General features: G+C 39.0%; 20 protein-coding genes across 46 annotated transcripts; 9 read left to right on the top strand and 11 right to left on the bottom strand.

The window, feature by feature from the left end:
• Positions 1 to 848: 848 nt before the first annotated feature.
• Positions 849 to 48,995, bottom strand: mdy (diacylglycerol O-acyltransferase). Its single transcript, XM_046613845.2, has 12 exons — positions 48,254 to 48,995; positions 39,373 to 39,501; positions 33,462 to 33,556; positions 25,649 to 25,701; positions 22,903 to 23,011; positions 17,759 to 17,914; positions 9,819 to 9,996; positions 8,816 to 8,924; positions 4,371 to 4,415; positions 2,761 to 2,939; positions 2,310 to 2,460; positions 849 to 2,196 (listed from the first exon to the last, which is right to left on the bottom strand). Exons 1-12 carry the CDS (start codon positions 48,373 to 48,375, stop codon positions 2,020 to 2,022), a joined length of 1,503 nt encoding a protein of 500 aa, XP_046469801.1. The 5' UTR covers positions 48,376 to 48,995; the 3' UTR covers positions 849 to 2,019.
• A 15,349-nt stretch (positions 48,996 to 64,344) lies between these two features.
• slmo (PRELI domain containing slowmo) lies at positions 64,345 to 78,074 on the bottom strand. The gene is made up of 5 exons (XM_046613857.2): positions 77,692 to 78,074; positions 77,424 to 77,589; positions 75,226 to 75,312; positions 65,505 to 65,678; positions 64,345 to 65,383 (listed from the first exon to the last, which is right to left on the bottom strand). The coding sequence occupies exons 1-5, from the start codon at positions 77,721 to 77,723 to the stop codon at positions 65,150 to 65,152; spliced, it is 693 nt and encodes a 230-aa protein (XP_046469813.1). The 5' UTR covers positions 77,724 to 78,074; the 3' UTR covers positions 64,345 to 65,149.
• Positions 78,075 to 78,305: 231 nt separating this feature from the next.
• On the top strand, positions 78,306 to 82,550 carry Eogt (EGF-domain O-GlcNAc transferase). Of its 3 annotated transcripts, none has more exons than XM_046613839.2 (11): positions 78,306 to 78,735; positions 79,856 to 80,079; positions 80,370 to 80,576; positions 80,650 to 80,798; positions 80,922 to 81,085; positions 81,182 to 81,302; positions 81,389 to 81,542; positions 81,635 to 81,835; positions 81,912 to 82,045; positions 82,143 to 82,245; positions 82,337 to 82,550. In XM_046613839.2, exons 2-11 carry the CDS (start codon positions 79,900 to 79,902, stop codon positions 82,523 to 82,525), a joined length of 1,602 nt encoding a protein of 533 aa, XP_046469795.1. In that variant the 5' UTR covers positions 78,306 to 78,735; positions 79,856 to 79,899; the 3' UTR covers positions 82,526 to 82,550. The 3 variants fall into 3 exon arrangements, with proteins under 3 accessions (XP_046469795.1, XP_046469797.1, XP_046469796.1); XM_046613841.2 differs by having other exon boundaries at positions 78,307 to 78,735; positions 81,185 to 81,302; XM_046613840.2 differs by lacking the exon at positions 78,306 to 78,735 and adding an exon at positions 78,988 to 79,039.
• A 310-nt stretch (positions 82,551 to 82,860) lies between these two features.
• LOC124213041 (Phosphatidylinositol glycan anchor biosynthesis class W a) lies at positions 82,861 to 85,038 on the bottom strand. 2 transcript variants are annotated; one of them, XM_046613844.2, is made up of 2 exons: positions 84,799 to 85,038; positions 82,861 to 84,688 (listed from the first exon to the last, which is right to left on the bottom strand). In XM_046613844.2, exon 2 carries the CDS (start codon positions 84,631 to 84,633, stop codon positions 83,125 to 83,127), a length of 1,509 nt encoding a protein of 502 aa, XP_046469800.1. In that variant the 5' UTR covers positions 84,634 to 84,688; positions 84,799 to 85,038; the 3' UTR covers positions 82,861 to 83,124. The 2 variants fall into 2 exon arrangements, with proteins under 2 accessions (XP_046469800.1, XP_046469799.1); XM_046613843.2 differs by having other exon boundaries at positions 84,760 to 85,037.
• A 2,086-nt stretch (positions 85,039 to 87,124) lies between these two features.
• LOC124213043 (TBC1 domain family member 20) lies at positions 87,125 to 91,011 on the top strand. 2 transcript variants are annotated; one of them, XM_046613848.2, is made up of 6 exons: positions 87,125 to 87,625; positions 87,707 to 87,826; positions 88,845 to 89,088; positions 89,212 to 89,415; positions 89,500 to 89,719; positions 89,907 to 91,011. In XM_046613848.2, exons 1-6 carry the CDS (start codon positions 87,352 to 87,354, stop codon positions 90,210 to 90,212), a joined length of 1,368 nt encoding a protein of 455 aa, XP_046469804.1. In that variant the 5' UTR covers positions 87,125 to 87,351; the 3' UTR covers positions 90,213 to 91,011. The 2 variants fall into 2 exon arrangements, with proteins under 2 accessions (XP_046469804.1, XP_046469803.1); XM_046613847.2 differs by having other exon boundaries at positions 87,125 to 87,826.
• Positions 90,776 to 93,663, bottom strand: LOC124213046 (uncharacterized). The gene is made up of 3 exons (XM_046613856.2): positions 93,527 to 93,663; positions 92,721 to 92,927; positions 90,776 to 92,423 (listed from the first exon to the last, which is right to left on the bottom strand). The coding sequence occupies exons 1-3, from the start codon at positions 93,588 to 93,590 to the stop codon at positions 91,717 to 91,719; spliced, it is 978 nt and encodes a 325-aa protein (XP_046469812.1). The 5' UTR covers positions 93,591 to 93,663; the 3' UTR covers positions 90,776 to 91,716.
• A 593-nt stretch (positions 93,664 to 94,256) lies between these two features.
• On the bottom strand, positions 94,257 to 96,823 carry LOC124213049 (uncharacterized). Its single transcript, XM_046613865.2, has 2 exons — positions 96,372 to 96,823; positions 94,257 to 95,312 (listed from the first exon to the last, which is right to left on the bottom strand). Exons 1-2 carry the CDS (start codon positions 96,433 to 96,435, stop codon positions 94,798 to 94,800), a joined length of 579 nt encoding a protein of 192 aa, XP_046469821.1. The 5' UTR covers positions 96,436 to 96,823; the 3' UTR covers positions 94,257 to 94,797.
• A 1,693-nt stretch (positions 96,824 to 98,516) lies between these two features.
• LOC124213048 (uncharacterized) lies at positions 98,517 to 100,637 on the bottom strand. Its single transcript, XM_046613859.2, has 2 exons — positions 100,483 to 100,637; positions 98,517 to 99,278 (listed from the first exon to the last, which is right to left on the bottom strand). The coding sequence occupies exons 1-2, from the start codon at positions 100,544 to 100,546 to the stop codon at positions 98,680 to 98,682; spliced, it is 663 nt and encodes a 220-aa protein (XP_046469815.1). The 5' UTR covers positions 100,547 to 100,637; the 3' UTR covers positions 98,517 to 98,679.
• Positions 100,638 to 103,752: 3,115 nt separating this feature from the next.
• On the top strand, positions 103,753 to 112,759 carry LOC124213044 (probable G-protein coupled receptor Mth-like 6). 6 transcript variants are annotated; one of them, XM_046613853.2, is made up of 6 exons: positions 103,753 to 103,811; positions 108,903 to 110,025; positions 110,622 to 110,700; positions 110,846 to 110,997; positions 111,091 to 111,253; positions 111,361 to 112,759. In XM_046613853.2, the coding sequence occupies exons 2-6, from the start codon at positions 109,251 to 109,253 to the stop codon at positions 111,632 to 111,634; spliced, it is 1,443 nt and encodes a 480-aa protein (XP_046469809.1). In that variant the 5' UTR covers positions 103,753 to 103,811; positions 108,903 to 109,250; the 3' UTR covers positions 111,635 to 112,759. The 6 variants fall into 6 exon arrangements, with proteins under 6 accessions (XP_046469809.1, XP_046469808.1, XP_046469807.1 ...); XM_046613852.2 differs by lacking the exon at positions 103,753 to 103,811 and adding an exon at positions 104,726 to 104,857; XM_046613851.1 differs by lacking the exon at positions 103,753 to 103,811 and adding an exon at positions 105,772 to 106,053.
• A 143-nt stretch (positions 112,760 to 112,902) lies between these two features.
• Positions 112,903 to 116,783, top strand: mRpS28 (mitochondrial ribosomal protein S28). The gene is made up of 3 exons (XM_046613866.2): positions 112,903 to 113,762; positions 113,860 to 113,981; positions 114,632 to 116,783. The coding sequence occupies exons 1-3, from the start codon at positions 113,487 to 113,489 to the stop codon at positions 114,807 to 114,809; spliced, it is 576 nt and encodes a 191-aa protein (XP_046469822.1). The 5' UTR covers positions 112,903 to 113,486; the 3' UTR covers positions 114,810 to 116,783.
• LOC124213053 (NADH dehydrogenase (ubiquinone) MWFE subunit) lies at positions 115,966 to 116,802 on the bottom strand. The gene is made up of 3 exons (XM_046613870.1): positions 116,661 to 116,802; positions 116,258 to 116,347; positions 115,966 to 116,097 (listed from the first exon to the last, which is right to left on the bottom strand). Exons 1-3 carry the CDS (start codon positions 116,757 to 116,759, stop codon positions 116,074 to 116,076), a joined length of 213 nt encoding a protein of 70 aa, XP_046469826.1. The 5' UTR covers positions 116,760 to 116,802; the 3' UTR covers positions 115,966 to 116,073.
• A 5,890-nt stretch (positions 116,803 to 122,692) lies between these two features.
• Lapsyn (Leucine-rich repeat activity-regulated protein at synapses) lies at positions 122,693 to 143,929 on the top strand. Of its 2 annotated transcripts, XM_069133376.1 has the most exons (5): positions 122,693 to 123,507; positions 138,795 to 139,012; positions 139,270 to 142,565; positions 143,354 to 143,505; positions 143,630 to 143,929. In XM_069133376.1, the coding sequence occupies exons 1-3, from the start codon at positions 123,465 to 123,467 to the stop codon at positions 140,095 to 140,097; spliced, it is 1,089 nt and encodes a 362-aa protein (XP_068989477.1). In that variant the 5' UTR covers positions 122,693 to 123,464; the 3' UTR covers positions 140,098 to 142,565; positions 143,354 to 143,505; positions 143,630 to 143,929. The 2 variants fall into 2 exon arrangements, with proteins under 2 accessions (XP_068989477.1, XP_046469810.1); XM_046613854.2 differs by having other exon boundaries at positions 139,270 to 143,505.
• Positions 143,930 to 145,447: 1,518 nt separating this feature from the next.
• Psn (presenilin) lies at positions 145,448 to 149,369 on the top strand. Its single transcript, XM_046613842.2, has 7 exons — positions 145,448 to 145,949; positions 146,820 to 147,076; positions 147,200 to 147,409; positions 147,613 to 147,833; positions 148,021 to 148,308; positions 148,421 to 148,659; positions 148,734 to 149,369. Exons 1-7 carry the CDS (start codon positions 145,797 to 145,799, stop codon positions 148,887 to 148,889), a joined length of 1,524 nt encoding a protein of 507 aa, XP_046469798.1. The 5' UTR covers positions 145,448 to 145,796; the 3' UTR covers positions 148,890 to 149,369.
• A 3,897-nt stretch (positions 149,370 to 153,266) lies between these two features.
• On the top strand, positions 153,267 to 169,073 carry Klp98A (kinesin-like protein 98A). Of its 3 annotated transcripts, none has more exons than XM_046613823.2 (16): positions 153,267 to 153,723; positions 153,929 to 153,998; positions 156,811 to 156,921; positions 157,142 to 157,258; positions 157,606 to 157,851; positions 158,032 to 158,201; positions 158,450 to 158,858; positions 159,164 to 159,448; positions 159,768 to 160,178; positions 160,353 to 160,550; positions 162,512 to 162,631; positions 163,608 to 163,709; positions 164,627 to 164,764; positions 164,834 to 165,856; positions 166,112 to 166,384; positions 166,445 to 169,073. In XM_046613823.2, exons 1-16 carry the CDS (start codon positions 153,677 to 153,679, stop codon positions 166,688 to 166,690), a joined length of 3,966 nt encoding a protein of 1,321 aa, XP_046469779.1. In that variant the 5' UTR covers positions 153,267 to 153,676; the 3' UTR covers positions 166,691 to 169,073. The 3 variants fall into 3 exon arrangements, with proteins under 3 accessions (XP_046469779.1, XP_046469780.1, XP_046469781.1); XM_046613824.2 differs by having other exon boundaries at positions 166,115 to 166,384; XM_046613825.2 differs by lacking the exon at positions 162,512 to 162,631.
• Cht7 (chitinase 7) lies at positions 167,151 to 181,808 on the bottom strand. The gene is made up of 17 exons (XM_046613826.2): positions 181,359 to 181,808; positions 175,558 to 175,624; positions 174,932 to 175,092; positions 173,636 to 173,873; positions 173,315 to 173,494; positions 173,086 to 173,209; positions 172,558 to 172,867; positions 172,230 to 172,468; positions 171,942 to 172,132; positions 171,622 to 171,839; positions 171,373 to 171,527; positions 171,002 to 171,142; positions 170,757 to 170,904; positions 170,280 to 170,465; positions 170,084 to 170,206; positions 169,679 to 169,880; positions 167,151 to 169,404 (listed from the first exon to the last, which is right to left on the bottom strand). The coding sequence occupies exons 1-17, from the start codon at positions 181,359 to 181,361 to the stop codon at positions 169,193 to 169,195; spliced, it is 2,898 nt and encodes a 965-aa protein (XP_046469782.1). The 5' UTR covers positions 181,362 to 181,808; the 3' UTR covers positions 167,151 to 169,192.
• On the top strand, positions 171,421 to 215,197 carry LOC124213036 (neural cell adhesion molecule 2). Of its 5 annotated transcripts, XM_046613828.2 has the most exons (14): positions 203,123 to 203,920; positions 208,026 to 208,158; positions 208,853 to 209,061; positions 209,179 to 209,289; positions 209,541 to 209,744; positions 210,024 to 210,175; positions 210,426 to 210,570; positions 210,663 to 210,793; positions 210,909 to 211,068; positions 211,296 to 211,589; positions 211,714 to 212,022; positions 212,173 to 212,499; positions 212,610 to 212,800; positions 212,937 to 215,197. In XM_046613828.2, exons 1-14 carry the CDS (start codon positions 203,797 to 203,799, stop codon positions 213,204 to 213,206), a joined length of 2,760 nt encoding a protein of 919 aa, XP_046469784.1. In that variant the 5' UTR covers positions 203,123 to 203,796; the 3' UTR covers positions 213,207 to 215,197. The 5 variants fall into 5 exon arrangements, with proteins under 5 accessions (XP_068989484.1, XP_046469784.1, XP_046469786.1 ...); XM_069133383.1 differs by lacking the exons at positions 203,123 to 203,920; positions 208,853 to 209,061 and adding an exon at positions 171,421 to 171,546; XM_046613830.2 differs by lacking the exon at positions 208,853 to 209,061 and having other exon boundaries at positions 203,127 to 203,246.
• Ggamma30A (guanine nucleotide-binding protein subunit gamma-e) lies at positions 185,089 to 191,649 on the bottom strand. The gene is made up of 3 exons (XM_046613869.2): positions 191,395 to 191,649; positions 188,745 to 188,946; positions 185,089 to 185,300 (listed from the first exon to the last, which is right to left on the bottom strand). The coding sequence occupies exons 2-3, from the start codon at positions 188,855 to 188,857 to the stop codon at positions 185,195 to 185,197; spliced, it is 219 nt and encodes a 72-aa protein (XP_046469825.1). The 5' UTR covers positions 188,858 to 188,946; positions 191,395 to 191,649; the 3' UTR covers positions 185,089 to 185,194.
• On the bottom strand, positions 193,138 to 200,704 carry side-III (sidestep III). 2 transcript variants are annotated; one of them, XM_046613831.2, is made up of 15 exons: positions 199,203 to 200,704; positions 198,809 to 198,941; positions 198,455 to 198,663; positions 198,180 to 198,290; positions 197,609 to 197,812; positions 197,400 to 197,545; positions 197,142 to 197,292; positions 196,871 to 197,001; positions 196,525 to 196,684; positions 195,722 to 196,018; positions 195,317 to 195,637; positions 194,849 to 195,136; positions 194,563 to 194,672; positions 194,341 to 194,475; positions 193,138 to 193,872 (listed from the first exon to the last, which is right to left on the bottom strand). In XM_046613831.2, the coding sequence occupies exons 1-14, from the start codon at positions 199,315 to 199,317 to the stop codon at positions 194,362 to 194,364; spliced, it is 2,490 nt and encodes an 829-aa protein (XP_046469787.1). In that variant the 5' UTR covers positions 199,318 to 200,704; the 3' UTR covers positions 193,138 to 193,872; positions 194,341 to 194,361. The 2 variants fall into 2 exon arrangements, with proteins under 2 accessions (XP_046469787.1, XP_046469788.1); XM_046613832.2 differs by having other exon boundaries at positions 194,328 to 194,475.
• On the bottom strand, positions 213,045 to 219,741 carry LOC124213038 (DNA helicase MCM8). 7 transcript variants are annotated; one of them, XM_046613834.2, is made up of 15 exons: positions 219,595 to 219,741; positions 219,258 to 219,380; positions 218,938 to 219,170; positions 218,727 to 218,862; positions 217,832 to 218,082; positions 217,492 to 217,596; positions 217,159 to 217,311; positions 216,861 to 217,080; positions 216,627 to 216,790; positions 216,331 to 216,543; positions 216,098 to 216,231; positions 215,794 to 216,016; positions 215,408 to 215,563; positions 215,095 to 215,298; positions 213,045 to 213,183 (listed from the first exon to the last, which is right to left on the bottom strand). In XM_046613834.2, the coding sequence occupies exons 1-14, from the start codon at positions 219,662 to 219,664 to the stop codon at positions 215,098 to 215,100; spliced, it is 2,382 nt and encodes a 793-aa protein (XP_046469790.1). In that variant the 5' UTR covers positions 219,665 to 219,741; the 3' UTR covers positions 213,045 to 213,183; positions 215,095 to 215,097. The 7 variants fall into 7 exon arrangements, 5 of the variants coding, with proteins under 5 accessions (XP_046469790.1, XP_068989487.1, XP_068989486.1 ...); XM_069133386.1 differs by having other exon boundaries at positions 216,861 to 217,311; positions 217,895 to 218,082; XM_069133385.1 differs by having other exon boundaries at positions 216,861 to 217,311.
• Positions 219,742 to 219,803: 62 nt separating this feature from the next.
• LOC124213051 (uncharacterized) lies at positions 219,804 to 222,264 on the top strand. Of its 4 annotated transcripts, none has more exons than XM_069133391.1 (7): positions 219,804 to 220,017; positions 220,111 to 220,254; positions 220,462 to 220,699; positions 220,950 to 221,084; positions 221,227 to 221,367; positions 221,636 to 221,762; positions 222,031 to 222,264. In XM_069133391.1, exons 2-6 carry the CDS (start codon positions 220,250 to 220,252, stop codon positions 221,744 to 221,746), a joined length of 630 nt encoding a protein of 209 aa, XP_068989492.1. In that variant the 5' UTR covers positions 219,804 to 220,017; positions 220,111 to 220,249; the 3' UTR covers positions 221,747 to 221,762; positions 222,031 to 222,264. The 4 variants fall into 4 exon arrangements, 3 of the variants coding, with proteins under 3 accessions (XP_068989492.1, XP_068989493.1, XP_046469823.2); XM_069133392.1 differs by having other exon boundaries at positions 220,147 to 220,254; XM_046613867.2 differs by having other exon boundaries at positions 219,804 to 219,968; positions 220,054 to 220,254.
• Positions 222,265 to 236,364: the final 14,100 nt, after the last annotated feature.

The raw sequence follows: 236,364 nt of genomic DNA on the forward strand, positions 1-236,364 counted from the left end.
ATGACGTCGAAACACGTGGAACAGTCAAAATAGAGAAAAACAAAATTTTGACGATTCTGTGACTGATTTTTTATCACTTTTTATAGGTATTTGCAATACGTTATATAGTTCTATGCACGTATAGCGATGATAGAAGGTTTCGGCGCGTGGAAAGATAATTCGAAAAGTCTCGGATCGATGAATTAAAATTCGGAAAATTAGCCCGAACTTTCGCGTCTTTGAAAATCGACTTTTTTAGTCTTACGTGTGATATACATGTATGTATACACGCAACGAACTAGGAGAGGAATCGAAATACAGCTTTTATTGAAAATATGAAAACTTGAGAAAGAAAGGAATTACGAAGAGGCTGTACAGCGAAATTCACTTGGCTTTACGACGGGCTGCCGGAGCGAATAGAAGGGATGAAAAAAATTCTGAAAAATAACCTCACGTAATTTACAGACGACCTCCAGGGCTTAAGAAACCATCTATCTTGCGATACACAGTCAGGTACATGTAGTAACGTTATTCAGTAATTTTTCGTTCCCACATTTTGAAGCGTGAGAAAAAAATGTCTGTATGCTAAAAATTTTCAGATTATCCCGAGCGTTTAGGTACACGTAGATTCGCGCTTTCTTTTTCACGGCTCTACATTCTATACTTCTTCTTTGATGTTCTAAACTAATTTATCATATCAAAAGCAATTGTTATACTTACGTGGACGTTGACTGTCGATTTTCTTCAATTTTACACAACGTTTGTACCACGATAGCCGTTTCATTTATATTCAAACATGTGTTTCAAGCATCTGACTACCCCGTCGTTTCGCTTTTTCAATTATTCCGAATTACATTATACGAATAATATTTAACTTACAGGCACAGCATTATATTTTGATTCTGGGAAAAAATTATATCGTAATATTATGTACAATAATATGCGTACAATTCTTACATTCAACATGATCACAGAGTTATTGTAGCAACCATTTGCGTTGGCAGAATATACAGTAAAAATTTTACGAGTACAAATTCCGTTCAATTATCTCAAATTGGCCGGTCTTCCGTACTTTTTTCGTAAAAGTTTTTCTTCTTCCCTAATGTAATGGCTAAAAGTACAAAAAAAAATCTTTTGCGTAAGTATCTTTTCGACCATTTCTCTTTTTTTTTCTCTTCACGAAGACAGTTCAAGAAAATGAAATCCACTATCGCGTTCATTGAAAAAGGTGAAGTAATGAAAAATGCGATGATCATGCGATGAAGAACAAAAATTAACATTTCAAAACTATGACGGATCACGTATCACGACATATTTTGTACTCGAATATGTAAATGAACTCTCAAGGAATCGTATAAATTTTTAACGTAACGTGTACAAGTATATTGCTTGTACGCATCGTTATTTCCCAACGAAATGCATTATTTATCTATCATAGACACCCTAACTTCGATATGTTATAAATTGATTGCAAATAAAAAGTATTCGTGTAAAAAAGTAGATAGTAAAAAACAAACGATAAGAATTAAACGATAACGATAAATCGTAGAAAAGTTTTTTGTGATGTTTTGTCTTTTCGTTTCATTATAAACTTTGACCTCTCAAGTCTGTACTATATAATTATAAATAACGTTCGGAAGGAATTACAACGTTTTATCTATACATCGAATTAATACGTGGGATTGTTTTCCGACAGCAACAATCGACTAGTTACTTGTAAAAGGCACCGGTTCTAAAAAGCACGATATAATTACAGTAATGATGACACCACGATTGGATTCTGTACATGTTCGAAGGCCGACGATGACTGATCTCAAGGAAATAAAAGCCAGTCTTAACCGTTTTCCTCCCAAAATGCTCTTCAATCCTGTTCCCTAACTTTGTTCCATTTCCATTTCCTTTTCCTTTTCCTTCTCCTTATCTTCTTCTCGGTGAAAAAGAAGAAAACGGGAGAAAAAAAACCAACAAAATGACAAAAATGCGTCCGCCGCAGGCAGGGTGGAATCCGATGATCGAGTCCTCGTGTTATCAAATCGCGGACTAGACGACCGAGTAATCGTTGATCAACGCCTCGCCAAAGTGTGTCACGACATAGTCGTGGTAGTACATCATTATACAGAGTGGTTGGCCGATTATTAGACTAGCCCAAACGATAATGTTGCCCCATCTCGCCCCGCAACGTACCTCGACGATCCTGCTAAGCGCCGACAAAGGTATCTGACAAATTGAAAATATCCCACGTATTATTGCGGCGTTTTCGAGTTGAAGAAAAATTTGTCCCAACGTGTGAACCTTGGAAATGAAAATTCCCGAAGGTTTTTATCGCTCACCTGACCCATCATCCCCATGAACGCCCATATCTTGAACGTCTTGAGCGGGACGCTGACCAAATATTCGTGAAAGAAGGCGCTGATGAAGAAAACGGTGATGCTGGCAACGGTCTTGCTGTATCCCATCTCGACTACGGGGATGTACAAATGTCTACGGAAAGTACGTAAGGCATGAACTGTGCGAAAATAAATACGAGGGTGAAACCATAATTTTCCATTCCATCAGCCAGCTTATGGATAATAATAATTCAGGAAACTGATCGTCGTCGAAACGGGTTCGGATGATGACCTAAGGACAGTTGGCCGTGACGGGGATCTCGTTATAAAAGTGCGGAACAGACAGTTCCTTTTTTCAAAAATTTGCGTTAAATCTCCCGATTTTAGCATCTCGTCACTGTCACTCGACACCCTCCGCCATCCGCGACGTAAATAATCTCTGGATCCCACTCACCGCACGGCCCATCGATGTACCGGTAAATTCCAACTCCTCCAGAAGGTGTCGATGTTGTTCGAGTTCCACCAATCACCGTAAAAATTACGGTCAGCAAAGTGCAGCAACTCACCCATCAGATTCAGGTAGGAGTGAAAGGATAAGTAGAAAAAGCACAGCCACATCAAGTGGTTTGGAATCTGTGAAGGAAAATTGAGCCGTAGTAATTTTTCCCCCCTTCCCTCGTTTTTTTTTTTTTTTTTTTTTGGTTTTTTTTTTGAAACTCGAAGAATTGACGCCATTGCCGTTTATAATTGATGGGTGGGTGGGAGGGAGGATTGGGGGGGGGGGGGGGGGGGGGGAGTTTAGTCGCGAAGGGAGGATTAAATTGACGTGACCCTTTTTCAGCTTGGATAGGGTGGAAAATTTGAGTTTAAAAATTCACGACTCGATTGTTCTTTTCGTAAGAAAATCACAAGAGGTAGCATACAGAGCGACGGCTGCGTCGATTCTTTTTTTTTTTTATTCATCCCTTATACAGTATTGACGAACCTCTTACAGCGACAAAATGACAACGAGTAAAGACTGATAAAGCAATGGGACAATTTGAGCCAGAGGCGAACGAATTCTTGTATATAGGTATCTCGATGCTCGTACGTATGTGAAACCGTTCCTTGGGAGTTAGAAGTAAGTTTCAATGGTCGTAAATACGTACGTGAACCGCAAGAAAGAAAAGTTTGAACAACAGTAAAGTACGGAATCGTAATGTCGCAAGGACCGTATCATATAGTGGTGATAAAACAGTAGAAGTTAAAGGAAGAAAGAAATAGTAGAAAAGGCTTCATATAACTTCTGGCTGCAGTGCAGCGGCGTGTAAGGTGCATCAAGGTAGGTATGTACGTATACAACGTGTATGTGTATGTATATATATATATATATGCACACATACATATACATGTACGTGTATACGCATTACAAACAGACGTACGAGGATCGGTAAGAAAACAAAATTAAAAAGCCTCAGAGAAACGGAAGTTTCTCGCTTGGAGGAAAGACCTCGGGAAAATAGAGTTGGGGGCTCGTATGTGGGGAGGAAGTTCACCCGTCCCTTTGTCGATGCTGCAACATTATTAACCCCTTTGCGGGCCGGAACTGGCGACTACGTCGAGAGGAATGTTCGGACAGAGACCGAGACGAGTCATCCTCGTAATGTCAGGAATGCGATGCGAGGGATCGACGCGGCCCTTCGATGATGGGGGAGGAAACGGAAAGTCGGTATCCCGGGTTTGCTTGTTGGGTGCGTAAATTTGACGACGACGATCGACGATGATTCGGATGTACGCTAATCGAGTTTGGAATAAATTTTATCGAAGAAAACCGATGCGTTATAATCGATTGAACATCCGCGAGGACGGTAAGAAAGAATGGAATTGTAAAAAGTTGAATTTGGCAAGTTAAGGAGAAGAGGGGATACACGGTGGTTTGTTTCCAAGTACGTATGTATATGTATGAGATTCGTTGGAACGGTTCGAGATTTCCCGCTGTCGGGAAGAATCGAATCAGATCCAATTAACACGACAAGGAGTTAACAAATATTTGCTCAAGCGGAAGAAACAATTTCAAATACTTACAGCGAGCTTAAGAAGACGCTCCGAAGCTTTGGCGACGTCCATATTCTGAAACATAAACAACAGAGTCTGAAAATGATAACACGTATACATAGTATATTGTATATACCTACTACCCACCCACACACACACACATACATATATATATATATATATATATTGTATACGTATAGATAGATGTACAATTGAACAAACAAGGGTCGAGCTGGGAAATGGTAGGATGATGTTGCAGGGAAAACGTTGTAATGCCTTTAAAACGCAGGTGCGGAGGCGACGAATCGTATAACAAACCGGAGAAATTTATCTCCGAGTCTCCTTTCTCCTCGCGCGCTTTACTGCCGAGGGCTTTGATAATTTCCTCAACTCCCCTAATTATTCATTCGTAAAATTATATAATTAAATGAGGAAAATAAACAATGAATCCTGCAGTATAAACTCTCGACACAGCTGCGCCGATTTGAAAATGAAAAAATACAAAAAAAAAACAAATTACGAGATACACAGCGACAGCTGCAGCAGCAGCAGCAGCAGAAGCAGAAGCAGCATGAGAATTCTTTACTCCCGATCTATTTCTTCGGCGTGTCAAGTCACCGAATTTCTATACCCGGCCAACAAACCTCCCGAGTAAATGGTTAAGGCTTCTCCTAAGTGCTTTTCATTCTATTTATTTAACCGTACCAGCTTCTTCTTTCCCGATGGCGCGGAAGCCTCGCGTTCTCTCCTCGAAACAGGCAGGTTATATATATATATATAATAAATATACAACCCTGCACCGCAACTTACTTTTCCCTGACAGCCACCCAGCTGGTTACCGGCTTGGTTAAATTAATGCAAATCTTCAAATCCCCCGACAGGTAGGTAACAAAAAATAAAAGTAACGAAGATTAATAAGCCTAATTTATGTATTTACGGGAGTGAAAACGCGGGAATGCACTCTGCTCGATAAAATTCTGATGAATTGAAATCTTTACCCTTGAGTATCTTCGCGCCGAGTCTCCTCGCGCTTGACGCGTGTAATTTCACGAAAGCTTTGTTTAGTAATGCCGGTTTACACGGCGAAAGTTTCACGTGTTAAAGTCAAACGACAAAATTCACCGTACCGTACGAATATTGAAATTAACTTCCGCGTCTTCCCTACGACGAAGGGAACGCTTTTCAAGCAAAAATCTCTCCATCTTCACATCACGTTTTTATACGTATAAAATATATGTACTTGTATGCGTTTGTACGCGTATGAGACGCCTTTATTATACCGAAGCATTTAGTAGGTAGAAATTTGCGTAAACTCCCGAGATGAACATGGCAAGGGAAACGCAATAAAAGTTGCACGTATGTATCGGTATTACATACATCTGTAAAATACGAGAAGCCGCTATGCACGGAGCTGTTGGATGGACGGAATTAATGTAAGTCACCTAAAGAAGGTGACGCATAAAATTTCATTCTTAGGAGGAGTTTAATATCTCTCCGGCACGTTTCGCCAACTCGCAATAAAATGAAATCCCGCGCGGACGTATCTAATACATACATCTATATACGTACGAAGGCGTATATACGTACGTTTGTATATTATGGCGGCTCACACGTACAACAGAGGCACAATTTAATAAATGCGAAAGAGAACAATATGCAAGAGCTGGAATGAAATTATTAAACTGCGATATTGTTGCCACCGGGAAATTTAGAGAAGTTAATAGACACGCAGCTAAGCCAAATTCAGATTGACGTTCGTATGTTTTTCCGTAGATATAATACGAGAAAAGAAAATTCACAGCGACGTCTGAAACTAATGCGGGATTTCCCGTTTAACCGGGACCTGTTGAACTGATCTGTTCCCAGGAAATTTCTCAAGCACGAATGACGCGGGAATCGACGAACTGGACGATTTCCATTTGTTCAAGAACAGCGAGTAATGCCATTTTCCAAAGCTGCAAGCTCCCGGATCACTCCCCGATCAGCTGAAATGAAATATACACAGGTTTATATGTACGTGTGCGCGTATATACAAGTATATACGTCTGGCGAGTAAGCTCCGGTAATCTATCTGAATCCGGCAGCGCCGCCCGAGTGAATGCACTACGTTTCAAGTGGTAACGTAAATAATTAAAGGGTTGTTCCGGATCCCACGGTGGTAGGACGACGCCAGAAATCTTTCCTGAAAGCTTTCCATTAGCTCCGCTTTCCCCGTTTTCCTCGTGTACCCCGAAGCCGAAAGCTTTAAAATACATTGGCTCGTTGTGTCGCTGTGCAGCTTTATTCGAAGAGACAAAACCCCCGTGTTGTACCTCATACCTGGAGCTTACATTATAAACACCCAGAGACATACATACACACGAGGAAATTTCACAAGTTCGAGCTCGTGTACCTGTGTGTAGAGAAAAAAAACGAGAAGAAAGTGTGAGAAAATGAGAAAACTCGCACGTTTCCGTTTTCGAGTGAAATTCAACGCGAAGGATTTTTCGAAACAATCAAACTCCTCACCGAGCGAATATTTACGCGCTAATTTACCTCCTCAAATATTTTCAACGAGTCACGAAAAGGAGGTTGGCAATACCGAGGAAGATATCGCTTATAACCGCATAATAAAAATCGCTTCAAGAGTTTGTTATTATAAGATTGATTCCCCGGGTGGAGGAGGAGAAGGAGGAGGAGGAGGAGGAGGAGGAGGAGGAAGTCCCCGCACAGCGTTATAGAGGAGGGGAAGAGGAGACCGCATCAGACGCTAATTGGATTTCTCAAATAGAGGCAATCAATCTTGAGATAATGGGTGTCTAAATGGACAATGAAGGGGTAGGAGGATATACAACCCGAACCCGTGCGGTGGTGAGTTGATAGTTGATAGTTTGTTGTTCACAGAGCATATCCCTTTGCCCGGCTCTGTATCGCGGGTATTCCCGTTACAGGAGCTTCCTGATAGCTTTGCAGTTGTTAGAGCTAGGCCGCAAAACCGCTGCAGGTTCCAGGCAACGCGGATGGTTTATAGACGGCTCGTATTTTGTCATCCGTGAATAGAGTTCGACCATCGTTGTAAAAAGCTGATCCGAAAGCTCTGGACAAGCATCGTTCCTGACAAGATAATATGCCTGACAACGAGTACAAGAAATTTCACTGCAATAAGTGTATTAGGTACTGACAACGAGTAAAAAGCCGTTGAAATATCGATACGATCGATCGATATCGAACGGAAAACAGCAATCGCGACGGTCTATTCGTTATTCATTATAGAAACTGTAAGCAAACAACTGTCCGAATTGATTAATCATTCAAACCGTGTAATCAAGCATGTCGCGTAGAGATACATCGGTGAGTATAAGTTGGACTCTTCGTTAACGGGGGATGTATTATTGACCGGCGAAACTATGACGGGGGAAAGAGTGTCGGTTGAGATTTAGGGAAGAGCTGACGACGAGGAAGAATCTGGGTCGCGAGAATTGTCGACAATGAAAAAGCGCGAGAAGCTGCCTATGATCAGTGACGTATGTAGTACCCGGGTGCCCGGGGGGAGGAGGAGGAGGAGGAGGATCAGGTTTGAAGGATAAAACCTTTTTCACCCCTTCTTCGTACAATACAAGCGAGAGAAGAAAAACAGATTAATTCAAGACAGTAACGCGGTGTATCGGAATAGATATTCGACGAAGTGATCGTTTCCGTGTAGAAATTTCCGCGAGAAAAAAGAAAGCTTTATTTTCTTCGTGCCAAATATACGCGCACATACGTGTTTCTTGATAAATATTTTAGCCGCCGCCGTTCACTCGGGTGAAAATTCAACCGTCATACCAGCTGCAGTGATAAAACGTTATCGACAGCGTGAAAATATTACCCCGAACGGAACCCCGATGTTGTACGTCACTGATCACACGTATTATACGCCGAACACTGTGCCCAGCTTGTAGATACGGGGAACAAAGAAGCGGGTGAATTTGTTTGACGAGCAATCGACAAGACAAGACATTGATCAGGTATGGGAGTAAGAAACAAAAGTAAAGTGGCAGGTGAAAGAGAAAGAGAAAAAGAAAATAAAAGAAGAAGAATAAAAAAAAAAAAAAACATAATGATAAAGCGAGTGTTCTATGCGCTCTAGTCAAGATTGAAGAGCTTTTTTCCCTTCTTTTCCCTGTTGTAGAAGTGAAAAATAACGGGGAAAAAAAAACCATGTGTATACCCAAGCTATCCGCTATCCGCTATCCAGTATTTCGAAGAGCTATTTTTCATCTTTCGCGATTGTCTATACATTGCAAAGATCTTCGCGTACAACAATCAACCGTATAACTTATTTCAGACTTGTCAAATTAAGATTTATATCTTACGCGTATACGTATATTTTCGTCACTGTTATACACTCGATACAACGTGTGGTGTCGGACTCGTTTGTCGGGAAGAGAATTTTCGTTCGCTTCCATGAACGAAATATGATCTATGTTACCGGTATAAGTTGATAAAATACTCACGCTGAACGGGATCAATGAATTTTTCACCGACGGGATCATCCACTGCTGAAACAACGACATCACCACTTGGCATCCGACGACCACCTCCAATATGCGTTTGATGAGGAAACTGAAATCGAAAGCGTTACGTGTAGAGTGAAAAAATGATCGAATACTCGACTGATTTCGCAACGTGAAAATCCGAACTGAATCGTACCATAATCGTGCGTTTCACCTTTTGATCGGACGGGATGAGAAGAAGATTGTAAAAATGAAGTTTATAAAACGAGATGAGGCTGATTCGAGCCTTTGTAAATCGTTAAGACCACAGCGTGCAACGTATAAAGCGGTGTAGTTTTGTCCGACGCGATAAACGAAACGTAGGTGGGATATCAAAGTTTACAAGTTAGTTGAACCAAAGTTGTTTTATCCTCGATAGAATCGGCCACTTGAATATCTAACTTTACGACTATTTCCCTCTTAAGAGTTGAGAGTTGGTAAAAGTTTATACACGAGATCCCCGGCGTTAAAAAGAAACTACAGCCTCGTGCCGGGTTGGTAGACCAGTTTGGCGAAGCACCGATCTCGAGAAACCAGAGGCGTTTCGCTGTCCGGGTTGATGAGTGCTTTTTTTTTTTCTACGTTATTATTGAATTATCGAGCGGGCACCACCGGCGAATAAATTGCCTTCGTCGACGATTAGCGTCGCGACGCTTCGCGTTGTTCACCGTCAAGGCCGCGAGAATGTGATAAACGCCAATCTTTCGGCGGCCCCTTGACGCTGAGGGTATTACATGCCCGATCAAATTGTCTCTCCATCATGATTTCCTCTCGCGATGGAAATTGAACGTACACCCGCCTAATGTAGCCACTATCCCGAAACACCCGAGAACGAGACTCGAGATTTGTTTGCGTTCAATCGTAAATTTTTACTAAAATTTACTTCGATAACCTTTAACGCTTCTGTTTGTTTGTTGTCCGCTTCGGACGTATATCACGATGAATCTGTGAAAACTGTTCTTACCGTTTGCGGATCCGTTGCGTTCTGGGAAAATTCAATTCGTAGCAGAGAGTCGGTGCAAGAATGTAGTAGTAGACGTCGGCCAAATTCAAGTTGTCCGGATACTGAACGAGCTCGGTACTGCCGTCGGTTTCACCCCCATTATCCTTCGGCAACTTTGCGTTCTGCTTTGCTTTGGTGGCTGCAGCGGCGAAAAAAAGAAAAAAACATCGTTCAATTAAGACTTTCTCCGACTGCAGAATATGCCGCGGTTTCTAGCCCATGTATAATTCTCTCTATTCACACTGAATCCCACCGCAACTAAGACGCCGGATCCGTTCATCCGATAAAAATTTTCTCCACCTTCATGGTGTCTCGCGCAATTTCAAAAGCACAGGAATTAAATTCGCGCTTGACAGCGTTGTTGTTAGGTTATTATTCTTCATCTTGTTGTTATTTTTCGAGGTATCGGAGAAGAAGAAAATTAAACGAGGAGATGAAAATCGAGTGTGTAAGCATTTGCAGGATGCTTGAAAACTGCGCTGCAAAGGAAACACGTAACCTGCAATATGAGAGGGACGTTGTAAAAGTAAACGGTGAAAGATCAAGCGAATTTTAGTCTCAAACGCTTCCCGGGGAAAGGAAATTTTCTTTACCTCCGTGCTGCATAGAGGCGTAGAAATAGTTGGGTAAAGAGGCTCTTTCAATTTCGTTAACGAAACAACAAAACAAAGTCCGCCTTTCAGTCCGAAACGGTGGCAGCAGCAGCAGGAGCAGCAGAATCGCTCCAAAGGTCTGAAAAACGTTCCGAGCGATCTTTCGAGCACGAAGAATAATCGACGACGCGATGTTTCCCTCTTTTCATTTAGCCAATTCGCTTCACACGCCTCCTCCTCACTTGTTGCCCAATCCCTGCTATTACACGCTCGGCGTAAGTAAAGAGCTGCATTGGCAGTCAGTGACTTTTGAGGTGTAAAAAAAACGAGCGTCTCTCGCCTGCACAATTTTCCACCCTTTCACACGGTACGGGAATAGGTTAAAAGAAAGGTACGAGACGTGAGAATAAATTATACCCATAGAGAATCAAAGTGCTCTACTTTTTACCCGCCGAGAGAAATTCCGTGTACGTGCATGCAACATACGTGTGTAGGTAAGACACAGACGAAGAGCAGAAAGCTTCCTGGCATGCGCCTCTCTCCCATGAGTGTACACACATGCATGATGCAGATGTTCACGCACTTTTTCGTACCGTCTACCCTTTATATTCCCGGACTACCGCGGAGCATCCCCCCTCCCCTCCCCATCACCACCACTACTTTATGCGCAAAAGAGAAATAAGCTTAGGAAACTAAAAAAGTTTCACCGTGTTGCAGTTGCATCCCGAGAAAGCACGCGGCAACGGGGGTTACATTGTGTGAACTTCTTTTCACCCGCAGCGGCAACGCTCGGTACTGCACTCAATTCACTTTCCATCATTTCCGTAGGGTTTTACCCTTGCAGGGTTTTCAGCCGCGAATTTAAGCTCGTTCAAAGGAACCGTGTTTTTTATTTTATTTTTTTCTTTATTTTTTTTTTTTATTCCTTTTCTCTCTTCGACACAAGCGCAATTGGCACCGGAGTGATTTTGCAACGACTCGCGGAACGTGCTTAGAGGAAAATACGCTCTGCGAAAAGCCACTCAAAGGTATAGTTTCATTGATAACGTGTTTAAATAGGATGGGAATAAAAACGGGATGAAAAATACGCGATTCTGTATCGAAGAACTTGGGTAAACTGCAACTGCGCTTCCTTTCCCAGGCTATTTGGCCCCGTTCAATTCTGCCTGCAGCCTCAAGACGGCGAAGAGGCAACCGGGAGTCCCTCGCCTCTCTACGGGATCAGGAATCTATTCGACGTCCCGATTCACGTGAAAGTCAACGCCGTCCTCGTTTCCTCGGTTCCCTGCAAAGCGGCGTTAAAAGTAGCGAAACAAGAAATTACATCTGACAATTTCCATCCGCGCATTGCATTGTAATGGCGAAAATTAAGCGCGATACTTTACGAGTTGAGTCTTCCAACTTCGTACGTCGTTTCGCATCTTTTTTTTCACCTCCGCCATCGGATATATCAGGGAGTTTGTTCGACAAGTAATTACGTATTCTTACCGAATCTTGGGAAAGACGCTTGCGCAATTTTCATGCCAAGGGGTGTTTTACTGATTGTGAGAAAAAAGTAACACCGCGGTTACAATGTATATTTCATGATTACTTGTTGTTGGATAAAAAGTTTGAAATCTTGATTTCTTAGTTAGGCATTTCTTAATTGAAAACTCAAAGTGCACAAATGAAATCACTTGATATTGACAACGACCGACCTTGTCTTTTGCCAATTGACGCATTTTAAAATAACTACGTTTGACTTCTATTTCTAAGCATATATTATATTCCGAATTAACTTTTGTTACTGTGTTCCAACCCATTTATTTTAAATAAATCTTCCGTCTTTATGTTTAATTCGAATTAATTACCGAGCCCTTAATTATCGTCCATTGTTTTACCAAGATTATATCAGCAAATACTTTATCAAGAAAAGGTAAGTGCCACCCTTTGATTACAGGAGCTCATTTCCTCTCAATACGAGCTTAACCAAGAAAGGAAAATTCAGCGTTCATTTCAGGTAAATCGTGTTTAGGAACTTTGTATTAGAACCAGCGTTGAATTATCGGGGCGAGTTGCTTCTACCGTAAATGAACAATAGTCTTAATTATTAATACAGAATTTTATTTCAATATTATTGATTTCAGCGTGAATTCGGAGATTGCGAAATTAATTCGAATCACACGGACACCGTGATTGCTTGAGTGCAAGGCCTCTTTTTCCACGAACCCCGAAAAATTTCTGTGTGCATGTTAAGCAAGATAATGTAACGGAGAAATTGAGTAATCCCCGAGAACGAGAAACCAAATTTATTCCTTCAAAATTATTCCATTACTTTGCCGACGGATATAATCAGTCTTAAATTAACTCCGAACAAGAGTCGCGAATTCCGCAGCGCTGCTAATTTGTAAATTCAACATTACATGTAGTTAAAGTGACTTTCATGAAGAATTCGCTTCAAAACTCCGATAATTTATTCGAATTAAAAAAGTTGCCAAAGTCAAATTAACAGGAATTTGACGTAGAATTTTCACGTCACTGCGTGAAAAACCTTGTCCAATTTCGATTATTTTCTTTTTCGCTGATGTACCAAAACCGAAATAATAAGAAAACAAGTGGCTTTATGCCGACAGCGAGAAAGCCCTCGAACTTCTCTTTTTCACACTGCCGATTCCAAGTTCAGGGAAAAACAAAATATCGTTATCCAATTCAAATTCGTGATTGACGATTCAAAAGCTCTTGGATACCATATTGCATAATAATATTACGATTTTTTTTTTTTAATTTGAACCACTGAAATGGATCCAGGATTATAAACTTTGGAATTTTAACCTTGGATTCGTATTTCCACCAAAATTCGAATAAGCGAAACGGGAAGTTGAAAAAGAAATTATTGAAAGTGGAAAAAATTTCGCGAAGAAGCAGCAGACAGACCATCTCGCGGAGAAAATTTTACACGCAGTTTTGATTAATTTCCGGACACTAAAAATTAGAAGAAAGAAAAAAAGTAAAAAACGGTACAAGCTCGTAATAACTCGGTGGGCGATAATTAACGGCAAGCGGGTCTGATTACCGTTTACATTGGCAGGCATATTTCGTTGTTCGGCCAATGTTTGCGTAGGGTAAGTCGAAGCCAGGGAAATGAGTAGAGAACTCGTCGATGGTTCTAGATTTAAAGTGACGCTTTACCGGAGAATCGCTGATGATAGCAAAAGCGTCCGACTGCTGCAGCGTGAAATCTGCATTCGTAACTGATCCGTGGCAGACGGGCACGGACGTACAGGAGTGAGAAACTGATAGAATTCCTTCAATTATCCAAATCCGATAGATGATCCAATCTGGAATTCAAATAAGCCGTAGCAAGAGATGAACCCGGTCTATATCCACGCCCGACTATCGCAACTCACGCGCTACATCCTGTTATCGAAAATCTAAGGATCGCGGGGGAGGGAAAGAGGGAGGTGAAATCGCGGAGAATCGGAAAGGAGGCAAGAGGGACACCGACGACGGCACAGAAACACCAGTGGAAAGCCGTCAGTGCAACAATGGACGCCTGCCGTGTAATAAGCGCGAAGAATTCGCCCCAAATGAAATTCCAGTCTATTCTTTCCCGATTCTTTTCCCTCTTTTCTCCCTCTCTATCTCCGGCCTTTCATTTTTGGTTTTTTTTTTATTCATTTATTTTTTTTCTTGCTTTCTTGTTTCGTTTCTTTGTTGTTTGTTTTTTCACCTCGCAGAGAGCTCTCCTCTTACTCCTACTTTTGTATTCAGATCTCGTCCTCCGATGCCTCTTCTCCTCGTCTCCTATATTCCATTGTTATAGGTTGTACGCGTACAGCTGACTTATTCCTATTCGAGAATTCGCGTTTTAATTGTCACCGTTTCCCTGATCAGCACTTTTTACCACATTCATGCATGAGATCGGGTTTATTAATTTAAGAAATAATTTTCTACGAGATTTCGACGAGGATACGATGTTTTCGTGAATTCTGAACGCAAACTTTCTCAAGTAGCAAAGCTCTTGTACACCAACGGGAACGGCATTAAGATTATTGTTTTCAGAGAAAATATAGTTTTTTTTTTTTTTCTTTTTGTTAGTAAAGAGCCATCGCACTAAATCCCTGCGATATACGTTTAATAACCCGAAACGCAATCACAGCTTCAATGGGGACGATTTTCACTGACAATCAGGCAAAGCTCTGCAGCGAGTCGGAGTCAAAATCACGACGCGTTATTATATGTATAATAATAATAATGTCATAATAATTATAACGCGTCAATCATACCGACGATCAGAGTTGCGGGTTATTCGAGGCAGTCGGTAGATCATCAAGTCTTGATTATACAAACCCTGTGTGCCTACACGTCGCGTTTACGTACATGCACACATATATATATATACCTAATATATACGTATATAGATATATACGTGAAAGTCGAATTTTCCGCGTGAAATGCGCGCGCTTATTATACGTATATACTAATATACTTATGTATAGGGCAAGGCGTGCAAATGGCAGGCCGCGTGTCGAGGAGCAATTATGGAAGGTGCTCAAAATTGCTCACGGAACACTAGGAATTGTCTTTGATGATCATTCTGCCGTAATAACGTTTGATTACGCCTTCGGCATACGCAGCTGACATACATCCACACTTACACAGGTTCGGGTACGTAACTCGTCTCTCGTATGTGATACACATGTTTGTACATACCGGAAAGCTTGCTGAATAACTAACGCGCAGAAGCCTGAATTATACTCTGGTTCCTGGGCCTTGAATTCGGAAGGCATCGTTACACTTTGCAGGAAGCAATTTTTTTTTTTTTTTTCTTTTTTTTTTTTTGCCGAATTTTATTCATACTGACGGGAAAAAAGTATACGCCTTGAAAATTTCTTCGATATATGAGTTTAAAAAAAAAAAGAAAGAAAAACATTAAGGAATCTCTTCTATAAATTCCGATACCTTAATTTCCAGCAAAAGTTTGGAGAAAAATTCCTCCGCCAAGCTGCGACCAGAGGAAGGATCAAAGACGAAGTACGAAGGATAAGAAATTAGGAGTTCGGGAAGATATAAAAAGGAGAAAGGGTGGATGGAAGGAGAGTTGGCGAAGTTGCGAGCTACCGACAATCGATACGCGTACGTGTTACGATTTGTCTATATAGTTCAAAACAGCCCACAGGTGAAAATTGCGGAAGATTCTGCGGTGTGGAGGAGAATTGCCGAGGAAGTAGGTATCATAGGTATCAGAGTTTCCCTGTTCACGCTGCGAGAGTTAATTTGTTGGATTCATTGCGCTTCCTCATTGGGGTCGTTACGGGAAATAGAGACCGAGTCCTGCGGGTTATATCGTGTGAAGTTGGAGGAGTTTGGGGAACGGTGAGAAGAGATAAAAATCTTTCAACATGTCCTCAAGACCACGTTCGACAAACCTGAAATTACTTCGGGCAACGGAGGTTGATTGAAAAGAAAAGAAAAGAAAAGAAAAGAAAACGGTGAAGTATAAGAAGAGCAGAAGAATAAGAAGAAACAAGAAAACACCGAAACGTTATGTCGGATCGATTTCAACAATCACTATCCGCAGACGTTCTCTCCAAATATTCCGAATTAGGTCATATTTTTCACTATCGATTATTTCGATCTCGTAACTGCGCGATAACAAAATCTTCGCATCTCGATATTTACGCGACAAAGTAAACAACTAATTCATACGCGTTACATCTACATATAACATAAAAATGTCCTATACACAACAAATTGAAATCGTACCTACTCACATTTCGATTGTTCAATAATGTAGTATACGATCGTCCGAATAAAGACAGTAAATAAGCAATTTGAAAGTATCGTAAACGATAACGTACAAGTCTCCAGTTTAATATAAAAACGAAGATTTGCTTGAGAAGGGAAAGGAAGAAAAAAAAAGAAGAAATCAAATTTCACCTGATACACCTACACGTAGCGAAGAAACAAATATACGGTTATTTTATATTCTTTACCTTCCTTTCTTATACCCGAGCTGTTCAGTTCTTTGAGGACATGAATTTTCTTTATTAGGGTAAAATTATCGTTGCGCAATTTCGGCGGCCTCTCTCTCTCTCTCTCTCTTTCTCTCTCGCTCTCCTTCCGCTCAGTCCTCTCGTGTCTTGGAAGAGACGGTCGAGTTCTTGTGTTATAACAACGAGAAAACTACATTGACCTCGCGTGACGAAGAGGCATTCGACGCTGATGAATTTTCTTAACTACATATACTCTCTCTCTCTCTCTCTCTCTCTCTCTCTCTATCCCATCGTCCGTAGAATGTTTTATACAGCTATATAATACAGTTGCCCCCTTCCTCCCCCTGTCAATAACGTGATCAAAACTCTATGGGAGTTTAGGGTTGCGATGGTGGTGGTCGTTTACAAACGGAAGGGCGAACCCTAATTATGAAAACGTGTAATTTCACGGGCAATTTTAACCCCGAGAGGCAATGGTTCGGCCCAATCAAAGCGCGACTCGTGAAGTGATGAGTTCTGATCGAGCATTATACCCAGGCTAGGTATACATATGCGTGTGAGTACAGGTTTATACGCACGCAAACAATTTACGATTCCATGCAACTATCGGATTATAAATACATCTAAAATCTTCCAATAAATCGGTGGTTTTACTCTACAGCACCTCGAATTCTTGGGCAATCAGTTTTAAAGGTACAGGCGTCAACCGATCCGGTCGAAAAAGCATTGAAACGAAAACCATCAACCGAAATCTGGCGCATATGCGATTTGTAGAAAATTATTTCCGAACAAAATCAGCTAAGATTCTTCAAAGTTAAATGAAATTTATTACAGCTTTCGATTTGCGTGAGAAGACTTGTCACAAAAATCGAACGTTTTAAACCGCATTTGTTAAATTCTTATATTTTTTTTTATGTTGAAAGAATACTATTTCAATTTGCTTACGTTCATAATACCTAAATAAGATTAAGATACACACTTTAAGGGTGTCGAATAAAAAAATTTCGACAGTTATTTCCTGGCGAGCGTCGTAAAACAGCCGGTTCAAAATCCAAAGACGCGATCGAGGGAAATTCTCTGAAATTTTTCGACAACTCGTTGAATTCCTTGTGAAAATTTCTCTCGCCTCTACGTAAAAATCTTACCCCTCGACGATACTTAGGCTGTCGTGGAATGAAACCTTTGCCAGATCCGAGATGCGGACGACAAATTCTTCCAAGTTTCAACGCACGTTATTGTATAATTAATTAAAGCCAAGAAATTGTGCGGATTTATTACGTACGTAATACGCACACAGTTTAAGCAAAGGACGCCTATATTGTTCTACGCTTACCCTGAAGATTGTTGTACGAAAGCGATTGCCTTCGCATTCTCCCCTGCGGGTTGACGTTTCTTCTTCTGCTAGTTCGGCACCACATGTTCACTTGAACGTAGGACCACAACTTTAGGAACAACATCGCGTACAGCATGCAGACGTACATCGCACCGACTGAAACAGAATAATTCCGAAACACGTTAAAACCGTTTGAATTCCGTGTTAAATAGAAAAGAAAAAATAAAAAAAAAGCAACAGGAATTTAATTTTTACGCCCGTATCACGGAAAGTGACAAAAGTGTGAGAAATTAAGTAAATACATGAGACTGGACACAGAAAAAACTTTATGCTTTTTTATAGAAATCAATTTGTAGACGCATTATGTAGAAAATTTTGTCGCGGGAACGCAATATTTTCTTGTAAATACCAAAGTTGATGAAAAACGATTGTTTAAGAATCGTGAAAAATTTTTATTCAATAAAATATACTTATTAATACGAAATCTCGATTTTAATTTCATTAATTTAATGAGATAACAGTTTTTTCGTGATATCATCAAGATAACGAATACCCTCTGGCAGATTCATCTAAATTGCTTCGTACAGTTCACTAAATCTATTCGGTGGATAAATATTAGTAAAACTTACGAAACCATGAGAGTTACCGATAGGTTATCGCTATTAAATAATATGTTATATCGCAAGGCAAGAAAATTTTTTGTCCAAGTGGTAAAATACTCTGCAACGCGTTTTGTTTATTACGACCAAATTTCTTTTTCCGAATACGAAACGTAGGTAAATATTATTGTTATTACTATTATTTCACAATATTGCAGTTCAGCGAAGGCGGCTATTTTTATGTATAACACACGGGGTGAAACCCTCGGTAGATCTGCACGTTTACCCGCAGCATTTACTATATATCTACACAAGGTATAAAATTTTCCGATATTTCCATTAACCGGAGAAAAATTTCTTCACCCTGCATTGTTGGTGTCTTAATTAAAACGCTGCACAGTGAACCTCCCCTTACAATTTCCTGTATAATACCTCGAAAGCCCGTCTCTGCAGGTTGAAAATCGCAATCAATTAACGCCCGCGGGTCGAGAATCAATTAAAAAATTATGTGCATTCCGCACCTGCTCACCTGCAGTGTTCTCGATAATTCGATTATTATAGCTGTAAAAACTCGCGTAATTAGTCCTGCAATTACTCAAAATGGAGATGAAATTTTTTTCCCCACCCTCGTGTATTTGAATCGTGCAGAAGTATATTAACCAACCGTACATAGTGATATTGATCTGATATTCCTGATATTAATTAGTCCGCAGATGAAAATAATAAATCAATGAATTATAGTAAAATCCAGGATATGTAAAAATTACAAGAAATTTCCAGGTTTTCCAGAACCTAAAACCTAGTTTTCACTGACATTTTTCCAGTTCCAGTAAGTTACTGAAACCTAAATCGTTCGGTTTATAAACTCTATATTCGTATCGAAATTGGATTCGAATTGAAAAGAAATATAATGTACCAAAGAGTCAGTTTAAGCCAATTTGTTTTCTCAACGAGAAGAGGTGAACTCGATGCCTCGAAAAATCATTTCTAATTCCCACAATAGAAAATTGATATTTTCATTTTTTTCCATCACCAAATTAAAAATCCCCTAACAATTCCAGGTTTTCCAAGTGTATGGCCACCCTGATATTCGAGTTAAAAAAAGATGTTAGAAGAAAGCAATTCGTCCGCAGCTTACACCGCGACAAAAATTTATTTCAAACATTTCTTAACGCGTGTACATTTTGTACCCACACAATTTCGTATTTGTTTCTAAATATTTTATTTTTTAATTTAATTCTTTCTCCCATCTCCCGTTTGAAATGTGTCAGCCGCGGCGACGAGATATGCCTAAAAGTTGATCCGAGCTTTCAGGTGAAATATATGAATAGCAGTCGTAAAACGTGCCGGCGGAATAAGTTCGCCGATTTGTATATCCTGCGAGGGCAAGAAATATGTACGAAGAAAAAATTCTCTTTCCCATACACGTGCACATCAGGGTTTCCCCGCATCGTATCTACACGAATATCAAACACGGATACGTTTCCTCGCTTCGACGATCCGTCGAAACGTGGCTCGAGAATCGGCCAAGAATAAACTGAACCGGTCTAATAGTGTCTTCCTCCCCGAGAAACAAACTGGAATGAGTTCAGGAATACGAGGGAATATATGGATCCACTCACTTCGCTCGGCTGCACAAACGGACCATCTTGCAAGGGTCTATCAATTTCACATGATCCTCGTGCCTGTAATAATGCCGATACGGTACACGAGCGATAATCGCCAAATGTCGTGGCATACATTAAGGATATAATTCTCCGTCACCTTCGCTTCAGGGAACATCGAACACGTTTTTTCTGTTTCATTTTCTTTTCTTTTTTTTTTTTTTTTTAGTTTCTACGCCTCTTCCAAAAGCAACTTGGCCCAATGGAATTTCGCTCAACAATTTTAGTAACGGAAATATTATCGTTTACTATCAAGTTTGAAAAAAATAAAAAGTAGAAAAATGAATAACGACATTGTAACAATAATCCATCTTTTCAAAATCTCGCAGTCTTAACATTATAACTGTAACCGTACAACTTGAGCTTCCGCTGCGATTTCAGGAATGAAAAGTCAAATTTCCTTCCCTAATCGCTGTATCGTATCTTTGTACGAAAATAATTCCCCCGACAGGATATCGAGCGTTTTAGTACCTGTAGCTGTACGGAAGTTAAACCGTCCTGGCAAGGATGGACAACCCTTTAACCCCCCCGCGTCATGCTTACCGAAGAGAATCCCGTATAAGCGTTCAGACAAAGCTGGAGTATAGCCAGCCTGTTAAGTTAACTAGCTCGTTTCTGGAAACGCGGACGCGCGGCACTCGCCTACGCAGGATAATCCCACCGAAATTGGTTTCGCGTATAACTTGGAAAGCCCGATGACGCATGACACGAATTACATCCGGTAATACCCGCGGCACCGATTGATTTTTGTACCTTTACGCGACGATTAAAAAGTCTGCAGAGCGAAACAAAAAAAATAAATAAATACTTGGATACCAGGCACCGGCACATTTCAACGAGAAGATCGAGCCTGTCGCTTTTCCAAAATCGCTCAAGGACCGTCGGGTGTAATTCTTTCGATTCGATTGAGTGAAAATTCAGAGCTAGAAATTTTTAAGTGATAGGAAAGGCGACGCTGCCTGTGGTAGAAATATGCATAGGCGCCTGTAAAAAGTCGAAATTTCCGAAACAAATAAAGGCTATAACGGGGCTGCAGCGGGTGGAGGTACAGCCACTGGAATAGCCCTGGAGTTGGTGCCAAGTTTTGCCTTTATACGCATGGTGGCTCTCGATAAGTATTACTGCGCCGTTGTGCCAACAGTGGTACAAATTCGTGCCAGGAGAACGAGAAGAGCGAGTCTCGGTAGGATCTGAATGTTCGACGCTAAGGAAATGCCCGAGAAATTCGAGGGATGAAACGGTCTGTCCGTTTCATTGCGAAACGTATGCACGGTGTGCGTGTGATTCTACGTCTTCGATTGCAAAACCAGGGACGAGGCAAATTGAGAAATGGGGAATGAACGAAAGAATTAACAATAAGAGATTAAAAATGGTGTTAGCAATTTAACGATGAGGATTCGCATAGCTGATAGTTAATTTTTCTATGTATAGAATTCACGTTTATTTCATACAGTATGTGGTCAGTTTGAATTTTGAAATTAAATAGTCCGAGAAAAATGTGTAAATGAGGAAGAATCAACAATTCGATGGCGTAAAAAGAACGGAGCGTGATAATAGGATAACGAAAAAATCGAGCGACGAGACGTACCTCGAGTATATCGAAGGAAAGCGAAAGCGAAACTATCAATCCTTCAACAAACATAGAAAATAAATTGGCAAATTATTTCCGCCAGGGTGAAATATATCGTCTGCATCGACTCGATCCGCAACAAATGGTGAAACAAAAAAGAAACGATATTGCTTATGAATCAGAAACGGGAACGAAGAGATTGTACAGAAAAAAAAAGAAAAACTCCTGCGTTAACGAGCAGCGATTTCAATTTTTTTTTTTTCTTTTTTAAACCACGATAAAATAAGCTGAATAATAATTTGAACGAACTAAAGCGTGTGTGAAAAAAAGAATGTATCGAATTTATATGTACAGAGTAAACGTCGTACGCGATGCTTAAATTTACCGTGAGATTTCTCGTTAATTCTTCATGCATGTGTGCAGTCACGTTTCCACTGTTGAAAATTTTTATCCTAAGCGTTTGAAATTAGGAAAAATCAAGTAAAAGATTAAATTAAATATTGGCGAAGACCTCGAGGAGGGATAATAAGTAACTTTAGAAAGCACCATCAGACCGTGAGACAAAGTCTCGCTCGGAACTCGGATCAACGCTTCCGAGATAAGCGTTTCAAGTTTTTTCACTACATCTGTACATATTCCAAAGTTGTTGCAAATCTTTGTAAATTATTTTTTTGCGCCTGGAAATATCGCCGCCGCACTTTATTCTTTGGAAACTTTTGTCGCGTTTCGTTATATTTTTCTTTTTGTTTCTTTCCTCGAAATTTTTCTACAAAAATTTGCAGATGCGTAATTTAAGAAACGACTTGAAATTCCACTTGTCGAGTATCTCGGACGTTTCGTTAAAAAAACCGGGCATCCCGAGTGTGTAGTTATCGACTTTTGGAAAGGTTGACACGAGGGAGGAACTACGTGCAAGCTTGATTCGAAACCCCCAAGTGAATCGGGGCTCGTGTCAGAACCGCTTTAGTTGTTTCGCCCCTTAATTATACGGTGTAATGTCACATTCAATACCTTGCCGATTCATACCCTCGAAGTAGCACGTTCCCCCCGTTGAATTTCTAGGAGTTTATACACGCGAACTAAGCCTAGCACGATCAATTAGTCAAGTGTTTGGAATGTCTCGCTAACGTGACAAAATCAACAGATCATGATACGGAACATTATACCCACCTCCCTGCATATCAGAATAAATACGTGAGGAAATTTCTACGGGTGATATTTTTGATTTTCGTACAAGATTCGGAGTGGATAACGGTACAGGTTGGTTTTTTATTTATTTATTTTTTTTGTGCGTTCTTTGGATTTACTCACCCAAACTGAAGCCCGATTCCTTCACGTGGATAACCACCATCGGCATCAGGACCATCGCCATGAGATTGACAACGTGAAACACCATTCCAGGTCCATGAGCGATTATTTCCTGTGAGGCATAAAAATTGACCGATTTATCGCGTTTCCCAGTTCTTTGCGAAACGAGATTCAAATATTTATCAACCGCCAGATTTTTTCTTTTTTTTTTTTGCTTGTTTCGTAAGTAAACGTGAACAGTGCACGTGGATTCATTAAGCTGAGTAAACTGAGTGATAAATAGCGGATAGAGTAAACAGCTGACGCAATGGCGGTCATGTTTCAAAATATAATCCACTTCGTGATTTTGGCCTTAGTTTACCGTCGATCTAGTATAAATTAGTGTGAAAACGAAGTTTTGTCGAGTTTTTCAGCGGTTGCAGAATTCGAAGACATAAATTTGGTTCAGCTGAACGGATAAACTGATTGGATACCTTGAAACGCAGAGATAGTTTCCTAACCTAATAGATCGGCATTAATTGTTTTGAAGCGGTATTTTTGATGCCCGATATTCCGTAGAGTTAATAACTTCAAGAGACCGCTACGTTTATCCGTTTTTTTTTTTTTCTTTTTTTTTTTTTTCTTTTTACCGATGTTTGTTTCAGGAGTAGCAAACATTGCTGCGAGGCATTTTTTGCCAGGTTGTGATTGATCGCGGTTTAGTTGAATATATCGTTTTATCGAAGGGCTGGTTAACGGGGTCAAGCTTCAGGCCAATATTTATTCAGTTTGTTTGATTTGATAGACCGCATCACCATGTGTCGGGTAGATATATACGCACCCACCCTCTGTTCCCAATGTTATGTTTGGGAAGCTTTTTTACTCGCAAATTAATTAAAAAGAATAAAAGAAAAAAAAACGCAGCGGGGAGATTGGTAGGTACACGAAAAAGTAAAAACTCGTACATAAATTTCAGGCTTTTTCGTACTCCTCGCGCTTCACACAGCGATATGAATATTGCATACGTATGCAAAACACGTATACATATATATATATGTATATAATCCATCACACGTTCCGACTCAACTCAATTAACTTCAACACTGCAAGTTTTCTTTTTTTTTTTTTTTTTGTCATCTTCGATAGAAGAAAATTTCGTTTCGCTACCAGTAAAATAAATTAGAAAACAAATATAAATTCAGAATTCTAATATAAATGGAATGGAATTCATTATATAGGTACATAGGTTATATGTATAACCTATTTATATCGATGAGCGCGATCTTTTGATAGTCCCAAGAATAAATTCTTTAACGTTTCGAAACACAGTCCGACGTTGCAACTGTGGTAAAATAATTTGCAAATTACGACGTATATTGGTTATAATTTAAAGTGACAAAGCTGATAAGAGGTCGACTCGGCGGATCAGTAATGACTGACCGTAAATTAACATTTCTGTAATAAGAATTCATTAAAGAAAAGCAGACGATTGTTGCTATTATAACTATTATTACAACTTATAATATAATAGATCAAGCCACATTTTGTGAAATCTATAAATATATAAACAAGGCACGCCGCGGTAAATAGAATATAAAGGAGCATCGATCAGTTGTAAGGTCAATCAATAGCTGGCGAGGCTGTAGACTTTATTCGTTCGGGTGATATTAAGCTATCGGAATCAGATTAAGGGACAAGGGACATTTATTAGTTATCGGATTCTCGTTCGAGGCATTCACTTTGTATTAATAAAGTCAAATAGCAGTTAATGAAATACCGAGGGGGCAGACGGTATTAAAATTTTCCAACACCGCGCGAGTTTCCCCCGTCGCTTCAAGAACAAAGGATCGTCATACGCGTACACATACACCTATAGAACACCCTACCCTACCCCATGCACTTTACTCGGGGATACGGAAGCTCTTTCTCTCATTCTCTCCCACGCCGGCAGTAATTATTTTGACGTTAAAGTGGTCGGAAAGAGAAGAGAAATCGGACAAAATAACGCCGTACGCGCGTGAAATTACCGATCAAGGCACAAGGTGAGGAAACGGGGTACGGTAGTTGTAGGTATAACAGGTATAAGTATAAGAGGAGCTTAGGGAAACAATCGAAAAGCACGTCTTAACTTTTTCCCGTCGGTCACGTAGCTACGAGTTCGCCTTGTGGCTGCAGGGAGGCAGGCAACTTCTATACGAAAACTTTTACACACTTAATAAATCTTCCCGGAGCCCGGTTTCGTCTTGATAACAACCCGGGACTGTAGCTACCTACTCTATACGAGTGTAAGGCAACCCGAGCGGTGCCTTATAACCAACCAACCAGCGCCAGCGAAACCTCAGGATTCTCGCGATCCACTAAATTGGAGTCACGTACTTGCTGAGTTTTTTGATCCCGCGTGACGCGGTCAATTTTTCTTCTCCGGATCTTTTTCCTTCGCGATTATTCTCTCCGTTTTACCTTCGTTTTTTATTTTTTTCTTTGCCCATGTTTTGTATACTTTCTAAATTTGATCTCGAGTGGATGTTTCTTTATTATTATTGTTTTATTTATTTATTTTTTTTTTTTTTTTTGTCATAAAGAAATATGAAAAAAAAAACGTAGTTTCTAAAAATTTTCCTTCGACCATAGAATATGTTTCAACTACGAGAAATAATTATTGGTAAAATTTTCGTGACTAAGAGAAAACGTGTTATAGAAACTTGTTGAATCAGTTGACATTGTATTACCTGTTCTTACATCGTTTCATTAATATACCGATTTTACTCACCACAGCTAATCCCTTTTCGATCAGTAAGCACAGGATAACAGGTACCGTTGAATCTGTAAGAATAAAACGGAAAAACCCAAATTAAAATGTGTTAAATTAAAAGACTACTATATCAATTTTGAAAAATTGATTATCCGAATTTGTGTCTATGCGTACACAGTATGCGATTCGAGAGAAAATACAATAGAAACAACTCCGATCCTTCAGGCACGATGTAAAAGTCCTTGCACGCAATAATAAACCGTGACGCGGTTACGCGTATAGGTATAGGATATACTGTATATCTGCGGAATCGCGTATACATATATACAGATATATGCAGGGTTTAATAAGAATATAACCGCGAAACCTCGACGATACCCTGTACATAGGTACAGGTATTCGTGACCCCTACATAGATTATACGTATGCTTGTGTATGTGCGTGTAAGCTCATGCAGACCAAACTGAACCGAAGGCAAAACTCTCTCCGTGAGCGAGTTAAAATATTGCAAAACTTAAATAAGTTTAAAAGATGTAAGTAGCGATATGAAAACGCGCCGAGCCGAACTGCGCGAAGAAGTGTGTAATATAGTACATAATAATTTTACAAGGTATACATAATCACACACACATATATATACGCGATATGTGTATCCTTAGATGCACGCAAATCAATCTGCATATACATGTAGAATATAACGCGAGAATTGTGCATATTATCATAGCGATTTCAAAAAATTCTAAAATCCTGCAAAATTTTGCAAACAAAATATGATTGTATCACAACGTCTAGCGCAGAGTAATAACAATGACTTGATATTTAATGTGTAAGAAAATAAATTTCCCTGCACAACGCGACTTTTCACTCGAATGAAAAACGTTTTATTTATTTATTTTTTCATTTTTTTTTTTGTTTTTTTTTTGCTTCCATTTTTCAAACACGCCGCGCGCACGCACGCTCGTTACAGCAATAAACAACTGCAAAAAGCTTGTTCCCCGAATGTAATAATCAAGTCTGCAGCGCACCTCACGTACTACTGCAACATACAAACAGCAACAACCTCGCATGCTCGTGCAAATTTTTTGTTTCGTTATTTGTTTATTTATTTATATTTATATGTCAATTGTAGGTGGAAAAAAAGGAGAGGAAAAAATGTAAAGAAGCGGCAAACGGTCGAAGCGCGTGGAGGTAGTCGTGAAAAATAAAAAGAAAAGAAAAAGAGAATATGAAATTGCAAATTTACATACACGCCTGCTGCAAGCACTCCGGAATAACAAATATAATTATAGGAAACTGCCGCGGAATTTCCGCAACAGCTCGTGAAGCGACACACTTTACAAATCACTCGATGTAATAACTCAAGAGGTCTCCCGACAGAACTGGCGAACTGATAAGCCGGAAATTGCATTTGGCATTTCGCTCTGCTGACGAATGAAAAAGTTAATAATTACCCACCGGTGCCGCCTCTACGCGGCTTCTAAAAATACACGTGCCTAGGTTCTTTACCTCCGCGTACGCACACGTTTTTTATCAAGTTGTCGCAAAACAATTTTTCCCAATTTTCCGGACACACAGAGAATTCTTCTCTACAGGCCGCATGACGTGAGTCTTTAAAGAAATAAAAGAAATTCAATGTCTTTTTGCTCGCGCGGAATACAAAATTGGACACGGTTCCCGAGAGCGTTAAAAAATAAAGTAAAAAAAAAAAAAATATATATACAACCATCAACGGGCAAAAATACGAGATTTCTGTGTATCTTCAATTTGAACACCCACGCCGTATTACATTTGACATAATTGAATTTCGCGATTATATCATCACGGCTGCATAATTCAGCGAAGAAATATTCGAATAAGAATAAAGAAAATAATGTGTAAAAAAAAATAAATAAATAAATAAAAACACCCGCATTAATTCATTCGTGTAACGAATCTCGTTGAATGCTATAATAATCAATTTGCGTGGATAATTTAATTATAATTCGTATAATATATCGTAGAGATGAATAAATGTTGAGAGAAAATGAATCGTTGACTTATGAAACGTGCGAAGAACAATTACTCGCGGGTGTATAATTATCTGTAATACGGCAGCCATATAATGTTATAATTTATAAGTGTAACGAGGCGCCGCGACGCCGTAAGAAAGCCAGGTTTGCACCTGGGTCCACCACCTCGGGCAGGGTGTAAAGCTGCGACCTGCAGGTAGCAGGTAAGACGTAGTATCGCAGTTAAGTAAAGCTTTAATTAGTACTCGTAATTATTCGTAATTAGCACTCGTCGTCGTTGCCCGCGGAGAGCGAGCTCGAAGGCTTTGGCGCGACACAATTTTCACCTTGCAAACCGCATGCTGCGGAATACAGAGGAAGTGGAAGAAGAAGAAGGGAAAGGAAAAGGAGAGGGAGAGGAAGAAAAAATGAAAAGAGCAGAAAGAGGGAGGGAGGAATAAAAAAAGCCGACAGAAAATTATTACTCCTCTCGTATAGCCGTCGCACTGTCCCCGGGGACATTAATTAGTCTAATAACAAACCTTGAAATAACTCCGTCTTGCACAATTAGCATTGTATAATATGTGCATTATGTAATAAGTAATAACACATACAGAGTGGTCGAAATGAACGTGAACAAGGTTTGACCTCGACCTCCACCGAATTGGTCGCCGATTCATTTCCTACTCTTACTCCACTAAATATAAATTTTACAATTTTTTCAGATTTTTTTCACCCGTCCTTTAGGAGTAGGTACTTTAAATCTGACCTTCCATAACTCGAAAACTGTGCATTTGGGAGGAAAGTTGTAGAGGGGAAGAAATTGTGTTTTCTTTTTCTTAATTGGTCGTAAATGATCTTTTCAGAATTTTTCAGAAATTTCAAGTCGACGTGTTAAAATTACTTTCGACTGCACCTTGTTCACGATCATTCGGACTACCCCATATAATACATGTTACGATTGTTATGCGGGCAATATTGCACGCAACTGCCGGCTAGCTTGACGTCAAATTTTATTATGACAAACCATGTCACTCTAATTTGACGTAATTAAATATCGTTTATCAAGATTAACAAAATACAAGTAAACTATTCGTTTCCATGCATTTTACTTGATTAAAATTGACCGCAACCCCCGTTTCGGTTGATGATATTATGGATATTTGTTTGGTTTTTTACATTTTTCTTCCAAAACTAGCCATCTACGCACTCGGTAAGTTGTACCCTAGACTTTCTGCAAGGCTGCAGACGACTGTTTACGCAGGGTACTTTGCAGGAAGTTTTCTGGGGGGGGGGGGGGCAAATTTTCGCACCTTGATACTCCGAGTTCCCGGTTAAATTAGTAGAGCAGGTACAGGCATATATTATATATGTTACAAATCGGGTGGACGGGAATTACAGATATTTTATGCGAGTCGAGCGTTTTCCGAATGGTAATTATTTTCCAAGAATTTACCGTGTCGCAAACGAAGGAGGCAGTCAAATTACAAACACTTCGGTATAAAGTTTAGGAAACCTTAATTCTCGTTATAATCATCGTCGTCAAGGTTTGGCTTTTGGAAAATGGCGAAAAAGGAACAAGAAGGCTTTTCTTGCCAATTATGCCAGTAATTAGCAAGACATGAGGTACAAAATACAATGACTCCAAAAATAGTACATAAAAAAAAAAAAAAGAAAAAACAAAAGAAAAACCGGAAGATAAATTGCCAAAAACAAACAAGATAATTGTGCGTAAAAATGATGAAAATAAATTTTTAGTGAGATAATACGCTATCGCGTTACATTTATCATCGTCTGGGTAATAATTCCAACGATATGAAAAACAGAGGTTATCGTTTCAAAGCCTACAAGTTACAAGGTATATCACTTTGTTTTCTCCGAATTAAAATTACAGTTTTATCGTTAAATTGGGCTATATGTACGTACACTGATATTTGCGACAAGTGACTGACAATTTCTAATTACTTTCTCACAAGTTGTTTCTGTTTTATTCCTTCAACTCCTGAAGTCACGCCATTGCATCAAAAAACTCGAAAAAAATTCATCGATACTCTTTGACTATTATATTGTAAGGCAAGTCAGTTATCTTTAGCAAAATAAAATTTTAAATATGAAGCAAAAATTCCTGAAACAACAATATACCGGGAAATTAATAATTTTACTGAAAAGATCATAACTCACTGAGTTTGAAATATTTTAGAAAAAAAATATGGATTTATCTGAGTGAGGAAAGTTGAATTTTTGAAAAAGAACGAATAAACGATTTTTATGATATTTTATTATTTATCTTGAATCGAATCAGATTATTTTCCGATGTTTTTCATATGAATCTTTATGCGGAGTCCTTAATCACGTAACGGATGCGATTGTGGCGAGCGAATAATGAAATTAAAACTAACTAGCTAACGGATGCCTGGTGTACCTGGTTTTTGTGCTCGTGCGCTCGCTTACTCGTTCTCAGTTTTTTACCATATGATACGAGATTTACCAGATACCTCTTGAAGATTGTTCAATGAGTAACAAATGTTAGTCCGCTAGTCCGTGAAGTCGATTTTCATCAAGTTGCGGACCTCGAGTGCAGTAACTACGAAGCGCTAATCCTGGAAGTTCAAATCCACAAGATAAAGGACCTGGACGGCCAAAACTACGAAGCGCTTGTCCTGGAAGTCAAATTTCACCAGGTAGCGGACCTGGAGCGTAAAAACTATAGGAGAGCCAATTTTATTGTTTCAGCAAAGGGTTATGGAAAAGATTATTAAACTTGTTTCTGGATTGAAATTTTCAACAATCTTATTATTTTGCAATATTTTCGGTAATGTTTTTTTCGTATTCTGTATCAACGGCTGTAAATTATACTGAATATTTGACGGCGCCGTTCGATTTCGATATATCATTCGCCATGTTTCACGATTCATCTCAACATCAGCATATTTGCACTATCGTATAATTAATCAAATTTACGTCAGCTAATGAAGATACACGCACAACGGTGCAAATTTCGCTGTACAAAATTTGCAAATATTTTTCCGGAAGCCCGGGGATATATTTTCAGTTTATTTCTGTTTAAAATTTTTCTATCCATTTGTTTATTCACCCTTTCATATTCGCTTCCTGCAGAAATAATCTGCTGCACGGTGTGGATCGTAACATGTCGAGCTGCATTGAGCCGTAATATGAATTAATGGAAGCTCTTTGGAGAGAGAGAATATGCGTATAGTTTCGATGGTCGAACGGTTTCATATTTCACAAATACGCTGTGTATGTGTAATATTATTCACCATCTATTAAAAATGCTGTCCGAAAAATCGCGACGCATCGAAAATCTCTAGAGAAAATACGTAACTTTTACATTCCGTACGGCGTTGGTAGAAAGAGGTAGGAATATAGTAGAGGACAGCGATAAAAAATTTCTTCCACTTGACATTTTCATCGTACGGATCCTTGCACCCATTTTTTGGCTATAGTCAACCATAAATAAATCGAAAAAAAGGAGAAAAAAAAGACGAGTTTAACTTTTTTAAACGCTTCAATTCCTGCGACCGACCGAGCGTCAATTTACGTACGATTGAATCACATTTATTATTATATGTCATAAAATTGCTATACCTGTAACGAAATAAAGTTGAATTTCTTTTTTTCTCATCGCCTGCAATTCGCCGTCTGCTAACTGACAAGCAAATAGATATAGACGCAAAAATATACGAAGAAAAATCAATCAGACAGCCTTTCGACGTTATCGATTTTTCACCAACCCGAGCACGGATAGAAAGTCGACAGCGAAGCGTCGTCTGTAAGTGACTGACAATGAGAGCCAGAGAGAGATAGAGAGAGATGTATTCAGATATTAACGACCTAATCTGAATGCAGAAAGAATTAATAATTTATTACCTAATCTCAGAAATACTTGTCTTATCACACACACACCTATACTTGCGCGTTTATACATATTATATACAAACAAGTACTGCAGGGGTCAGCTGTAGCGGGCAAGCTTCTTCATTTGAAGAGCAATCTTGAAACAATCCCATCAAAATAACCCACCCTTGTTGAAAAAGATCCGGGATAATTCTACGATATATATAATATACCAGCTGCCGCATGTAACGCGCCAGTTTCGCCCCAGAGAATAATCTTTTCCCTGCTTATGGGTGGCAATGGTAGGGGGAATGGGGGATACTTTAGACCCTTGCGAATACTTACGTAACGATTGCATGAAAATTGAGGTGGATATACGAATTACCAACATAATTCCACTCAGTTATTCATAATCCAAAGTGAAGAAACAAAATAGTATAAGTGTGTGTGTGTGTATGTACCCAAATATAAAAATAGGTTTGTAGAGTTATTGTTATTGCAATACTATCCCAACCATTTAACGAGTATAAGATATCGCCTCGATCAAGAGCGAGGATACCAAAAAAATGTGGTAATCAGACCCACTCGAAACGAATGCCTGGAGGGGAAAGAAATGAAACAGAAAAAAAAAAATGCAAAAGAAAGAAAGTAAGATAGAAAAAACAAACGGCAATATTTTCCCCGGTCTCTCTGCAATTTCTCAATCTTAATATCCGAGGCGTTGCTTGCTTGCTTGCTTGCTTCCTTGCTTGCCGTAAAAGCTAGGTATACGTTATTCGCACTACTCGACGAAAGGATTTCACCCCCGCAGTAGCTCCACGGTAGTATTTATTTGCTAGTGACAAATCTTCGATGAAAAGTTTCAATACCACTTGAAAAATGCATCTGGCCCCCGGGGGCGGTGATGGCAGTTGCAGGCCGAGTACGGATCGCGGGGCGCGTCTCCGTTTTCTCGGGGTATAAAGGAGCGGCTGGGGACTGGAGGTTGGGAGGATGGAGAGGAGGGAGAGGAGGTAGAGGGGGATTGAACGGTGGGTAAACAATGATCAGTGAGACTCGCGTCTGCCTCCATGGACCAACTTGGCAAGGCTCCATACGGCGCGACGCGACGAGGCGAAATAAGGAACAGATTAGAAAAAGAGAGTTGAAAAAGTAGAGGGTGAAAAAACGGAAGCAGGGAACAGAGCAGGGGATAAAAAAAATAAAAAATAAGAGGGTGGGGGCGGGGGGGAAGCAAAAAAACACCAAGAGAGAGAGAGAGAGAAATATTACTTGGCGAGGATGCTTAGTTTGTTGCTTCTCCTCCTGCATATCTGTCTTTATTTTCTTACCATTATATGCACACATGTATATGCAATGTACATGTATATACACACGGCTGTATATACATATATATGTATATACGATACCAACTTAAGTTGTAGCGTTCTTTTTTTGCATTTTTTTCTTTTTTTTTTTTTTGCCACCCCACTCGCCCAAAAGTCGCGACAACCTGCAGCCGTCTGCACTTTCACGATAAATTACAGACTCGAAATTTAATATACGCAACGATACATACGCCACTTTCAAATTTATTTTTTGGTTATTTCTTCCTTCGTGTTTTTCATTGAAATAGGTATTATACATATACAATGTACCGACATGTACCTGCAGCTGCGGAACATTTTTTCAGCCCTATTTGTAACGATGAATATTTGTTTATTAAACTTGGTAAAAATTGAGTGTATTGAAAAAATATGAGTTAAATTTAACAATCGGGGTGAGATGGTGAGGAAAATTTTTTTTTACGCCGCGGCGTCGAATCGCTATAATACAACTCTGTAACCGTGAATCAGTATATTTACAAGTATACCTACACCACTGAAAAGTATTATTGTTATCAATGATTCCTAGACTGAAATTCAGTAAATTTTCACTAATTTAACTTTAGAGAGAGATAGAGAGAGAGAGAGACTGTAAATATATGATAACTTGTAAAGCCGACTTACAAAGAATTAAGACGATCGATGGACACTCGGTACCGCCGTTGTTGCTGCCGCTGAGAAAGAGGAACCACTGTCGAGGATCCACCCTGATTCCATACCTGAGAGAACGTAAGAAATATGTAAAAAATCAGAGAGAATAAAATATCGTGGAGTATAATAGGAGAGAGGGGAAGGTTATCGTAATAATACGCAATATTTGAAATACCAACTACGCGAGCAGGCCGCGATTCTTTGATATTATACGTCGTTTGTCAAAGTTTTGCACTCCTTGCACCTTTTCGCGTCAAACCTTTTACACCGAAACTTCCAAAGAATACCGGGAAGCAACGATTCCATAGTTTGTACGGACAATTGGAGTGTATTTGTTGAGCGCCTGTATATTTCAGTAATTGCCTATGAACTTAGTTCTCTTTATTTTTTATTTTCGCGCATAAAAATAAAATTTTCATACAATTACATTCCAATCACTGTTAAATTGTAGTCGATACAGACGCTTGTCTGAAATTTTCTCCGAATTCGAAGACTCGGGCAAAAATATTTCGTGTAAGTAAAAGATGTATTCCACTTATAGGAATAAATTCGGCGCGATAACGAAATCATCGGCGATTAATCCTCACGACGATTTTAAGCTTCGTGCGTTTGCGTCAACAGCGTATAAACGTATAATTCATACGTGCTTCCGTCAACGAGTCGGCGAGCACAAAAGACGGGGTAGATGAAGATGAATAAAGGAGAAGGAAAGAAAAAAGAAAGTAGAAAAAAATAAAAGGACAAGTGAAAGATAAAATTTTCCATCCGCTCGTCCTCCGCTTTTCCCGTGCAGTTAGCAGCCGTCTGCATGGAGTTTAAAGCCGAGGTGTATGGGTGCATGGTGTAGGCGTACACCTGTACACACGTACGTTATACCTACCGACGGCTATAAGCAGCGTAAATAATAAATTTCATCCTGTCCAATTCATCCGAAAATGTGAAAGGATCTTCGGAGAGAAAAGACTCGGCGAAGGCAAAAGTCCGCCGCCCTCGCCCGCGCAATTTAATGGAGAAGAAAAGCTTAAACATAGGCTCTAGCCTAATCATGATAAATGAGTCTTATTGTCCGAGTAATTAAAGTAGGTATTTCGAGGGAAGTCGACGCGGCTTCGGCGAAATAACGCTTCTTTTCTACAGCTATGTACATATTTTTTTTTTATGCGCATGTATATTGTATATACAGATATATGTACGTGTGTATACGTGCAGTAATTGCTGTGCGTTTATTTGATAACATGATAAAAGTTCAGTCGGATGAATGAATTTCTTTTTTCTCTCTTTCTTTCTTCTTTTGCCTCAATAAACAGAAAATATCCGAATATTCATAATTACGTGTCAATTGAACTGCATCGATAAAAATCCATCGGGTGATCTTTTTTTTTTACTTTCCAATCGTGCATATTCAGGGTTCGTACGTTTTTTGGAATCTGAAGTTCCCCGACTTTTCCAATAACCTTTCAAGACATACGACGCTGATTGATTACAAATTTTTTTGTACACGTTAATGCTAATACCTTTAATATTACCTGGTAACTATCTTATCTATCTTATCTTAACTATCTTACTGTCCGACTATCAATTTACAAAAAACAACCTGCAATTTTCCGTAAGAAAAAAAAAAACAAATGAAGGTTTGGTATCAAGTAATATACATAGAATGCATGATGAAGTGGTGCGACGAAACAAAATTTCGAGTGCAATCTTTTTTTTCTTTAAGATCGACTGTAATTTGTATACGAAGAAGTTTATTTCTTCGACAGACTCGAAATTCCACTTCTTATTTTTGAAATTCCCTGAGTTTCCCCGCTTTTTTAGGTTTTCTCTGTGCTTACGAAGCCTGATATCGTACGAGATGCGTCGCATTTCTATAATTCGTTGAGAAACAACAGAGGTCCGGATGATTTGGCAGAAAGTTTTTAAAAAGTCGGGCATATGTTAGAAGTGTACACAGGAGCCGTGATGGTGAGAGGGAAAAGAGGATGAAATTTGTAAAACGGATTTCGTTAACAAAACGAACCCCCTCTTCAGAATCCTGAATTAATAAAAGCCGCCTAGAGGTACAATAAGGCCGGTTGCTTGTCTTTGAAACTTTGTACACACACCCAATAATTAAATGCCAAGCCGAAAAGAGACGGTTGTCGCTAATTATTAATATACAACGAACGTAAAAACAAACGAGCGAGACCCCCTTGAATTAGTCATATGGTTACGTGCCTAACAACTTCGTGGAAAATCTAATTACCTTATACAATTCGGGCCGCGTTATAACCTGGGTGAAACGATGATAAAATCAAATTATAATTTGGTGACAACAAAACAAAAAAAACAACTAAATAAGTGAAACGTATAATCCCACCAGCGACCTGTGTGAACCTAGCACCCGACTTGAAAATTCCTAACTATTTTTTGTTGATTCTTGTAGGTTTTTGTAGGTAGTTGTTTGCAGTAACAATGATTTCGTTTGTAGTAGTGCCAAAAAAAAAATATTACGGGTTGAAAAAATGTCGGCACCCTATTTTGAAAAAAAACGAATTTATCGGTAGATTTCCGTACAGAATCGTTTGTAGTTGATTGTAGTGAAGATATTTTCGTTTGGAGTGAAAAGGAAAGAAAGATACGTTTTGTTTTTTTTTTTTTTTTTTTTAGCTAGAATTTCTGTGGCCCTGCTATCAACTAATGTTTCGGAATCTTTTGTAGTTGTTTGTAGTACGATTTTTTTCGTTTGTAGTTCCTCAAAACTTCACTGCAAACGTCCGACTCGCTTCAGAATCGTTTGTATTCGTTTGTAGTACTGATTTTTTCGTTTGTAGTTCCTGCAAAATTTACTACAAACGTCCGTCTCGCTTCAGAATCGCTTGTAGCTAATTGTGGTACAATTTTTTTCGCTTTCAATAACTTTGTTTTGTTTTTTTCGATTCTAGTAACTTCGTTTCGTTTGTCGTCATTTGTGGTAGTGTTGATTCCGTTTGTATATAGGTCCACCATCGGAAATAATTTTCTTTTCTAATTCTCCTTAACCGCCACGTGTGGGGCGTTGAAATATTTCTGCATCATACAACTCGAACCCAATCTTTGCCCCCATTATGTTGCATATAAGGTATACTTATTTTTTCAATCACAATTTTAAAACGACAAGGTACATACCTATGTTTAAAAAGATTTTTCCTGAATTCAAACGATTTCAAAAGCTTCAAATTTCAAGAAGGCATAAACCCTTGAACATAAACCCTTCGTCCGATAAACTGCCGACTCTCGTAAAAACGCGAGTTAAATAGTGTGGAGATATTTAACGCGGGATTCGTCCCGATAATTTCACCCCAAAGGCTCGGGAATATACGTATGTCAATCGGCTTATAAGCTGCATGCGGGGAATCGAAGCAGCAGCAGCGGCAACAGACTGCAGCGATTCCCCTGGATTTCGAGCACATTTCACCACAGCCCCAGAATCTATCCGCGAATCGTTGCCATAGTCAAGATTCTCGATTATTATCGGTCGCATACTTGCATGCCTGAAATCCAGCTCTAAGTACTTCGAGTACCTTGCATTGCTGCAGCCTCCGTTAATTGGCCCGACGAGGGACGCGATATATGCCCGTCCCTGATTTAAATCAGGCGCTCCTCGTTGCGTGCGCGCGATTCATTCGCGAAATTCGCTAATTTATCGCTCCTACGTTAGACATTCTACTCAGCGTTTAACGGTCTTCAATTTTTACCATCGCAAACAAGCTGCCGGTTTACGATTGTTTTCAAAGAGAAAAAAAACAAAAAAAAAAAAAACATGAATAAATAAACTGATCGTGTGCGTCAAATTCACGGCATCTTCTTTTCTTCTTTTTTTTGTTTTTTTTTTCTCATTTCAATCTGCCGCAGACGGAGTATGTGAAAAGTACTGAAGAGGTATGTTACTGAAAAAGTATTAACCCTTCGACTCATAGTGGTAAGTATTCTTACCACCTATTTTATATCCATTTTTTATATATTCAAAGAACTTTGAAAACATATTTCACTGCGAGTTTTTGCTATCTCTGATATTATACTAACAGATTTTCAATACTCGAGAGTGATTATTGCGATATAACGTAAATTATTATTGTTAGAAGCTAATCGATTGAAAAAAATCGTGAAAATTGAAGAAATAATTTATTTCTGAGAAAGTTACCCCTCTACACGCATACATGGTTTACATAAATTATAAGCTTTCGGGGTCGTTGACTATCGCTCTGAAATAAAATTTAGAAAATTCAAGATGGCGGACGAAAATGTCAAATTCGATCGAATCCGGAGGCAAAACTCTGTCCAGGGGTTTTTGGGGTCACCGAATACGAATCTGAAATCAGATTTTGAAAGTTCCGTACGTCAAATCCAATCAGCGACCCCGAAAACCCCTGAATAGAGTTTTTTGACCGGATTCAATCAGATTTGAAATTTTGGTCCGCCATATTGGGTCCGCCATCTTGAACTTTTGAAATCTAATTTCAAATTCGTAATCTTGTTATAAAACTTGACTCGGCACAATCATATGTGACTCAAAGGGTTAAAAAATTTATCAGAGCAATCGAATGAAATTTTTGAAAATGTAATATTTTGCTACTAGAGTATAGAGAATAAAACGAGAACGAAAAGACGTTGAAGAAAAGGTGCAGAGGCCGCGAACGTTGTAAGCTTGCCGCGTTATTCAAATTGCGGTAAGGTAAGTACAATGAATAATTAGTAAAAGGGGTATATATTATAGCAGTTGCGTCAAGTTGTATAAAAGTTGGCAAACGAGCGGCGGCAGCTATATCTATATGCGTATCTGTTCATTTATAACATACATACGTTATAAGTATACGTATACAAGGTGTATAATATATCTACGTATCTACGTGACAAAAATTTATCACACTTCTTAACGAAGTGAAACTTTAAGAGGAACTTTGAGGCGGTATAATTACTTCGGTTGGTATCTATAAGTGCCCTCCTTAACTCGGGCGAGTACAAGGTAATTATACCAAAACATCTTTTATCTTTACATGTATACGGTGTATAAAATATATCCACAAATCCACACGAGTATCGATTAATACGATTATTTTCTTTCGTTTCTGTCAATGTTTTACCGCTATTTAACATACTTTTTTCAAAAAATATATTGTCCATTCTGCGACATACGATTGAATGATTTCTCGACTTGATCGCGTGGAAAGAGATTGTCGATGAATCTGATATTAGTATATATGAAGAAATACAGGCTTTGGGGTTTTATTCGTGAAAAAATGAGAGTGAAAATACTTGTATAATGTGTACGTAATAAATTATATGAAATATACGTATAATTTCGGGTATTACGTTCATTCAGAGAATTTCTGAAGCCGGAGTTGAGATTCTTTGGAAAATATTATATACAACATGTAAGAAAGATTTAATTAATCAGCTCAAAAGTTTTCTCCCACTTTCTCGGACGTCGTGGTATAGAAAAAAGTTTTTCACCTACCACCCTCGGACGCCCAGCGGCGTTTAGTATCGTTTCCCAGCTACCCTTCGGAAAAGAACTTTCCTCGACGGAACGTGATATCGTCATTATTTATTCAGTTAACAGGGAATTGTTCTTCCGAGTTTTAAAGGTTTCGTGTTTGAGTTTATTTGTTCGAAGGTACTTTACGCGCCGGTTATATTGCGTGCCGATAAAGACACCCACCACTCATGATGCCTTTCAAATTCATGTACATACACAATGTATAGACTTGTACATTCACATCGATTCCGTGAAAACTTTTCAACGGATTTATCAAAGTCTGTGTCTGATATTATATTATCGCGCGAACAGTACATCAATTATTTTAAACCTCCTATTGATAAGAAAGAAAAATGATATTTAATTAGAAAAAATCCACCGTCAACTCACTTTATGAAATTCTCGAGAAGCAGGCGAAATCCACCGATGCCAAGTAGCAGAAAACCCCAGTTAATGAAACCGGTGAAATTGTTGAAATCGGAAGTCCAGGAAAACAGGCTGTCCCTGGGTCGATGACATCTGAAACAGAAACACAATGCTTGGTTTAATTCCAACTTGATTTAATTCCAAGTTCCAAGCGCCTCAATCTACGAAATCCCATTCGGGGTAGAAATATAAAAACCAAAAATTGCTTGCTCCTCGATTCGAGGCAGGCACAAACGGTCGAAAAAATTGAGGAGTAGGTACTTAAAGGTAGGATACACAGTGCGATCAAAACGAAACAAAAATACCGACAATCACGGAAAAAAAAAAAAAAACTGTTGCAACAAGGAATTAATTTAGGCAAACAGTTCCGCTCGTTTAACATTTCCCCAGGTATACCCACTTGGCGACGGCCTCTCACACGTACAGACGCGAAATTCAGAGGTTCACCCATTAGGTGTGTTTGTGCAGCCAAGAGTCGACGGCATCCCCTTCAGCGCCGAGTTCGTACTCACCGACTGGTAAGTGGACAGTGTACTAACGATGCTCCGTCTTTCCTGATGAATTTTGAAAAGCGTCTGTCTCGACAAAACGCGGAGAGTAGCTGGTGTACGAAACACGTTAATAATAGAGTGCAAGCAGCCAAGCTTATCTCGACGGTGCAGCGAGCTCTTGAGAATCCGGCAACGGTAACAACGACGATATCGGTACCGAGGAAAATCATTGCGACGCTGAAAGTTCGTCCAATCATTTTTTGCTAATCCGGTACAAATAACTTCCTCCAGATACGGTTACACCGGGCCTGAATTTGTGCGTTTTTCAATATTTAAAATCCTAAGGGATGACAAGTTTGGGATAAAATTTTTTGAAGTCTTATCTGAAGACTTAAAAAATTGCGTTACGTACATATTTTCAAAATTTTTTTTTTTCACGTTTTCTTAGTACCACTAGATTCGATTTCCAATTTTGGTGTTAAATATACTTATTAGCGGTAGTGTTGATATTTAAATATTCATCTACACTCACTAGTTGTCGTTTATGGTGATTTTAAGCATATTTAGATCTACGTAAGTACAAGAGAAAAAGATTGAACAGAAGTTTTGAAGAAAGTAGAATGTTGAATTATCTAGTCTCTTAAGTCTCGTTTGAAACTAATGCTGTTCATTTTGTATCCAAGCATTCAGTTTTATATTCGCTGTATTTTGTTGATTTTTCTCTTAAAAATTGTTAAAAAATCTGTAAATATGAGTATCCAGCATAAAAATAAATCTCGATATGCTGTAAAAAAAACTAGCGATATATTTTAATTCAACGAACCTAAATACCTTTAAAAAAAAAAGCATTGTTAATTAAGGGGGATATCAAAAGTTATACTTCGCAGGCCTGTGTAATCAACCAATTACAACGCTGCACTGACTGTGAAGCGATAGTCGCCCGTATGCAAAGTGATTTACCGCCGATAGAAAATCTACCATTCTCAGCATCTTCTATACCGACCTGTATATGGAGATTGGAGAGGAGCCGTGGGAATCGAAACGAAAATAAGTTTGTCTACCCGGACGGCATGAAGCCGTAGGAACTGTCCGAGAGACTAGACTCTCAAGTGACGTCACACCGATCGCCGGTCACATGAGACCCGTTTACCTACCTCGTCATTCGTAGTGGAAAGAGTCTCTTATAACTGTACCGCGATTCCGTGCTCGCCGGTGTCACGGAACAGGAGATCTGTCAGTTAATATGTTTTAGAGTGCGTAAGAATTGACGATATTAGTTTACCGACATCCCGGCAGGTTTAAACTTCAACACTTTGCCGATTTTCCTCGATTTTCTACGTTCCCTAAATTCTCAAATCTCAGTATCCATCCTCCACCTCTCTCATTGTTAGTCTCCGCGTGACAAAAAATGGGACGCAAAAAAATTTCCCGATCACGTATTATAGAATGTAGATGTACTTGTGTGGGTATAAAAAGTTGAATACTAGACGAACGGCATTTCAAATTATACAATACTGAAAAACGCTGGAACAGGTTTAAAAATCGGTACCCACGGTGAAACAACACGAAGAGTTAGAAAAGTGGAGAAAAATTCTGTCCATTGACTGATCCGTACTTTGAAAGTTGAAGGATCCCGAGATTTGCCCGTACAGACAATAGGAGCGAAAGTCGAGATACGAGAGATGAGAGACGAGAGACGAGCGGAGGCGGGTAGAGGGGAGGGGCCGAGGATCCCCTCTTGTATAAGGTACAGGATGGGTACCTACAGCTGGACGAGAGGATAGGGGAATCTGAAAACGGTCCTCGTAAAAGATACAAAGGTGCGAAATCTTTTGTTTCCGGATTGTCTCGAGAGGCGGCGAGAGGCGGCGAGAGGTGGAGGACCGCTTCTGAACGGGGATGAGTCCACAAAAGGGGGATTCCCCGTCTCTCGACGCGCCGCGACGCCGAGCGTTAAGTGGAACGAACCATGGATACAAATTCCACCGACGTTCCAAATATAATATACATATACATATATGTATAGCAATGCATAGGCGGACGCGTGCCTACGGTCAGGTGTATTCGGCTGTTCCATGGTAAAAGCAAAGTGCCGTTTATGGAAAAAAACGCGAGCAGGATCTCTCAGATTAAGAGAGAAGATCGTTGTTTGTAGAGGCGTATAAAATCCTCGGAAAATTATCAGAAATTTCGACTATATGACGGTAATGACAAACCGACTGACGGTATTCTTGGCCACCGCCATCATGATTTTCGGTTTTAGTTCTTTTTATTCATACTTTTCTAGATTATACGATTTTATACATCCGGATGATAAAGGTTTTTTTGTTTTCTACATGTATGGCACTGCTCTTTGAGCACCTTGAAACGAGCTTGGCAGCAAACCATTACGGCACGCGTGTGTATTCGTAGCAAGTGTATAACCGTTGGGCGATTTTCCTCCTGGCAACGGAAGAACCTGAATATTTGAATGACAGGCGGATACGGGAGTATTACTTACCTGTGCAACGCAGGTGAAGCGTTAGCAGGAAAACTCGAATGCCATACTCAAGAGCGGCAGGCATTGTACGGATAGATACCAACCGGCGTAGCGATTCATAATTCAGTGGTGGAAATTAAGCTTATACCTTTCAACATACGTTATTTATTTCATCCGGTCCGGTCCTTTTGGAACGGTCGTGCCGTTTTACTTTTTCAACACGTTTTTGGAGGCTGGTCAATTATTTCGCCTAACTATTTATACGTATGTATCATGGATGCGTTTTTAACGAACCGACACCCGAACAACAGAGCATGCAGGATTTTCCTTTCGGAGCTGCGATTCGACCGGAGATCAAGCCGACGATGATAATTAGAGGGAAAAGCACGAGTGAGAAAAATTTCATAAGTACAGATACGACTGACTGCGAGTTTGTCGGGGGAAAAAAAAAAATTAAAACGAGACGAGATGATTTTTCTCAAGATTTTTAATTGCCTTCGAGTTTTTAATCGCGATCCTGCAGCAGCATAACTGTTTCCTTTGCAAAACAGAAAATTATAAGACGCCACGTAACCGTGACGCCGGAAAACATTAAGGGACCCAATTTAAACTTGTTGGGAGCCAAAGTTTTCGATCCCCTGTAGCGACGACGTCAACCTGCCGAAAGATAAAACCCACCCAAGGCAAGTGTTTGATAAAAAAGAAATAGCATAATTTCCGTAACTCTGGTAAAGAGATCGGGCGGCTTATCGTCAGTGGCGAAATTTCAGCTATGGTTCAAGATCTGTAAAACGAACGTCATCGATCACTTGCACAGTGTTTTCACATAATTTCATTGCTTTCTCAACCATTTTCGGCTATCAATGAGTCGGAATGAAAAATTTTCACCCATTAATTGAGTTGAAATTTGGCCTGCTTTTTGAAATCTAAAATCTTTTTCCAACGAATCACTTTCGTATCGGTCAAACAGCCGTGAAAGAGTAACAGGTGTATACAGGTTACATGCAGATGAATATATGTAACGCCATAAATATACAAGCAAGGGTTGTTCATTCGAGATAAACCGCTGAGAGAATTTATTGTGAAACGGGAACCGATCCGATGTGAATATACGTATATTGTTAATATATTATATCATTTTTTATTTTTTATCTCCGCGCCCCTTCTTGACAATTATCAGTTGTCGTTTTAATCTGTTGCGTAAGCCCGAGAATAATTATTCCAGATTGTAATACCCTTGTTGCGTTGTTGCTGCAGGCAGCTGATATACGAACGACCCTCCTCGTTATTTCCCGATTAATCACATAACTCGGATATATTCCAATAAATAATAGGTTTAAATTGTACAATGTATCACGGGTACGTTGCTAACACTTGTTGAAAATCATAAATCAACATGAAAGTCTTTGCATAAATTTCATTGAAATAATTACGAAAACAAAATTATCAGACAATTTCGAGGTCGAAGGATCTTTTGGCAAGACGTTCGTGTCCACTTGTATCGTACACGCGAACGCGTAAGGCATACACGTATTTTATACGTACACACGCGAGATGATATGGAATTTCGTCAAGTTTTCTCCCGCTTCGCATTATTACTTTTATAATCCGTCAGTCCAATTTCGTTGAGCAGCAGCTTTTCAACATCGCGTTTACACGTGTGTGCGCCGTATATGTACAATACGACGTACGTGGCATATAATATAAATGTACACGTATGGGAACGCATTGTACGAAAAACGGGCCAACATGACAATATAATATCTCAACGTATAGAAATGAATTGTGTATTATCGGGCCATTATATATCTCACTGTGCGAAAAATCTGGATTGAAATATCCATTTGGATATAATTTTTATCACAGGAACTAAATAAGAGAGTTGCGAATAATTTCCTAAGGGTATAAAATAACTCTCACGAAAAGGCACGAAGTAAAACCCTAAGAAATTTCTCAGCCATCTTATTGTTAGACTCGATGTAATGCGCCCGTGTGAGAATGAATTCGATTTCCTTTCGATAGATTGATTTTTTTCTTTTCATCGCGTTACATTGAATTTCTTTTATACTAGAATTTGCACGGTAAAAAGAAAATTTGCGACTGGAGTGCGAGAAGCAGGCATCTCATTGTTATCTGTACTTAGTGAAAGGTCCGTATGAGCTTTCAACGTTTTCCTTCTTCAGTTTTCCCATTTTCTGATTTCCCTTTCTCTGAAAATTCCCGAGCAATAATCGCGCCACAGATCTATTATGTACCCAACGATTTCGCAGCGAGGCATCGATGCCCATAGACTACCATTTTTCGTCTGTATACAGAATGGATTCTGTTTTTCAATGCACGCGGCACGAAGAGGAAATAAGTTGTTAATTTAACGAATTTGAATAATCTTAATTTACCCAGGCAGGTAGGTGGATGAATAGGTATTAAAAGTAGGGAGGGGTATGAATTACGTGAGGAGGAAAGAAATTGATGAGATGCTCAAGCCGGATTGAAGAATAATAATTAAACGTTAACCGGGTAAAACGTTTATTAATTAACTCATCACAACGTAACAGCGCGGTAACCCCAATACTTTCTCATCAATTTATCCTATAACGAGTTTACAATATCTGTTCACTTGGAATAGTTTTTAATTATTTCTGAAAAAGAAGGAAGCTCGTCGTACCGAGAAGTTGAGAAAGACCTGTTCAAACCAGACGGTGAATTTGAAACTGCAGATTGGTTTTTTCTAAGATTTACAAGGTAAACTGAAAATCCGCACCATCGCCCCGATAGCTCATCTAAAGTAAATGCTTGATTTCTAAAGTGGGCATGCGGCGGAAGTTTATACGGTTTCGCCTTTAATTGCAAAGTTTCCGAAAATAGGGTAGATTGAGTGCTCGGCAAATATAACGACGTGAGCAAATACAACGTGTCTGTCTGCTGCTGCATCGCGTAGGCTCGCCTGTCCGTAAGACTTGTGAACAATAATATTGCAACTTGCTCGAATTACAATTTACTTTCGGCGATTGATCGAAGTGTGATTAACGAAGTGAAGACGGATAAAAATACCGCATAAACGACTAAATAAGAACGCAACGATAACGAGACCGTTTACCTAAAATTGGTTAAATTTCTTGACAGAAAAATGAGATCGAAACTGTTTGAAAAAATGAGCCAAGACAAAAGGATAGATTAATATTATTACACCGCGAAATATGTAACGATGAGCTATTCGTATAAGAGGGAGGAGGTAATTCGATTTGGTATTAATACCTGTGTTACTCATCCCGCGTGGTAAAATTATCACCGGTCTCCTCGGACGGTAAATACGTAATGTTAATTACTAAGTTCGATAGTAATTTGCGTATGCAGATTGCAACTTTCGCAAGTATAAATTTATTACCCGAGAGGGAGACGCCCTTTGACCCTGAACCAGTGACCAGTTGCCCTGCCTCCTCTACGTTCACCGAGTGAGAAACACTTATGAATTATGCAACGTTCCTGCAGCGTCATCCAGAAGATTGTGAAGCGACTGCTTGACCTTGCAGACTCGCCCAGTCGATTCAATGTGTAGTAAAATGTTGGTGGAAAAAGGGAATTGAAGAAATAAAATCACCAGGTTTCAACTATCCGCTTAATTAAGGCATTTGTCCTGACCTAATTAGGTCGTTGAATGAAGAATTTCGAAAACTTCTATCAGGCCCGTTAGATAGAATGACGAACAATAATTAACACGTACTTTTTCTTTTTTCAATTCAATGTTTATTAACCAAGATACGTAGCAGTTTGAAATTGACGCGTGACGTCACAACGTGCATAGATATAGTTATTCTACAATGTGAACATTATGACGTCAGGTAAATTCAACTGGATACATCTTTGTTAATAAACATTGAGTTAAATGATTCAATTGTTTTTCGACGTTTTATCTGACGGACCTAATGGGATTTTTGATTCAACGACTTAATTCCTTCTTCGGGTAATGAATTAAAAATAATTATTAATGAAGCAAAAAAACTGCAGCTGTAATACTTTACAAAGCATACGGTATCGGTACAAATATTATCATTCTTATCAGTTCTAAATCGTTGCTTATCGCATTCTCCGCAAATTATTGATAACTTGAATACCCGCTACGGCCTGCAACTGTGGGTATAGTTACGAAGGCTGAACCGCGAAATTCGACGGTATTTGCAATTAGTCTGTTCAATCCCGCTTTTTACAAGTCGAAGAGCAATATACGCAACAAATTCAAATCTCCCATGCTGATACGTTGGACGAATAGAGGTTTCAGTGAGAAAATTCCGTATCCATGAGGGAGTTTAAAAACGGTTCTAAACCGCCTTCGAGAGATTTATCTTATCCGGAAAACCTCTGCTCCTCGAGAAATAACTCGCGTAATCTTTGATGGAGAGCGTATAAGCTCGTTATCGAGGTTCTAGGGGAGGATACAAAACGAACGTTCAAGAATCGACCCGCTAGTGTGAATTTGGGATTTCTAACGGTAGCATCCCATGAATAAATCGATGTTCTGTAGGCGGTCATGTTACTTTTATAAGTTTTATGGTTAGTTATGCATCCTACCGTTCATTTGATAATCTCGGAACGCGCGTCTCAAAGAAATGAAATTCTGTAAGGATCATTTGACGTCGGTATAATAGAAGCATGCAAATACAGAAAGTTCTACAACCTGCATAAGTTGCATAAATAATTCCGGCACGTTTATTATTTATACACAATGCACGACGATGTGCAATCCAAATTGCAAGCAGTTATCTGAATAGTACACCGACATTCTCCCAGTATCCAGAGTACTCGCCCGTAGCATCCGATAAATGATCATATGCTTACGATTTTCTCGAAACAACTATCTATCGAATTTATCGTTGGCAACATTTCCGAATCATAAAACGAAAGACCAGCACCAACATCTCACCATTGTGAGTCAAAGAAGCTGTAGTTTGAAATCTACGAAACTGTAGAACTAACCCGAATGCCAACGCGCCCTTTGACATGTATTCATAGCATCCAACATTCGAGGTGGTAAGTTCACACGATTCAAGAATCGTACTCAAAAAACAAAGCAAAAAAACGACTAAAAAGAAGACACGCTCATTGAAGGTACGACAGTTCCGATCGTGACCCGGACCTGGACCAACATCCAGCAGAGACGTCGTTAATAACGAAATAAAAAAAAAAAGAAACAGAAAAATAAGGAACTCAAGTATAAACAAATGAAACAAAAAGCAGTAGTTATCACTTGCAGGTTAATCCGATATCATCGACTGGCGCACTTTCTGAGCCTGTGACCTCTCTACATCGATAGCGCGTCTTTCCCTCCGCGAGGTGAGCCATTGAGTAAGCCTGAAACGTCGAGTAGGACGAGGAGAGCGGCAGAATGGTGGGGGAGGAGAGGGGGAGGGGGGGCAGAGAGGCGTAGGGGAAGGAGGAGGAGCGGGGGGGGGGGGGGGGGGGGACTCTAGTTGCGATCGCAGCGACGCGACGCGAGGAGTTGCGCGTAGAACTCGCGCCGGACGGTCGTCGGTGTTTATCCGTTTCTCGCTCGGCGAACTTGCAAAATGGAATGCCAGATCTCTCGTTGATACGTACGCAATACATTCAACAACGACGAATCTCCGAGGTTGTAGGATTATCGGGGGAATAATAGTAAGAGGCACGGAATAGTTTTCATTGCGATATTTCTTTTTCCTCGTCTTTCTTCCATCGAAGCCGTCGTGCTGCGGACGGCGACGTAGGAAATAATCGATCGTCGACGACACTCGGTGCGCGCTGCGTTACGTGCGTAACGTAGAACGCGATTTATCCGGGATATCAAACAGTCAAGTGTTTCGATCCTCTCCTTCCTCGTTCCAGATATGCGTTTTGTACTCACGGTTTGTCGGGCTGCGAGCTCCGCGCCCGTTTCTCAGCCATCTGTATCTCCTCGGCGCGAGTAACGCTCTTTGCTCGCCTGTACCTGACCCGGGTTTCCGGCTCGCTGCGATCCTCTGCCATCGCCTCGCCCGACGCCCGACACACCAGATTCTATATTTAACCGCACTCTACTTATTCACGATTCGACGCACCGTACGGCCACAGACGACCAGCACTTGCCGTCAACTGGACGCTCTGTACTCGGAAAACGATTAGCGCCGCTTCAGAGATATTATCCGGCGATTACAGTACGCGACACGACGATACGCGTGTGTCTTCGCTCGCTCTACTCGCGCGACTCGCGCCCGGCTGTGTAACCGATATTTCCGACCGGTGTCTGCCGCTCTCTCGCTTTCTCTCTTTATCTCTCCGCGACTCTCTCCCTCGATTCTCGATTGTTTTTGTTTTTCACTTTTGTTTTCACCGACGTCGTGTTTTCGGCACCGGTATTGTGACCTACGCCACACTCTCTCGCTCGCTCTTTCGCTCACTCGCGGTATTGTGAAAGTGATCTGTAATACCGACAACCGCGGCTAGTCACTTGGCATGCCTGTAATGTTCATAGAATTCACATGTTCCAATCACGTAAGTTTTGCCCAGGCGGGCCTAACGTCTTTACCACGGCGATAACAACCTTCCGACTCGTTGATGATACAAGGATAAATTATATCTACCGACTGCAAGACGAGTCTATAACTAACCAACTAACGAACGAACGACTGACCGACTATTTCAGCTTTTTTCTGCTTTTCTTTCGCTTACTACTCCGCCTTGGTTTTTTTCATTCCTTTTTTTTCTTGCGCTCGGTTTCCCTCTCTCCGGGAAGATAACGAGACGATAATCGGAGAATATGATAGAAGGCTAAGTAGGGGGGAGAACCGGACGCCGTGCGTATCGTTTAGATACAACTGCAGACGAGGTGATTTACGGTTTCATTCGTTTCCTCGAATCCGAGGAATTTTATTTTAATCGAGATCCGATTCCACGCGTTTCAGGGACGTCCTGGAAGCTTATCGACGAAATGTGTACCTATCTGTGGATTTAATTTACCGGGTGAACTTTTGCGAAAATCGGCAGCAACTCTCGCTCGTCAACGATCAGTTGGACGGAAGCATCGGTTTATCGTCGAACCAACGTCAAAGTCCAAACGATTAACTGACGGAAGGCCTGACTTGGCAATTCCAGCTGTGGCGATTTCTTCGGTGAACATATGATGCGAAAGGGCGTTGCTGAGTCAGCAATATGGCGGCGATAACAACGAACAGCTGATCGTTTTATGCAGTTTGCGGGCTCGCTGCAACGCGAGATGGTTCGAACAGGATATGTTGTCGGGCTTTTATTCTGTTGGCTCGTAGTGTCGAGTCGTAGCTGTAAGTAAAAAATAGGACGAACAAGGACTTGAAATTGAATATGCGATTATTTCAATTTTTGAAAATACAGCGGTATTCGATAACACCCGAATAATACGATCAAGCAGCTTGAGCGATATTCCCACCAAGACGGAACGACGCGCACAAGATAATGAACCGTGAAAAAAAAACAATTTGATTAAACGAATCGTCACACATATTCACAATCGGCAAAATGAGTCTGAAAGTACTCTTTTCGCCTATCAATACTCGTACACGCATCTTTCAGTAACACTGTCGCTAAGTTTTGAATAAATTTTATCGCGTCACGTGTTGGGCGAGGTTATAAGGTTAAATACAACTGAATATGAATGAGCTTTCTTTGCCGCTGTTCCTGCGTCTACCGCGTTGCTATCAGTTCATTTATATAGATGGCATTCCACGTCAAATCGACTTGGTCCTGACCTCTCCGATTGGGTTGGCGATTTTTTGTACGATAACGAATTCTTTGAACGCTGAGCCGTATAGGGCCGGCGTTCCCTTCATACTTTTTCGAGCTTTTTTCGAAAGAAAGCATTTTAAAAAATTAGAAGGAATAGTGAATCTACTATTGGCGGTGGCTCAAATATTTTCATACCTGACACATGGTTTTTCAGAATTCATTCAAATTGTTAAATTGTTCTGATCAATACGGTCGTTTTCAAAAATCGTAGCTAATTCAAATCGATACCGAAAGTTTTGAAAAAGACGAGTGCCTTGGAGAGTCAAAACAATCATATCAAAAAATCGGGAGCCAGATCGGAGAGGTCAAGGGTAAGACCCAGGTCGATTTGACATGGAATGCCCCATAACTATGTGTACACACGATTAGAGAGCGAATTATACAAACAATAATCAATTATATATTGCACATCTTGCTGAATTCATCACGGTGATCACAACCTGAGAGCCGTACTTACAGAAATGAAAGAGATGTTGAATGCAAATGTGAATACTTGATTGCAATTTGCGTTGTTTATTGTCATAATTATTATATCAATTTATGACGTAAGAGCTGTTTTATAGCAAAAACAAGAAATTACGCAATAAATAATCTCTGTGTACACATAACCTGCACCGCGTTTCAGTACCTGATGATAAATTTTGAATTTACTCTATGATAAATAATACCGCAAGGAAGGTCTCGAATGAATAATTTTATTTTACTTTCGATTCTTCTCTCATTATCCTTATCATCTTTATACCCGAAGATTTGCGTACACCTAAAATTAAGTGATACGTTCCTTGGAGACATTGAAAATAACATCGTTCGTTTTACTATCATTATCATTATTATTGTTTTTATTGTTGTTATTATTATTATTGTATAAAAATTGAGTTCAGTCGAGGTTCGGCCTTTGTTACATCTCAGGGATGGTACGAGCATACCTATTATATTTTTTCAATATCGCGCTGCTGGATATCATATCCTCCACGTTACGTGCTTCAGCATTTTCAAGAGCCAATTCAATTTTTCATAACGGCAATTTATATACCAATACTCCCTGCGCGTCGCCGATGTTGCTGCAGGCGGAGAAAAATACTGGCGAATAATCCCCCTGATAAGAACTACCTCTTACACGAAAATATAACGCGATATGGTAATATGCATCCGACTACTCTACTATCCGATAAGCCGAAGTTTTCACATATAATCTCTGTTATCCCAAACACTTGCTGCAGCTCGCAACGGGGTAAACATAAAAATTGAAAATTGAAACACATTCGAAAAGAGAAAAAAATAGGATATGTGTTAAACAATTCTCGAACGTGGCATGCTCTAAAACGTTTGTTAGGGTCCAAAGATAGGTTCTGGGAAAAGGTGAGCATTCTACATTAAATGAAAGATCATGCTCGTTTGATTTTTCGCGTTTTGTCATTTTTTATTTCACAGCTTCTTAGGAACAGTGAACAAGAAATTTTTTTTTTATCTTTACATCAATCAAAATATCAATTTACGTTGTAAGAAAGAACACCACTTTTATCAAGTCTCCAGTCGATGTTTGAGAAATGTGTCCGACGACTTTGTCATTATTAGTTCAATATCGTAAAGTGGTTGTAATTTAATACGAGCTTTTAATTTAGGAAAATAAGACCTGAGCGGAATATATAGTTATATTACGGGTCGTGATATTTGGGTAGAGTATAGATGTCGGGAAAGAAATAAAAATCGAAATGCTACGATACGTTTCTTCGTAACTTGTGTAAAATGTATAAATAAAGTGAAAAATAGAATGAGGACGATCTTCCACACAGCTTAGAAAGATCATCTTTCCCAGAATCTTCCGTTTAACCTAATCAAACATATCACGAATTGGCAGTTTGGAAAATCGCACGTTATTTTTTTCTGAAACACCTTAATACACCTAGATACGTGCAACAGGAGTTTTGGTAAAACTCGCCGCTGAACGCCACTTTTAACGTGGTAGCAACCGAAAACGTCGTTTAAGTTGACTGTATTCGGCTTTCGGCGTTGAGCGCGTCGAATTGTCGCACAACGCAGGCGTGTTGAAATAAAATTTAGTCACGGGTCCTTTATCTTCAAAATAATTAGACCGCCGGGGATCAAGGCTATCAAAACAAAAGCGTGACAGAGAGAGAGAGAGAGAGAGAAGGCACGATGCGGGGACGGACATCCAGGAATCCCGGGGGAGGACTCTTTCGAGTGAAAAATGTTGCAAGAGTTTGAAAGCAATAAACGTCCCGAGATCACGTAGGATAGAGGTAACCTGACTGCCTGCTTTCACGTCTTACACACACACCCTCATCCGCAAAGGAAAACCCTCATGGATCCCGGATGCGGTCTTTCCAGAGCGAGGAACTAATTAAAAGATGTGTAGGTATCCCGTTTGCCGGCTGCATTGCACCGCACACCGTCGAAACTTTCCTCCTGAGTTTGGTATTGCGCCGTGGTGCAACTGCAGAGTGAGGGTGGATCCGTCGCTAAATTGCTGGCTTAGGGACGCGTGACTCTACCTCGAAAAGCCCGGATCGAGAAATAAGGGACGGCCAATGCTCGCTCCACAAATTGTCCAAGGGGCGCGGAACTTGGGGGATTCGAATTGGCGGAATCGACTCTTTCTCTCGTCCCTAAGCGGGTTGGAATCGCCGGAACCGCGCCAAATGCTGTTTTCTTCACTAGGGTATTCGTCATTGTCATCGTTGATAAGTTTTTCCTACACACATTTGCCGATGTTTTATGTTTATTAATACTTACAAGAAGGCAGGAATGGAGGATTTGCAAACTCCGATACGGAGGGAAAGAAATTTTCTCGAGGACTTTGTCGAAAGGTAATCGAAACGTTCGATTCAAATTAGCTCCGACAGACCCGTCGGATTCAGCCTTATTCCTGTGAAGTATGGCTTTCCTGCACCAGCACGGCGGTCGATAAATAACGAACAACAATCAGTCCGCATGAGGTTTTGCGTGCGTATATATATATATATGCTAGTGTCGTGTTCGGAAACCAAGCAATAGAAAATTGCCAAAGGGTAGGTATTTACGATTGGACGGTGGGCTCCTTTAATTTATTTAAAACCCTCGGGCGACGCACACACCCCCACCCCCACCCCCGCCTCCGCAACCCCCGCGTTTGCCTGTTGTGAAATATTCACCGCTCCCCGGCATCGCTCCAGTCTTTCTACACAATGTTCCGTTTTTCAGAATCGCTCGAATGCTCGAATAGCGAGCAATGAAATTGGAGAGATTGACAGGTGCCGAAGAAGTGTAAGCTAACAATCGCAATGAAATAATGAAAACTGGCACGTGGAAAAATGTGCACAGTCCCGGATTAATCGTGAGGATAAAAAGACTAAAAAGGCTATAGCCTTAGGCCCTCGAAATTTTCAAAATCAAATTTTTCAAAATATTACTTAGATTTTTGAAAATTCGGGTATTTGAACTCCTAATCTTTACCGTTAAAGGATCGCACGAATATCGACGTCCCATTGCGATCCAATTCCGAAGAATTACCTGCATAAGTGTTTTCGAGAACTTTTGTACACACGTGTACAAAATATCGTAAACTGCTAATTTTTTCCCCGGTATCGCAGGAAAATATAAATGATTCGTCTCTGTTGAGCATAGAGAGTGAAATCGCTCGTGATTTAGATTTTGAAAACGTAAAGGACGATATTGCCATCGTTAACGCGCAGGCGCGAAAAAAAATATCATATATAATTACTCAATATCGTAATACAAAATGTACAATACTATTTTATACGAACTTAATTGCGTAACAGAAATATAATAATAAAAAAGTATTTCTTAACCTTAGTCGATGAAATTTTCTGTCACCACTTTTCAAATTTAAACAATTGGGCCATCTTGCAGGACCGACATTGTACCTTTTTTGTAGAGCACCGTTAGATATCGTGCCCCGTTAATCGGGTCTCAGTGTGTACCTGTAATATAATTCACAGAATCTATAAAGCTTGTGATTTTTAATTTCTTCATTCCGGGCTCAGAATTTATGATACTAATCCTGTACGAATCATATAAAAAGTTGTGAGGAAATTGAAGAAAGAAAGAAAAAAAAAAAAAAAAAACGCGTAGGTTTTATTATTCCTTGATGTTCGGATTTGTTTGCAATAAGTTATTAATTATACAAACCCAATTATCGTCTGCAATTGGACGTACATCTGGTGAGTTTAAAAAAAATAAATAAAGAATCTCTAACCATATTAATCGGCAAAGCGTGATGGAGAGCGTAATTAGTTGTTTCAATCAATCCAATTGCTATCGACAGATCGCTGCTGTGGTGAGAAATGTAGAGAAAAAAACGTCAATAACGATGTCGAATATTATTATACGCACGTACGAGATGCGTGTAAATAATAAACACAAATTGGCCGAATCCCGTAAAGTAGATATTGTGGTATAGGTACATATATATAATTATATATGTATGTATGTATATATTCCGTTCCGAGTTTATTCAGGTCCCATTTAAACGAGCAGAGAGCATTGCCCGCGCTAACGATAAGCAAATCCCAATCAAATTACATGACGCCCGTTTCATAACCGGCCGAACCAACGCTCCGCAGTTAACAAACGGATTCCGGGCTTTTGGTATATCTATCAGCTATACGTATATATACGCTACGGATAAAACCCATTACACCTTATATCTATACTGGACGTGTTCGTGCTGACCGTAACTGTTCGGAGCTCTCGTTGTGAAGGCTGTAAAAATTCCTCAGGGTACATCAAACTCGCACGATTAACTCCAGGGCAAAATCCATGATTAATTGTCGATAACTCGTCCTGGGTGAAACCAGTGAAATTTCAAACTTTTTGTGAGGAATCGGAGCGTTGACTATCACTAAAGTTTCATAAAACAAGTATTTTGCAGATTATTGTAACCAATTAGTTTCGAGATGGGTATGATTCGAATCGTTTAAAAAAATTGACGATTTTCAAGAAGCTTCTTGCCTCACGCCTCTTTTCATAAAAATTTTATAATTCCACATCTTTCAGCGAAGCTTATAAGAGAACAAAAATTGGCACCTAATTTGCAATACGATGATCGAATATCAAACTTGTGCCACTTGTTAGTGAAAAAAAAATAGCAAACATGTTAAAATTTGAATTCAAGATTGTCTTGTCAATTAGAAATAAGTTGCACTATTGGATAATTAATCATTAGATGTGAAAATTGAATGTCAAATTTTGTTCTCTACGTTAACAGGAAAATTGTGAAATTATTTGAATTTCTACGAAAAAAAGTGTACCCATTACAACGCAAGGAGCATTCCGAAGAGCGTCGATATTTGACCTGATACGAATCAATATCTATAAACCTGTTAAATACAATAACTAAACTTTACAGATATACTTGTTACTATAGTTAAAACTTTATGTCCGTAGAAAAATTTTATAGTTTCATTAAGACGTTCCCTTAATTCGAATCCGCTTGACTTGTTACGATTAAAGTTTTAACTCGTAACACGCTTACTAATAGAAAATACCAAAGTTAACCAATGAATTTCTTTAATAAATATTGCGTCAACGCGCCCGAACTCTTTAAAATAATTCTACGGCAGCAAGAAATTTTTGTGCGAACACAAAAGCCGCAGGTGGGTGTGCACGCGTCTCTCCAACGATAAACGAGAGCCCGTAAACTTGGGGCAATGATGAAAATGGCACACTACAGCGAGTGCCTAGATACCGGCGAGCCGAGCCCAAATTCATCGAGCTCATAGGTATACATATCCGTATCCGCATTGCAGTTATGATGACGATTAGCGTGAAACTGTCTCTGTATCCGAATGGTACCCGCAACCGCATGTCGTAAACCGTCGAAACAACGGCGTTATTATAGATCGTTAACTTAGGGAATAAAAAGAAGCTTAGGTATCAACGGGAACATCGCGGTGCTGGGGAACCGTCGACGTTATTTCCGCACGACGCGGCCAGTCGAGTGAATATCCGAGGGCAACAAAACTCGACGATCCCGACCCGGCATTGTTAACCCTTAACACCCGGACACCGGCTCCGTTAGCTAGATTCACGAATATTTTGATCCACCCCCGCACCACCGGACGACAAGCCACGAATGTACGTGGATTCAGCGGTTTTCTGGAATGGCGTCTGCGGTTTTCCCCGGTATTTCGTCTGGCAGTGTGGTTAGGTACCTTAAATCCGCCTTACGTACGTCTAAATTTCCAGAACTCAAACAGAGCTACGCGCCTGACGCCGAAGGGGATCTTTTCACAACGCATACTCCCAGCACCCCAGCTTTGCCATCGAAAGACAAGGAAGAGTTCAAAAGTTTACAAAAGGTTATTGGCTATCGTAAATGCAAACATATTTTTACGATACGTGTAACGATATGCAAATACACACAGAGTTGAATCTCTTCTTCGAAACGACGCGGAATATTTTCACCGACCATTTCGATGGTCCTGATAAATTGAATCCAAGGTTCAACGGCCTGCGAGAGAACTTTACGTAATGTATAAATTCGGAGTGGAATTAATTCGACGGAGTTAGCGGGAGCTAGAGCAACGGCCGATGTAAGGTACGTGTGGGTACGAGGATAAGAACGGAGAAGTGATAAGGGCTCGGGACGCGGGCTGGCCGTCCCGAAATCTGGGACATATATCCCTATTTCGGTGATCCCGTATTTCAAATCGATACACTTATTGCGAGAGAAGGGTTGATCAATTGGGCGAGAGGAAATATTGGGGGAGTGAAAGCGGCGAGGCGGAATTGGGGAGAAAATAGTAGATGGACTTGTTCCTGGGTTTGGTGGAGGCGCGTACATACACACCATTCGTAACAAAGTGTACAGGTACGGTCGATGAATATGTAAATACATTTAGGCTGATAATCACGCACGAAATCTTTTGACGTATCGAGTACTCCTTATCAACGACAGCCGCGGGGCGCTGCGCCGTAACATCAGGGGCCAAAAATGAGGAAAAATTACAGATTCAAATACGGCTGAACTCCACTTATACATGATATTTGCATCCGCACGCGATCAAACCCCGTCCCTGTGCACGACAAATGTCGCGTGTGTTTCACAGCGAGGCGTTGCATCCTGTCCCGTTTCCTCCGCGTGCCGCGTTGCATCCTTACAACCGTGATGACGAGGAGAAAACGACTTGTTCCCATTTAATCTTGGTACACCTGTACATTCGGCCTCATCCACGTACACGCGGCACGTGACAAAGACGTAAATCTGAAATGTCATTCCGATGAAACTATCGGGCATGTAGCATTTTCACGATCTTAAAAAAGCACGAAAATATGTGGCAAGGAAAAGCGTGAGGCACCCGCATTACCGATTGTGATTGATCCCTTCAGCATCCGCATATTCTGCACTGAGAGGAATTTTTAGTTCCGGTTACGGCTCTCGGTCCTTAGCTATTTTCATTTCTTACCGCAATCGAAAAATATAGTTCTAGGTAGAAAATGAACGTTAGATTTGTAGCTGTTAACGGAAAGTCTAATATCCGTTACTATTCTTTCTCATTACGATCACCGTTGCTATATTTTCTTGCAACTCTTGCGAAAATTGAATGCTTGCGCAACGATAAAATGACGTTAAAGCCTTGTTTGACTAAAAAAGTAGAGTAAACCTGAGAAACTGATTTTGCGTTGCAATTAACAAAAAAGTACCGACATTAGCGCAAAATAGTTAGGCGTACCTCGTTTTTTGTAATATTTTCAACCATGTTTAAACAGTTTTTTTAAGGATACCTGTTTTACTGATTTTTTCTCAGTGTAGATGCTCGACAAGCCTATCGTTGTATCGGAACAAACACTCTGGATAATCGTTTTCAAGCGCAATTTCTGTCGAACGGCATCCGCAGTCTGAGCACATTTGTGCACTTAGCCTCCCGCAATTGCATTACCATATCGGACCAAATCGCAGAGGTTGAACGGTTGGCTCCTCGAACCTCGTGATAACTTAACATAAATTCGATAAGTTTTGACACGGATCGATGTCTCCGCCGGGTTGATCCTCGGATTAATTTGACTATGAGAACCCGGCACGCCACCGGTGCTCGAGGGTTTTCGAGCGCTGGCTGAAAGATCATTGTTTGCAACTCTGAACCGGCTTAGGCGTCGGAAGGTGTCCTAGTAGGCGAGGAAAAGGGTTGAGGAATGGGTAAGAGATGAGAAGAGAAGGATTTCGAGAGGGGAGATCAGGAGTAACCGAGGCTTCCTTAACCCGGAGATTCCCGGCTTAACGTAGGCGCGATCCTCGTAAGCTAAAGCTAAGAGGCTATTAGTTAGCTACGCAAGCACAGGACCCCGTAACACGTAAGATCAACACGGCATATTATCATCGACGCGCGAAAATGTTGGATGACAAAACCGGGAGGGACTTTGTACTTACTTTCGATCCTATTATCTCGCCGCGATCTGCACCCTCCTACCACCTACAGGCTTGTAAAAGTTACGGTCTTACCGTCGTACGGCGTGTCATCGAAAGCGAAACGTGTACAGTGTGCACCGAAAAAAATTACATGGGATACGCGATTCCCTCAAATTCGGTTCAATCTCGCGACCAGTTTGCCAGCTGTACGGCTCCTTTATGAGGAGGAAAGAATACGTAAGAATTTTTATTGGGAAAGCGGTTGAAGGAAGAAATTGGTACCGTTCACGAGAAGTTTGTACGTAAACTTTTATAAAGCGAAGGCTACCGATCGTCGTAGTCGGGTTGGGTAGTTCAGTAGAAACAGATGGGGATGAACGGTCCCGACCATCAGCGACACGGGTCGTGAACGATACTCTACAGTCTTCTTGGATACATTATGCACGGTATCCTGGAGCCCAAACCAACGTGAAACCTTCGCAAAGCCGATTAGCAGTCAAGGCACGTTCGTTATTAGCCATTCGCGAGATCCCGACTAAAACCACTAAAATCAAACTTAACGCTGTGCACGAAAGGGAAGGAGAATAAGGGGGGGGGGGGGGGGGGGGGGAGGAAGGGGAAGAGGGCAAGGATGGAAACGCGGCGAGGGTGAGAGGACGATAAGAGGGAAGTTTGCACTCGGATGATCGGATACCCATCTGGGGAAAACATTTGCAGTTTAAAACCAGCTGCTTGAGAAGAGGAACTACCGCGAGAGAGCGGACCCGACTAACTTTTAAATGTATCTACGTAATAACTTTTGCTGCAGGTGGTAAAACATGAGCTAAAATGCAACTTCACTGCCCGTTTAACGAGTGGTTTAATCCCGTTCAGGTTTTTTACACTTCTTTCCTTCTGTCTTTCCATGCATCCTGTGTTTTCTTTTTTGTCTGTCGTTGTTGCTTTTTTCTTCTCCCTTTCTTTACGTTTTTCGTATAACACTCGTAGGATTTTTTTCATCAGCGAATTTGAATATCTGACATTGAAGAATAATTACCGTATAGCCTTATTCTTATATCCGAAACGAAATTAATGTCGAATTTCATTGGATGTAAATCATAAGCGAGTCATTACACGTCTCGTAATTTTTTAATCATGTTTTTCTCAATCCTTTCGTCGAGTGAGAGAAAAAGTACCGCCTCTCCTTCCCCCGCGGTGTTTACACTCTGATTGAGGCGTAGCTGAGGTTGCCTGTATAAGGTATAGTTTTGGGCGAGGGTGAGTCGATGACGCGGTCGCAGTCGTTTGATGTCCCGAATAATAAATGCCAGTGTGCGAAATTGAAGGAGGAAATGAGTTAATCGCGTGCCGAGGTGATGCATGAATTAAAATACCCAAGCCCAGCTCGGGCGAAAGACAAATGGCGGATGTAAGGTAGCGAAAATTCAACTGTCATTGTTTAATTTCTTATCTAAAATATTCTCCCCGCGTACATGCTGAGCATGTGAGTTTTTTCAAAATCCATACATGGACTGTCGCCCGTATGAATATTGGCAAAAATAGAAATCCGTAGGCATGCAGATAAGCTGAGAGGCTTACGACACGAGTCACGAATGTGCGCCGTTAGGCGCGATTAGATATTCGGATGACTCGAATTTATTGGTACCAGTTAAACCCGGAGTAGGAATAGTGCGATAGATTGAGGAAAAGCCGTTCTAGTATCTTTAGCAATACGGTAAGCGGAAGTGCTCTCGTAAATCCGATGATAACCCAGTCGGTACCGTTTTGGCACAATTGCTCGGTACCCGAGCAGCCCTGCAAACTCCTCTTTAAATACGAATTTCCAAGCTTTTACCACTCTTGCGAGTATTCGGCCGCAGTTATAATTTCAATAATACGTCGATTCCTCTCCGAACTTACAGGCATAGCTGTTAGTTGTACCACCGCATTTGCGAGAGCTTTCGAAAGCACTGGAAGAGCAGTGCGGTGTGCGTGAAATCGGTTAGCAGGTACGTGCGAAAACTGGCTTTATAAAAGGCGTTAACAGGTCCCGAAGCAAAGCGTTGGCAAGCTCGCTCCCTCGTAAGATCAGCACTTCTCCTCCATAAAAGAGACGATTTTAAGTAAACGTGGAGGTAACTGGGCGGAATATGTGACATCGTAAAAAAAAGCATAAAGGGTAATTGTATGATAATGAGAATACCGTATGCGCACCGACGGACTTGCGTGTCTGGCAAATAACGTTTCTACGGACCCTCGTGGAACCAATGCTCGCATGCGCAAAGTGATCTGAGCGAAGGTGTTGGGTGAAAAGAATTTAATCTGCGTGACACCTCATCATCGATTATCGCGATTCAATTTAAAGAATGGCTAATTATTTTTTTTTTTTTTTGGTTTTGTTTCTTTTACTCCTCTTTTGAAATTCTACATGCGATTGGAAAACGGAGCTATGGATAACGTTCGAAATGAAGGGGGAGTCTCTCTCAATCTCTCCATTTGCAGCCTGATCTGTGTGCAAACCGGATAATTATTATTTATATATCCCGAAGTGACTGAACTTGAAATTTTTTATCAAATGACTCGCCTTGGTGAAGAATTACGCAGCGTGGGAACCGAGACATTTGTATATATATTGATCGACTCGAGGAATCATGCAACACGAATTGAATGCCGGTTTGGGAATAATTGAGTATGGAAAAATATGTACATTATTCCCGGACGAGGCGTTAACGTTTTCGCGGTGGAGTTCAGTAATGTCGTAAAGAATGAATGAGCGAGGCTCGTCGTTCTTTAAGTAGAAGAAGAAGAAGAAGAAGAAGCAGCAAGTGTAGAAATTGTTTACGACCACCCTAGCAAAGTTTTTTAACACCTCGAGACAAGAGCTTTGAAGAATATTGGCCCAGGGGCTTTACGAGTGGGATCCGGTCGTCCTCGTTGCTCAGAAGCGCGGCTCAGAGAGAGAATGGCGAGTGGCAAAGGTGCTAAATATATTCCGCGGGAAATTTATTTAAAACGAAATCGCTTTGGCCATACTTCGAGGAGACTTTGAGGGCGGTACGCATCCGCTCTCCTCTGAGAAACTCGGAATAAAATCCAAGGAGCCATGCAATGGCTCGTGAACGGCTTTTACGGACTCAAGAATTGGCCTCGGGGATCTTGACCGAACAGCGTCTCGTCGTCGTCTCTTTCTCTCTCTCTTCCTCTGTCCTCGGTATCGTTTGCCAGCGGAGCTTTTATGGTGTGACAACCCGTCACGATGTGTAAACCATGAGCCTTTCTTCTCGGCGCAAACCAAAGTGGAACCCTTTTACGGTCGAACCTTTCCGATTCGGTGTACATTGTACATATGAGTTCGACTCTATACGAACCGACCGACTGGCTTTTCTCTCTGCATCGTCTTCTACGTTTTCGCTCCATCGCTGTACGATACCGAATTTTTCGGCTGTAACCATTTGGGCATGGTCGCAAAAGTTTTCTTTAGAAAGAACACGTCGGTATAGCTTATAAAACAACTCATATTTCATACCAGCGTTTGTCAAAATCACGCGAAATCTTGGCAATCTCAACGTGTCGTGTATAATTTTTTATCGAATACTTTCTGCGTACGAGGTTTAAGTCGGTAAGTTTATCTTAACGAAACATTGACAAAAAAATCCGTATTTTCTTATTTTAACAGTGATTTTTTAAGGATTTAAGATTGCAAAGTATAAGTATGTCTTGTTTTTATTACGGTTTGCTGAATTTCGAACAGTTCCAAAATTTTTAAGCAACGGTTTTTCCTCAACACGAATCCCAAAATGGCTACTGACGCTTTCGAACCACTTAGAAAATTGTACGATGGTTGAAATACTTGTGAATATTGTTAACACGATCTTACCGCGACAAAGTAACGAAACGAAGCTAATTAGATTTTAATAACTTCTAATTGCGGTTGGTAGGTCCAAATTGACTGACGTGACAGCCTTAATTTCGGAGTGAAAAATAACTTTGAATAATTTAACGTCCGTTAACTTCATCACGAATAATTCCTACCCCAGGACAACAATCTCTGATACTTTCTTGGCGATTCCAGTTATCCCAAATCTCCATCTCCCACGTTCTACACACCCTGATTGAAATTTCCCATCACTCGGATTTCCAAAACTTGATTCGGTACGCCGTTTGATGCAAAAACCAACTACTAATCAATAATATCAAAACCGATGTGAAAAGTGTCCTAAGCGACCCTCGGCGCAAGAAAAATTGACCCGAATCGCGCGAAGTGAATTCAGTGAAAGGTCTCGCGTACTCTTTCTATAATCAAGAGAAATAGGCGCAGAGCGATCTCTAAAAGAGGGTAGAATTCCGGAGAACGTCTAATCCACCGGCAGGCTTTCATTGATCCGGCAACATCGATCATGGCAAGACGAGAGAGATGATAAGGGCGTGTTGTAAACAGGATGGCGACGCGTCGCGTCAATCTGCGGAGCGGCTGTTTTCACGCCATCCACCCGCGTCGAAGGTTCCCCGATTTCTGTTTTTTCTCGACGCGAGTAAAGAGACGCTTCGCGTTCGGCTTTCGTGATTGGAATCGAACGCAGCAAAGTGCTTAGTCACGGGGGCGAAAGTCCGTGCGGGAATAGAGAGGGGTGGGTGGAGGGGCGGGGGGAGGGAAGTGCAATTTTGCGGGATCGTTGGGTGACGTCGAGCAGGAAATTTACCGGATGGCGTCCGCCACCCGAAACGAATCTCACCACTGGCAAAGGGACTCGCTCTCTCTCTCTCTCTCTCTCTCCCTCTCCCTCTCTCTGTCTCTCTCTATCGTCCCTCTCGCTCTGCACTGATCACTGATCACTGATCACCCATCAGGGGTTGTCAATATTTGATTTCGTCCGGTTACAAAGCCAGACATTGAATGTTGATAGGACGCCATCAATTATGTCCGACACACGGACAGTCTCTGGGCCATCCACCCCCCCGTCCCTCGATTCATACGTAGAATTACGTGGTGCGAGGTAAAACATTTTTCACCGACCACAGTAGCCATCCACTCTCGCACAAAGTGCTCGATCGTTACATTGGAAATTAAATTCAGTCACGTTTCCCGCCAAAATAAACTAGCCCTAGGTACAACAATCATTTCCAGGTTTCATCGCTCTGTCACTGCCAGAGGGTAACCACCGCTCGTCGTTTACCCGTTACTATTACTATTATTATCATTATTATTATCCTCACCGTCGCTGCGTTAATATGTATTTAATTTGCCTTTTTTCCTTCACACTCTGAAACGTCGATTGTTACTTCAACGTAGTTGTATATTATGTGTTAAAATGTAGCCTCCTGTAACAGAGAAGAATAATTTTTTTCAGGGATTTTCAAGAAGATTTCCATGCAAATTTAATGCACATTATTTATCATTGATTCTTCGATATTTATTACTTATATTCTTTTTCGTTTTTTTTTTTTTTTCTTTTTTTAATCCGAATAATTTTACTTGTGCTCAAATTCATTGCCATCATTATCGATATATGTATATACCTATATACGTGTGCATTATTTCTTGTTCTTATTATTTACAATCGTAGCGGAACAATGCTACGGGAGACAACCGTGAAGATAGGACGCATTATAGTTTTGTCAGTATTGTGAAAATATTCGGTGAAAAAAGTGTCATGACAGCTGGCTGACAGTGTTAGTTGCACCCTATGCTTAAAGACCGTTGATGAAAGTATGTTTCCTTGTTATTACTTTGTTTTTCATTTACTTTTCTGATTTTTTTTTTTTCTAATTACAACGTATCAATTGATCCACGTATCAATTACGTGGTTGATTAATTTATTTATAAACTATCTATTATGTATAATAACAATGAATTAAAGTTAATCACTAGATTCTTGTATGTTTCTCGCCTATCTGTATAATTATTTAACATATATGTAATACAATATAGGCATGTATAATAAGCGCAAGATTGAGGTAACGTAAGATTTTTTTCTCTCACTCTATCTTTCGTAGTTGTTGCTGATAGATACTACCTCTGTTAAAACTTTTTACATCAATTTCAATGATATGATGAAACGGAAAAAAAAAAAACTACATACAGACAAAGAACAAAGTTCTCTCGGATGAATTCCGAATTCCGTTTTACGTACTTTTCGTTCAGAATAAAGCTTGGCTGCGATCTTCGGAGAATTTGTGTCCAAAGAACTTTACGATAAATTACTTTTAGTGAACGATTTTATTACATTTATTATAATAAATTGTTCGATTTTTTGTTTCTTCTTTATTTCTTCATTGTTTTACTTTTCCTTCTCCCCGCTATATTCCTCGCACATTTTAAGTTTCAGACAAAGTTCGGCAGACCTCTTTTTATTCTGCGTGGAGTTTTAAATACAATATTTCATAAATTCTCTATTATATGTTATTGATTTATACGTCACGCGCTGCGGTTTAAATAACCAAATAAAAGAAACATTATATGTCACTTTTTGCTTTCAGTTTCTTCTTTATTTCCCCTCGTTTAAACTGCACGTTATTTTCACTAAGCTATTTCCTCGTTTGGTTAATCTCGTCGATTGTTTTCCTCTCTTTGGTCGACGTCCTGGACAGGCGGTTTCAGCGCGGATGAAGGTAAATTTTGATTCAATTGAAAAGATTGAAACTAGTCCAAAATCTTAGTTATAATTTCGGTATAGATTGGGGCGGTGGTGCGGTCAGATTGTGAATCTCATCGAATGACTTTTTCGCCGCCGTTTGCAGCTCGTCCATACTCTTCCGGGTTTTCACCGTCAGATCGTCGAACTGACGTTTCGTCTGCGCCAGCAGCTCGTCCGTAGATTTCACCGCGTTATTTGCGAGGTCCTTTACCTCAGCGTCAATCTTTCCAATCACCCATTCGATCGCCTGTCTTCCCTGTTACACAAATTGACGAAAAACGGTGATTAACACTCGGCTAAATCGTGGAAACTAAAGCCGAAAGGGAATAATAAAAAATAGCGAAATCTCCGTAGCATCGTTGTGCAAAGTTGTTTACCTTTCCGGCATTGGCGGAGATTTTAGACGTCAGCATATCCTCCATATAGTGACCGAGAGGAACGCTCTTGACGGTAACCACAGCTTCCTGTGTTAGCAATGTGCTTTGTGGATTTTCCGGATGAGGTGAGTATTTCACCGTTTCCTCGACCCCGATATAGTTGCAAAAAGTAAGCTGAAATGGAATTTTTAACTGAATTAAATTCGAGTCGAAACACGATACGGAAATTCTATGTATAACGATAATAATGATAATTTGGGCGCGTGTGCAGTGTCACCTATTATTTTATTCTGAAATTGGCCATCCTGAAAATGGTTCTCTGATGCGATAACGCACAACGCGGGTCAATCAGCCTTTGAAGTCAGGCATTCGGTCAGACATTCATCAAACCCTAAAAACTCCAGAATTCTGTTGAAGTTCGTGAAACCAACTGAAAGTCGTGTGAATTTTTATGAAAGATATTATCTTGAATTAGGTTAGACTGAAGATAATATTTGAAGATTTTCACTCTCCAGATGATTTTCCAATGTTTCCTCGCAATATTTGAAAACAAATAGTACAATATTACAATATTTACATATCACTTTTTCCAAATAAAATTCTTCCCAGAAAATCGGCGGTTTCACAATTACGAAATAAAATCGCGATGTGCCTTTATCGTTCTTCGAAAAATTGAATTTCCTTTCGAGGATAAAAAATAAAAGGCTTCGGTTGGCGAGGATTTACATTTAACAAAAAAAAAAAAAAAAAAGGATTAGAAAAATGGATGAACATTGCGCCAAACCGTTGCATTCTGGAAGTGCAATCGCATTACTAAGTTGCAGGACAATGAACGCGATATCGATGCAGCAGCGTGCCGATTGTCGGTGTGTACGAATTGTACAAAGCTGGGCTAGGTATAAACCACGATGGCATGCGCATCGCTGATGATGATGCAAATTCACGTGCCCGTACGCAGATTGTTCGACAAAATGAACATTGCGTTACACCCGCGTGGGTTTCAGTTATAATCGTCCGTTTACAACCTGACGGAATTGTAAGCTGCGATAACGCGCTAAAATGTTACACATGTGAATGCTTCAGTTTTCACAAAAAAATATCGGCAAGTCAATTAATATCCTGCTTGATCGTTGTTCCGTTATCCGCATTACATACGATTTAACGTACATATTAAACTAATCCAGATACGGTAATTGCAATTATTCAATTCATGTACCAAAATAATACGGTCAGTTTTTGAAGTTAGCAAAGAGGTAAAGTATGATAATTTTTTTTCTGTTTTGCTTCTTTTTTTTTTACAACAGTTTAAAATTCCCGTTTACGAAATAACCTGCACGAGGCCAAAGAATTTTGCACGCGATTCGGTTGCTGTACTCTCTTATGGTGTCCCTTATACGTGCGGGGTTAATTACGCATACGCATATGTATACGTAATAATGCGTATACATGGATATATAAAGCAGATTTTAGCCAAGCGGGTAGCTTTTGCTTATATTTGCTTTTCATTTACACCCGTATTTAAACTGTATGTTTTTGCAACGAAAACTGTTTCAGATACTAAGCGAAAATAATTGCCGTACTTTGCTTACCCATCTGTGTATAACAGACGTTTGTGTTTTCATTCTGTATTTCTTTATTTATTTTTTTTTATCAATTTGCGTCTTATACCCTCGGGGCTTAAATACGTATTCTCGCTGAAAATGTGGAAGAAGAGTAGAAACGAGGTGGGAATTAACATTGCCTAAAAGAAATACAAAAATTAAACAAATATACATGTACTTATACGAAACAACGTACCTACGCACGGTATAAAAATCAAAAGTATGTTCCGATGAAATTGTTCGTTCTTCTTGTTTCGTTATTTCTATATACCAAATAAAAATTATGATAAAAAATTTCTTTTACAAAATTTTATATCCTAGTGGAAGAAAGAGTCTTACAACAACAAATTTCAATCTTCTGTGATAAAAGTAAAAATAAGCGCGAAGTATGTTGCGAGAAATTCTGAACACAATTTTTGATCAGACTGAATTTAGCAGGTTTGAAAATGATGAAAATCGATAAAAATATATGCATAATGTCTGATGTACGATTATTTTGAGAGATCGTTTGAGAGATACAAAATGTGAAAGCATAATTTGGATCTAACTTTCGAAAATCCTTTCCGTTTTCTACACACAAAATTGACCTCTCTCAAACAACCCCTCAAAATAATCGCACCTACAATTAACTCGACGCACTATTAATCGCGAATTGGATTTCGCGCATCCCGCAGACTCTTGGCAGCTGCTGCACAGAATGGCGCATTGTTCGAAGATCTCGGACGGCATTTGTGGCAAGCTTTGGTCAGTTTAACCATCTCATTAGCCAAGCTTAATCCGTACTCAACACAGCTCAGCTCGACCGAATCTATAGCCTCCCCTTTCCAGCGCCAACATCTCACGAACCCCTTGACTTCGTTACGTTGTGTCAAGCGTCCTCCTCGGAGGTTCCTATGCACATACGTGTCTCGATAGCAATCGAGTGTTACTCGGTCAATCTGCATTCCAACGATAACGGAGGTGATCACTGTCGGTGAATATTTAAAATTGCTGGATGGAAAATGGAGGAGGAGTGGCAGGTTTGACGCGAAAATTAAACGTGTTTTTTTTGGGGAGAAACAAAAATTCAACAACAATCAAAATACTAAAATTGAATAATACTAGAATTTTAAACAAAAGGTTGGATATTGCGGTGCATTATTTGGCATCGAATTGGTTTTAAAAAAAAAATGCTAGCGGATGATTCTTCTGAATGATCAATAAAAAATTGCAATGTTGAATTGACTAACGTAAGAAAAAAAAACAAAAGACACAACTCTACCGTAACCATAAGTAATTTCAATTACAGTTGTATTAAACATAATATAATCGAATCTCAATGTTTAAAACAATACGACACTCCGAATGAAGCCGATAAGACGCAACACTTTCAACATTTTCAAACATCCAATTCTAGGTAAGCGATACGTCTGATCTGATGACGAATATAAATGCTTTTTACGAATCTTATTGATTGAAGAAAAAAAAATTTGTTGCAAATTGAATATTGCAGGCGAAACAAAGTCGTATGAGAGATAAAACAGAAAAAATAGAATATAAAATAAAAAAAAAACATTCTTTCTTCCGTTTATTCTTTAATTTATTATGCGTCTCGCAAAGAAAAAGAGGACGGTAAAGAAACAAAAAAAAAAAAAAAAAACACCGCCTGGACTCGCCCCGCGCAGCGGTTTATAGCTTTACGAGGGCCGGATGAACGCGTATAAAAACCGGGATGCACGTTACGACGAAAAAACCGTATTGTTGTAGCCGAAACTGGTGCAGAAAGGAGTAATAGTATAGAGTAAACAGAGAGGAAGTACGAATGCAGCAGGAGCATTATTTTTCATTAGGGGGATACGGATACGGGGATGGGTGGGTGGGAGCTTCTCCGCAAGCCGAGGGGGTGGAGGCTGCACTTAACCCCATATTTCAATCAATTCGAAAACTCCCGTGCGTTACAGCATTCGGTGCGGCATCAAACCTGAATGCACGGTATACATCCTGTGCGGAATAACGACCGACGTGTTTCGGTGTTTCCCAAAGTAGAATCAAGCTCGCAACGCTTGCAGGATGATGTCCAGTTCAACGTGCAGCGCGTACGTTATTCGCGTGAAATTTGTTACCTTTATGATTTAAAGGGCCGTATTCCTACGTCCGGCGTCCGGACGATAATTCAAAGTCGGCGCGTCGCGTCGTTTCTCCGGCACACCCGACGTCCTTTTTTTTTAACCCTTCGGGGGGTGGATTTTCTCCGCGGTATTCGTCGTCAACGTTACCAACCGTTGCACCAACGATATTAATTCCGACACTTTCACAGGCCGCCGTGCTGCTTATGTAGTATTAGGGTGGTCCTTACTACGGGGTTGTTTTTGAATTTTTACGCTCCCAGGGGCTTAAAAGTTTTTAATTTGATAAAAAAACAGGGAAAAAATTCCCTGAAAATTTGAACTCTCGGTACGAACTCGTAAGATAGTCCGCTTTGCGATCGAAGTATCATATGGAAGTAATATGGGAAAAACTTTTGTCTTCTTTCTGAAATTTTACAAATCGTTGATGAATATACCGACAATAATGGGAAATACAATGTTGTATATTTATGATACAGTTATTTATTTAGTAGCTATATACTTGACAGAATGATAATTATATATAAATTGAATTTCGAACGTTGATTAATCAACATATGAACGCTTGCGTTTATGAATTTAGAATTATGGGGATCGGAGCTTTTTTGTAAAGCGTTCGACTCTCTCAAAAATATGTATTTTTCATTATCGTCCGGTATATTCGTCAACGATTTATAATACTTCAAAGAGTAAAATAAGTTTTTTCATGTTATTGCCATGAGATACTTCAATCACAAAGCGGACCATCTTAGAGTTGATACGGAGAACTCAAATTTTCAAGGAGTTTTTTCTTTTTTCTTTTTTTTTGTCAATTTGAAAGCGTTCAAGCCCCAGGGAGCATAAAAGTTGAAAAATAACCGTATTAACGAAGACCCTAATGCAGTACATACACATGCATAGTAGAGTAAATAATATTTGTCTAAACTTCCAATACCGATGAACTAGAATTTATTTCACCGAGAACAAAGAAGAAGATAAAAGTTTCTACGGTAGCAACCGCGTTATTGTTAACTCGTTAGTCAGAATCGAGATACCCGCATAGACGACGCGACGGTGAAACTTTCGACTCCCTCGGGAACTTTCGAGTGACAGTATATTTATGAATATACCTGCCTATATGCCTGGCGTTACGTTATACCGAATGAACGGCATTAAAACAGGAATATAGGTATACATTATATACACACATACATAATATCTACATACAGCGTTGAATGACCTGCACAGGTACTCGGGTACAAGGAGTTTCCATTATACGTTCACATGCAGTGTTATTATAAGGTATACGAATATGCCTTACATAGGGGTAGGGGTACGTATAATATCCGGACGTACATATTGTGTAACGACTAACAACGCGCCAACCCGACGTTTCGCACCTGCGAGTTACACACACGCGTTATTATATATATACATATATATGTATATGTATATGTATATATATATATATACTACATACATATACATATATATACATATACTATACATATGCAGACGAGAAGATATATCTCTCCTGGGAATCGATTGGTTAGTTAGCCAAATGTAGTCTATATCCCTGAGCTGCGCCGAAACTTTAACGAGAATTACTAATTATCAAACAGCAGGAGAGCTGTTACACGGAGTGCTGGCTAACATCGATGAACACCTAACGACGCGACGCCTCTGTACACCAGGAGCTCGTATTATCAGGGGACGACTCCAAGTTTTATATTATACATCGAGTTGGTTATTATATCGATTCGGAAATCAAACCGAGATAGCCGAGAAAGTAACGGACCTAATTTTCGCCAGTTACGTATATACGTTGGGTATGCGAAAATCGTTACAAAAATATTGTAAATCGGCAATGTAAAGAGAAAAAAAAAAAAAAAAAAAAAAACAATTAACTTCTCGCATAAGACTATTTTCACTGACAATGAGCAACAATAATGCAATTATGTTTTAATTAATAGAGAACTAGAGAAATTCTCTGTAAATATAACAAAACTATGAAGAATTTCTTTGAAACTGCACGCGAACGAGCAGCGAGCGAGCCGGTATAACATTACAGCAGAGGATATCTATGGGGAATTGTTCAATTCCAGTCGTAGCCCGCGGATATAGTATAAACACAACAGGCCTGCCTGCAGCTTGCTGCCGAGATTGCGAGCAAAGAAATATAACCGTACGTCAGGGGGATTCCCTCAGGTATGAAACGAAGTGTAGGTAGAGGAGGAGGTGCGACTGTAAAAACGAGTATAATTCACCCACGCTTTGGAAATTTTAATCTTCCTAATGTCTTTCTATTTGTTTTACGTTCGTGCATGTTGTGCTTGTTCGGTATAGGAACAAGCTGTGTAGGTATTATAAAGAATTACTCTGATTGTTATGAATTTTTCGAACGAAACGTCATAATTTTTATTGATCATTGGAACGAATCAGTGATACGAATTGAACGAATAGGATAAATATTAAGGAGAATGAAGTTGGCAACGTTACTGAAAAGATTCGTGTTTACGAAAAATCGTTACTTCGCAATTTTACGATTGTTTGAAATTTAGTATACCGTGATAACACAAAACGTAGTCATACATAGGTATGCATGTTGCAAAAATGAACTCCTTGAAAGTCGTTCTGAAATTGTTGAATAACGATATTTTCCCTGATGTTCCTTTACGTTAACTTTACTGTCTCGAACATTATAAATATAAGCTATTTGCGGTACACGCATTCCCTGTTTTGCAAATACTGCACCATCTGCATCGGTTCAACGGCGGCGCAATTTTTTATCCACCTTCTCTATCCACTTTTCCAGATTTATATTCCGTTTCTGAGGATTTTTGTACACATGCATATAGTAAGAATATCCCTGACTGTGGGCTGGGGGGGAAGAAGCAGGGTAATGCTTCACGGAAACCAACCCCGAAGCCATGCAGCCGGTAATGCCCGCATCAATAACCTATCATATCCACGGTCTGGGGCGCAAACCCTGCGGAATTATGCGGCTAGCGCTGCAAGTGCCGAGAGGATGGAGGAGCTGGCTGGTGCAGGGATTCAACAGCTTGCTATTCTTGTAATGCTTTTACCATAAATAGAAAATGCGGAATGGACGTATAAAGACGACGTTACATCACACGGGACAGATATTGCGCAACGCTATTTATCAAGGAGTCGATATCGTAGCACGAGACGGAATATCGATGATTCCTATCCAATCAATTCTAAGATCAGGGAGAAAAGTATTCTTACTTCCGTTTCTTTTTAAAGGAATAATATCATTTTCTTTTTTTCTAAAATTATAAACCATTTTGAAGATCGATTGCTCGTCAAATGGATACCAATTTCATTTGATGATTTGATGAAAATTTGTTCTACTATACGGTTGAAACAAGACTTCGTTATTATACGACGAAATAAATTTTTTAAACCGCAGGTTCGTCTTCGGATACATACGTTCGTTTGTTTTGTCTCTCTTGAATTCATTCGCGATAAAATTTCACGGGCTTATCGTCAGCGGTCGTTTGGGATCTGTTCGAAAATCTTGAATCACGATGCGCTGAGCGATCCGACATACATGTATAATCTTTGAATGAGAAATGAACTCAACGACGATTATTTATGTGGAACGAATGGCAAGTAGGTTGGTGTGATATATTTCTGCATTGATTTATTCATTCATTTTTATTTTATTTTTATTCTTTTCTTCTTACATCTCTTTTTTCCATACCGCCATTCTTCTGCCTCTACTTTTTCTTTTTCGATAAAATAGGCGTGAGTGCAGCCTGAAATTTACGAATGCGATTTCCCGTCTCCACAGCGTTACCGCGGAAAATTGAGGGGAGAGGGAGCTTGAATAGCGACATTCAGAGACGCCGCCTACGCGCACTGAATTTTTCCACAGAAATCATCAAGGCATCGAACACATCTTATACATACACATACGTACGCGACATCGAGCTTTTATATTATACTACGCGTCGGGAATATTCTATGGCTGGGTGTGCATACCGCTTGTGAATTTTCAAAACTCCCACCACGCAGCAATCAATTAGAAATAAATTGGATTGCAATTGCAGCCTTTTCGAAAGAAAGAAAAACTCACAGTTTTATACTTTTATTTGTTACACACTCCATAACCGTTAAAAGAGGCGAAGTGATCCAATTTTTCGATACGATGAACCGTGTTTGCATTTTTTGGAGAAAAAAAAAGAAAAAAAAAAAAAAATATTGTAACTCGACATGTATTACGTCTGGTCATGTTTTTCAAGTTCTATAATCAATGTCCAATGGTGTTTGGTTGATGAGTATAAAAATTGAATCACACGAACAAGCAAATTATATCCATCCATTCATAATTCTGACATTTCGTTGATTGGATACGGCGCGAAAAGTAATAAAAAGGAAAGCAGGCGATGAGAAATGATATGACAAGAGGTGACATTTGCTCACCCCGCTGGTTCTGCCCAATGTGCATATATGCATACCTTGAACAACATCCGTTGGCAGCTCGTTAGAAACTCAATTATTACATTGAAACTGTTTTCAAACAAGTATATTGCTCATCTGTTATTCAATAACATTGTTCTATACCATTCGAAAATATTTCCACACTCATGAGCCATTGGCGCAGAATGAATTTCGTATACCATGCAAAAAAAAAAATTGGGAAGTATGCGATGTGTGTATCAAATGACTTTTAATTGGATATTAAAAATAAAAAAGTCCTCAAATTTTTAAATAAGTTAAACAATATTGCTGCACCATTTTTTCTTTTCTTTTTTGTTTTTTTTTCTTCTTTCTTATCTTTCTTTTATGAATAAGCAATTAATGCTATAATTTATATTTTACAGTTTTATTGTAATTTTACCTGTAATTATGATCTAAGATTTCTCTTCTTCAATTTTTACAATTACTTGAAAAGTTCGAGTGACGCCATCTCTTGCTGAACAGGGAAAAACAAATCTTTAACAACGCTCGGTAAAACAGACAGCACCAGACAACGTTTATAGTTTACCCTTCAACGATGATAAGGTATTGCCCTGGCCTTTTTTTTTCAATATAACAATCATATAAGACAAAACTGTCACGAAAATGCAAGAAGAAAATAAATATGATAAATAGGTAGGTATAGTATACAGAAATGCAATTGGCATTAAATTTGCCGGACTACTTTTCCTTCTTTCAATTAGTCAAAGAAAGATGGAAATCTAAATCGCAAATTAGCACAATACCGATACTTTGTCGCATGTAACAGGATAAACATGTTATACGTATTAGAAATAGCGTAATAGTAAAATCGGTGACGCACGTGAGTCCGTATATCATTCTCGTAAGATCTGGCACAGTTTCCAACGAGCAACGAAAATAAATCATACAATTGTTTTCAGGGTCAACGCGTATAGGTATAACCGTGAAATGATAAATGCTGGTATGAAAATGTGAGAGGTGCAAAGCCGAAGGATAAAGACTACAAGTAATACCGCAAATTTCGAATCACGCGTACAAGTAATTTCATTCAATTACGCAAATTTTATTCAATTATCATGACTATCTGTAAATGGTAATTAGTCGGATTATGGCAAAACCCGGAGCAGCATTAACTTTACGATAAAATATTCCGTATTACACTTTTATAAGTGAACTCATCCATTGATCTCAAATTCCAGTGACGTCACTGCAGCAGCGGCAAGATATAAAATATCACTTAACCGCCGAGAGATGCGCAGCGCATAAAATTGCGATAAAAATTGATCCATCCTTGAACCGAGACGAAAAATGTTCGCTTATCAATTTCACCCTAATGTAAAATGCATTTCTGCGATAAAGAAGAACTTGAAAATGTCTTTTATCAAATCATTTCAAAACAACCTTACTAAAAAAATTCCAGCGCGTGCTAGTGGCACGCAAATACTGATGCATAAGTATAATATTATACATCAAACTCCGAAGGTTCAACCGATTCGTAAGATCGTATTGTTAAATTTTTTTTTTCACAACGCGTACAGCGTTAAACTATGCAACAAAGGAATTACTCACGTTTCTGGTCTTCAACGTCATCTGTTTGTTCTCAATGTCTACTTCACTCCATTCGCTGGCGTAACAAACGGAAGCAGTTCCTATGAGCTGTAATAAAAAGTGTGAAAAGTAACGGAATTAGATACAAAAGACTTGGCTTACTACCCTCGGAAATTTCCTCCTCACAAACATATTATATGTATATATACAGAATTTATTCCTCTCCGCGTATTGAATAGAGAGGATGTAAGTTTAAAAAAATTGGATCGGTTCATGTACAAAGTGGCATAAATTAATAACCGAGGGTTGGAGGCAGCACTTGTCAAAAGTAATTGAAGTAAATGGCGAGATGATCCGCGAAGGTCAAATCCAAACGGCAACAAATTAACGTGTGCCGTGCAAGAAGGGTAACGGAAAGTTTAGCAGAAAGATTGATCGCGCCTCGGCAAAGTTAACAAACATTATACCTGCACGAAATTGTTATACAGCGAATCGTTAATATTATCATCACTGAAACTAACCGCGAACCGCGCATATTGAATGAAAGACTACTCATATCAGCGCCGTGTCACATGGGGACAATTCTCGTTGTTGGATGATTATCGGGTTGTCAGTTTTATCTTGAATGGAAATGTTCCTCTCAACTCGCGCCGTTGCTCATTGTCAGCTTTTCAGCGTATCGAGTCGTCTGCACTAATCGCGTTTACAGCCTCGATAGAAAACGAAAACGATGTGTTTTCTAATTTTATTTTACGGTCAACCGTTGTCGTAGGTTTCTTTTTCGCATTTTGCGCCTATCGCGGTCATTCCATGTTCGAAAATATACTTCACCGGAACGGCATGTAAAAGAGAGAAATTCACTTTGCTCGATGTACGTTTAATCGGAATGCAAGCGAGCAAGCGTACTTTGACGTTGTGACGTACACCTTGACACGTTTTTGGCACGTGCAATAATATCTATATATATATATACGTCTTGCAGGATGCGCTTACTTCAATCAATTATTGGGAATATATGCACTTGTACAAATAATATGATCAAGTGTATAGAAAAGTTTTTTAGGAAAAAGTTTACTACAAACACATAGTTGCACCTGCTTAAAAACGAATTTGAAATTACTTTGTTCCAGAAATTTTGTGTAATTTTTCAACTTTCATTGGCATTTATTGCTGTCTTTGAAAAAAGCTCCGCGATTTTGATCCAAAATTAAAATATATTACATTTAATTCTGCCATCAATTTGTGATTGGCCATATTCGGTTTTTAAATATTTTTATCGGGTGTGTAAAACTTTAAGTATGCTTTGAAAGGCTTGCATTAAATACAAAGAAATTAGCATTCCCTGAAATGTATTTTATATTTCTAGACACATGAAATTCCTTCAAATTATTTCTTATAACTACAGAGTCCCTGACCCAATCATGAGAAGAAAAAATTTGTTTCAAATACTAGGAAACCTTGAACATTTGAGGGTCAAGATTGGTAGCGAAAGTAACCTTCTCTCAATCTAAATAGTAATTGTGCATCAAATGGTGGCCATTTACAAGGGGCACTTGAAAGCAAGGTTATAAAGATGTTGAAATTACCCAGAACAATGGCGACGCGGTGACTCAATATGAAACAGGTCTATACAACAATATTATCTTCAGTTTCCAGCTCTGGTTACAAAAATAAAAACACTTCGAGATTGAATATACCAATCACAAGATCAGAGTTATTGCAACCTTTGCAAAGATTCGCATCATTGTACAATTTTTCTATAATATTTCAGCCTACGATTACGAATTAACCAAGTTAAGCTTGGTTCGTCACCTTTGTTTCGATACTTTTTAACAAGACTATACAGCAGATGCGTCCAACTATGCTGTAGGTTATCATTGATCATTCGTAGAAACCGCGACAGCACCGAGCCTGCCTAGAGTTTCAAAGCGGATCGGCAGCGTAAACTTGAGCCTGACATGATTGACCTTTGAGATCGGATTTAATGTCAGAGAAATCAGACAAGTGCAAAAATAAATCCGCGATCCAAAGATCGGTTTGGCAACGTACGATATTCGAATTTTCATAGTCGTAAGTCGACATTGCGTCACTCGAAACGGAGTACGGAGTTTGAGGTTATGACACGTTAGGCAACGGACAGCACGTGGTGTCTGAGAGTTCGACTCGATGATGGGAGAGGGAAGGGAGGGATGGTGAAACGATAATGAGGTAATACTGACCGATTCGACCCACTTTGGAAAGCCCCATTCGCTCGAGACTATTCTGTGGGAGTGTAAGACACCGTCGACGATTTTCCTGTCGACGACATCGATGCCGATCACCGCAGGGTTCATGGGGTTCGGGTATTTCCTCCAAATTGCTTTGGCCACCGTTTCCCATGGATGGCTGCAAGAGTCAAAATACTATTAATTCTCGTTTCGAGAGTTTAACGCGTAATCGAGGAAATTGGAATAATAGGAAACTTCAATATGGCCGAGGGTAACTCACTTGAAGACGTACTCCACGTTCCAGATCTTCATTTTCCGTTGATAAGTTTCGTAGAAGCACAAAACTCTGCGGCCAGTGCGAGCCTTGTTCGAAACCCAGAGGCAGTAGGACGACCGGACACTGTAATTTATCACGGAAAACTGGTGACGGAACGCGAGCACGTCTAGTGAGTGAAATCAAGATCTCCGGGCGTTGCAATTAGCGCCGTAAGAAAATTCCAACTTTTAACCGCCGGAGCCGTAGACCGAAACACCACCACACTCGCTATATGTACCGAATAAACGGCCGAATGAACGATACGAACGATTAAAACTGAATGCCAAGGTTCACCCCCACCCGAATCTAATCGAAAAATAAAATACACGAGCTAAGTACGAATCTCTCACCACACCTGCAGCCACCTTCATACCGTGCGTACATACCGACCGAGCGCTGAGGCGGTCAAGAAGTCGCGACAAAAGTAGATTTTTGCCGCTGGAGGCGCGCACTGCGTGCCGGTATTTAGCGGAAATTTTGACTGGTTTATATACGACGCAATAAAACTGAAAAGAGAATTATATGATTGATAAGGCTATATCGCCTTTACGATACAAAAATTGATTGGTAAAGGGAAAAATTTGTAAAGAAAATTACAATTGCACTATACAATTGGGTTGTTTAGACCTTTTTTCCAGGATTTCGAATATGCCTTGAACGCTTTCTGCAGTTTTCAAATAATATTTTTGACAAACCAGCTCCGATCCCTGATGTTTTCAGACCTGATGGGCAGACGATCTGATATATATTTGAGTCCGTAACACATGAAAAAAGGCGTCAAATTTAGTGAGCTTTAATTGAAAGAATCGAAGCGCGACGTAGAAGGGTATTCAATGGGTAGTGGCCATATTGGAGGCGTCGAACAGCTGTGCTTGGCTCTCTGGCTCCGAATGTGAAAGGCGAGGTGTATGACATGCGGCAGTATCCGAGCATTCTACCATTTTACGCGTGTGAAATACCCGCGTCAAAGATCACACGGGATCGGCTCTCGTCTCGTTCTGCCAGCCGGTGAGTTGCATACTCGATTGAAAATAATTTCCTCTCCCAGACTTTATGACTTCGAACTGTTTTCATTTATTATCATTTGAAATAACTGTTGTCCACTCCGATGCCGACTGTTTTATCAACCGAACGTTCGATGATCACATACAATTTTTTTCCAAAAAGAAAACTATAGTCACAAGAAATTCATACACGCCGTAGTTATTGGTATAGTATAAGTACAACGTGACCACATGACGGCAACGGCGTTAACGGCGATGCTATAATACAACCGAGATTACGAAATTTACGAATAAAGCGAACCTTAGAAGTAAATTTTACTACTCGCATTTAATCAATATTTATTAAAAATAGCTTGAGTTCGATTAGTTGAGATAAATTAATAACTCTATGCTTAAACTAGGTGATGAGTTATTAAAAATATAGTTTTTGAAACGGTGCATATTTTTATTTCCACGTGGCCGAAGGTTGCGTTAATGTTTGCGATTTATAAGTGAAAAATAAAAAATCTATCCAGTAGAAAATATATATTATAAGTGGATATGCTTTTTATTATATTTTTCAGTAGAATATATCTCTACGTTCCGTGATTTGAATTATACCTGAACGATCTCAGCTTTAGTGAAAGCAAATCCATCTCGCATCTGCGCTAACGAGGGTTAATCTAAAAACTGTAATGAGGATAATTTCAGTCGCGGCTACAAGGATTATATAGCATCGTCTGAGATTTATGTACAAATTATTATATGTGAACATCAGACAGTGTAAAATCACACCGGTGATAATTTAGACTGCAATTGCTGATTATCAATCACGCACATTTCGTTCGCCAATATATTCGATAATTTTTAATCGACTTTCATTATCATCTATCGAAACGTGTTCACCAAACATGTGAATAGAAGGCTCGCGCAAATATTTGATGATTTCACGTGCCTATAACTATAATATTACACTCCGATCGCCCACCTATAAATGAGTTGTCACGTTACATATTCTCACGTCTGTAATATCATCATCGCTATATATATATAAACATAACCGCCAACGCAAAAAGGCGTGTATTATAACTCTACGAGATACTAATCCAGCTATAATTTCCGGTTCCAACCGTTCGTTCTTCCAGGTCTCCAGTGAATTAGGAAAATTGTTAAAGTTCCAGTCTGGCCGATGTCCGGCATGGGTTTTAATTACATCGTAATTATCTTCGTTCTCGCTTCGGTACCGCCGGAAATTCTTGCCGATAATTACACGAACATCAATCTGCCCGATGATCAGCTCAAGTTTTACTTCAATTCATTCCCGTCGATGACCGAAAAGTGTCGAAACGATCCGGACTGTCCTTATAAGGCAAGTAAATTTATATACAAGTTTCTTTACTTACGTGGAAGTGAATGAAAGGAAGCTTTTGTCTGGTGTGGTAATCTTGAAAAAAATACAGGTTTTCATACGGCGAATATGGGGGGCACTTTTTCATGGTTTTCTTACATGAAACAATCAAACCTTCGAGTCTTCCTGGCAATGAAAACGCGCGCGGTTATTCAAATCGGGGCAAAATGGAAAAGGGAAATAACAGCATCTGCGTTGAATAACGATTGCGAAAAAATTTGTTTTATTTGATATCACTTTTTTTGCCTCAGGAGCACCTGGACAGCAAAGTGTGCTGGGGATACGAGGACAACTGCAAGCCGGAAAACGCTTACTCGATACCAAAATGTCCGGGAGATCACAAGGGTTGGGTAGCCACAAAACAGGCCCAACTTGACACGTTTTATACGCAGGGTGATTTCGGCTATGTCCGGGATCAAAAAAGGGAGATGAGGATATTATGCGAACCTCTTTTTCTCGTGAGCTACCATAGTTTGCGAATGCATTAAAATTTACGAATCTTTTCTGATGTTCTACATTTTCGATTCTCAGGACGATTCATCGCTCGAGTGTTCGAATCACATGAGATTCTGCAGAGGCCGAAATATTATGATCAATTTCACTGATCTCGCTAGTCGAAGGGATCCGATAAGATACAAGATGGACGTTTTGCAAGAAGGTCAAATCGGTGGCTATTGCACGTGAGGACATGGAATACGTTGTATTTTTATTTTTCTAATTCTATAATTACTGTACGAATGATGAGCTAAGTACAAATATGGCAACTAAAAATAACCGATATCTGTTCGTGCTTTGTTTATCAGATTAAACGAAGGTAGACTCAAGGAAAATGCAGACCATATCAGTCCCTTGCAGTCGTGGGGACCAGAAATTCGAAACTTTAGAAAACTGGCTAGACGTCCAATACCGGAAGGGGATTGTGACGTGGTTATTGAAAAACCGACATTTCTCATGAAAATTGACGCCAGTACGTTTTTTCGAAATATAATACGAAAGGATCTACGCCCATTTCCGCGGTGACCAAATCGAATGAAATACTCTTTGACGATTTATTTTGTTGCAGCAGTTAACATGTACCACCACTTCTGTGACTTTTTCAACCTCTACGCATCCCTTCACGTCAATTTATCGCATCCGTCAACTTTTGATACTGACAATCATATTTTGATATGGGAGAGTTATAGGTCACTTTCTCTTTGAACTAAAGCACGTTTAGCCGTAGCACCAATCACTTGGTCTGTAAATGCTGAAAAAAACTTTATATCTGCAGTTATCAATCAGCGTTTGAAGATACTTTTGCTGCATTTACCAGCAATCCGTTATGGGATTTAAAGACCTTTCGAGGGGAAACAGTTTGCTTCAAGAATATAATATTTCCGATGTTACCACGAATGATTTTCGGACTCTACTACAACACGCCATTGGTAAATTTATTATTTGTCTAACAAAGTCGAAAGTGTGTGTTTTATTTAATTTATATTTTCACATACAACAAACTAATTCCGTCGATAAACAGATTTACGGATGTGAAAAAAGCGGTCTTTTCAAAGCGTTCAGCGACCACGTTCTGCACAGATTGAATGTACAGAGGCGTGAGAAAAAAAATTCGAATATTCGAGTCACGCTTCTGAGCAGAGACACACAGTACAGGAGAATACTCAACGAGGATGATCTTGTTGAGGCTTTGAAAAGGAATCCCAACTATAAAGTTAGAAAGGTTTGTAAAGTCGATAGAGCATTGAAGTTAACTTACTAAAATAATGCATTCTTGACGTAGATTTCGTTCCATGCAGGTAACTTACAACAAGAATTTGTCATTCAAAAATCAACTACGGATAACAAGGAACACTGATATTTTCATCGGAATACACGGTGCTGGGCTTACACATCTGATGTTTCTGCCAGAGTGGGCTGCAGTTTTTGAAATGTCAGTGATTTTTTATTCCATTTACGTACGCATTTGAATTGATAGATTCATAAAGCTATATATACATATTTCAAATCCCAATGTACTAATTTTTTAGATACAATTGTGAAGACCCAAGCTGCTACAAAGATCTTGCTAGATTAAGAGGTGTGAAGTACTTGACATGGGAAAATCTGGAAAAGTTGGTTCAAGAAGATCCTGTAAGAAATTAACACTCTCAAAGCTTTAAAAACTTTTTTCTCAAATTGCCAATTTGAAGCATGATTCTCATTGTTTGTTTTCTTTCTCCAGGGAACACATCCGGATGGCGGAGCTCATGCAAAGTTTACAAACTACAGTTTTGATGTCGAAGAATTTCTGCGACTCGTAACTGTTGCAGAAAAACATGTTAAAAATCATAAAGCGTTCAAAGATTTCATCAAACAATCATCAAAAAAAAATATTACGTCTTACAAAAATGTGCCCAAAGACGAGTTATAAAAAAAAAAAAAAAAATTAGATCAAACCTGGTCAATGTGAGCATCTAACAATAGTTACCATTTATAACGGGAAGATATACTATTTATATGTAGAACACAATTAATTCAGTGTACAAGTAATCCATTAATCCGAAAATATCAATAATCGTGTGTTGAATCTGGATGATAAATGAGGTTTTATATTCGATTTTACATTACTGAGACAACTATTATTTCCCAATGATGGATTCGTATCTTGCTTTAAGTCTGAGTGTGTTGCTTACAGTTTAGAAAACAAGTCGTCACTTCAGTGTTCAAATGATTGCCATAAGTGACAACAAAATGCATTGCATATACATATACGTTACTGATTCCTATTTAGGTAAATGATTTTTATTATTTTTATATAAAAAATCGTTGTACATACTTAATTATATACACGTATATTTAAATGTTTTAGAAATGAATACATGAATATAATTTTTAACCGTTGCACGATACCTGAATAGAAGATGGTTTAGCATACTGAATTATTTAATTATGAAGGCACCAAATTTGAACAACAAGAATGCATTTCAGTTGACTTAGATAATCCTAAGAGCAGTAACTCGTCGTTAAATCTCACAACTTAATTTGTATTTTAAATCTGAACAAAACTGCGAATAGGCCGGTACTTGCCAACATATACGCAGTGATAATTTGGACAGCTTCAATATCTGGTACATACAGCGTTCTAACAGTCATATTTACGGCACCAGTGAGAAAATTACAGATGAGAAAGAAAGCTAGGCCATTATAGTTAATCGCTTCGAAAATTTCAGGTATACTAGAGATCTGATTCTGGACTTGCGTAACGTTCTTATTCTTCGATGTGACCTGCTTAAAAATATCTGCTATAATATCGATCAGCAACAACAAAGTCAACATAACTGTGGACAGAGTAACCATCCAAGCACAATATCCAGCATTAGCCAGCTTTCGAGAAGTTCTGCGGTACCCATTTAGAAAAAGGGTGGCTATGCATGCTTGTGCCGCAATTAAAGACAATTTTACACAGAGAATCATAGATTCACTGTATTGAGCCTCAAAAGTTCGTCCGAATATGGTAAAATTGAAATATGTGGATCTACCAGTCTGTGCTCTGCTTGCCCTGAGGTATGTCGAGTGTATCAATCTGCCAACGACAACGCCAATAAAATAAAGCCCTGTGTAGCCCAGAGTGGATACAATCCCTTCACGATTAGCATTCAAGAATCCTTCTCTGGAGTGTCCGAAAACCCATTTTTTCACAGTTTTCTGACTGAGTAAGTACTCGTACATGCCAAGAATAGAAATACCAAGAAGCAAAGAACGGTTGGGAGTTATCAGAGAAGTTACAATGCTTGTTAGGATCTTCACCGCAGCTAGTGTGATGAAAAAATTCCAGTGAACGCCGTACTCCGTTACATGTTTCTGATAATTTAGATATTCGACAGAGAAGTATCTAGCCGAACCCAAAATCAAAAGAGGAATGCAGCTCCTCAGGCAATCGTGCAAGTTTCTCGAAGCAGTCGTCAAAAAACCTGAAGTTCGACGATCGCCAGAATCTCTTGCCTCCGGAGAGACCAGCGCATTTGCAATTACAAAAAATCCCACGCCTGTATCCATCAGGCTGTAACCATATACTTCAGTCTTTGCGTGACGACGTGGAAATACTTTGAAGTCGACAGCCAATATGCAAATAGCAGTCAACAGGTTGGTCAGGGCTCGGAAGTTTGTTATAAAAGGATGGCGAGTTCCTACTCGTGATGGCTGACTATTACCAATTGTTGTAGGGTTTGCCATGATGATCATTAACATAAAATTTGTGCATGATAAGGCGAGGAGAGCTAGGCAGACGGATATTTTAGCATCAGAGTAAATCGTGCAGCATAGAATTGTCGGTACTATTACTATCAGGAATTCTAAAATGAATCTTGTTGCGCGATTCAGGTATTTCCCGAGTATGCATGATGTCGTTAACATCAACAACAAGCTACAAACGCTCGGCATTAACATCAGCAATGTTTCTCTCGCTGTAGTGCCGTGGTTGTTGGTGACGAATTCTATTTGCGCCTTTCTGTATGCCGCCTCGTTTGAATCGACCGCCATTATTACCGCGTTCCGTATTCCGCGGCGTTTCTTGTCAGATGCGGTGAGCGATAGCCTAAAAAATCGTGACACATGTCTTTGAGAATTCGCCTCGAATTAGTGGAAGGAATGACGAGCTGAGCTTACCGCGTAATTCCCTTTCTCGTATTGATCGCCTACACTTGCCTTTTAGCCGATCCGAGTTTCTCTGGTATCGGTTACACCCTCCTCGACTCACTTAACGACACAACGTCGTGCCGCCATTTTCAAGCACATGTCTCGTCCGCTACTCTGCTTTTACTGTGCTTATCGATTGCCACGCGTCTAAGGATATCAAGTCGACGTAGTACAAAAGGAGCGGTCAAATTTGAGACACTTGCGAAAGTGTGAGAAAACATTACTCATTAAGCTATTTTCATGTTACTATCGCAACAGTGAAATTTACATCACTACCAAGCTCGTTGTCAATGTTAGTCGAACATTTATTCACCCGCAGTTCTCGATGGTCGTTATCACGAATAATATAATACGTAGTACACTTTGCGACTACATAGGTATACGTATCCATGAATTCCACAGTATAATAATAAATCCAAGTAAAATAAGCTCATAGTTCTAAATGGGTACTATCACCGTTTCAATTGTCACAAAATCTGATCATCGTTATTTAATTTGTTTTTATCCTCTCTAACGGAGAAACAGGATAAACATACGGCTCTGCGCAAAGCCCTTTGAACACTGGCCGAAAATCGTGCGAACAGTTTGTCATCCCTTCTTGTCCTGGAGGGTGAGCTATGATCGATAGATTCAGACTGCGGACCATTATTAACGATCTCTGGATCATCGCCAATTTTTCCTGCAGTGACCGAAACCAACTCGTTCGAATCATCAGTGACATCGGCCGGCTTACTCATCTTGCTGTTGGCCAGTTTCTTGTCGAAATCCTTTCCCGCCGGAGTCTCAACGAAGGCCAGCGTGTACTCGGGGCTCACAACCTTCGACAACCTTCTGCAGGTTGCAGCCTGTCGCGAAACGCATCGATCGTTGATCGACGCAAACGACGTGAGTTCGAAGTGAGATAATCCAGACTGCAGATCCTCCAAGTAGCTCGAAATGCGCGACGATCTCTGAACGGTTGTGTCCGAAGCGGTGTTTATCGGGACTTCGCTCGAGGCGTCCCAGGAAGAGAGGGGAACAAGGCCTTCCTCTTGGAAAGGCGACACCGTGCGAGCATCGATCATCGTCGCGAGATTGACCATCGACTGGGAAGCGGCGAGATGATAACCATCCCCCAGGACACCTTCCAGGACGCGAGAGGCAGTGCGCTGCACCCTGGATCTCCTCTGGACGCGGATGACGGTGATGTCGGAGTCGCTCGGGAAAGACGATCCCTCGAAGTCTTTGTATCTCTCGGCGATTTTGTGGCGGCTTGATAGGAAAAGATCGCTGTCGCTCCTGCTCCTTGGGCACGTAAATTCGTGGGAACGAAATTTTTGCAAAATTCGAAGGCCTAGAAACCTCCCTAATTCCCGGGAGTTTAGTATCGTTGTGGGAGGATCATCACAGCAGAGATTTTTCGATGAGTTTTTTGCTGCCGGATGTGTCGTTGTTGAATCCTCGGGGTGATAATGACCGCTTGCATTTCTTCGGGTTATTATATTATCGATACTGAACTTGCGCGCTGAACCGTTGTCGCACATTTTTAACACAATTTAATTAATCAATTCGCTTATTCTAATTATTATTGACGCGGGTGTTGTATCGTTTATACCGTTCAATGTAAACGGTTAGCATAGTAATTTTCGCTTATGCTCTTGTGACAATCGATGTCCATGATGTAATTACTTCGAGATTTAGATTAATTGACAAACTTCAGCTGACTGATAAAGCTCGCAACTAGTGGCATCGGACATTTTTTTTCCGTCGCCACTTAAAATTCTTCCCAAATTTCAATGTAGCTACAAGTATAAACTATACCCGAGCCTCTACCGAACTCTGCCGAACTATACTCGGAGGGTAAAGCGATAATTGAAAAAATTACCAACCTACAAATCGTTGATCGTTTCAAGGGTTCCGACTTCGAAGGTTGTAAATAACACAATTCTTACTACTCCGAGTTTGCAGTCAAATAAGCAGATTTCATTAAACCTGAGAGTTAAATATAAGACCGCATTGAAATTCCAAGCCTGCCACTAACAGTGAATAATATCATAAGATCTACTTTTCAAAGAACATTCCGAATGGTTGGTGCAAATACTATACAAACTTGCCGGGTCATCCGGTAAATTAGAAAACAAATACAAATCAGCTGATCAAATTTTCTGGCTCTAAATTGTTGCACAAATTCCGATAAGGAAAAAATAAAAAATTCACACTTTCGGCAGCTAAATTCAATGTAGGCATCGAAAATTCTGACGAATTCAAACTTACCAAGGTCTTACACCTGCGGACTCCAAGTGATCCGTAAATCAAACAACTCCCGCGCCTGGTTCAGCTGACGCGGAACGCGGACCGTTACGTAACCTTGTTTTCGAATCATGACAATCACCTCGTTGCGTGTATCTGTCACTTTCAAACGATACCCACTCACCGTATCGTAGACTTTGGCGCACAGCTGGCCGCGGTTCTGGTTAAAATCGTGAAATATAAGTGAAGATAATCATCGGTGGTGATAGGTTCAGTGACGATACCGCGTCAATACACCTGATATGACCTTGAGAAAACTGGTATCGCCACGTAATGGAAACCGACGAAGATGATCTACCTCTGGTGCAACCTGTTCCTGGGCCGTTGGACAATTCGGTCGGTGAATTGGTTAGAAATGCCCCGTCGAATCTTCGGAAGAGGAATATCGGATTGGGTCTTTCCGAGGCGAGTAAGAGGACGGAAAAAGGGGAATCGACGCCGGAATCCGACGCAAGACTCAATTCGTTTCCTTCGGACGCGACGAAAATCTGGGGCGACGGTGAAATTTCCCCTAGAATACCTGGAATTGAGGTTCTTGAATCACCAGGTAAATCGAACGGTGTCAAATCTCCAGCTCCAGCCTTAGATCCCTCTAACACTTTGCCTTCGGATCAATCCGACAATCTAGAATCACTCACCGCCAGAGAACGCATGAAAATTAACATCGTTCGAGGATGCCTATCGAAGCCAGACCTCACCTTTGGGGAATTAAGATTGCTCGGCTGCAGTAGCGAAGGATTCGTTAATGGTAATTATCACCAGACATTGTTTAATTTGTCCAAAATAAATAAGATCCAGAATTTGTTCGATGCAATAAGGAAATGTAGATCGTCAGCGAACGACAAAACAGAGTGATAATAGCTGTCGTTACATCACCGGTGATTACAGGATCTGAAATATTTTGTTAAATAGCCGTTTATTTGTTTCAATGCCTTCCATTAATAGTGCAAACCATGAATGTGTTATTTTATCTCTTTCTCTCATGAATGTGTATCCGGTATTTGCTATATTGACTATTAGTTTTGGTACTGTCATATTATTGTGCATCTAGCTTGTGATGACTCAACAAAATGCTTAATGTGTTCTCAATGTCAAACGAAATTAGCGTGTTATAATAAGCCCTATTGTTTCACATAATTGAGCGCTCTCCTGTACGGTGCGTTTGCGTTGAAAAAAATTCATTAATCATGTTAATGGAGCATTAGCGATGATTAAATGGCTATGTAAATATTCAAATATTCTCTACTCTAAACTGTTTTGTTGTTTCAAGTGGCATCACTTAACATTTGTCTGCAATTAGTATTTGCCTAAAGAAAATACTTTTTGAATGGAGATATTTTTTTTATATATTTCTTTTGGAAAGAAGTTTTCAGTATGCTGACTGAATTTAGTTATTTATTAAACTTATGAATTGTAGTTAGATCAAAGGTCATATTCGTGAGTCATTGCATCGCACAGGTTGAAGCGATCCAAATTCAATACGAAAACTGGATCTAAGTATGAACGGTACCGCATCAGAAATTTATAATGATGTGAATCATGTACACATATATATACTTTCAAGATATAGATAAGTTTTGAATTAGAAAAGGAATCAAATCCCAGCAGTTTTTGTTGCTTTATTTTCTTGTTTTGTTTTGGTTTCCACATCCCAATTCTTATAATTCCTTAAAAAGTATATATATCATGATAAAAGGATACTTGATTCTACATTGATGAAGATGGGTTTGTTCTACCCAAATTTTGTAAATGAAAGTTATCTGCAGATGATATACGAAGGATGCTATGGCCTCGGCTCTTAGGACTGAGTGACAGAGAGCCTGATCCAGTGAATGGATTGGACACAGTACACACTAAAATACCCAATGAGGTTTATCAACAAATATTGAAGGATGTAGTGAGGAGCACGAGTCACTTTCCACAAGAATCGACAGAGGATGAGACCACTGCACTTGAGAATGAAATGACACAGATGATATGCTGGGTGCTTCATAGGAATAAAAAATTGAAGCATGTACCATTTTATGCAATTACAAATAATTTCAGAAGAACCGTCAAAAATATCTGAACAGATGAATGGAAATTATTTTATGCAATTTTGGGACAGCCGAGTGATTCAACATCTATTTACAGTTATTATCAAGGCTACAATGACGTAGCAGCAACAGTCCTCATGGTGATGGGTCTTCAACGTGGGCTACAAGTTTTAGAACAAATATCGCTAAGATTTCTTCAAAGGTTCATGGAAGCTACGATGGAGAAGGTCAACCAAGAGTTGTTTTTTATATTCGCGTTACTAGAACGAGTTCACCCAACCCTATTGCAACACTTGGAAAAGTAGGTGGCAATTTTTTAACAGGTAATGCCACTGTAACTACTCGAAACCCTTGTTGTAAACGTCGAACAACTTTTCTTTTCTAGTGTGGAACTATTCCCGCACTTTGCTCTTGCCGAATACACAACGTGGTACGCACACAAGTACTCCGAGCATAGGAAATTACTGCACAGATTGTTCGACTACTTTCTTGGAAGCCCCCCGCTCATGCCGTTATATCTAAGCACAGTAATAGTCGCCCATAGGTCTACCGAAATTTTCAACACAACACCTGATATGGGACATACTCACAAAGTGCTTTGCACGGTAAGCTGTTACCCGCATCGTACACTGTCTCGTTGATGATGTAGTCCGAGTGATGTATTTTAGCTAGAAGTTCGTCAGTCACTTTTTCGTCCTGCATTTCAATTCTTCGCAAATTACTCGAATGACGTACTGGATGAACATTATTGAAAATTAGAAAAGTTCGTTTCATACTCATTTGTTTTTCTAGCTGCCCGAGGATTTGCCGTTTGAAAATTTGCTGGTTGATGCTAAGGACCTGTACCAAAAATACCCGCCAGACTCGATAGAAAATGATGTTCGAGACTATGACAACAAAAGGCGAAGGAAGGAGCAAGAATGGAAGCGAGTGGCTGAGAAAAATCGTCAAGAGCGTGAACGTCGGAGTCGGCTTCAAGTTGCAGTTCCTCATCCACGCTTGCCTTACAGAGTCGGAAGTTACAGAACTATAGCCGTCGTTACTGTCTTAGCTTTAGGTATTTACGCCTTCTTAAAAAGCTCTTCGGGCCTGAACTGATAACAAGTCAATAAATTTATATACCAAAGTCAGATGCACCTCGGTTCTTACGATTAATTGTAAGACCGACTGTTCGATAAACTGGATCTCAAAATTTTGAAAGTGATGTTAAAAAATAGAACAAAAAGCGATAAAACTCGCAGTGAACTCTCTACCGGTTTAATAATCGGTCGAATCGTAATTCATTAAGCCAACGCGCTTATTGCAAGCTACTAAAGATGTGAATTATAATTTATAGATGCCTCCTAAGTTTATCGTTTCCGCGTAAATGTTATAAAGTTTTTCTAAGCATTCCTGCACTGCCTTATGCCGTGTTCTGTGAAAGATAATATATGCAATTTCCCGAGTCATAGATCCGCACAACATGTGCAGTAAGAGACAAGCGTGTGACAAAAGCGACCATGCCATTTACTCTGTACAGTTATAATTAAATTAGTTAACGTCTTAACGTGTGTCGCCGAAAATTTATACAGCGGGTTTCATATGTCGGCTAAGTAACCTTCTTCCCTCGACTTCTTAATTGTCTGAAATTTTCATTTTGCTTGTTAAATTAAAAATTCCCCTTAATAGATGAATATGCGCGTTCTTTTATTTGTCAAAGGGTACAGAGTCTATAAATTGAATAACATAGAGCAATTTCGTTGGAAACACGTGGCTTACAATTAGTTGGCGTAAAATCTCTTACAAATGTATTTACGAGAAAGTACATCAGAAGGGAACACAAAATGGAACAGAAAATTATTTGTAATAAAATAAGAACCTTGTATTTAGGTATGAGAATATAAATATACCACAAAAATTTGACAAAACTTGATTCGAATCAAACCTTGAAATAGCTGGTTTTTGCGTGAATTCAAATTACGTACATATATGTGCACACATATGTATATTTTCTAGCATATTGTAATTAGATTTCAAATACGAATCACAAAAGATACATAGCCGATAGATATTAATTTCAAAGAATAATAATAAGTTATGAAATATATATACATATATATATATATATAAAATATATAGTATATACATTATACATGTAAGCACGGTAGTGCAATATTCAAGCCGTGAATGAAATATTAATTTTTGGAATAATTCAATGCAACATTTTTTCAAAAGTATGTGAATCGTAAATTTTCATACTTATGAAGAAAGGTTTCCGACCCCCAACGTAATTTCATTTGGTTCATTCTTCTAACTGTCGTACAGCAAGTAAACGAAACGTATGTCAGGCCGGTTGTTTGCGAAATAAGATTTTTGAAAACAGTATATTAATCAACAGGCAGGTGTCGATATAACAAAAATGTATCGACTACATAATATGAAATCATATGTATCACCGTTTTTCTTTCCTAAACAGTTTGAGTATTCATTGTCTCAGGCTTTAAATTGCGAATTGAATACATAGAAAACCGTGTGTATATAAATTCCTAAGCGGAAATCTTCTTTTCTAAGTCGTAACGTGTAAGATGTTTGAGTAATATTTGCATGTTTTTTTTATCTCGATCTACCTCCGATAAATTCTTTGATTTCTATCATAGCCGCCAACGCTACCGGGACGTCCATAGTTGCCGTAATTTCCTTGCGTCGCATTGTAGCCTCTATGATGACCAGGTCGTCCATAACTTCCGGTATATCCAGGAGTCGTGTTGTACTCTCCCTGGAGTCCAGGCCGCCCGTAGTTTCCGTAATTTCCGTAAGTTCCTTGCGTCGCGTTGTGGCTTCCTTGGAATCCAGGGCGTCCGTAACTTCCTGTGTTTCGGGGAGTCGTGTTATATCCCCCGGGAAGTCCAGGCCGACCGTAGTTTCCGTAATTTCCTGTATTTCGAGGAGTCGTGTTATATCCCCCGGAAAATCCAGGCCGTCCGTAGTTTCCGTAATATCCTTGCGTCGCGTTATGGCTTCCGTGGAAACCAGGTCTTCCGTAACTTCCGGTATTTCCAGGAGTAACATTGTAGCCCCCGGAAAATCCCGGCCGTCCGTAATTCCCCGCATTTGGCATAACAGTGTTGTGACCTCCAAAAGATTCGGGGTGACCGTAGCTTCCGCTACTCCCATAATTTACATTGCCCGTATTGCCTCCCGGGATTCCGTAACTACCGGAATTTCCATACCTCGGTGTGTTCACGTTGCCTCCGATATTCCCGAAGCTTCCGAGATTTGGGTAGAGTCCAGTGTTTCCATTGCTACCTCCGTTTCCGTAATATCCCTGCCCTGTTAATTACAACTCAGAATGTGTAATGTTTGTTAGCGGTACCCAGTGCGATAATCGCGCGTACTGATCAGAGTGTCTAAAAGTGTCGAAATCATTATTTGCGACTGAAGAAAAGATTTCAACATCCCAAATTCTTAGCCTGTAAAGAATAATCTCTGCGACCTTGCGACTTGCGTTTACCGAATTACCAATACCCGAAAGGAGAGTTGAAGTTACACTATGCAATCGAGTTGCTGAGAAGACGAGAAGAAGCAGTTATTCGTATGGAAAATGGGGATTACTATCCACCCGTTTACCTGAGATTCCGCCGCCCCCATGAGGCGCAAACTCGGTACCATGCAATGGTGTGCCGGCATAATCAGCACTTCTGGGGCTCCTATGAGGTTTATCGGCAACATGGCCGGTGACCTCTTCTGCCAGTGGAGGAGCCGCTAGAGTTCCGGTTTTAGTACTCTCTTCGGAAACGTCATCCTTCTCCACCTCGGCTCTTCCGTAGGATCGAGCTTAAAACAAATGCAGCGGTTCAACTAGATGAATTCGATGGAATGAAACGAGGGAGATAAGAATTTTTCTGGTCTTTATCACGGAAAGGTCACGCACTCGAAAGATATGTCGCATGTTGATCAAAACACCAGGTCACTCGGTAATGTTGTTCTTCTTCTTATCTTATTTGAGTTGCTTCTGGAGAATATCAATTCTCCACGATCGAGCGATTTGACTATTTTTCACTACAGCTTCGTTGTCCACAATATTATTTTTTTCTGTCTGTAAAACATTATTTTCGACTCGCCAAATTCTCCATCTAAAGCAACACACGCATTTAAACACGCCAGAATATTAACTTTAACATTCGAGCGAACAGCACGAATCGGAATAAATTGGTTGTCGAAAGTTGTACAATTATCGCTGATCGCATCAACATAATAAGGAATTTCATGCTTACTTTATTGTCTAAGAATTCGACTGATTACAGTTACAACAATGAGAAAGTTGATACTGCGTCATTTGTAATAATAAATTACGGAACAACGACAGCGATTTAAAAAAAACACATTTTTAGATCCCTAAACGCGATTTAAGGATACTTTGAGCTTGCAAATACCTTCAATTTGGGCGCAGAGCGATAATATCGCCAATAAGCCAATGATCCCTTGCTTCAAGTACATGTTTAACTATTCATGTTTTTCACGCGTCGGTGGATAATACCGTGAACGTCCCCCTTCTTCACGCATTAGCTGAATTCTTATCTCTGCTTGAGAAGCCATTATTGAGGTGGCGTTGTAGTACTCATTTTGTGATTCAACAGTTTGCATTCAAATCTGTACGTTTTCTGAGTAAGATGCACAGCAGTAAGTACAGCCAGGTAGCGTTGTAACTTACTTCAGGTATCGCCACTGTACGACTTGGTACTGCCCTGACAGTAGTCGTGCACTGTAAATGGTAAAAATATCATGTCATACATGTGAGTATGTACCACGATTGTAACGAGTTTCCCTGATCTTGCAGCGTTACCAGCTAAAAAGTCATTCGGTTATCAACCATCAAGATGGTATAATATCGCAGAGGAGACTAGCCGCCTAGTGGAATGCCTAAAAGTTTATCATTGTTACCGGATTACGTGCGTTACTGTAACCACTGACACTACCGAGCATATTTGAAAATTAACGGTTCAGCAACTATTCACTCAATTTTGTATAATTTTTCAGGTGGCGTAGGCCAAAGAATCTTGGTGTCGAAGGCCAGGTGAATGCTTACAGAATCAAGGAAATAGGGCAATTGTAACGGAAGGTACTCTTTCCGATTCAATTTTTGCAATTATTTTTATTCTCCTAGATCGTGCAGAACTAATTTTACAAACACCGTTTTCATCAATCAATAAGGACAGCGTGTTGGCATTCTCTCTGAATTATTATCTGTTAGAGGTTACTATGATCGAAAGACAGAGTTAATATGCAAGCACAAAATACTAATATACAAAGGCACGAGAATGTCTCAGATGAGTGTGACTATGGTTGGTTGATGGTATTCTTTTGAATTGCCATGTAAATATTTTTTATGTACTACGTTTCTACATCATGTATTACAAATTACAAATAAGTATATTCAAATCTTCGCAACACTTGTAGCCATAAAACTGTCAGATGACCGGCGTAACCATCTTATTTGCTATCCTGGCTGCTAAAACTTAGTATGGTCTAGTCGACCTCCTTGGCCTCCAGAAGTTCCTCGGTTTCTGCGTTGATCGGTGGAACTTCGCCGACTTCTGAAACCTAGACTGCTTGGTGACTTCACTGACCGTTTACCTTCTACACGCCCCCGGCCTCCAAATCCTCCGACACCACCCAGGACCCCGATTCCTCCTTGGACAACACCCTAGGCTCTGATGCCTCCTCCAGCAGCACCCTGGGCTCCAATTCCTCCTCCGACACCGCCCACGGCTCCAATTCCTCCTCCGACACCACCCTGGGCTCCGATTCCTCCTCCGACACCACCCTGGGCCCCGATTCCTCCTCCGACACCACCCTGGGCTCCAATTCCTCCTCCGACACCACCCTGGGCTCCAATTCCTCCTCCGACACCGCCCACGGCTCCAATTGCTCCTCCGACACCACCCTGGGCTCCAATTCCTCCTCCGACACCACCCTGGGCTCCAATTCCTCCTCCGACACCGCCCACGGCTCCAATTGCTCCTCCGGCACCACCCTGGGCTCCAATTCCGCCTCCGACACCGCCCTGGGCCCCGATTCCTCCTCCGACACCGCCCACGGCTCCAATTGCTCCTCCGGCACCACCCTGGGCTCCAATTCCCCCTCCGACAGCACCCCGGGCTCCAAATATTCCTAGGCCATAGCCCTGGGCTGCATATCTTCTTCGGTCACCAGGGCCACCTAGGGATTCCGAATTTAATCCCAAATATGTTTATACTTGACATTGTTACTATATGCCAGCTCGATACTCATGTAATTTATATAGGTATGTTGGCCTTACATGTATGGCCTGTATGTTGTTCGCTTTTATCTATTTACTACTATTCAATCTACTATTTACAGATTGTCCCCCAGTCGTGCTTATTTTCTTGACGGAGGTGAAAGGTAATTTCATACCTCTATAGACCACTAATGTGCAGTTATGTATCGATGTTACAGACAGTCAAGATCGCAGCATAGGCGCGTAGAATATTCAAGTTTATTGTCGGGAGCATTGCTTCTTTCAATTTTGTACAATTCTGTACAGTAAAAGTGGCCGTTAAAATTATCCGACCTTTACCCATGTGATGTGATTGGATGTCATATCACACCCAAGTTACATTTTCACGTGCAGCAAAACACCTGGATGCAGCAGCAGCAAAAATGCTCTGATTGGTCAATGATTCTGGTGTTTTGTCAGCATTCTGCTGTGCGTGAAAGTTGCTCTTCAAAGTAAAAATGAATCTACTCTCTACAGCAGTTGGTTTTGCTGCATACAGTAAAAGTCCCCCCTCCCCCCAGAAATTATCAACTTCTGTCGATGGAGATGATGGATGTGTGAAATAGAATGATCGATTGACAGGACAATTTGGCGTTTCAGATCGACTGTGAACGTTTTGCTTAAGGATGAATGTGAAAATATTTGATTGGGTGTCCGCGATGATTTGAAACTATTTAGAAAACGTAACCAAACAAGTTCAGTGGCTGTAGAAGTGGAGGCACTAAAATGATTTTCAAAGGATAACTGCTATGGCAAAAGAGAGAACTTTGGGTTTGGTGACTTCGAGCAATAGATGGGTATAGTATATTTCCTGAATTTGTTTCGATTGTTTTCCGAAAGGCTCATATGAAGATTTCGAACGATTCTGTAACAACCTTCTCAACCACTCACAATGAGTTAAATCAGTAAGTTATTGCGGTTAATGTTAAATTTGTGAGGCTTAAGAGTATCAGTTGAGAATGTTTTGGAGTTAGGCCTACCTTGAGCTGCGGCACTAATCGCCAAGAACGCAAATAACGCAGCCACCCTGTATTGTGTACTCATTTTGTCGAACTGTGCTCATTGTCTGTACGGCTGTGGTTTAAATAGTTATTATCTGTTCTCCAAATTTCCCCGATGAGGATTTCAGTAGCACACTGTTACGTGTAATATACCAATCAATAATTGTAAACGAAGTTTGCTGACAGTGATCTTAATGGAGAAATTTAGATAAGCAGTAAACTAATTGCGCTTTCTGATGCGTTAATAGCATTATGTCAAAATTCTCATATTTCTCCCCTATGATCCAATGATATCACGCAGCTGAACACGCATGGCAAACTAGAATTCGTTTACGAAATATCAAAGTAACATACGATTTACAACGTAGTATTTGCTACCCTGGCTTCTAAAACTTAATATGATTCGGTCAAACTCTTTGGCATGCGGAACTTCCTCGGCTTCTACCTTGATCGGCGAAACTTCGCTGAACTCGTCCACCTCGAAAACCAAGGTAGATAAGTTAGCCCCGACAGGTCCCTGGTCTCCATTTCCTAGCCCCAGACTCCTCTTACGTCTTTGTCACCAAGGTGTCGTAACGAACATTAAGACAGGTACTATTTGAATTCATAAACCTTTTCTACAGGTATTAGCAATTCAACGTGTACAGTCGACCGGATATCTCGACCCTCTCAAAATTTTGCTCGAGCACTTCCACGAAATTGTTAGCAAATATTTTGCATCTTCTCATAATTCTGTACGTAATGGTTGTTTTCATGCGATAAAGGCTTCTGAGAAACTATAAATATACAAATTCGTAAGCTATTATCTCATATTTTATTACGAAAACTTTACATGTTAGTACTTGTTCCTCAACGTATTATGCAAAACAATATTATCTAATTCTGGTTGATTTTGGGATTGAAAAAAAAACGAATTATAATGGAGGCGAATACGCAATGAGGAGAGTCTTACGCAAGCTTCGTGGCAATGCCCCTTTGCTCCCTACGGATCACTGGTTTATCTTTATTTCCAGTTTATCACTTTGTCGACGCTCATAGGCGAATTGCACTTTCTTTAAGCTGCGCATATTCCATTCTATTCGTACGGCAATTGTACGAGCTAACAATATTCAATAATATATTCAATAATATATAATATAATTCACCGAAAGATTTCATTGGCAGCCATTCTTGCAATAATTAAACCAGGATTTGCATGATCGATAATTGTCGTACACCTTTTTTGCAAAGCGTCGCTAAACAAATTCTAAAAACACCTACACCTACTCAGTATTCGATTTTTATTCCTACCTATAAGCGATGGCAGTATTTTGTGCTATGGGAGTCCAATTTAATCCCGAAAAATCAATATTTTGGTAGTCGTGAGTGAATTCAGACCGACGCTTGGGTACAATACGAATCACATTGCTGGATGATCGGTAATTATGCGAGGCATAAAACTCCTTATAAATAGATATGGAATATATTATAATTATGGGAAGCCGTTAGGTATTTCACAGCCAATAATAAAGGTGTGAAAAACTTGTTCTCGTTTATAAGAAATAAAAGGCCGTTTGAAGTCATGGAATGAGATGATCCAATGATCGAGAGACGTCGGAGATTGCTGTGTTAACTATTTAATTTTTGATCTGGTGCCTAAAATTGAAAATTGCTAACCTCAACTATTTACACAGTAAGATTGCAAGTTTCACTCATGGTGGTGTTCACTAATCATAAAGCCAATAACCAAGTCAGTGCCCGACAAAGCTATTTCGCGGCCCGAGGCAGAATGTGGCGAGGAATTACGTAAGAAAAGGAGTTTTCGAGAGATATATGTTGAACTTTGGAACACTTAAAAAAGGAGATAATTCTACATTTAAATGTATGATTTGTATTCAAAATTTTGAATTTCAAAACATTTGAAACATATTTAGATAAACATTTTGCTCTTTGATGATTTCTGGTTTTCAACGAATAAATACAAACATTTATAACCCCTAGGAATATATTTCGTTACTACAAGAAATGAAGAGTTAATTTTACTTTAATAATTTTGAGGTTTATGCCGATTTCGGCCGGCCGTTTTTGTACCATATGTAGCGCGACAAATAGATGAAAAAGTGTTAGGAATTAACATTTATGAAATCTGTATCTATAGTCAGTATATATTACGAGCTTTACAAGTACAACTGGATTCTTGATTGCTTTAATATTCACTATACATCATGTATTATAGACAACCCTGGCTTCCAAGTCCTCCTTCACGACCACCGTGACCGAGAGATCGTCCTTGGCGATCACCCTGACCTTAATATCCTCCGTGGTTACCACCCTGGCCTCCAAATCCTCCTTGATGACCACCCTGGCCTCCAAATCCTCCTTGATGACCACCCTGGCCTCCAAATCCTCCTTGATGACCACCCTGGCCTCCAAATCCTCCTTGATGACCACCCTGGCCTCCAAATCCTCCTTGATGACCACCCTGGCTTCCAAATCCTCCTTGATGACCACCCTGGCCTCCAGATCCTCCTTGATGACCACCCTGGCCTCCAAATCCTCCTTGATGACCACCCTGGCCTCCAAATCCTCCTTGATGACCACCCTGGCCTCCAAATCCTCCTTGATGATCACCCTGGCCTCCAAATCCTCCTTGATGACCACCCTGGCCTCCAAATCCTCCTAAGTTACCACCCTGGCCTCCAAATCCTCCTAAGTTACCACCCTGGCTTCCAAATCCTCCTTGAGGACCACCCTGGCCTAAAGATCGTCCTAGACGACCAACGTGGCCTCCAGATCCTCCTTGATGACCACCCTGGCCTCTAGATCCTCCTTGATGACCACCCTGGCCTCCAAATCCTCCTCGAGAACCACCATGGCCTCCAAATCCTCCTTGGATATGACCGTAACCTGTAATATTAAGAAGTGCAGATATGATTTTGTGTTCCAATAGAGGTGGTTAACATTGCATTAGATGTCCAGGAACATGCAGACAGCATAAATATTCGCCGGATTTATCGTAACGAAATTGATTGCATCTTCTCTCATTTTACAGATTACAATAAATTTAGAGTCACGCTAAATTGATCTGAATACCCTCGAGATTAAACATTTGTCCTCAAATGTCTGTACTGATATACCATCTGAATATGGCTAATAATCATAACTACCAACATCAGGAGAATCCGTATACGGAACGCTTTCGTCTGTCTACTACTTATCACTATAGCTTGTGCCATTACTTAAGAAAAACAGATCACGCCTTAAGTCTTGTTTATCATTTACCGCGGAAAAGATAGATCATTGGTAGATAGTTGAGTGACTTCATAGACAGTAGACAATTTTTTAGTATTACTGCTTCTTTTGGTTATACGCAATACGAGCGGTAATAAAAATCATACCGGCTCTTACCTGTAGGACAAAAATCGATGTCATATCACACTACTATGGAATGATAATTAAATTTCAATAAATAAAAATTCAAATTAAATTCGCCTGAACTTTTTGGCCAGTATAAATGAATAATTTAAAACGGTATAGAAATGTAACCATAAAAGCTGTGTGGTTGTGAAAAGAAGTAGTGATGTTAACCGTGGTCACTTACATGGGGTCCCGACGACCCCAGGCCCAACTTTAACGTATAATTTTAAAGTCAGCGTGCTTGAATCAGAGTTGCTTGTGCAAGTAAATTGTAGAATTATTAAAAAAAAACTTTGGGGTCTCTGAGACCGCATGTATGTATGGGATATTGTTTTACTTTCTTTGCTTGAAGAATTTTTCCCACATCCTCCATCGTTGGAGTCTATTTCTGAATTGTTAAATTTTGTCTCAGAAATTTGTTCAAGTCGTAACTTTGCATAACGTAATATTGTGTAAAGTAATAACGTTCCAAAGTTGGCTGGGGTAACCCCGTGTAAGTGACTGGAGTAAGAAATTTTCAAGATAGCTTCCAATGTTGAGGCATGTTTGAAAATTAATAGTTGAACAAAATATAGCGCGCCAGTTATGTGAAGTTGATCGAAGACTACGAAAGATTCGGAAACAATCTTCTCAACCAATCACGATGACTTAAATTAAGCTATTAGGGTTAAGGTTAGATTTGTGAGGTTCTTACCTTGAGCCGCGGCACTAACCGCCAAAAACGCGAATAACGCAGCCACTCTGTATTGTGTACGCATTTTGTCGAACTGTGCTTATTGTCTGTGCGGCTGCGGTTTATATAGCAACTATTCGTCCTCTAGATTTCATCGCACCAGAATTTCGATAATACAGAGTTACGTATAATATTATAATCAACGATTGAGAAGGGTGTTTATTTATTGATAAGATACTTTATTTATCATATCGTTAAAGATTCGGACTATGCTCGTTTGTGTTCCAGTCAACATTACGAAGAACTGCAAAAGTAACGCCTTCCGACACTTGACCCCGTGAATCTTGTATTTATAAGTTGATAGTGTGACACAGTCGAATGATAGCAGAAATTTACACTTCTGAAGAAAATTCTTGCGGGGAAAAACTCGTGGCTATCGAATATTTTTAATGGTTTTTACGCAGTTCTGTTGTTCACTATAAAACGTCTCTGCGGTTTCGAACTTTTCTGAGAGTTTACCTGGGGTTACACTAATCGAAAAAAATCACGGCAAAATTAAGATTGGAGATTTTTGGAAAATCTCTGATTTTTTCCGATATTTTTAGACAGCCTTTGCATTCGGATCAGTCTAATATACATGACATATGTCTGCGTATTTGATAATTCCGGATAGTTGTCTGAAAAATAGTAACGTATCATTTCCACGCGGAGCGCTCATCAAATATTTCGAAACCAAAGGTTGGTTGCCGGACAATTCGCTTTACACACGCAGGCGTTAGATAATTACACGATTTATATTTCCAACAATTTATCGAAAGATTTCGTTGGTAGCCATTTTTTCAATATTTAAACCAGGATTTGCAAGATAGATAATTGTCATACAAAATTCGTATATAATGCGTCGTTGAACAATTGGTAAAAACACCCACATCTGTACCGAATTCCATTTCTGTTTCGACCTATAAACTATGGCGACATTCTCTGTTCTGGGAATCCAATTTAATTCCAAGAAATCAATATTCTGGTGGACGTAAGTCAATTTAAAGTAACGCTTGAGCGCAATGCGAATCTCATTGCGCCATGATCAACAATTACGCAAAATAACAAATACGATTTAAATAGATATGGAATATGTCGTAACTGTAGCGAACCCTTTGGTGTGTAAAAATTTATCATGAGAATGTAAAAAATTTGATTTCGTTTAAAAGAACTATCATATTCGATGATCGACCGAAGTTCAAATTTGTCGCCCCAACTATTTAATTTGTCATATGGTGCCTGAAGTTTAAAATAGCTAACCTCTATTATTTACACAATCAGATTGCAAATCTAGACTATCATCACAGTCGTATTTGCTAATCTCACAGAGCTAGACTTAATGGAAATACAATGTCCACTAATAATTAAAATTTTTACGTAGCAGATAGCAAATCAACCTATTATTTTTCAAACTCTGCGGTTTGATGCTCGTCGCTCCGGCCGATAACATACGAATATAAATAATTCCAATAACTGTTTCAGCCGTCGTTTACACACATTTTTAAAACAACAGCTTGAACTACCATTAACTTGCACTGAAATTCTCTACCCAATCTAAAAACTCCCAAATTTTCAGAATTTCCCAGAGTTTGGTAAGGAATCTCAGAGTACGATTCAAGGGTCTTTACCGCATTTTAGAAAAAAGGTTCTAAAAAAAATAAAGTTACGGCAGCATGAGAATTGGTCATAAAACATTAAAAAATGATTTCATTTTGTCAATTGGAAAAAGGATAATCGACAGCTGCTCAATGAGTTCAATCAGCATTTCTTAATGATCGTCATCATATGTTGTCATTGCAATCTTCAGTAGGGAAATATTTTACTCCGCTGCCAGATGGCCTTATCGCGTTTGGCGTTCTGCGTCGTCGAATCGAAATACAAGTAGCTCGTCTCCGAGTGCCATACGCGGCTTGATCGCATTTTAATTACGTTTTGCTTATAATTTCATCCTTTCTCTGCATTCAAAATAATTATGGTTAGTCGAATTTCCTGAAATATTGGCTGACATTTTTCTGCGATAAATAACTTCTATGTCAAATTTTATAAAATTGTGGATTTGAGAAAAAAAACCTTATCTGGAATCTTCTGAATCATTCGGAAAAGTTTCAATTAGCAGATTGAAATATCGATCGTCGCTTTTGTAATTAATCATCGACGAATTATAGCAGGTACACACTACAGGGTACCTCGTAATGTTTTCATTAGTCCAATTTACGTTGTCCTCATTTTCTGTTGACAATATCAGACCGCAACTGGGGGTCAATCCGCCATTAATTGGTCTTCGGATACCCGAGGGACAAAGCCATTTTGGTTCCCGACTAGTCTCTGACCTCGCAAAACGAACTTTTATTGGCAACTGACGAACGTCACGCATTCGTGACTCCGTCGCTACTTAATAGCGGCAATATATTTGAGGTATACCAACCCAAACTAGCATTGTGTCAGAAATATCGGTTATGGGGGTAGGGAATGTCTACGCAGAGCCATCGTCCATTCATCGTCGTCATATGTGCTTACTGAAAGTATATCTTGTAAACCAGAACAGAGATCTTCAAAGTAAATCTTCCAAGAACTGCTACGCGTGCATCAGAGTTACACTGTTTAACTTTTTTTTTTTTTTCCAACCATGCCTGTAAACACGTCGAGAAGCGTGAGAATTTGATCCGAAGATAATGCCTGAACCAGGTCACTCTTCGTCGCCAAAATTTAGCAGCTCCAACTTCCAACTACGGAATCGACAACGCTAAAGAAATTCTTGCCGAATCTTGAACCGTTCTTCTTGTATAATCTTTTCAATCAAGGATACACATATGTATGTACAGGCGAGTTTTACGACTGATTCGGTAAACATTTTTTGACAGCAATCTTAATGGAGAGATTTAGATAAGCAGTATGCTAATTGCTCTAATTCTAATGCCGCAATAATATTATGTAATTATTCTTGGCAAACTTGAATTTCTTTACGAACTACCGAAATAATGTACAATTTTTAACGTAACGTCGTCCGCAAAGTCATTTTAATCAACGGCTAAATTTTACACCCTCTCTCTCTCTCTCTCTCTCTCTCTCTCTCTCTCTCTCTCTCTCTGACTGACTGATTGCTTTTCTTCCTGTACTCGTTGCAATAGCGAGAATACGTGCTCAGCTTCAGTAATTGTAATTGCGTTAATTATTTTTTATCATTCAGCTCACTCCGCGGCTACTCGTCCTCGACTTTAGTTTAAGTTTGGTGTTCTGTAGTGCGGTTTTGGCACGTCCAAGACAAGCTGTTTGATTACTTGTTTAGCCCATTTCTACGAAAAGTGAAGATGGTTTGGCCTTATTTTTTCACTTCCTCTCTTTTATTTATACCTTTCGCGATGAAATATAGCGGCCTCTTACACCCACTGAAATTTTTTCATTACATTTTCGAATTTTTATCTCATTTCGTTATTTCACATCGCATAACTCCTAGACACATGATTGTTTCTTTTATACAACCATGTAATCAATCTATTCGTATTTTTGCTGTATAAAGTGAAATTCGCTCGAATGATACTTACCAAACTAGAAACAACGCTTCCCGTATTCACACGAGGATGTCCTTACGTAGCACAAAAATCCAAGGAGCATCGATCTGTTTACGAATCGCGGTACCATTACAGCTAATTGATAATCAATTAACACTCGCGAAATCTCCTCACTCCGTTTCGATTGAAACAGTTAAATGAATAACACATCGCTACGTCACGTGTACGCTGTAATTAAACGCAAGTTATTTCCTATAACCAGTTACGTATGTTGGGGCAATCAGTTTCCACACATTAAACAACATAATCCGAAAATCATGTCACCTCAATCTTGGGAAACAGTTGTAGCAAAGACCTTCGACTTTTAGGAAGTGTTTGGTGTACAATCTTGCCTCGGCACTCGGATATCTGCGGTTTGCCTAAAATATCGGTTTTCATTAAAGGATGTGCACGCGCTCGTTCAACTTCCATCACAGACGGCGCGTCTTACGGCTTGTTTGACTTGTGACGTCCGGCGAATCTAATATATACATAAATACTGTCGTCGGAAATCAATTTCAATGCTAAATCCATGCGAAAAGTTATAAAAGATCGAGCGTGAATGAATACAAGTATGAACTTGATATTTAAGCCGCGACACCCATTTTTGGCACGACACTTTCGGCCGGCCAAGTTGCTCAAGCGTAGACGGAACTTCACTGCCGCTTGGAAGTAAATGGCAATATGTATTCGCTCCAGTGTATCTATAACTGGCAAGCCAAACTGAACAACCTCACCATAAGCCGTTCGGCTGAAAATTAAAACGGATTGTGCGAGTGTGCGTGTCGCTGTGCATGTTTTGAAACGAAGTAATTAGAAGCCTCATTTTTTACCACACGTCTTTCCACGCGTCAATGGTATGTGCTGTTCATTGTGCTCAAGACTCGACATACGATACAATTGATAAACTCAATATAAAATAAAACAGTTAACGTGTACTCGGTGATTTTAAAAGGCTGGCTTGAATATTCACGATCGTCATCACGATGACAGACGTCAGCTAGATTTTTCGCGTTCAAGTATCGAGGTTCGTAAGAATCATAAAATTAACCAACTGCAATACCTAGGGTGGAAAATTCACTTCAAACTTGCGGCGTTTGTGAGTTGCAGAAGAAAAAAATCGACCTTACGAAGCAGATACTTGATTAATTGCAAGCTGCGCGGAGTCTCTTGACTTGCAGACAACTTTGCCTGCAAACTTATGAGACGCCGACACCGGAGGGTCAGATTTGTTTTAAACTGGCATACCTATTGCTTTCTTATCTAATCCGGCGATAATGTAAACGCTTAACGAGTCTCGTTCGATTCGTTATTGATTCTCCGAATTTTCAATGGACTCGTTTCACATTTTTCTAAAGAAGCAGAAAAGAAATGAACGAATGCTACCTACTATACAGCTTTGGAAGAGAAATATTCATCTGCGGTTAGTTAAGTGTAAACTTAGCTCGAAAGAAAGGAAAACTGGGCAAGTTCAGAATTTCGGGAATGAGTTGTAACTAAATATTTGGCGTAAAATAGAAAGAAAGAAAAAAAAAAGCAGTCAATGCGTGGATCAATTGCATATTAATAGACCTTTTAACGCCTGGTACGCGTCTGTTGTAATTGTTTTACCACGCACTTTTCATTAAGCATGTTGAACTTCTCACGTCTGCAGTGACACCTACGCACTTACTGCTAATCGTAAGTTACGTTGTGCTTGTACCTCAGTAACAGTTGGGAAGCGAAGTCAAGTGGATCTCCGCGTTCTCTTGGACACCGCGACTCTAATTAGCGCAAGTGAGCCGCGACGTTTCGTCGTCGTGGATAATGCTTCCATGATTGACGGTATTCGTGTGACGGAATCGTTCGTTGTGAGCGTCGCGGATGATCAATGAAGAACCACAAGTAGCAGGACTCGGAAAGGCGTGTGCTGGCAGTTTTATTACCGAGAGAAACTTGTTTCCGAGGCATGAAGAAATTGGTGGAAAAAAAAATTACCCGGCTACGCATCCCAGGCGACCCTGAGGTTTCATTGCACCAGGGAATCCCATCCTTTTTCATACCATTTCGAATTCGTAAACTCAGTTCGTTGAACAGAGTTATATTTTACACGCCTCGATTCGAATGTTAAGGTTACATCGGACCAGAAATAGATTGTGTATTATAAAATAATCCGTTCTTTGTTCTGGGAAAATTATTGGTTTTTCTTTGCCCCAACTTTTGCTACGTGATGTTTATCTAGTTTGCTAATTCATTTTTAAGTGATTCTCAAGGTCGATTTCGCAAGCTTGGGTAAACTGTAACAATGAAACTTCTCTTGTTCAATGCTCGATTATGGATCCGGATAACTTTTACTTATTTAATTTTTTCTTCATTTCTCGTCACTTCTCATATCTCCGTTCGCAATGAAACACGCCAGCAGCTTTTATCGATCTTTCGTCCTTTCATGTTGAAACTGATCTTCGTAGTGACATTTGAAAAAATATTTACTTCAATTTCCATCACGAAATCTATCCGCGAACAATTATTTTATTCTTTGCGACTCGTTAACGCAATATACTATTCGTACATTTTACGATCTCCTGATATTTTCAAAAAGCAACATCGTTAAACCTTACGTATATGATGTCGTGTAAAAACTTGTAGAATTGCAAAATAAATGGATATTGCATTTAACTATGAGTAGCGTTAGGTATCAGCTGTGAGGACGATGTGAATAAACAATCTTCTCATAATGTATTAAAAGCACTTTAAGTTTCTCAGGCTGACTATGAGATAAATACGTTGATCGAACATGCTGAATCACGCGTGTGGTTCTATTGAGAAAAATAATGCAGTTTATTGAAAAATTGCCCCTACTGAGGAAAATTCCATTCGTTTAAAGTTACCAAGACATACCAAATGCAAAACGATTTTTTGGTGTCAAATCCTTGATAATACATTGCATGGTTCAAAGATAGTATCTGAAAGTCCTGCCGGTTTTAAATTATATCTTTATATTTCAATTGCATTTTTATGGATCAAAAAATCTTCGAAGATCAAAATGGAATTATTCAAACTAACCAAGAGTGAATCAGCAAGACGAATTTATCTTGCAGGCTTGTGCGTAATGACACCTATTATTATACTGGTAAAATTTTTCCACATTTGGATGACATTTTCTTAACCGTGCGATAATGTATATGGATTCTGAGTTCTAGGTATTTATAGCTGCCACGTGTTGATAGAATTGTTATTTATTGTAACGCTTCGTTTGGACTGTAGCCAACTATCTCCAAATAATAACGATTTCCTTCCCGTGCTCGAGGTGTTGTTGGTTTCACGCTAGGTTTGTGAAGTGTAGATGTATTCTTTCCTACGAATACTTTAATAACCCATAAGCTAAAAACAGTTTTGGTTTCTAGGCTATCCGAATAATATATGGTACACAGACTACATGCGGCAACTGATGACGAGAATTTAGCATATACGAACAGAATGTTTAATGAAATTTTACAGAGTAGAAGTTCAGGTGTATCTTCCAATTCCCAAGGCTAGTCTCGACTCGATATAGTTTTTCAAAAAATATCGTTTCAACTTTTACCTCAATTCGCGTCACTTGTAAGCATTGTCTGATGCAAATTCGTAACGTTGATCCTGTTCTCAAAAAAGAAAATAAAAGATTATTGGACCACAGGAGTGTTAGAGTAATGGAGCTTGATTCGAATAACATTTTCGTCACTATTGGAGAACCCTTGCAATCGTATTTAAGTATCGGATGTAAGTCGCGCTTACTTGTAGACCACTGGACTATTCGATACGTAAGTAATACTGACTTATTCACTATTTAAGTGCTGGGCATAAGTTCTACGCATTTGTAACACACTTTTTACCGGCTTCGTCTTCTCTCGTTAGGTCACGCGTTATTCCCTGGTAGTAGTGGATACCACTTTCGAATGGTTCGAAACTGAGATCGAGCTCGTCACTCGACTTCGTAATTCCACCATACCAGTCTTCCGCTGGTAGCCTAACCGTAACGTTACCGTTTAATATTCAAGTGACGATAGAATTGCGGGTGAAGCTTAAATCGTTTTACAGCGCTGTCAAAAACCGGGGTAAGTCGAAAGCTGGCTGCTCTGGGATAGGAGAAAATATATCGCTCTTGCAGCATTCCGAACTTCTGCTATTCTGCAAAACTTCACCGTTATTTCGGTCTATTTCTATCGAACTCTCTTCACAGAGTTCCTCGCTACAAGCACCGTCTTAATAGTAGTAATATTCTAATTTCGTGTCTTCCTAAGAATCCCTGCATTACCAATGTAACGCGCGTCACATCTTAGAGTTGGGATAATTCGAAATACCTTGTTCATACATTTTCAAGGATCGTTCCACGGCTACTTCCATCTCGAAGTTACCGTTGATTCAGGTGTTTTATTCAGTCCGTTAATAAGCGGCTTCGCCGAGCGATGCGTAAATCTATACGTATGCTCGAAGCTTATTCGTAAATTATCCAAAATCGTCCCAACGTTCATACGTATATACTTCTTACTCTTAGTATTCTCGTCAGAAAGGTCGATACAGCTTCAGTTGGCAATTGACTTGCCTTGCCCGAGGACTAACATGCGCGCGCCTATGAATTTAAAAAAAAATTATTTACGCATTCCTCCTATCGATCACTATGACACACGTGTACAAAGAGTTACGTAAGCGGTAGAAAATCGTTTTGAGCTAGTTTGCACCACTTGTGGTGATCGTGCACAATAAAATCGAGAGGTGAATTTGAAAAAGGCTGCAATTGCCATTTTTCAATTCTCCTCTTCAATTCGTCTCAGATTATTTGAGATGCCTCTTGGCCGTCTCCGTAAAACTTTGAATGAAAATATCTTCATGTTTCAGCATCTCACCGCGGTAGCAAAGCTTGCGTGGATGGCGGAAACCGATAAGCAAAGAAATCACCGCAGCTTCTGCATTATCTGAAGTATCATTAGCAACGTTGATGGATCATGGCGCGAGTTAGACCGGAAGCAAGAATCGAGGTCTAAGCTGGCTCGTTGTGAAGAAAATACAATTATAAATCATAAATACATTTTCTATGCAACATGGACATCGATCCTGAGTATGTTGACAGTGATATTTGCATAATATATGCGGATACCGAACGTTGAAGAATTGTACAAACAAAACCTCTCTACTGCGGAAGAACCATAAAAATTCATATCGATCGAACAGCGGCCATCAGCGTAAATGATCGGCGGTCGAGTGTTTCTTGCGGTGATTTACGCGATGGCTTTTGTGTCGGGGAGAGCCGAAGTCGACGGGTTCAGGGAATCCTGTCCGTCAAACGCCATTGTCAATTTGTCCAGACGGAAGTCGATGTCTCCGGGGTTGACGAAAGATTCGAGCGACATCAATTTGCCGAACGCAACGCGTCCCGAGGATCGGATAACAGTCGGATGCCTGTGTGACTTTAAAACGTGCTTGAAACTTTGTTGTCCGCTGGAAAAGGCATGGTACGAACAAAGCTGTGTGGAGGATGATACCGTTTACATTTTCCCTGAAATAAAAACTCTCATCGACGATGGGCAGAAGAACCTGACGCTGCAGGATTTTCACATCGTCCCTGATTATCCTTGCGGTTTTGGCTGGGCGACGCTGGATGTGCTGGAAAATTTCTACGCTTTTCCCAACGGTTCGATTTATACGCCGGATTTTTACGGAAGTAAATCTCACGGATTTGACAATTACTGCCTTTTACGGAATCCAAATTCTTCCGTATATTTGGCGGTGGTATGTTACCCTAAAGCCAGCATGAACTACTGGGACACCATTTGTTGGTCAATCCAATTTATCATAATTTTGGCAGTATTCGTTTGCTACACCATAGTACCTGAACTGAGGACTTTTCATGGAATGATAGTTCGCTCCTATATCGCCGCCTACGTTGGACTCTACCTCGGTGCCTTGGGAATAATGATTACAAATGGGTTAAGAGACTATGTCCAGCTGAATATCCTGAGTGGTAAAATAATTATTATCGCATCTTATATTTAATTGACGCTTCCGAGTGTCAATTTTAAAGTGTTCGTCACGAAACCTTGGATGCAAATCGTGATACATGGATGCGTAATTTACGATCTAGGCTCCTTAGTGGTATTTATAAACGTGGCTTGCAAGCATTCGTGAATCACTCACTGCAGTTTCAGAATTTATACATATAAAATTTCAAATCAATCTCCGATATATACCATCTTTGCCGGAGAAACTCAAACTTCTTCTTCATTATTATTATAATTTTTTTCTAATTTTTTTTACCTTCATATGTTTCAGAAAATGAATAAATTCTTTCTCAAAAATTTACGTTGCATCTATTCATTTACTATTTTCAATTTACACGAAATCATTTTCTCATACAAAATATTCTTCAGGTATTTAAGAACGTCATAAAATACTGAATTAGCATGTAAGTCTTTACATTACGAGTACAACTTTAATTAGTAATTCCTATTGTACAAAGTACAAAATGTACTTAGAGACTGCCCATCCCTGGTCTGATCAATCAGCAGGTGGTAGAATCGGCGGAGCTTTATTGTTGAATAAGCATGATTTTTGTTTCAGAAATTGTCGTACAATATTGTGACATCGCCAGCGTCCTTTGGCTGAACGTGATGAGCGTTAATATTTGGAGAACGTTTCGGTAAGTAATCCGTAAATGTTTGAGGAGTGTGTTGCAATATCGTTCATAACTTTCGTCGATATGGTTTGACAAACCTTTTTCATTTCTCGACTAGCGCAATGGTCGAAAATAATAATCGAATTTCAAAAGTTTTCACTTGTTGCAGAAGCGTGAAGTCTGCCGACTCCAATGTAGATCAGCGTAACCAGAAAAAATTCGTCCTTTGCATGATCTACGCTTGGGGAACACCGGCTGTTATTGTTTTGAGTTCCGTAGCTGTAATGCGCTACGTCCCGTATTTTCACAATGAAATATTTGGTAAGTACGAATGATGATCGACCAAATGTCTATGAGATTTGAATAAATTCAAATTTATCCCGCGACTATCTAACTCTTTTTCTCGGTTCACAGGCCTGACTTTTACCTGGTGGACCAGCTTGACTTTCAGCAGCGTCGTTTATATGTGCAACACGTTGTTGTACATCGTCACTGTGATTACGATAAAGCGACAGAAGAAGGACACGGCGCTACTGACTATCGACGTTAACAAACATCACGAAACCACTAACCAATGGTATGTTGGAAAATTGAAATTTATTTCGCAAGTTTGAAATGTCATCAATTCTTTCCATCCTACGCCAGTTTGGCGAGATAAAGCCAGTATCGATTGTTTCGTTTCAGGTGTAGAACGTACGTGAAATTGTTGACAATAATGACAGGTCATATGGGAGGTTTCACAGTGGTCTGGGCCGTTTGTATAATTTGGCCGACACCAGCGTTGATTCACTCTTTTACCACGTTAGGAATGGTGCAAAGCGTTTTCATATTCGCGCTTTTCCTTTGGCAGGACCATATGAAACGCGCGATTTCAAAACAGCTATGTATAAGGGTGCAGCGTTTGCGAAACTTTTTCGTCAGAAGTAAACCAAGGATTACAACTGATTGTGAGAGTTGAACAATATCAATTACGATAGCTTTAAATGCCGCACAAACTGTCGTATTAACAATCGATAACAATATGCACGCGTGTACTTTACGTGGGTATAAAAAAGATGCTTGATTCGCAGTAGTTGAGAGAACTGCGGTGTTGAGTCAAGTTTAATGTCATCAATGTCATTCTGCAGTAGCTGGTGTTGCAGAAATACTGGTGCGACAATAATACGACTCTTGTGTTACAATTTCAATGATTAACCATGTTCACATTTCACTATTACGTGAAATGTGACCTCTGGTGGAAGACATGTGGTCGATAAAAAAAATTCGTAAATACGAACAACAACCTAACATTAAGACCATTTGGTCGAAGAGCAGTGTTATTTCTTTTCAAACAATACGTGTCTACAAATAAACACGCTAAAAGGATTAAACGTATTCACGGTAACATTATACGTTGTTGTGAATGTGTGACGTAATACGTAAAAATTTGCACAATCACATACGTTAGCCATTGGGCTATAAGTGCGTTGTATTGTGCGTTGCCTGTTTCTACGAAATGTTCTTACGTCAGCTTTGAATGTGATTAACTTTAATATGATAAGTATGAAAATCATTTCCAAATTTACTCAGCTTGTGTGGTAGATCTACTCTATTTATCAGTATTTCCGCTCAGATTAACTGAACGGTTGATTAGTGTGTAGGAAAATAAATCATAATATGTATACGTTAAAACTAGTCACATGGATTGTTCGAAAGCTCGATTAAAATTAAAGAAGTTAGCAGTCCAGTAGAGCCTCGATAGTTTAACTACACTTTGTCGTCGTAATTTTTCATATTCTTATGAATTAGTTATGCTCTTCGATCTTCAATAAACACCCAACTAGTCGGATGTTTACATTTTTTTTTAATTGATCATGTTCTGGGCTCTGGACTATTTTTTACTACTGTTACACCACGAGTCTGATGTGAAGAGCAGAAATGATCGAGAATTGACTGTATTAAGTAACGCTATTTAAATTGTATTTATTATGATGCTTCTTTTTAATATCAAGAACGATGAAGTACGGTGCAGACTACGAAATTCTTTGAACATAATGGATCACTATTCGTGATATCTTACAATAAATGGGAATTTCTATATTTATCATTACAAGTGTTCACGTATAGAAGACACGTTTCTTAACTTCCAAAATCACGTTTTTACCACATGATAACTACCTGTTTATGAATTCCGTGGACATACATACAGAGCGTCCGATTTCAACTTGGACAGCTGAATAAGTGAAAAAATTGCAGCCAATCGAAAAAGGTTCCAAATAAAATTTGTTGGGTATCGAGGGGTTGACCCAACTATGATCTTTATTTTGGCATTGACCTTCATTTTTAAGGTTATTTGAAAGTCAATTTGTGTTTTTCAAATGAAAACCCCTATTGGCATGGGTCAGCCTATCGACACCCAATAACTTTTATTTGAAACATTTTTTGATTGGCTTGCAATTTTTTGTTATTCAGCTATCTAAGTTAAAATGAGATACCCTGTATTTTGTACAATCTGTTTAGTGGTCTCCGTGCTCTCAGATATATTTTTCATTGACGTCTTGATCAGCATCAGATAAACAATATTGAGCGAATATGTGTAGATACCAGCATGTATCTTGCATGTATCAATTTTCATGCGCTATCTTACGGTGGAAATTGAAACTATTTCGAGGAATCCAGTTTCGACAATGCAGCGACTATCTATCTATCTGTCTGTCCATCACGTGAAATTAGTGGGATCGAACGCCGCCAGGTGACAGAGAGCAGACGCTTTTTGGAGTTTGTCTTCTGAAGCATAACCTAACATCGTTAACCGCACTTAATTCGCCGAAATGCAGTGTTTTGCGCTGAAAACTTGTCGCATTACGGCAAGCTCGTTCAGTGGTGCTGCAAGAATTGTTAAACCAGGATCTACATCTTTGAGATGTTTGAGCAGTGATAAACCCACGACAGAAACGCCCGTGTCCGAGGCAACGGATTCAAACGTCGAGAAGCCGAAACTGAGTGGATTTGCTCAAGCTTTCGAAAAATACACAGCCCCGGTGTCCGAGATCGTCAATGCTCCAAAATCCTTCGCTACGTTGCTCCGTCACTCGAAATTCATCGATGTAAGACTGCTTCGACCATACGTGCTATTCTTAACCTCAATCTGAACTCGTGCTTCTTTTCGCTCACCTAAATTAACTTATAGACATTTTCTTGCAGCTTGGTGATCCACAGGGAAAAGTAGTAATTGGTCAAATATTCCATATCGTCAAAGATGATCTGTATATTGATTTTGGATGGAAATTTCACTGCGTCTGTCCACGGCCCTCGAGAAACGGAGAGTAAGTGCTTAGCCCATTCCAGTATTCCGCTATAAATTGAATTATGAATTTTTTATGCTCCTAATTGTCTTTACAATAACCTTGAACTATCTGAGCTTGAGATTACTTCAGGAATTCAGAACTTTGGATACCTAATTTGACATTGGAAAAAAAGCACAATGTTTTACTTTAACTACCAAATACTCATATTTGATCAGCTTACAAACAGTTCCTGGCTACGCAAAATGCTAGCCCCTTGAACCCCCTATTCTTTTATAGAATTATGAGGATAAAACTGAACTACATTTTTCTATTTCCAAAAAGTTTGAGGTATTTGGCTGCTAACTTCAGCTGCATAAAGAACTATTATTATGCAATATTCTTTGTAAAAATAAACTTACCGCTCACCTTATTGCAGATTGTCTCTGAAATAGATAACTTCTTCTAATTTTAGACCATCTTAAGACAAATTCAGAGAATGTTGAAGATAGTACAGACGTTCTGAGATAATGCGGCAATTTAGAATTGATATTCTTAAGTTGCTTAAAAAAGTAATAGTTAATTTATTGCATAATTTGTTGCACGAATATCATCAGGAATAGCAAAATTTAAATTGATTTATGTACTTCCAACTGCTTACAGGTATCGTGAAGTCTGTGATTTTGTTTCAGAAATTATGTCGAAGGAGCTAGAGTACGCCTGAGAATAAAGGACCTTGAATTATCAACTCGGTTTTTAGGCGCCACTAAAGATCTCACAATTTTGGAAGCAGACTGTACGCTTCTGGGTTTAATGTCGTACTCTGCGGAACAGACGCACGAAAATAGACCCACAATAGAAGCGCAATAATGGTTGTAATACAGTTTCCAGAAAAATTAAGTATTTCTTATCCTTGGAAAATGAAACAAAATAACACTCGATCACCTCTGCAGATTACAGTGAATGATTACTACCTTTGTAAATACTCATTACTCTGCTGGGGCAGGGTTAAGGTTCTGAATTTCAAAAGTTCCGAAAGCATCTAATTCCGAATTATTTGGTGGTGAAACTTGAAGTAAAAAAATAAAACTTTTATATAACAATAAAGTTTCGAAGGGTCGGAAACCCATCGACTCAAAAATAATTCAAGTTATGATAGAGTAAAGTTCCAATGGAGCAAAATTCCGAGAAGTAAAATATATTCATGCAGCGTAGTTTACTCAACGAGTGGGTATAAAAAATCAGAAAAACCAAATACAACAAAACGAAAGATCAACGTAATGAAATTCCACCAAGCCAGAAACTCACAGAACTGAGAATCTTTGATCATTCGGAATTTCCATATTTTAGATTTTTAAATTTTCTCATTTTCGCACTTTCACAACTTTGACTTGTCCGAGTTGTACTTTCAGTACCTTTCAAATTCGGAATTTCAACCCTGCCCCATTCTGCTCGTCAATTTTGTTGGAGGAAGAAAAGATAATAAGTTTTATATTAGATTTCGCATAAAATGATCAATGAATTCGGTTTCAATTGTTGAGAACAAAATCAATTCACGCAAATACAATGAGTCTCTGTTATTCTCTGAATAACATAAACGCCAGCAAGTGTTTCTCATAAATGATGACACCATTTGTAGAAAACTGTTGTGAATTGATTAGAGCTGAATTTCACGAAAAATTGTGTCACCTAGTTACAGTGGTTTTAATAAAGAATGTACATAGTTGAAACTAGTTTGAAGTTCGTGTTTGACTTTTCAAAAGCTCACAAAACAGTCACAATATGCATTCATGGTTCTGGTCATTTTTATTCAAATTATACAGCAAAGAACAAACTTGGTCAAAGCCTGAATGAATTGGGGGATTCTTCATCTTCAATTTTCAGCTACACATTTTTTGTAATCCTTTGGCCCTTATTTTCACTATTACTTTTCTTTAAATAATAATAGTAATTACAGATTTCAGTTGATGCGAAAAGTGAAAATGTGTTTGAAAGGAGAGAGCCTTCACTCAAACTGCTGTTCATCTAGATTGTAACAGGAATTTTATTGTTATAAATTATTGGTACATATATGGTACAGCTGTTTCCATATTCAATCTCTACATCATTGAGTGAGCACATTAGCAGCTTTCGATTAATCAGGAATAGCTTCAAGTCCCTGTAAGAAAGATTTCAAGAATTACTGGCATTCACAGTCACATAGTCTAAATGATTAGCAGAAAGAAGAACAAGTTGAGAGAAAATTGAGGCAAATTGTATTTAATTATATGATTCAGAACTGATGGTTAATGAAACAATGAATAAATTCATCAACTTACAGGTGCTTCGTAAGGCCGACCATCCGTCAGCCGACCGTCCCTCATGTACAAGTGGCGGTCCCATCGATAGCGCATTTCTCTTTTGTACGGCTGTAATCACAAATGAGAGTGAGACAAAAACTAGTTCACATTGTAAGAAATCAAACTAGCAGAGTAAACCGAATCCAGCTTTTTTGCACTAGCTGAAAGTGGAATTAACGTTTTTTCATCGTCAACGACAGTTTGCGTTCAATTGATTCGGTATCCCGAGACCATTGACTTGACCGAGTGATTCTCCTCACAAAATCAATCGCTGTTCTTTAATTATCTTTTATCGCAAATGTATGGTATCGAATCTTCCAGCTTGTGACAGTGAAATGGGGACTGATACATGAAGGTTATGTAAAGCAAAACTGTGTCTTACGTTTCCGAGAACGGCTTTGTTCATGAAGTACATTGCGTATCCAGGAATCGCCATGGCAACGGTCATGATGGCATATGATGGTAAAATTTCATACCACATTTTATTTTCAACTTATTCGAATAATTGCGAAAGAAAAATTAATCGTACTGAACTATTTTTCAGTACGAAGATAACCGTCGCCGGCGACCTCTAACAACCATGTACAGAGTTATGCAATCAGCTGAAGTCAAGCCGTCTTTTCATCGCGCTCCGATTCAGTAGTCACCGATACCGTTTCCATGTAGCTTAATACAGATAGCAGCGCTTTTTCTTAGATCTAATGAATTTCATCTTTTACCAAATTAAATCTACAATTTCTTTTCTTCTATTCCTTTTTGGTAAATACTGTTTATTCGGTTTGACCGTTTTTGATGTTGAAAAAACGACACAATCCAAATTATGGCTTTCCATATATTAATATATTTATAGACCAACTATCAGGATTATGTAATATAAGATAAACAGCTCGTTTTTGATTGAAGGTTTATCAAAGGTCCTGAATACCGAAGAGCTGAGATTTCAGAAACTTAGCCCAATAAAGATGAGCAACCATTGAAAATTTCAATTATATCTAAAATTATGTATACCGATACGGTGAAAAGACTTTGCAGAAGAAAATTCGACGAGGTAGATTCGGTAAGATGCAACAAGATTAAAGACTGGTATTTCCGCCATTATTTTTCTCGCTGAAAGAACTACTGTTTAAAAAAAAAAAAAAAAAAACTTAACAAAAGAGATTCCTGCGTAAGGCTGTAGACGATTCGTGAGTTCTTGATTCATTGTCTTCTTGACTTTATGCGAGTGAGATTGATTGTAAGATAAATTATATATATATATATCAAGTAATAAACATATAATATATATATATATATGAGTGATATTCATCTGAGTACGCAGTTTAAAGCACATACATCACCTGCCTAAGTGCAATCGTAGCTGTTTCAAGACTTCCAAGAATACTGCGGTTGCAGTTTGAGTGCTGACCGGTTGCTATAAGTTTGCAATTTCTCTTCTGCAACGGCTCGCCATTATCGTATTCGCCATTTTACGTACACGGGAACTTATATTCGTCTATATATAAACTTTGAATAATGTTTCACTTTCCACTCGGTCCACTTTGTCGGAACTAATTGATGAAGCCACGCCTAAATAATTCTCCACGTATAGCGTCCAGCTCCTCTAAACTTCATCCTACGATCCTCTGATCATCCCTGGCTGCATTATTAATCTGGATTCTTGTTGGTCTGTGTTGATGTATTCTGTCGGAGATTTTGTTGACCACCAAGATGGTTTGTCATAAACTTTTTAATGACAAATTACGGGGATCGATAGAAAAGGGTAGTACGTCTTAAAAAAAAATCTGGTCATACCATTTGTCCAAATATACAATGTTTGATACGGGAAATAAGTCATGTTTTGACTGATATCTTCAATGGTTTCGAACAAGGAATAAGGAATTATGAAATGAGAAAACTAGGGAAACGTTATACAGCAAAAGATTCGTTGAACTTGGCCTTGACGAAACTTACTCTTATTTCTAGAAAATATCATGGAAAATCTACAGATAATTTCCAGCGAGAACGAGTTTTGTAGCACAAGACTCGTGACTTGTTAACGTCTGTAAAAAGCAGTCCAACCCGACCGCCGTTGAAGGGTATCAACTAATGTTGTACGCTACTATACCATGTATGTATAGTCGATTCTCCGACAAAGTTAGAGGTTCGCAAAGAGGAAACCTACCGCCTGCGAGAAGAGCCAGGCAACCGTCCGTATCGACTTCCGACAAACTCGAGACTTCGGATACACATACAAAATATCAGTGACTAACTAACCCGCATAAAAAAAATGTCCTTGTGCCTACTCCGAGCTCTGTATGTAGTATCAACTTTCAACTCTGGAGCATTCAACCGCTGACGTAGCTTCCTCTACGATCAAACCGTGACGAAATAGTTTACTGAACAAGCTCCATGCCACATAATGTACCTAATTGTGAATTTAAAACCAGATGGAAGTTCGTACTCTTTACTATGTTCGAATGTTTATTTTACACATTTCGTGTATTGTTAACTTTGTTAAATACAACTATATGTCAAACAGATACTCGAGAATCTGAATTGAACTTGTAAGTTTACGACTAACAATTCTTTTAGTCAGAAATAGGGATTTCAAAGATAAGGTATACTGTATAACTTGAGCACGAAGCAATCATTGACGCATCAGAATTTATTTTTCGGTGCATCGTTGCAACATTCGAGAATTGCAACCTTGAACGCGTCTCACCTTGAACGTTAATTACCTGAGGGAAAAAACGACTTTGTAGTCCATTGAAGTGATTTCTCATATCTGCACGGCAAGTTCCTGACCATCGTTATTCAAAATTACTTCATCTGCTATTTCAACTTTCATACGTATTAAATTTTTTGTAACGAACATGCGTAATAGTTATACTTTACGCCTATTATCAGAAGGATCAGAAGCAACTTCCGTAGCCAACGTCATGAAGCACTGCGACATCCTCAATGACACGCTGTGGAAAAACGTTACCGAGTAAATTACGTCTCGATTAGGTATAAACCACCCATAAGCTGTAAATTTTACATCGAACGAAAGAAATATAAAAATTTTGAATTGAAATGAATCATCGACTCACCAATTTATCGAATACTATTATTCAAAATAATTTTATCGCCACAACGAAGTTCTTCATTCTACGATAGGTAGATTATATTTCCCACGCAGGTATGGTACAATACATACTCAACTTTCCCGAGTAATTTACCAATCACATGCTGGTTCAAGGTATGCTATATTGTATACATGCCTATCGTAATCGCATCACAACAAACTGTACATATATCGTGATTAGTGTGGAGTCCTGCAGACCTTCTGCACGCAACTACGGAACTCGTTACTCGATATACCTGTAATTACGCTAACGAGCTGCAGCGAGGTATAATAAACCGAAATACATTAAAGTAAATGTAGAAGTTAGCGTAAAAGAATTCACGGATCCTCGTCGTTGTCTGTTACAACTAATACCGAATGAATTGCGAATAATTGGATGAATCGAGCCCTTATTCACATTTAGGGCGAAATTTCATTTTTATAACGATCGCAAAATCCGGGGTAAGTAAAGTTTGAATTCTGGTATGTACTTCTTCAATATTAGCTTCCAAAATTTTGTTTCTTATTATTCCCAGGTTGATACAATCATACGATTCTCGCCTGGTGTATAGTTTGATCTGCAGAACTGCGTTTGTTTCAAATATAAGTTAGCGGTCGTAAATTAAAAAAAATTCTACATCTAAATTATTCCTGTTTACTGCTAGGACGTTACATTTACAGAAAAACTTTCATAATTGTTATCAAGAAATGCGGTCTTAATATTTTTTCACGCGGTATTGATCTTGAATCTCGCAATTCACGTGTAGGCGCGCCTTATTATATATACATATATATAGAAACGTAACACGCGTGATAAGAAGTCGTTTCAGTTCAACTTATGAGAGAATAATATGTCGACATTAAAATTAACTTGTGAATAATTTGCTGCTATGAAAAAATCTGACATCTAAATTTGTGAGTAAAGTAAAGTGAGAAAAAAGTGTACGCGAATTGCCTGACACGCCTACATTATACTTATAATGTATATTCGTGTAAGCTTACCGCCGACCCCTTTTTTCTTCCACGTTTTATCTTGCGTATATGTTCTTGACGGGAAAACACGGAAGCCTGTATGCTATGACTTCGAGCTTATCTCGTCCCTCCGTTGTGTGTGCCAACACACTCGGAGCCTTCGCGTGTATAACAGTGAATTCTACAGAGAATTACTGACAATCGACGTATTTGTGACTGGCAGGTGTTAGCAAACAGTTAATATTGCTTGCGATATGTGGAACATGTTTAGCTACGTCTAACAACTTTACTCAAACAACACATATTCTCTGCACCAGCGGTTAAGGCCACTTCCCATAAGGAGATTCAAGGTCGTAAGGACTTCCGCTACGGAACCAGAGTATGAAGTCATATTATCGTATTATAGAAGATGCAAGCTCAGCAAATTCCATAGTATACTATGAATTATTATATTCAGGTATCAACATAACCTCTTTCCAGCACGCCGGACAAATTTTCAAGTTTACCGGTAGGAATTGCAGGATCGATAGGTACACCATGTATAAATACAGTAAAACTCTTGGTAAAAGTATACGGAAATACGAGGTATATGTATATTTAGGGTGTTTTTTTTTTTTAACTTTTTTTTTCTTTCTCTTACGTACCTTCGAAAAAGTTAGTTTTGAGCCTCAAACGAAGCCTCGTGAATCCGGAGCACGGTGGCTTAATTCTAAGAGGTGACGCATCCGGTTTGAATTTTTCCCATTTGATTAACACAGGATGAGGGCCATGCAAACACTCTAATCGGGATATCTCGGAAACTATGCAAGTTACGGAGCCGTTTTGTTTCCATTTTGTAGGTAATAGAATTTTCTATAAAAAAGGTCGATACTACTATACAGCTAAATATTCATCTTGTAATCGATACGAACGTTCAAAGTTAAGATCATCGAATAAATGAATAAAAATGCTTGTTACCGTTCGGCAAAAAGCGATTTTGGTGATAAAAGGGCGTATAACTTTTTTATATATAATATATACATGTATACATATACGTATGTAAGTGTAAAATTTTTCCTTGGAGCCACCAATTTTCTACTTTTTGGAATATTGCTATTTCATTTCACAATTGTACAACATTATATTTGTTGATTTGACGAGTAAAACATGAGAGACACCCTATAGATTTTTGAGTGTAGTTAAAACTCGTGTAAAGAGCATTATGTTTCTGTTATCCTTTAGATCTTTGCAGTTGCGGTTTGACTTCCGATAACGTCACAGGCGTGAACGTTCCTCTTAAATTGGATCACGAAGCCATTTTCTTGTAATTTAAAAAAAAACACTTGGGAAAATTTGTGCAAAAAACTGTTGTTGCACAAAGGTTGAAGCATCGAGACAAATCTTCAATTCCGATAAAATATTCAATTCATCTGTTCGGTCTACGTTGACCATGCACTATGTAATAAATTCTGAGAGATTCAGACGATTTCTTAACTGTCGATATATCCGGGGATTGCCGTCTCCTTTTCTTCGAAGTCGTTGGTTGCACCGATCGAGCAAACTTCCTCATCCGTTTCGGCGAACAAATTAATAGCGCTCCAACCGTCACAAACCAGTTTCATGTTTCCTACTTTCAACCGAAACCTCCGGCACCCCCTAAGTACTTAAGTAGGTATGCACCTTGTGTCTTCGGCTTGATGACTCATTTTATTGTCCTACCTGGCTCACAGAGCCGACTGTAATCCAGCAGTTGACACGTTACGGTGAGGATTATACGCAGGCTTGTATACGCGACACCGATATTCAGAGCAGAACACATAAACACGTCGTTGCCTCAATTGTCTATTTAGTTCCAACATGAAAGATAAATCTGTCATCGCAGGGTGAAATTCTAACGCTGGACAAGAAGTTGTTGAACTCCCAAGTCCAGTTGCCGGATCATAAAGAGTTTGGAAATTCCAAAGACGCGTGAAATCATATTGTCACTTCGGCTTAGTGACCTTCGTCAAAAGCCTTAAAATATTCAAATTTTCAAAGGTCAAATGCGATATGGTTTGCTGCGAAAAATTAATTGCCGACATTATCCGATCGGCTCGAACAAGTTGAACATCATTTTTCGACTGTGAACGTTACAATACGTATGCATTTACACGCGCTACAGCATTTCCGCTGAAACTGGTCAAACGATGAAGAATATCGATAGCCGATCAAACTGCACCCGTGATTACCGGCGGAAAAAAAAATTTGAAAATCGGTATAGGCGATCCGTGCCGATCGTCTTTTTCTGGGGTAAAAGTAGAAGGTGCGAATCGGCGTTTCTCGCCGTTTGCTTTGCCGCTGCAGGATGATTCGGACCTTACTTCGGTTCGCAGCAGCGAGCAGTCGCCACCTCAGGTTTCAAGCCTCAGCAGCAGTTTGATGTTGGACGTTGTTGCGGCAGCATCGAGACTCGCGCGCCGATCGGAACCTTTGGCGTCTCTTTTAAAGCTGCGCAGGACTCGCAGCCACATCGTTTTTCAGGAATAAGTTTCCCCGATTTTCGTACCGGTTTCCGGCAGGTTCCTGCGGTTCGACCGATTATCATCCCGTTTCGCAGACTCGTCAAACCGGTAAAAAAAAAAGTCATGCGTAATCCTTGCGCGACCAGGACTCGGCAGGCAATGACGATCAGCGGTGCTTACAAGCTTTGGATAATCGCGTTTTAGTGCAAGGTGGAAAATGTGCGGTGAAAAAAAATCTATTATTGTAGCATTTAACTAGGTTTGAATAATCTAAACTTTGGTGTGTGCGATCGTTGTGATTTGGCGGTGAAACTACAACCGTTTCGAAAAACCGAACGATGATCGTAATTCGGCAGTGAAGAGAGCTTCTCGCATTGCGTCGACTACTCTGTGCAACGATTATTCAATATACGTACGGTCGCAACAGTGTCTTCTTACAAATTATTTACCGCCTATTTACAATTGTTCGTTTGCCGAAACACAATTTCATTTGTTTAAATCGAGAATCATCATCGATCGTTCCGTGAGGTTTCAATCGTGAGTGAGTCAGGATTTCAACACAGGAAGTACGTGTATCATTGTCAGTGATAACAAACGAATCGTCATTTGGATGAATCATACTTCGGCTGGCTGAAATTAAGCGCAAAAAATGAAGATCGATTTCATGCCTCTGACTACTGGTTCGACCAAAGGTACCTTTTTATACATACACGTATACCATGTATATGTACATATTTTATTTTGATAACGTAACATGTATGTATCTATTTTATTTTGATAATATCTACGGCAGTTTGAAAAAAATACCCTCGTCATTATTCAAATTGAAAACCGCTTGAACTACACGCGATTGTTCAGCGGTGAAACGACTCTCGGTTGTCTGCAGTGACGGACGCTTTGTGAGGTCGTACTAAAATTCTCCGTTTCTCTGAAATCGGTATTTTACGTCCATGATTTCTCACACCGGAACCGATCACTGAACCGGTAACCGTAAACGTGACGAAAAGGTTATTCAAACGTGTGAACTAATTTTAAGTACGTTTTGGAAGTTGTAAGATAAAGAATAAAAAATGTACGTGTATGCGTATGCCTACAGTCATATTAGTGTGCGAACTGAAGAACAGCTGATAAAATAATTGCTAAATTAACATTCACGTTTACTTTCACGATTCGACAGGCGTTGTATAATTCATAGAAATAACCGAGTTGGGGGTAAAATTGTAGTAGGTTACACGTTATGAGATAAAGACGACTGTTTTCTGTGCCTCGTTATCTGAGATCTTTCAAACCACAATGTGTATAATACAGTTTATAATACGATTATAATACACGCTTTGTCCCAGTAACGCGGTGAACATAACGGATAATAATACGAGACTCAAATTAGCCTGCAGAGAAGCGTACGTGTGAAAAAATAAGTTCGCAAAAATGAATTCTCCGAATTTCACGATAAAAATGAGTATTCACCGTTTCGGTGATGTTGTTGTCTTATGGCGCTTGTTGCTTGCCGCACATCAAGCGTGAAGCTTGACTCTACAATCTGATAATGTAAAATTTTATACCTCCTCCAGGTCCATTGCCTGCACGAGTTTATGTGTATGTTGTATGAGATAAGATTTGCTTTGTCTGATTTGACAAGAATCGAGGGTGTACAGGTGGCGGTGCACGAATAGTAGTTGTACACACGTACTGTTTATAACTAGGTGTGCATACGCAACGCGGCCGACTTGCTTGCGTGCGGCTAAAAAGCAGCAACGTTCCGAAATACGTCCGACGATAAGGTACATATGTTGCATGCATGTACATATAAATGTCGTGTATAGATATAATGCCTGCAACAGCGACAAGTGGGGATAAATAAGTCGTAACGCTGCTCGTGCGGTGTTTTAAAACTATTTTCATTTTATTTCACTGCTTACACGGTGAAAAAATTTGCCGACTGTAAAGCCTTGATCGATAATTTAATTACGAATTTCGTGACCGCCAAACTTGTCGCAGGCATGACGAAGCTTAATTCGGAATTTCGCACGTCGATCGTCAACTCTGTAAATTTCGAGAGGGAAGTAAAAAAGCGAGACGAAAAATCGTGAATAGCAAAAAAAAAAAACACCGAGAACCGTGATTTTCAAGATGTGCCATTTTTTGTACTTATAGCAATATCGGATATTCATTCCTGAGATTGGTTTTCTCTCCGAATCTTCTTTGCTTCCATTTTGTAAAATGTGCCGATTTCTAAGTTACTCTGAAATCCGGTATATGCGGTGTTATTCAAAGTGAAATTATACGTGCATGCGCGTTTATAATGCTATTCGGAAATTCCCACTGCCTCTGGACAAAGGAAAGTCTTAAGACGGTCGGATCTTGGAATACGATAAGAAGTCGATTTCTTATAATATCCTCGGTATGAGTACGAACTTGAGATGGAAAAAATTGTAGAAAAATGCGGTGGGCAAATGGCGGGCACTTGACGCAACGAATTATCTGAATATCGCTGAAATATTATTCCAACAACGTTCGACCGCAGACTTATACACAGTTATAAATTTCCTGAACTGCAGTCCTTCCTTTATGCAAACCTATCAACTGCTTTATTACTCAACCGTTATTCACCGAAATTTGAGAATTGTAAACGGAACATTGTCACATCCTCGCAGATGATGAAAAATATGAAACCAGAGTTGCGTCTCCGTGCTCTTGAGCTGGAAAAATTGTTGCGAAACGTTATATAAATATTGTGCGAACAGTTCTTACATGTTACATATCTACCGTGCTCATCGTATGAAATATAATATTGTTATACCTTGTGGTAATTCAGTCGAGAGTTAAGGTCTGCAGTCCGCGGAGGGCCGCTCATGGAGCTAACAAAATTAGACCGGCCAGCGAGGAGCGACCATGTAAAGTAGTTGAGAAATGAACGAGGTGGAAATTTTATCGACTAAAAGCTTCTCACCCTCCACTATACAGTTGCCTGAGTTATACCTTGAAAAACAACGGCCGCGATGCCGCCTATAAGATTCAAAGCTTAATTCTGAAAACCCGCGGCTAGACTGCTCTTTGACAACCGTTGCGTTGCGCTTTCCGCATATACGCCGTTGAACGTGGTCCATGATTTTATATGTACATATGATAATCACAAATTGAAAATCAGAGTCGTTCGACGGAAGTTCACTGCTATTGCTGCCGTTGGCGAAAGTTCGGCGAGCAAAGACTGAAAAAAAACCGATGTAATATTTTCATCGTCGTTATTAACGCTAATTATCTCTGATACTTTTATTTTCCAAATTTATTTTTCCCTTCCGAATTTTCGACGAGTGTCTTTTTCGCCAGGGACCGGATTCACGGTCTACCGATCTTGAGTAGACGCCGAAAAAGTCGCGTAAGTATTAGAACGAACACCACGAAGTTTCGCGTTTCTCGGTTATGCATCGTACGTTATACGTATATACATAAATATGATGCAAAGTTTAATTTCTCTCACAGTCGGATCGTGAAACACGTGTCGCCGCGACGCCTGATATCATCTTTGACACTGGCTACACATTATATTAATTATTCAAGTTCAAGGGAAACTGCCCGAGCGGTCTTTTGGCAACGTTTAAACAATTGGATGTCGCAATGCGAGCCGTGGTTTAATTTATTGCGTCTTAACAGACTCGAGTCTCGTTTCCGAGATTGTTGGCACAGCTTTTTGTGAATTCATCTCGAGATCCTTCAAACAGACGTGTGTGCGTATAATTGTGTTATTACCCCATAACAAGGAATCAAAAGTAGATACACGTTATAAATTTTTCTTTCTCATCGTTTTGTCTTCGAAACTTGATTTGTAATTATTGTTATTTAATTTGTTACGCATTTAAAAACGCGGCACGTAACAAGATTTTAAATTTTTTCTCGACAATTCTGCGAACGATCTCTAAAAAACTTGCACAAAAAATCATTGTGTGGAAAAAAATGTCAATTTACTTATCCACACCTGTTGTGACGCGTTGTTGCGCAACGATGCGGGAATAACAACGTTTTGGATCAGCTTGACAATCATCGGCACTTATAACTTGAGGAGTTCCGATATTTATAGGCCTTTTAACGAGTGCTTATAAGAATTACCTATGGCACATACATCCACACATACAGAGACGAACCGTAAAGAGTTATCGCAGCCTGCGGCTCACGCTGCGAGGTCAGATCGGATTATTTTCTTGTTTGGACGAATGCGGCTGTGTGTGGTACATAGTAGGTTTTTAAGAAAGAGAGGAGAGAAAAGCGGAAAGAAAAATAAAAAAAAAAAAAAAATCAAATCAAGTCAAAAGTGAAAAAGGAAAAAAAGAACAACAACGTGGAAGAAAAGATGATTGCCCGTAAATCCTGAGATGTGTGTACATCGTGAAAATAGTAATAAAATTCTTTGACAAGTTTATAAATCTTCGCCGGGGGTTGGGTTGTTGATCTTCATCTCAACTTCCCGTTGAGTGGAACTGTATATACGTATATACATAGATGCACGCGTGATATACACGTTGGTATAGCAAGCCGAAGTAGGTACATAATATGTAATATTAAATGGTTAACGAATCACTGGGCACGTGTAGTTTTCCTAGTGTGCCTGCGGCTGAATTCATTGAATTTCCCTATCGCCGTTTGTATGTATAGATAATGGCAAAAAATACTCCGGCTTATTATCGCGAAATTAAATGTATCGTAAACATAGATATAAATAATGATTATACTTGCCGTAGATCGCAGCCTGTCCTGTTATACGTGTTTTCAAATTTCAAGTCCTGATTCTCAAATTACTTCCGAGTATGAATATTAGTACTTTCGTGTGGACTTGGTATATTACATATGATAATGCACTTACACCTGTATACTCGACGGAAATATTTGCGGCACTGCGCATAGAGGATAGAAGTTGATACGATTTTATTTTTGTGTCGCAGTTAATGAACAACGATAACGAGAGACGGTAAGCGATCGCTTGAGCAAATGTGTCCCAAATATCATACCTGCGTTATAAATTACACTCATACCGAAAATGTTCATTTTCAAATAAAAACTTTACGTAATCATTTTTCCCCAGCGAAATAAGTTGTATAACATCGTTATTCCCTTGGTGACGGATTTTCAACGCTTTACAGAGATAGATAGATAGATAGATAGATGGATGGATAGATACAAATTTTATTATACCGAGGCGATTGCCTTTAGGTATAAAGAAGCCAGCAAATATGGTTAACAAACGTAGCGAGTTACAATCAACTTATAATTTAACTTTTAAAGAAAGAGAGAGAGAGAGAGAGAGAGTTAGACGAAATATCACTCCTTTTTTGAAATATACCCACATAGACGTTCGGTTTCAACGCAATTCTTGCACCGCTGTTCTTAAAATTCCGCGTGGGATAAGCCATACTATCCCACTATGATAATTTTCATATTAAATTTTGAACGAATCACTGCGGGAGGACATGAAATGTTGAATTATGGAATGAATTTTCGAGACGTATCAATTGTATCGTAGAATTGATAATACTTAAGGTGTGTCTGGCTTAGAAAACGGATCCGATTGTTTCCGATGTGACATAACGTTTGCGTTATCGTGTCGTTGCCGATGACGTAGCCCACCATCGGCGTGTCTTATTGTGTAGGTCTACGCGTACCAACGTGAAAGACACCAATAAATAATGCTTAGGGATCGTCTGTCTGGCCCATAGATGTAACCCACGTCCTATAACTTTTTTCAAATAATATTTGGATAAGCATTTCCGAATAACAACAACGCCTGGCGGCTTCGAGATAGGAACTTGATCGTTTCGAATGGGCCTGTGACGTCTGTCGTATCGTTCTGCGTCGTATCTTTACACCGGCAATATGAAGCGGAAATTGAGCGAATTAGTTGTCAGGAAATACAAGCTCAAAATCGAATAACTTAAATACGTCTCGCTTAAATCCAAGAGGAAAATACCGCAGCCCGTGTTTAATTTTTTTTTTTTTTTTTTCTCTCCCTTCAAACGTCATTTCATGAAAAACTATCATCATTATTGTCGTTCGTTGCAGTCTCAGAAAAGGCTGGGTTCGTGTCAAATATCACACTTTCTATCAGAGATTATTAACAAGTAGAGTTAACTGATAACACAATTAAAAGATCATCGAAAATCATTCGCAGATAGGTCAATTGGAAAGTAATTTCAGATCATACGTTATTCGAGATACATAACTGTAGGTATGTATACTAGGTAGTTATGACAATGTGATAAATCGCAGGACGAAGAGAAAAAGGTCGGTTTTTTGGCGAATTCAATTCCATAAATTGCGCTGTTCTAAAAAATGTTGGATAAATAACGGGTGTGAGAATAAAGTTTTGAGAATCACTTCACTTCTTTAAAACACAAATCTTTCATCGCATTTCTCCCTCCCTCTCTCTCTCTCTCTCTTTCTGTACATAAAAAATGTTATGAAAATAAGTTTTCAATTTGTGCCTGATCTTTTTCGGATTCTAATAATATCACCGATGGCAAAAATATTATCGACACATTATTCGACGTAAATTTAGGTATTGGTTGAAAATTATATCGAAGTATGCTTCGCGCAATGTAATAAAGAATAGTGAATAGCTAAGTTACGAAACGACTTGCAAAGGAGGAAGAGAATGAAAAGTTGCGCTTCTTGCACTCGTCGCGACTGCATTTATTCCCCTGTCGCGCTTCTTTTGTGCAACGATCGAATTAAGAATCGTACGTGCAAAAATTGTAACCCTAGACAATCGCTTGCGCACGAGTCGCATCCCTTCGTCGGCACGATCGTAAATCGATCTGTCTGCCAGAGTGCATATTATAAGGATAAAGGCGATGATCCAATTCCCTCGCTGGTTGTTGTTGTACCTTTATCTCACTGTCCCAGACATATTCATTTTCGAGGCAAATAAAACTGATCGTTTCTCAGAAGAATTTTTAAGTTTAAAAATGACCAACGATTTTTCAGAATAATAGATTTATGGCCCGCGTATTTTGCCGACTTAGTGGTACTTTGAGAAATCGAAAAATGCGACCTAAATGTTGCAGAATCAGTAGCCAAGAAAATAATCTGAAAAATTTTGGCGTTTTTTGGCTGTAAGGTTGGAATCGTTAATGGCAGTTACTTACAGAGACTATAACTTTTTTCCAATGGTATTTTTACGAAATAATACATCGATGAAGATAAAAAAAAATCAATCCTGAAGTTCGTTCCGAGTAGCATATAATTTTTTTTTTTTTTATTTTTCGAGAGGGGGAAAAACTGAACATTTTCCGAGTGTATATGTATAGAAAATGAGGACACGTCAAGCTGGAGATAAGAAATGAGGCCGTTTATTTTTTTTTTCTCAAGAGATAAACGCAACCGAGAGGTAATTGAATGCCACGAATACATTGAGTTAACTGATTCCCGGGAAGATAATACACTGATCCGTATTTTACGCTGCAGATTCACTGAAAAATCACAGAATATGATAAAACTGAGTATAAATAAGTACATAATTTTATATACCTACGGAAAAAATTCCGCGCTATATTTTAAAGCTGAATAAATTACGCGTGTTTATAAATCAAATTAAATCAAATGCACAGTTAAGTTAACGCTGATAAATTTGCTATAATAACCGGTTTGAGGTTTTGCATGAAATCAAGAGCCTGCATATTGTACTAAGAATTTAATGAACGAACCTGTTTCTGACATTTAATGTTAACTGAGTATACGGTAAGGATCTAGTATTGATTTATGGTCAGTCGTTAATTCTCGGATGTCAGAATCGAATTATTGCGCGATGGAAAATAACTTTCGGCTTAATTAACAACTTGTATCTGCCTTCCGACCGCAGCTCTGCAGTACAAGAGCGTAGTTACGCCAACCTGGACGCCTTTCGTTACCCCTTACAGCTTTGCTTAGCGATCTGTTCGATATTTTGTAATCAGATCGATACTCGTCTTTGCTCAGCATGTGGACAGGGTCAGACGACACCAGGAATCCGACATGCGACACTTTAACTGCAGGAAAACCATGTAACCTTATAGTTTTACGTTATACGTATTCACTACAAGTGCAGCGTAGCGCGAGTCTCACAGAAGCGAATACCTGTTATAAGATTCCTAGTCAAAAATGTAAGTGTGAAAATAGAAAAAAATTTAGAATCAATTGCCTCTGGGTTCGTCGAACTTTTCGATCCGCATATTTGAAAAATACGTGTCTTACGCGCGATGGTTCGTTCACTTGGAAATCGAAAGAATGATTTCAATTCCTTAGTATTGATATCGAGGGAGTTTTACTGGTTTCCATCTTTTTATTAATTTTCGATGATTCGAGGAAATCATCCAATATACTGGTAAATCATTGGAAACAAACCGAAACCGTTTGGTAAACACGAAATCGATGAAAATCAACAGCATATATGATGTTAACGAATTGAAACAATTTGGCAAAAGTTTTCTACAAAAGTTGCAATGATTTTCGTAACTTCTCCAACGCTGTCGCGCGAATCGCGATCATTTCCAATTATTTCCCATAGGTATATCTGTTAATTATTTATCAACATATTTTATTCCCGTATTCATAAATTCCTTCAATTTAAAATTCGATAACCAGTTTTTAAACTGTCGAATTGTTTGCAATTCGAATGAATATCGCCTGCCTCGATTATACATTTGCAACTTTTGGCATTTTGCGACGCGGCCGGGTTCGGGTTTCACTCATATCGATATGGTGCGGAGGAGCCGGTTATCCTGCATAATCACGCTGCAAACAAATTATGGCTTGTATCGAAATGCGAAGTAATTTCGAGTGCCGAGTCCCGAAAATACCGGCACTTGGACGAGACCGCGTCAGTAACGAAAATATCCACCGAATCTAAACCTGCGGATGAAGGTATGCGAGTCTCTCTCTCTTTCTCTCTCTTTCTCTCTGCACGGCATCCTAGGGTTAATAAAAACATTAATAACAGCGGTAGTCAATGTTGGCTTAGCTGTGATCCACGCAGTCCTCACCAGATCGACGCTTCCGACGCTCTTCTTCCTCAACGATTTCCGGTCACGGAATCTCGATTTATCCGCCTCGTTTTACGAGGCCTCCATCCAATTAATAGGCCACGCTGATTATAAAAACACCTAAAAATTTCTGGTATTCTTCGCGTCGTCTGATCAGATATCCGCGCTACAATGTGTATCAAAAAACGCCAAAATTATCCGAACATTATCCTTAACCCCTTCAGGCACGCAGGTCGGCTACCTGAAAATGAAAAAAAATCCAGGATCTTGCACGGAATATAAGAAGAATTACAAAAAAGAAGAAGAAAAATGGATGCAGCTGTAATGAAGGTACGAAACGGATCGAAATTTTGAGAAATTTAATTTTTTTCACGTCCGACAGAATGACGAGTTGAATAATATTCGGGCTTCTTTGAATCGGCGGAAGAAAATGCTGCAAGTTACGACCTAGAAGAAATGTAGCTGTTTGCATTTTTTCACACTCGATACAGCAATGCTGAAATAACAACTGACTCCCATATTACAACGATAGATAATATCCCGAGTTTATTGAAATAAACGATTCCCCGCGTTAAGATCCAACCCGATTTATCTCCCCGCTTGACTTTTTTTTACGAAGTCGCTCGGCGAAGGGCAGAGAGAGTTTATGAGCAGCCTGTTGCAAGTAGGGTAACTCTCTGTCGAATACACGGTGGAACGAGAATAAACGGTGACTCTATAGTGGAATTGAAATGTCGATTAAAAGACGCTAAAAACAGGTTGTAAAAATGTTTCGAAAATCGCTGCGCTGCAGTTTGAATATATATATATATATATTTATTCCACACCAAATCAACCTACGTATGACCCTCACCGTTGACGATTTTTTTTTATCTTTATAGTATGGTGTAAAGTATACGAAAAGAAAAATAGTTTGTTTTTTACTGCTGCCAAAAACACGAAAACCCAATTTCCGAATGAATAGCCCTGATCGATTGGCCTCACATTTTTTCCATGAATTCTTTAACGAAAGACGAAAATTTCGACACCAAGATGGAAGTGGGCAAGTTTTTGGATTAGACGCTAGAGGCGAATCAGGTAATTGAAAAGTTGAAAAAAAACGTGTAAAATATAAATTTGTATTTTTGTAATTTATGTTTAATTCGATTTTTTTCACGTTTTAATTAATTGTTTCGCCCGTAGCTTTTGAACCAAGAGCTGTGCTTCACTTCCATCTTGGTCTCAAAATTTTTTGTTTTTCAACAATGAATTTGTGAGAAAGATTTGAAGCCAGTCGATTAGGAATATTCGTTTGAAAATTGTGTTTTTGGGAGTTCTAAAAATCAAACCTGTGGTCCAAAAAATCTAAAAGTCAGTGAAAGACGATTTTTTTGCGCACACTATACCGTACGTAAAAATAAATAAAATCGCCGATTATGTGATGGCCAGGCGAAGGTCGGTTCAGAGTGAAATGCCTTATATACATACACGTATACAATACAGTATTTCTATACTTGATTAAAAAATTCAGAGTAGGTGGGTGTGTTCCATCGATTTGTCAGCCGGGTGTTTATAAATTTTGCCACACCTACGGATAAGGACATGGAAATAAACCCACGGGATGTTATTACACAGAATACGGAGAAATTATTTTGTACAACGCGGAAGGTCAGCACACATTCATTGAATGGTAAAACACAATAGTTGAGGTGAGAATTTTAGAAGCTAATTTATAACGACCATACAATTTGAAGGAGATGTGAAATTTCCTCGACGCGATTTCAATTGAGCAACTTTCAAATGCTTTTGTTTGCAATATTTACCGCATATTGTATCGTAGGTATTTTTACAGTATATTATTCATATTTTCAAATTAACGACGTATCGACAAAATTTGATGTACCCACGCTAATTTAACACTCTGCAGGGTACGTGTTTCAATCCATGTATAATTTACAATTAGCTCGAAATACATAAAATCTCGTTACAAAGAATTCTTTGAAACGATTCTTTGTACGATGAATTGCGGGGATTCACGCCGCAAGGATTTATTTACCAACTCGAGAAGGCGCCGACTGAATGCTGAGAATCTCTCGTAATTTCAACATGTTTTTTTTTTTTTTTTTCTTTTTTCATCGCTCGCGAATATTTCACCGTAAAAGACGAAACAACTGCTGATACATTAAGCGCAGCCGACTCTTGATCACGCGTCGCGTCTACGATCACGATCATGGAAAAATGATCGTGTCCCTTGATTGATTCGATCCGGAACGAAGGCGAAATATTCTCTGAAATAATGTAGAACCATCTAAAAGTGACCAACCGACGGAAAATAATAGTTAATTAGGTAAAGTTTCCCCTTCATTTTTATGCTTCGGAATTACAAACTGCGCTGCATAAAAGATAGTTTTTTCTCACTCCTCTTTTTATTTTTAGAGTTTATTTATTTTTTTTTTTTTAATTTTTTTTCGAATAGTAATCCAAGCTTGAAATCACTGTAAAACGGTGGTCATTTGTTTTCACTGAAAGTTCCCAAAGCCCTCAGGAAATTTATAGACTCTTGGGTTCGCTGCAGCTATGTTACATTATATATAAATATATTCCGTAAGGGCCAGGGTTGTCTAATTTTAGGCGGATTTCACACTGTTTTTGGTTTTCTTTTTGTCACTACGTTTGGAACGCGCGCCATCGGTTTCGTAATCGTGTATCTCTGGGAGACTGCAGCCACGATGGTCGTGTCCACGTCCAACGCTTTGGCGGGTGAAAGATGATTTTTTAATTTTTCAATTTTTCAAATTTTTTCTCGAGCGTATCGCATCGAATTTATCCAAGAAATGTTCACAACATACGTTATCCAATGGCGCAGGTCTTGCGGATATAACATAACTAGAAACTAACGGAACGATTGAAGATTTTTTTTTTTTTGGAAAATTTAAGAAACAATTTTTTTGACTCTTACGAATGTTCTTATATTTATTTTTCTATATTCTAAATTTGGTTCGAGTAGATTTCAGTAGAAACAAAACAAGTTTTCCGAATGGAAAATTACCCTCGATGCATGATGAAATAGAAAACGAGTATAGTGGAAACTTTAACAGTATAACATTAGTTGAAGGCATCCGAAAAGTTCCGGTTCGTAATGTTGAACGTACGTCGGTAATTAACCCAGTTGCTGTAAAACGATAAGTGGAAATTATGGTTCTCTCGAGAAGCTCGTCAAAACTGACATTTCGAAAGTCTAACTAATATTTCCTGCACGTGCAATCTTATCACCGGTAATATATACACGTATAATCCTAGGTATTTACTTGTTATTTCTAAGAGACGCGGTATCGTCTGCATTGTGTATAACCACGAACACACGCCTCGTTGATTGTGAATAATAGTGTGTACGTTCAGCAGACAAGATCACGAGAAGAATAGCTTACGTGCAAGTCTTCCGACATCATTCCGAAACGGGCGACAGTCTAATTAAACTGTATACGAAAAAGGAGGAAACGATGCTTGTGCCTTTTGGTACACGAAACTATGCCAGATTCGCTGTTTCAAATGCTGGGTTAATTTCAGCAGTATTAATTTTATTATAAAACGGGAATAACTATAGGTGCGTTTTCATATTTCGAATGAATTTTGTGTATCAGTTTTCGCAGTTGTTATTTTATCAAGATTGGAATATCAGATAAGCTGACACTACGAAGCGTTAACTGCAGTGGATGATATCGAGTGAATCCAGTTCCCGTCACTACAGCTCGTGTATCACGTATCAATTCAATTATGTACGAGCGATATATCGCTGCTTTGATTCAGTTTCTCGTTTTCAGGGTTTAAGATGCCTCGAGCGTGAGTCAGTTACTCTGCACGTTCAACAAAATGATAATATTTAGGATTTGCGGTATGTAGTGGCAGCCGACATACGCCCACGAGAATTAAGTCAGCGAGTTTGTACGTGCCTCTGCGGTGTACATGGATGTATAGGTATGCGTATGTATATACATACGTATAATACGTTATAACGATGAATGATCGCCTTCGCAGTCCCGTCTTCGCCTTGGGTTTTAATCGAATGCGAAACGACAGCTATATACGAAAACTGGCGGGAAAGAGATCCATCAAGCCTCGATTCACGTGGAGCTTTATGCTTACATACAGGCGTACAGATTATACGCGTATTTACACAGCAATAATAAGATGAAAGTTACCGTCGGGAAACACTGCGAGAGTTACATTACACACATAGGTACCTACGATCTGAGAAAATATTTATACATCGTTTATTTCGAAATTCAATGATTTCGCTGTTGCCGGATCAAAAGCGGCATTCACCAGCAGCGGCAACAGACGACCTGCAGAAACTATTTTGCATCAGGCTGCACGGTGATTCAAACGATTTTCATTTTATTGCACGGAACCATGTGTGTCGGCATACAATATTTGTGCTATTATCTATCGTACAAGTTTACTTATATTCCATGAGTTACAACCGTATGAAAATTCCGGAACAATTTGAAAGGTGGTTATAAATTAGAAATACGTCAAAATTTCAACTTTTGTTTCACTCGTTTTGGCGATTGGCCAATACTTAACATAAATATTTAACAAAAATTGTCCGTCATTATTCAACACTATTGAACTCTATAATTCAGTTAGATTTCCAATTGTCGAATCAGGGATAAAAAAAAAAAAAAAATATCGTATAACTTGCCAAACTGTTTCAACATTTCATTTTTCTCTTTCTTTCTATTATACCTGCACGATGCTGTCGGCTCTTTCGGCAGGTGCCGAAAAGTTCCGGTTCGATGTAAAGAAAAAGATTAAGAAACAAAATAAACTGGGACTAAGAAAGTATAAATATGCGGCACATTGTTTTTTTCATTTAATTTTACATTTTTCAACGGTAACCTAGATCGACTTAACATTGTACAGACCCCCCGATGTCCATAACGTAAAGCATTCGGGCACACCACCACCACCGCCTATTTTTGTACTCGGTTAGCTTAGCAGGGCGCAGTTCACAAATTTTACTACAGTTTAAATTTCACGCAAGTGTATATCATGGACAGGCTTTTGTAACAGCTCGTTCGATCAACAAAAACAAACACACTCGGTATCTTTCTGTTCAATCTTTAATCTGCGCAAACATATTTCAGTGATTTATTTGTGTGGATCTATATAACATTAAATCGCATCTATAATACACAGGCGAAATAATCTGTTCTGCGTTAATTATTATTGGTCCAGATTTCAATTCTTGTTGGTGTTGAGCGTCGTTTGCATCAGTTGAAGGGAAATTCAAGTTTCGCGAATCATGAATAATAACGTAATAAGACCGCAATGCAGTCAGTTTCGCGCGAACACGCCAACCTGACGTAATGCGGCACTCGTCACGAGGGAAATATTTTCCACGAAACGACTCGTTCATCGCGTGAAATTTTACCTTTTAAAGAAATTTGTCGAGCGTACAAGTATCGCCAAACTCAGAGTGACGAATAGGAAAACGGTGAAAGATTTTTCATCTTCTTTATATTCAAAATTGTTCAAACATCTAACCGTAACCATGGTAGACCAAGTTTTGTTGAATCATGAGATTTAGTAAAGGGATTTGAAATGCTTGAAAATCATTTAAAGCGCGTTGAAATTTCACACAGACCAAAATACACGAGACAAGTCAACAGTTTCGGTAGGTGGAGGCAAAAACCGTGGCGAAACATAGCGAGCACGAAATTACGTGACTGACAATGAACTACTGCGGATGTGACTCGCAATCTTGTCACACTCTAATTAATCAACGTGTGCCTGATTAGCAGCTTAGCCCGCTTTAAATACCGTCAAACTAACTTAACGAGCATAATTTCATTTACGCGCAAAATTAAATTTGAAATTACGATTTACACACGGATACAGAAATGCTAATCGGCATTTGGCGAGTAACTACGTGGCCGAAAATGTGATACAAGCACCTTGACAAACACCTTTGTCCGTGACGTTAAGCCTCAATAATGTTCAAGTATATCACGCGATTTTTCTAGTACAATTGAACAGCGAAACAAAAAATCTGCGTGAACGCTTCAAAATTCGATGTATTTGTTATACGTCGTTTAAATAGTTTTTTTCAAGTTCACGAGTGAGGCAGTTCTTTCTCATTCAACGTAGATGGGATCGAGTGCGAGAAGAAGCGAATTACTACTGCAACCGTAGCGCGTTGCCGCTTTATGGTACAGCTTGACAATAGTGAAGTGGTCGTCAAAAAACTCGGTACCCGGTATACGTATGTAATTCGTGGCAAAGACGGAGAAGCGTGAACGCTTTTTCACTCCCGACAAAAATAATTGTCCAATCATGGTGGAACCCTATCGTATTTACGGTTTCACCGCAACTAAAAACAGAACACCCGGCTCTAACGAGATTTTGTACGTATCGGATCCTTGGATTTCGTACCGCTTGAGCCCTACGTTCTAAACTATATACATTGTTTTTACAGTTGTTGCTATGGCGGCTATGATTAATTAATGTAATAATTTGACGTGATTTAAGCACGTGATTGATCGTCGACGTGAAATTTATAACGTCATTTAGTTATTGATGAGAAAAACAAACTGCGAGTAAATTAACCCTTTTTATTATTAAGCAGATGATTTTTTTTTCTTTTCAAGACGTGCCTATCACTTCACCCTTCAATTTACAGTGATCTAATTACTGCATTTTCTGTCTTATTTTAAGTCCATATTTCTGCGCCGTTTTTCACGCTACTTCGCCGACAGCCGTGAACATGAAGTCGCATACGTGGCAGGCGAAAATTGAAAAATATTGAACCTAGCGTAACGAAGAATATCGAAGCTATTGAAAATTGACAAGAATATTCCTTAGAAACTGATCGAATATGGTGATCTTTTTTATTCGGTATATTTGCCTGCCACAGCACGTAAGACAACAGCTTTAAAAAATGTATAAATTGAAGATCTCGAAACTAAAGCGTGTCTCTTTTGTTCTGTCATTAGCCATGAACATCCTGCTAGCCAACGGAATCTTCTCGCTGATTCTGTGCATGGCAGCTGCTCCAGCTGACGTAATGGTGCTCGGCAAGCCGAGCTTCATCTCAGACCAAGGCCAGTTCGTTCGTAAATGTATTTACTCCAAATGGTATTCGAAGCTGCAGGTCAATTGCAGCAGGAGAGATTTCGAGAACATTCCAGAGAAACTGAACACCAAAGTCGAGGTTAGTCTACTACCATTCTATAGGTACTTTGGATTTCATTTATACGTATTTTTATTCCCAATCGCAACGTTATTCAGGTGATTTGAACTCGCTACAAGCTGTAGACGACGGAGAAATTACACTTTTATGAAAGTTTGGACGACTTGTCATTTTTCGTGATTAGCAAGGAAATTTCCTATCGAGAACTTTGCGGTTCATGATTAAATTTGATCACGTGGTTACTAATTATCTACGTCGTGTTTGTTTTTTGTTTCAAGATAATGGTGATGTCCTCCAACCGGCTGAGAGAAGAATTACCGCCTCATACCTTCGCCCCGTATACAAGACTGGTGTCCCTCTTCCTCAATGACAATTTTTTGAGCGATATCAACAACACTATCGAGGACCTCCAGTACCTTCAAGTCCTCGACATATCTGACAACGGTTTTTACGTCCTACCGTCGACCCTCTTCCAGCTTCCGTATCTCCGTACGCTGTACCTGTCGCACAACTTCCTCACGGACGGAACATTCAAGCTGGAAGTAACTTCGCCAATCGAACATCTTGAGATCGGGCGGAACAAGTTGACGAAAATACCGTCGATCGGACCTCAGCCGTCGCTGACTAAACTGAACCTATCGACTAACTACATTGATCGGCTATCGGTGGACGATGTGGCTCCGTTCTGCAAATTAGAAATCTTGGATATCACCAACAATCCCATATCGTTAGGGGACTCGAGTTGCGATTGTCACCAATTCATGAAGTGGGTGAAAATACGCAACATAACGCTTGTATCGAATATTGCCTGTAAACGCGAGACCCTCGATTCTTGCAGCGCAACGAGTTTCACAAACGAGACGATGGCGTTGTACAACGAATGCTTAGGAGCGATCGAGATCGCCAAAGCTCAAGCCAAGGCGAAGGCGACCTGGATAACAGCGGGAAGCTGCATCCTCGCCTTTTTGGTTTGCGTCATAATCGGTCTTTACTGTGTCCATAAGAGGAATAAGAAGCGGGAAAAGAAAAAGAAGAAGGCGCAAACATTGGCCGCAAATAACGCGAACACGGAACTGCTCAACGGCAATTTGCCTGAGCCAGTCTAGGAGGCGGTCCTCGAGTGAAAATGTGCCTGAGCTTCGCTTCAATGGCGGATAAATCGCCGGTGATAAGGAACACGCGTGGTCTTGAACGACCAGACGTGAAGTGGAAAGAGCAACTGTGTGCATGCGTGAAACTGACATGTGACGGTCGTTCTGGAGGTTTTTTTTTTTATTTGCGAAATCACGACTTACAAATAGACTTGTAGATGTATCTCAAGGGTCGTGGTATTATCCCGAAACTTTGTGAAGTGGAATACCATTTTACCCCTGACCTGGACAAAATGCCTAAACCACTTCTTTCTAAGGAATTTAAGAACAAAACAAACATGAATGAGAACATTTAAACACTGTAATTATCATAATTTTTTACGTTAATTAAACAACGGGATTATGCTACCGTAATTGTTGCCGCTTGTGAAAGATATGAACTTCAGATATTGTTGCAAACTGTGTAACATCACTTGTTGAAGTATTACAACGTTCATCGTAAGTCATATATAAGTGACTGTATACATATAAAGCAATCGTTCAATTTTATGCACGTGAACATTTTCTCTCATGGCATATTTTATCGTGCACAGTATAAAGTTCAAACGATACTGTCATATACAATAGTATTCCATAATGATGAAAAATTTTTTCATAGAGGTGATCGATGATTACTTGTGCAAATCTTAAATTAAATCGCATCAGTCAAGTGAATGTTATTGAATTTAACGATATTATTGTATGATTATTATCATTAGTATTACCGTTATTGTTGTTGTTATTAAATTAATTTTTTTTCATTTAGTACCATCACACAGATGCAACGATAAGGAAGATTCGCAGTTGCTTTTTTCCTTTCGTTGTCCTCGTAATTTCTTTTTCTTACGACCAACTACCAAATATAATAAAGATTTATATTATATATTATAGTTCCTATGTGCTTAATGTTACGTTCCAACGATTCAGTTGTTTATTGCGGTAATTTTCTATTTTGCTTCCTTAATATAATTACAGATGTCGTTTTAGATACCTAAATGCATAAAAAATGTTTATACTTGTACTGTATACATATCAATTCTATGAAGTAAATTGATCAAATATCGATTGCAACGTACACTATATAATGCAGGTAATTCATTGAAATATGCTCTCATTTGTTTACATAATTGTATTACGTAGTAATTGTTCACAGAATTTAATTTATATCTAATTTTACTGTTTCCACATAGTTGTACGTGTATTATATAAATATAGTTATTTTTTTAGGTGTAAATTAATTTCGGTTTTTTTATAGTTTCATTTTATGAATTTTTGTTTCATAGTTCAATCTGAAATTTTTCTACAGTGAATTTCAGTTTTAAACGATGTTATCGTCTCGAAGAATAAAAGAAATTGTCCACTCACTAAAATCTGAGTCCAACCAGTCTTGGAAAATTTCCGAGGCTTGAAAAATTCCGATACCGGTTCTTGATATATCATTTGGAAACAAAGTTTCGATTGATCAACCAAATGTTACATCACATAAGTGTTATGAATTATAAAAAAAAAAAAACTTACACTCGTCTTTCAAGAAAGGTCTGTACATTTAGAAATCCGACAAGATTGTAGTAAATTGTGGGCCTGTTTCCCAAGCTTACTTTCTCAATCCCGCGGAAACGTCATTTCTGATAAATCATGATTCTAGCATATTCTAGCAAAGTACAAGATCTACGAAAAATCTCATGTTACAGTCATTTAATGGCGGTAGATTCAGCTGAAACGTGACGTTAGTTGATGCGATAATAAACAATCTTGCGATGTTAGTTATTATAAGCAACTTCGACTTCTTGCGGTCACCGACAGGCGAGAATCTTTGATGATTTTGCTATCAAAAGGGATAAAATTAAATAAGCTTCCGGCTCACAAATTGCACTGACATGCGGTGCGTGGTATTGCGATATAAAAAAGGTGAAATGTATCAGGATACTCTACGAAGGCTTCACCAGTAGTCTGGATTCTTTCCCGAACCGGCACATGCGAAATTAACTAACAGACTTAAAAGGATAAGGCAGTATTTTTTTAAAACATATATACACATATTTGTAAAATAAATAGTAATTCAAACACGTCTGGGTACCCATATTTTAAATTCTTATTTTTTTATTTTATAGATAACGTTGCACGCGTGAGGTAATTTCAGACGTTCGAACCAAAGCCGACCGTTTTGATCTATAATTAGAATAGCCGGGGAAGTCTTTGTGATTAGTTATTAACATTATCATAGAAAAGCCGCGGATACTAGAGGCGCATAAAGTGAAGCTAGTGTGCCAGTTCTTCCATAATCTAGCTTCTGGTCCACCTTTTCTCCCGCCTAGTTAAGTTGTCTGTATAGCACATCTTTCTCTCTCACCTCCATCCCTTCCAACATTCGTTCCCTGTCTGTTTATAGTCGCATAGCGCAATTACGTCACGCATCATTTCGCGATTCAACGGCACTAAGCCAGGTAAAGTGAGGAAACACTCGCCACTCGAGATACGGCAAAAATAGCAATAATTCGGGGCCAGGTGGAGGGGGAAACTCATCTTTGATATCATAATATTTATATCTGCTTTAATTTAACAGAATTATGATTCAATCAAAAAAATATAATAGCACGTAAAAAATATACACAAAATATAAGATATGAAAGTACGTCAAGGATATGAAAAAAATTCTGATATAACACACATATTTCAAAGGCCAAAATGATGATTTATTCAAAATTGAGTTCATTTTCAATGTCTTTACAATAAATAGTGTTGCTAAATATAATTAATTTATTATTCCATATGTATTTTTCAAACTTTCCTATGAATGAATATTTTAGTATAGAATTAATCATGTGGATGGGCAAAACCAAAGGGGTGTATGGAATGTGTATGGGTGCATAGTTTGTTCGCCTTTATGGCATGAGGCCATTGGTGTATATCTAAAGGTCGTAAGCAATTCTGGATACATACCTACTTCCGAAGCTCATATTTTTCTTTTATAATTTATTTCGAAGTTTATAATTTGAAAACAATTCCTGCCTTTCTGAATGCTCAGTACTAAACTGTACACGTAATAACACATCTTCACAAGTATGGAAAATTGTTCAGAAAATTCTGCTAAGTCTAACAAATATCTTGTATAAGATAAATCGGTGTCAAAAAATTCAAATACTTACAACTGAAACAAGTTATACATATACTATGTTATCATACTTCCATTGCCTTCAAATGAAAACAAAGTTGGCATCGCATTTGCTTTAAGAACTAAACCTCGACCTGACGATCGGAAACATTTTTCATCGAAATGATCACTACTACCGAAATGAGAAATTGTTTGAAAAGAAATGCCGTTCCGATCTGCTTCAAACTGTAACTGAAAATAGAGCAATTAACGGAAGAAAATCTAAAAATAAGGTATGTATAAAAAATACGGCATAATGTGTTGTATACTTTACTACATATATCTAAAGTACATGCGTCAGATATAATTACAGGAGATTTATAATTAATAAATGTATTATTACATTTCTAATTACAGGAAACTATGTCACCCTTCGCCATTTTAAACAGAGTTGACGCTGCGAGCCAAGTTTCCTCAAAACGCTTGAAACCATCTCTAAGAGAAGAGACCCTGATATCAAAATTCGATGCGCTGCAGAGGTGTATGAAGCGTAGAGATACAAAACTACAATCATTGGGAGGAGCTATCGATGTCTTGAAAAGAACCTTAACCTATTCCAAAGGCGATGAAACTATTTTTGAAAGGCATTTTTAAGATGCTAAATTGCAGCTGCTGTTGAATGAATTTAACAATAATAATATTACACCAAATCATAGACAGTACCCCGAAAAAATTAGGCAGTTGGCGTTGATGGTTTATTTCTATTATCCTAAAGCCTATTAGGTCAGCGTCAATATTTATATTTGCCTCATTCTGCTACCGTTAGGAAATGGATGTCGTCATATGATTGTGAGCCAGGTTTATTAACTAAAGTTTCCCATTACTTGTAGGCAGAAACTAAAAAATTACCTTTTAAGGAATGTAACTTTAGTATTAGACGCAATTTCAATACGCGCAGAAGCGGCTTATGATGTAGCTAAAGACGAGTATTCTGGCTTTATCAATTATGGTGATTTTTGATTTCCTCATTTCTGTTACACTCGTTCTGTAACTTTCAAACTTTGATGTATTACTTTATTTGTTACTTCTTCATTTCTTATTTTTTCCTTGTTCTGTGATACACCGGGCATGCCTATCAATTCAAATTTTAACCAACTGGTTTACTTACTTCTGTTATGCTCAGCATAATGTGATAGTTATTATGTGATATTTTATTCTAATAACCCTATTTTGGTTTTTTTCCTTTTCCATGATGTACCTGCAATGGCAATCATTACATACTTTGACCAAATTACCTATTCATTAATATAATTCTTTATCTTGTCATTCATTCCCTTTTCACACAGCGCAGAAGTAAATTATATCCTAGAGACGTCGAACCAATTCTGGGACATTCGTAAGCCTTTCGACGTTTTTAAGAATTCATTGAGTTCTGTACTATCTAGGTGAGTTCCGCTTTTCTCACTTCTTTACTGCATTAATAATTTATTTTCATGATTTAGATCCCATCAATATCAACCTTCGACAAGTCTATTGCAAGTATACTTAAATTGTAGATTTCATACTTAAGTCATATTTTGCATCTTCTAATATTTATATCACACAAATCCAAATTTTCGGCCATATTGATCTGAAAAGTTTTGATTTTCCAGATACAGTAGGGGCATGGAGAGATAAAACTCTAATTTATACATCAATTGGTAATAGCATATGATAATTATGCTTCTGGGCCTGGCTCAATCTCAGGATAGCATCATTTTGTGGTGATTTTCTCCAACTGATACATCGATGGATAAAAACACCAAAATCAGCGGCAAAATGAAGCGGAAACAATCTATTTATACAAAAATGTAATCTACTTCTCAGTTCTCAACAGGGAGTATCAATCTATATCCATACGAAAATGTAATAAACTTCTAAATCAATTACGTATATACGTAATTTATTCTACATATTATAATACATTCATGATTAACAGGATTCATTTTATGATTTACACGTTCATACTTGCATATTTTATACACTAATTTAACCACTTTTGCCATAATTAGGATTTTTTTTCATACATTGTTCAATTTATATGTGAATAAAACGAATAAATAGAAACAAAAAATGAAGAAATTTCAGCGAGTCTGCGCACAATCTTATCTTTAGGACAAACTGGTGACTAAAGGTCATTTGAGGTAAAGAGGCCGAACGCGTATGGCGGAATCGTCGAAAAGTGGATCGTGAAAGTCACTAGCGCCGCCAGGCGGGTAAAATCCGCGGATCGTTCATCACTTTCACGGTCCATTTTGCCAGCATTGGGTTCGGCCTCCTTACCTCTAGTCTCCATGGGACAAACCCACGGTCTCAAATTAAACCATAGGGACAAACTGTCAGTCTCAGAGGGCAAATGTTTGTGCTCGGTTAGTAGATATTGTGTGCGACAGGTGCGTACCAACTGCAACGACAACTATCTCTGTCGGACGCGCTGAGCCCCCCCCCCATTGCCGGAACGCTCGTTCCAGTATAATATAGAGATCAGTGACTGATGGCTGGTGTTGAAAGCGGCCCAAACAGGAAAATACAGTTAATTTCGTGAATGACTGATAGTGATACAGATTCGGCAAACGAGTATACACGTTTGATGGACGGGCACGTTGCCGAAGTTCGCCCAGACGGGTTGGTCTCTGATCGGAGAAAACGACGTTCAAAAAGCCACGAACGTCCCGTGGCAAGCGAGACTTCCTCACAGGTATTGTTCCACAAAATTGCTTTCGTATGAGTTGCGGATTTTTTTTAAAATCAGGATGTTCGTTTGTTGCGCACAAGAATTTGTACACCCACCTAAACCTTGTAGGATATCACGGATGAATTTCTCGTTGGCATATTTTCATTCCATGTAGGAACATTGGCATAATTGGCCATTGGATGACACATCCTACTGTCATACATCAAATGTAATCGCGATTGTCCTTTTTATGTTTGTGTCTCAAACACAATTTTTACTTTATGCGGATGCATCAAATGTTTCATTCTCATGAATGCATTGGGAAAATATGGAGTTTTACACGTTTTTGTGCCTCACAAGTATTTCTAACATAGGCAGAGCGTCAAAAGTCTAATTCTATACCGCAGGCAAAGTGACAGTTGGTCGAATTATCTCAACTGGTAAAGTAGGAATCTGTTTTTTTCGCTACTATTTGACTTAGTGTACTCATTTGAAATATCTGCTATACAAAAAATTTTGTAGCTCTTTTCTGCCTTACTTTTCTTTTCCCTTATCGCCCTTATCCTCACAGTCAATTTGAGAAAACTAGTCAATACAAAAAGTAGTCAATTTCTTAACAATTCTACAAGAACACTGACTCTAAGATTCCACTTTCAATGTGTTAAGAAGTTATAAAAACATTAATTCAATGATTCCTTTCCAAAGTTCTCACTTTTATTCAATAAATTTGATATACGCTGTAACAGTAAAACACGAATTCTGAAGTGCATGTAAAGATTTTTTATTTCAAATTGCTGTAAACAACTGAAAGTGCCTTGGATTCTCACTCTGTGATCAATGTGCTGCACATCTTTGACATTGGAATGATCTTTGATAGACAAATCACTTTGATAGGGGGAAAATGGAGTTCCAGATGTTCGCATCGAAACGCCAGGGTCTACAACTCTCGTAATACCAGAACGAAGAAGACATGGATCAAATTCTGGGGGCCCACCTAATAACTCTGATGAATTCACAAATGAAGATGAAGAGGAATTGAAATATGGAGCTGCTCACGTCATAAAGCTATTCGTCCCAGTATCGCTTTGCATGCTAGTAGTGGTTGCCACTATCAACTCCGTCAATTTCTACACAATCAAGGACATATATTTGTATGTGGAGATAATTTATTTTACATCTTAAATCACATTACAGTTTGATTATTGCACTAAATTCCACTGCAAATTATTATTCCATTAAAAAAATTGTTTTTTTTATTTCAACTTTTTTTGTAGATTGTATACACCATTCCGCGAAGAAAGTCCACATACGAGTACGAAGGTATGGCAAGCCATTGCCAATTCGTTCATACTGATGTCCGTCATTGTGGTAATGACTGTGATATTAATTCTACTGTACAAGTATAGATTTTATAAAACTATACATGCTTGGCTAATCCTGAGCTCTTTGATGCTCCTCTTCTTATTCTCGATATTATACTGCGAGTGAGTAAAAATCATGATTAAACTTCTACAATTGAAATAATAATAATAATAATACATATTGTTGGTTATATTTTATTCAATTTAATTTTATCACTCTTTGTATGGAAAATTTTTATGCCATAGATTTAGTTCTAGAAAGCTTGATTCCTTATTTAGATCCTTTAGCGATCTGGCAGAAATTCAAATTTTTTTTTTTTTTCTAGGGAAGTGCTGAGAGCTTATAATATACCAATGGATCTTATAACATTTTCCATTGGTTTGTGGAATTTTGGAGTTGCTGGAATGATCTGTATTCACTGGCAGGGGCCGCTACGTCTGCAACAAGCCTATCTAATTTTCATTGCTGCATTAATGGCCTTGGTGTTCATCAAGTATCTACCTGAGTGGACCACTTGGGTTGTTCTCGGAGTCATTAGTATTTGGGGTAATTATTATTGGGAATTTTTTAATCAGCAGATAGTACAGTAAACATTCAACATAATTTCCTCATGTATTAGATTTTTAATTCAAAATAAATACGAATTGTTTAATTATTCAATTGTTAAGATAAATTTACTGTTAAACAAATTGTTAAAAAATTTTCTTACACTAACTCTGGTATAATTTTGCAGATTTGATAGCTGTGCTCACACCCAACGGACCTCTTCGAATACTAGTTGAGACAGCACAAGCGAGAAATGAGCCGATATTCCCGGCATTAATTTATTCTTCGACGATTCTCTATACCTTCACCATGAATTATGTTGGCTATGTAGCTACACCAACAGTGTCTATGGCCAGTGGCGATGCAGCTGCAGGTGACACTGTTGGCTCACCAACTCCTACACAAACACGGAGAAGTGCTGGAGCTGGAGATTCAGAGGAAGGTGGTTTCACTAATGAATGGGTAGCAACACATGGTAATGAACAATCTAAAACGCTTCAAGCTAGACAACGGTTAGCTGAAAACTGGAAATAAGAATATTAGCTCATTTGTATCAGAGGAGCAGTAAATTGTGAATTTAATTGCAGCTGATCGAAGTGCGAGGAGAGCTAGAGAAATTAGAGAAGAGCCCTCATCGTTAACTGAGCCTTCTCGACCTGGTCAGTATAGGAACGAGTCGCAACAGCAACAGCAAGCTGCCATGGAAGAGGAAAGAGGAATTAAGCTGGGCCTGGGAGATTTTATTTTCTATTGTGTCCTAGTAGGCAAAGCGTCCAGTTATGGTGACTGGAATACGACACTGGCTTGTTTCGTGGCCATATTAATTGTATGTACAGATTATGGAGTAACATGATTGAATGAATGTACGTTTATAATGCATTCTTATGTTTCTGTTCTTAGGGCCTGTGCCTGACGCTGCTCCTCCTAGCTATTTTCAAAAAAGCTCTACCAGCTCTTCCGATTTCAATCACAGTTGGTTTGATATTTTATTTCGCAACTAGAGTGATCGTTGCGCCATTTGCGGACAGTCTAGCCAGTGAACAAGTATTTATTTAACTTTCGGGACTTCGGATTAAAGTGGCGTAAAAAAAATCATATTTCGCAATTTACGTCAAGTGATTGTGACATCATGTATATCGTAATGATGAATTGTAAAACCGAATGGTTTTACGAAAACAAACGGGCCGTTTGAAAGGCCCGTGAGCCATTCGTTCTATAAAACGAAGTGCTGTCGTTGCACAGCACGTCATACACTTGACACAATCTAGTTTGATAATAAACTTTGTAATATGTATTGTTAGTAAATTAGCACCTGTCCACGATAGTTTTCATGACTTTACTATACAGTGAGAAATGATCACTACTTTGATATAGTAAAGACGTTTTGATCTACGAACGTGAACGTGAGTGTATGTATTGAGAAGGTTAGAAGTTGAAACTTATTCCAATGATTGGGTGGTATATATTTATTAAGTTCCGTTGCTGACAACTAAAACACTTTCATTCGGTCTGTAAATAAAGGAACGATGAACAATTCGGTACAACGTGTAATTTATGTTTACAAAGCAAAGTTTTTCGTATACGAGTTGTCCTTTTTAATTCAGAGTTACTTAAACCAAGCTCCGCGTCAAATTACGAATTTCGATCATTCAAGATTGTCATATTGACGTAATGTAAATTTGAAAATAATAAATACTTTACATAAATCTACCGCATGATCAAAAACATTACAGGATTCAAGTAAAAAACTCCTACTATAGTCAGCAGAGTAGACTGCGAACTATTGTAGAATAATACAAAAAGTGGAAAAATTATCTTCATTTTGAAGGAGTAGTTTCATGATGGATTTTCCAAAGCTTGAGTCTTTTTGCGGAACATTTGTCCACCAGATTAGACACAGCTTACCTTACAGTAGCGTGTACCGACAAGAATATCGACACGTTTTCCGGTTAGATATGAGCAAATACAAATATCAACATTATTGATAACGATTATCTACGTTCTCGAGATATAGACACAAATTTTTTCCCACATTTTTAAGATTGTATTCAATCATGCGTTATCTCGAATTTTTTCATGTTTAAAATTTATCGACTTCGACATTTTTAAATTTATCACAACGTCCTTTTCAGCTTATAATCGTTTTGTAATGACATTCCAAGAGGGCACGGGATAGCTATTCGCATCAGCTATTATTCTGTGACCATTTAGAAATTTTCACGTTCAAATTATTCCTGAAACTGATTCAACCGGAATAGATAATTTCTAAGAAATTAAAGGCAGGCGGCTTGCAGCTCTGAGACCATTTTTACAACCAATATCTACACCTATCAAAGTCATCGTAACAGACAGTATAACACCACCAATGTTTTACGAAAAGCCGTCGATTTGTTGCAAAGCATCTGGAACTAAGAACGACATTTCATAAAGCCAACAAAGTTGCAACTGCACTCGGTGATATGCCATTCCGAGGGAACAGTAACCAGATACCGCGTCTTCAAGTTACATACAAGACCGTTCGAAGAACGCTGACCGCTTTACCGCGGATCGCCGCACAGCACAAGCCGTGTGTGTGCTCATACTGATACACTGTGAGGCGCAACATCGCCTTACTTATTGTTAGTAATCAGAAGTATTCAGTAATTACCTCAGCATCAGTTAGCTTGACGCATATACGTGTATTAACATACTTGCATCTGTATAATTGACTCCGGAACTCGTAACAGATTCTCGGATTCTCCCTAATCAGTTTTATATACCTCGTCTGCAAATTGATTAGATCAGGCTGCACATAGATTGCTGTCATATACCGAAACGAATTTATCAATCGGATGTCTTAAGGACTTCGTATTGAAACGGGACTGTAAATATCGAATCAAAACGAATTCCGTTCAATTCCGAATCTCTAATTTCGGAGAGAGAATAGGTGTAATCCAGATGCACTAACATCTAAACAAGAACATTGTTTGAGTATTATTCTCCTCATTGCTGTAAAACCAAACTAATTGTAAGTAATTTGCGTATCTATTTTTAATTAAGAATGAAGAGATATCAATCGAAGTTCTGCGAATAAGTAGTGTAATACGGCTAAATACTATTAGATAAATTTGTGGCAATTATATTTTCATGATATCTGTGTAGCAACAAGCACTGCTGAAGCCTCAACGACTATTATACGATAATATCCTTGGTCCTTAATGTTGTTTTAATTGTATTGCAAGCGTATAACGCGACTCTGCACCGATTGCTACTTGTTAACAACGAGTCACCGCAGCGTGCCGTTAATAATTCCTGTACACAAAAAGCAACAAAGCATGCTACATATGTGCAGTATACCTGTGTACTTATAGAGACAAACCGTAAACAATTGCGCCTACGAAAACCTACACCGTATGCGGTTGTCTCAGCTATGTCGAGCATCAGAATGACGTAGGTGTGACAATCTCGTAACTAGAAATTGGATAACCCGTGTAGGAAAAATGTGAATTTTTGAAACTTTCTTGCGAACTGAACTTTATTATGAATTTAGTTTATGCGTTTGTCTTTTTCTCTTCATAACGTAGCTGTTCTCTTACAGAGAAAATCACAAAATAACATCCGGCTATCAAGTAATGACTTTTTATTATAACGTAATGTGTCACGAAGAAGAGTTTTTTTTTGAATGATACACATATAATTAGTAATTACTATAGTAAATTCTGAGAAACTCTGCTTTAGGCTGATAATTTAAATCGATCAGCATCAGTCGCAAAATTTCTCTTTCCTATCAGTTCATTTGATCTGACCATAGTTGCCTACAGATAAAATTGTGCAGATAAAATTCATATTTCGGAGAGTCTAAACATTGTGGCTCGTTCGCTACAGACTCCGCAGTTAGCCAAGCCGCTGTGGCTTCAAGCGTGGGTGGGTGACTCGTTTTGCATTATAGTCGTCATGCCATACCGGATTCGGCATAGTCACCAGGATTCTCAGGACTGAGGCTATTGTTTGCGAAAACGAGTGCAAAGGTAACGCGTCGGTCAAAAAACTTGTTGAATCTCGTGAGCATGGTGCTAAAACACGTTTTTAGCACGTTTTACTTAGGTACAACTTTTCGGCAAATCACCGTTATTATCACTTCCGTTAAATTGAGTCACCAGTAAATTGGCAATAGCTATTTCATAAAACGTATCAGCGGGTTGCGATAATGTATATGGAATCACGAAGGCGTATAGGTATACATATCTATGTAGAGCCTTCAAGAGCATTGGAACACACAGCTTCGCCCACTTGATATAACTGTATTACGTTTTGTATGTATTCGTAATGCACGATGAATTTATAATTCATTGCAAAGATTATTTTAAACATATCAGCCAAATTGTTGAAAACTTTTCCGCATTTTCTAATTCATGGTAAATATTTTACTAGTATTCTTGTAAACATGTAGTTTTAGGCGACGGAAGCGCGGCTATTTTGCAGCTGTCTGGAAATAGAAGGTGGAACAATAGATATTTGAAGTGTTGTTAGATAGGAAAGATCACGGATATTAGAATATGGATTTTATGCGACATGTAGAGATTACAAATCATGTGATGATAATGGATTCTTACAGTATCGGTGTGTGTTAAGTGAGGTATGCACATTACAGTTGTTGAAAATAATAGCATAGGACTTAAACCGCTAAATTCTAAAACCAAATAACATGCGCTAATTAATTTAGAATACAGAATAAATCAATTATCGTTACCTCATCGTCAGTGCGCATATCATTTCCGTTTATTCATTACCATACGAATTATTTAACGGTAACCGGTAATGACATGTGATGTGCATACACTATAAGATTCGCAAACGCGCGAAATTTGGTCGCAGTAACGTGACTAGAGGCAATGGATCCCACGCGGTGAAAACTTTATCCTTTCGAAGAGTGCAATTGGTGCAATTAAACGCAAAAAAATTTCACGTTCATGATTTCCATAATCGAAATAAACCTGATTTGCATTACTATATCTGTAATGCCGGGAATCCCAAGGAACTTTTCATCATGGTAAACAATTACATGTAAAATACACATGATTCTACTACGCTTCTATCTTTAACTATCCCCGCATCATCATTTACGCGGTTTTCATTCATCCTCCGGACTAATCCGAGCCGCAGCTGACTCGCAACACTTACTCTTACCAAATTACTCCCCGCTGAGATGCTGCGTTTCTAAAGAAATATGAAAATTTGGCTGCGCAGAGCCTTTTTTTTCTTATAAACTAATTTCGGACATTCAGCATTTGGACACCGGAATAAAACCAACGAAACCCGCCAATGATCCGTCACTGGGCCGACAGGCAGATTGCCGCGCATGCGCACGGCGCTGTTCGAGCATCGGTGGGCACGGAGTGGGGGTCGAAACCTGTTCGCGAGCTCCGACGCCTACTCGGCGTCTGTTCACTCCAGTTCGCTCTGTTCGCCACTCGCGTGTTTCCGCGACAAGTGCTGGCTGCCGGAGTGCGGAACAGTCGGATTTGACAGGCGGCGGTTTCGGCGCATGCGCGGTGCCCGCTTGCGTTTTGTTTTGCTTCATTTGTTGTCCTGCTTTTTTTACTTTTTCATCGTCCAATTCTCATCGGCACTGTCGCCGTGTCCGAAAGAACGACGACGAACAATCTTGGACAATGGCTGAGGCGCGGTGCAGTAACAGCGTCAGCCGGAGTCCGCAGCGATTAACAGACGAGAATAAAGGATCGAGTAGCCGTATCGCGTCATAGTGTATAGAGTATAATTACGGATCTGCATCGCAGGTCGATGTTCATTTTAAATAGTAAACCTTAACCCGAACCGTAGACGACGACAATACAGCTTTTGACATGGCATCGGTGCGCGTGGCTGTCAGGGTTCGGCCTTTTAACAAGAGGTGATTTTCACAGCTGATTCATTTAATATATGTTGTCGAAAATTTAACCATACTACGGTACAACTTGCTATAGGTCCACATCTACACAGTGCCCTATTTATCAAGCTTCACACTTTCGATGCATTTTTATATTATTATATTTATAGAGGTGATGGTTTTGAATAATATCCAAATAATCCGACTTTCGTTTGTTTTGCTATTCTAGAGAATTGGCGATGAATGCCAAGTTGATTATCCAAATGGATGGAAAGCGAACGAGGATATTTAATACCAAGGTAAACAAATACAAATACATATGTACTCGTATTCGTCAGTTAAAAATCGTTTCGACATTGCGGTAGCGAATGTAGTATACATATATCTGTATGCCGAACCACATGATCTAAACAATCGACGTTGGTTATGAGTACAAGTCATTTATGCGCTGTTGCGTCGCATGTACGACAATTATAGTTTTTCTACTCCGTCTTGATCCTATTTATATTTTTTTATTTTCATTCGTTTCAACTATTCCCTTCACATTTACACGCCGCAGGCTATGCCTCACATATACATACATATATCGTGCGCGAAAATGAATTGCATAATCATTGCGCGACGACCGATAAAGATTATTTTAATATACAAATTAATACTTATGCACGCGCACGGAAAATGGACCATGTCGGTCTATCGGCTGTATAACTATTACACAGGTCAACACGAATTTTGACTTTGATAAGAGGATATGAAATTTCGATAGATTTATCGATAGTTGGATGAAAAAAATATATATGCCCTGAAAAAGTTCGCTTTTCTATCCAGGAGAACGGTTGAAGTGTATTTTAGAAAATCCATAGTTAAAATTTTTATTTATTGATAACTCGAAACAAACATATTTATATGTAATTTTTGTCAACTTTTACTATCATATCAAATTACAAAATAGTGGAAAAAAGTGTGAAAGTGAACCCTATTACTTTTTCTTTCATGTTCATAAGTACTGTTTTCACTAAACACCAAATGTAGTCACACATCATATTTTCGTTGTATTGGTCCTGATAACGTTGTTCGAAGTTCATAATATCTTGATGAAAACGTTCTCCTTGTACTTCTGAGCACGCCTCCATGTTATTGTCAAATTTATCTAAATGAGCATGCAGCATATGTACTTTTAGAGACATTCTGCAACCCATGGTTATAAAGTTTTTTTTAACATACTTTCAACTAGATCTTGGTAATTTTCATGTTCGTTATTCCCTAAAAATCCAGAGACTACTGCTTTAAAACTATTCCAACCTTTTTTTTTTTTTTGGCGATATTTTTAAATGTACCAGAACTATTTAATATTTCTACGATAACTTAAAAGAATGTATTATTATCAAAACTACTACAAAAGCAAACTTTATATGGAATATGGGTACTTTTCCGTTATTTTGGAGCATAATGAAAAGAAAAATCATAAAATAAATTTTAGGAAACGGACAAAAAATTTTTATGTAGAGTTGTGTTATCAATGGACTAAGTCTAACTTGCAATGGATTTTCTCTATATAATAACCGTATAGTTTGTTGTGTACTGTATAGCTATACTACAGTTACACAACACAATCTTGAAAACAAAAAACGATAGAAAAATGACGATCTTGCATACCATCGGAAAGATCAGCTCCGTTTAAAGAGAAAGTCGTTGTAATAAAGGTAAAATGATTGAGTTCATGTAAATGCACAACACACAGCCACCCGGGGAGAGCAGCGAATACCGCGCTGCATTAACGCAGCAGCTGGTGTGTTGCATGTGCAATTTTTTACAATGACTTCATAAATTATCCACGATACGGACGAAAATTCAGATCCTAGTATTAAAGACGCAACATTTCGCGGTGATAAGACGATTGTCATTTGATAATGCTTGCGAAGTTTGCTATTTTAATTCATTCGCGGCTATCCAGTCGAACTTCGTGTGCTATGATTATACTCTTGACGCAAATCACTTTGACCCGTGCGGTAAAATCTGTTAGCGCGTTTATTCGGGCGATGAAAGTGACGATAATAATGACATGGAAGTTAAAGATCCCGCGAATTAGTCACTCTGATATCGCGTATTCCTGCAATAATGCAACGGACTACGATAAACCGTAACGAATGTCATTCAAATGAAAAATCTAGGTGAGCATTCTGTCGGAAATCACCGAATGTGTCTCCTTTCGAAACAGCAAATTTTTCATATGCTTGCACAAATTTTCACCACCTTTCAGAAGTTGTGTATATATATATATAAACTTTTGGAATTAGGCCAATTTTATTTTATTAATTTTTTGTCAGTTCTCTTTAGATATGACAAGCTACATTCTGTGTTGTTCTTTTTTTTCATCCTAATCCAGCGTCGAATTTAAATTTACTTGAGAATTGATTCATCTCCATTCTTTCGTGATACTTAGTTATCGTGTTGCTTTTCTAGTTTTGACGATTTCTCGTCTAATCACGTGTACAGAGAGTGAGTTATTATATTATTACAAATTCTCTCCGTTTTGTATTCCTGATCGGATGCTACAACAAAGTGTCGTTAATTACATAAATTCGACAAAGCGATCGGAATATTTGAATGTATAATTAATTTAATACCTAATGAATCTAATCGCGATAAGAAACAAGTACGAGATTAATAATGTACCATGCCAATCTATGTACGATCGCGTGTCATATATTAAATACGAAAATCGCTATGTTGCCAAGTTAAGATTTAAAAATAAATAATGACAATAATAATAATAACAACAATAATAAATATAATAATAATAACAATAATATCATTCGTCGCGCACATGAATTGATCACCTGACTCATTCCAAATACGAAAATCATGTATCGAATTCAACTGATGCAAAATTAAAAATACTTTGTTCTATTTACATGGTTTCGAAGCTATAGCACTTGTACTTTCGTTAATTAAGTTTAGTACATAAATCCGTTTTGGTTTTGAGTTTAGCAATTTTTTTTAGTGCTATTTTCTTTTACGAAACGTTCTGTGATATGCTTTGTTATTAGTATTATCCATTGATGTTATTAATAATTATTCAGCGGCTTATATGGTGAATAATTTCTCTAGCCTCCAGGCACTGGCAGAGACATAGATGGAGAAAAATACAAGGACTTTACATTTGATCATTCCTACTGGTCGTATGACAGCGAGGATGAAAACTACGCTTCACAGGAAGAGGTATGAGGCATCTGTGATAAAAAAAAACTATGACGTTGTAGCTTGCCTGTTTATTTTAAAAAGTTGATAAAACGATATTGCTATAATCCAGACATGACAGTTACTTGTTCAGTAATGTGTGACTGAAGACTGGTGAATTGATTAACGAAGGAGAAGTGAACCTGCCAAATTGATTACCAAACATAACTTAATCATGTATATTTCATGCAAATAATTTCAGGTTTTCTATGATCTGGGTACCGACGTGATAGAAAGTGCCTTCTCAGGCTACAATGCCTGTGTTTTCGCCTATGGTCAAACGGGATCTGGAAAAACATTTACAATGATGGGTACTCCGGTAAATGCGCCAATTCATATTTTATATTCACATAAATCTAATTCCACTGGAAATTGTATGCAACCTAAATTCATCCCCCCTGGTTGGATCGAATCCATCAATTTTTGGCAATCGCGATATTATTTCTTTGTAAGAAATTTATCTTGGGTGCACAGTTCTTGAAGTGTTGTTGAAGTAATTAAAATCCCAATGAGCGATCCAAAAATTGACTATATATTTTTGGGTTTGAAAGTTTTCATTTTTTCGTGGAGGCTTAAAATATTAGAAAGAGAAGAAAACAGAAAAATACGTATATTTTTTCCTCAGCAGAAATTCTGATAACTTGGTTTTTCAATTATTTTGCACAGGAATCTCAAGGCCTTATACCTCGGATCTGTAAGACTTTGTTCGCACGAATGGCGGCGGGGAAAGAAAGTGGTGCTTCGTACAGAACAGAGGTATCTTTTTTGGAAATTCATAATGAGAGAGTAAGAGACTTGTTGAGGCCCGAACAATCTCAGTCGCATTCTTTAAGGGTGCGAGAACACCCAAAACGCGGGCCTTACGTACAAGACCTGTCCAATCATCTGGTGTACGACTACTCTGATATTCAGGTAATTAATCGAACTTTATTGTTTATTAGAAAGCGACCGATTGCTCACTAAAATATTGTTAATTGTTTACTAAAATATCATTGTAATTCCCCCAATTATGCAATAGCAAATATATTGCGCGCAGTAAATTTGTGAAGAATAAAATTTATATTTACATGATTTATGATGTATATTTTTCAGGAGTGTATGGTCAGAGGAAATACACACAGAACCACAGCAAGCACAAATATGAACGATGTCAGTAGTCGGAGTCACGCAATATTTACTATAACATTTGTTCAGGCTGGTTTCTCCGGCAATATGCCATCAGAAACAGTTTCAAAAGTGCATCTGGTAGACTTGGCTGGAAGGTAATATATTTTCCTACACGTTCACAGCATTGATATGTATCTCTACACATAACCCGTTGCGCACAAAAAAATTGTAGGTGATCTAGATGTGTTACTAATATTATACTTGCTTACAATCGACAATTATTGTAAAAAAGTTTTCCTCTTGTACAAATAACAGCACAAAACAAGCGTAAAACTTATCCATTACATTTCCTTATAACATATTTAAAAAACCAACTCAAAATGTTGTCTATTCAAATGATTAGCGAGAGGGCGGATGCTACGGGAGCAACGGGTCAGCGTCTGAAAGAAGGTGCTCACATAAACAAATCCTTGGTAACACTGGGCTCAGTGATATCGGCCTTAGCCGAAGTCAGTTCGAGCTCGTGTTCGAGTGACTCTAATTCTAAGCGCAACATCTTCATTCCGTATCGAGACAGTGTGTTAACTTGGTTACTGAAGGACTCTTTGGGCGGTAATTCTAAGACAATCATGATCGCTGCTGTCAGTCCAGCGGATTGTAACTACGGCGAGACGCTTAGTACTCTTCGATATGCAAACCGAGCAAAGAATATCATCAACAAACCTACAATTAATGAAGATGCCAATGTCAAACTGATCAGGGAACTCAGGGAGGAAATACAGAAGCTCAAATCTCTTATTGACAAAGATGCGGTGAGAATTGTTAATTCTTACTCAATTAATGCATTAATTTTTGTATTCTTTAATGAGAAATATGAAAAGGAACACTCTAAAGTCAAGACAAAACAAACTAACATTTCTTAATTATTATTTCAAACCTGTTTGTACAAAACTCTTTGCATATTAGTATATAGTATCCTCTTTTCATGTAAACCATTCATAGGATTTTATGCAGAAACATAAAAGCAATAATTAAATTCGCACATGATAATTCAGAATATCCTAAACTCGTCATTTTTTAACGAATCCTCTTAATAATTGAATGTTTTTGTCAGCAGAGCGTGGAAAGACCGCCGCAAGTGTTACTTGCGCAAATTCATGAAAAACAAGAACAAGAAAAGGTGCTAACTGAAGAATGGGCTGAAAAATGGCGAGAAACTCAATTGATCCTGCAGGAACAGCGAGCTTTGGGTCTTCGCAAAAGTGGAGTTGGCGTTGTTCTCGATTCTGAAATGCCACATCTCGTCGGGATAGACGATGATTTACTGAGCACTGGAGTCACTCTCTATCACTTAAAAGAAGGAAAAACCTTGATCGGCACCGAGGATGCCACGACGCCTCAGGTAGAGTGAATTGAATTGCTTCCGATCAGAGTGGGAAAAAAGACAAATAAAAAAAGTCTACATTTTGTTTACAGCAACTGGAATACATAAGCATTTTTGGAAAAAAAAGTTATATGAATTTGTTGATGAAAATGTTTGAAAGAATAAGGTACTTTTGAGTTGCAAACAGGCTTAGAGAACCCTGATCTGGCTGATTTTATATGGAATAAAATGTTTCCCTACTTATTAAAATATAGCCCCATCTAGTTTGGTCTAGTATTATCATATCCCATAAAATTTTTGACATGGCTTGACCAAAATATTGTTGTATGGTTGATAGGATATAGTCTTATCAGGCATTGACGTTGAACCTGAACACTGTGTGGTGGAATTGAATGAGGGAATTGCGACACTTCATCCGCTCTCAGCCCATTGTTGGATAAATACAGCACAGGTTGACAAAGCAACGAGGTTATCGCAGGGGTGCATAATACTTCTCGGACGAAATAACATGTTCCGTTATAACGATCCAGCAGAGGCTGCAAAGCTTAGAAAAGAAGGTGGAATTGGAAATGGCAATTTACAATCGGTAGTCAATCTTTCCAGACTGTCTCTTCTCAGTTGGAGCGTTTCTGACCTCCACACTTCGTCTTCGAATGACAATCTCCTTAATTCGAGCGAAGACCTTAGGGCTATAGAAGAACTGGAGCATCAGAAGGCTCTTCTTCTCAAAGAAAAGGAAGACTTCAAGGTAGAAACTTAATTTCATGTATTCAATCACTGGTTACAATGTTTTTACATTAAAAGATTTGCGTATTAGGTTCATTTCTTCAAAGTTGACGATCGAAGGGTTGCCTATTCCATTTTTTGGCATTTTTTTGGTCTCACGTTTGTTTGACTCCATAACATCTTGTTTCTTCATCAGCGAGAGCAAGAAGAAAGAGAAGAGAGATGGGCAGCTCGAAGAGAAGCTTTAGAAGGAGCACAGCGAGAGCTGGAGAGAGAATGGGGTGCGCAGTGGAGAGAATGGGCTGAAGCTCTTGCACAGCTTGAAGCACGACAGCAAGATTTAAGGTCTAGGCGGAATGCGCTGGAACAGGAACGACGAGATGAAATGACTCAAGTAAGTGATCCTAACACAGATATAATATCTGCAAAAAATCAGTTCTATTTTATATTCATCGCTGTTTGTTTTCTTATTTGTTTGTCTGGAAATATTATTATTTATTCACATGTTTGTCCATTGGATATGTGACTGTCGTTAATGCCTTGTTTTGTATGAATTGAACTTAGTATATTTAAACCGGAAAGTGGTGCAGTAAATTAATTTTTTCTTACAAAGCAAGATGCTGTAGTACAGAAGTTTTAATCATTGACTAAAAAAGTTCAACGGTCTAACTTGAAATCATGTAATGTGAATGAAAATGCAAATTAACGCGCACAAATGGTAGGTAATGGGCAGGTTTATTTTTATATTTATATTTCACAAGGTTAAAAAAGTTTAAACAATCTTAGGGCTTATGATGATAATGTAGAATCGACCTGAAAAACCGGCGTGTAATTAAATGCATTTCAGATTATTATTCAATTCAGGCATTTATTTAAAACAGCACTGTTGGACAGTTAGCTGTATGCTCGTGCCTCTTTGTACATAAAATTTTGGAAGATAAGTAAAAAAAAAAGAAACGTAAAGTATTAGCAGTTACGTTGCTGGAGAGGAGAACGGTGATGTAGCAATTCCAGGATTGTTATTCTATACAAAAGTTTTAACTATGTAAAAATTTTTCGATATGTAGTCACTATATTTATATGTATAAAAGTAATAGAATAGTATACATATATAGGATATCTATATGGGTTTGTTATGCAAGAAAACTGTTGTTGTTTTACTATTGTTTAATAAATCTTTCTCAAAAATTGGCATTCCATCTTCTGTAAACTATGTAACACAAAAACAAAAGATACAAAACAAAAATTTGCAATACCTTTCTGCTAACTGAATTAATATTCATGAATTGTTCGCTATAACGTTCTTATTAACAAACCCACTTGGTTATTAAAGTCTTTTTCATTTATCCAATATCTTTGTGAGTCAACATTTAACTGTTTCGATTGATTATAAATTACACCATAATTAACAAGCCTGGTTTTTGGGAAAGTTTTTAACACTTCGACTAAAATGCAGGTAATGTATACTTTATCTCTACAGCGTTACTTTGTCTGAATTGAGGGAGGCGTAACGAAAATTGCAAAGGCTCGAACTATGAGTTTATCAAACCAAGATACGTTAATGAAATAAAAGGTAGAAAATTTAGAAAAAATTGTTTTTGCTGTAAGTTCGATTCGTTCCGGCTCCCACTGCAATTAAAAAATTGAAATCTGCAGTAATTATCGTAATCAAATCTGTAAGAGTTGAATGTCTTATTCTATTTAGTAATTCGAACTTTGGAAATTTGATGTTTGTGTGTATGCGTATTAATTGCGTGAATAATGAATCGTTAATTCACTTTCGTTGAATTATTTTATTAATTTTCACACAATATCAGACTAAAAATATTGCACGACGATCTTCATACTTTATGCATTAAATATTTTTGTGTTGAATTGTACTCGTGGTATGCTTTAAAACTGTAGGTAAATAGAATACAAATTCTTTTATAAACAACAAATATTCTAGAGTTAAAAAAATCTCAAATTCCAGTTCCAGACTGCAAACGCTTATTTTGAAACAAATTAATAGTTACATGGTAAAATCTCATCTACAGATGGTTCAAGTCATTTTTCCAAAATGTAATAGCTAAAGGTTGAGCATATCTGGCTTGATGATGATTGGAGAAACCTGACAAACTCGGAATCCACGTGTTAGCTGAAGATATGAAATTTGGATTTGCCTGCCCTCAAAGAACGCATGCCTTAATTATATAATTTGGTTATAAAGTACAGTGTGACAAGCATTTAGTTCTATTATATAAGCGATAAAAATGATAATATGATTTACATTTTTTACATTTCAAACTCTGCATTCATAATATTTTATTTCAATTAATTTTTTGTTAACGGAGTGATGTGTATGTGTGTGGCTAGGTAGAAAGTGTTTGTAGGGAAGTCAGCTCTCTGCGAACGATTCTTCAGTCTAAACAGCGCCAATTCGACGAGTTCATGCACACGCAAAATCGCGTATCAAACGATAGACAGCAAAAAAAGGTAAGCGTAAATTTTTTTTAATTTATAATACCTATTTTTTCTTGTATTGCTTCTTTTTGAATGTATTATGATAGAGAATTTCACTCATTAGTTTATCTGTAACTTTATTCATTGTTACGTATAATTGCATTTCGATAATTTTAAAGATTTTTCGGACTGCAAAATTGTGCCCCATACTTGTGAAAATGAACCCGAAACGTAAATGTTTTTCCCTCGGATTTTATTCGTCAATAATTATGCTTATGTATAAGTTCGCAATTCGAACATCTGCATAACTAATTAAAATCATTAAACTACCGGAATAATTCTATTGAACATCGTAAGCCGGCTGCAGCCGCATAATGATGGTTACTGATCCATTCTTTCCCTTGTTCCTTACAAGCCGGAAAGTGGCTTCTGGGGACATACCCTATCAGGTATGGTGGGTGTAGGCAGTAATTATTATTAATTATTATTAATTAACCGTGGCAAGAGTACTTTCCCGTTTTCAAAATCTTTTCTATGATAGTTGTGAATATGATTTTTTCAATATTCATACGGTCTAGTCTTTGCATTTTAATATATTTTGATAACAAAAAATTGACCTTCACACTTTAGGATATGGCGCAAAGTACACTTTTTTCATTCTTTTAACTCAACAGTGCAAGTATCTACCCACAGACTCTACGGGTAAGCAATTCGTCATCTGTGATCGATTATTTTATAGCTATTGATTAGAATTTTGAGTGTTGATAGCTACTTCGAAATTACCCAGCCTTAGATATTCACAAAAATAACACATGCAAAATGCACATCAACTATCGAACAGGTTTATTGAGTACTGAATTCACGATTAACGAGAAACATTATTGGTATTGTCTGGTTTCGAACACGGAATTTGATTCAGTTCCTGTCCCTTTCAATATGACTCCTCAGTATTAAAGTAAACGAGTGATCCATCATTAGCGTCTGTAATGTATTGTATAATAATTTGCAGACAGGTGATGGGGTCAGCAGTGATATTAGTACGCCTGAATCTTGGTCTAGTCTTACTGATGCCGATTCTGCCCATGCTGTGCGAGAGCTAGTCAATAATCACGTAAGTCCAAGAATTCATCATTACCAAGCGCTTTGGGCTGACGATGTGCTAGCTTATGAACTTCCCGTCTTCAAACAAGTTTCGAGCTGAAGTAATAATGATAATAAAAACAACGATAATAACAACAATGATAGTAATAATGTAATTATCTCATTCGAACTTTGAAAGGCCAATGTCAAATTCGTGATCAGCAACTCAGAAAACCTTCAAGTAATAATTTACATCAAAATCCAAATGTTTTTAGTTTTTTTCGGCATATTGAATGCACCTAATTTAAATTTTGAAATCTAGCTTTATATTCGTGATCGGCGACCCCTTGTGGTATCTGTTTTCATTTTAATCTATTCATTCATTCTCAAGATATCATTTTTATTTTATTTTTTATAATTTGGTAATTTAAATAATTCGAAAAGTACTAAACCGATTAAAGCTAAAACTAACCAGTTCCAAGTTTGGAAACTCGCGTCGATTGAGATCATAAACATTCAAATTCGGCAAATAGTTTCCGAAATATCGTCGGATAACAAAATTGATGGCGTGTACAGTGTACACGCACATACGCACGCACGAAAATAATGACACTTGATGCTATAGACCTTGAAACGCTGAGATCCAGTGAAAGCTCAACTTTTTATTTTCGGTGTGATTACAATAACTACCTATTTTCTCTGATACAACGACACGGAAAGTTAAAAATCTTTCAAGTACCATGATTTTTTCAACCACTATTCTGTTATCATTTGGTAACTCAGAAATGATTGTTTTATGTATTGAAATAATCACAAAAATTATTCAAATATACTTTCAGAATGCTCAAACTAAAAATAATGATATTTTGTTGACAACCGTCGTTATAAAAATGAATGACGCCCAATTGTAACGAGACTGTAAGAAACAAGTATACTTTACTTTTGCAGAGAAAAGAATTAACCGCCTTAGAAAACGAGCTACAAGACAAAGTGAAGTCTCTGAACGAGCACAGAAGAAAGGTCGATTCAATTGACGTTGAGTTGTTTGATGTGGCAGACGAACATCAAAAGATTTTGAACCTGGATGTAAGTGTGACCTATCCGGTATGCTAGAACCTACAATATGCTCGTAATGTTCATCATGATCGATTTTAGCTGGAACGTGGTGAAGTCAGCGAGAAGAAACTGTTACTGGCAAAACGGACTCAAGAGCAATTACAAGAAATTATGAATAGGAAACAGAGTCTTTCGTTGGATTTGAAACGGGTCGGTCCATCTTCTTCTTGCAATGATTCATTGAACGGTGAGGACGTGACGTCCCAGTCCGATTTGAAGTCCTTGCAAGACGAGTGCAACCGGAAATTGAAGATAGCGTCAGCGGTAAACCTGCTGTACAATTACGACCCGCCGCTTTCCGTAGAAACGACGGACACGTTTCACACAGCGGCAGCAGACTCTCCAGAGTTTCTGAAAGGCTTTAGGGAGGATGAAGAACAAAACGAAGAAGCTGAGAATAAGACAAAATCTGAGTATGTTACTGCCAAAGAAGACTGTGGTCCAGGTACAAGCACTGGGCCTGACCCAAGCCCAGATATTGAACACAGTGAAAAAGTTGTGCAAGAAGATGTGAAGAAATCAATGAAAGAAGACGAACACTTACTGGATGAAAAAGTGCAGGATACTTCTGAGTGTAACGATAAGAAAGATAACAATTTACTGAGTGAAAGCGTCTCGACTGAGAGTCTCACAAACCATGAATCTCCGCAGCATCAAACGCTGAGGAGACTGCAGCAGAGGATCGCTCGTCAAAAAATGATTATTATGAGATTGTTGGAAATTAATGCTCCGTGCAAAGAGGATCTTAATCGTCAGATCGGCGTTTTACAGGACTTACAGAAGCAGCAAATCGAGCTGGAAGCTTTGTTGATTGAAAGGAAGCCGTCAAATCACGACGCAGGTAGAACTGAAAAGAGAATCCCTGCTATCGATCAGGATCCTTATATGCGAGTCGTCGATTCGCAGGATAACTTTGGTCAGAATTCGAACCTCACAGACAAAAATTCTTTCTCAAATTTTAACGACTTCCAATCACAGCAAAGTTCTGTTTCGGAAATATCCCAGCAGCCAACACTCATGCGAAATTCTCCAAGCCAGACTTACACCTCTGTATATCTCACGGTAAATAAATTGAAGAATGCAATATCCATATAACTTTGTATGCTGGATCATGTTCAGATTTAACGGTGAATCCCACAAAACAGGAGAAGACTGATATTATTTTGATTATTCTATTAGTGTAAAAGCTCTCGCTATTATTTAGAACATAAAACGTTTAGCATTGGTTGGATTCAAATTCAATTCAGTTTTCAACTAATCTTAAATTGTTATCCATTATTCTGCCTTCAATTCTGATAAAAACGAAACATGTTCCAGCAGAGTCGAGACCGTTCGGATCACTTAAGCAGTCCTTACTCGTTGACGATAACGAGGTCATTACCATCGCTGATTGCCAGTGAAAGCGAAAATGAGAACGTGATTAACATGATCGTGAGCGTTCCGTCATACATTGTACGTGGTGCTGGTGCTTCCAGTCATTACGAATACGAGGTGCGGGTTGCAGCTAGGGACGACAGCTGGACATTGTTGAGACGATACAGGCGGTTCAGGGAGCTCAACATTATGATGCGCCAAAAATATGGTGCTAAAGTAAGGGATTTCGCTTTGAAAACCCTGTGTCATATTGTTACATTCTCATAATTTTTCTAGATTGGAACGATACCGTTCCCCCCACGTCAATTTTTCAAGAAATCTGAAGCAATTGCTCGTCAACGGCGAAAACAACTCGAGGTCTATCTTCGCCGCTTGATACAGGCTTGTGCCGAATTGCCTCTTTGCCAGCCTCTCTACAAATACAATACAGATCTGAGTCAGATAGACAAGCAGTCTCTCCTAGAATTTAGCGTGTTTTTCCGACGAGGAACCTTCGAGAGCAGCAAATATGGTACCAGCTAGTAAGTTCTGCTTTAATTGTGAATTATTAATTTTCGGCAACTTAGTTTTGACAGCCTATACATATATATCTTAATGTCTTGCATCGGAGAATTCAACGGTGATGAACGTGAATTGCATAGTGAAATTTTTAAGCTCTAGTTCGACAATTTTGTTTTTGTTATTTGTTAATATTATATAACTAATCAATGGCGCCACTGTGGATTTTAACATAACGCATTTGGTGAAACCTCTTTGATTTATTAACAATATTGAAATAGGTTGAATAGAATTGATGTTTAGTTTATGCCTCACCTCTACATAAAATGAATAAATCTATCTAAACGAGTTGACAATAAAAGGTACGTGTCCAGCAAAGTTATAATTATTCGAAATGGGCCAGTTTCAAATGCCAAAAAATGTCAATACTTAAATTTATAAATACGAGCCAGTCCCAATTTATAACTGTTTTTTGCACCACGCGAATTCAGGCGAAACAAAATTTCATTCCCCAGGGAGAGTAATTCTGTCTTAATCATGACCATGTCTGCACTTTGTCTTGCGAGAATAGTATTTTGAAATTTGTTAACCAAAGCTCTGCATAATTGATTTTTATTCGTGCTAAAATAATCTTTGCAAATGTTTAATTGATTTCAATACGACCTCAATTTATTCGTCATCTTGTACTTATAACTTTTCGGGTTGTGCGTGTGGTTGTTTCATGTACCTGAATTTATGATATCATTATCACTGCAAACTTATCGTTAATCTTTTGTCTTCAGTGGAGTTAAATTAAAAATAATGCCTACACGATAGGAGGGCAAATTTTTTTTTCTCGACTGTTTTCAGTTTCTAAACGCGTGTAAAAGTATGAGAACCAAAATTACCAGTCATTTTGGTCTGGAAAAATCCGTTATAATGTGATAATGATTTTTTGATGCTTCCTTCCTCCTTTTACCTTTCAATTAGATAATTTTGTTGTACCTCGTGACTGGAACTCATATCCTATGTCTATGAATTGACGAATATCCCCAACAGCTCTGACCAGATTTATCATTATAATAATGATTGTGATTAATTATGAAATAATAAAAACGGCTCTATAATTGAAGCGCTAAATAATAATAATAATAATAATAATAATAATAATAAGAACAACAACAGTATCGTAGCTTACTTATGAGTGCCTCTGTGGGATTGGGTGTTAAATTTTTTGAATAATTTATAAAGAGTGATATTACGTTGCATATTACCAATGTCCCACTGGAGACGTTTCATTTTACATATCGAACATAGAATTTCAATCAAAAGTGCATAATTCAGCTGTTGCGCATTGTAGCATCAACATTACACTTGTAATAACCAGCGCCGACGTAGATAGAAATAAAAGTTATTGTGATTTCTTAATAATACACCGAATGACGGGAATATAGCTTGGGATAGAAAGCATTCTACTCGACAATTAATTCCACAAAAATGGTCATCGTATAATAATATGAATTGTTTTCAGTATTATATATGTATATATATTATTTTATTACAAATGTTGACTTATAATAATAAAATATGCTACACTTAATCTTAAATAACGATCTACTATACATTTAAAGTAAACTATCGGTGTAAAATGCAAGGAAGACAATATATACCAATGCGGATATGTAATATATATATATATATTAGGTATATACTGTGACAGAAGAAAAACATAATAAAAAGAAGTTATGCTTTGTAAAAGTAAGATACATCGGATACCAAATTGATCCTCGTTTTATTTATTTCTTAACTCATTATTGAAATTTTGTATTATACATCTTACATGTAATTATTCAGGCATGCAGTAAATATTTTGTATTTTATTTTAATATATTTAAGCAAATCAGTTCCAATTTTTTACGAAGCCAATTATTTTGAGACAACAATATGATAGAGTAATAATTAGTCAAAATCGAAATGAGTTTTAAATATTTAATTTCAATTCAAGAGGATGTCTCCTCGTCAATGAACCGATGCAGTAATTGAGCCGGAAGTGTAGAAACTGGCAAAAAGAAGCCGAATCGGGAGAATAATTTATGGTCTAGATGACGAGGATGACTTTACTATCTCCGTCGCACGTGGAGCGGGACTCTGAAGGCAATGGATGATTGATGAACCGATACAGTGTTCATAGTGATTTATAATTGAACACAAGGAAGCGGTACTGACTTCAAAGAGGCCGAATTAAATGATTTTCGATATCAAGAGTTCGGTAGGAGTGATTAATTAATGAATTTCAATCTGACCGCCAATAGGCTTTTTCTGAGAATTCTCTGCAACATTGAAACTTTTGTTACTTCGAGGTTCATGGTCCCGTATCCTAAATAAAAATGCGTCCTGCGATAGCGCGTAAGTGAGTATGTGAATTGTATATGCCTGGAAAAAGTTGCGATACAGGCTATTGGTAATAAGTCATGTAGAAATAGAAATTTATTTACCACTTGGTGTCTTCCGTTTAATCTATACATAGTATAATATTATTAATGAGCTTTAAGCTGCAGGTGGGGCTTGTGTATGCTGTAGACATCCTTCAACGTTCTCTGGCCAATCACACACATTCTCGTTAGGGTTGAAGACCAGATTTACTGGACATGGCATGTGGTGCTTTCGTTCACCTTCGCACATGTAGTACCTTGTGCAATCATTTTTGTCAGAGTGGTATGAGATGTGGTTGTCCTCTGAGTCGCAAACCACTTCATTTGCTGTAACAAGCGGTTACACATGATGCTCAGTTACGTAAATCGGTAACGAACCATTCTTACGCATATTATAACTTTCATAGATTGTATCGTATAATTTTTATTGGAAATGGCCGTACGAACTGATGAGACTATCCCTTCTAGTTTCATGGACCTTATAAAAGATGTTTACCCTGAATGGTGTCAATAACATCACTTCCAGTGTACTTTTATAATCAATCACCAATTTGGCACGTGAAATATTAGCAATAATGAATTGGGAGAATGGGAAACTCACGATCCTTGGTTGTGTATTTTCCACTCTTCGAAAAACTTTCGTACGGACCGTCATATTCCAGTTTAACAGAGTAATCCAAAAGTTCTTTTTTCATCGCTTTGATCAGCGGGTATTTGCCAGTTCCACATGTTCCTTTGAAGTCATCCATATCGACAGACCATATCATGATTCCACCAAAGCCTTCTTCTTTTAGCCAACTCATCTGGAATGATTTTCGTTTGAAAAATGTGATTAAAAATTGAAATTAAAGACTTCTGTGAAAGTGGAAACCCAGAAAATGTATCGCGTCATTTATACAAGGACACGAAAGTACTTTAATATTTTCGATTATCCCACAAGGTACATTGTGATGAACACAGCGTCGCCTGCAGGTGATGAGATAATTTTTCATGACTTTGAATTCACCTTGTTCATCAAACTCCGCTCGTCGTCAAATCCAACCCATTGATCGTCTCTGTACGCGAAAGGAACCTGCTGTTCGCTATCCCAAACTAAAGTAGTATTATCTTCATTGAGGAATGAGCACACCTAAAAAGGAACGTACGATAATTATGGGACTGCCGTTAAAGGTATGAAAAAATTTGGGTGTTTCAAAGCTTACCTCGTAATACGACAAAAATCCAGACTCGTTCGTGAATTTTCCAGCGGTTCCACCTTCTGAAGCTGGTGCGCCGATGTCAAACTTCTCGTTGTCAACCAACTTGAAGGATCGACCGTAGGTCGGCATTCCTATCATCAATTTTTCTTTCGGCGCACCTTGCTTCACCCATTCACGAGCACTGTAGTCCTGTAAACACGTAATTACAACGTTAATATTGAATTATACAGATATTAAAAAGAAAAAAAGATATGAGATTTGAAATTTGTAATTGACCAGTGTGAATGAAGTCAACCCTGTTCGCGCGACAAACCGTTCGATGCAAATTATTTTGTAATCATTGATTGCAATAATTAGTTAGACAATGACAACAAGATTCAATGCTTTCTTTGATACTGAGAGATAATTTCCTGATCACTTAATAATAATTAATAGTGAAATTAAAGTTGTTTAATGACGGTTGAAATCACAGTATCTTACCACAGTCAATTTCTTTTGATAACTGGTTGCGCTTTCCAGCGGATACAGCGGGCTGTTGTGACCAACTTGTCTTTCCCACTGACCATGGAAGTCGTATGTCATCACGTTTATGAAGTCCAAGTACTTCGATATCTCTGGTACATCGTACCTGAAAACGAACGAATCGTGAACAACAGTTGCTAAAAGCAGTGCAAAAAGAGAAGCTTTTACTTGAGAGCACATTGCTTAAAAAATCTAGTAATTACCCGGCAGCAATAGCTTCGAAACTAGCAGGCACCGCTGCAGACAGTAATAATTTCGGTTGTCCCGAACTCGTGGCTTCTCCTTCGAATGCAACCCTCAATTCCTTCAGAAGATTCACGTACGCAGAACGGTCATCGGCACCACTAAAACGTGCAAATTACACTCATTGGCTTGTCCTTGACAAAAACTACACGTAGAGGTATGCGCGAATAGAACATTCCTTCACTTTTCTCAGAGAGCATACTTTCTATGAGTTGAATATTTATTGATAAATTGTAGATGGATCTCAGAATTTTTCGTAAAATATATCTTACATGTCAAGTATTTTTATGACCACTAGCAGTACACGTTATGTGTAGTACTTCGTACTCACCGTGGATATTCCCAGTCAACGTCCAGACCATCGAATTTATATTCCCTGAGGAAATCTATCGCTTCGTAGACGAATTGGTTCATCCTGAACATATTGCTTGTCAGTTCTTTGAACGGTGTTGAACCGAACGCCCATCCACCGATTGCAAGAAGTATCTGGAACGAGATTATTCACGTGAGTTATGGCACTCTTTACTTTCATGCTCATCTAATAAATTCATTTCCATGTCCAAGAAAATTAACATTATACCTTTATGTCGGGATTTTTTTCTCTCAGAGCTATCAAACGTTCGTACATATCACCGTCCTTGTCGCTGCCCTCGGTCAACAAATGATCCTTCAAGGTAGCAAACGCGTAGATGACGTGAGAACAGAGAGTAGGATCGATATCTTCAGGCAGGAACTTTCCAGATCCTGGTCTTTTGTACGACCAGTTAGTGAGATAGCAGATCGTGAAGGGTTCTCTTTCTGGAATAAAATGAAAGTTTATAGTTTTTGCGCAATTCTCAAATGTCACTGTTCATTGCCCAATACCGACGATTCGAGTTTCCAGTCGATTAACGCACTTACCACGTTTTGCTACACTGTTCGCTGATTGCACTATGGGCTTGTTAACCTTTTTTACTTTGGACAGTAGTTCCGATGCTGAAATTTTATACGGTTCCGGCTTTTCAACAACTTCTTCGGTTATGGTTGCGGCCACTAAACTCCAATTCACATCCTTCGCGTTATTCTCTCGTGGCATTCCTCTGAGCTCCTCTCTGCACGGTAAGCACAGGGGTGAATTAATTAAACAAATTAACTTTAATGCTAATTTTTTTTTTTTTTTTTATACAAAATTTTGAAGATATTGTATACCTTATAGCACTTATCAGAGGGTATCTGACGTTCCCGCCACAAACGGTTCCGTTGAAATCGTCCATATCTACCGTCCAAACCATAGCACCGCCATATCCCTTATCTTTAAGCCAGTGCATTTTGTTTCTGATCGAACGTTCGTCGTCGAAACCCACCCATTGATCGCCGTCAACCAAATAGGGGACTTTCATCTCATCATCCCACACGTAAGCAGCGCCATTCAACAACATTTCACATATCTGAAAATATACGGAATTCGTTAGTAAACGGCGCTAAATTCTGCGGTGTTTCGCAATAATTTACGGCAGTTGTTAGAGTTTCAACAAACCTCGTAGTAAGCAATGAAACCAGACTCTTTGGTGTACTCTCCAGCCTTTCCTCCTCCGCTTGCCGGTGCATGAACTTTCCAGTTCGCAGGATTCGACAGTGTGAAGGACCTACCGTACGTAGGCATACCGATTATTAATTTTTCCTTCGGAGCTCCAAGGCGAACCCATATAGCAGCAGCATTGTCGACACTGAGTTGCTTTTGCCATTCCGAATCCAACGACGAAGCGTAAAGAGGTGCGTTGTGACCGGTCTCCTTTTCCCACTTTCCGTGAAAGTCGTACGCCATCAAGTTTATAAAATCGAGGTAACTAGAAACCGACGGTTGTTCATTATTTTATACGGTTCTCTCTCGGGTGAAACGGCCAGAGCATTTATAGAACCGCGTGGTTGGGCATATACCATATTGGATTCATCTATTCCTCTGCTACAAGTTATCTCACTCGGTATATGTGAAATATAAAATCTTTATGGCAAGCATAAAATGGAGTTACATTTAAACAATCGTTCGACGGTATTTTTTACCAACCTGGCAACCGCTGGAACGTCGTAACCACCTTTAATGTTGTCAGGTCCAACCGGCACCGCAGCCGTCAATAGTAAGCGCGGTTTCTTTCGTTCCTGTGCTTCTGCCTCGAAAGCCTCGCGTAGTTCTGTAAAGACATTGAAATTTTCATCGTCCTGTAGAGTTCGATAAAACGCGTGATATACTAATCAGGATTTTTGGGAATTGTTATGTTACGTCAACGCTGGCTTACCTTTCAATAGCAAAACGAAATTCTTTTTATCATCTCCGCCCATAGGATACTCCCAATCCATATCCAAACCGTCGAAATTACGATTACGCAAATATGGTATAACACTGTAAATGAATGTTTGACGCGCGTATCGTGACGATGACATGTCTTTAAACTTTTGGGTGCCGAAAGACCAACCGCCTGAAAGCAAATGGTAAAGTTGTTGAAAATAATTTTAAATCAAAATTGAAGTACAGTATATTTTAATCGAATCACAGACAGAGTTGCACAAGTGCGCAAGTAACCATTTGTTCCTGAATGCAAATCATTCGAGTTTCGTACCTATGGCCAAAAGTATTTTCAAAGATGGGTTAGCCTTTTTCAGAGTCATTATTCTCTCGTACAGTCCAAGTTTCCCGTCCTTGGTTTCATCGTTCGACTCGAAGCTCGTTAATTTATTTTTCTTCAGCCATCCGAATGCAAATATAATATGCGTACAAAGATCTGGTTGTATATCCTCGGGCATAAACTTTCCAATCTTTGTACGATACTGGGACCAATTTGTGTAATAGCAAACAATCTGAAAAAATCGTGACTGAATTATATTTCAGGTATTCTGTTTGACATACGTAACTAGAAGAAAAAAGTTACGCGTTATTTAAGACCATTGAAGAATGCATCACTTTTTAGAAAGCCCCAGAACGGAGTCGCGTGGTCTTTTTTTCGTCCATGATGAAAGTTCGATGTACCTACTGATGCTCAGGAAGGGATTGAATTGAATAGTGAATGAAATTTTCGAGCTGGCCATTCTCCTTTGATATGGGTTGCCGGTTGCCCTTGACCCAAACCACTCTTTTAATGACTGACTTGACTAACATAAGTACTTCAGGAACTACCTCGATACGTCTTAAAACCTCAAGAAACGTACCAGACGCTTATGCATAAGTGGGATTCCGGATTATCAGCTTTTCTCCGATACTGAAATGAAACCAGGATCCGAACTACCGATCCAGTCACCGAATTGCCTAGACTGCTACCACGTTGAGTCATAGTAACAGACTGCAAAGTATTCAACAGTTTTTATTTTCAACGATTCTATTTCCTACCAAAATATACCTGCTTCCAATCTGTAAGGCACGCACAGCCGGTGGATCGACGTTTCGGAACCTTTAAAATTTTTCAAACCGGTTTTTCAATTTTGCTAACACACAGAACTCTGCGCCTCTGTATTTCAGACACTTTCAGTTGTGTTTGGTCAACGACTTCTCAGAAGTTGGCAAAAATTTGCATCTTTCAACCTGCAGAAACAGCAGACTTTTCCAGAAATTTTCTATTCAATGTCTAATACCTCGTAAAAATTGACGGGCAATTATTTACCTATACACGGACCGATATTTCTCAGTTCTATGCTAGCTTGCGTCAAAACTGTAGCAGAAACGTCGAGGCTGCAAAAAATGTAGCCGCTTGTCTGCCCTGAGGCCCTTTTTGGGCGGTACAAACGAGAGTGGTCAGACTGGGGGTTCCGGGAACCGCGTTATATTTACGTAGGCAGTCAACCTTAGTCGCGAATTGTCCGAACCGAAACGGTCCCACCTTATCAGAAGCAATCTCGCAAAATATCAAGGACTCCATTCCTACCTTGTGTTCATTTTTGCTAGGCGTCTGAAGTTCGTTTGTTGATCCTTTAGTGTTTATGCGACCACGATTTATTTTGAATCTATTAATGCTCGCTGACACTTCCTGATCCGTCGAAATTGCTGGACTCGCGGTCGTCGGTCGACGCAATCTTTTCCTTGCGGCTGCAAAGAAAAGTCAGAGAAATCGAGCGTTATCACCATATTAAAATACCGGATAATGGAATTATCGCACATCCGTCAGAATCAGCGTTTGCATTGTCGTAATGCGGACAGATATAAATTAATCGGAAACAAACTCGCGTGCGATCTGCACGCAGTAAGTGCGTGAGGAAATTTTATTAGCAATCTTCGCCTATAATTCAAGGACAATACGCTAATTACTGCAGATAATAAAATTCGAGTAAAATTAACATTGCCTGCTAGGAAATGAGGATAGATAGGTTGATCTACGCGAGTGTATCTACTTAATCGAAATACAACTCGTACCACAAAACATCGTTCGGCATAATGTTTTAATCGAGGAAAAGACATAAAACTGAAAACACGTCATTCTGTTTCCGTTTCACATTCTGACTAATTTTAAAAATTCAAAGGTTACGCTTAATTACTCAACGACTAATTTCGTACCTTCAGGATTGTCGCTTGAGCTCAACAGCAGGATAGCTATACACAGTGTTGCTACGCCCAGTGTTGCCTAAAATGTGGTGAAAAAATGTGATTAAAACATCGTAATTCTCCGGGCATGTAACAATTGTCAGCCAAGAATATCGCGTGAGCAACAGCTTTCTCATTGTCCGGCAGTTTCTCATCTTGGAATGTAAATAGTTGAACGAAAGAATGAACCTGTTTCCATGAACGTCTCAAATCAATACTGTCGGATTAATTAGCTGTATTATTATAGCGGTTGTATGGTTTTATCTGAAACAGCGAAATAATGTCTAGCCGTCACGGAAATTTAGGATTTGTAATTAATTTTTTTCCATCAGAAGAACCCAATGCCACGCCGACCGTACCAGGGACATATAAGATTATGTCAAACGAGTTATCTCAGTTACTAAATATCTCGAAGCATGAGATCAGCCTCCGTATAATCGAGTACGTCCTTTATATGTAACACATACGAATACGTGTGCTCCTTTATGTATATCGAATCGTCGTACGTATGTATACAATTGCAGGAGCAGTGAAAGGATTTTAATTCTATACAGTACCTACCGACAATATTGCTTACCGGTCACGTAATGAAAGCTTTGGCCTAGAGCAGAAAAGGAGAAATCGATCAAACTAATATTATATATTAGTTTGTTATGTATGCAAGTGTATGGCCTGCGTCGAACAGATAATACGTAATTCAAAGAGTTTGAAGAGCGGAGGAGATTTCACGCGGACATTATTTCGACGGAAATATTTTTGAATGAACGAAAATTATGCAATGTTCTAAAAGTATTTGCTTATGTTTAAGTCTGTAATATAATTTCTAAGCAAGCTCTTTCGTTACGCCAGAAGGATACGGAAACCGATCTTTCGATACCAAAACACCTCGAGTGAAGTTTCTTGAGTGTCTACTGCAGACACTCTACTGTTGAACCTTGTGAATACTACGAAACTTTTTCTACCGTTGGATCTCACTTTTAAACGATCTTAACTTGGACCGTACGTTTTGCGGTGAGCGTGATGCTTGAAATAAAAAGTAATCGTTACCATGTATCAAAAGAAGATGAAAGTTATCTCGGGCTACTAAATTACTGTACATGATTCCGCAGGTTCATTGTGGGTCATCGCACTTTGCGAGCGAAAGGCGAAGCGCTAATTTACCTCATTAATTTTTCTCTATCGCAGTTGTATGATCCTTAAATCGTGCAAAACTGGCATCGGATCGACTCTAAAAGCCGCATTAAATTCAATAAAAATTTCGCCTTTCAGCTGCCACATCCTCTGCAGATGTGTACAGAGAAGTGCAGCGATGTACGTGTATGTGCAACTGCAGCGCTTGAAAAGACGATGTCGCTGTAGCCCTGGGATGAAAAAGAAAGGTAAAGCTCAACTTGCAGCATAACCAGCCTTGGTAGCAGAAATTTTCAGTCGAATTCGATCAATTCGTACCAGTTAAACGCAACTAATTCTATCGGCACTCGGATCACTGAACACCTGTGCTCCGTTCTACGGCGAAAGTGTTGACACAGTTAGCTCGACTATCATCTTTAACACGGCGAGAACAGCGCGGAGAATAACTGATTTTAATTTCAAGTAATTTAATTCGCCCGAAATCTCCGAGTGGAATAATCGGAACCTCGAATTTCAAACCACTGGAATAAACGTCCGATGGACTGGTTTTCATAATTACTCGCAACGACCGAATGCTTTTCAGATCTGTATTAAATCTGCAGAATCAGGACGAAGTGAGACGAGAATTGAACGTGCAGCAATCCTCCGTATCTTGTACTTTCCATCTGCTATTCTAGCTGTGCTGCACGACGGGCAAAACGACTAGCTGCAGACGGTATCGATTTCCCCGGCCAATTCTGCACGGATATAGCGAAATGCACTCGGTACAATATCAACGTACGTGGTCGTACGCTTTGCTGCCTGTAAGAACGGCGAAACTTCATTCTGAGATTTCGATGAGCGAATTCGGAGCTAATTCGCCAGCAATTAATTTCAAGTATCGCACTTCGGAACCGCTTTTGTCCCGAACATTAACCGTCGCATTGTGATTCATTTTCCAAGCCTTAATTGACACTCTCCAGATATTCTACTCGTTATTTCCAGTATCCACATCGAGTCTTATGCCGATCCACGTCGACGATGAATCGTGAATAACTCGACGAATCGGTTGGTAACGGGCATTGTGGAAGCCAGAAGTTTCCGTCCCAAATAAGAGCCCTGGTATTTACTTGGCGAATGCCTGTTCTCGAATTGAACGAAACTGGAAAAAAATTTTACTGTAAAATTACGTCACTGCGGGGGAATTTTGACGACTTTAAAACGTTTACGCGTTCGCCGCATATACGTGCTCGACATAATGCCCTGCGCACTCTTTGCAGCAACTTTCCAAGTGAAGCTGGTGAGAGGTTGGCAAAAGGGCGACAGTTTTTCGCGTATTTCTCGATATGCGATTCGGTTATGTGGATTTTGATCGTAAATAACGTACTGGACAACACAGATCCGACAGTCGTTGATCAAAGATGTAACGCAGATCGCGTTTTTTACCCCGTTTTAATTAGAAATATATGATCGAGCATCGGAGTCGATCGATTCGTTGCGGTAATTGGTCGATTGCTTCACATCTTCGCATAACTGCACTACGGGCAATAATAATCTCACTCGAATTACCAATTTTATGATCTTATAATACAACCAAAGTTTGCAAAACAGGTCGAGTATAAACATATATTATCACCAAATCATCCTGCGATTCCTAATATATTCTCTAAGTGGTTAATACCAGCCATGAGATTATGTAACTTCGGCATAAAAATTTCGTAGTGATGCAAAATCGATAATTTTTCTATTTCGAGAGGAGGGGGAGGAGCATCGTTCTTATAGAGCCGGTTACGACAGCACTGATCGCAAGTTGAATCAGAACACAGCTGCGTATTTCTTTAAACTTTGCGCTTTGAGAAAGTAGAAATTATGATTACAAAAAAATTTTTATCAATGCGTATATAATCAAGATATGGGACAATGCCTCCGAAATACAATAACAGGGGTCGTAAAATTAATAGAAATGACGATGATCGATGTTTTTCCAACAGGAAAATTCACCGATAAATATAAACGCTTAATCGCATTTGAAGCTATTCCATCAGAAAAATTCAATAGCGATAATAATATTTTTCTCCGCGACTCAATTGACGTCCAAATCTGTAATGACCAAACCGCCATGATCATATTATTTTACCTTGATATCCAAGTTGGGTAATCGATACAGTTCAGCGTTCATTTCTGTTACAGATAACAATGTCCTAATTTTAAATTAGACAATGAAGAAAAACATTTCTCTGCGCAGTATAAGACCTAAATTTATGTGCTTGTGCAAAAACTTCGTTATTTATGTTTCATCACCACCGTATTGGAGTCGTGAAAAGGAAAGATCGAGAAACAACGCGTTCGACATTTTTAGGTCAATTCAATTTACAAATAACACGCGCAGGAAATCAGTTTTTAGTTTACAAAATTCCGAAGGAAATTTTCTCTGTAATCATAATACATCAATTTCTTAATTCTGTTTTACGCCATAATCGGCAGAACAGATATCGGCAATTGGAGAAGAAAATCGAAGCAAAACCATGCGATTCGAATGATAATTTCCTTCTAATTTCAACTGATTACAAGGCAGCAGTGGAAAGCGTCGAACGAATACGGCGAACGTCTGTCTGTTTATTATTTTCAAAATTTTGCACCTCAACGAACTTTCGAGTTGTCGAAGACACGGGTGTCAAGAATTAGTGTGTAAATTGTTACATTTTGATATTCACAATTATATACACACAATATGTTTATCCTGGCCGTACAACTTTTAGCATCCAGGTGTGTCGTCCTCGCGATTAAGTTTAACAGTGGAAGTGCGGCTCGATTTATTTTCACTTTTTTTTTTTACTTGATAAGAAAAAAAAAATTACCACCCGCCTTACGTAATTTCCTTACTTAAGCCGCGCGCGGTTAAAACACGATTACCCAACAATTTGAAAAATTTTGTTTCCATTCTTTTATACCTATGTGCGTAGAGTTTTTGTCTGATATACTCGTCTAGTAACGAGTTTCGCAACTACTGTAGCCGTATAACTTGAATACGTGTAATGCGAGTTTAATGAATTGTGCAACAATGACCTTTTGTCTTAACCCACGTATTAACTTGACACTCGGTTAAACTGTTTGAAGAAAAAAAAATTGATGTACACTCGAGGTGAAATTCGGTTGGTAAAACTATCGCAGTGTCTAAAATATGTACAGTTAAGAACTTCTTCGGGGTATGTATATATACATATACATAGATTTATATATATAGGTAAATGTATAAAAAGTTTCCGAACGTCGACTGCCTGTTAATGCACACTGGGAGCGTAGCGACCGAGCATTTATTGGAGCTGAACATGCAGCCGTTACATTATTGGGTACAAATCGACGAACCGCTCTCACAAATGTCTTATGTTCCACGTTCCGACCGTCTAATGATTTTCACTCGTAGCGAATGCAAGTGCAACTGTTGCAAATTATCCGGCGTTATTTTTCTTTCTATTCGTTAGAGTACAATAAGCCGGCTGAAATCAGGAGCGTAGTTCGATTTCGTAGGGCCGCGCATGGAGCTGCGAAGTTGCGGCACACGAGGACGCGCTTAAAACCTGGGGGTACGAGCTAAACATACTAATATTAAACTGACACTAAACTAGCGGTCGCATACGCATGATGGGGCATCATATGTTACGCATGTATATATAAATAAGAGAAATTATCGAAGGAGCCGGGCGGCAAGCCTACTTCTACTTAATTAAGCAGTCGACCATGGCCAGCCGTAAGGAACAAGCTGCGAATGGCAACAGAAAGTTTCTATCCAGCACATGGCCAACATACATACGTTATACAAAGATTTTATACATATATATATATATATACATATATATATGTATGTATCCGTCCAGGTATATACACAACCTGCTGCAGCCATACGACTAATTATAATGTGCCAACAAACGCCGGATATTTTGATTTTTATTGTCTGCCTAAGGGAACGAACGTTCTTGATTCTACAATGAAATGAAAGTGAATAACCTCCGTATGGATGCGAAATTGGTGCGCGTGGTCCAGTTTTCGATGTCATTAAGGAATGGGTTGAGTTTTGAAAAAAAAAAAGAGAATGAAAAAACACAACCGCAAAGGTTACATCCTCTCCGCGGTACGTTCGTCGAAAAAATTCACAACTCTCTGTTTATTTATCATGTATTATTTGTGCAAGCATAACTGACAGGGAGAAACCGCGCACGCGGTGCGGATTAAAATGTTTCGTCCACAGGCCTTTATCTCGATCAAATTGGTGCATGTATGCAGGATTATTCAATTCGGCGATGGGTTATTTAACGTAAGAATTATGCAAGGATATGAACAACTTGTTACAATTATTTAATACCTGCTCAGGAGGCCAACTGTATCATTTTTTATTTATTTATTTTTTTTTTTTGTTCTTATATTATCAATTTCACTTTCTCAATGACACGTCGCCCGCAGGCTCCTTCCTACCGGTATTGTTTAAACGAATTTAAGATGAAATAAAACAGTGTTTTGTATCTGCTGTCATGTCGTTGAAAAACAAACGTTTTGGAAACAGGTTCGCATTTCGAATTTTCTATACAATTTGTAACACTTCTAACTCTCGAGTTACTCGTCGATATTACAACGCTGCGGTTGAATAATTCTAAGACTTGCAAACTTACCATGGCTAAAACTTGGAGTAATCCTTTTTACGAGAAACCGAACGATGCATTTACAAAATCAAAAAATACATCTATGTACACCAGTGCGTTTATTCCGTTGGATATTATAATATAGCGTGTCTAAATGTCTGTACAATGTGTCCACTCGTATATATATATGTCGCACGTTTATATATATACGTATATATATATGTATGTATATATCGAGAATACGTATAAAATTTGCACAAAACTTGTCAAACGGTGATCCACCACGTGGTCCGTACTCATACACTTGTTCTAGCACTGTCAGATGTTCAGGAAATACTGAAACTATCATTCTTAAATTTAGTATATACAGCAATATTATAGTAGATAACAATTAAGTGCCTTTCATTTTGACTATAGTATCAACGCTGTTATGCCTCCGGTCGGGCGCGCATACAGTCAGAGAGGCGCAACGCCGGCTTCGTATTCCTTCCACGCACACCTCGGTAACAACTAAATGAGACCGCAGGAGTGAAACGTGAATGTAGCACGCGGAAATCCACTACCTGTTCTTGCGCCGTTTATACGCGTTATAGGAGAAGGCACGGAGGTCGGTGCGATATCGTCGATATTGCAAAATTGTTTAATTAAAAGTGAAGAGTGACCGCGATAGTACGACAGAGTTGAAAAAGGGGCGTCGTCTGAGAGAAAGAAAAATTTTAACCATCGTCATCGTCGTCGTCGTTGTAATAAAAATTGTCCGTCACTATGTACATAATAACGAGAGCGCGAGCTGAAAATCGATACCGATTTCCTGTTCTGCAGTCGCAATAGAGAAAGTTTTTTCCTTCTTACTTCTTTTGGTCTTGTATTATGTACAGCTGTACGTAGACGGTTGAATTTTAGTTGAAAAAGAGAGGAAAAAAAAAAAGAAATAGAGAACTAAACGTTTCCCGGATTGTACTTGCACCATGTCCTACGGCATATATCGGTGCAGCAAAGAAACACCCGATGTTGCTGCTCGGCATTCCAGCCTCACTCAACCAGATACCATTATCGCTGTACAGCTGCAGGATACAGATCTTTTGTATCCAACGAACTTGAATAACTATTTCTCGATGTTTGCAAGAACAAAAAAAAGAAAGGAATTTGGTTGAAACAACTGGAGTTGGAGAAAAACTTTGAGAATCTGAAAGTTCTCGTATCGGTGTGTAAGAGGGATTGACGAGGTCGACGATTTAAACAATTATACTGTTTTTATTTTAAGCAAATCATAGCTTTACGTTCAGCGTAAACGGAAACATAGAGCTGCCAACGAAATTCATTTCCTCGCTGATTGAGTACTGAGAATTTATAAATATTTTTACTTCTCGATAAGACTCAAAACATCTCAAGTCCGGGATATTTCTCGCTCTATCCCAAGTCTATTAAAAATAGAACTCTATTTGAGATTCGTCGAATAATGTTTAGGCATCGAAGATTTTTCAGCGATCACTTCTAATTCGGTTTTTTCAAACATACCTACGAGACAATAAGCCGCTCTGATCGCGCGATACGAATTTTTAGGTACTTCTTTTTTTTTCTTGCGTCAAGTATCTTATTTTCTTACTGCCGAGACTGCCGATCATACCATTTTACGAGTGGGTTGAGATAGATGCATCATTGATTACGCTTGACGAAAATTTGTAATCGAATGTTCGTTTGTTAATAATTTTCGCAATCCTTTTGAATAATTGAGCATCGTCATCGGCACAAACCGAGATGTACTTGGACAAAGATTTAGTGAAACCGCATTTAATTCGAATGAATAACGTATTTTGATTGAAGGAAAAACTTATTGCTAGTCACAACGTTGATTATTCATAATTATATCATTGAGAAAAATGAAAGCCTCAATCGCTTGTGTAACGTGAAATGAGGAAACTATGTCCACGCGAAAAAGACGTAATAAATCATGCCAAAATTAAACCCCGACGTTGTTAGTCAGAGAGAATATTTATCAAGTGATCTGTTCCGATGTGAATGAAATCCTTGCGGACGGTATTTCAGACCCGTTCAATAAATTACTTTCTATAAAATAGAACTCACAGGAGTAGACCGAAACGCACAAAGTGCAACATCGGCTGGTATTATACGAGCGAAAATTCAAGTCAAAGCATGCGAATCGGAGAGTTAGAAAATTAGTTAATCATCATAGATTGCTTGAGTGGGATCTGCTTTGTTAGTTGGATCAGAGTACCACTTCATAATAAATACTGTTGTATCTACCTAAAGAAAGTCTAATTCTTCCCTCAGGCATCGATCTTTCGACTTACACTCGCATCACGCACACCTGCCTATTTATTACAGCAATCCCTATTTTCTTACAACAGAAGCAGCTTGTACGATAAATGATGATAAAAAAGCTGGCAAAGGGAAAAATACTGTTCGGGGACAGCCTGGTGAAATGTTGGTGACATTTTAACGTCGAACAGGACGTGCGGAGTTATAGTAATTACGAATATGTTACATGTATTTAGCTGTATCGACGGTGCTTTCTCGCTGGTAACCGATGCAGGTTTTTTTCCGTAATGGGTACATTAACATAGATTATAATATACACATTATACGTACCAATGGATATTCGTCAAGGCTGCACGCGTATCCGTTCACCGTATTGCTTATAATCCATGGAGCCAAAAAGTATGCATGCGAAACACTCGGTTAGTTGTATATTGTCGTTAATTTAGGCCGCTAATTTCCGAAAGTACCAGAAACAGCGATGATTTTTTACTGGAAATTCACCACTCGAAGTGATTCGACGTTGAAAAAAACGGCACGGATTGCGGTTCAATATTATTATACCGTCACCAATGAGTCGCAGCATTTTGATTTACGGAGCCGCTTTACCACTTTCCTTTAAATTGCAACTTGCATATTGTCTATAAGTAGTATCATACCGAAAGTCTGCGCCTAGCAATATTCTTTCCTCTTCCGGCTACGCAATACAACTGTTTAAACTATCAATTTGCCATTGTTTACGCCATCTATTGTCAGCCCGTTGTATAGATAATGCGAAATACCACCGGCCGCATCTCATCGGCACCGTCAAAGGTGAAACCTTAACTGCAGTGTCATTAGGATTTCAAATCTCAATTTCACAAGTATTGCTTTTAGCATAATACGAAAGTATGCGAGCTTATGCAGTTCCACGTCACAGGCTCTTTTCCTTAGACGTTAATTCGCGAAATATTATCTATTTCAAAGTATAACGCATACTGACTTGTGATTTATATCTAGTATGCAGGAAAAAATGAATCACGCGAACGATTCACCGTTCGAAGGATCCGGTTTCAATAACCCTACATACCAGATTAAATATGCATCCATAGAGTAGAAAAATCGGTGTGTATTCAAAAAAAGGTATGAGGCATCAGTTTGTTATAATAATTTATTTTAAGACATTATTTTAATATATATGAAATCGTTCGAATATTATATTATTGATCAGGTAAATTACAGATTCAATGATAATGCATACAGGCTAAAGACATATCAGCGCCACCCGTGACACGTGTGATCGTCATCATCTCAAAGCTACGAAACATTATATTTTAATTATTATATAATATACGAATTCGTAGGATATAATTGAAGTATGGAAGTACGATAATACTTTGTATTATAATACCAACATTGCAGTCGGTAAATATCTGGCAAATGATTTTTTATGGATTCAATAACTTGACGCGTGTGTGGTGTGTTTACGTGTGTGGATGGATGAATTGTTTCGTTTTTTGTTTTGTTTTTTTTTTTTTAAATTTTTTTTATCTCTTTCATCCAGCAATGAAAATTTCTTACTTCGGGAACGGTTTACATTAAACGCGGTTTTACATGATGACACACTTTCCTTTCTCGGCCCATGGATTGTTCTTTTTGTCAGGTGCGTGTATCAGAGGATCGTTTTTCTCGTTCTCCTCGACGTACTCACGCATCCTGAAACAATAAATGGCTTCATTAGCTTCTACATCCTCGTACACATTACTGCCACACATAATGATGATAGAAATTGATTAAAAAATACTCTCGCAATACGTTGCAGTGTGCAACGAACTAGTTAATTGATATAATTAACCGTTAGTCGAGGCAGACCAGGCTCATTCATCGTCTGCTCGTTAAATCATCCACCAATTTCAGTCATGGAGACTATCAACGTGTCACGCGCCACGTGAAGTTGATATGAAATTATAATGTCGGGTATGGTGTAAGTTACCAGAGGTCGGGGTTCATTATTTAGTGATGCCTGAGTCGTGTCATATCTAAATACAGTGTGGACATGATTGTTGCATTGATCGTTAATAATTCCAGGGTGTTAAATACACCCCTGTTACAGCGCCGAGACCCGACGTTTTTCGCTCGTAACCTCCGCGGCTGAAATTTTACCCTGTGGCGTCGGATATCACTTCATCGGACAATTTGGCGAAGAACGTTTTCCTATTTTTCAACCACCGTCGTGCTCGGAGAGTTAATATTACACGGAGGCTGGATAGAACCCGTAATTCGTCATCGATCAAACCCGAGAGTGCGAAATTTATCGCAAGAGCGATGAACCAGTGAAAATTACAATTACGATGTCAATCATTTACATTTACGGCTTACAACGCGAGCAGCCTCTGCAGTATTTCGGACGGAATGTTCGCACTCCCACACACATATATACATGTATGCATAGACATGTAACGTATATATCGTAGGCACGATACGCGTGTGTGGATATCATACGTATACACGTAGCCTTGTAACTCGTAGAATTTACTCATATATTACGAGCTGCTACCGAGCTGCTGCAATTTACGGGTCATGATATAGTACATTGTCCTTGTAAAACTTGTCTTGCTCACAGTCCTTTCACACCCGACGGCCGCAACGCGTTTGCCAAGCTCTCGTTTCCACGTTATATACGATATTACACGTATATATGTATATACGTAGATACTGTACGTAGGTATATATTGTCGAGATTATGTAGTTCAACGTGACTAGAAAATATTTCGAGCCATGAAACGCGAGAGGTTGGCTTCACGGCGAAGTCCGTATTTCAGCCGGGGAGTTTGCGGATAGTGCAAGAGGAGGCCGTTTGAAACAACCAGAGTTAAAGATCCCTGAATACGATATGAATTCTCTCGCTTGCCGATTCTCCTCTTGGGCAGAAATACCGCAACCCTTATACGTGCTGGAAACATCGACGACGGGTATTCTTCCGTGAAATATGGTCGAGTCGAGTCGAGTCGTCGTGAGTCAGGTGAAAGATATTCACGATTTCAATTTTATAAAAATACGTTAGTTCGCGGTGTAAGTGCAGCGCGACTGCAACCGATTACCTGCGGCGTGCTTTCTGTATTTAATGAGATATACTGTGTAATAAACGTATCGATACTGCGGCATGCGGCATTGAGACATGCAAACTATTTACCAATCGACCTTACGTATGTATATTAATCTCGTGCGAACTAACGTCGCGTTTTAACGATCGGCGATAGATTTGACACCGATGTTTTCGAGGCGTCCAAACGTCTTGTTCGGGAAAAAAATTTCATGGAAATCGAGCTTTCGTAGGTAAGTAATGTCGTTGGCAAAGACATGCGCGTTGAATACGTATCCTGAAAGTTTAATCCTTCAGGTGAACCGTCAAGTCTAATTAAAGATAAAAACAATTTTCGTACGGGAAGTCGGTTGAAAAATAACGATTGAACGATAGATTGTATCTTACAGAAATTATCTCTCAACTCACGCGTATATATATATATATATATATATATATAGCAATAAACTGACGTCATCGGGATCGAGTGAAAAGTCAAAGATTAGGAAGTATAGCACAAGTTGAATAGTTATTGCTGCAGTGGCTAGTTATGAATATAAGCGAATTACTTCTAAATTACTGAAAACAGTTAGTCATCATTTCAATTAAAACTTCGTATTCCAGTAATCATCAATTCCAGATAATTATCAGAAGAGTATATTCTAAAATAAATTTTACCTCGGGATGCACTGATTGCGAGAAGCGAAAACCACGAGTGAACTTCGTTCGCTGGTCAGTTGATCGAGAATATTTTTATTTTGTAAAAATTCGATTTCTTATATTACAAATTACAGTCCGTACGCAGAGGAATAAATTTTCCATTACAGGAAATCCGCTTAGGTACTCAAAATATCGAACGCTTCGTCCGCTGCAGGCAATATGCGGAAACGCTGCGGAGTTTGACACATAAGGTTTTATTCTATGATTTTTAAAAAGAAAAAGTACAACGAAAGTAACCGAGCCTGCAGACTAGAATGTTGGGTATCATATTTTTGCTCACCAAATCGTTATATTCGCCAAATTACGTCACGGATTTAATTATGAAACGAGTTAATTTTTGAAAATTGCTTATTTCGTATTACACCATGCGCGCTGTTACGAGATACCAAGATACATTAGCCGGAGCTCCGAGAGCTTGCAAGATTCTCGAGAATATACACACTCTGAATACGGATGTTTAAAAAAATCTGAAAAAACTTCACGCGGACCGCACTGCGTATACTCGACCGACTCTCTGCAGAACCGACGCAAAAACCAAACTCAAGCACACAAAGGCATCACTTGGAGCATATGTATTTTATAATCATGTAAGCAATAAAGTTCCTGTAATAAGTCGTTAATGAAATCCAGAGTCTTGTTATCGATGAGTTTATTACACGTTAAACAGCAGCGTGGAAAAAAACGAATCACGGATATTAGAGAGATTGACGAATTGAGCCTGATAAATTTTTATCCAAAGGGTTCCAACGGCACTATCTGTTCGGCACTTCACACTTCAAGGTGGAAAAGAACTTAATAATATTTGTTTAGCAGGCACTAAATTGTGGCGGACAGCTGATTTCAACACGTAAACTATATATATATATATATTATCTTCTCTATTATGCTTATTACAGAGATTTTTTGAACGAATGCTTATAAAGATACCCGATTAACCGTTCGAGATAAATTTCACTGCAGCATACATGTTTGACATTTAATGTTAAAAACTGTCGGCGATAATCACCGTGTGAATAAAAAATAACCATGCAGGCACTTCAATATCGTAGGAGAAAAAAAAATATATTTATCGATCGTCGAGTGGCATGATTTCTTTTGGCTCGTTCCGAAGATCAACCGCGGCAGATATTCAGAGGTATTAATTCCTCGCTTTTCTATTTATAATATGAAATTTCCTTTCCACCGGATGGTATTCCTCTTCGGCACTTAGGCTAGCGACGTATATAAATACATATGTACACACACATATACGTATGTATATATATATATATATATATATGCATGTATATATATTCATACATATGTATATGTACATGTAAATACATACATACGGAGGATAAAAAGAATGAGAAACTTACGCTGCGATACTCTTTGATAAAGGCCACCGTTCCATTGTCGCTTGATATTTCATGTTTTCAATCTGTTTCTTCAGTGCGTCTTTATCCATAGTAGCTAGTATACTGGGATCCATGGTAACAACCGCACCCCCGTAGGCAGCAAATCCAACCAGCGCGTGCGCCTCGCTCAAAATCAATATTCTCAATATCACCTACGCACGAGCTGAGGAAAAATTTGTAAAAACCAAAATTAACGATTATACTGCAATTAGCACATGTTAAAAGCTACGGGTTAATCCTCAGCGTCCAGCTGCACTGGCTTATGCCGTAATTGCGGATAATTTAGTTTTTCAAATCGCATATGCACAGTTATAATTTCGAGTTACGCAGTTTGTCGATGTGTATTCGGATTTTCATTCGGTGCATCTGGATAGTGTAATTAGGGTGTTAAATTGATATTCTGATTTCGGTTTTGGAAGTCATGAGTACGTATGTAAATTCGTTACAAGAACGTTCGGAGATAACAAAAATATGTTTGTAGCATCTGATGGATTATAACTCGTCATACATGCTTGTTGTTTATACAGTTAATGGATTTTATATTTTTGGAACTAAACGTCGGAAAAATATATTATCATTCAACAAGTATCTACCAGCAATTATATGATCCCGATATCGATAATACACCAATTGATCGATCGATTAAAACATTTCTCGTTTTTGATGATTAACAGGAAGATCATTATTTGTTAATAAAAATAATTCGTCAAGTATTTATGAATATTTTAGTCGCAGCTAGGTATAGATAGAATTACGTAGAATAAGGGAAAGAGAAAATGGCGATCAGACGGACTATGGAATATTTTTGTATAGAATGCTTTAGAATATAACATTGGTGCTTGATACCAAGAACTGATGTTCAACGATGCTTAAGATCGTCGAATAAAATGCCTTGGAAATAGTGTGACAGTAGGAACGATTACCGTTATTCTCTGAATCCATGACGTTAACAATAATAAAGACTTCCCCTAGGCGTTTTTACATTTTCGATCAAACTGATAATGTTCTTATAATTCCGAATGTGATTTCCATGCACTTGGACTAATAGATCTCGAGTCCGATTAGAAAGAGGAGCACCGATAATACGCCGACGCGTTGTGACGCCGACAATGATCAAAATCGGTGAATCAGACTGCGGAGAGAAATCGTCGGATAATTTTTTTTTTTCAACCGTGAATTGAAACAGTTGCAGCTTCTCTTTAGATCACCCTTCTTATACGATTATCAATCGAGTTTGTGTATTTTTAAACTTTGACGAATAGATGTGTACAGTGTCAAAGTTTCAACGCGTTACGAAATACGCAAAAGGTGTTCTAAAATAAAAGCATGGGCCGTGAAGAGATATTGAAATTTTTCGTTTACGTAAAATCGTCTCCCATCATTCATTTCAGCGGTGCACTTCTGCTATTAGGATTCTGAATTTTATCGGATTAGCATTTACTGCGCCGTGCTCGGTTTTACTAGCGAATTGGCAAATCGATGAAAATGTCACGGGTATCCGTATATATTATGTATACGGGCTTGATATAGTACTGTTCTCAAATATTATATCTCTGTATAACACACGTGTATACACGTATTTATATGTCCGATACTGCGGTGGAATCATGTGCGACTAGTATAGCTAATTTCGCCAGACCTAAACTTTCACGCACATGTCAAAACGCTCGGGGGCAGTTGTGAACAGCTGAGTTATGTAAGAATACAAAGAAGTGTTGTTCATTTTATACGTCATTGATCTGAGTGTGCTAACACGACATATGTAATTGTCCGATATAGCCGCGGTAGGAAATAAAATAAGAAGCCCGCGGTCTTGCATTCAACAATTTTCCGAAACAATTTATGGTCCAGCGAATTTAGGACAGAGGTTCGGATGATTTGCATCCATCTCCTTTTAACAACGGATTTGGAATGTAAATTCACCGAGGATCGCGTCCTGGGAAACGGGAACTTTGAAAATGAAAATCAGTTTTCATTTGTACGTCGTCTGATAAAGATCTGCAATTCTGGATTTAACCGGAACGCCCTGAAAAGATTCTAGAACGAAATGACAATTCGGACGACGCTCACGCTTGGCCATAATTTACTGCGATTCGAAATTTTGCAAAACTTGGTGATTCGTGCACATCCCTGTTTTTCAATAGAGCCAATGACCCATCGCCGTAAGCCTCGTTTCCAGAATTAACTAGCATTTAAATATGTCGAAAGTAAGATAATTCAATATTGACATTTAGTTTCAAAAATCTTCTCTTGCCGTATAATTGGCACTCACGCTTCGATTTCGGGCTTGTTCGCGAATTTCTGATTATTGATGAATTCTGCAGCAAAAGTAGAACGTCAATAGTTGAAGAGACTTCAGCCCATTTCAAAAAGACCGTTATTTCCGTCGAACAATTCGTACTAGGCGAGTACATAACGATCGTGTATTTTTCTCTGGCACGTTTGAATTGTGTTCGTCGTGATAAATCGTATAAACAAGAAGAGTAAACAATTCGTTTTTGCCTGCATGTGATACGTAACGCGTATCAGAGAGAACGTCGGAAATTGCAGCGGTAAAACTTGCTGAACCGAGATGGGACTGAATACCGTTTGTACACGTGTATTTACTCACCTGTGAAAAATCGTTATTTATCTACTGACACTTATTCAAAACTATCGAAGCACGCTGTCTTCTTTTTTTCCGTACGTTATCCGGTCGCACGTTAAGGAATGAAAGACATACGCGGCTCTAACGAGCAGTAAAAACTAAGTTCTCTTCAAAGAACAAATACAGCAGAGGAATCAAGATGTCCAAGTACTGAAACAAGTGGATTCTTAACGTAATCTCTACGGTACTTGATGAACTTGCAATCCCGACTATTATAGTAGTTACCTTCTCAAGTATGGAAGAAGTTCTGACCGAGTACCGCTCTTAGCGTGCTTCTTTCAGATCGATAAATTGTAAGCCGTACAAGTTTATGCAATCCAATATTATAGTCGGTCGGTCGGAGGTAAATGTGGGAATTCAATTACCGTGCCAAGTAAACATAATGGTAAGCATTTTCTCGGTAAAAGCTCTCAGTAACGTAGAAAATGCAAGCCGCGGCAGCGCTACGTCACATTACGGCACAACGGTAAAAGATTGAAAATGTCTGCGAGACGAAGTGCGATCGAGCGTAAGTATCAGCCAAAGGCGAAGAATCAAACCTTCTGAAATTTCGCGATATTTTCAAGAGATGATTTCGACCACGTTATCGGTACTCGCCGAATTAGCGAAAGCACACATCCGCCAAAGCAGTGCAAACTATACGTACAACAATGCCGGATTCAAACGCTCTGCGCACAAAGCACAGCTTATTAGATTCGCGAAATTATCAGAGAGCAATCTTCAAAGGCTTTCAAAACTTTGTATAATTACTCAGCTCCCTCGTCATTCAGTCCCGAGTTATTAAATTTTTTCAGACCTTCTTGGTAAAACTGCGACTTGCCTCCGCCATGGCTTCGTGTATCTCGTAACTCTGATCAGGCGATTAGAGTATTAATCGCATTGTTTATAGCCGTCTATTTTAGCATCAAAGAGAGACGCCTTGTACTATTTTTGTCGTTACACCGTGGACTATAATTCGACAATTTTCTAGCCCGAACAATGGCGACTATCTTTCTTCGTCACCTTTTGTATCTCATTTTAGAGACTTGTGAGACTCGTGACTTTATCAAGGTCTAGGGCAAAGATCAAATTATTGGAGCAGCGTCAACTGTTTCGAGAAATTGAAAAGTATCTTCATTCCATTAAACATATAGACAAACATCGCCGTGCTTTCAATTCTTGATTGAATACTTCTTTCAGGTTGTCGGTTAGAGTCCATTAGTTCCGTTCATGGAGAGCTTAGGAAAGACTCAGGGTACTGAAGTTGTTATCTTGATATTACTTGCCTACCACCTAAGCCCTTGTTCTGAAAACTTTGACCAGTGCAGGATACAGACTAATTTTCGATACTAGTCGGTACTCGTTATATCATCTTAGGCCTATTTATATGCATACGTGGTAATAGGATAAAGTGAATTTTTATTGGGTAGAGTTATATGTTTAGCGCCACGCTGATGAAACGAAGAAAAAAATGCAGTGATTCTTTACGGTCAATCATTTATTTTCTCCTGTTTGGTGCTTTCGTTATTTTCGTCTATAATTGTTAGTCTTTTTTTATTTTTTATTTTTTTGAAAATTGATAATTGATGCGTATATATGTATATGTACGTGACGATGTATATTCGTTTTGACAAATGGATGACAAAAATTTATGCGCATTCAAAACTTATTTTATATTACCGTGTAATCAGCAGACGAAACTATACTTATATTGTAGAAGTGTATCAGTGTCTTATCATTAATTATCTAGTATATTTATACGTGCTGCTGTCATTTCCCATTTTTTTTTTTTTTTTTGCTTTTCTTTTTCTTTTTTTTCCTTTCTTCTAAATCTTCTTTTTCCTTCATCAAACACCAAGTACAGCAGACAAAATTAAGAAAATTAAAAGAAAAACGGTATCGTTTACAAAATCGTTTCCATTCTTTGTCGCGTAACTTGTTTCTTCAATTCGTTTCCGACTTGGCATTATTTCTGTATACAAATGACGTCCATGTACCGACAAAAGCAGTTATGACACCATCGATGTAATTAATCTTTTCACTTGCGTTTCTATCATATAATTTCACACGAAAGCTTAATCACATGGGAGAGCCAATTAGGTATTTTATACATTGCTTGATATATCAATATATTAATCACAAAATCGACGATATAACTTCATGCCAATATTACCAGTTCATTTGTGACACCGTATTGTTACAACCAGCTATCAAGTGTTTTTAACGATTGAGTATAACAATCGAACGAAAGTTCTTTGTATCCCCGCGGTTGCGATCTGTTTCACATTTAACTACATATTTGTGTCTTTCCGTGCATTCTCACGTCTCCAATGAACCACTTGTTTACGGAAATGCCGGGCTCTCGTTTCCCTGCGGCTGATACTACCGCGTGGTTCCGATGATTCAGCTTCAAGTTTCCTGTACTCAAAGCCTGCTCCTTGACAAGTATTCGCTTACACGCTTCTGCAACAGTAATAATCATAAATTAATCCCTCGGATGATATCCGCCGATACATATCAAGGAGTGTTAAAAACCGACTGTTACGACGCTTTTGAGAGTTGTCCGTTATCTTATATTTAAACTATCTCGAGTGGGTGAAAGCACTTCGCACTTGTTCGCGTACAATAATTGCGTTGACCTTGCCGCTGATATTCGTGGGTTGCAGATTGCAGACACGCCATCGGGCTGGCAAACAGAAAAGATGCATAAGGAGAACTCAATAACATAATATGACATACGACCTTCGAGGCTGCGGTGTCTAGGCGATACCAAATAGTTTTTATGCAAGTGACCATCGAAAAAGTGATTTATTAATAGTTAATCAACAAAGGATCTGAGTCGACTGGATCAGTTACTGAAAAGATATAATAGGAGCAGAGCACAAAATAAAAAGGATCCTGGTTCTTGTTGCACATACCGTCACGACTTACCTGTTACAAAAAAAAAAGAACTTATACACAACTCTCAGGACCTGGTATGGAATTCGCGATGATAATCTCCTTCATGAGGTTTCGGTCAGCCTTGAAGCTGATGGGTTCCCACGACTTTGTGGAAAACGGGTTCAACTGTAAGGTAAAGAAATGAGAATGGACGAAAGCTCGGTAGGTCATGAATTTTGTGAGTAAAAATCCGTCAAATTTTTTTATACTCACGGTATAACCGTTGGTCTGGAGACTCTGTTTGTGAATATCACACGGTGAAAACAATTTGTCCGGACGTACGGGTAAAAAAAGTTGTGGTTCACGGTTCAGTTTCCCTTGTTCTAAAATCGAATGAATAGAAATTGTTTGAACCATGTTAAACTGGCGTCTGAATATTGATCAACGGTTAACTAAAATCGTATTGTTTCAATGAATTGAAATTCTCCAAGGCCGAAGGTGCGTTTCTTTCATATTACACATTGCGATACTTTCTACATCGACAACGGACAAAATTTACCTTGCGGAGATTGTATAATATCTGGTTGAATGTTGAGAGCATAGTCGGTGACCTGCTTGAGCGTGTACTCGACGAAATACGTGTCGCCGTTTGTGATATCAAACATGGAATTATTCTTGGAATCCGGAGGTGTGATTATAGGCTGTTTCATGTACGGCTCGATGTGGACCGGGGATGTGGCCCCACGCCGTCGGTACATCATTAATATTACAGAAAGTGTTGCAATTCCGAGGGCCATTAAACATCCAGTCAACAGCAAAATGAGCGCAATGACGTTAATGCCGCTGTCTGAAGTAAGAATATTACTATCGTCATTATCATTATTTAAATGGATCCAAGCGCACTCTAGGCTCCTTGTCGCATACGTTATGAAAACACGCGCGATGAAAACACCTTTTCCAAACGGCTAAGGCGTAACAAATTTCATCTGCCTTGTTCAATCCCAAACCGATTCATGTGCAATAATACCTGCGTGCTTTTCGGAATCCCGAAGCGTAATGTCGTCGAGAAGACAGATTTCGCTTCGTCCTTTCGCATTCACTGCGTACATGACAAGGTAAAACTGAGTGGCGGGAAGAAGATCCGCGACGTTTATCCTGAATATAGGAACATCCGGGGTCACGCTTGATATGTTCACACGCAGATGATCGGAGAGGACTTCGTATGCTTCCAGTCTGAATTCTTGGCGTAAACCTCCGTCGTATCCCGGTACACAGTCGACCTCGAGTATTTCAGAACTTCTGTTCAGCGACGCTTTGACCGTGCAATTATTCAAGGGTCCGGGTTTTACTGAAAAATCACGAATACTCGTGAATCTTTTCGCGTTACGTGGCCCTCGAAATACCTGTAATTCGATATTGCAGCTGCACTCACCGGCTGGAATAACTTGATAAACGCATGGCGACTCCTGTTTGCCAATTGCATTTTTACCCCAGCAAGTTAGAGCCCCGTAATCACGTTCGGATATCGGAGTGTACATCAACTCGCTCGTAGTTCCGTTATCTCCGTCAAACGTCACGGGAGCAACGTCCAAATTTTCCCCACTATTATTAAACTCCCAGGTGAAATCAATCTCGGCGGGGTCCGCAATTACCTGGCAACGTACTTTCACGGATTCTTCAAGAGACGCACCAATGATAGTGACCTCTTTCGCTTTGCAAACCGGGGCAACTGAAATGTAAATATTTTTACTGTAACGCCGTGTTTCACCTTCGTATTCTCAACGCAATTATCACGGAATTCCTATTAGCCTGTAGCAATTTCGCAAGCTGTTGTTTTACCGATGTACGCAGGTACTGCAAGTAACTTTATTCATTTTTGCAAACTAAATAGATACTTGGTTGCAGAGCTTGTCTGATCAAGTGTCAATTGGAGCCTTACGATGAGTAACGAGCTTGCTCGAATAGGAACCGCAACCAAGATACATTTCACTGTTTTGGCAATTATGCAAATTCAAGCCACGGGTGAATCCAAGTCATGCTGAAGATTAGGAAAAAGATATCGCCTTCCAAAGAAGGCACCGTGTGTTCAGCTGGCATTGGAGTTACGTGACACGTGACTTGAAAGTGAAGCAAAAACTGAACATGGTCTGTAATTTGTCGCAGCGGAATTGCGCCAGTTTCCTGCAACACCTTTTCCGCGCGGCGAAACGCACCTTCAAGTTACATCGAACTTACATTGGATTCTGAGTAACACACTGGGACTAGTCGTTTCTCCACGTTCGTTAGTCGCAACGCAGGTATAGTTTCCGGCATTATCCCTGCCAATGCTCTGAAGAACCAGACTTTTCGTACTCATTATAACTCCGGCTGAGAAATTCTGGAGCAGCATTAATCCCTGAAAATGACAACGGACATGACTTGTACCTCCAGACATTATCAAACAAATCGTGCAGATTTATATTATGCCTCGTTTCGACGCGATATTTTCATAATTTACCATATGATATTTTCCTTACTCGCGTATCAATAACATTTTCTTTACCGCAAATAGATTCGGGAAACAAGTTAATTGTGTACTAACGTTGTGCTGCCATGTAATTTTGCTCAGCTCCGGATTCGCCCGAACTTGACATTCAAAATAGACGTCATCGCCTTCTTTTATATTCTCCGCATTCAGCGTACTTCCAAGTTGTAGAAACACTCTAGGCGCGACTGAAATAAGTTTCTGAATCACGTCTGGGTTGCAGAAATTTCTTAATACGTCTTAATACGGTACTATCGAAACGGTCACTTAGCGTGACTCATTTATAGTACGAGAATTCAATTCCATTCCTATTAAGCGATGTACTCACATACGACATTCAGCTGAAACGTGTCTTCCAAGAAAGCACCCGGCAAGACTGGATTCTCTCCACGACATTTGAGCGTTTTCCCATCATCCTCGGGAGAAGGTGTGAACGTCACAGTGTTCAGAACGACGGTGGCATTACCGATCTCTCGGAACTGAAAGTGATAAGTATAAATATTCGGTAAAACTATCCTGCCGTGCAAAACCATGACCGAAAGTGCAAAATGGGGGATAAAACTTTGCTTGCACATCGGATGCACACCTTTCCTTTTCGGAACCCCACGGTTCCGTCGAACCAAGCGATCTGAGCACGAGGATGCGAGCCAACAACTTCACAAGTTAGGGAGTACTCGCTTTCCGCCTCCAAAACATCGGGCTTGGATACTATCTTCACCGATAACGGTTTCACTGTAATCATATTACGGATACATAGAGCAAAGTCGATTCGAAGGATGTGTTTTTTATACTCACAATAAACGTCCAAGAGGACAGTCGTTTCCAGCGGTGGTATCAGCTCGGTATTAGAGGCTCTGCACTTGTACGTTGTGTTCAGATGCTCTCTCCGCAATTTAGGCACCGTTAACTTGCTAACGATAATATTTAGGCCGGTTTCCTCCAACTGACCGCCACCTTCAACCCCATTGACGTACCACGTGATGTTCGGTGCCGGTTTTCCTGTTTTAGAGCAAAGTTAAACTTCTCCAACAGCATGTACGGTTAACCTTTGTTTATCTTTTACTCTTACTGTATATCTGTTCTATTGCACCATGTGTCGACGATATGCAATATTTTTGTAATAACTGTTCAAACGGTTAAACCGTGAAAATTGTATCGAAAGGAATTGTTTTTGAAAGACTTGTGCAAGCGCCAACCGTTGTTACAGGCTCTCCTAAATTGCCCTTCGAATACACCGATATAGGCATAATACGAAATGTGCAGTTTGGCGAGGAAGTTGCCTCTTGGACATGACTTAATTTCCATATATTGAACACGTTTATACGTGGTATTATACATATATGTATATGTATATATGTGTATTCACCTCCGCGAACCTCACAGGATAGACCAAATTCAAGGCCTACTTGAAAAGGTCCAACGATGTGATCCACCTTGACGCCAGATCCATCGTAAATCAGGAGCTGATGAGGCGGCACTGAGGTGTGAAGATAATTTGAATACGATAGTTCAATAAGATAATTTATGGATGTTTAATCCGTCGTGTAATGTTTGAGGCAAAATGGATACGTAAGGTATTCATTACGTTATACCGTTTCGATACAGAGAATGGAATCCTTCGATTAAGAGTTTAATACTCACCTATTACCGTTAGATTAACTTGAAAATTTCTAGTCGGTGAATTTCTGAAATCCACCCTACATCTGTATATCCCTTCGTCGTCCAGCTGAACGGCTTCGAGCAAGAGTTTGGCTGGCTTCGAGAATGTGACGAAGCGTGCTCGCGGCCCGAAAGCATTACCATCCGACCAATAAAGCGCCGTACTAAAACCCCTACCTCGAACATCGTACCTGGTAACAGTAATTACTTACCGATTTTTAACCGTTCCGGGTAAGTCGAACCGTGATCGTAAAAAATGTATGCAGGGGTGAGCAATCGCCGTTCATCTCGATTCATGCCACTGAATAATAACGAAGAAAAAGTGTCATGCTGTACCTGTAAATGGGCTTTACTGAGGAGTCACGAAACCACAGCACCATGTACACACGATCTTCTCGAGTGGATGGTTCAATGTCACAAGGTAATTCCGCGGTTCGACCAAGCACCGCTGTTACTTCTAACGTTGAAACTGAAAGTTTTATACAGCGTTAAACAAAGAAGTTTCGATGCTCCACTCCTCGAGTGCGACTATCAAATTGTCGGGCACGTTTCTTACTCAATGACAATGCTCGTGCGATATGCGATCACGCGAGCTCTTGTTTCCCATGTTATTTTAGCAGTTTCGCGGTATGATAATGTATACTTACAATTAACGAATATATTTGCATACGGATACGCACATGCGTGGGTGAATGTACCATCTGTCTAGGTATGTATGTAAATCGTGTACCTGGATCGTCGTCCGTATCCCAATTACCAGTAGCGTTCGCATGGCCGATAATTGTGAGCAAATAACCACCGATAATTAGGTTGACTACTGTCACCAGCAATACTCCAACTGCCATTCCAAACTTTGATATGCTTTCTGCAGGTCCCGAACATCCATCCACCTGCACTTGCACAACCTCGAGCACAAGCACCACGGTATCAACAGATTTGGTACTGCCTACTTGTTGTTTACCGGCGGAATTACTGTTTTCGAATCATCATTACAAATTTCCCATCTTCATCCCCTGCCGAATCATTTTCGGGTTTTCTTTTTTTTTTTTTTTTTTTTTGTTTTATATATATAAAAAAATTTGTCGTTTTCTGATTTTTATTTGCAAAAATTCACAGTATACGCAGGATTTAATTTTAGGCATCCATGACGGTAAATTTATAATAGAAAATAATTACGCGACCCGAATTCATTATCGCGTCAAGACTTTATTGTGTGTGTTGCATCAGGTGTGTATATTTGTGGTATTAAAATTGACAATGCATACTTCGATAATATTGTATTACGCGCGCGTATTACGTTTACAAAATTTTTTCCAAGTGGTGGAGAAAAAAAACTAAACCGAGAGATATGTAGATCATGTGCATTTGCGTATGAGCTTGTTTTTCGTTAATTAAAATTATTCTAAATTTCGTTGAACCGACGTATATCTTTACTTTAAATAATCAAACGAACATACGACTACCGGTTTATGAAATATCGTAGTAAATTGATTTACAACACATTGTTTTATACCGTAAATAAAATCCATTTCATTACTATCCAGTCTGAAATAGATTATACGATTGATATTTGTCATTTGAATTTAGGCATGATATTTTCATCGAGAATTATATAATTATTATACGTAAACTAGTGATGCTGTATATTCACGGGACAAAAATACATTTCACGAAACTTTTCTCGTATACATATTAATATTCACGAATAGATACGCCACCTTGGTTTCGCTTGCGGGTCATAACGCGTATCACTTTGCACGAACGGGTAAAATATTTTCGTCTCGATCTCTAAAAATTTAATCGTCGTTGTAGTACGGAAGTAGATTATTATTAAAACCAATTTACGCGTATTAAGTATCAGCACCCGGCTTGTGGGTTTAGGTAATTTTTCAACCGGCGGCAGTGCGTTTTGCAAGGATTACACGAAAGTTGTACCAGCGTGCATAGCGTATTAATAGCAACTTGTGAGTAAGGACTAGATAGTGACGGTACAGCTCGATGTGAAAGGTCCACCCTCAAAAGTGCCAAAGAGTCGTATCAGTCGGGGTTCGGGCTGAAATCGTTCGTGAAATATTATTACTCCCGGGGAAATCACATTTTTATATTCACTATCAGGGATGAAATTGTGTAAACAGTTGATTCGAGATTCGGGAATCAAGACGCCGAACAAACCACCACCATCCCTCACTACACAAGTAATAACACATTCGGGCGTTTCCGTAAAGCGATCGTTAGATGACTACGCTCGGAGTTCCAGCGCGACGACGCAACTCATTTTCTGGTACAGGAAGGAAGGGTGGAAAAGAGGGAAAGAGGGAAAGAGGGTTGCCCGGATAGGGGCAGAAAGAGAGGGGGGCGGGGGGGGGGGGGGGGGGGGAGGGAGAGAAAGATGCGGGCGAGGTGGGAAACGCCGAGAGAAAAAGGATCAAGAATCATTTTCATTGTCTCGTATCTGCTTATCCCGCACGTCGATCGAGTCAAAATTCATATCACACACATGACATGCGGTCTGAAAATCGTTTTCGGAAATCTTCTTGAACTCATAATCCTCATAATTCGTCAATTCCCCTATCACCCACACACACACACCTGTAATATCTGATGTAAATTATTACCAGGTATCATTTCAACCCCCAGGTACAGGTCAATGTGTCCCCGGGCGCCAAGCGCCAGTGTAGGTGTAAGAAGCTCGAAGCATATGTCATAGCTTTGAATATCGGGGAGGGAAAATGTCGATGAAAAACGATAGAATGGGACCTACGTCGCTGATACTCACGATCATGCCTCTGGAGCATCGGACGAAAGCACAAAAGCTCCAGGCGTGAGAAGGGCCACGGTACCTACCCTGCTTCTTCATTCAGTTTACCATCAATGGGCCAGAAAAACGGACAACGGTCGAACCTTAGCCTATATGCACAGATACCTTTTAACGGAAAGATTAATATACACGGACGGACGCTCAGTTGCCGGCCTACTTAGCTACTGACTTACGTCCAATGTCGTTCCTGCTAAATATTACGAATATAGATGGTACTAAATTTTGGAACGTAATTCCCAGCATCGTGAACTCTAGCGGAAACGATTTCTTTTTTGGTAGTTTCTCGAGCTTTTGACCGTTTGAATCGACCGCAAGATAAATTCACCCGCTTCTACTTTCGGCGGTGAAGCTCGCGCAGCATGTCTCTCGAAAGGATACGGATTGATGGATGAATATGAAATTCTTACAGCTTTTAGGGGGAGAAAGAGAGAAAAGAAATACATCGTTCCGAGTCGTAAAAGGTGAGGACTATAAAAGTGAAGTTTCTTGCATCCGACCTTTGATTTCTTGGTGTGTTAAGTGAAGGGGGGGAGGTATTACTTGACGATATTCATTTTATTTGTCATAAACTCCAAAGCACAATTCGAGAAGAATTTTACTCTGTTGGTTTGAAAATCCAGGTCGTCAGCTACGTGGTTTACGATGTCTAAGTAATTTTCGCTGCCGATCATGGCACGGCTGGACCCCAAGAGCTATCCTGGTTTGCCCTCTGAAAGTCCGAGGCACACGAACACCCCGAAGGACTCAAAGATCATTTTGCTTGTCCTTTTATCAGTGAAGATCCCGTTCAAAGATTGGCAAAAATTGCCACCGCCTTGAGCGGTGAAGTAACATACGTTGCCCCCCAAGTAGTTGGTTATGGAAAGACAAGTCATGTCGAGTATTATGGTACAAGTATAGCTTGCTACCTTCGCTGGCCACTTAAGAACGAACATGAAAAGAAAGAAACATAAAAATTATTTATCGTCGCTACAGCTCGTTCAAATCGTTGTAAGCTATATCGGTTTCTCTGTTGCTAAGAGCCTCTGTGTTTTGATTTTTATTTTCCCTGCAACTTGAGGTTGAAAGGGTTTGAAGAAATGCGCAACTTTTTTCACTATTCAATTGAGTGAGAAACGATTTACGCCTGATATTAAATATGGAAACGAAATAATTGTGTAAACAATCGTATGTTTGTTTGACGCTAATGGTTTCGCGGAATAAGCGTAGATATAATAACGTATACAAGAGAATGATAATGAATTATATGTCTTGCAATTTATATTCCACACCGTGCATTATATTGTGATTTCCGTAAAACGAAATACATTGTACATAAAACACGTATATAGAAGATCGATTTTTACTTATACTAACCGCGTTTGTATAAATAATGTATCTACTTATATACGCACATAGTGTGTATACGTTTACAATACACAAGAATGCGAAACATCATTGATGTTTAACGCGAATATCGTGTCACGGTGCGTACAATTATCCCCCATTTTCCAGTTTTATTTATTTTCCGTAATTTCAAATTGCGGGGAAAACAACATTACTATTGTTATTATCGTTATTATACAGTTGCCTCCATGCGAAATCGCGAGATAAGAATTCGAGCATATATCAAGGGATCACCGATTGTTTTTGTACGTTGAAAAGCAAATGAATGAAAAAAATAAAAAGGGCAAAGGAAAAACGAGAAAAATAAAAATACAAGGGAAAAGGGAAGAAAAAAAAAAAAAAAAAGAAGAAATCCCACCCCCGCGGTGGCGTATGGATGTGTGCGCGTATTCGTTGGAGGTGAGCACAGGGCGCATGCCAGGTAAAGGGTGCGCGCGCGTATTCTGCTCTTTTCGATCGTCGCTACTGTAGAGAGGTTCTAGCTCCATGGCGCCTGTATTCCATTATTAGGGATTTTTAAAAAGCCTCGTCCGTCGTTAGTCGCCGAGGAATAACGTATGGCGTGAAACGGTGCGGTGATTTTAATAACAACTATGTGTAACTTTGTGAATCAATAACTGCACGGAATCAATTCAATAAGCGCTTCTACCTACACCGCGGAGTTTAATCAGAAAGTGTCGACAAGATCTCGCTCTCTCTCTCTCTCTCTCTCTCTCTCTCTCTCTCTCTCTCTCACACACACACACAAACTCATTCTCTCTCTCTCTCTCTCTCTCTCTCTCTCCTCAGTCTTAATTATATCTATATATATATACAGATCTGTACATACACCTACATGTATTATACAAATATATTACGGAGATATATGTCTTTTTTAACGGCATACGTACCAGCAAGCGTTATGTGCATTATGATTTAAAACATCGTCGCAGATTTACGCGAATATACATCGCTATGAGAATATAATAGTGAAGGAGGAATTATTTATTACGATAATATCGATGTAAATGTCGCGTGATATTTGAGTAATAATCGTTAGTGTGAAAACAATCTCGTAGGCTGTTTAATTTGAAACAAACCTGTGAAATTATGGCTCCAAACACCTCTTAATAATTATGCAATGATGATCATCCAACTTCATATGTACATTACAAATGTACTGTGCATCTCGAACAGTAGACATTTCAGGATACTAATTCCGCTTGTTCCGCTATGGATTACTGGTGCCCTGTGCGTCAAAGACAGTGAGTTGAGTAGTAATTTGAACATTGCATTGATATCATGTATTAGTCTTTCCCGACCTTCGCCCTACGGTGTCAGTCACAATGTTATCCGTGTAGCTATGTAACTCTGTTATTCCTTGGGGTTGTAGTAAGTGTGTAAAACACTGTGTGAAAATTGTTGTATTGCACGAAAAAAGAAAAGATATATATATATATTATTTATTTATATATTATTATATATATATTTATTTATTTATTTATCGCGTGAGAACTGTTGCTGACGGTGAGAGAATATAACTTATCGTACCGTACAAAAATGTACCTATAGCTATAGAATTCTTCCGCTTCTTTGCCTATAACGAAATGAGTAATGATCCTGTGATTCTTACTCTCTGCGTGACACAAATTTACCTACTCCTTTTCGTACGTGTGTAATCAAACGCGCGTTGTATTCCAGAATAAATATAAATAATATAGAGAATATTTCAAGCATGATAACGCAGGCCATTATGTTAGTCGTCAAAATACCGATACAGGGATAAAGAAAAACGCTGAGGTGTATTTCGCAGATAATCGAGTTACCTTCGTTCTGAATGTGACACACGACTCTAATGGTACTTATTGTTAGTTTACTGTGCGGTGTTCAATTCCGAAGTAACGTTCGCGTTAAGGTAACACGTACGAAGCACCGATTTGTGTAACGGCTCTTTTACTCTCTTCAAATTGTCCCATCGCGAGATCGTAAAGGTTTCACATCGAAGGTTTGATTGCCTCTACACGCGGTGAAAAATTACCCTCAGATTAATTCGCTATAGCTGACCGAACGTACGTTTTCCAATTTCGATAACACTTCTCAAGCATCCCTTGCACGCATGTTTTCACCAAATTTCTCCTGTTGTGCAAAAATTCTGATCAGTACTGTAATTAATTTTTCACTGCCCTCGCAAATATGCATCTGGAATTCGCGACTATATATTATGTAAATATTTACAGGCGTTATTGGCATATTTGAGTACAACTTATAAGCTCCTTGCGCCTTTGCTGTCGGTTAATTTATACTACTTCCTTTCACATCTCAATACCTGCACGAGGTCTTTGTACACGTTCGCATAGAATACAGCGTAATAATCGGATTATCAAAGATATTTTTAATTTCAAGTTTCGAATATCCTGCAATATACGAACTTTACAGGTGCTTGATTAATAATTATAATCATAACAATAACAGTAGTGACCTAGAGTATGGAAACGGACAATTGTTTCACCTTGCAAAGAGGAATCCTACGATACTCGGTATTACCAATTTACCGTCGGTAACAATGGATGATGAACAGTTTTCATCATAATTTCACAACGATTAATTGGGGCACCGAAATGGAATTTTTCCGCAATGGTTATTTTATGCATGCGGTGCACATATAATGTCGTAATTGCCCGCATGTACTATTATGTAAATTCGTGCATGCTGTCTATATGTGTATACGTGCCATTAAATTACTGTGATTAATTCAATTCAGTATCTCCGGTTTCGGAGACGTATTAAGCATTATACATATGTATAACACGGAATTTGATCAGCAGCGATAATTTCTGTACAACGTTCTCACGATTCCCAATATATTTCGAATTGCGATCACGAAGTCTGCTAAGACTCGTTAAGAGCTGAAATTAGATGAAAAACAATTAGTTTGAGCGAGACTGTTATAATCATGCGCCTAGCAGTAATGAATTACAGTTTTTCAATTATCTTTGCTTCGGTATGAAAATTCTACAAGACCGTCCGAGCATTGATTAGCATGTAACAATTAAGGGCCAATGACAGACCGGAAATAAATAACGTACTATCGACCCGACGTTATTTGGTAATACTTTCCCATTACGCTGGCCCCTTTTTTCACTTCCAGAAAACTCGCACATTTCTCGACTTCGCAGCGCATAGACGGATGTTGGCATAAGAAATTCATGAGACAACATGTTAAATACAACTTCGTTCCGGCGTTGCGGTCAAGACTGTCGTATCCGTATTAAAATCGCGAAATTTTATGCGCTCATTGTATAATAAAATGTTTTTTTTTTTTCTCATGCGAGGTGAAAGAAAAGGCTACGACTATAACTACCAGGCAATTTTTCTGGCTCTCCAAATTCGCGCATGTAGTTATACATAAGTAATAAACTGTACAATTGTGCACCTCGGCACAAGAGCAGTTCGAGTCGATTTGCACTTGGGCCGTATTTCAGTCCCGCGAGGCGTGTAATGTTGTTTTACGTTGACAGTGTAAACGTCATAATTTCCGAGCACCATTTCACCCCCGGATATGAAGTAAGGTTTACGATTTCGTTGAGATTTCTCGCTTTGCCTATCGCGGATTTACAGTGCATAGCCATTTTATCGCGAAGATCGCGTGTTTACCAAATATTACTTCTCGCGTACAATTTGACTGCGAATTGCTGTCATTTTCAGGGATATCGGCACGCGATTTCACCGTCGTGTAGTTACTTGTGTCTGAAATTTTTCATCCTGATATCAAGGTGCTCAACTGTACAATCCGTGTGATCATGGAACATAACCGAGGCAACGTAGGTATACCTGTACGAGCATCAAGTCTACCTTTCGCTCTCACTTTAAGCCGAGGTATCCGATTAACTGGTACACTTGAAACGAATAAAAAATGCATCCGCCTTTGAGTACGTTTATGGTGCGGTATTTCAAATGGAATAACTCGCGGAAGCGGATCAGAATTCGTATCACTTTTCACGCTAACCTTCCGAAAGTGTAACGATTTCTCCCAGAAATTAATACGAAGAGCCAATGATTGGTATAGCAAAAATACTCGGTCATCACCAAAGATGAAATCGAGCCAATGTTTAAGTGGCAAGTTGACGCGTGGAAAATAAAACTTTTGCACTTGCCGCAGTACAGGTTTTTACAGCTGTATCCTAAAGACTAACATATGTTACAAAAGGATGCGCAAAGTTCTGCATGGAAACCGCAAACATTGCGGTCGCGTTAATGTTAAAATTGCGGTAGAATTTACCGCATTTTCCGTCGCCTTCCATTTCTCGCCCCTTTTCAGTTTGAATGGATTAAAAACTCTCGGCCGACCTCACCCTATCATTAAAATAACCGGAAAAAACACGCTCGGAATAGTGTTTGCCAAAGGCTTGAACTCCTGCAATTGATCCAACCGCGCTAGTTTCAAGCTTGCAAGATTTACTAATACGAACGCTATTTATACAATTACCGCATTCGTGTTTAGGTATTATTTCAGACTGTAAAGGGCAAATAGTAGTTGTTTTATCGGAATCTATGAAGCATAGAAGACATTTGCTAGACTATAACAGTTATTTTATTGTTAGACAGAACGCTGCGTGTTTGAAGACTTCCGGGTTTCATTTTCTTTCCAATTCTGAAATTTTACGGGAACTGCAACTGTTTCACTGTCAGTTAAATGCAACGGGTAGTAAAGGCGTGCAATTTCTACTCGTAGGTACAACTACTCTGTATCGGTGTATTTTGCAAATTTGCCTCGACAATTCCGGAACCGAAACTTGGCTTGCTTGCAGAATTCCAAATGGTTCCTTAGTTCCGTCCTACTACACAACCGCATCTATAAGATCACCTTACTTTACCAACTTCAGATTGCTTTTACCTTATCTATTTCTAACACCATCCATTTTCCATTTTCCCTCGAAAATATACGTGAACAATCTAGCGTAATCTTCTCCCAGCTTTACTGTGTCGTACCATTAAAAGCCGGATGATTTGGACCAACAATAGATGGCAGTAAAAACTAACACCTTTCTCTATCTATGATAGTCCTAAATTTTCAACAATCCAAATGTAATCCAGAACACCAACTCTCGGGAATTGTTAAGTTCACCGCCCACTAAGATCCACTAATCCCACGGTGTTAGTAAACCCTACATTCTGCCGACAAACTTCCACGCCATCCTGATGATCCGTTAAAATCCTTTTTAAACCACGCCCAGCAGCTCAGCTTTGCGATTTCCTCCTCACCCTGTAATACACGTGCTCATTTCGTCATTCTGTTCCCCAGCCCGGTAATATCTTATACCAGATAATCGTCATCGAGCTTGTCTGAAATTGTCCGGATTTGCTTTCCAGTACCGCTGTCTCAAATCGTGGCACTCGTCGGAGACCCAACGTATTTACCCTGCGATATATCAACATCCCATGACGGGGACTCGGTATTACTCGTATTATGGTATCGCGAAGATCTCGGAACACCTGTGTATAGGTAAGTACACAATGACACCCATAAATCCTATTTATCGGATACAGTGTGTAATTATATGTACGTAGATGTGGTGAACCTCGTTCCAAGACTCCATTCCCATTTTCCATTCGAAGCCGTATCTCTGCGGATGTATTCTTACTTGTAAGACCTTCAATCGATCAAGGCTACCCGTATTTTGTTTTTCTTCAATTTCCAAGGTACGATATGTAAATTCTTTGGAAATGTCCGAAACACCAAAAGTAAGAAACACATTGACTCGGTGTCCCGGTGGAAATTTAAATTCACATCCCTCATGTAAAATTGGTCCTCGTCTGCAATGATATCGGGAAATCGCGCATTCACTTTTGGAGTATTGGAATAACTGATCCTTGGTTGCTGTATAATCTTCAGCAGTGGACATTACTTACATTCGATACTCCAATAGTCGTGAATATAGTACTGTTATCAGACTCCGGTAATCCAATTATTTGCCGAAGTGGTAACTTTTTTTCTAAGGTATAGACTGTGAAAAATAATTGCAACGCTCACCTTGTTCATCAATTACACTGCAACACAGTGCAGACGGCTAGATTTTTTTTTTAGAAAGTTATAACTAAGGACCATTGCAAGATGCATTGAGATCAAGGATAGTCTGCATTTCCTTGCAGAAAAATGTAATTTCAAGCCACTTACAGGTGCACCTATATTGTTTCAGCGTTGATGCTAGAGATCGTGATTTTGGTATAGCTGAAAGATGGTCCGACGATACGGTATTTTCAAATCGGGCCTATTTTGTACCGGAAAAAAAACCAGCGGAACTTGGAATCGATCACGTAAAAGAGGGAGATGCTGGTCTTTATAGATGCCGAGTCGATTTCCAAATTGGTCAGACTCGAAATTCTAAAGTCAATCTTACGGTTATAGGTGAGCTGATAATTGAGAAATTAACTATGCTCTCCGATAAATACAATTATACATTTTATTCGTCTAAACTTGAGCGATCAACTATGAACTAATTTTTTTTCCTGCGTCACATCTTAGTTCCACCACATAAAATTGAGATACTGGACAGTGCTGGAATTTTGAGAAATTCAGTCGTTGGACCATATTCAGAAGGGGAAACATTACAGTTATTCTGCGATGTCTATGGCGGTATGTTTTGATTGGTATAATTATAAAAAAATGAAAGAAAGAGTCTTGTAAGTTAAAGTTTTTAATAATCGTAGTACGTTCCAAGATATTATTGATTTATTAAGTATAGTAAAAACAATGAAATATATTTAGTGTCACTTTGCATTAGACAACTATTTCCGTCAATATCGGACCTTCTCAATTCATGTCATTATGTGTTTTACACACTTTCAAAATTAGGATGAATACAAAGGTAAATAATTATTATTCAGGTAAGCCTTCGCCGTCTGTTCTTTGGTATAGAAATGATGTGATGAAAAGCAATCAATCTGTGAAATTACACCACGATACCATAAGGAGTGAAATTAAAATACCAAACTTAGGACGTGACGATGTGCGATCGGAAATAACTTGTGTAGCAACGAATAACAACAAATCTATACCTCTCACCGCATCTGTACACGTGGATATGAATTGTAAGTAATAAAATACACTCATACAATAATTATATTATGTAAATTTTTTTACTTATTTCATGCTATTACAGTGGCAGATCTATAATTTTAAGTCTATCTAGTGATTTACTGGGCAAGGTCGTCAAAATATATTTCAAACAGCTTCGCTTTGTTTTCAATAGAAATTTATTAATCAACGGGATACGTGTCCTGTATTTTAATACGACTTGGTTTCTGGTGGTGATTTATAATCATGGTTGTTACATAGTACCAAATTCAAACATTTTTTCACTATTTCAGTCGGCCCATTGGATGTTAAAATAGTAGCTGCTAATCAACCGTTATCTGCTGGAAGGAGGTACGATTTACTATGTAAAACATCAGGCTCTCGACCACCCGCAACAGTTACATGGTGGCGAAATGGACAACGTCTTGAAGGGTCTAAAGAAACTGTGAGCTTATTTAAGATATAAACTATAGTAAACTAAGCAGTTATAGACTATACATTATTTAATTGTGAGATTAGAGCGAAATTCAAGATGATTATCTAAGTGCATGGATTAATCAGAATCAAACTTAATTTCCACGCATTCAACTTTTCTTCAAACAATAAAGAAATCATTTTTTAAGATAAAAAAGGAAATGATAGGTTTCAACTAAAATTTTGGAAAATAGAATTTCAAATGAAGATTATTTTTACAGACATCTAACGACGGAAATACAACCACAAGTATATTATCATTTGTGGCAACGAAAGCAGATGCTGGCAAACATTTGTCATGCCGGGCTGAGAATTTAGTTATTGGAAGCGGATCGATGGAGGATGGATGGACATTAGAAATACGATGTATGATTATAAATATTATCACAAATGCTGGAGTGGCAGAGTTTGAAATATTCATCTGAATCGTACTAATGTAAGTCGATTAATTCTTGCAGATGTTCCAGAGACACAGATTCAACTAGGTACCTCACTCAATCCAGGAGCTATTCGAGAAGGTACAGATGTATATTTCGATTGTTTGATTAAAGCAGAACCGGCTGTTTACAAGGTTGAGTGGCGGCATCAGGTACGTTGCTTGTGTGTTACACGCAAAGGAAAGTGTAAATTGTGAAAATTGAAAGGTGTTCTACTCTACCCCTTTCTTGGGTGCAGGAATAGTCTCTATACTTTGTTTATTACAGGGAAAGGCTTTGCATCATAATATTGGATCAGGAATCATAATTAGCAATCAAAGCTTGGTTCTTCAAGGCGTTGATCGAAAGAGTGCTGGTAACTACACTTGCGTTGCATACAATAGCGAAGGCGATGGCGAAAGCAACCCATTTTACCTAAATGTCATGTGTAAGTATGCATTGAGGGCTAAGACATAACATCGCTTATTTAAAAGCTAGTTCGCATGAGCCAGTAAAAAAATTACTATAAAAATATCCCCAATATAGTTCAAATCTGTAATAATTAAAGTCAAAATAATATTCCTGGCATTCAAATGTCGTGAAACAAAATTGACTTAGAACTGAAGCTATTAGAATGGTACCCAACAGCGATGGTCATATATATTTTTTTCACAGTTGCTCCAACTTGTAAGCCGAATCAAACGAGAGTGCACGGTGTAGCAAAACAAGAGAAGGCCAACATATCCTGTCAAGTTGATGCAAATCCCCCTGAAGTACAGTTTCGTTGGACTTTCAACAATTCAGCAGAGAGCATTGATGTTGCAGCTGGACATATAGCCAGAGCTGGCACTTTGTCCATAGTTTCCTACACCCCAATGACAGAATTAGATTACGGAACGCTTCTGTGCTGGGCTACTAATCGCGTCGGAAGCCAACGAGTTCCTTGTGTCTACCACATTATTGCTGCAGGTATGCATGCACGTATACAAACAGGAATTTACTTATAACTAATTATCTCACTTGCATCGTCAATGAGATACAAATTACAACAAAAGTACAACTGCAGAGATAAAGTTTGATCTTTTTGTAACAGGACGTCCGGACATGGTACACAACTGCACTACATCCAACACATCGACAAATTCTTTCTCTGTGCGTTGTGCAGAAGGTTTCAACGGAGGCCTACAACAATCTTTTCTACTCGAAGTGCGAGAAAGTAATAGTCAAGATTTACGCGCAAATTTGTCATCTGTTGTGCCCCGATTTAGTGTCACTGACTTGGAGTCAGGTGTACTTTATCAAGCATGCATATATGCTTACAATGACAAAGGTCGAAGTGAAGCGATGGTAGTTCAAGCTGGTACATTGAGACTTCCCGAAAAGCAATTGACATCTGAATCAGGTAAGCGAGTAATGTTAATTTACATAGAATCTTTTTCTCCTAACAATGATATTGGTACAACTAAGGCAAGTTATATGCATTATGTAGACACAATTAGACAAAAATCCAACAATTAAATATCATTCTACTTAGTGCCATGTTTCATTACAGATCGGCCACATCAACATATAAAGTTAACGCCGATGCTCAGTGTTATGATCGGAGTAGTGGCAGCGTTGGTTATTGTGGCTATTGTTGTCATGGTTGTTCTGCGCATTCAACACGCAAATGTAGAAACTGATGGAAAATCACACACGGAGGTGTACAGCAAGGCAAATAAAACAGTCACCATCCAGCGTGAATTAAGATTGCGAGATGGGAATAGTTTGTTAAAGGATGAAAAACATAGCGGGAGTCCGTTTAGAAAATTGGATACAGCAGGAGAGTTTCTTGACAACGATGACAAGAATCCAGACATCATACCTCAACAAATCAATGGTAATAGTGACGTATTATGTGTCAACATATGGAGAAGGCTCTTGACAGATTTACTAACAATCCTCATGAAATTACCAAATATTTTGGTTCTGATTTTTTGATTTGTTAAGGTGATGAACCATCGGATTATCTGAGGAAGAGACGACTTATATCAACAATAGAAACTTCCCCGTCACGAAATTTAATGGACCATCCAGCAGTAGTAGCAATTAGTGGACAAAGTAACTATGTTGGGTATTGTACAATACGTAACGGAATGCCACTCCACGATCTTTCAAATTTGTCATCAAAGCACAAAACTGTAAGTATGACAGTTGTATTATGGTAACATAACACACTTGATAAGGAGTTTCACTTTCGCAATGATCAAGTAAAACTCATCTACCTCAACTATTTGACAGAAGATCTTGCATGACACGACCACCTTCTGTCTTCAGTTTCAGCCAATAGTCAGCGAAGTCTATGGTACCGGTGTATGCACGCTGCCCAGACAATATTGGCCAAACGCCGAAGGTGTTCAGTCTATGACGATGAGCCCTCCAGTTCTGTATGCTGGTCTAGGAATGGTGAGTCACCCTACTCCTAGTACTACGCTTCTGCCAAAGGATGTAGAATCCCGAGTCGCTGCTCAGTGTTGTCTTCAATCACAGCAAGAAGCAATAACAAATACGCCATTGGTGTTATCTAAAAGAGAAAGTTCTGTGTGATATATACCCAGAGAGGAACAGAAGTTTCATACGTGAACTATGTTGAACATTAATTCTAGTATAACGTGTAAACATTTGTATTAAAATGAGCCTAGTTTCTTTCAGTGAATTGTTTTCATCCCGTACCATATTACATCTATGTTCAATCAAGTGCCCTTTTGTATTGAAGGAAACTTAAAAAGCTATATTTAATATAAGTATATGAAGTTGTACGTATGACATGGGGCGCGCAAATGGGTTCTACATACAATTCATGTGTTGTAAATACATTAAATATGGAAATATTTTATACCGATCACTAGTACGATATTTAACTCGGTTCAATTGCATCTTCAAATTCATAGCATAGTACGTAAGTTCGTGTAGTACACACGATACCATCTTTTCAAAGTCGAATATAACCAGAACTGAGCATTGTGGACCTTTGATTGTGAGCATAAAATACGTATTGCAAAAATTATTCTTAATTCGTAGAATCCATTAATATATCGTTTAATCAGCAATAAGTTTTCATGAAATGATCATCCATTAACCTGGTATTCAAAAAATCTACTATTATTTTGATGTATTTTTTGCTTATACTCAGGAGATTCTACAATTGACGGAAGGTCAGAATGTAGGTCCTGTATAGCTTTGTGATTTAATTAAATTCGTTCAGTTTTCCGTCAATACTGTCGTCTGTATGGAATATGAATTACCTTACTTCAAATTGGTAATCGTACTACTTGTGAAATTGTCTATCGTCATATAATGATTAATTGTCAATGAAAGATAGATCTATTTAAATTTTTATAGATGTGATCTTCAACAAAGCACCGCAAAATTGAGTTTAACTATAGATTTTATGGATGTAATCGTAAGTGCTGCTGTTGAAAAATTATAACTTCGAAAGTGAAATTATGTTCAACTCAGCACCGAATGTCATCCATTAAATACACATTCATCGAGCAATTTGTTGAACGGTTCAATTTTTATGTTCAGAATTTTTGAAAAGTTGATCTTGGAGCAGCGTTGAAAAAAATATATAAATTCATATATATATATATATGTATATATAATAGATATGATATATATTTATATACGTATATATGTACGATGAAAATGCTGCCAGTTGTGGTAATACATAAATGCATAAGAGTTTTAAATAAATATCTATATTGTACAGTTTGAGTTACACACAGCATTGAAGATATGGTGCGTGATTTTTTCTCGTGATAAGTTATTAGTATCAGAAGTAAGTAATGACCTATAGTTAATGAGCATGACTTCAAAGAGAAATGTAATTCCAAATGAATTCGATTGTGGTGGAATATGATGATTGTTGACTGACATACATCATCAAATTTCTACTACGCATAAATTCTCAATAAATGAATACAATCTCCCAAAACTGTTTGTATACTATAAATCTAAACTGTATTAACACACCATGTGTACAAATGCGTGTAAGTAAATATTCTTTGATTAACTTAAGTAACTGTACCAAATCTGAGTGAATGTTTGTAATTTTTCTATATCACCTAAATTTTTCGTGATGATCATACGTCGTTGTGACAATTAGTTTATTTTAAGATCTATTTGCTGTTAATCAAATGGTAAGGTATGTAATTATATAAGCAAATACTAAAATTTTACCTTAAAATCGTAACTGATAAATATTATAATAGGCAGTGTACAAAGTCTACAATAATATAACATATCTATGGTATTGAACAGAATGTGACAGAATTGAATTTTCTTAAAACAATTAATTATGTACAATATAAAGTCACCGTCACTTTCAATTAAAATTAATAAAAGCAGCAACAATTATTTAACCTAAATTGATATACAATATCCCGTGGTTAACTGAAGTCCTGCAAATCTAACTTATGTCTTCTGAACTTACTTGTTAATTGTTTGTAGTTACTGAATACAAATTTGGCCCTTTCTTCAAAATAAAACCATTTTCGTTCAGTTTTGAAATTAAAGCGTTAAAATCATCTACAATAATTTTTTCTTTCGTTGCCAAGTCTCTCATTTCCCTTGTTGAAAATACTGTTTTTTCCATAGCAGCTGCTTTATCTCTCAATAAACTTATAAACGCTTTCACCTGTAGAAAAAAAAAACGTATAGAATATTATTAAGCGAAATTCTTACTGAGCCAAGTATATGTCAGGACATGTTTCTGTTCTCTATTCTGTATATCTATCCATAATTACCTTAGCAGCTGTTAATTTTCCAGATCCAGACAATAGTGAATAATCAGGCTCAATGTGTTCCACATCTACCTCTGCCATACTGAACTTTATTATCTCAATGACTTCCAAAGCATCACTATGCGTGGCTTCTTCTCTTAATTCCAACTTCGCTCTTGCCTAAAAATGAGGTATTAGAGCTCCAGATCAGCTTCTTGGATTGATATGAAACATGCCTTTGATGAGAATTAGCGTAAGTTTTTCACGTATCAAATAAAAATCATATTGTATTGATAATCTTAAAGCATTCTCATTCATTTTGAGGTACTTTAACATCTCTTTGCGACTCAGATGAACATATTGATTACGTTTCTTTAGCTAATCGTAAATGCATGTAAGAAAAATTCTACCTCAGTCAGTCTGATTAGTGCTGCCAATTGCCTTGGTGTCATGGGCGTTATTTTCTCCCTGTCGTTTCGCGCTCGACATTTTAAATAAAAATCCTTCAATACTTCTACTGCAGCAGGTGTTATTTTTGGTTTAACATATTGCCGAGCATATATAATATAGTTTCGAAGAATACGATGTGGTATTGGGTCAATGGTCTCAGTTGGACATAAACTCAATTTTTGCCTGTATTTTAATATTTGTAAAACTTTAATAGGAATAGTGACATAGATAAACTTTGATTTTTCAACAACAGAAGTTTTTTACCTCAAGTTATTTGCTGACATGGAGGATTCACCAGTCGATAACGAATTGGTACTGTTAGACCTCATATCTCCAATTTGGTTGCTTATACCAACATGTACAGCCATAACGTGGTCGGAGAGTAAATCATCCAAATGCTGTTGAAAACAAAAAAAAAAGATGGTCCCCATATGAATCACGTCATTTACAACTACATTACTCAAGATACGAAGCATTTTTTTCTAGAAGACACTTACTGCATCAGGTTGGTCTAAGAGTATAAATATTAGATCGAAACGTGAAAGCAGAGGCTGCTTCATGTTCAAATTTTCAATTACAGTTTTGGACCTGTCATAGCGTCCTCTAGCTGGATTGGCAGCTGCCAAGATTGACGTCCTAGCTGGAAGGCAACATACCATCCCTGATTTAGCTACACTGACACTTTGTTGTTCCATCGCTTCAAGTAATGCCTATTTGAAAGAATAGAAACGGATACGTTATTTGAGTGAGACACTTGTGAGCAAGAATAAATTATAATCAGAATCAACGTTACTTGATGTTGCGTTGACATTTTATCAAATTCATCTATGCAACAGGTGCCTTTATCAGCCAGAACAAGTGCTCCAGGTTCAAGAACGACGTCACCGGTACTGGCATCTTTCACAAGAGTAACAGTTAGACCCGTCGAGGTACTAGAAGTACCACATACATAAATACCTAGAAAAGAAAACTTAAGCAAGTAAGTCAGTGAATTTATGGAAATATTGTACAGCAAGCTACTATTCACCTTTGGCTGCAACACGAGCACAAGCTTGCAACATTTGTGACTTTCCAAGACCGGGGTCACCGACAACTAAAACATGGACATCATCGCGCACATCCTGCGATTTTGTGCTGCCTCCGAACAGGCTTAGAATGAGTCCAGCTTTTATGAGTTCATGACCATAAATACTTGGACAGAGGGATTGCACAAGTAATTTGAATACATTTGGATCATGATAGACTTCCTGCAACAAAATAGAAAAGCCAATTAAAAATTCACTTGTCCTTGTTAATTTTACAATCTCACGCAACTGACAATTGACCTTTACTGCAAGGTGATCTACATCAGTCAGATCAAGTGCAACAGCACATTTGTTTTGCGATTTATTATTTAATATGTAAACAGCTTCCATGTATAAAGAAAACAAGTTCGCGGCAGTATTTCCTTTCGATGAATTCTTCTCGTTTCCTCTGACCTAGAATATTACATCAATTACTAAGCAAACTTGGAGAAAATAATTAATTACATACAAGAAAATTTTGTTCAAGAAGATTCTAATAATATTACTGTGAAACGTCAGTGGCAATGTAATTGTTGGATTTGCCTAGAATCTTTATTATATATGCTCATATTTTTAATAAAAATTTCAACTCACTTTAATGATTCCAGTCACGGTAATATCGTCTCCTGGCATACAAGTGTTGACTAAGTCTTCTATCAAGTCGACATCAATAATACGGGGCATTCTCCCTTTGTCATCCTGTACAAATTGAATATCTAATACATGCTTTGTATTCATCAATGATCGACATGTTTGTGACGATAAACTTTATAATATTGATGCCAGCTAAAGTTCCATGTAAAACTTGAAAATTGAAGTATAAATCACAAGTAATAAACATGCATAGAAAAATGAATGACAACACCAAGGATGATTGAGTCTAGTGAAATAACCTGGATAAGAATTATGTCGTTAATAATGTAAGAAAATTGACCTGCTCATCGCCAACATGTTCCTGTAATCTTATCACTTGAAATGTTACAGTTTTTGTATGTACCGAACTCAAGAGAGGTTGGAATTTTTTTCCATTACAGGAAACGCACTTGGTTGGTAAGGTGTAAATTCCATCAACTTGTCTCGAGATCATGCGACTGCCGCATGATACACACAAGAACTCCATCCATTGGGCAAAATGCTTTATATTCCCAACCCTCATAATACATCCTCTGATGGATATTAGCTTACCTAGAGTAAATTATTTCATGTGTTATGAAACTTGCAAAACAATTTGATACAGTTTCGTTTTAATTAAAAGAGCTAGTATTGTATTGTGTGGAGAAGTAAAAACAATCTATGGCAAACAATGAGTGGATAATTTTTAGTGCTAAATTCAGCCCAAGATTTATTAAATATGAATACAGATTTAGCACAAAATAATGATATTTTTGAAGTACATTGTGTGCCTATTGAAAAAGATAATCTATACGTTTTTTTGAACATACAACTGATAAATGTCAACGAATGTTAGTGAAACCCACCAACTGCATGATAATACCGGATTAGTTTCCATTTACTTTTATGTTGATCGTGGTAAAGATTTTACTTTATAATTGTATTCTATCTATGTTTTTTTTTTCACATAATCATATCTTTGCACAGTTAACTTTGTTTATCTTTAAAATGAATAACATTGTTTTTTTTTTTTTTGTTATAAGAAAATAGTAAGTTCAAAGTTAACACATGACTGCGTCGTGCATTGATTACGTGAAAACTGATTAGCACCATGAGTTAAGCTAGTTCCTATGATCATTAATACTAAGTTTATCCCCAGGTTCCTATCCAGGAGATAGAATTTACTTTTCTTAGTACCTTCATGGCATTATGCTTACCATAAGAATTTACCTTGAGGTCTCTCAGGGAGAGGACTGGACCATAATTGGATATTCTTACTACGGCTATTGGCAAGTTAGCTGAGACAGTCACATCATCCATTCCCTCTTTTGCTGTGATTGTTTCAATCATCATCTTGATGGTAATGCATAGTAAAATTAGAATAATTAATGCAAATCAATTTCGGACAAACAAACAATCTATGCCTACCTGATCAATTGCCATACCAAGGCAATTTAGCGTATGTTTCGGATCATTTGTCAGATCCTCTTTGAAACTACTCCACTCATTATAAAACGAGTCATCCTTAAGCAGGATCTTAATGTCAACATGATAAGGTTTGTTGTTTTCCAAGTTTGAAACTGGAAATATATCCATATGGGACATTATAAATCTTTGCATTGCTTCAATTTTTCTTACTGTCGACGAGGCTTTGGTGTACACTAAAATGATTGAAACGATTCTACATAGCATATGATCGTAATTAACAAACATGTTTTGTATATAGCCAGAAGAAAAATTGCATTTACCTTCGTTGTGGAAATATAAGTCCCAATTATGATATGGGGAGTTGTGTCTATTTGGATTGAACAGCGAACATGCCTCGCTTGAATCTGTAGGATTTGACATGTCCTTTTTCGACCCTCCGAGTGCTGAAACGGACACATTAACACGAAACAATGACGGAATTTCAATAATGCACTTGCGACATAAATCTAGAAATTAACGGAGCTTAACTGACAAAGCAAACAGAATTACTTGACAGGGTTTTTGGTAAAGACTGCTGAAATCCACGTGTTTGAAGTCAAACTTTTTTCTCGTTATACTTTGCATTGTCTATAACATTGTATTTAACTGAATACTCACTTTCCGTAATTTCAGATGGTCTTTTCCGCTTTCCTTTGTTTCTGTACCAACTTCTACCACGATTATTCATTTTGCAACGTGAACCCTAAGCAAAATTCACCAGTGGTAAACACACACCAAGATTAAAACTGAGAAAGCGCGTGCCGACAAGCGTAAAGCATTATCGTCTGCTATGGCAATACAATGCGCACGCGCGCCGTTGGCTGATGATGTATCAAAATCAAAACGCTGTTTTAGCTAGTCGCAAGTGAAGTACCTACGTTGGGTGGAGAAGCCGAATTGTTTTCGAAAAGTGTTTTGTATGAAAAAATATTCAGAGTAACTGTAATACGTCACGGATGCGCTAATTTTGATCAAGATGAAATGGATGCTCCGTATGTGAGACAGTATTTAACGCAGTGTTCTGATTTAAGACCTAAAAAGGTGATTGTCGAAGATTTTTTATTTTTTTTTTGATAGGAAGAGATAGAACGAAGCTTCTTAATACTTCGAGTGTATTTTAACACACATTTGAAGGTATGAGCAAAAATTTTGATGATCCAACTGTCGCAGAACGGCAGCGTTATTAGCTGACCCGTTGACTGAAGAATATATCTTTAGTCGACGGCTGACCATCGAAGGGCCTAGCCGCTTGACCCTGGAACCGGCAGGAAAGATGAAGTACGTATTTCTTGTCTGAAATGTAAAAACTAAAATCATTATACATCATATCATATCATCATACATCATACATCATACATCATCATACATCCTACATCATACTTCATACAAAGTACTGCAGTTCGTAACCAAAGTTTGGATGTTCGGATGTTCAGAAAGTGACGTCACCCAAAATTTTTTTTCTCCCGACGTGATCGATCTATATAGACGAAAATCAGCTAGCCGAATTCCTCAGTCTGGAAATAACGGCGCAGTAGAGCGGACGTATGAGAAACGCGCTCCGCAGATTTCGAGTACCGGGTTCTCTAACTCCATGGATCTCCCGGTGAAACTCGAGTTCCCGGACAAGCGCTCTGTAGTTTCTACGCTCCAGGTCCACTACCTGGTGAAACTCGACTTCCAGGACAAGTGTTCCATAGCTTCTGCGCTCCAGATCCGCTACCTGGTAAAATTCGATTTCCAGGACGAGCGCTCCGTAGTTCTGGCTGTCGAGGTCCTCCACCTGGTATATCTTGACATCCAGGAAAAGCGCTCTGTAGTTCTGAATGTCACGATTCTTGACCTGGTGACTTTTGAACAAGGGCTCCGGAGTTTCTACGCTCTAGGTCCGCTACCTGGTGAAACTTGAATCCAGGGACAATTGCTTCATAGTTTCTACGCTCCAGGTCCTCTACCTGATAAAACTTGACTTCCAGGACAAGCACTCCGTGGTTTCTGCGCTCCAGGTCCACTACTGGGCGAAACTCGACTTCAAGGAGAGGACGAGGAGGTGGAGAAAGACATGTAGAACAAGGAGGACGAGGTGGATTTTTCGCGCAAGCCCTGATTCGGTAGCTATCAATGAACTAAAAAAATTTCTATAATCTTTTATAATTTTCTCATAATCTTCTTAGTCAAATCTGTCAATAACAAAATTGTAATAATCCGTACACAATATTTTTCATGTGTTCTAATATTTAATATATTTATTAGTTTTCAAGGTATAACCCGAAGTGGTTAGTGGTGGTCGTTGGAGGTGGTTGGCGGCGGTTGCGGGTGATCAAGGTGGACGAGGTGGAGGACGAGGACGATGAGGACAACAAGGTGGACGAGGAGGACGAGGATTTGTGCACGGTGGGCAAAATTATTTTATATTATTGATTGGCGCTTGTAATTATATTTTATCTAAAAATTTTTACACTCGTCATGTTCACAATAAATTATTTCAATTCATTTTTCGCGCAAGACCAAAATCAGTAGCTATCGATGCGCTAATGAAAGTTCAATAATTTTTCATATTTTCTCATAAACTTCTTGTTGAAATGTGACAATAAACAAATTATTCTTAATCCTTATACAATATTTTTGATGTTTTCTGATTTTTAATGTGAATATTTAATAGGATTCGAGTTATAACTCGAGGTGGTTAGCGGTCGTCGTTGGAGGTGATCGGAGGTGGTTAGGGGTGGTTGCGGGTGATCGAGGTGGACGAGGAGGAGGAGGACGAGGATGACGAGGATTTGTGTACGGTGAGAATAACATTTTCTATAATATTTAATGGCAATTTTTATTTTATATTTTATCTACAATTTTTCAAACTTGTCACGTTTACAAGCAATTATTTTAATTCATTTTTTGCGCAAGCCAACGTTCAGTAGCTCTCAATGGGCTACTCAGATTTCTATGATTTTTTTATAATTTTCTCATAATCTTCTTGGTCAAATCTGTCAACAACAAAATTATATTAATCCTTACAGAATATTTTTCATGTGTTCTAATACTTAAAATATTTATTAGGATTTCAGTTACAACCCGACGTGGTCGTCGTTGGATGTGATCGGAGGTGGTTAGGGGTGGTTGCGGGTGATCAAGGTGGACGAGGTGGAGGCCGAGGAAAAGGACGACGAGGATGACGAGGATTTGTGTACTATGCGTATAACACTTATATAATATTCAACAGAGTGGAAGTAGGAGTAGGAGTACGAGTAGAAAAAGGAGTAGGATCGGGAGTAGGAGTAGGAATAGCAGTAGGAGTAGAAGTAGGAATAGGATTAGGATCAGAAGTGAGATCAGAAGTAGGAGTAGAAATGGGAGTAGGAGAAGGATCAGGAGTAGAGTTAGGAGTAGAAGTAGAAATAGGAGTAGGAGTATAATCTAAAAAGAGGGATACAATACCGAATAATCACGACCAGCTAGTTATAAGTATCGTTTAGGATAGAATAGCACACGATTTGCTCAAACACGCAAACGGTCAAATTTAGTGATTCTGCAGCTTCTCTGCATTTGAATATAAATTCGTCCGTCGGCGTGCACTGTTGTATAAACTCAAACACTTTATAAATTGTTACTTTCGGTATCTACGTCATCATCGTCATTCATTGTTACAAAATATACTTTATCTTTTACCAGTTACATCACTTCGAATCATTTATTTTGAACAAGGTCCTTTTCCCATTTTCATTATTATAAATCAGCCTCAACCATTTAAACAACTCTCACAGACCTGTATGGGACTAGGCAACAACGTACCCACATTACCGGCTTATCGAAAGGTAGGTCTTCCTCAGTTTTAATTTTTATTCATTGTCGTTACGTGGGAGCATCTGTGATTATTCAATTATTCATTGACTACCACCGTTCAGTACACTCTCACCCCGACGAAACACAGGTTCTTGTTTTTTGCTGTAAATTTTGATGCGTTGATCGCAGCGTATTGGGACTGCGCCCAATCGATTTTTCTCGCAGAATAACGTCAGAGTAGCGCATAAAAGAATTCGTTCCGGCACTTTTCAGAATCGCGAAAATTTTCGCCAAAAATGCAAAGGGGTTAGCCTTACTTTTTCTTCATTTTTGGAGCCGAAAATTTTTCGTCCCGGATTCGATTTGAATGACCCTCACCTGACCAATTGGACCCTCAGGAACCCAGAAAACGCAGCGAAAAGAGCGTAGAACCAACAGGGAAGAAGTTACGAAGGAAAAAGCACCTGCTGAAAAATGTCGAAAACACAGGTTCTGGTTTTTTGGCTGTAACTTTTGATCCGCTACTCCCAGCGTATTGGGACTGCGCTTAATCGATTTCTCTCGCAAAATTACGTCGGAATAGTGCACGAAAGAATTTATTCCAGCACTTTTAAAAATCGCGAAAATTTTCGCCAAAAATGCAAAGGGGTTAGCCTTACTTTTTCTTCATTTTTGGAGCTGAAAATTTTTCGTCCCAGATTCGATTTGAATGACCCTCACCTGACTAATTGGACCCTCAGGAACCCAGAAAACGCAGCGAAAAGAGCGTAGAACCAACAGGGAAGAAGTTACGAAGGAAAAAGCACCTGCTGAAAAATGTCGAAAAGACAGGTTCCGGTTTTTTGGCTGTAACTTTTGATCCGCTACTCCCAGCGTATTGGGACTGCGCTTGATCGATTTCTCTCGCAAAATTACGTCGGAATAGTGCACGAAAGAATTTATTCCAGCGCTTTTAAAAATCGCGAAAATTTTCGCCAAAAATGCAAAGGGGTTAGCCTTACTTTTTCTCCATTTTTGGAGCTGAAAATTTTTCGTCCCAGATTCGATTTGAATGACCCTCACCTGACTAATTGGACCCTCAGGAACCCAGGAAACGCAGCGAAAAGAGCGTAGAACCAACAGGGAAAAAGTTACGAAGGAAAAAGCACCTGCTGAAAAATGTCGAAAAGACAGGTTCCGGTTTTTTGGCTGTAACTTTCGATCCGCTACTCCCAGCGTATTGGGACTGCGCTTGATCGATTTCTCTCGCAAAATTACGTCGGAATAGTGCACGAAAGAATTTATTCCAGCGCTTTTAAAGATCGCGAAAATTTTCGCCAAAAATGCAATGGGGTTAGCCTTACTTTTTCTTCATTTTTGGAGCTGAAAATTTTTCGTCCCAGATTCGATTTGAATGACCCTCACCTGACTAATTGGACCCTCAGGAACCCAGAAAACGCAGCGAAAAGAGCGTAGAACCAACAGGGAAGAAGTTACGAAGGAAAAAGCACCTGCTGAAAAATGTCGAAAAGACAGGTTCCGGTTTTTTGGCTGTAACTTTTGATCCGCTACTCCCAGCGTATTGGGACTGCGCTTGATCGATTTCTCTCGCAAAATTACGTCGGAATAGTGCACGAAAGAATTTATTCCAGCGCTTTTAAAAATCGCGAAAATTTTCGCCAAAAATGCAAAGGGGTTAGCCTTACTTTTTCTTCATTTTTGGAGCTGAAAATTTTTCGTCCCAGATTCGATTTGAATGACCCTCACCTGACTAATTGGACCCTCAGGAACCCAGATCACGCAGCGAAAAGAGCGTAGAACCAACAGGGAAAAAGTTACGAAGGAAAAAGCACCTGCTGAAAAATGTCGAAAACACAGGTTCTGGTTTTTTGGCTGTAACTTCTGATCCGCTACTTCCAGCGTATTGGGACTGCGCTTGATCGATTTCTCTCGCAAAATTACGTCGGAATAGTGCACGAAAGAATTTATTCCAGCGCTTTTAAAAATCGCGAAAATTTTCGCCAAAAATGCAATGGGGTTAGCCTTACTTTTTCTTCATTTTTGGAGCTGAAAATTTTTCGTCCGAGATTCGATTTGAGTGACCCTCACCTGACTAATTGGACCCTCAGGAACCCAGAAAACGCAGCGAAAAGAGCGTAGAACCAACAGGGAAGAAGTTACGAAGGAAAAAGCACCTGCTGAAAAATGTCGAAAAGACAGGTTCCGGTTTTTTGGCTGTAACTTTTGATCCGCTACTCCCAGCGTATTGGGACTGCGCTTGATCGATTTCTCTCGCAAAATTACGTCGGAATAGTGCACGAAAGAATTTATTCCAGCGCTTTTAAAAATCGCGAAAATTTTCGCCAAAAATGCAAAGGGGTTAGCCTTACTTTTTCTTCATTTTTAGAGCTGAAAATTTTTCGTCCCAGATTCGATTTGAATGACCCTCACCTGACTAATTGGACCCTCAGGAACCCAGAAAACGCAGCGAAAAGAGCGTAGAACCAACAGGGAAGAAGTTACGAAGGAAAAAGCACCTGCTGAAAAATGTCGAAAAGACAGGTTCCGGTGTTTTGGCTGTAACTTTTGATCCGCTACTCCCAGCGTATTGGGACTGCGCTTAATCGATTTCTCTCGCAAAATTACGTCGGAATAGTGCACGGAAGAATTTATTCCAGCACTTTTAAAAATCGCGAAAATTTTCGCCAAAAATGCAAAGGGGTTAGCCTTACTTTTTCTTCATTTTTGGAGCTGAAAATTTTTCGTCCCAGATTCGATTTGAATGACCCTCACCTGACTAATTGGACCCTCAGGAACCCAGAAAACGCAGCGGAAAGAGCGTAGAACCAACAGGGAAGAAGTTACGAAGGAAAAAGCACCTGCTGAAAAATGTCGAAAACACAGGTTCCGGTTTTTTGGCTGTAACTTTTGATCCGCTACTCCCAGCGTATTGGGACTGCGCTTGATCGATTTCTCTCGCAAAATTACGTCGGAATAGTGCACGAAAGAATTTATTCCAGCGCTTTTAAAAATCGCGAAAATTTTCGCCAAAAATGCAAAGGGGTTAGCCTTACTTTTTCTTCATTTTTGGAGCTGAAAATTTTTCGTCCCAGATTCGATTTGAATGACCCCCACCTGACTAATTGGACCCTCAGGAACCCAGATCACGCAGCGAAAAGAGCGTAGAACCAACAGGGAAGAAGTTACGAAGGAAAAAGCACCTGCTGAAAAATGTCGAAAAGACAGGTTCCGGTTTTTTGGCTGTAACTTTTGATCCGCTACTCCCAGCGTATTGGGACTGCGCTTCATCGATTTCTCTCGCAAAATTACGTCGGAATAGTGCACGAAAGAATTTATTCCAGCGCTCTTAAAAATCGCGAAAATTTTCGCCAAAAATGCAAAGGGGTTAGCCTTACTTTTTCTTCATTTTTGGAGCTGAAAATTTTTCGTCCCAGATTCGATTTGAATGACCCTCACCTGACTAATTGGACCCTCAGGAACCCAGAAAACGCAGCGAAAAGAGCGTAGAACCAACAGGGAAGAAGTTACGAAGGAAAAAGCACCTGCTGAAAAATGTCGAAAAGACAGGTTCCGGTTTTTTGGCTGTAACTTTTGATCCGCTACTCCCAGCGTATTGGGACTGCGCTTAATCGATTTCTCTCGCAAAATTCCGTCGGAATAGTGCACGGAAGAATTTATTCCAGCACTTTTAAAAATCGCGAAAATTTTCGCCAAAAATGCAAAGGGGTTAGCCTTACTTTTTCTTCATTTTTGGAGCCGAAAATTCTTCGTCCCAGATTCGATTTGAATGACCCCTACCTGACTAATTGGACCCTCAGGAACCCAGAAAACGCAGCGAAAAGAGCGTAGAACCAACAGGGAAGAAGTTACGAAGGAAAAAGCACCTGCTGAAAAATGTCGAAAACACAGGTTCTGGTTTTTTGGCTGTAACTTCTGATCCGCTACTTCCAGCGTATTGGGACTGCGCTTGATCGATTTCTCTCGCAAAATTACGTCGGAATAGTGCACGAAAGAATTTATTCCAGCACTTTTAAAAATCGCGAAAATTTTCGCCAAAAATGCAAAGGGGTTAGCCTTACTTTTTCTCCATTTTTGGAGCTAAAAATTTTTCGTCCCAGATTCGATTTGAATGACCCTCACCTGACTAATTGGACCCTCAGGAACCCAGAAAACGCAGCGAAAAGAGCGTAGAACCAACAGGGAAAAAGTTACGAAGGAAAAAGCACCTGCTGAAAAATGTCGAAAAGACAGGTTCCGGTTTTTTGGCTGTAACTTTCGATCCGCTACTCCCAGCGTATTGGGACTGCGCTTGATCGATTTCTCTCGCAAAATTACGTCGGAATAGTGCACGAAAGAATTTATTCCAGCGCTTTTAAAAATCGCGAAAATTTTCGCCAAAAATGCAATGGGGTTAGCCTTACTTTTTCTTCATTTTTGGAGCTGAAAATTTTTCGTCCCAGATTCGATTTGAATGACCCTCACCTGACTAATTGGACCCTCAGGAACCCAGAAAACGCAGCGAAAAGAGCGTAGAACCAACAGGGAAGAAGTTACGAAGGAAAAAGCACCTGCTGAAAAATGTCGAAAAGACAGGTTCCGGTTTTTTGGCTGTAACTTTTGATCCGCTACTCCCAGCGTATTGGGACTGCGCTTGATCGATTTCTCTCGCAAAATTACGTCGGAATAGTGCACGAAAGAATTTGTTCCAGCGCTTTTAAAAATCGCGAAAATTTTCGCCAAAAATGCAAAGGGGTTAGCCTTACTTTTTCTTCATTTTTGGGGCTGAAAATTTTTCGTCCCAGATTCGATTTGAATGACCCTCACCTGACTAATTGGACCCTCAGGAACCCAGATCACGCAGCGAAAAGAGCGTAGAACCAACAGGGGAGAAGTTACGAAGGAAAAAGCACCTGCTGAAAAATGTCGAAAACACAGGTTCTGGTTTTTTGGCTGTAACTTTTGATCCGCTACTTCCAGCGTATTGGGACTGCGCTTAATCGATTTCTCTCGCAAAATTACGTCGGAAAAGTGCACGAAAGAATTCATTCCAGCGCTTTTGAAAATCGCGAAAATTTTCGCCAAAAATGCAAAGGGGTTAGCCTTACTTTTTCTTCATTTTTGGAGCTGAAAATTTTTCGTCCCAGATTCGATTTGAATGACCCTCACCTGACTAATTGGACCCTCAGGAACCCAGATCACGCAGCGAAAAGAGCGTAGAACCAACAGGGAAGAAGTTACGAAGGAAAAAGCACCTGCTGAAAAATGTCGAAAACACAGGTTCTGGTTTTTTGGCTTTAACTTTTGATCCGCTACTTCCAGCGTATTGGGACTGCGCTTAATCGTTTTCTCTCGCAAAATTACGTCGGAATAGTGCACGAAAGAATTCATTCCAGCGCTTTTAAAAATCGCGAAAATTTTCGCCAAAAATGCAAAGGGGTTAGCCTTACTTTTTCTTCAGTTTTGGAGCCGAAAATTTTTCGTCCCAGATTCGATTTGAATGACCCTCACCTGACTAATTGGACCCTCAGGAACCCAGAAAACGCAGCGAAAAGAGCGTAGAACCAACAGGGAAGAAGTTACGAAGGAAAAAGCACCTGCTGAAAAATGTCGAAAACACAGGTTCCGGTTTTTTGGCTGTAACTTTTGATCCGCTACTCCCAGCGTATTGGGACTGCGCTTGATCGATTTCTCTCGCAAAATTACGTCGGAATAGTGCACGAAAGAATTTATTCCAGCGCTTTTAAAAATCGCGAAAATTTTCGCCAAAAATGCAAAGGGGTTAGCCTTACTTTTTCGTCAATTTTGGAGCTGAAAATTTTTCGTCCCAGATTCGATTTGACTGACCCTCACCTGACTAATTGGACCCTCAGGAACCCAGAAAACGCAGCGAAAAGAGCGTAGAACCAACAGGGAAGAAGTTACGAAGGAAAAAGCACCTGCTGAAAAATGTCGAAAACACAGGTTCTGGTTTTTTGGCTGTAACTTCTGATCCGCTACTTCCAGCGTATTGGGACTGCGCTTGATCGATTTCTCTCGCAAAATTACGTCGGAATAGTGCACGAAAGAATTTATTCCAGCACTTTTAAAAATCGCGAAAATTTTCGCCAAAAATGCAAAGGGGTTAGCCTTACTTTTTCTCCATTTTTGGAGCTGAAAATTTTTCGTCCCAGATTCGATTTGAATGACCCTCACCTGACTAATTGGACCCTCAGGAACCCAGAAAACGCAGCGAAAAGAGCGTAGAACCAACAGGGAAAAAGTTACGAAGGAAAAAGCACCTGCTGAAAAATGTCGAAAAGACAGGTTCCGGTTTTTTGGCTGTAACTTTCGATCCGCTACTCCCAGCGTATTGGGACTGCGCTTGATCGATTTCTCTCGCAAAATTACGTCGGAATAGTGCACGAAAGAATTTATTCCAGCGCTTTTAAAAATCGCGAAAATTTTCGCCAAAAATGCAATGGGGTTAGCCTTACTTTTTCTTCATTTTTGGAGCTGAAAATTTTTCGTCCCAGATTCGATTTGAATGACCCTCACCTGACTAATTGGACCCTCAGGAACCCAGAAAACGCAGCGAAAAGAGCGTAGAACCAACAGGGAAGAAGTTACGAAGGAAAAAGCACCTGCTGAAAAATGTCGAAAAGACAGGTTCCGGTTTTTTGGCTGTAACTTTTGATCCGCTACTCCCAGCGTATTGGGACTGCGCTTGATCGATTTCTCTCGCAAAATTACGTCGGAATAGTGCACGAAAGAATTTATTCCAGCGCTTTTAAAAATCGCGAAAATTTTCGCCAAAAATGCAAAGGGGTTAGCCTTACTTTTTCTTCATTTTTAGAGCTGAAAATTTTTCGTCCCAGATTCGATTTGAATGACCCTCACCAGACTAATTGGACCCTCAGGAACCCAGATCACGCAGCGAAAAGAGCGTAGAACCAACAGGGAAGAAGTTACGAAGGAAAAAGCACCTGTTGAAAAATGTCGAAAAGACAGGTTCCGGTTTTTTGGCTGTAACTTTTGATCCGCTACTCCCAGCGTATTGAGACTGCGCTTGATCGATTTCTCTCGCAAAATTACGTCGGAATAGTGCACGAAAGAATTTATTCCAGCGCTTTCAAAAATCGCGAAAATTTTCGCCAAAAATGCAAAGGGGTTAGCCTTACTTTTTCTTCATTTTTGGAGCCGAAAGTTTTTCGTCCCAGATTCGATTTGAATGACCCTCACCAGACTAATCGGACCCTCAGGAACCCAGATCACGCAGCGAAAAGAGCGTAGAACCAACAGGGAAGAAGTTACGAAGGAAAAAGCACCTGCTGAAAAATGTCGAAAACACAGGTTCTGGTTTTTTGGCTGTAACTTTTGATCCGCTACTTCCAGCGTATTGGGACTGCGCTTGATCGATTTCTCTCGCAAAATTACGTCGGAATAGTGCACGAAAGAATTTATTCCAGCACTTTTAAAAATCGCGAAAATTTTCGCCAAAAATGCAAAGGGGTTAGCCTTACTTTTTCTCCATTTTTGGAGCTGAAAATTTTTCGTCCCAGATTCGATTTGAATGACCCTCACCTGACTAATTGGACCCTCAGGAACCCAGAAAACGCAGCGAAAAGAGCGTAGAACCAACAGGGAAGAAGTTACGAAGGAAAAAGCACCTGCTGAAAAATGTCGAACAGACAGGTTCCGGTGTTTTGGCTGTAACTTTTGATCCGCTACTCCCAGCGTATTGGGACTGCGCTTAATCGATTTCTCTCGCAAAATTACGTCGGAATAGTGCACGGAAGAATTTATTCCAGCACTTTTAAAAATCGCGAAAATTTTCGCCAAAAATGCAAAGGGGTTAGCCTTACTTTTTCTTCATTTTTGGAGCTGAAAATTTTTCGTCCCAGATTCGATTTGAATGACCCTCACCTGACTAATTGGACCCTCAGGAACCCAGAAAACGCAGCGGAAAGAGCGTAGAACCAACAGGGAAGAAGTTACGAAGGAAAAAGCACCTGCTGAAAAATGTCGAAAACACAGGTTCCGGTTTTTTGGCTGTAACTTTTGATCCGCTACTCCCAGCGTATTGGGACTGCGCTTGATCGATTTCTCTCGCAAAATTACGTCGGAATAGTGCACGAAAGAATTTATTCCAGCGCTTTTAAAAATCGCGAAAATTTTCGCCAAAAATGCAAAGGGGTTAGCCTTACTTTTTCTTCATTTTTGGAGCTGAAAATTTTTCGTCCCAGATTCGATTTGAATGACCCCCACCTGACTAATTGGACCCTCAGGAACCCAGATCACGCAGCGAAAAGAGCGTAGAACCAACAGGGAAGAAGTTACGAAGGAAAAAGCACCTGCTGAAAAATGTCGAAAAGACAGGTTCCGGTTTTTTGGCTGTAACTTTTGATCCGCTACTCCCAGCGTATTGGGACTGCGCTTGATCGATTTCTCTCGCAAAATTACGTCGGAATAGTGCACGAAAGAATTTATTCCAGCGCTCTTAAAAATCGCGAAAATTTTCGCCAAAAATGCAAAGGGGTTAGCCTTACTTTTTCTTCATTTTTGGAGCTGAAAATTTTTCGTCCCAGATTCGATTTGAATGACCCTCACCTGACTAATTGGACCCTCAGGAACCCAGAAAACGCAGCGAAAAGAGCGTAGAACCAACAGGGAAGAAGTTACGAAGGAAAAAGCACCTGCTGAAAAATGTCGAAAAGACAGGTTCCGGTTTTTTGGCTGTAACTTTTGATCCGCTACTCCCAGCGTATTGGGACTGCGCTTAATCGATTTCTCTCGCAAAATTACGTCGGAATAGTGCACGGAAGAATTTATTCCAGCACTTTTAAAAATCGCGAAAATTTTCGCCAAAAATGCAAAGGGGTTAGCCTTACTTTTTCTTCATTTTTGGAGCCGAAAATTCTTCGTCCCAGATTCGATTTGAATGACCCCTACCTGACTAATTGGACCCTCAGGAACCCAGAAAACGCAGCGAAAAGAGCGTAGAACCAACAGGGAAGAAGTTACGAAGGAAAAAGCACCTGCTGAAAAATGTCGAAAACACAGGTTCTGGTTTTTTGGCTGTAACTTCTGATCCGCTACTTCCAGCGTATTGGGACTGCGCTTGATCGATTTCTCTCGCAAAATTACGTCGGAATAGTGCACGAAAGAATTTATTCCAGCACTTTTAAAAATCGCGAAAATTTTCGCCAAAAATGCAAAGGGGTTAGCCTTACTTTTTCTCCATTTTTGGAGCTGAAAATTTTTCGTCCCAGATTCGATTTGAATGACCCTCACCTGACTAATTGGACCCTCAGGAACCCAGAAAACGCAGCGAAAAGAGCGTAGAACCAACAGGGAAAAAGTTACGAAGGAAAAAGCACCTGCTGAAAAATGTCGAAAAGACAGGTTCCGGTTTTTTGGCTGTAACTTTCGATCCGCTACTCCCAGCGTATTGGGACTGCGCTTGATCGATTTCTCTCGCAAAATTACGTCGGAATAGTGCACGAAAGAATTTATTCCAGCGCTTTTAAAAATCGCGAAAATTTTCGCCAAAAATGCAATGGGGTTAGCCTTACTTTTTCTTCATTTTTGGAGCTGAAAATTTTTCGTCCCAGATTCGATTTGAATGACCCTCACCTGACTAATTGGACCCTCAGGAACCCAGAAAACGCAGCGAAAAGAGCGTAGAACCAACAGGGAAGAAGTTACGAAGGAAAAAGCACCTGCTGAAAAATGTCGAAAAGACAGGTTCCGGTTTTTTGGCTGTAACTTTTGATCCGCTACTCCCAGCGTATTGGGACTGCGCTTAATCGATTTCTCTCGCAAAATTACGTCGGAATAGTGCACGGAAGAATTTATTCCAGCACTTTTAAAAATCGCGAAAATTTTCGCCAAAAATGCAAAGGGGTTAGCCTTACTTTTTCTTCATTTTTGGAGCTGTAAATTTTTCGTCCCAGATTCGATTTGAATGACCCTCACCTGACTAATTGGACCCTCAGGAACCCAGAAAACGCAGCGGAAAGAGCGTAGAACCAACAGGGAAGAAGTTACGAAGGAAAAAGCACCTGCTGAAAAATGTCGAAAACACAGGTTCCGGTTTTTTGGCTGTAACTTTTGATCCGCTACTCCCAGCGTATTGGGACTGCGCTTGATCGATTTCTCTCGCAAAATTACGTCGGAATAGTGCACGAAAGAATTTACTCCAGCGCTTTTAAAAATCGCGAAAATTTTCGCCAAAAATGCAAAGGGGTTAGCCTTACTTTTTCTTCATTTTTGGAGCTGAAAATTTTTCGTCCCAGATTCGATTTGAATGACCCTCACCTGACTAATTGGACCCTCAGGAACCCAGATCACGCAGCGAAAAGAGCGTAGAACCAACAGGGAAGAAGTTACGAAGGAAAAAGCACCTGCTGAAAAATGTCGAAAAGACAGGTTCCGGTTTTTTGGCTGTAACTTTTGATCCGCTACTCCCAGCGTATTGGGACTGCGCTTAATCGATTTCTCTCGCAAAATTACGTCGGAATAGTGCACGGAAGAATTTATTCCAGCACTTTTAAAAATCGCGAAAATTTTCGTTAAAAATGCAAAGGGGTTAGCCTTACTTTTTCTTCATTTTTGGAGCCGAAAATTCTTCGTCCCAGATTCGATTTGAATGACCCCTACCTGACTAATTGGACCCTCAGGAACCCAGAAAACGCAGCGGAAAGAGCGTAGAACCAACAGGGAAGAAGTTACGAAGGAAAAAGCACCTGTTGAAAAATGTCGAAAAGACAGGTTCCGGTTTTTTGGCTGTAACTTTTGATCCGCTACTCCCAGCGTATTGAGACTGCGCTTGATCGATTTCTCTCGCAAAATTACGTCGGAATAGTGCACGAAAGAATTTATTCCAGCGCTTTCAAAAATCGCGAAAATTTTCGCCAAAAATGCAAAGGGGTTAGCCTTACTTTTTCTTCATTTTTGGAGCCGAAAATTTTTCGTCCCAGATTCGATTTGAATGACCCTCACCAGACTAATCGGACCCTCAGGAACCCAGATCACGCAGCGAAAAGAGCGTAGAACCAACAGGGAAGAAGTTACGAAGGAAAAAGCACCTGCTGAAAAATGTCGAAAACACAGGTTCTGGTTTTTTGGCTGTAACTTTTGATCCGCTACTTCCAGCGTATTGGGACTGCGCTTGATCGATTTCTCTCGCAAAATTACGTCGGAATAGTGCACGAAAGAATTTATTCCAGCACTTTTAAAAATCGCGAAAATTTTCGCCAAAAATGCAATGGGGTTAGCCTTACTTTTTCTTCATTTTTGGAGCTGAAAATTTTTCGTCCCAGATTCGATTTGAATGACCCTCACCTGACTAATTGGACCCTCAGGAACCCAGAAAACGCAGCGAAAAGAGCGTAGAACCAACAGGGAAGAAGTTACGAAGGAAAAAGCACCTGCTGAAAAATGTCGAAAAGACAGGTTCCGGTTTTGTGGCTGTAACTTTTGATCCGCTACTCCCAGCGTATTGGGACTGCGCTTAATCGATTTCTCTCGCAAAATTACGTCGGAATAGTGCACGGAAGAATTTATTCCAGCACTTTTAAAAATCGCGAAAATTTTCGCCAAAAATGCAAAGGGGTTAGCCTTACTTTTTCTTCATTTTTGGAGCTGAAAATTTTTCGTCCCAGATTCGATTTGAATGACCCTCACCTGACTAATTGGACCCTCAGGAACCCAGAAAACGCAGCGAAAAGAGCGTAGAACCAACAGGGAAGAAGTTACGAAGGAAAAAGCACCTGTTGAAAAATGTCGAAAAGACAGGTTCCGGTTTTTTGGCTGTAACTTTTGATCCGCTACTCCCAGCGTATTGGGACTGCGCTTGATCGATTTCTCTCGCAAAATTACGTCGGAATAGTGCACGAAAGAATTTATTCCAGCGCTTTCAAAAATCGCGAAAATTTTCGCCAAAAATGCAAAGGGGTTAGCCTTACTTTTTCTTCATTTTTGGAGCCGAAAACTTTTCGTCCCAGATTCGATTTGAATGACCCTCACCGGACTAACTGGATCCTCAGGAACCCAGAAAACGCAGCGAAAAGAGCGTAGAACCAACAGGGAAGAAGTTACGAAGGAAAAAGCACCTGCTGAAAAATGTCGAAAAGACAGGTTCCGGTTTTTTGGCTGTAACTTTTGATCCGCTACTCCCAGCGTATTGGGACTGCGCTTAATCGATTTCTCTCGCAAAATTACGTCGGAATAGTGCACGGAAGAATTTATTCCAGCACTTTTAAAAATCGCGAAAATTTTCGCCAAAAATGCAAAGGGGTTAGCCTTACTTTTTCTTCATTTTTGGAGCCGAAAATTCTTCGTCCCAGATTCGATTTGAATGACCCTTACCTGACTAATTGGACCCTCAGGATCCCAGAAAACGCAGCGGAAAGAGCGTAGAACCAACAGGGAAGAAGTTACGAAGGAAAAAGCACCTGTTGAAAAATGTCGAAAAGACAGGTTCCGGTTTTTTGGCTGTAACTTTTGATCCGCTACTCCCAGCGTATTGGGACTGCGCTTGATCGATTTCTCTCGCAAAATTACGTCGGAATAGTGCACGAAAGAATTTATTTCAGCGCTTTCAAAAATCGCGAAAATTTTCGCCAAAAATGCAAAGGGGTTAGCCTTACTTTTTCTTCATTTTTGGAGCCGAAAATTTTTCGTCCCAGATTCGATTTGAATGACCCTCACCTGACTAATTGGACCCTCAGGAACCCAGAAAACGCAGCGAAAAGAGCGTAGAACCAACAGGGAAGAAGTTACGAAGGAAAAAGCACCTGCTGAAAAATGTTGAAAAGACAGGTTCCGGTTTTTTGGCTGTAACTTTTGATCCGCTACTCCCAGCGTATTGGGACTGCGCTCAATCGATTTCTCTCGCAAAATTACGTCGGAATAGTGCACGAAAGAATTTATTCCAGCACTTTTAAAAATCGCGAAAATTTTCGCCAAAAATGCAAAGGGGTTATCCTTACTTTTTCTTCATTTTTGGAGCCGAAAATTTTTCGTCCCAGATTCGATCTGAATGACCCCTACCTGACTAATCGGACCCTTAGGAACTCAGAAAACGCAGCGAAAAGAGCGTAGGACTAACAGGAGAGAAATGGCGGGCGAAAAAGTACCTGCTGCAAAATATCGAAAACACAGGATCTCGTTTTCTGCATGAAAGAATTGATTTCAGCACTTCCGAACATCGCGAAAATATTCGTCAAAAATGCAAAGGGGTTAGCCTCACCATTGGATGAAGAACATAACGACAGTTGCCCTCATGGGCTTTGATGTGATATCCGAAAATTGCTGCGTGAGATGTTCTAACGGTATAGTTGAGAACTTATTGCAGAATATCAGAGAGTTTCCGATTTCGACGTGATGCTGGCTGCATTCACCTTCTGAGTAAAACAGTCTTCGCAATGGTAAGCCCAAGCCAGTACTTGTCCCGTGTATACTTACCGACTTGTCGGCGATACAAGAAATTAATAATGAGAATAATTATCTCTCAAAAGTCGTAGCAAAACAGTGATTTAAATAAAGTATAGGTACCCGAGAGAAGAATGTATACATAGGTCTTGAATAAAAATAGGTCAGATGTAATATATGCGGTCCATGTACGACATT

This window comes from Neodiprion pinetum, chromosome 2, assembly GCF_021155775.2.
Source record: "Neodiprion pinetum isolate iyNeoPine1 chromosome 2, iyNeoPine1.2, whole genome shotgun sequence".
Taxonomy (NCBI): Eukaryota; Metazoa; Arthropoda; class Insecta; order Hymenoptera; family Diprionidae; genus Neodiprion; species Neodiprion pinetum.

What these genes read in the sequence shown, in the direction of transcription:
- mdy (XM_046613845.2), bottom strand. Translation starts at nt 48,375, where the DNA reads ATGGCAGAGGATCGCAGCGAGCCGGAAACCCGGGTCAGGTACAGGCGA. An exon ending in ATCGATCGTCTTAATTCTTT is followed by an intron (nt 25,702 to 33,461) that starts GTAAGTCGGCTT and finishes TTATTCTTACAG; the next exon opens with ATTCAACGGTACCTGTTATC. An exon ending in GGAATCGGGCTTCAGTTTGG is followed by an intron (nt 17,915 to 22,902) that starts GTGAGTAAATCC and finishes ATTCTGTTTCAG; the next exon opens with TCGGTGCGATGTACGTCTGC.
- slmo (XM_046613857.2), bottom strand. Translation starts at nt 77,723, where the DNA reads ATGAAGATCTGGAACGTGGAGTACGTCTTCAA. An exon ending in AACGTGGAGTACGTCTTCAA is followed by an intron (nt 77,590 to 77,691) that starts GTGAGTTACCCT and finishes TGACTCTTGCAG; the next exon opens with CCATCCATGGGAAACGGTGG. An exon ending in TCTCCGCCAATGCCGGAAAG is followed by an intron (nt 65,384 to 65,504) that starts GTAAACAACTTT and finishes TTTGTGTAACAG; the next exon opens with GGAAGACAGGCGATCGAATG.
- Eogt (XM_046613839.2), top strand. Translation starts at nt 79,900, where the DNA reads ATGTCCGGCATGGGTTTTAATTACATCGTAATTATCTTCGTTCTCGCT. An exon ending in ATCCGGACTGTCCTTATAAG is followed by an intron (nt 80,080 to 80,369) that starts GCAAGTAAATTT and finishes TTTTTGCCTCAG; the next exon opens with GAGCACCTGGACAGCAAAGT. An exon ending in TTGATATGGGAGAGTTATAG is followed by an intron (nt 81,303 to 81,388) that starts GTCACTTTCTCT and finishes TTATATCTGCAG; the next exon opens with TTATCAATCAGCGTTTGAAG.
- LOC124213041 (XM_046613844.2), bottom strand. Translation starts at nt 84,633, where the DNA reads ATGGCGGTCGATTCAAACGAGGCGGCATACAGAAAGGCGCAAATAGAA.
- LOC124213043 (XM_046613847.2), top strand. Translation starts at nt 87,352, where the DNA reads ATGGAAACCGACGAAGATGATCTACCTCTGGTGCAACCTGTTCCTGGG. An exon ending in CTATTGCAACACTTGGAAAA is followed by an intron (nt 89,416 to 89,499) that starts GTAGGTGGCAAT and finishes TTTCTTTTCTAG; the next exon opens with TGTGGAACTATTCCCGCACT. An exon ending in CTCACAAAGTGCTTTGCACG is followed by an intron (nt 89,720 to 89,906) that starts GTAAGCTGTTAC and finishes TTGTTTTTCTAG; the next exon opens with CTGCCCGAGGATTTGCCGTT.
- LOC124213046 (XM_046613856.2), bottom strand. Translation starts at nt 93,590, where the DNA reads ATGTACTTGAAGCAAGGGATCATTGGCTTATTGGCGATATTATCGCTC. An exon ending in GCTCTGCGCCCAAATTGAAG is followed by an intron (nt 92,928 to 93,526) that starts GTATTTGCAAGC and finishes ATTTGTTTTAAG; the next exon opens with CTCGATCCTACGGAAGAGCC. An exon ending in TGGGGGCGGCGGAATCTCAG is followed by an intron (nt 92,424 to 92,720) that starts GTAAACGGGTGG and finishes TGTAATTAACAG; the next exon opens with GGCAGGGATATTACGGAAAC.
- LOC124213049 (XM_046613865.2), bottom strand. Translation starts at nt 96,435, where the DNA reads ATGAGTACACAATACAGGGTGGCTGCGTTATTTGCGTTCTTGGCGATT. An exon ending in GATTAGTGCCGCAGCTCAAG is followed by an intron (nt 95,313 to 96,371) that starts GTAGGCCTAACT and finishes CGGAATCCCTAG; the next exon opens with GTGGCCCTGGTGACCGAAGA.
- LOC124213048 (XM_046613859.2), bottom strand. Translation starts at nt 100,546, where the DNA reads ATGCGTACACAATACAGAGTGGCTGCGTTATTCGCGTTTTTGGCGGTT. An exon ending in GGTTAGTGCCGCGGCTCAAG is followed by an intron (nt 99,279 to 100,482) that starts GTAAGAACCTCA and finishes TTAATATTACAG; the next exon opens with GTTACGGTCATATCCAAGGA.
- LOC124213044 (XM_046613853.2), top strand. Translation starts at nt 109,251, where the DNA reads ATGATCGGCGGTCGAGTGTTTCTTGCGGTGATTTACGCGATGGCTTTT. An exon ending in AATATTTGGAGAACGTTTCG is followed by an intron (nt 110,701 to 110,845) that starts GTAAGTAATCCG and finishes CACTTGTTGCAG; the next exon opens with AAGCGTGAAGTCTGCCGACT. An exon ending in CACGAAACCACTAACCAATG is followed by an intron (nt 111,254 to 111,360) that starts GTATGTTGGAAA and finishes GTTTCGTTTCAG; the next exon opens with GTGTAGAACGTACGTGAAAT.
- mRpS28 (XM_046613866.2), top strand. Translation starts at nt 113,487, where the DNA reads ATGCAGTGTTTTGCGCTGAAAACTTGTCGCATTACGGCAAGCTCGTTC. An exon ending in GTCACTCGAAATTCATCGAT is followed by an intron (nt 113,763 to 113,859) that starts GTAAGACTGCTT and finishes ATTTTCTTGCAG; the next exon opens with CTTGGTGATCCACAGGGAAA. An exon ending in CGGCCCTCGAGAAACGGAGA is followed by an intron (nt 113,982 to 114,631) that starts GTAAGTGCTTAG and finishes ATTTTGTTTCAG; the next exon opens with AAATTATGTCGAAGGAGCTA.
- LOC124213053 (XM_046613870.1), bottom strand. Translation starts at nt 116,759, where the DNA reads ATGTGGTATGAAATTTTACCATCATATGCCATCATGACCGTTGCCATG. An exon ending in ACAAAGCCGTTCTCGGAAAC is followed by an intron (nt 116,348 to 116,660) that starts GTAAGACACAGT and finishes TTGTGATTACAG; the next exon opens with CCGTACAAAAGAGAAATGCG. An exon ending in GTCGGCCTTACGAAGCACCT is followed by an intron (nt 116,098 to 116,257) that starts GTAAGTTGATGA and finishes TCTTTCTTACAG; the next exon opens with GGACTTGAAGCTATTCCTGA.
- Lapsyn (XM_046613854.2), top strand. Translation starts at nt 123,465, where the DNA reads ATGAAGATCGATTTCATGCCTCTGACTACTGGTTCGACCAAAG. An exon ending in GACTACTGGTTCGACCAAAG is followed by an intron (nt 123,508 to 138,794) that starts GTACCTTTTTAT and finishes TTCTGTCATTAG; the next exon opens with CCATGAACATCCTGCTAGCC. An exon ending in AACTGAACACCAAAGTCGAG is followed by an intron (nt 139,013 to 139,269) that starts GTTAGTCTACTA and finishes TTTTGTTTCAAG; the next exon opens with ATAATGGTGATGTCCTCCAA.
- Psn (XM_046613842.2), top strand. Translation starts at nt 145,797, where the DNA reads ATGACTGATAGTGATACAGATTCGGCAAACGAGTATACACGTTTGATG. An exon ending in ACAATCAAGGACATATATTT is followed by an intron (nt 147,077 to 147,199) that starts GTATGTGGAGAT and finishes CTTTTTTTGTAG; the next exon opens with ATTGTATACACCATTCCGCG. An exon ending in TTCTCGATATTATACTGCGA is followed by an intron (nt 147,410 to 147,612) that starts GTGAGTAAAAAT and finishes TTTTTTTTCTAG; the next exon opens with GGAAGTGCTGAGAGCTTATA.
- Klp98A (XM_046613823.2), top strand. Translation starts at nt 153,677, where the DNA reads ATGGCATCGGTGCGCGTGGCTGTCAGGGTTCGGCCTTTTAACAAGAG. An exon ending in CGAGGATATTTAATACCAAG is followed by an intron (nt 153,999 to 156,810) that starts GTAAACAAATAC and finishes TAATTTCTCTAG; the next exon opens with CCTCCAGGCACTGGCAGAGA. An exon ending in GAGAGCTAGTCAATAATCAC is followed by an intron (nt 163,710 to 164,626) that starts GTAAGTCCAAGA and finishes TTACTTTTGCAG; the next exon opens with AGAAAAGAATTAACCGCCTT.
- Cht7 (XM_046613826.2), bottom strand. An exon ending in CTAGCAAAAATGAACACAAG is followed by an intron (nt 173,874 to 174,931) that starts GTAGGAATGGAG and finishes CGATTTTTTCAG; the next exon opens with ATTGTTTGCTATTACACAAA. An exon ending in TTTCGTTTTGCTATTGAAAG is followed by an intron (nt 173,210 to 173,314) that starts GTAAGCCAGCGT and finishes ATGTCTTTACAG; the next exon opens with AACTACGCGAGGCTTTCGAG.
- Ggamma30A (XM_046613869.2), bottom strand. Translation starts at nt 188,857, where the DNA reads ATGGATCCCAGTATACTAGCTACTATGGATAAAGACGCACTGAAGAAA. An exon ending in TTATCAAAGAGTATCGCAGC is followed by an intron (nt 185,301 to 188,744) that starts GTAAGTTTCTCA and finishes TTATTGTTTCAG; the next exon opens with GATGCGTGAGTACGTCGAGG.
- side-III (XM_046613831.2), bottom strand. Translation starts at nt 199,317, where the DNA reads ATGGCAGTTGGAGTATTGCTGGTGACAGTAGTCAACCTAATTATCGGT. An exon ending in TGGGGTTCCGAAAAGGAAAG is followed by an intron (nt 197,293 to 197,399) that starts GTGTGCATCCGA and finishes TATCACTTTCAG; the next exon opens with TTCCGAGAGATCGGTAATGC. An exon ending in AAATTACATGGCAGCACAAC is followed by an intron (nt 196,685 to 196,870) that starts GTTAGTACACAA and finishes TGTCATTTTCAG; the next exon opens with GGATTAATGCTGCTCCAGAA.
- LOC124213036 (XM_046613828.2), top strand. Translation starts at nt 203,797, where the DNA reads ATGATGATCATCCAACTTCATATGTACATTACAAATGTACTGTGCATC. An exon ending in AGGTTGAGTGGCGGCATCAG is followed by an intron (nt 210,794 to 210,908) that starts GTACGTTGCTTG and finishes TGTTTATTACAG; the next exon opens with GGAAAGGCTTTGCATCATAA. An exon ending in CTACCACATTATTGCTGCAG is followed by an intron (nt 211,590 to 211,713) that starts GTATGCATGCAC and finishes TTTTTGTAACAG; the next exon opens with GACGTCCGGACATGGTACAC.
- LOC124213038 (XM_069133385.1), bottom strand. Translation starts at nt 219,664, where the DNA reads ATGAATAATCGTGGTAGAAGTTGGTACAGAAACAAAGGAAAGCGGAAA. An exon ending in CCTCAAGGTAAATTCTTATG is followed by an intron (nt 218,083 to 218,726) that starts GTAAGCATAATG and finishes AATTTACTCTAG; the next exon opens with GTAAGCTAATATCCATCAGA. An exon ending in AACATGTTGGCGATGAGCAG is followed by an intron (nt 217,597 to 217,831) that starts GTCAATTTTCTT and finishes CAATTTGTACAG; the next exon opens with GATGACAAAGGGAGAATGCC.
- LOC124213051 (XM_069133391.1), top strand. An exon ending in CGCTCCAGATCCGCTACCTG is followed by an intron (nt 220,700 to 220,949) that starts GTAAAATTCGAT and finishes CTTGACTTCCAG; the next exon opens with GACAAGCACTCCGTGGTTTC. An exon ending in TTCGCGCAAGCCCTGATTCG is followed by an intron (nt 221,085 to 221,226) that starts GTAGCTATCAAT and finishes TATATTTATTAG; the next exon opens with TTTTCAAGGTATAACCCGAA.